Source organism: Plectropomus leopardus, chromosome 9, assembly GCF_026936395.1.
Source record: "Plectropomus leopardus strain MGB_pleo_1.0 chromosome 9, ASM2693639v1, whole genome shotgun sequence".
Classification (NCBI taxonomy): domain Eukaryota; kingdom Metazoa; phylum Chordata; class Actinopteri; order Perciformes; family Serranidae; genus Plectropomus; species Plectropomus leopardus.
Window position 1 is genome coordinate 29520421 of NC_142184.1, and position 263291 is coordinate 29783711.

Below are 263291 nucleotides of genomic sequence, written 5' to 3' on the forward strand. Positions count from 1 at the left end.
TAAATATGCGACTGAATGTGATCTTCTTTGTCAGATTCACTCAGTGCACTCTGGGTGTCTGAGTTCTGTAGACGGACTCTGTTAAACCCTTTTCTTTTTTTAATCTTCTTTACTACTTCTTTAAAATATATAAAATACAGCTTCTTTTGTTTAATCATTTATTTGTTCACTTCTATGAATGGAAAAACTATCATTTTCACCACAGAGGTTGACTACATAACCGTCAGAAGTTGGCCACTTGGCTGCTGCATTTCTTTGGTGCGCTGGCTCTTCAGGCCCCATTATGTGGAAGACAAGTTCATATCCCATGAATGGAGCTTTCTTGGCTTCATGCTTCTAACTGAGATCTTTGGAGGGCAACAGGAAAAACAACACACTGTGGAAAGATACCTACGTGCCTCAGCCTTACCTTCATCCAGAGCAGGTACTCTTCTGTACACTGGAAATTTTACCTACTTTACAAAGTTTATTCATTTGCATGTAACCATCAACATAAAAATGTGTGGCTCCTTTCCACTTACAATTAGTCCGACAGGAATATTCAGCAGAATATATTGTAAATTGGGAATCACGCTGAAACATTGAAATCAATGGTATGTGAAAGACCAAAATTCTCTACATAACTTGAAGGTCAGGTGGACGTGTGATAAAGTGATGGTACAAATAAACTCTGCAGAACAACTCATGAGTGAGAGGATGAATTCAGATATCAAGATCACAAAGAAAGACTGGATTGAGTCAACAACTTTGCTAGCATTTCCATACAATATTGAGCAATTGGCAATGGCAGCATAAAAAAAATGACACTGTCCATGTCTTTCAGCATCCCGTCCGCCACATATTACTAAAGAAAAGAATACCTTAGTCTTTAGATTATTTCTAAATGGAGAATGACTGGCCATGAATCGCCTTCATCGTCTATTAATTATCATCAATAACGTCTCCCTGCCCATTTATCTCTCACACACACCCACTAAACACTCCTACTGATCGTCCTACCCCCATTACACACAACCCATCCCCCATCACACACACATGCACACACATGTACGCACATCCATGCACATAATACACACCAACCCCCATTTCTCCCATACAAGTACCTTCTTCAGTTGCTCATTTCCCCCTTCCCCCACAGTTCTCTGTCACTCTCCTTCATTCTCTTTTCCTCACCCACTCACCACTTCCTCACATCCCCCGCCCTCCTTTTCTCCTGCTTCATCCCTTCATCACCATCCCTCACTAGCACTTGTATCAAACCCAATCTGACTACTCCAGCAAGATTTGCATTGTGTTGACCAAGAAGACAAGAGCATGGGACATGAGGATCTCCTTGGGAAGCAATCCCACAGAAATGCTGACTGAAAAGAATTCCATGGCTGTCCTCTTTGAAATCCATTCAAAGCGCTGCGTTTATTGGTAGCTGTCAGCTTTTTCAGAATTCTATCCAATCACATTTAAGTACGAGCTCTAGTCGCTCAAGGTGGCCCGATCGACATGCGGCATCCATCATTTGTTTTTGGCACAGCATTAAAATGATCAATCTTTTTATGGTAATATCGAACAGGTAAGGGTACAGCTGCCACCATCTGAGTCTCTTATGTTTATAAGGAAAGGTAAACATGATACAACTCTGTATAGCATCTCTCATGCATTATAAAAATTGTTTTTGGGGGAGGAGGGAAAATGTTGAAAAATGACATTTAGGTAGTTTCTGCAGAATGAAACGTGCTGCTGTGAAAAATGCGTTATTGTCAACAAACCGACCATGATACTTACGTGTCATCAGGTATGATGAATGAGTTCCTGGGTCCATTTTACCTTGACAATGCTGTTGTATTGCCAGTGGCACAATAAAGTACCTGAGCGCTTTAATCAAACAAACCTTTTTACCATTTCAAACTGAGCTGATTTAGCGAATGGTAAATCCTGCCATGTAGAATACCTTTCTTCTGTATGGGGAAACTCGGCAAATGGAAACTGACCGAAAGTGAACTTTCTGTCCATTCAGGGTTCATAATACAGGTCAGCTTTCCCATATAGACAATACCAGCTGTGTCAATTATATTACACTAATATATTGTGTTTTATTATATTCCATCCATCCATTGTTATCCACTTATCGGGGGCCAGGTCGTAGAGGGCAGCAGCCCAAGCAAAGTATTCAGGACCTCCCTCTCTTTTACTATGTTGTTTATTTGAATTATATACATATATTGAATTATATATTTATATACAATATTCAATGTTTTTTCATGTGCAAGAGACCACTAATTAAAAAAAGGCAAAAAGAAATATGGTTCAACAAACACAAATACAGAACATCGATTATATATGTTTTTTTTTTTAAGTACGTAACTACTTCACACATCAAATGGCAAACTGTATTTATAAATTAAACACTAGAATAGGAACTTGTACAGAGATGGACAGAGCCTTCTGTCTGCACTCTGCATTCATTTTTTCAGTGTTTGTGCCAGTTTCTAAAAGCTAATGGATAAGGATAAATCAGAGCAGTTCCACTGGAGATAGTGGGAGCAGTGTAGTGTAGTTCTGTCATGATCCTAGGTCTGTTGTAGTTTATATCCTGTTTTACTTTGAAAGTCAAGATCCTCATGTGTCATGTTTTGTTTTACTAACTGCCTTCTTGTGATTGTCCCGCCTGATTAGCTCCACCTGTCCTGTTGCCTCGCTGTCACCTTTCCCTCGGTTGCACCTTGTTGTCAGCCTATCCCTGTGTTTCCCTCAACCTACTCCAGCTGTGTCTTATTCTTGTGATTAGTTGTGTGTGTATATGTACCAGTGTGTCCTCCTTTGTTCATGGTCAGTTACTCTGTACTCATCTCTGGTCTACAGCGTTCCTCGTTGGATTTTCCCTTGCCTATCGTGACATCCTGGTTTTTAGTTTATTTTTGCTTTTTCTTTCTCTTAGACTGTGTTAGGCTTACCTGTTTGATCAGAGATGTTTGATCAGCTGCATTAAAGCTCACCTCTTGTAAGACCAGGTGCCTCCCTACTGCATTTGGGTCCTCATATGATCTGAAACACAAGTTCCAGCAAGATACACCCGAAGGAGATGAACAGAACAGATTGAACGAATAATACAGTGAAAAAGATTTTTTTCTGTCCATTTGTTGTGATGTATTTAATGGTCTCACAGACCACTGACGTCTACATTACTCTGTTAAAAGGTAGTTACCCCCCTTCTCAGTTGCCACATCTGTAATTGTCTGAAACTTTTTAGTCCACTCTCTAGTACGTACCGTGCGCATCGTCCATTTGTTTGAGGACAACGATGTTATTGTCCTAATCCATTTTCTCATTTCTTTTCTCAGCTTCCTTCCCGTTCTCTTCCGCCCTTAAGTTCACCCTCTTGATTTTCTCTTAAGCCTTCCTGGCAGTCTTTAGCTTCGTCTCAAGTGGGCTAAATCCAACGATCAAGCACTGTATACAGTAATCTCATAAGCGCTGTATACAGTAATCTCATATAACAATTCATATGATATCCTACTAATTAGCACCTCATGAATGATGTTACATACTTAGTTATAGAGGTTAGCTTCAGGCACGTAAAGTTACTGTGGTTTAGGTTTAGGAAAGAAACATGGTGACTATGAATATTAAAATAACTCAAAGTTCATGCAGTTCCGAACCTAGGTCCCTTGGGTAAACTCCTGAGGGAGAGTCCCGTGTTCTGTGGCCCCTTCAGTTTCTCAGCTTTCAACCTTACAGAACTACAATCTGTGCATTGGTCACGTGATCACAGCCTTCCCAAATATGTCAGTCATACACAAATTACTATGATTTTGTAATATATGTACAAATATTTGTGCAATTACTTTTCACAGGAAAACGTACAAACAGTGCAAACAGCCTGGTATGGTAGTTGTGTTGTGCTGTATGTTGTGTTGCAGTTGACTTCCCCGTCTAAATATTGGGTTTTATACATTTAATGACAATGCAACCAGTTCTGTCAGGCCACATTCTTAATTGATGCCATCCAAGGGCATATCATGCACATGCAACTGGTGCCTTTTGGCAACAGGGTAGTACGCCCAAAGCACTGTCAAAGCAGTAGTATTTAATGGTTCTGAATGAGAATGGGCTGATTTGGATTGCTAATTTCTACCTTTTTTTAGGATTAAAGGGGGGTCCGCCTCCAACACTATATCCAGTTGTCTTAAGACATCTGTGGTTTAGCCCCCAGATAACAAAAAATTCCCCCAAAATCCTGTCGATTTGATATACAAGGTCAACTGCATTGACACTGGTACATTTTTACCAATGGCAAAAGACAACCAATTTAGTTTCCCTGAAAATTGGAAGAGTTCCTTCACTTAAAGTACATAATGCACAAGATCATGCAATATTTTAGTAATGTAATTAGCATAATCCTATAGGTATATGAAATGATTACATCAGTAAGACCAAGTGCTTTTCACTTTATCATATCTAATTCTTTTCATACTGAAGACAGTTTATTTCAAGGTGTTGCATAGCCATGCAGGATAAAGATGAGTGAATTGCACATACATTTCTCTGAACCCTGAAAAACCACGTGCAAACACACACACACACACACACACACACACACACACACACACACATACGAACACACAAAACATGGATGAAACGTGACAGCAATCAGTGAATGAGGAGTTAGCAGGTGGCTGTCCCCCTGTAGAGCTGACAGACAGAAAAAGAGCTTCACTTTGGCATCACACACACACACACACATTCATGCACGCTCACAGTGGATCCTCATTCCCTGCCAGGGGATGCACGTTCAAGTCTCTGTTAAAGCCCAGCTGTCAGCCCCCGCCCTCATTCTACACCTCTTGATTTTATCACGGTGCTCTCTCGCTCTTCTTTTCCACCTCTCTCTCGCCCACACACACACTCCGAAAAACACTCATACCCACATGTATGTAAACACGTACTCAAAAACTCATGCCCACACACTTGGCTTAGCTTTAGAGCAGGCATCGTCACCTCCTAGCATGCTTTGAGCTAAAGGACTATATTAGCTTCTCCATCTTTTTTGCCTGATGTACATGTGCGCCTTAATCTATTCACTTCAACTGCACCAGCTGCCAGCATGCAGCGGGCAAAGGTTTGCCTTGGAGCAGCTTCCTCAGCTTCGCTTTGGTCCACACAGATTTGCTTCCTTTGCCAAGCGAGTGTGTGTATGTTGACGTGTGAGTTCTTACATGTACATGTGTGTTACTGTGCTCATAAATGCTCAAGGTCATCTTCTGCTGGTATTGGTATCTATGGATATGTGTATTGAGTACATGTGAGTGTGTTTATACATACAAATATATACCATTTTCCTCCTTTAATCTCCACCACAGGACATACAGCACGAAGCTAGCAGATTAGTGCTTGCGTTCAGTAGAAGGGGGGTTGTGTGAGATGACAATGGGGTTAACTTCACATCCACATGAATCTGGCTAAATCTAAAAATGCATTTTTCTTCTGACTTTGCTTTCTGGCCACATAAACCTGTTCCCAAACTCAGCTTTTCGAAACAATTTCGTCACGATACAATGATCAGCCAAAAAAAAACAAAAACAAAAACACTGTGTGTTAAGTGAATAACATTGATTGTTTTGTTACAGTTCAATGTTCTGCTGGGAAATCTTGGGTCCAGGCATTAATGTTGTTGCCACTTGATGCGCTTCACCCACCCAAACACCGCTGAAAACCAAATAAAGACCCCTGCCCCCTCAGCCTCACCAGACAATGTCCCATGCAGTACCCCAGACACTGCTCCAGAATGGCCCAGGGAACACGAAAAGAGCTCAAAGCATTAACCTGGCCACCAAATTACCTAGAGCCCAATCAAAAGAAGCATCTCTGGGACATGGTTGTACCCACAGGACTCAAAGGATATGCCATTAATGCTATACAGGTCCTGTGGCCATGCCTTGATAGGTTAGAGCCAAGTCCGATCCATCAGGATCCACTGTGGACTGGGGACACAGATGCTCAAGCCAATGGGATCTGGGGACTTTGGAGGCCAGGCTGACATTTTTAGCTCTTTATCGTGCCTCCCAGTCTATTTCTGAACATTTTTTTGGTGTGGCATGGCATATCGTCCTGACTGGGGGGCAGCTGCCATCTGGGATTACTGCTGCCATGAGAGGGTACCTGCAACGGTGTTTGGAAGGTTGCAGAATGACATTCAAGGTGCGAAGGTTTCACAGCAGAAACTTGCATTGTAACTTCATCTATCGGCGCTTTTAATGTTTTGGCTGATCGATGCTAACTCTGCTGTATAATGTGTTGATGAACTTTTTTCCACAACAAAAACTAGACTAAAGCCATCATGCTGCAGGTAAGCCAACGTTAACATAAGAAAGGGCTATGGTTGGCATTACTTTCAGTGTGCTATCTTTGTATAAGTTGGAAGTGTATCAGTTGGAATGATTAACATCAGCTGTCAACTATCTAAATGTTATTATGGAGAAGGAGATTGTATGAAATTTGATGCTCGCAAAATTTCATTTGATGCAATGTCTCAATAAAAATCATTTTAAGAGATGTTTCTCTCAACTTTTCAAGTTAAAGCAAGACATAGAAAAGCACTTGAACAAACAAGACAGCTGAAAAAATCACTAAAATGTAACCAAAACCAAATCTGAGGCAGCTGCCAAAATTTGTTTAAAAATGATGATAACAGTTTAGAAAACAATTACCAGAAAAGATAAATCTGAAAATACCCTTGAAGGTGAATGGGGCAAACAAAGGTTTGTAAACTGATGACATGCAACAATTTCACAGCCATAAAACTGTGGCCATATCAACATTTTAAGTTAAAATCACTGTTTTAAGCTTGTTAAGTTGCCCTCTCACAGAAACATAAAAATACACTGTATTAAAAGACAATAAGGTATGAGAGGAGAGAGGGAACAGAGCAGAGGTTTAATCTGCCTCCATAAAACTGAAGAATCCAACAACATTGTTTATCCATATTTAGCAGGTTTAGTGTCAACATAATCTTTGTGAGGAAGGATAATGAACATCAAGGCTTCGGATTAGATTTAGTGGCCAAAACTCTCCTGCTTTCAGTCACCTTCATTGGTATTTGGGAACCATAAAAGTTATAAAAATGAAGTTCACTGCCTATTTTTCTTCCTAAGTCACAAATTTATTTAACTAGAATACTGATAGGGTGCAGCGGGACCCGCATCGTAATCTTTTAGATTGGCCTCAGGTAAAAAACATTGCATGGTTGACGCTCGTATTCCCACACATATTTTATGTGTAAACTCCATCAGGAATTCTTGTGTGGAGAGGCAGGTATTGAGAAAAGATCAAGTGCCACCATTTCTTCTTTCTCCTCTTCTGCAGGTGATGACCATGTGTATCGCTCAAGCCAATTAACCCTGCAGTGTGTAAATTTATTTACATTAAATTCAGAGGGATCCCCTTAAGCCAAGCAGGTGGCATCTTTTATTTCAGTCCCTTATCATTAATGTAAGTGCTTCTTCCTGATTTTTGGCTCTAGTGGTTTCAGAGAGTTTCCAAAAAACAGTGATGCCTAGAAGGAAAATAGTTCTTCATTTGTGGATAAATTCCTGCAAAGGTCCATCACAATTATACCAAATCTGGCACACAAATGTTTCTTAATGATTTTTAATTTTAATATATAATATGAAAACAAATAATCCAGTCTTGTTTTGAATATATTCTGTAGTCCTACTGGCTAAAATACAGAATACATTGCCCTTTTTGCTTTTGAAGTGTTGCTTAGAAGTTCTCTTCAGATCTTTCAGATCTTGAAGTTAATGACATCATCAAAGCTACCAATTTTCCTCTTGAGTAAAAGCATGTAACAGTCTATTGGGGCTTTTGATTCTATACATTTATGAGAAAATGCCACTAGGGTACATGCTTTTCACCAATTAAGTCAAAAGTAGGGTTGCAACAAACAATGTTTTTTTAGATTTAATTTCGATCCACGATGACACATGAATCAAAAATGCCCATCACTGTTTTCCAGAAAAACCCTGGTACATTTCTGTGTGGTACAATAAAAAATTTTGTTGAGCCAACCCCAATGAAATTCCATCTACAATGATATGAGGCAGAAAAAAACAGCAAAGCTTCACATTTTAAAAGACAGAACCAAAAAAATACAGTATATTCATCACAATTATGAAAATAGTTGCAAGTTAATTTTCTACCAATAAAATGATCAATTGACCAATGGTTTCAATTTTAATTAAAAGTTTATTTTTAATTGTAAGAACAGCCTGACATTTTTTTTCTCTTACTGTACAGTATGTCTGATAGCACTTCTGATCTTCACTCCTGCAGAAGGCAGAATTCTTTGAGGTTATTCGTGGAATATTTGCCAACAGCTTTAATGCCATTTATGCATAAGAAACTTTTTCTTCAATCTATTCTGACTGAAATGAGCTTGCCCGACAGGCCAGTACCTTGATGTATACATCTTCAACATGCTGCAGAGCTTTGCATTCTATGCTGGGGATGCCTGTACAACCCCAGTGGTTCCTCTTGACTTACATACATGAATAACCCCTGACATGCCACATGTCTGACAATTTATAATTCATAGATGCAGGATCAGCCTTTTGATCTCTGAGGACTGCAGATGGTATCAGGTCAAATTTGTGCACAAGGATTAGAAGATGAATTTTCCCCGCGTTTAAGTAGCAGCACTTTGATTTGGTCTCCGTGGAAAACATAAAAAACGTCAAGTCAATGCTGCAAGCTGCTTAGCTTTGAATCGCTTTGAATCGGAGAGGAGATTCAAAGAGAGTGGAGAGACCCAGGACCCTGCCAGCCCATTCTCATTCCAAACTCATAAAATAGCACTGCCTTGTCATTGCTCTTGGCATAAGAGCGTGACACCAAAAGGCACATTTGGCATGCATATGAAATGCCACTAGACGTTTTCAGGTGAGTACACAGCACAGCAGAACAAGTTGTAGTATTATTATATGCTGGCAGGCGGTTGGATGGCACTCTGGATGGCGTCACTTGAGAATACGACTTAACAAAATCGGTGGCTTGCCATGTTTCATGCACATGCAAAGGTGCTAAGAGGGTGGGCAAGATGGACAAATCTGACATTGATGCAGGAGTCCAGTGTTTGCTTCTGGTCTGAACATGTGATGTTTTTTTCTACACCTTAACATGTGCCTCCTTCTCCTAACCCTAACCGTCAGTGCCAGTATGTGCATTTGTTGACGTCCTGGTGCTAGTTGCCACATGCTGTTGCTGCATAAAAACGTGCGCTGTCATCCCACCATGTGCATTTGTTGACATCAGTGGAAGTGACATCACAATAACAGGATCCTGTAAAAAGCAGATGCAGTAGGATGCCTAAAATGTAATATTTACCTGTGGAATTCCACTGAAACGCTTATTATGTGACAACCTGGGATAAGAACAGGTTGGCCCTATAGTACCAAGCACTGATTGACTGATAGGAAGAAAGGGTTCCACTAACACTGCAGGTGTGAAACTGCTGGAAGTCTGCATTTATTCTTTTAAAAACTCTGCTGGTAAAGGCATGAATTGATTTACTCTTTTTACCATCAGACCTTGAGACTTCAGCACTGTGCTGCTCTTTCTCAAACACACGCACACACACACACAAGGTCAAGCAAAGACATTCTGCACATATTCTTTGCTGAGACCATGTGAGGAAGCCAACCTTGATTCATATGAAAGATATAGAAGATAATCAGGAAGCAAAGGCAGTGTTGAATAACTCGGTGTTCATTCAAGTTGAAGTTTATTCACAAATTTCTTTATTTGTTGTCCCATTCATTCACTCTGTTTATTCAGTACAGCGAAACGTATCCATTAAAATACCAAAGCTAACTCCATCCCTTAACTGATATGAAACAAGGTTGCACACCATTCAGGAGATGTGTTCTTTGTTCTGTTTCTACCTGGTCAACATGATTCATAAAATAAGTGAAGTTGCAGCCCCAACTGGTGTTATATATTCATAGTCTCTCTGTCTTTTCAGACAACGATGAACACATTTTTTTTTTTATCGTCCCACATGGATCCATTTAGTGATGATGATGCAAGATGATGACTGTCATCAGTGTCATTGATCATGACTTTGTGCTTACATCTCTCTGTCAGTGTGTTCAGTCAGTCTGAACATGAATGAAACCAGAACTGAAGGAAAACCATGTGCCTTTCTCACTCTCTTCATCTGGACGAAATGAGTTAACCTAAAGGTGTGGAAGAACCTTTAGTGTTACTTCACTATATTGTCTGTAACAGCATCTGCAAAAGAACAGGAACTGAAATGTTAAAACTGGCAGATGGAGAAGTCTCTTTTTTATGCCTCATAATTTCCACTGCGATCAAAGATAAAAATGTTTACATTCTTTCAGACTGCATTCTATTTGTATCTCAAGAAGGGGTGGCACAATATCAGATTTTTACCTCACAATTATCGTGGCCAAAAGAGTTCAAAGAAGCGATAGTGTTATATGTATAGAAAATTTGTTTATAAGGCGTCTTGTTATATTTTTGGCAAATGAATAGCACTGAAAATATGAGTACAGGAAGGTGGAGTGTCTGTAACCATAAATGTACAGAATAACAGCCCAATGTCACTCCCAACTGGGTACAGTGTTATGATATGTACCAGGCACATCAGTTTTAGAGGCATTGGGCCACAACTCAACTCGTCAATATCATTGTGTCGTCACTGGATGCCGGCATCAGACACAGATTCGCTGGTTGGTGGCAGTTTGAAACAACGCCAGCAACTATTGCAAGACCCCACCATGTGGTTCCTTCTCTTTCTCCTTCTCCTAATCCTAACCCTCTGTACTCTTGTTGCTTAATCCTAAACATCCATGGTAGCATGTGCATTTGTTGACATTTTAATGTTGGTTGCCATGTGCTGTTTTTTCGTGCCCGTGTTAAAACACGGCAGGACAACATTATCTGAGATTATTATTATCATACAGAGACGGATGGCTGGACGGCAACTGCTGTATCACTTGAGAACAAAGCCAGATGCAATGTGTCACGTCTGCATGAAACATGGCATTTTGGCATCAGGTTGAAAAGCTGCTAGTAACAACGTATTATAAGGAGCACAAGGGCACCTGTAGGATGTGTGGGAGGGGTGGTGGATGGATCTAACAAACCTCAGACTTCCATGTGTGAGTCGAGTGTTTGCTTTCCATTCGAATATAATGTTTTGGGGTTTTTTCTACACCATATCATGTGCCTCCTCACCTATACCTAACTAATCCTAAATCCCTGATTTTTTTGCCTAATCCAAACCATCCGTGGCAGAATGTGCGTTTGTTAACATTCTGGCATTGGTTGCCGTGCACTGTTGTTGCCTAAACATAACCACATGTAGCCTAGTCTAACCATGGGCTTGTGTCGATATCACAAGAGTGGCATTTTGGAACATAAAGAAAAGATGCATAAGGATACCTAGAGCATAATATGACAATGTGGAGGTCCACTGCAAAGTGTCAATATGTGAGGACTTGGGCTGAGAACTTCGTTTGTCAACAGGATTTTCATCAGGAAGCTCGCCATGATGTTTTGTTGCCAAGATGTAAGGAAATAAATGTGAAAATACTTAAACCTACATTTATAAAGCTAAATTTATTTTAAAAACAACTAAATGTATGTAACAAGCAGAAACAGTGCATGAAAAGGCACAGTGCATGTAACGACCAGAAATTAACATATCATATGAAAAAAAACCAGACAGATATGTAGTGCGTCATATTTTGACGTGAAAGTCCACTGACAAAGTGGCTGTATTTGTTGAAGTTGGGATGCAAATGCTTTGGAAATCGTAGAAAAAGACCAGTTACACTTAACTGATATTGAAAAGGCAAGCAGATAACGCTGGGGGAGGGAGACCAAAGCCAGAAACGAAAATGAGTTAAGAGGCGTTTGATTATTTAGACATTTTCATGTGTGTAGTAGTGACATGATATCGTTATTTCCTTTTTTTAAAATCCATGGTTATTGTTAATACCATAATATCATGACACCCCTAATATCAAGTGTCATATTTGAGACATACATTTCTGCACATGTGCACACAGTTCCTTACATGTACACATATACACACACACACAAACACACACATAAGTTATATATAAAGGACAAATATCAAGTCTGGATCATTTAGCCGTAATTTCCTTTCTTTGTGAATTATTTATGTTCAATGCATCAACTACAGAAAGAAGCATGCCCTGAGGATAGGCTGTCCTCAACTGACCCAAGAATGTGTGTGTGTGTGTGTGTGTGTGTGTGTGTGTGTGTGTGTGTGTGTGTGTGTGCATGTATTTAGCCTTTATGTGTATGTAGACATGCCTTTATAGTAGAATGACCCAACATGCCATGTGCACAAATCTGATTAAAGAATTATAGCAATTGGCCAGAACCAATGAAAACCTGGGTATTATCAAGAGAAGAAATCATCACTGGAACAGAAAGGAGAAACTTGGTTAACTGAACAAGAGAGATGCAATAAAAAACATTTTTGTTAAACCGTCTGCCCCTATGCAGCTGTGGTATCAATCAGCTAGTGTGGATTCAAGGTTTTTTGAAAAAGAAATCAAATCTTTTTTCCCCCAATAATCCTTGAATAAAGCACAAGCATGCACATTTCCATACTTAAACACACACATACAGCTGCAAATAAATGATTCCTATTATCTTGTACAATGTATTCTGATAAGAAATTTATACCATTTGTACTCTTCAGTGTGACTGATTTACTTCCACATGACAGATTTATGTTTGCATGTTTTCTCTTTCCCAGGCCTCAGCTTTTATTAGTTGTTGCTAGCATCACAGTTTGATCTTGTCAGAGTATATGGCTTTGTTTCTCCCATATGCTGACTTCTGAAATGATGGATTGTCAGGAGGTGTTTTACCGTGAAAGACTTATGTTGATACAATTTGTGTTTAAATTGGAAACAGACAGTGATGGAGAATTTTCATGTAGTGTCTATTTTATCAGCATCCTCGCACATGTAGGCTGACAAATGGAGTCCTGGTGAATGTGTTTTTGTGTGTGTGTGTGTGTGTGTGTGTGTGTGTGTGTGTGTGTTTAGATTTGTCCTCACACATTTTAGTGTGTGAGGACATTTTTGGATGTGCTCACTTCTTCAAAGGGCTTTTAGAGGATGAAGAGTTTATTTCTGGGTTAGACTGAGAATCAGGTTTGTGTCATAGGAATGCATTATGTCAGTATGTGGGGTCCTCACAAGTATGAAATTAAGAACGTCTGAGTGAGAGAAAGAGAGAGAGACAGACAGAGACAAAAGAGGAAAGCGTGCCAGCAGTATGAAGGAAGTGCTGTAGAGACAGAGCAGCGTTTCCATGTACAGTGCTGAAAATCTTAACCTGTCCGGGAACAGTTTTTGCCAAAATTCACCAATAGACACTACAATTTTATCAACTTAAAATGGGGATAGATGCATTCTTCCAGGACAGTTCGTCTTTGCCTTCGACATCATATGGGAATCAGACTGACCTGTTCAATCTCAGGCTCAGATTTCTTTTTGCTTTTCGTTTTATTTATGCTTTCGATGTATATAGTATTGGCTAAATCCTTTACATGCTTGATGGTAAATAATTTAGCATGATCATTTTGATTCCTTTTTTTTTGTTTTTTTGTTTGTTTTTCATTAAGGAATAAAAGGGTTAGTAGGGGTAGTTTTGTTGTATTTCAAAAAAGTAGCTTGATTTCCTTATTTTTAAAAAAAGAATTAAAACAAATAATAATTCTGTGTTGGAGTTTTCTAGTTTAGTTTAGTCTAGTTTGAATACCTCCATGTGAAACTTAGTCAAGGTGAGCGAGGCAGTCGGTTAGAGTGGAATGAGCTGCAGTAGTGGATTGAGTGGAAATGGAGAGCTGGGTGTCACTGGCGTAGCATCGGAAGTAACTGAAGTGGAGACCATGACAACATATGCTGTTACTAAGGAGGAGCATGTAGACTATTAACTGGAGAGGACCAAGCACGAAACTCTGAAGGATGCCTTGAGAACAAGGAGTGGGAGATACGTTTCAGTTGTTGATGTTGATGAACTGTTGTCTATTCGTGACATATGACCTTAGCCAGGAGAGGTCAGTGCTGGTGACGTTGAGGGAGAGTTCAAGGCAGACGAGAAAAATGGTGTGGTTGAAAATGTCAAAAGCTGCAGTGAGGTCAAGGAGGTGACCAGGGTCTGAGGAGAAGAGAAGGAGGTCATTGGCGACTTTGTGAAGGTCTGTCTCTGTGAAGTCCTGTGAGCAGGAACTGGATTGAAATGGATCAAACTGGTTGTTTGAAATAAGGTGGACTTTGAGTTGTCAGGTGACAACACGTTTCATTATTTTTGTCAGAAAGGGAAGATTGGAGATGGGCCAGTAATTACTCAGAATGTTAAATGTTATTACAGCAACCATTAGTGTTAAAATACAGATCAAAAACCCATTAGGGAAAACATTCAGACATTTCAAAACAGCAAGTTTATTAGGCACCTAATATTCAGGTATTAGGTGCCTCTAAAATCGTTGCTAACCTGAAGATGCTTTCACATTACAGTGGGGAAACAAGGGTCTTGTGGTGCACATTGGTCAGAGTAGTATTTAGCACATTTAGCAATAATGGCATTATGCAATAATAAATGGCACCACTTTAGCTACTCAGCTAAGGTTACAAACCTGGTTCCTGCATCTGCATGCTGATATAGTGCCAAGTCAAGATATTTTTCTGTCTCATCTCAACATAATGGTAATTTGTTATTGTACAGTTAAAATTGATTTTTATAAAGTCATTCATTTTTTCATCTATCTTTCAGTCAAGCTGTGGACAACCACAATTTAAAGCTCGCAAATTGGTCGGCACACCTCAAGTCAAAGTTCAATATTTGAACTTTCACTGCATCTCCAATCAGGCCACTGCCCCCCAGACATCCGTGCACAGTCGACAAACACACCGCACACACAGTAATGAAGGAGACATGCACAAAACCTTTTCTTCAACAAGTCAACACTTAACACGAAAAATGACAAACTGCCCTACTTAAGTTCTAACATGCTCTCATGAATTTAGAGAGAAATAGCTTAGAATGGAGAAGTTGCTCTTTCTCAATCTCTGGTTCATTCTGTCCTGCCCTCCTGTTGCTTTTTTTAACCTCTCTGCACCCTTTGCTCTTTTGTCCTCCTCTGTCATTTCTATCAAATGGTTAAAGGGGGATCATTGTCAGTATCTTAAACCTGACATTACGGTAAGATAAAGCACAACAGCACAATATTCCTAGAGCGGGTCTATAAGGATTGACATTAATTTACTGTGTGTGTGTGTGTGTGTGTGTGTGCCAGTGTTATGGGGACATAAATCTGTTTACACAGTTACATTGTCGGGACTCACTTTCCTTTTGGGGCAAAACACAAGTCCCCAAAATGTAAATCATTGAATTTTAGGATGAAGACTTGGCTTGGGGTAAGTGTAGTCTCCAGAGAATTAATGTAAGTCAATTTAATGTCTTCTGATGTGACAGAAACAGGACTGTGTGTGTGAAACTGTTAGAGAGAGGCAGAGAGAGAGAGAGACAGAGAGAGAGTGAGCGAGCATGATGATGAAAGTTCAAAAGGTTAAATATCTAACATGGTTGTTGGTATTGATTTAGCAACAAATGATGCAGAGGTTCAAGGCTTTTATCCTGAGCTTCACAAATGTTCACTCATTAATGGACCTTTGTAAACTGATACTACAGCTAGTGTGCCCAATTTTTCATAAAAAAAAGACAAAAAAATCTTGTTTTTAATTGCTTAAGTGTAGGGACACATGCAAAAGCTTCATGTCTTAGGGTGGGCATTTCTCCCGATGGAGAGCAATTTTAAAAATTTGAGATTTTATGTTGCTAGGACATGCACCATCATCTTTCATGGTTCGGTACAGATTACAGCATGTTTTTCCACTTCTTCAGAAAGCCTGTGTAGCACTGGGTTTGTACTATTAGTGATTTAAAGAAGGAGTGTGTAGGATTTAGTGGCATTTAACGCTGAGGACTGGTTTGTTAACCAGCTAAAACTTCTCCCATGTGCCAAGCTTGAACTCCTGGTTGAAATTTCATCAGTGTTCACTGTTCAGGACCTTTTTACCGAGAGCTGAATTATCTGAGTAGGTCTCTTCCTCTCCAAAGCAAACTAAAAATAATTAAAATAAAGCAATTTAAAAATAAGTGTTTCTCTGGTTCTGTTCAGCTGTTTGTCAAAGGACCACTAGCCCAGCAAATGCTAGTGTCTGCTCACCTGTTTTTCTTCAAAATCTTAAGATCCAAGAGATTTTTACAGGGAGCTGAATTATCTGCAGCTTGTCGTAGAGGGGCAGCTAACAACAGTGGCTAACACCAAAATATCAATGGTCAAATCTAGAGCCAGTCTTTGCTTTGTCTTTTCTGGGCTATTGTAAAAACTTGGCGGTGCAATACAGACGACTCCATAGACAAGGACCTGCACCCTGTGTAGATATAAAGGGCTCATCGTAAGGTAACGAAAACATGATGATTCTTATTTTCAGGCGATTATATACTAAAGAAAACCTACTGATTATATTATATTTTAATTTCTGCCAATTTATTCCTCTAAATCCTACATCTTGGATTTTTATACCATCTTTCCTTTACCATGATCCAAATAACAAAATAGAATGTATGAATTCAGAGATTAAGGTAGAAAGCAGTTTAAATTACCCAATTGCAACAGCTATCAATATTGCAGCTGATTGTGCCTGTGATATTATATTAGTGATATTACTAACTATTTAGAGCATCTCCACACAGATATTACACCAATTAAATCAAAGTATTGCCATTAAAAAAATCACTTGAAAAAAAAAGTAGTTGTAAGTAGATGTATAAAGGGAATTGTCATTACAGAACAGCATAATGAGAACGAGAGAGCTGCTGAATGGGGTATTAGTATGCCAGTGTGTATGCATGCCCCATGCTGCGGGCTTGGCTTGTGCCAGTATGGGGGACTATATGGTGGTTGAGTATGGAGGCCGTGTGTGCATGTATAAGAGACACACACACACACACATACACACACAAATACATACCATTCCCTGCCGCTACCACTGAGATTTCATTATTCACAGTGCACTCTACTTATAAAAGAAAAGCAATTATGATGGAGCAGCCCAGCTTTGATGTTGAAAATGCGTGTTGAACATTCTTTATGCTCATGGTAAGAAATGTGTATGTGTAGGCTATGTGTCCATGATGGGGGAGGTGTATCAAATGCATTGAGTCATTCAATTGGGATTCCACAGTGTGCATCTGTATTTGCTCCACATGCGTGCATGTATTTATCATTCTACACGCGTGTATGATGAGCCCATCAAGTGCTCCTGTTAAAAATGTAAATTCACTGCTGCCTTCTAGTTCCCCCTCACAGTGTCTCATTACCTGTGCATAGTAAATCAGCAGGCTGATTAATTCCATATATGTTTTCATAAGGAACGGCATGCCTGCAGACCTCTAAGGCCCTTGTGACAGTGCACGTCAACCCATGGTGCAACATTCAGCTGACATAAACCACACCCTGGAATATATGAAGTGTGTTCATCTTCAGATAGGAGAACATGAACAATCAATATGGATGCAGTCATATGATTCAGGGTAGATTTTTGAAAATGAGGAGGCTCTATAGAGTTGATTCCATTTCTATTATGCATGGGTACCCATTTCTGCATTCATCTTAATGGGATTACTGAGGGCCAGTGTAAACTTTACAGCCATGAATAGCAGGTTAAAAGCAAACAATGCATTTTAAAGAAGCATGCAATACAAAAACAGCTTGTTTAATCATTCCCAACTGTGCATTTACCAGTGGGATAAGTCCACAAAAAGAAAAATTAAGCCCAAGGGTGCTTTTAGGGGTGGTGAAGACACCAAGAAATCAATGTTGAAATATGCATGTTTTTGCATTAACATATTTTTGTTTATTTCTATCCAGTCTGTACTAACCTTATATTCATATAGTTCAAAAAATTGCATCTGGAAATCTAAGTAAAGTACAGGGTCATTTCCATCTGATTTCCGATGAAAGTGATGTCATAGTATATCATGAATATAACACCCTGCATCTTCTTCTGTTCCCCAGAGAGCTCTGTATCTGTGTGTGTGTGTGTGTGTGTGTGTGTGTGTGTGTGTGTGTGTGTGTGTGTGTGTGCGTGCGTGTGCGTGTGTGCATGCGTGTGTGTGCGTGTTATTACATGCCTCTCTATCTCTGTTGGCCTGTGTACATTTACATTTGTTGCTATGTGTTAGTCGTGAGTGGTGCAGCTTCCTGGAAAGCAGGTTTGACTAATCTGGCCACCCAAACAGTAACAACAACAACGTGCCTAAGAGATGACCTCCAACCACACTGTGTATATCACACATATACACACACACACACACACACAGACAGCGGTACATTCGTCCACAGCGTCAGTGTCTTCCTCTTATCCACAGCCATCTGGCTCCAACATTAATGATAATATGATCACAAAGGATTTCATACTGTTATTGGATTATCTAAAGGTCACTATGTCATATGCGTGATGTAACAGTTCTCAAATCCACGCTGCTGATATGCACAGGAGGCTCATGTTTACATTTTGTTATTTGCCAAAATTCCTAGAAATACATACACACACAAAAGAAATGAAGTAGCAGAGCTAAGTGTTTCAGCTCAACAGGGCAGGTCATAAAGACACAGCTGTGGTTCTGTTTCATGTAGTATCCATGTCTATTCTTGTTTTTGTTGTGACCTGTGAATAGTGAAACAGGGTTTTAATAGTGGAATGAAGGTCAGGGCCAGGCGGAGACAGGATTACCTGGGATTACCACAGACTATCACTAGCCAGCTAATGAGGGCCAGAGGTTTCCTCTCTGGTCCTGCCTCTGGTGTCAGTGCCAGTGTATAAATAGCATTTAAACCTGCCACACTAATCCATGTTACATACAAATTAACCTAATACATTTCATTCATTCATCACTGGGACCAGTTTGGTCTCATTTGTTGTGGTGGATCTGTGTGGAAGCTCCCTAATGATGGTTTTTGCACTCATTATTGGTATATTTCTCAGCTGTCTGGCTGCCCTTATGAAAAAAAAGTGTTGCTAGAAAACTTGCATTAAATATAGTTGAATTAAGTCAACTGCAGCTCTGGAAAGAGCTTTTTAAAGTCTGGAAAAATAACCCTGACGATGCATTAATTATTTATGAAGCTAGGGGCAGCCTTTTGTGTTGTATCTTGACAAATAAGGTGCTGAAGATAAGTCACGTTGGTTGACTCAAGTGACTAAGAGGGAGTCGTTGGTTAGGTTTAGGCAACAAAACTACCAGGTAGGAAAAGATTGTGGTTGACGTCACTTGTTCGTCATGTAACTACTGATGTGTCTAACCACTGGCATGACTAACAGTTGAAGTAACAAAATAACTTAAAATTGACTTTCACATAGGACATGAACACTGGTCTCCTGGGTCAGAGTTCTGTACTTGTTGGACCCATCCACCTCAAGTACCTGCACCTTAGCAGACTATTTTGCTTTTTATACTATGTCTGTTGCTCGGAACGTGTAATTACATTGAGGTGATGCCCTGGGAGTGCAGGATAGGCAAAAAAAAGCCTGCCTTGCAAACTGGAGGTGTGTGATTTGAAAGAAATAGGCAGGTATGAGGCTGTATTGGTGTAACAAGTCAACAGATATTTAGTTAAATCCCATTACTAGAAAAAAAAATGCAAGTTGATGCACAGATTTGCAATTATTACTGAACAGTTTACACAAATGTGCTATTTTAACAAATATATTCATTGATTGTTGATGTTTATTAGTTCACTTGTGTCTGTTTCACGCTGTGTGTGTTTCACAGCGGAGACTGCTGGGCTGTTACACCTGTGAACGAGCAAATAATTAGCTTTGATTTATGACTCAATAGTGTCAAAATATTTGTTAAGGAGGAGTGCGATGTAAAACTTATCCTAAATTAATTGTGCATGACACAGACAAATTTCAGTTACACTAATACAAACTTGCCTATGCCTATTTCTTTCTACCTTCAGGCAAAGCTCCAAAAAGGTAATATCAAGCAGGATGTCAGTGAAAATGAAGATTTACACAGCCAAAAATAAATCTCATAAATGCAAATTTACATTTTTTTTCTCACCAGTTAATGACTCTATTGTCTCAGAGAGTATCCACTTGCCTGGCTCAATTTTTTTAACCTACAATGGCTCTAATATGCCATGGTGGTACGGTATGTGTGTTAGCTATATTATTTACAATTTATGCAGGCCCTTATTAAAGCCTTCACAGATTTACAATTCTAATTGGTGTTGCGCAAATGTGCTGCGTTTTCATTTCATTTTGCGGCCACAATCTGTGCATAATTAGCACCCGATTTACTTAAGCAGCTGCTAATGACAGAGTCAGCTCTATGACTGATCCTGGAACTGCTTCACAGCTGCACACCTTGAACAAAGGGGATCTCAGAAGGTGCAGTTCCGAAGTGGGAATTCTTTGAGATCATTAAACTCAGAAAATAAATAACGTAGTGAACTTGATTACAAAATGTTGACCTTGGTAAACACCACCTGAGGAAAACTGTTGGTTTTGTTAATGTTATTCCTCACACCTGTGCTTTTATTACAAGTCAAAATGTCTATTGGGGAAAAGCCTATGCTGAATTATACTAATGTCATATAATAAGTGTGCAATCAAAGAAGCAGGAAACTCTATCTTTCCACAACTGATCACTAAACAACTCTGTGATTAGTTCCCTGCTCAACCGGCCAGATGAATCCTCCCCAGAGAGCTATTAAGCATTTCTTTATTATGTTCAATAAAATGGTGGCGATTTGGAGCTCGAGGAGCTCGAACTCCTGGCAACTTCAACATTAACTCATTTCAGTGAAATCTCTCCCTTGACCCTGGGACACAGTTTCCCTCTCAAAACCATCCACCTGCCCTCCAAGACCATTTTTTAACCATTACCTGCTAGCTGTCTACCAGCACTTTTCCCTCTAATTTTAAACATGCCTCTGTTTACCCCCTTTTAAAACAGAGGGATCCAGGGAGCATCTTTAAGTGTTTTTAGACACATCATTTTATCCAAGATTTTAGAAAAACTTGTCTTCATTTAATTTATTTCTGTTACCAACAGTAATTTAAACTAAGTCTGGTTTTGCTCTCCAGAAAGCACTGACTCTGCTCTGGTCAAGGTCAGCAAAAGCTTAGTGCTTGTAGGTGATACAGGCCTCTAGTCCTTTTTTACTCTCCTTGACCTCAACTCAGCCTTTGATACAGTGGACCACAACATCTTTACTGGACTAGTTTTGTTAGTATCGCTGATTTAGCTGTGGATTGGTTCATCTCTTACTGTATGTGTCCTTTTCTGTTCTGCTTTGAGGTAACTCCTACTCATGTGCTCCTCTTTTGTGGAGTCCACCCAGGGTCTATTGTGGGTCCCCTCCTAGTTACGACATACATGCTGTCCATGAGACAAATAATGCATGCACATAATATCGATTAACATTTCTAGGCAGATGGTACGCAACTTTATTTCCCAATAAAGCCAAGTACCACAAGTATATCCTGTACTTTGTCCTGTCTCACTGAAGTTAGATTGGATGTCTAAAACATTCCTGCAGTGGAATGACTCTATATCAGAAATAATTATATTTATCCCTTGTGGTCCCAACTCTAGCAGTGTCGACAATCTTTCATCTAGTCTGTGTGCCATATCTAATAACCTCACAAAAAGACACCCTTAACCTAGGTGTACTTTTTGATTAAGAGTTGTTTTTGATTCTCATATGACTGAAGCGGTGCAGTTCTTCTTTATCCAAATATGTGAGACATTTAATCAAGATCAGGTTGTTCCCTTCATCTACAGATCTAGAAAAAGTCATCCATATTTTGAGCTCCTCCTAACTTGACTATTACAACTCACTTTATTCTGGTACTGGCAGGCATCACATCCAAAGACTGCAGCTGATACACAGCATTGCTACCAAACTTTTAACACGCAAGAGAAGCAACCACATTACAACTTGTGATTTTTAGAAATGATTCTGTTCTCTTTTTTTTTACAGCCTTCAATGAGAAGGCTCCTTCTTACTTCCAACAAACTTGAATGCTCCTTGAGATTCTCCACTGAGGCCCTACTAGTGGTCCAAAATCTTGATTTGTTACTAAAGCTGGGTATATGCTGTAAGCCTGTTTTTGACACGATTTTCTAGCTGCACTATTCATTTTAGGGCCTGATAGAATTTCAGCTTTGTCTGTCTGTTTGCCATACAGTGTACAGAGTGAAGTGAGGACCAATATTGGCTCAATCATCTGCACCTGAGCCAGCTGTTGGTTGTTCAGATGATTTTCAGACTTGACAGAAAATTTGATCGGCCATCGTCAGGCTCTGGTACAGTTGAAGTCGTGCCACAAGTCAATTCCCCAAGGTCAGTGCCTTTTTTTCTCACTCAGTCAAGTGACAGTGTAGCTCATACCCAGCTTTTTTAAATTCTCTTTTATCTTAAGGTTTGCTTGTTTGTTTTTTACTTAACTGATGTAATTAAATAACAATCATTTTATCTTGTTTTATCTACTATTTTTGGGATTTTACTCACTTTTTTCAGTTAAGTGCCTAAAGATTTGGGGATAAAATCATTCCCATTGATGCTGAATACTAAAATTTGGCTCACATTGATTTTATAAAATTTTGGGTTAAATCCTTTAAATGAGCAATTTGATGGATTATTGTACCATCAAAGTGTTTTCAAATAGTTCACTCTCATGCAGACAGCACCAAAGGAAATCCAAACCATACAGTGTTGATACTGCCGTGCCTCTGTCTAAACTAAAACAGATTCAAAAACAACTCGGACTTGCAGTCTGGGCTTTTTTCATTGCACGGAAGGTCATCTAACATGCCATGTGGTCCTGGACTCAGTCCACTGCAATTTTTCTCCTCCTTTATGAGCCTGAATATGCAGAATAAAATGCAAGAGCAGCACAGGAAACAAGGTCTGCACAGCTACTGACTTCATTTTTTATTATGAAAAGATTTGTATCTTGCAATTAATCCTTTGAAAAGCTGGGCAAATTGATTTGATGTCTTTCTTGTATAGGGAAAAAGGTAATCATAAACCTGGCAAATAATGTCCCACATACTGCAAGAAATTAGTAAAAGGTGACAGGAAAAAGACTTTTAAGAAATGGAAAATGCCCAGAAAACTATTCTATAAATTATTAGAATAATATATTTAAAATAATGTTACAGAATATATTATTATTATAATATTTTCTTCATTTTAAGCATTTGAGGTAATTATCTTGTTTGTTTGTTAGCTTTCTTTCCTTCTTTCCTTCTTTCTTATTTATTTTCAGGTAATTTTCCTACAACTTATTTATTAATTTCTTGCACATTTTTCAAGTATATCTTCTGAAGTTGCTCAGTGCCTTCTCCCTATGTTTTTGCAAGAAATTAAACCAAATTACTCAGGTTTCAAAGAGGTAAACAGCTGAATTTACAGCTATATAGTGTTGCTGATTTCATAAGTTCCTCATCTGCACACTGCCTTAAACACAATATGTTCATCATCCTGAGTGTTATTTTCTGTCCTGTTATCTCTTTGAGTACACTGCAGATTGGAGTTAAAGTGCCTCCTCATTTTTGGTGACACTTCTAGTTCATCTTAAAAAACATGCTGAGTGCTGGGAGCCATCATGGCTCTCTTTGAAGAAATAGGGAAAAAAGTAACTGCAGCTGAAAGGGTGTGTGAATGCTGCACCAAATGGAGAATAATAAGTTGTACAGCTGTTTACAACCACTCCCGCCCCAACATATTTCTCAGGCAGAGTCACCGACAGCCTGTTTGTGCCAAGGCTTTGTAGACAGAATTTTTGTGGTTTAGAAACCGAGTAGCAACACATCGTTTCCACCGCTGCTGGTGGTTTTTTTAGTCTGTCTGAAAAACCACGTCTGGCCCTGTGTGTCACATCATCCTGACCTACATCCATCTCTGCTCTGTTTCTCCTGCTCTCCCTCTATCTTCTTGTCTGGGAGTGTTTTCATGCTGGGGAGGAATGAGTTCATTTTCTGACCACGAGACGATACCTCACCCTTCCTCTCCGGCCCTCTATCTGAATCACAGACTGAGGGGAGGTGGAAAACATCTCCATCCCCCGTCCTCTCCTCAACAAAGCCTTCCAAAACAAACAGCTGTGGCTCAGGGTGAGTGTGCGTCTGTGAATTAGCCCATCAGGCCTGGGGTGTTCTGACAGGTTTCCAGTAGGCTGCTGTCAGGTGGCTCCTTCAGTGAGGTATTCAGAGAGACTGTTAGAGCTCCACTGGAGTCTCTATGGACTGCTAACACTGACTCACTGACTGACAGACTGACCGACTGGCTGACCAATTGCTGTGTAATCTGATTGGATTGATGGCTATCTTGATTTACTGACCGACCAGTTAAAAGACTGGCTAGATGATGACTGACTCAACAACTGATTTGTGGGGAGGGGAATGGTTGAGTGGTGGCTTATGAGTGAATCACAGTTAAACTTTTCAAATCCCAAAAATACAGTATTGTAACATTCAGCAGTTTGGCAGTGTTCTTTGTTCGCCATCAGAAAACCCATCTTTTATAGACCTCTCACCATCATAATCAAATTCATTTGCTATCCAAGCTAGCTGGGAAATTTCCCATTAAATCGGTTAACGGTAACTACAAGGTGTAATGATGTTTTCAAGAAAATATTTTAATCTAATCTTCAAAGATTGTCTTAAGGATGTTTATCATTTAAAATTATGCCCCTGTAATGTTAAATGCTGACTAAGATGTAACATTTTAACTGCAACATTCTAAGGATATTTTGGTGATGCTGAGAGATGACAGATTATAAAACGTTCCCACAATGTTACATGAGAACAGAGGAGGAACATTTTTCAAAGCAACACAGCATCTTGCCCCATTATGGATGAGATTGAGAGTGCTCTAGGAATGGTAATGTTAGTCCATTTTTCTAAAAAAGTGCAAAGATTTATGGAAATCCATCTCACATTCATTCTAGTCAGCCTCAGAATATAGTAAACATTACCTGCTAATTATTATCATGCTAACATTGTTATTGTGAGAATGTTTGGATGCTGCATTTGCACTTATCTCAAACCACCACTGAACCTCACCATCATTATCAAACTCAACTACTATCCCAGCAGGGAATGTTCCCACAACATTGTTTAAAGTATATCCTTACAGAAATGCCAGCATGCACTGCAAAAAGATTAAAAAATCTAGTTAGTCTTGTTTTAAGTATAAATGATTATCTAGTGCTGACTAGGAAAGATCATTTGACTTAATTCAAGTAAATATCACTTGCCTGGTCTTGTTAAGCATCTTTGTCTTTTTCTGAGTTATTTTTAACTAGATACAGGAGACAAGTCTGGAAACATCCACTTCAGGTCTATAGAAACCTTATTTTAAGCACTAGTATGTCCAACTAGGCTTAAATAAATTGCTTGAAATTAGTGTTTTTGATCTTATTTCAAGATTTTATGGGCTATAATGAGAGTCACACAGTTTTACTGGTTTTAAGACATCTTAACAAGCAAAATTTGCTTACTGCACTGGCAGCCAAATTTGCTTCTTTTAAGTGCAAGTATGCTTAAATCTAGGGTGTTTGGCCTTAAACTTGACAGGCCATTTTTGCAGTGTGGCCGTAGACTCTTTGTCTTGTTAAACTTTTATGTGGTCAAGTCAAGTTTCCACCTGAACTTATTGCAAATTCTAATCAAATATCTAGAAATCTCAAAAGTGAATGCTAATTTATGCACATATTCATCAACAGCTGTTATATTCATAAGGAGTTGCTACTATTACACAACTGTAGAAGAAGAGGATACAACGAGATGACATAATTTCAAGAATGCCAGTAGAATCTCAAACCAACGAAAATCATGTTCTGATGACATCGCTCTTCATCGCTCTATACATATGAGATGACTGTCTGCTGCCATTTTTCAACTCTTTAAATAATTTTCACTAAATCTGTTTCCATTTTATTGTGCTGTATTTTGGTTTTATACACCAACTTTTCCATTTTAGCTAAGTATTAAAACTTTTCTTCTTTTTTTTATGTTTGATATTTGTGTTTGTTTTTCTCTCATTTCTGGCATCTTCCACTCAGGTTTGGTTATGTACAAGCTGAGAATGCATCCACTTGTATTCAGTAGTCAACAGTAGCATATAATTTCATAATTTTCCACAGTAATGCCAAAACAGTTAGTAATTGTTGGTAAATGACAATGCATGTGCAAGTCATTTGTTAAACAGTGTTGCAACATAGTCAGTCTATTCACCCAAACACATTATTTGTTAAAAAGACTACTTTTTAGAAAAATTACTCAAGGGGGTAAATAGGGCATTTCTGGAAACTGATTTCTGCGTATGGAAAGGAGTCAAAATGAACTACCCTGCTCATGTTCGCCATGTAGAAATACATCCATCCATCCATCCATCCATCCATTTTCTTCCGCTCATCCAGGGTCGGGTCGCGGGGGCAAATACATCACCCTGGGTAATTGTATGCCTCACTGATGTGTTTTTAACATTGCTTTAGCTAAATCAGACTTTGGATACACAGGCAAGCCTTGCTAATATGATCAGTTTATTGTCAGTTTTGGTCTTTTCACTTCATTCTATATTGAAGTGAAACAACAAACATTCAACAAATATTTACAGCTTTATTTGACATTGCTTATACATGTAAGTATCAAACCAAGTCTGTAAATACTGACAGGCAGAGGTCAGCGTTTTCAAAAAGCACCATTTTGGGTGTTGAATCCCAAGTTTAAAGTGGATGCATGGCCAAAACCAAGAAATGCGTTATCGTGGACATATGGTATAACGTCCTTGTTATAAATGACGGATTGGATGGCGTATTTGTACACTAAGCTGCTTGTTTTTATTTTGATTGAGTAACTGATTTTTTGTCGGACTTGCTACCTGTAAAGCTGAGAGAAAAGAATCCTTAGCTAGAGCTGGAAGGGGGCATCCATACTCAGCAAGGAGTCTGAGCTATAGGAGAAGAGAACAGCAGGAGGGGAGAAAAGAGACTTGAAGCAGGTGGGGGTGAGGGGGGATGAGAAGAGGAAGACAAATGAGGTGCATAAGTGAGCAAGAGAGAGGATAGAGTACTGAGAATCCAATATTGGTCTATTAGGAGTGATTAGGTTTTGAAGACGGCTCTGAGCCACAGATCTGGTGAGATTATGGGTTGAGCTACAGCTTTGATGTTGACCTGTTCATTTTTTTTGGCAAATCTGCTGAAAACGTGTATTTGTTCTGAGTGATGCTCTGATTAACGCAGCCTTTGATGAAGTTCCACTTTCCTTACTAATCAACTGTCACTGCACTGATTCTCTTTGACGTTTTATCGGAGGTGTTTGGGGAAATTGTGCAGTGTTGATGTAGGACAGATGATAAGTTGTAAAGTTTTTGTGCATCATGAAACCTTGGGTTTTGACAAATTCTGAACAAGCCTCAAAAACTAGGACTTAAGTTCTGGGTCCTGCTTCTGGGTCTCACTGTGTTTTACAATCAGCCACGATTGATTTCCTCTACAACCACAGTACAGGGAGGTGACAGTGAAGAATATAGTAAAAACTAGACTGCGAGAGGCAATCATTTGAGCTTTTTCTTCAATAGAAGACTTGCAAACTTGTTTAGGAACAGTCACAACCTATAACATAAGCAGACGTTGACATAAACTGGGGATTAACATGGGTGGGTGTCGGATGTCACAGCAAGGCATGAGAATACATAATATAATGAGCGGCAACAGTGCCTAAAATGTGGGTAAGAGGGGGATGATGGATGGATTTAACAAACCCCGGACTTTCACCAAGATCGGTGTTCACTTCCTGTCTGAATGCAATGGTTTTTTTTGTCTACATTTTACCATGTGCCTCTTCTGCCTAAACCTAACCATCTGTGCCAGCATGTGTGTTCGCTGATATTCCGGCATTGGTTGCCATGTGTTTTTCATTGCCTTGTGTTGACGTCACGGTAGTGGCATCCTCAAATGTAAATAGCAGATGCAGCAGAATACTTAAAATGTAATATGTAGACACAACATGTGATGACTTGGAATGAGAACGCATTGTAGCTGTAAAAATTACAGCAAAGGCAGACCGGTGCCTCAATTTAGTTCCAAGAACATGCCTTGAAAGTATTGGAAATGCAGGTAAAACTAAAGACCAAGCGTTGACAATTGCTACACCTTATGTGACAAGTTGTTGAGAAGTGAAGAGGGCTCTAAGGAAAAAAGGAAGTGTATGACTGTTGAAAGGAAGTGAAACACTAGTCTGAAGTCAAAGTGGGTCTCTTTTAACCATGTCTGTGATCTTTCCCCCAACCAAATTTATTGGCTAAACCTAAACAAACCTAAATCAAAGCAGCACCAGACTGGATAATTCTCACGTGAATCTTTTTTTAAGTGTGATTTGTTTTGGAAGGCAGGGGCAGACAATCATCCTCCTGTAGCTTTCAAAACATTACATCACTAGCATGATTCATGTTTGACTGTTGCTTGGGTTTTGTATAGGATCCTTTGAGGTATTTAGTCAGGTATTTAATAGTGGCATTCAACAGCTAAAATGTGAAAATCTCCCAGGCTTCACTAACAGAGGGCTTTTCCATGAAACCAAGTCCTGGAAAATCAAGGGTATTTGCAGCTAATACTTACAACCAAGCCAAAGTCTCACTTTCAATGGCTCTGGCTCTAAGCGGAGAGCTAAATCTGTTCAGGGAATCTGTTGCCGTGGCTCCTGATGCTGTACTGCTGCCATGCTGGCATTGGTCCCACTACGATCCTTTCCTCTTCCAGGAACCAGCAGGGAAACGTTGGGCACCATGGCAACGCTGGTACACCAAATCAGGAGTCATGTTTAGCGTTGCTGTTACATCCAGTCTTTTTCTCGCTTTATAGTACTTTGAGGTTTTCCTCATGTTAAACACATTTTCTTATGATTGTATCTGTGTTTGTAAGTGTATGTAAGAGCTGTGCAGCTATTCAGATTTATAATCACACGGCCCCAAAGCCCAGAGCTTATTTGCTTGTTAAGGAATATTATAGTTGTTACTTTACAACCTGCTGCAGTCCGTTGGTCTGTAGCAGGAAATGTGTATAGGATTTAAGAGCATGTAGCAATATGTTTACATGCACCCTAATATCCCCCCTCTATTCTGGATATGACTATATTCTGAATATGATACAGTCATATAAACAACATATTCCATTTAAATATTCAAAATCAGGCCATATTCCAAATGTAGCATTTTCCGATTCAGTATGTGTATGTTTGTGGTATATTCCAGTAATATTCAAGTTTTAGGAGTATTGTTTGGACATGTGCACAGCCCATTCGGAATATCCGTCTCCGCTGGGGTTTTCACAACAGTTACGACACATGGCTTCTCATCGGTTTATGGTCGATGCTGTGTGTTGTCATGGATACATTGGACATACAAAACAACTCACCAACAGTCTGCAAATCTGTGGGGTAGAGATGCATGCAAAAGTAAATTCCACATTTCTGAATAAGAAATACACCTGCTTTTAAACTTTGTGAAAGACTTAGATATCAACTGGTTTTTAGATGTGCACAAATATCGCAATGACGTCCAACAAGAATAAAATGGTAAAAATAATATTTTGATGCAAAGAAGAACTGTGACAAGCAGCTACAGCTGTCCTACTCCTTCATATTTTGACATGATAAAAAACATGTTAGGGCACATTAATCGGAGTATGCACAGCTGCATGTAAACGGGAGTGTATAGTGAATATTCATTTTCATTAGACATGTAAGTAGTTTAAGAATATTGCATTTTTGGAATAGGGCAAAAAAACTATTTTGTGAATGTAAAACGTACTTAGTGAGGTTTGCAGATTGCAACTCGCTGAAACCTCTCCTGTGTCTCAGGATTGAACTCCTGGTTAGAATTCCTTCAAGAGGTTTTTATCCAGAAATAGAATTGTCTGCAGAGGTCTCTTCCTCTCAGAAAAAAATGGACAAGGTTTTAAAACCAGTAAAAGCACTAGATAAAGCAGTTTAATGTCACAAATCAGTGTTTCTCCGATGCTGAGCACTTGCTTGTCTTGGTTTTGAATTGCACTTTATTCCCTTTGTTTGTACATTGTGTTTTAACTCAGACCCTGACAATCTTATTGCTTGCCCTCATTAGTAGATTCACTCCACCTGCTAATCATTACTCACCTGTTCCCCATTCCCACATTAGCTCCCTGCTATATCTACTGGTCCTCTTTCACTAGCTCTCTGCCACATTGTCCTTGTGTCCTGTGCCTCCAGCTTTTCATATCTGCCTTGTGATTTTTGATCTAGTTTTTGACCCTGCCTGCAGTTTTGGATTCTGCCTCATACCGACTCTCGTCACTTTGCTGACTGTCTAGATCATTTTGTATTCTTAAGTTTTTGTTCAGTGAAGACCTCTTGCTTTGTTCATCTGCCTTCTGAGTTGTGCTCTTGTTTTTTACTAGGAGCTGAATTATTCGCAGAGGCCTCTTCCTCTCTGGAACAAAGTCACCCTGTAATTTATATTGATAAAAACACAGAATAAAGCAGTTTCACTTTCTAAAAAAATCAGTGTCCTACACTGCTTAGGCTGTTGCATAGTGGCCATCAGCCCTGTTACAGTATACTTAACAGTTTAAAGTATACTTTAGCATACAATTATGGATAAATATAATCATAATTCAATTCACAGACATTTCCTTATTATCTGTTTAGGACTGGCTGAGACTATCACTACAATAAGAACAGCCAGCTGGTCCACCTTAACATCCCACCTTAGAGGAGGTTAATTTAGCTTCAGTGCTTACTCCCTTCACTTTAATGAGCAGGTGACAAGCAAGACACAGGAGAAGGCAAGACCCAAGTCTACAGCCACATCTTGTTGGCATGTTGTTGGTGTCCTGTTGGCACCAAAATTTTGGTACCCATCCCCCAGAAAAATACTAAAAAAAAAACAGAGCAGTTTCACATTAAAAAGTCAGTGTTTTTCTGATGCTGCTCTTTGCAGATGGGCTGCTAACTGTAGTGGTTAAAGAAACAATGCACATGAACCTATGTAAAGCCAGCATTTGTCCGTTCTGGGCCACTGTAAAAACATAGCAGACTCCATGGATGAGTACCCACGCACTATGTAGATATAAACAGCTCATTCTGAGGTGACAAAAACATGACAATTCGTATTTTTAGGTGATTACACACTATAGATTATATACTTATCAATTCCAATTCTGCCAATATATGCCCCTAAATCCAACTCACTGTACCTTTTACGCTCAAAATGTTGGCTGTTTTCACCCGTTTTTACATCCGTGTGCATACTCTACAACTGCAAAGTGCAACCAGCTGTGCTGTTTTCAAAGTATGTGGTTACAAGAGAAGCTATGTTTAATAAACAGACTTGTTTTCGCGCTCGATGGTATCATCGCCTTGATAGATGTGTTCCTGTGTGGTTTTATAGTTGCAGGGGTTAATCTGGGTGATTCTCAGAGGTGAAGTCGCTCATCAATTATGCAGGTCTTGGAATGCATTGCATCTGTAAAATGTCTCCAGCCATGCACTTTTATCCTCATCCAAACTCCAATCCTCCATCCTGCCCAATAAATAAGTGATCAAACATGCTTTTCTGCAAACAGACATGTTTAAATCCATGTCACTTGAATTAATTTCAAAGAGACAGGTAAAAGTTGGATTCACAGTGGAATGCCTACATACAGTATGGTGAGGAAACTGGAGCAAACATGGGGAAAGCCTGAGCACTCTGGCAGTGAGCTCAAAAAAAATGCTTGCTATATTAAAAAAAAAAATTAAGAAGGGAAGCAGGCAGATGGTGATGGCAGTAGAAGAGGAAAAGAAAGGCAGAGGTGAATCTACATTACTAGCAGATGGAGACAGAAGAGAGAAAGACAGTCATTTAGGGACGACGCGAAGGAGCAGAAGGAGATGAGGAGAGGCAGAGAGCGAGCAGGCAGATGAGTGTGTTAGAAAACCACTCAGCCGCTTTAGACAGCTTGAGAAAATAGACCACAGAAACCAACAGCAAGGTTCATCTCAGGTAACGGCTGCTGTATTCATCTATACAGATAATAAAACAACAGCGTAGAAGAAAAACACGGCTGTTAGCGGTTTATTATCATCGTGGAAGATCATCATCATTAAAATCACATTGTCAAATGAGGACTGCATTTTCTTATCATCTGTCAAGTATGTTGATATTAGTCAGTTTATAAGAGACTGTTTTATAGTTGAGTCTATGTCCTGATTCCTGGAAGCTGATATCTTCTGAGACAGCACATAAGTGTATGGGAAACATTGAACTGTATATCTTTTAATGGAATAATAAAGAAGGCACTATAGATTCTAATAAATCACAAAGCAACAGAACTCCAGGACACAGCTGCAAGAGACTTTCCAGCTGCTCTCTACATTGTTAAAGATGCCAGCATCCTGTTTGTCCTGCTTTGGCAATGTACACACACTTACTCAAGTGAGAAAAAGCAGCTGCCTGAATTTTTGCTGAGCACGGGTGGTTATTATATCATATAAGAGCAAAGTTACAGACTTCAAGTCATCATATATTTCCATGCTTGCAGCTGCACTTTTATTCCATCACCAGAAGGAACAGATTAGCCTGCAGTAGTGATGCAGCACAGATGCATGGTGGGAAGATCTACCCCACCCTGCCTGTGTGTGTGTGTGTCTGTGTGTGTGTGTGTGTGTGGTGTTGCTGTCTGCCTAGATGCATTTGCTGTGAGCCTTCCAAGGACTCCTGTGTGTGTGTGTGTGTGTGTGTGTGTGTGTGTGTGTGTGCGTGCGTGTGTGTGCATCTGCGTGTGTGCGGTGTGTGTGTGTGTGTGTGTAAAGCTTGGGTCATCTAATTCATCAGGGGGAGCACAGTCAGTGTGAAAGTAAGAGCTGAATCATTTTGGTTCTCCAGCTTGAGTTTCACTATGACGGGGAGAAAAAACAAGCAGCGAGCCTTTGATAGGAAGTTCAGTCGTCTTTATCAAAAACAGCTTCAACTCAGCTCTCGTTCTCATGACTGCAGCGAGTTCTGTCTGCTAAAGGGGCAGACGAGTACAGTCAATTGTTTTTCTTTCTATCCATTAACAGTAAAATTAAATCATGTAGTTTCCATGGAATAACAGTGTCTCAGCTGTGTTTCAAAGGAATTCTGGTCAGACTTGAGTTTGGACTGAGATCAGCGCTGCAGCTGTTTTCAATACCCCACTAAATTCTAGGACGAGGGGAATCAGCTGCCAGGGGTCAGTGAGTGTGTGCACGGGTGTACTTGTACTTGCAATGTATTGAGGACAGTAACAACAACCAACAGAGTGAGGACATTTTTTTTGGAAAGTGAAGATATTTTTGCCAGTCCTCTTTTCTTTAACACCCTAATTGGTGGTTTAAACTTGGTTTTGAGATTCAGGTTAGAATAAGGTTTTGGTTATTGTTAAGTATTTAATTGGAATGATTAGGGTTAAGGTAAGGGGTTTGGAATTGCAAAAAGTCCCCACAAAGACAGATGTACAGGGATGTGTGTGTGTGTGTGTGTGTGTGTGTGTGAGAGAGAGAGAGAGAGAGAGAGAGAGAGAGAATATCAACTGTACAGTAAAAAGAGGTCATGGAGTTGGTGGAAGAGAAGAGGCAACCTACCCTGTGTCCCTGCATGTGTTTCTCTTTGTTTGTGTGTATGTGTTTGAATCAGCTGTGTTTGGAGTCATTGGGGCCTGAGTGAGGGTGAGACAGAGCAGAACAGCAGACTCAGCCGTGAAACAGACCCACTGCCTTGGAGATGCTGCGTCTTCCAGGAAAGAATGTGACCTGTAGCAACATGCCTCTAATTGTCCATCCTGTACTAAACACTTTTATGGAAATAATCCTCTGTTGGGGAAAAATCAGTCAGAGGAAAAGCATTCACCAAATTTAGCCTTGTTTTTAGAAATACAAAAGACAAAGAATAAAAGCCATGGTCACACTATAATGTCTTTGTGGAATATTTACTTCTAGAAGCTTTGTAACCGAGTGACTATTCACAGGATGAGCTAACTGCTAACACACCATAGTAGCGCAATAAGCAGTCAAGCCTCAAGCTTCTTGTATTTTCTCTGTACCCGCCTGTTTACTCCTCTATGAAATTTTGTTCTCAGCATTGCACATCACATGATGAAATACAGAGTTATTGAAGAGGGGCAAAAGCCGAAACCAAACTAATGAGCTTGCTAACTGACGGTTAGCTGGCCAGACAGCAAACAGGATAATATGTTCACACAGTTCATTCAAGAGACACTTTTTTAGCATCACTTCCTTTGGTAATATATAAATGTCTGAATATGATTTATTTTTTGTTGGGGGCCTGGATGGTGAAACATAACTAATAAGCAGCGTATCTTCCGCCATTATGGACTCTTATGGAAAGGTCAGCATCATTAAAACAGCTTGCTTTTTAGCTGCTCGAGGATGTTGCATTGTTGAGATCACCACAGTTAACACACAATCAGCCAATCCTTGTGAATTCTGAACAACCTTGCAATTTAGTCCAACCACTGCATCCCTACTTAACAATTGAAAAAGGGTTCAATGTCATTTAATTGTACAGATGCAGGCAGAATATTGATCATCGGCACTCAGCTGTTGAGGCCCATACCTCCCCTACAATTTCAAATAGATTTGAATTATGTGGGAAACACAGAATGCTGATAAAAATAGACTTTAAATCCAAAACATTTTTTTCTTTATTTTATTTTATTTGTTTTTGCAATTTTCACTTGCTCCCACAATTTCATTGCAAAAAAAAAAAAAAAAACATCGAAAAGCATTTCAACATGCATCACATTTTTTGTAGAAAAGCTGCCGTGAAATCAGGCATTTTATACCCCCAGAAAAGCCAGCAAAACCCTGCAGGGACTGGCTTTTGATAAATGACAAATTTCCAACCAACCAAAATTTGACTTGATACAAAAACTGTGTGGATTCACTCTACCCCCGCAAGCAAATCCAGCAATTCCAGCAATTCCATTGGACTGCATTGCCTTAGAGGTGAGACAAAATGTATGAAAAAAATGTTGTTGTTTTTTTTATTTTATTTTTCTAAGTCCAAGAAATTGTCATACCATTGTTTTTACAACACATTTTCAAATAATGTATCTTCACTAATGTGTTTTTCTCTGAAATGAATCTGATTGGCTGGGGTTTTGGATGGATTAATTAAAAACTAAGCACGATTTGCATCTTAACCCCTCGGCCTTGAGGGCTATTTAACATTAATGTAACAGAGGTTAAAAAAAAGAGACCCCCAGGAAACAACTTAAGCTTGTGCACGTAACTTGACAGATTCCAGTTCCTCACTGCTTAGAGGACCTAATGATGCACACCTGTTTTCATTTATTTTCACTGACGAAGCAGCAGAAACATCACAGTTGAGCTGGGACCTTTTAACAAATCAAACTACACAACTTAAACATGCTTGTGTTCTGTCTAATATGACTGATAATTGAACAGATTTGCTGAATCTGAAGGTGAAATATGCGGAATCTAATATTTTAGTTAAACTTCCAGCAGATTCCAATCAAGTTTTGCATAATTTTAAGATTGTATTAATTACTGCAGATGTATGACTTTGCTCTTAAACTAAAGTAGTGAGATTATCAGATACTGTAGGTAAGGATCATCTAATTTTTGAAAAAAACTTTTCTTATAAAATGACCAAAGGTTTTATTAATGTCAGTGTTCTGGTTGTGCACAGAAACACTTGTAAAAAGCATGGGGATTTTAGGGTGGGTTCTGGCTTTATTACTGTGAGAAGTCTTCTAAAGCTTGCTGGTGCTGCCTGGAGAATGTCTCTAAAGGCTGAGGAATGCACTGACATCATTGTTTAGCATTTTGCCAGGACTGAAGAGTTGGGAGTAGTTAGATGTAAAAGGCTGACTGAATCTCCACAGTGTCCTCCCCACACAAGGTTATGGCATTCCCACATGTTTTTTTAGCACTGCACGGTGTTGATATATGAGCACAGAGAGATGATGATTTCCTTGGAAATTCTTTGTACTGAAGGTTGGAACAGATGGTTTGGTGAAATATCTTCTGCATTCGGTGAACATAAGTAAATATTAATAACATTTGCAGCATTTAGCTATGCTTGGTACTGGACAGACTAACATGAAATTTAGTCCAGACATTCATTGTCACCAGAGGATGAGGCTTACTTACTTTGACGATACTCTAACCTTTCCTCCATTGCTATCTGCAGGTCAAAATGTAATTGGTCAATGTTTTTTTATGAGCTAAAAAATCCCAAACTAATGACATCCAAAAGTCAACTTTATTGCATGGGTTTTGGATCTTGCTACAACATAAATAAATGTTGCTTAGATGACCACACAAGTGTAATCAGCTATGAAACAACATTACTATTGCGTTTTTGCATCAGTGGGTTCGAGTACGCTTAACCCCTAAGTCCAATTTGTTCGATTACATTGAATATTGCGAGAGGTTCATACTTGAGCCCACTTGACTGCAATTCATGTGTACCTCGTGGTATGCATCAGGTGTGAAAACTAACTACAAAACATGGAAGTGGACTGCTATTTAACACAACTGCAAGGAGTTTTAAGACAGTCTCAACGTAGTGTCCCTGAGAATTACATTAATATTTCCAATGTCACACATTATCATATACATCGAGTGCCAATGCAGGACATAGTGTGCCCTCTGTGTCGTGATATAAAAGGTGAGGGTGTGGATGGGTGTGTAGTGTGTCCAACTTTCATAAAAAACACCACAGTTGGTGTCCTGTCAAGAAAGTAATATTAATCTTTTCTTTTCTGATATCTGATATTTTCCTTTACCGTTCCCATTTTTATCACAGCAGAGATTTTGCAGGACGAGCACAGGTGTTTCTAATAATGTTAACAATGGCTCTGTTTTATTTAATTTTCCAAGTAAGATTAACAGTGAGAGTGTGGTGCTGCATTCCTGACAACTCAGAACCCAGAAATTTCTGGCCTCCTAGTAGAAGTACTACTGAATGCTACTCAAAGTTGTACCATAAAAACAAATCCATCTATTCCGACTTCATGAAGAAGCAAATGTCCACCATCATATGACAGCGTCCATTAAAGCACATATTGTAAATGGTAAACCATCAAATAAAAGTCAACATAAAGTATATTTGCCTGTATTTATATGAAATATTACATACTGTCGTAAAGTAACAACTGTTCTGCATGTAAACTGATGTCAAAATATGTTGCCAGTGTTGCTGGTGACAATGATCTCTGAAATTTAGATTCTCATTATCAACATTAGTCAGGGAAAAACTGAAAAGATTAAGAAATATACAACATTTCCTGAATTTTGCAGATGTATGCTAGATGGGTAGCTACACAAAAAGCTACGCAAGTACTGTGTGTCATAAATTTCATTAATAAGGCTTTGTCTTTAACTAATCTTGAATTAACACCAAGGGCACTGCTGAGAGTTCAACTGTGTGCACATTTGCCAAAGAAACATCAGTTTGTCTTTGTCAGCCATCATTTTTTGTGGAAAAATTGTGACCACTATCTTTGACAAGAATGCAGCAAAAGCCAGCAGCCAGGAATGCTGCAAGTGATGCAGCTAAATGGAATTCAGCCACCATTTATTTTAGTATTTACACCAATGCTTTTCTTACTGTGACATTTCAGAATGTCTTCAGTGAAAAAATCCATTCATTGCCCAACCCCTGCCCTAACTTTACTATGGCTTAATGCCATATTGACTACTCTTGCCTGACCATGATGTATTTGCATGTGCAGCTACCATCAGATTCAATTTTCCTTTTCTTTTTGAATATCTCACAGCAGTGGCACAAACAGGGGGGAAAAAGGTCCTGTCCTGTATTACATGACAAAACTGGTACAATTCAGTTGTTTTTGAAATATTGAATAATGCGCCTTCAAACTTGTTGATGTTGTGTCCTCAGTTCCACTGAGGTCATACGTTTTCCAAAGCTGTCATGAAATGATTCCCCAACCCTTTTGTTTGCAGTGTATGCACATGTTCATGTTTATCTAATGAGATAAGGGACTACACAAATCATAAGTCATAAAACAAAATGACCCTGTTCTTTTGCAAAAGCAGGAAGTGAAATCCCTTTAATATTCAGTCTATAAATGGATGTTTCTTCACTTATGCATTATATATGTAGCCTGTGCAACTGCTTAATCAAAAAAAAAAATGGCAGCAGGGCTCAGAGAGGCGCTCCTCACTTTCAATCTAGCAAACATGCTATAGTGGCGTGAACATAGAGGTGTCACAGGGGCTGTCATGCTCTTCCAGGAAAACTAGGCTGGCTGCAGGCCAACCAAACCAACGCTGCCATATTGAAAACAAACAGACGAGGATGTACAATATCAGTCGCCCGTAGCACCCCTCCTTCCCTGTGTACACACATGCAGCCACTCCAATACACACAGAAACATGTATGCAGTACGTCCCTGAGTGTGCACGTGTGAAACACACACACAGTACACACATATCGCGCTGGTTGTGTGGAGGGTGTTGGTTTCTGTGGAAGTGGGAGGGTGAGATAAGAATGGGCAGGGGCTTCCACGGAATAAGTAAGAGGCAGTCACATGACAGATGAGAAAAAGACAGCATAGTACAAGAAGGAAGGGGGGTGAGAACAGACCTCTCGAGGACCTGTTTTAAATGGATGAGTGGCAGTTGAATTTTGTTTCTGTGGAAACACTGTTTGCTGAGCACATACAGATGAGTCACAGTGATGATGCTGCAGAGGTAGACAGCAAGTTCACTGAGGATTCTTATGGTTTGTTTAACCTGCTCCCTGTCTCCGTTATTGGTTATAGCCACAAGAATTAATTGAATGCAATAAATAAAGTGTATGCATACACTGTATTGACCTTAAAGGTAAATAAATCTGTCATGGATCGAGTCTTACTGCAGCGGAGACAGACTTTAAATGTTTCCAATAGTTATGTCAAACAGTAGCTTATTTTCCACCATCACTGACTGCCAGTCCACACTGCCAACACTATAAATCAATGATAAATGGAACACCTTGTTTTATAAATAGCTCTGTCATGATTTAACATGTTGACCTTTTACTGAGAAGAAATGACATTGAAGACTTGGCTCTACTCTGCAGGAGCTACTAATGCTTCACTTTCACCACTTTCACATGCACATACATACATCATACCCAGTCTTTGTAATTGTACATTAAAGGTCTTATAGCATGAAATAATGCCTCCTCAGACAGTCATGCAAGTATCAGAGAATTAGAATATCATTAGAATCGTGTTGCTTCTTATTAAATCATCAAAGTGTATACATTTAGTTTTACATAATAACTTATTTTTCACCAACCCAAGCAGCAATCTCAAAGGCTGAAAAATGAGAAAGTCAACACTGAAAGTCAGTGTAGATGTGCCAAAAACTACAATTCCTTAAATGGCCACTTAAAGTTGGCTCCAAACGAGAATCAATCCCCATAGAGCCCAATGAAAAGAAAGCAAATAACAGCAGAAACAAATGTGTTTACAGCCTGGTACAAAAATGGTTTTGGTCTCCCCATTCATTACTACTATGTGGATTCTTTATATAACTGACCTGTTTAAATTATATCAAGTCCTTAAGTTATGCATAGTTAAGGCATAGCCACTGTCATTGACAAGTTCAGTGCATAAATGTATAAAAAAAGACCTGGTAAAATCATTGATGGCAGGCCCCTGTTCATTCCTATGACAGTAAGTCAGTAGTACATTAAGGCAAAAAAAGATAGATCTTGGAGCAAACATTCTAGAGACTCTGGCTAGCCAAGTGGCTAACTTTTGGTTTAGCCCTCCACTAAATTGAATAGGGCATAATTATTTACTTGACCTTTGTCAATGTGAATTTTTTTTTTTTTTTTTTTTGCCTAGAGGCATCATGTGATGGACCCAGAAGTCTTAATTCCACAGTTTGGTTGTGTCATATTGGCCTCAAAGCTGGGTGCTGTTTCTTGGAACTTAAGATTCAGTGGTGGCAAATTTTAGCAACTTCTAAACATTTCAACTTTGGGGTTTGCTGGAGGTGCATTTCCTTAAAAATGAAAAGTAAAAAAGCCTGTGCAAAAGTGTCGAATACTGCAGTTCCTTGGACGGCAACTTGAGGCTGGCTTTAAAAAAGAAAAATATCCTCATTGACCTCCATGTTAAAATGCCCAACTTCATAGCAGAAATAAAAATGTTTACAGCCTTGTTCAAAAATGGTTTTGGTCTCTATAGCTAATTTCAACATTCATAACAACTGTACGGGGGGTTTACATTTTATTAAGGCCAAAAGGAATACTTAAGGCCAGTGAGTTAGTCAGATCCACCCCTCACTCCTCCACAACTCCAACCTTTCGTCCAAATATGGTCACATTTCGCTCAAGAAAACCAAGATAGCAATGGCCAAAAAGCCGAACTCAGTCCACAAACCAATGGGTGACCTCACGGTAGCTACAACCATTGTTTATGCAGTCTATGGCACCAACCCAGCCAACCACACCTATCAAGTAACATTTACATGATAGGTGTGCCATCATTTATATAAGTTATGATAATTTTGCTCACCTCACTTAAGTTCTGTAATATTAGCACACAATGACAACACTGTAGGACAACTCAAAAAATTGCAATTGTGGCCATGTTTTCCATTTTTCAGTTTTCCATGAAATGTGCATCAAAGCATGTAAAAATGTGTTTTCAAAGCCATTTTATTAATCAAAACTATTAATATTGTTAGTTATACTATAGCATTGTGTCATTATAAAATTAAATTATAATCTCCAGTTTAACTCACAGTCTCTTTTCCTAGCAACATAGCTAGTTTTATTTTATTACCTACCTTATAGTGTCTTTATGATGTGCTATATTTATTGTCTCTTTGCCAACTGGCGTTTCAAAATGCCCTGTGCAAATTAACATTTGCAGCCTGTGGTCATGTCAGCATGCCAGATCTGCAGCACACACACACACACAGACATACACTATCCGGACATGCTTGTGGTGTCACACCCAGAAAACTATTGCTGGTGCCAGTTACTACAGTATTACACTGATAACCTTTTGCTCAGGTTATTGGGTTCATGCAATTTAAATGCGCTTCTGTCATCTGGCAGAGTTAATAGGGGGGATAACCTCAGAATCTCTTGTTAGAATGCAGAAAAATAACCTGCAGTGTGGTGGATATCCTCTTTGGCATTAGAAATGTAATAGTTTGCTGTGCATCCACACTGTATTCATTAAAGCTGTCATTTGGACCAGATTCAATATCACCTGAGGTGTCACAATCCTTCCTGTTAGCAAATCAACGTGTTAGTTAGTAGACAGCAGTGTCCGTGCACTCTAATATTATCATGACTGCACACATGTTTAGCATGGGCGGCCCCAATGCAAATAACTCCCACGATGCCTTAGTCAACATGCGCAAGGTCTTCTTGGTCCCTGCAAGCTTTGTTTAGGGTTTGTTTGTTTGTTTGTTTGTTTGTTTGTTTGTTTGTTGGATTAAAGAGCACACTTCTTTATTTGAGAATTACCACCATTCAGTGGTCATATCTTGTCAAAAATCTGTTTTAGTTAACCTGAAAGCCATTTAACACTTTGTTAATTGTTTGGCACCAAAACACCAAGTCAAATTCCTTGTTTGTTTAAATGTACGTGGCAATAAAACCCAATTCTGGTTCTGATTTTGATTTTTAGTACTCTGTTTAATTATTTTAGACACCAAAGAAGTTGCATGTTTTACAGGTGTTGTGTGCAGGATTATTTTGTAGGGTACACTGACTTCCTGGACTCTTGTCATCACCTTCCTTCTCCAGGAAATGACTCTGCTTGGCCAAGACATAGTCCAACACATAAGCGATTTTGTTTGTTTCACACCTCGTATTGAACCTTTTGAGATTTCATACTTTTTGTAAAATATAACGCCATTATTTTCTGAGACACTACCTTCTACTACATGCATATTCTGCAGCTAGTGTTGCCCACCCCACATAACATTTCTTCAGTGCATTAAAATAAGTATATGTAGTAGTATATGTATAAGTATATATTAACTCGCAACAAATCATGGCCCCAGTTCAGAGAGAGAAAACCCACAAAATAGAACCAAAATAGTACTATTCCATTATTCCTACCTGCAGTATTCGGGCGACCGGGCCTGCTTTGAACACTGTAATTTTTTCAAAGTAAACGCTTCAGACCCCGTGGGACACTCAGTCAAGAGCATGGGGGGGGCAAGATCCATGAGATTTTCTTCCAGCGTGAGCTGGCGAAACTGGTCACTTGACCCTCTCTGTTTTTTGGGGAGCATTTTATGCCGATAATGAATTGATGTAGCTTTGTTGCTGTAGTTTTGAATCACCTCCGTACAGATCGCTCTGCTCTCTGATCGTGGCTACTCCACTTCGTGTTTTGATCTACTGTCTTTTGTACTACAACTACGAATCCCAGCAGCCCCAAAATTCCACACAGGGAGCGTGATAGTGCCCCCTTGTGCCAGCCGCCAAAAACACACTATACGTCGATGGCACTCAATCAATTACTAAAGATACTCATTTTAATGCATTGACTCACCAATCCACATATATACGTGGCTTTGTAAGATCAATAGGATGTTACCGAAAACTCACTGACCAATGATCTGTTGTTCTTTAAAAGGCAAGTAAATCCAAATTACATCTGCAGCATCATGCTACAATCATGTTCCCCAGAGACTTCACAAAGCTAAATTGCTCTGAACAATAAAATACAACACATCTTTTGTAGCGTAGATGTTTGCTCTACATAACAATTAAAAGTGGGAAGAAGGAACATCCAGGGAGCTTGTGAATGCCCCATCGGCCTTGGCTGGCAGAGGCCTTGACTCAGGTCCAATTCAATCAATTCTAGCTTGCTTTATTCACTGTGCAGGCAGTGTGAGCGATAGGCTTCTCTTCAATGGCAAATATGAAGAGTTGGATATTTATGAGCACTTGGACTAGCACTAAGCACTAAGACTAAGTCAGGCTGGTTGTTTCCTACTGTTCTTTGTGCTAAGCTAAGATGGTTGCAGCTTAACAATTGATGGACAAGTATAAAAATTTCATCAATCTCTTCATCTAGCTCCCTACTAGGAAAAAAAATGCACAATTTCCAAAATGTCAAGCTATTCATTTAACATTAAAAGTGCATGTGTACAAGTGGGATGAAACGTCCATTACTGGTTCCATTTGCTAATTATTTTTCCCATACATTTCCTTTTTTTTCCTTTTCTTTTTTGTTGTGCAAAAAAAATATTGAGCGGGTACCACCAAACATGATGTACTTCTACGACTTAAAAAAAAAATTATATATATATATAATTATTATAATTGTTGTTCTTAATTTTTTTTAATAACCTGTTTGCTATATAGGCCTATGTCAAATTCTTAAGTTTTAGATAGCTCTTACCCATAAAAAAGATTTATACTGTTTTTGTATGAGTGGGCAATGAAACTAAGGAACAAAATAACTTTTCTCTGGATTACAAGATACTGGACTGGCTCCGGCTGGATTGGCTAAAGCTCCAGCTGGCTTTTTTACAGCGCTAATATTTATATCAGATATATTTAAAGCACACAAAGAGTCCTTAGATTATGCCAGAGCAGGATGCAAACGTTTTTATATTTATCTTTTCAGCATCTTAACCTTTATGACTTGGTGCAGTACAGGATAATAAGGAGGAAATCCACTTGAAACCCTTTAAGATCATCAAAGTGCACAACTTTATCCTGGATGCAAGTCTGCAGGCGGCGCAGTGTGCACAATTTTGTTTTCACACGGTAATGTGTGTGAACTACAATTAGATGATCTTGCTCAAACAAAACATTGGTGTAAAAAACCAAAGTGCATATCAAAATTGCCAAAAAATCTGCCACACCCTTTCTGTCTTCCTCTTCTCACACCCAACCCATCCCACACACACAATAACAAACACACCCCAGGTAAGTTATCGACAGGAGTAACTCATGCCTTTTGTTTCTGTGTTTCACGTTGAATGTGGTGGATCTATTGTTAACTGGTACTTTACTTTCACACTTGCACTGTGACTCATAAACAGAAAAAGGTGTGTGTGTGTGTGTGTGTGTCTGTGTGTGTGTGCGTGTGTGTGTGTGTGTGGCCGTTGCTGTTTTCATACTCGCGGCTGTACATGAGTCACATCCTCTTTGTTTAACTATCTTTAAGTGGACGGCCTGGTATTGCAGAGTGTTGTTGTGGGCGTAAAAACATTAATTTAAAGCCCTTGTTGAGGTCCACTTCTCTATTCCCGCTTTTCTATGTCTGGTTTCTGGTCTGCATATGTTTTCAAAGGCCATTTCTAGACATTCTACTTATAATACAATACCATGAATTTTCTCTTTAATATAAGTCTCACTCTTTTATTGGGGAAGATGAAAGCACACAGCATGTTCTCACTCTCCTTACGACATAATGAGCCATCATTTATACCCGCGCACCTCCAGGCAAAGTGGAAATGATATGATAATCTCTGACAATGAGGTTTTTATTCTCACAGCCCCAATTGTGTTATTATTCTGCGTTGTTCCTAATTGTGTCTAAAATTTGAGACAGTAAATGCCTGTGAGAAAAAAATATAGGAAGTTTGTATTACCGTCCTTGGCCTGATAATGTTCAAAAACACCAATTGTTGATAGACCTGTGTTTGTCTGCTCTGATGTGCACATGACCTCAACATCCGTGTCACATCTGATGATAATAATATCAACTTCCTTTTAACAGTACAACACACTCCATTGTTGAACAAATGGAAACTAGGTTGAAAGAAATCCCCATTGACAACTGCTTTCCAGTTCCCTTCCCGCACATTTAGAGTCACTTCCTCATACTGGACCTTTTGGATGTCAGCGGCAAGATTGTTGCTGTTGACTAGGAGGCAGCTGTTCTGAACCCCGCCCCCAACCCCCCCCCCGCATCACTGCAACTTCTTCCCTAATGTGACGCACATGGAACCGCAAGTCCGTGTTCCTCATGTGTTTTTGAGTCATTGCTATTATTATTATAATTATTATTATTATTATCTATTATTGTTTTTCTAGAATGAATCGCTGCGTGATAACATACTTTGAATTTAGGAAGTACTTCATACTGTGTTGGTCTCATACAAGTTACAATATATGAGTCTAATATCCAATCATCTGCCGTTTTAGCTATAAGGAATTTGACAGTATGAAAATGTGAAAAGAGTCGCTTTCTGATGATGAACCCAAAGAGAAATATTACCCAAACCTGCAGGTGCCCTCAGCTTTACTGTGCTATACAGAGTGTACCCTCACCTGAATGGCAATTAATTCCTAATTATTGTACATTAATGCAACACACTCAGATTCTAAGCAAATTACACATTACAGGTATCTTGATAATTATGCATATGTATGTAAGCAAGTACTATGTGTGTTTTAGGCCATAAATGTATGTATGTTAATTTTGTGTATGTATATACATTATTTGAAATAATTGGTGTTGCTCACCCTGGAGTTGCTCACCCTGACCCTGACTCATCCTGAATCTATTCATTTTTTTTAATAAGTGACAAACAATAAAAAAATATTTATTCATCTCTGTGCTGTTTCATGTTCTGTATACAGTTCGAGTCACAGAGATCCCATCTCAGATCCAAACATTCAAGTCCTCTGGTGTTTCAATTGTCATTACATGATTGCCATTAAAGTAATGGTTGGAAAAGCATCATTAATTAATGAGTTGCACAAGCGACCTGATTCCCAAGTAGTTAAATGAGCCCAGCAGGGCACTACAGCAGCCAGTAGCACCAAGGCTTCTGCACAGATCAGCATGGAGGCATTGTGGTGCTAATTGTCTGTGATCCTCTATTGTTGCTCAATGGCCATTGTAACAATAGGTCACATTCCAGTCCTGCTGGGTGCTGCAGCCGCAACCAGCTACTGTATATCTGTGCGAGCAGATGAGAGGTGTGTGCACACGTGTGTTCGTTTGTGCACGTTAGCTTTGTGAGTTCATTCATATTTGTTGGCTCTTTTGGCTGCATGTGCATGTTTGTCTGTGTGTGGCCTGGCTGCACTCGGTGACCACGCTGTCGCTAGAGGAGCTTGTCAGAGCTTCACGTGGGTGAACTCGCCCTTGATGACACCGTAATGGCTCCGTGCTGGGTAGCCCCTTCATCTGCTGCCATGCTAGTTGGCCTCCATCGACCGCCCACATAGAAAAAAAGAGGGGAGGTGGGGACTAATTATAGGAAAAACATTCAAGTGGTGCAAGGGAAAGGAGGAGAGTAATTAACGAACATGCACCTCAGCACAGGGAAGGTTTTTTTTTAGTATACCTGGAATCATGAGAAAAAATATTAAGATTGATTAAAAACAAACACATTATCATCCTAGGTCATCACATTTTGCAGCCTTATTAGTGGACCTCCGCGTCTACATATTATGCTTCAGGTATCCATTTTAGGCAACAAAAGCATATGGCAACCAATGTTGGGGCATCAACAAAAGCACATGCTTTGGAAAGGCTAGAAAAGATTGGGTGGTTAGGTTTTGGCAACATGAGCACATGGTTACATTAGAAAAAAACATCATGATTTGGCTCTACATTCAGATGGAACACCACCCTCCCAGTTGAAAGTCCAGGGTTTGTTGGACCCATCTACTACTGCCACTGCTTGCCCCAGAGACACCCTTGTTCACCTTACATTACATCGTTACCAGAAGCGTTTTATCATGACGACGTATGATGGCCGCGACCAAATACATCTGGCTGCGTTATCAGTTGACCCCACCCATCCACACATCATATGGCCACACAAGGTGCCTTCCGGCTGACCGGCTGTGTTACAAACTGACACCACCCAGTGGCGTACTATTCCACCGTGGAAGGTGGCTTTTGCAGACTTTGGAATTAAAATGGGCTCAGGTGACTGGGGATGTATGCATATTACAGGTTTGTATTTCATTTTGAACACAGTGGCTTGAAAGAGCTCAAAGATATTGACAGAAATGTTAGAAATGTTACAACAATTCCCGATCTCCCCTACTGTATAACAAAATTCCTTTCAAGAACTAACCACAAAATGCAACAATAGTCAATAAAGGTCATAAATTGCCAAATGCTCCGTTAAGCTTTCTCATCCTAAATCTAAAATTTAGTCTCTTGCCCTGGGACCCATGCTCATTAAAACATATTACCATGAGGGGATCCATCAGTAATAGGCCTGCAACCTATTTAGAGTCCTGACCCACAGGAGGCAATCCAAAAGGAATTTCCCCTGAGAAATGCTTCATTTCCATGAAGAAACACCCCACTCTCATTACTCATACTTTTTGTGATATTCTATTGATCCCTAAAGGAAAGATGTTGTATTCACTTATCCTTCTTCACAATGAGGTCAGATGTCAGGGTCAGATACAGAGCAGCACTGAAGATAGAAGGAATTCATATCTAGTGAAGGACACTTCTGCAGGTGCTCATTGCCCTAGGGGCCTTGAAACAAGACAGACTGGGTGAAGGACAAGATCCCTACTATCAGCTACACTCTTCTACACCTGCATGCCCACATGAAGGCTGACACAAATACTATAGTGTTCTCACTGCTGAATTTTTTGTTGTTTCACTTTATTTCTACCGCTACATAGTGTTTGATTGTGTTTGTGAAGGCAGGTGTCACATTTGGAAAAACTGTAGAAAACTATGACTGTTCATATTGATCCACTCTGGAGAGGATAAAACTGGATATAGCCTGAGATTTACTGTAACAGCACAAACTCTCAGGCCACTTGACATGCTAATGTGTCCTCTACTAGCCCAGTTCCTCCTCAGTTTTGCACATGTGAAAATCCACATTTCAACACTGCAGAATTTCCAGTGTCTGTCAGTGACAGCTATTTTTAGTTGACAAGTACTCACTGTAGTGATATGGCTCTGAGACAAATGAGAGATAACAAATTTTCACTGAACTCCAATGTGGACTTGTATAGCCTGTGTGTTTCACATTGATTCACTGCAGTATTGTTCAAAACTCATACACGTCTGCAGTGAAACGTAATGTAAAGGTGGTGAAACCCATGATGAATCATTCATGACAGATCTTGAGCTCCTCATCATGTGCTTCACCTGCTGAGGCTCACATGTGCAGCACAAAAAGAGCATTTTATGTCTATTAGTAAACCATGCAACATAACAGGACAATCCTGCCCTTCGGGACATGACTGTGATTAAGAATAGAAAGTATGCTTTCACAGAGAGACATGAAGTAATTACACATTTGAATGACAGTTCCAACTAGTAAACCGAAAGAAAAGTTTCTGTTTACTGCAAAACAACTATTTAAACTTTTACTTGCCACTACTAAATTATTTACTACTAATAAACTATTCCTCTCTGGCTGTATGCAGCCTGAGAGAAATACCTGCACATGGTGCAGTCATGGCTCAAAACGACACTTATCTTTGGTTTTGGATTCAAATTCACTTTGATCTATATCTACCAAAAGTACCAGGTACTTTCTATGGAAAATCTACAAATTTCATTTTTCACTTTTTCACTTTTCATTTTTCAACATTATTATAGGAAAATAACCAATGTGTCTATATACATCTGTATTTATCTGAAAGCATCAATGGATTCTATCTATGTGGATGGATGGATGGATGGATGGATGGATGGATGGAAAGATGGATGGACAGATTCTGAATACTATATCTATGGTTGGATGTATATATATATATATATATATATTATATTTTACACAACATTATTTAGTCTGCATTTTTAAAAGAGTTTATTTTCTCACTGCATACCAGAAACAAGGCTCAGTGTTAGTTGGGTTTCAGGTTGGCTCATTCTGGCTGCATAATATTGTAATTTATCTTATCCATTCATGGCAATACTCCTAAATGTCTGCCCGGAACACTCTGTCCACTAACAGGGACCATGCTCTTCCACCCATCTTATTTAACTTTTATGTGTGTCTATTTTATTTCTCCCACAATGGGAAATGGTCTCACTGTTCTGCACAATGTAAGCTGTGTATGAAGATTTTCACTGTTATGAAGAACGACAAGTTTCAGGAGAAACACAGCAGAGAGTCTTCATCAAGGTTAGGCAGTGATAAATAATAACACACATAATACAGAATGAGTGCTTATACCTCTGACAATGAAGACTTAACAGGATTGGTGTATCTAGCCCATTCATCAATGAGGTAAAAGCAGTTATTTGGGCTCCAAGCCAATGAAGTTTAGAGAGATTATAGTGAACAGAAAAAAGGATGTGTTCACTGTTTTAAATGTGTGACTTCATTTAAAAGTATCAACGATGCTTGCCTCTCAAATGTGCAGTGGAAGATAATTCCAAAGAAGTAGAGCTCAGTGGGCAAAGGCTGGGCCACCAGAAAAGTTTAAGGACTGGTCAAGTTACCGGCATCAAGGGAACGTCCAGAGCGTCAAAAACTATATGGGGAACTAAGGCTGGAGATATATGAAGGAGCTGGTCTATTTAAAGCCTCATAGGTTAGGAGGAGGATGTTGAATTCAGGTCTTGCATTAACGAGTCACCAATGCAGAGATCCAACTTCTTCGATCACGTGAGAACTCTGGCAACTGTGTTCTCAACCAATTGAAGAACTTTTGTTGCTGTCTTGAGGCCCACAAAAATCAAACTGACATCAAAGAACCATCAGTAACGGAGGCCGTCAGTTGAGTTGCCTTATGCGACCTGTGTCTCGGCCAAAAAGTTGAGTACGACAGTAAATAACTTAACATACCGGAAAGGCACCGGAAGACCAACAGGACAGTTTCAAGATGCTTGTTAACATATTAACTACACAACCAGAGCACACAAAAAATTGTGAACCGTTTCTGCTAAAGAGCTCAATGGCTAGAAAAATAATCTCACCTCATAACAGCATTGTTTTGATCTCATGCCCTCTTGACATCTTTTTTTTGTGTTCCACACTTCCATAACTCTTCTCTTGCACTGAGCTTAACTCCCGATCAAAGTTATGTCTCTTATCGATGAGTTTAGCCAGTGCCAATACATATTCAACATGCAGAATCAACCAAAAACAAAAGGGCCAACAAAAGGTCCAGTGTGTATTATGTGCAAGGGTATACTATATATAATATAAAATAGGGGTTTCTTTCGTGTATAATCTGATATAGTAATTGTAGTGTTTGTTGTTACCTTAAATTGAGTTGATATCTACGTAAGGAGCAGGTCCGCATCTATGGAGTTAGCCATTGCGCTGCCATATTTATACAATAGTCCAGAACAGACAAATCAAACACTGGCTGTAGATGGGGTCATGCATATTTGCTTCAGCCACCGTAGTTAGCAGACCCTCTGCAACAATAGTGTAAGAAAACACAGATTTTTTTATGTGCTTTATGTGCCTTAACTGCCTTATTCAATTTGTTTACTGATGTAAATCACTAGGTCCTTTTGTTTTGGAGAGGAAGAGACCACTGCAGATAATTAGGTAAAAATGGTAAAAACCCCCTGAACATTTAACACTTAAAGAATTCCAGAACTTTTGGTTGCAATCTGCAGTCTTCCCTGCTAGCTGCCTCTAAATCCCCCTAAACCATACAAACTGGACCTTTCAAGGCCAAGAGACTTGTGTTTAATATTTGACCAATGTCTTCATTGAGAAGGGCAATTGCAAATACTCCTTCCGCAATACACCAAAGGTAAATGTGATTATTCTGTGCATTCATTGTTGGGTTTGTGGCTGAAATTCTTTCTGCAGGTGGCAACAGGAGCAGAAGCTGTCACACACAAATTTTCTTCTCTTGACTGCAGTTACATAACCTGACAGATGATCAGCTCTAGGGGCTGAAGTTGTGAAAGCAGGTTGTACTGAGAGATTATCATTGGCAGAGTGTTACCACAGTTCAAGCCAATCCAACTTTCCCCACCTGCCTGCGCAGGATTGCTTTTGAAATTTTGACATGACAATGCATGACTGACAGTGTGAAGAAGCGCACAGTGAAATGTATGGAATCTGACTGAGTTGTAGCAGAGAGTTTGGGCGCGGCTGCTGCCTGATGTCTGCTTAACAGCTCACCTGCAGTAAAAGCTAAACCAGGGTCTTGTTGTATGGCCTGCAGCTGTCAGCATATATTGCATTAGATGAGGCCCCTGTCATGAAAACTAGAAGCAGCGCTATCTCACCACCCCGAGGACAATACCTCCAGGTCAAATCATAAATGTCACATTTGTCATGAATACTGATGGAACTGCTGCAGGGCTGCAAGAGAGGCAGCGCCCAAATCAGAAAAAATGATCTAAGAGAGATGACAGATGACGATTGAGAGGGCAAAATATCAATACGTGTGCATGTAGAAGGGCATGAGTGAGAATGGGGAATAGTGACAGAGATGGAGTGTACGCAGGCGAGAAGTGAGAACCGAAGGGAGTGAAGGGTGATTAACCAAGCTGGGAGTTTCAAAGTGGAAATCTCTTGTGTCAGCGGTTGACGTCTGCCAGTGTCTCAGGTTACAAGCTTCACTTGGACTGACAGCACCCTCAGAGCACCGCTCTGCTCCGATGGCCTATATTTGTTTAGCATGCTCAAGCTGTACAATTCGTCTTGCATTTTTCTCGCTTTCCTTTTGGCACAAATTCAGTCTTTTCTTCACATAATGTTCTTCAATCAATTCATTCTCCCATTCTCTCCCCCTCTGCCATTGTGTTTCTCTCCCCCACATCTCCTGTTTGCTAAAGATGTTGTAAAGTCATACAGTAATTTTCCCAAGTAAGTAAACAGGACTCTCCCATATGGCCACTGTTGATCTACCAAGCCCTCCACTCTGCACTGACGTCAGGGCCAGAGAATGTCAACAAAGGCTGGGACTCCAGGCCGTACCTCTCCCACATTTCCCTCACATCAACGGCCAGTGTTTATAGAAGGCTTCCCTGCGCACAAGTGGCCTCAATGGCGTGTGAGAAGCGCGAAAGGAAAGTTACACATCCGTGTGTGTCCGGTCGCTGAGGGCCGCACCATTGCTCTACAGTTTTGCGCAGCTTTTGTTTGACCTGTCCACATTGTGAAGCACCATGCAGTCATCTGTGACAGAGGAGCAAAGTAAACAGCTGGACTGACTTCCTCAAAAAATAAATAATACTTCCATCCAAAACAATGGATCTCACAGGTGGAACGAAGTACATATACTACTAAGTTCTATACCTATGTAATTACAATTTTAAGGCACTTGAATTTCTTTATACGCCTACTCCGCTACATTTAGTTGACAGCTATTACTAATTATTTCGCTTATTATGATTTGACAAGTTTCACATTTTTTATATTTGTTGTTCAGACAGGGGTTCAGCATTCAAAATATGACCTCACAATAATACAGATTCAAGGGACTTTAAAACAAATGCATTAAAACAAGTATCATCTAGTAATAAGATAGTATCAAAGTGTAAGAACCTTGATGAACAACATGACAAAGTATTTCTATAAACACAAACACACACACACTCACCAACAGACTGCAAAGCTTTAAGTGCCAAGTGCATCCTCTTGTGTCATCTTTGTTTAGTAGTTTAAGGGATGGGAACAGTCCAACATGTTCTCATCCCAAGTCGTCACATATCGCTGCTATGTCAGTGGACTTTCGCGTCCACATATCACACTCTAGGTATCCTCCTGCGTCTGATGTTGAAGTTGTGGAATGCTACTAGTGATGCCAGGATGTTAATAAAAGCACATATTTAGGATTAGGCAACAATAGCACATGGCAGCCATGCTGGGCCATCAATAAAAGCACATGGTTAGGATAAAGCAATATAAGCACGGGTGGTTAGGTTTAGGAAAAACATCATGGTTTGGCTCTACATTCATACAGGAAGCAAACAAAAAGCTCCCAGGTGAAAGTCTGGAGTTTGTTGGACCCATCCACATCATTACAATACGTTGTGACCAACAGTGTTTCAACCTGACGCCATCTAGCTGTATATCATGTGGCTGGGAGAGGTTCTATCCATTCACGTTATCAACTGTCGCCATCCGTTCGCATATCATATTGCTGTGCCAGGTGCCCTCCGGGTGCCCAAAGGCGTATCATACTGCCATGAAAGGTGGTTTTTGGCATTGTTATTTGTATAGTACATACAAAAGATATGTTGACTATTAACACAACTTATAAAATATGACATATGGCTCACTAATCATGCAAAAATGTGTATGTGGGATGTATTTTTAAATGGTTTATAGTTGCAGTTGCTTTAGCATTTTTCTTTCCTTTAATTTTGCTTTCCAATGACATTCACACAGTCAGCTTGATGGGTTTTGGACTGAAATCACTGTAAGCTCTCACTTAGAGGAGAAGTAATGCAGGTTATGATTAAAAAAACACAATGTTAACAAAGTTGACTTGTACCTACGTCATGTCGAAATAATTAATCCCCCCTTATAAAAACACAATGCTGCCATATCGCACATCTCATGCAAGTGTAAACAAAATAAAAGTCGGAAGTGGCAGCCGCTACTATCATTCATCCAACCAGCCAGCTGCTGTATACACATCGAGTTGCACCAGCAATTTGTGCTTCGCCATGTGCTTCCTCTATCATTAACTTCCACAGTGACCCTCAAGGTCACCTTAGCCATAAAGAGGTTGGTCGGTGGCTGAGAGCTGAGGTGAGGCCCATGCACCGCATATGACAGATAGACAGAGAGAAAGAAAGATAGAAAAAAAAAGAAAGAAAGAATCAGGATGCAGCACTAAAAGCATACTGTGCAACTGTTTGTTGGATTCTTAATGCCAGTTACTTCTGAGAAAAAGACAAAAACATTATCTTCTTTTAAAAGCAAAAAATAAATTAGATTAAATCTTCACTTCCTCAACAGTTTGTATACAGACTGCCGGATGTTGCCATATTTGAACATTTGCTGTAGAAAAAAAAAGAAAACAGGAAAACATGTCCTTCGAGCCCGGCACTAATTAGTCAGAGATGTTTATTTACAAGATTTCTATTAGGTGGGTGGTATTTTCATTCATTTTTATCACAAAAGAATGGATGGTATGCGTTATCTTGTGATGGCATGGAGACAGGGTGTAATCTGTAGACTGATAGAGAGTAGGAGGAGAAGAGAAAGAAGGAGGTGAGGAGGAAAGGAATTTTTTCTCTGCATTCCCGCCCTTCCCTCCAGGGACAGCCCAACCAGACGACTCCTCATGCTTCCTCCAGCAAGGCTACTTCCACACACACACACACACACATTAGTGCACAGCCACACATAGAGTAAAACAGCCATGCTGAGAGGCCTCTCAGCACCATGTGCTGGCCGCATGTGTGGTGGTGGGCTTGCAGAGAAAGGACACCATGGTGGGTGAGGCCGTCTGAATGATGTTTGTGTCCCTGGCTATTCACAGGTTAATGCCCTCATTAGGGATACAAACAAAGAGTAAACACAAACAAACTTCATCTCTTCAATGTAGATTCATGATCTACATTGCAAAATACAATACCATTTACAACACTGAATATTCAACATTTTTAACACGAATAATCATGAATACCACAAAAATGTTGGAAATCTTTGAAGTTAAAGGGATAGTATGGATGTTCTGAAGTGGGGTATGGTGTGATGGCGCTGGTGATGGCAACATGCAGCAGAAGTTGGCAATGGGATTTTGAAATGTATTATTTTATTGTATGTATGTATTGTATGCACTAATGCACTTCTGCTGGATGCACAAGACTTTGCCCCTTTAAGAACAATAAAGATTTTTTGAACTTGAACTGTAAGGGGACTCATCCATAGTCAGTGCATTAAGCCTCATTCCCACCGAACAAAAAAATGCACCAACACCCGCTAACATATGGCTTTTTAATACAATGCGTACGATTAACAAATGACTCTGCAGTAGACACACACAGGTATTCAGCGCCTTTGGCTCCGAATCGGCATTGATGGAAAACACAACAACTGGGTGAACAAGTTAATTTCAGGTCCTTAACCCGTGAGATGCAATAATGCACTGTCATTGGTTACCATCCATCTCCTCCTAAGCTGCACTTAAACATTATTCCAAGTTAGTCTGCATCAAGTTTGAAAAAGAGACTGAATTAGTAAGAGATATATAAAGAGAATAAACCATTGAAAAGTTTACAAAGACCTCTGTTCCTGCTGCTGTCTACTGTTTACCTGCTGTCTACTGCTTACCTGTTCTCCAGCCTATCCGTGATGTCATGCAAACACAAAGTTGACAGAAATTCAGACTCATGTACTGCAGTGGTATGTTCAAAGACAAGGGGAATGCAGTCTATCACCTATATTTAGTGGGTAAACTCATATTTAAAAAACCTGTGTGCACACGTTAATTTTGGTGGGAAAGGGGTATTGGCTAAAGCTGATGGCATTCGGCACACCCCCAGTTTGGAGAGGCAGGATGGGGTCTGATGTGGAAGATAATCAATGTACTATTTTGGACAGAGGCTGCAGCAAAACATATTTTAGACACCTAAATAAAGTCCCACCTAAAAATATCCGTTTAATCAAGCTATGACGTCTTCAAGTCAGTGGTGCACCACTGCAGCTGAGTCAACCACTGTCATGAGAAACACCCACCCAGACGTAATGCCACAAATGTGTCCAAATGTGACAAACCCTGTAAAATGTCTGCATGGGAAACCCCACCTAAACAAGCATTCTGGTAGACTGATTATTACCATCCAATTCATATCAGCTTACTTATTTTCCCTTATTGACATTATATTAGGCGTGTAGGATGTTTAAGCCTTAGGATATCTATAACTCTGTTTCATCACTGCATATTGCCAAAGGTTGTATGTGCAAATGCTAAACAGCAAAACAAACAATGAATCACAAATATATTTGCAGGAGTAGCCATTTTCAGTGCAGAGGCTATATTATAGTATTAGTTCAATGTGACTGTTCAGCAAAAACTTCTTTTGTTTAATCTGAAATAAAACAATAAAAGAAAGCAGGGCAGAAGAGCAGCCAAGCCTCATCATTTGAGTTCAGTGGGTTCGTGCTGGCCATATCAACCAGCAGTGTATGGGAACCTAATCAGAAACCTCTCAGTCTCTTCCAAGCTGCTCTGCTATAACAATCAAGAAGGGGAAAAAATTGTCTGGACTTCCTGATTTGGGGTTTCCCAGGGAAACAGCTTTGAGTAGTTTCTGGGCCATGACATCACCGGCAGCAACACAGAGGTGTTTTGATTCAGGCAGAGGAGAAGGAGAAGCTGGTGGGAAAACCCCTCCACCATCACGATGACAACAATAACCGCCTGGCCTGCTCTCTGGGCCACAATGCAAATCAACTGTAAACGGTGTCGGGGGGAGTGAGAAAGAGAGGGAGGGGTGGGGGCTGAATCGAGAGGCAGAGACAAAATAGATCAGCTGAAAGACTAACTAAGTGGAAAAAAAGGCAAAACTGGTGCTAGTCATGGGGATTTTTTAAGTGTTCCACAATTTAACTCTTTGAAACCTGAATGAATAGACTTCATTTCCTTCAAAAACATGGGAGGGAGGCAATGAGCAATGAGAAGAAAGGACCCAAAAACGAGCAAGAAAGTACAAAAATACCTGAAAGGTACCGAATAATTAAATAAATAAATAACAAGGAAATCACATGAAACCACATCAAACCAATTTGCTAAAGCTTTAAAAGTCTAAATACTTGTGAGAGGTGTCTGATTACAACACAAAAAAGTGATATCTGCCCAGTTTTAAAGGGTTAACTGAGAAGGCTTATTTATTTGTTGCTATTTATAGGAGACACTGTGCAACCTGTCTCTTCAGTTGGTTCTCACGTGAATAAATGGCCCATTCAAACAACCTCCAACCCTCTCAAAACAGAACAGCTGATTGCCAAACGCAAAGAAAGGCCAAAGGCAAAAACCGCTTCTCTATCCCTGTGGGAAGTTTGAAACAATCCCACTGCCAAAATTCTTCTGCAGTGACTGGCAACAGTGTCACTGGGTTGTTTGTGTGACGGCAGTTTAATATGTCACTACTGTCTGTTTCCCACGTGGATAAATGTGTGCAGCCCCCCACCAAACAACAACCCCACCCCTCTCTCCTCTCCGTGGGAAGGTGACACCAGCAGACCGTCTTCCTGGTTCAGCACATTCCTCACCATCTCTTATTTGCGTTCCAGAGGCACATGGTTTCCCGCTCTCCACTCCCAATCCAGTCACTTCTCTCTCGTTGACCCTTAAAGCCATTGCAACACCATTGGAAGGGCAGTGCTGTTTTGGTGCAACGCCAGTGTGGTGAATCATCTTGGGCTGGGTTTTTTAGCAGGAGTGACAGATAACCGATTGACCCTTCACCCTACGCAGCCCGAGGTGACCATGTGGAGAATGACAGAGTAGTACACAGACAACCATTTACTCCAACTCTCTGTTGGTTCATTGATTTTTTTGACAAACAGAACAAACAAAATTAAAATCCATGTTAACATTTGTTAGCAGCCTTTGTACAAGAACGTGGGTCTAAAGGCTGAAGAGAAATCCATAGCCCTTTTTTATAGCATTGCATTATGGCTTTGCAGACTCAAAAGAGGAGTGACGTGTAACACAACAGCGTCGGCCTCTACTGTGACGTAAAACATATGCATCTGCAACACTTTCTAAACAAAAGCATTGACATCAATGTGTCGACAACAATTATTTACCTACTTTTTTATGTAACGGCTGATCTCGTCCTGTGCTGGGAGTGTAAGGGCTTCTGAATCTCATTGCTTTCCCAATTTGAGGGCATTTACTGCTGCTGTTTTTCTCCTTTGAAATCTTTTCTTATATTTTATGGTGTTGTATTGCAAAGCTCTGTGTAACTCTAGTTTAGAAAAGCAATATAGAATTTTTTTTTTTTATTATTATTTATTTAGCTGCTAACCACTGACAGTTACTTTTTTAAATCTCCCGTGGTGGGTCACACGCATAAAGCATCCTCAAAATGTCATACTCGCCCCATCCATGATCATGTCTTACCAGCTTTATGATTTACACAGACCTCGTTTTGGGGCTGTTACAATCTCTGTTCCTGGCGTAGAGGCAAGACAACTCTGTCCTCAGCCCGTTCTCATTGCAAACTCAGAAAATAATGCCACTTTGTCAGTACTTTTGGTGTAAGACCACGCCACTGGATGGCATCAAGTGAGGACTTGGCTGGACAGAACAGGGCGCTGTGTTTTTATATGCCAGTGGATGGCTGGATGATAGCTGCAGCATCCGTTTGTTATGTGCATTAGGAGTGTAACTTGAGTACGCAGCTGGAAAGAATCTGTCGCATGTGCATGAAACACAGCAGGACGGCATCAAGGTGAAAAGCTTTCAGTAACAATGTAATATAGAGAGTGCAAGGATGCCTATAGGGCGAGTGGAAGGGATGGTGGATGGATCAAACAAACCCGCACTTTGATGTCGGAGTCAGGTGTTCGCTTCCCGTTTGAATGTGACTTTTTTTTCCTACACTTTACTTTGTGCCTCCTTCCCCTAATCCTAACCATCCACGCCAGCATGTGCATTTGTTGACATACCGGCACTGGTTGCCATGTGCGGTTGTTGCCTAAACATTACCACATGCACCTTCATCCCACCATGTGCACTTGTTGACATCATGTTAGAGGCATCTAACATGATGGTATAAAAAGAAGACACAAAAGAATACCTAATATTTAGTTGTGAAAGTCTACTTGCAAAGCTGCAATATGTGATGAGTTGGGATGAGAAGGTGTTGCTACCCCCCCTCTCTGCGTTACATTATAAACAGAAGGTGGGGGGTGGGGGAGGGGGCTTTAGTGACAGTCCAATGCACATAAACAATAAATACATCTAACACACTGCTTATTTCAAAACTAATGACTCCAAAACTTGCCCATTGTCACTGTTATTCATTACACATCAGAAAGTTGACTTACTCTTACTACGGAATGGTCCTATAATGCTATTTATGGGATATATGTAATCTCTGCTGTCAACACTGCCATTATCGCCAGGAATCAGGGATAACCCAGGAAGTGTCATTTCCTGTTATGTGAACCCCCATATGGACAGGTTTAAAGCTGACAACAGTCCTATTATTGTAACCACTGGCAACCGTAAAGGCATCCTGCCCTTTTTACACAGTAATTATACCCTCCTCCTGAACAAGAACATCTATAGCCACAAACAAACCTTACATGGGCCCTTCAGTAGCCAAACCCCTAATTGAGACAAGTGGGGATAATTTCCTGGAAGAAAAGTCTGTGTGGCGCTGGACAGGTATGCCAATAACCTCTGACCCCAAACCAGGCCTGTGCTGACATGAAAGTTGACCCGTGGTGACCTCTAGGGTCCTCTACAGGCCCTCTGTGGTGCTTTCCCACATAGGCCAGCCTTTGATGTCCACTGGAGCTTTTTCCCATGGCCCCGCCAGTCAAAACCTCTCAGGACCTGAGGAACGGAGGGGGTAAGAGGCTACCTGAGGAGAGGTCAGGCCACACCGGAGGTTACTCACCACACAGCCTTTAGACACCTCTAAAAATAATTCATCCACAATGCCTAACCCCAAACACACACAAATTTGCACACATGCCAATGCTTTCCTTATTTGGGGACAGTTTGACAGCCTTTGCGACTAATTTGGAGGCATGGAGATTTTTTGTCTATTTGTGTGTGTTTAAGCGTGTATCAGTGTGGGGTGGTCGGGTTAGCGATTTCCAGGTCCCGTGATCTCAGTGTGGGCAGCTGCCAGCCATAACTTTCTCCTCAGACATTTTTACACAGTGAGATCACTGTTGAGGAGGGGTGATGAGGTAACAACCAGTAGCCCCTTTTACACTGACTGTTTGGGGCAGGAATATATAATGTACAATTGTGGAATGAGGGGACAGAGTGGTATTGTGTGCAATCTGCCAGGGGAGGTATAAACAGTGCAGACATATTTGGATTAATGTTTTAGCGCTACTGAGGAGGAGACATACGTTAATTAATAGTTGCGCGTCATTGCATCGGCTGTTGTGTTTCCGTTAACACCGATCGGAGCTGGAACCGATAAATACCTGCAAGTACTGCAGAGTAATTTGACTAATTTTTGTGAATGTCGATTGTTCACTTCCCATGCATTAAAAAAAAGACAGATGTGAGCAGGTGTTAGCATTTTTGTTTTTTTGTGCAGTGGAAATGAGGCTATACTAACAGCCCTATAGCATGATCTCTGTGTTAAAACGGCAAGTGACAGAACAAATGGAAAATTAGAGCAACTCCTGTTCAAAACAATTTAAACTGCTTGTTTCAAAACTGATACCCCTTCATGCATTAGTCAGTGAAATCCTGACCATAAGAGTAATAGGAAATGATCACCCTGAAGGCTTCAGTGTCTAGCTACCCAATCAGCATAACTTCAATGGGCGGGCTTTGTTTGTCTGCCTGCGATGAGTGAGGCTGTTTCTCTGTGCTGTGTGTGAGGCTGTGGGTCAGTATTAGGACCCCCCCCCAATTACAGCGTAATCTTTGTCAGTCACTGTCAAGACACACACAACTCCACAACACACCTGGCTTCATTCCATCTATGCAGGCCGCATCACACGTCCAACATGACCGACCGTCACTGAAGACAAATGACTTTTAGGGCACTTTGAGTGATTTAACATTAACGGTTGGGAAGATGACAGCTTAATTGTCACATTTATGATGTGGAACAGCCGTTTCACAGACATAAAAGCTTTATTGTAAAAAACGGGGCCTATTTTCTAGATCACATTTCTATTAAACACGCATGTTGTTACATATGCACAATTATCCTGTTGCATGTATGAAGCAATTACTGTTAGGAAATGATGCAAAACAATGTATGTGTCATTCATATCTGTCTATTTAGAAAACATAATTTATCTGCATTACCATCATTACTAATGAAAGGCTATTCCAGCCCATTGTAGGCTCACACAGCTTTGAGCAATTACTATATAAAAATAGCAATTATCCTTTAGCTGACAATATTGTATTCATTGCATGCGCTAAAGTTACTGGCTGTCTGTGAAGTATCAAAACCATCAAGGGGGGAAATTACAGAGAAAGTCCATTAACCCATAACACGGTCATCACTATGTGCATGTTTAAAGGAAGGCCTTTTACGTGCTGCAGCTGTTATTTACAATAATTACAATTCTCATTTCCATAATTGCTAAGGCATTGAATACAACATATCGTGATTACTAGGCTGCTGTGAATATCTCTGTGTGTATAAGACATGCACATTGCCATAGGCGTGATCAGAGAGGCCATGTTCTATCCATTGTTCAATCCATCAGAGGGAATCGGTAGCCATCAAACACCCTGTGCAAGCCCACACTTGCCTCGTCCACCCACATGATTATTTTTCCTGCCACTTACAGAGTGGCAGCAGGTGGGATCTGCGGACAGCTTGAGAGGTGATTGGCTGGCAGTCATGATTGATGGATGAACAAGAGTTTTAAGTGCAGACAAGTGGTTGAGCCTTTTAACGACATCCGGGAAGACAGAGAGGAGGTGAAGGAGTGAGGCAGAGAAAGAAAAAAAGACAGTAGAAGTCTTAACAGGCATCTGCGAGGCCACATGGGGAAAAGCGAATCATCCCCTAAAAATACATTGTGTGCATAAGGTGGTTAATATGTTACAGAGGAAGTGTTATGACTTTGTGATGAAGGGCGTAGGTGGTGGAGTGCCAGGTCAAGGGTGTGCTGAAAGGTTAGGGAGATAATGCAGTTTATGGGAAGCTTCACTTCGCTTTGCAACATCGATTAAGACACAATGTTGCACAAAAGGAAACTGACTTACAGTATCATGATGAAGTAGACTATGAGTGGATATAATGTCAGAGGGGGAGGTTTGAACTCAAACCGCATGACTTGAACCTGAGACTTGACTTGATAAAATCAAGAAAGACATGCAACTTGACTTGGATTTTAATACCTATGAATAGTGACTTCACTCAGAATTGGATTTGAGCCCTTGACTTAAAAACACTTGATTGTTGGGCTTTGCTCTTGACTCAGGACTTTTCAGTCTTGACTTGGGACCTGACTTGAGTGCAAAAATTTGAGACTGACTTGTAACATGCAAAACAATGACTTGGTCACACCTCTGGTCATTTGTGTAGTGGAGGGTATATTTTAGAATACTTGATTTAGCCAACTCTTTTTCAGGTTGAAAAGTGCGAAATAAAAAGTTTGGTTTTGTTTGCAATTTTTTTATTTCTGAGTAATTAGACCCATAACTAAACTAAAATAAAATCCTCTGACTAAAGGCCTTTGTTTTGGTTATTTTTGTTCTTTTAATCCCCACACACACACACACACACAAAAAGAAAAAAATATGCACTGGATATTGTGTATGTGTTTGAAAGTCACATTTTATTCAACCATCCAGTCAAATTTGTGTTCATGAGATGAGGGCAAGCAGATTTTACATTTTAAAACTCCATCACAACCCAGCAGAACACTAACAACAGTGGAAGTATGCCTTTTGTCAAAAAATAAATAAAAATAAAAAATAAAAAAAATCATGGTTTCATGAACAGTATTTATCAATCAAAAAATGAAAAAGAAAATCAAAATTCAAAATGTTGCAAATTCAGAAACTTGATATATTACGATGGGTTATGCACACATTGATTATAACACTCTACATGGAGACACTTTATTTGGTGTTGTGAAAGCTTCCTGTGGGCAGAGTTTCTTTTTATCTAGAAAGAGGAAGTAATTCATAGAACTATTATGTAAGCAAACTCTTTTGCCCCAGTGCTGATATTTTCCCTTGTGGGCTCTCGAGTTTCAGTGTGGAGTGCACTGCAGGACCGATATGAAAAGGAAAAGGTGACAAACCCCTGAGTGACTGTGACAAAAGCTCATCAGATATGGGGCTGCACTGTGAATCTATTTTGTGACCGCTGACATAAATCGTGACGTTCTGCTTTACTGTAAGAACCTGTTGCCCTCTCCTCGGGGGAAAATGAGACTTCCAGAGATTGGACTGAGCAGCTGCCCCCCAAAGCGAGCGCTGCAACTAATAATCTGTCCTTCTGACAGATGGGGTTAGATGGCTGTCATTTGAGCCCTGCTGATCATGCAGGCAGGGATATCTGCAGCCCTGCGGAGAGATGCGCTCACTGGTGGCATTTCATTGGCCTGCGGTCACACTCATTGCTTGGACCTCTCCTTTTTCACACACCTCTGACTGATCCTGAACTCAGCGCACACTCTCCTCTGGACCTCCCAAGACACTAATTAACCACTCATACTCACTTCCATTAAACCTGAGCAGATTTGCTTGATTCAACAACATGGGAAAAAGGCGATAAAGAACTTAACAAGAAATGGCCCACAAATTTAGAAAGAAATTAGTAAATAGTTACATGAAAATTACCTCAAAATAAGACAAAAAAATAGCAAGAAAGTACACTAACTGAAAATAAGCACACACAAAAAAAGCAAGAAATTTGGCAAAAGTTGTAAGAAAATTATCTGAAAATAGGCATAACAAAGTAGGCCTAAAAAGCAAAAACAAACGAGAAAAAGAGCTAAAGAATGGTGCTCAAAAATACTGATTTTTCTCTAAAATGATTACAAATCTGTTATTAGAGTCATAATTTCAGCGGTCTGGACTATTTTCCCTGTTTTTTTTTTTTGTTTTTTTAATAATATCTAAGAATATTTTGAGGTCATTTTTTGTCACCGTTTTTCAATTTGCAGGCCATGTCTTTCCAAGTTGCTCATTGTGTTTTTTTTCACATGCTTTAGAAAGAAATCAAACCCGTTTTCTCAGGTGTCAAAGGTTTACATGCTTGTAAAAGGCGCCTGAACACAGCACTAGAAAACTGATGTTGATCCAAGTGTTGAAGGGTAAAACTACTATTACTACAATGTTATCCCTCTACAGTATCACAGATGTTTCCCATATTAAGATGTAAATTCAGTTACATGAACCGTAATAAACACAGAGACTCCACACACGCATGCACAAACTTAGAAACTAGAAATTCATTTATTGATTCCAGTGTGAAACTTTTCCATTATTTTACTATCACTTTCAAGTCTGATGGTTCATGGTAGACTCTCAGGAGTTACGTAGTTCAGCACATTTGCATATTACCTTCAAACCCTGCTGAGGCATTAGAGGAATTTGCCTGGGGTGTTTGTAAAGCAAGTACGAACACTCCCATGCTGTCATTTTCATTCCAGTCAGCGGGGGTGACCTGCAAGCTGTTTATAAAATCATCCACTTTTACTTTTTTTACAAGTCCTTTATCACCATCTGTTTATGTTAGGGAATATACCTTACTTATAACTATAGAGGGGTGGCTGGGTTATAACTTTTATGACTTTTTTTCTGAGTAATTATTCTATGACATAATTTTAAATACATGGTTATAATCATTATAAATATAATTATCTGGACATTTTTTCTAGATTTTTCATTTCTTTTCACCTTTTACTAATTTCTTGCAAGAAATCAAACCAAGTAACCTCTGGTTTCAAATGCTTAAACATGCATGCAAAATGATAGTGCAGCTGACAGACATTTATTAAAATAACCATTAGTAAACTTTTCTTTCCTATGCATCCCTTTTCCTAATGGAGGGACATTGTCATGTTACACATTTGTGAAACAGCCTAAGACGCAGCCAATCAGCACTATGATGGTTTACAACTTACCATGAAATTTCAAAGGACAACAAAACTGAATTTTGGGCGGGGGGAGGAAGAGGGGAGAGCATGCCATTCAGACAATACCGTGCGCGGGAAAACCAGGGCGGAGAGAGGAGGAGCAGAGAGGAGGAGGAGGAGAAAGGGGGGTAAATGGAAGTCTTTTATCTCTAGTTTCCCACATCCTGTGAACGGCTGCAAACGCGGCCACCCAATTTGAAAGAATGAGAGGAATGTGCCTATTCTCCCCAGCGCGCTTTGATGCGCAGCCAGTGGAGAGGCATTGTCAGGCAACTCAAATAAAGACTATAGTCCTGGACTTCACTTCAGCCAATAAACCTCTGTGTTTAATGTGAAAATAATCAGGTAAATGGCAGGGGGGAGAATGGCTGGAATGCGATTGATGAACTGCTCTCAGGTTGTGTGTGTCTCCTCCTGTAATGTGACTTTATTAAGACATGTGGACGCTTTAGTGCAACTAACAGCAACAATCTGACTGCTCTCGAATGTGGGCACAAGTTGAGAAGAGTGAACACCATAATAGGAGACTTTATCATGAAATATGGCAAAACTGTATGTTTAGATGGAATAGAAAATATGTGAATCCAGTTTGAGCAACTTGCTGCACTCCCTGTGTTTTGTAAAGTCTATTAATATTAGTCTGGCCATAACTTGTATTCCCTGAGTCAGTTTCCCGCGAAGGGAGGGGACAGGGGTGGAGAGCACTTGGCTTTGAATTTGCATTTCCCTCCAACTTGAATTCATAATTACTACTTTGTCTCCCCCCCCTTTTTTTTAGCGCGTTTTTATTCCCGCCACGTCTGTGTCTGGCCCAGTCGGTTATGAGGTTGGCTTTATTTTCATTCTGTGATTGACGTGCGTTTGGAGCTCGTTTTCACGCTCCTATTGGTGCAGAGAGCGGAAGTGGGCGGGGTTATAGGGACGTCTGCGCGTATCGTAACGCCCTCTTACTACTGCCTTATAACCGTCCTCCCCCCACTTACTCGTTGTTTCCAAGAGCCGGTGTCTGACGGAGGCATTTGCTCTACTCACCCGGTCTTCTCTGTTTATATCGTTAACTGTTTACAAAACATTGTGCGGGGAGCATCAGTGATCGCTTCTATCCGGATGAGAGGATTCTTACCGCGTTTTTGTTCCTGCCAAGTGGACTTTAAGCTCTATGCCGGAGACGGAAGAGTCGCATTAACGGGATAAAACAAATTGCTGTTCTGAACCAAAACAAGAAGGCAGAAGAAGACGTCGCTCGCCTGTGGTGGATATCTTTAAAGGAATGCTGCTGTCCAAGCTCAATTCTCTGGCCCACATCTCCACCGTAGACATGCCGGCGAAAATCCAGCTCCAAGTTCATCAAGGTTAGACGCCCTTTTTCCACCGTGTCGTCATGGAGGACGGGGCTGCAGCAATGGCTGGCAGCCCGCTTATCGTGGCTCAGTCCACACATGCTACTGCTTGCTAATTGTTCAAGGACGGCAGTTTATTTAGAGCGTAAAAACATTTAAAAACAACAAAAATATCTGTGTTATTATGTACGTATATGTTGGTAGTAACTGCCGTTGCTTTGCTACATGTACCGGTGTTTACAGTGTTTGTTCCCTGGTATTTACCGGCTGTGTTTATGTTTTCCACAGTGAAGGAGAGGGAGCCTTTCGAGAAGCTGTATCAGGTCGGCGCGGTGCTGGGCAGCGGCGGCTTCGGCACCGTGTACTCCGGTACGAGGATAGCCGACGGGGCTCCGGTTAGTATATATGTCTTGTGTGTTTTCATAATGAGACATGTTGCGTGTTATTAAATCAGCTGCGTTATATGTTGTTGTACATGTGATTTGACGCGGTGTCGTGTCTGCCCCTGCTAGGTTGCTGTCAAGCATGTGGCCAAGGACAGAGTCTCCGAGTGGGGAGAGCTGGTAAGAAAGCTTTTAAACGACAGTTTTGTAATGATTATAAGCGTCCATGTGGAGATTTTAACCTTGTAGTGACAGAACGCCTTTCACGAGTATTTTAATCCTCTGAAACCTGAGTCAGTGGTGCAATTTATCTTAAAAACACGGGGAAAAATGTGCAATTTGGCATGAAATTAGTAGATTTATTATTTTTCAAAAAGCAATAGAAACAAATCTCGCTGATTTTTTTTTTTTTTTTGAAAATAGCATTATTATATATATAAAAAAATACAATTTATTTTTCAATTTCCAGGTTATTTTGTTGTATTTTTACTAAATTCTTACAACATATTTGGTCATTTCTTCTTTTATTGCTGTTTGATTTTTTTGTTTTGTATACGATAGAGAACTATATTGTTTTCCTGAAAGACACTTGGGGGAATTTTTTAACGTGTTTGTGCATTTTTAGCGTTTATTTGAATAATAAAAACTAACATTTATTATGATCTCTTCAGCCTAATGGCTCCCGGGTCCCTATGGAGATTGTGCTGTTGAAGAAAGTCGGGACTGGTTTCCGCGGCGTTATCAAAATGCTGGACTGGTTCGAGCGACCGGACAGCTTCATCATCGTGATGGAGAGGCCCGAAAACGTCAAAGACCTGTTCGACTTCATCACGGAGAAAGGTGCCTTACCGGAGGAGCTGGCGCGCAGCTTTTTCCGCCAGGTGCTGGAGGCGGTGCGGCACTGCCACAACTGCGGCGTGGTGCACCGGGACATCAAAGACGAGAACATCCTCATCGACCTCCGCACCGGAGAGATGAAGCTCATCGACTTTGGATCTGGAGCCCTGCTGAAAGACACCATCTACACAGACTTTGATGGTGAGTCATCAGTGCTCAAAACCTGCTCTGATGTCTTTTAATGTTTTCATTTCATGGAGGGGGATTTTTAATGTCAAAGCCACATCAGTGAACCTCTTTAGTCTTGTGATATGTGTCCACACACCCCAGCAGGAATTCCTATGTTGTGTCATCTCTGACACCCCCTCTCCACGCGGACACGCGCGCGCGCACACACACACACACACACACACACACATACACATACACACATACACACAGCAGCCTATTAATACAGGCTGAGCAGCATTGCCTTTTCTTTGTCGCCCCCTATGGGAGGGAAGCTGCATTTTTACAACTCAAAGTTTGTAAACAAAGTCACATGTCCGCTCCCCCTCCCACACACACACTCCTCTCACACACACACACACACACTCACACACTGCCTGTCACGCTCCCTAGCACCTGAGCCCAGATAATAGCCTTAGAAACAGTTCAGCCGATAAATCCACACTCTTTGTTAATCATTTAACCCTGCATGCAATGCTTTCGTTTTCAATTTGACTATATAATACATAATGAATAGCTTTTAAAGATATTTTTCTTTCCTCCCATCTGACAGGCACAAGAGTCTACAGCCCGCCAGAGTGGATCAAATATCATCGCTATCATGGACGCTCTGCCACAGTGTGGTCCCTGGGTGTCCTGCTCTATGACATGGTGTGCGGGGACATTCCATTTGAACATGACGAGGAGATCACAAGGGGGCAGGTCCTCTTCCGGAGAAGAATCTCCACAGGTAAATTCACATCGATATACATAATCTGAGGGCCTTTTTTTTTGGTGACAGGTGTGTAATATTTCACAGTTTCTTGCTCTTGACTTATTGGTTCTTCTCCTCCTCCTATTCCAGAATGCCAGCAGCTGATCAAGTGGTGTCTGTCTCTGCGGCCAGCCGACCGTCCATCCTTCGAGGACATCATCAATCACTCGTGGATGCAGAGCACATCTTCCTCTTTAATCCCATCCACGGTGCAGACGGAGAAGACGACCACAGAGATCAGGCTGCACAGCATCAGCCACGAGCCCTCAGCCTTCACACCCACGCCTGTGGCTGTGGCGCAGTGATGGAGGTTCAGGTCCGAACTGGACTGCACTGACTCAAGAGACTTATGTAACAGACTTGAAGCAGAAATGAGGCGAGGGCAGCGCACAGGCCGATGATCCTGACACAAGCAAGAGAAAGGTGTAAAGGACTAAACGCGGAGGAAACCGATCACGTCTCGGTTTCTGGCAGGCTGGACCCTCTCTGCCCTCACCACCCCGACTACTTGATTTCCCAGCCGTTGACCCACATCAGCGTCAAAACATCATCCTCGCTGGATCTAGATAATGGGTGTTTATCAGTCTGTAGGACAGCATGCTCTGTATGCACGGACACCTGCAAGTACAGTACATGTGCTCACTATTCTGCTCAGTGGCAAGCAGGACAGTCTGCGTTATGTAACCTCTCGCTGCAGCGTACTCTGCTCCCTTCCCCGTGTTCTCTCTGTCACAGCAGAGCGGGGACAAGCAGAGGCCTCGGCGACGAGGAGTTGTCAAAAAAAGTGCCTTCTGTGAGATTGTTGGGGGGACCCTGAAAATACTTGAATTTGTGAAAGCAGAAAAGGCTCTTCTTCTCAAAGACCTTTTGTTTTTGCTCCTTACTCTGTACAAGGCTTTATATTGTTCGTTGCTGTTTTTCTTTTCCTCTCATGGGCCTAGATCAGTAAAGCCTATGCCATTATACAACCACTACTATCACAACTTCTACTTCTCTAATGTCATTAGCAACCAGACAACCTCATAGCTCTGACAGCAACCTGTGCAAACATGTCATGAAAACACAAACACTGGACTTACCTCACACTCTTTACTACAGCATCCACCTCTACTCTACAACCTCCGCTTCCTCTTCTTCTCGTGTTGTAAACAAACACGAGGCCCTAGGCAACCGCTCGTGCACATCCACCTGAATGCACACCACAATGCAAACCATACCGAAATACAACATCCTCTGCTCTTCACTTCAATTTTTGTTTTTATGTTTCAACAGTGCCTCACACAGGTCTTAAAATTCAGTGGGGACAAGAATTGTAAATAATAGTGATATTTATTATTATTGTGACTTCTTTCTCACACTCAATGAGCGCAGAATTTATTTATTTATTTATGAGAGAATTTCGGCTGTTTGTGTGTGTTTCATTCCACAGTCACTGAAGGGCCCACAGATTATTTAAAAGAAAAATCAAAAGACAAAGACGAGATGAATTTTTCTGACCATATTTATGGCTTGACATTTTTTGAAAAAAAGAGCAGATGTGTGTGTGTGTATGTTTTCAGTATGTCGTGTAAATAACGTGTAAATAGTCCAGAAAGCACTTCCATGTTAATGTATCTGAACATTGAACGTCTACTGATGGTAACTGGTTTTGTTACGCTGTCGTCTGCTGTGGGAGCAAGTGAATACTGAATGTTGGGTGAGTGTGTATGAATGTGTGTGTGTGTGTGTGTGTGTGTGTGTGTGTGTGTGTGTGTGTGTGTGTGTGTGTGAGAGAGAGAGAGAGTATGAGAAAACTTCTGGTTTCATGATTGTTGCTTGGATTGTTTTTTCATCCATTCAAATTAGAATTGTAAATTATGTTAGAAACTATTTTTATACGATTTCAATAAATATTTTTTTAACTATGACACTTGACTCCTTTGTATTGCTTCAAGTAGCATAGTCGGTTGTTGGGACCCCGTGTAACTCAAACATTATCGTGTTAACACACGTCAGATCAACAGTAACGAAATGTGCTACAGTAGAAAGTTGCCAGAATATTAACTTAAAAAAAAGGTTAAAACAGCAATACATGTGAGTATTTTTTACAAGCAGTGTTTACTAGGTCAGAAGGTTATACAATGTTTTAGCAGGTTTCCTGTTTGACATCTGTGTAGAAAAGCAGATTCGGCGAACAGATGAAGAGATAAGAAGAAGGGCAAAAGGCAGGCGGCAATATAAAGCAGCACTGTGCCCAAATATAGAGTAGGAAACACGCTCAAAACACAATTGACTTTCAACTATGCAAATACAGTTATTTAGCAAACTGAAATTAGTTAACTATGGAAGACCACAAGTGTCGTGGTTAATAACTAATTGTATTAAAATAGATATTAATCCAACAGTTTGGAAATTCATTTATTGATCTTTACATAAAAAAGTCTTAAATCTAGATTTTGACACAAAACCACACAGATTATAGGTAACAGACAACAGTGTACATCTTCAATAAGTTTACAATGAAATAATTTACATATAGGACTTCAAGGCAGTTGTCCTCTTTGCCCTGTTGGTATGTAAGCATCATGTAGTTGAAACAGCTTTATCTTGTCCAACTATACAATTCAAATGTTAAATGTTTATATATTTCACTGAATTACTTTTACTTTTGATAATTGAAGTTCAGCTTGCTAATAGTTATGTACTTTTACTGAGGTGAAATGTTTAAAGAAGCTGTACACGGCATTCACAGCATATCAATGATTTAGCGTCTGTGCCAGGATTGCCTACAAACTGCTCTCAACATGGAAACGCTTTTCACACAGAGTTTGCACTTTACAGCTGCAACAAAGTCCATGCATTTTACACAGAACCAAGCAACGGTGGCATCAAGCTGCTCCACTGTGAGAGTTTGGATAGTAAAAAAGACATGGCAGGCATGACATTTAACACAACAGTGTCTGCCTGTAGTATGACATGTAACATTTGTGTTGGTAGCCCTTTCTAAACAATAACAATGGCAAAACATGGCAACAACAATCATTTACTGTTACATGGTGGCTGATCTTCTACCTCTCGAGCTCCCAGGCCTCATTATTATCTCAATTTGGGGACGTTTTCGGCTGCTGTTCCTCTGTGAGTAAGCCACTGTCCGCTGCTTGTTACTTGTTAAATCTCTCACAGTCGGTCACACACCCATCCTGCTCATAGTCCTGTCCCTTTTACAAAGATGTAATTTTTGTGATGTTACTGTCTCCACTTGCAGCTTAAAGACGAGAAAACTCTGGTGGCTGGTGTTAACCTTGAGGGGAACAGGAGGGTGGGTGTTACACCCTCCTCTCCGTCCCCATTGCGCTTAGTCAGAAACATTTTTTTGGAAAAAATTTGTGCATCCCTCTGGCAGGAACTCACAACATGCACGTGAGGCCAACGTGGATATCACAACAAAAAACAGTGAAGCTCAGATTGCAACGCACAGCGGAAATGTGACTTCATTCTCTGTTCATTTTCTGACGCCATCCCAGCTAGCAGGGAACATTCCCACAACATTGGCTAAAGTTACCTGCAAGTTCCAATAACGTTTTTTTTAAAGATATTTTTAGGGCATTTTTGCCTTTAATTGATTAGACAGCACAAGTGTAAAAGGGCGAGAGAGAGATGATGACATGCAGCAAAGGGCCGAGGCTGGAATCAAACTGCGACAAGGACTCAGCCTCTGAGCCACGAGGCACCCCAGCAATTAATGTTTTAAAGAAAGCATTTTAATCTAATGTTCAAAGAATGTTTTAAGGATGCTTATCATTACGTGACGTGACGTGACGTGACGTGACGTGACGTGACGTGACGTGACGTGACGTGACGTGACGTGACGTGACGTGACGTGACGTGACGTGACGTGACGTGATGTTTTAACTGCAATATTTTGAGGATGTTTTGGTGATGTTGAGAGATGACAGAGAATGTTCTATATAAAACATTCCCACAATGTTAAGTGAGAACAAAAGAAGAACATTTTCAAAGCAACATTCAGAAAACTCGAGTGATGACTGCGATGACAGACCTTTTTTTTTTTTCATGAGAATGTAATGTAATGTGATATAACGAAAAAAAAAGTTTTGCTGTTCATAGAGAATATTGCCTGAACTTTCAAAAAGATGTTCTTGGAACAAACTGAAAACGTTACTGAAACATTCAGGGGTTGCGTTGTACCGTTACGTATATACATTTTCAGAACCAAAAATTGGGATTTGGATTGGGACTGGGATTAGTCTGCCGTAATTTCATGTAGCAAATAGTTGTTTGCTGCTGTATTAATGTTTTGAATGTTGTATGTAGCACCTTTAAATGCAGGACTTTTACTGTAAAGCTTTTTTTACACTGTTAATAGGGATACTTTAACTTAAGTAAAGGATATAAGTACTTCTTATAGCATCGGATGCAAGCTATACAGTAATCACCCTCTGCCAGCTCACATCTGGAATGTGGGCCACTGCTTGTCTTTATGGGTTTAATCCCACTAACAAGCTGCAGATGCTCTCAAGGGTTAATCTAGACACTTGTGCTACGATAGTGACCAGCAGGCAGCGGCCTATCAGGGACCTGCTCTCTTGGATAGATAAGAGTTGTAGGTTTAATCAGTTGTGATGCTCCCGTGGGACTCCTGGCCCTCACTGCTAATCTGTCTTGAGACAGCGCTGCTATGACCCCACCTACAAAACAAAGATTTACACAACAGCAAATAACATGGAGGCCAGGCATGCTGAAACTCCCATCAGCCCCTGTTAGTGCCTGTCAGGTAAATACAATACGTGTTTACCAGCTGGGATTTGAGCGGATGGACAGGAACTGAAATACAGGGATGCAGATGGAAGCTATAATGCCAGTTTTTATTCTCAGATGTGCATGTTTCAAGTCATAAATATACCAAATCAAAGTCCTGCAGTGGCTCCATGTAACTCACTGTGTGTATTTTTGTATCAGATAATAATAGACAGAGGCCATCAAAGGAAACCAGCCCTAAAAATAAAATGTCATCTTCAGCGTGAATTCAAACCGTGGTGTCAGTCATCAGTAATCCCTCTGATCTGATGCTGCCTTTCTTCTGCAGGTACTTAGACTTACAATTTCCCTGAAGAGATTACAGTGTATCGCTGACCACAGGTAGTTTCCACGAATGACATCGCTATTCATTTCCCCTCTCATTCTGAGAACCACATGCCACATCAGACTCCACATGTCGGCTGTCGTCAGCGTCCTAAAATGCAGCCAAGAGGTTCTGCTGTTCTAAATGTTCAAAGTACTTCAGTTGGAAAGCAGGACTTCTAAAGGTCACCTACTTCTTCTTCTGCCTTTATTCAGTTAAAGATGCAAAAAAAGCGAAAAATAAAGAAAGGATCTATTTTTGTCTTGTAATGATGGCTGTCACAATGAAGAGAGTTTAGAATTAGGACTGGAAATAGGTGATGCTTTAATAACTACTTTGGCTGGAAAATGTTTTTTTGTTCATTAAAATAAGGTATTTCAGTATCATGATGTGTTTATACGCGTATGTGTAGGCAGTGTAATGTATGTATTTATGTGTTTGCATACGTATGCACGTTTATTCTACAAATTGTTCAGGAAATTGCAAAAAAATAAATGCAAATAAATGAAATTCATAAATATGTTGTGAGGTCATCATAGTGGCCACTTTCAAACTCCACTTCTTTTCTTGACAACATTCTGGCTACATCGGAATAGCATTATACATTTACTGGTACATGACAAACAACTGTCTTACACTAATGTTTTAGAGGTCAGCACAGAAGGCAAAAACACAGCACACAACACAGACATGCATTAAACTCTTTTTAACCCATTGAAAACTAAGTAAATCGGCTGGATTTCTTTCAAACACATAGGAAGAAGGCAATGAGCAACTTAAAAAAAAGCCCCCAAAAATACACAAGAAATGAGAAAAAATAAAATAATAATAAAAAAGAATAAAGGAAAAAGCAAAAAAAGAAAAGGAAATGACCTCAAGAAACTGACTATATATATATATATACATTCTGTAACATGTAATTATATAAATATAGGGCTACAAGAATTATAAATATAGTTTTATGGACATTTTCTTTCCTTTTTCTTGGATCTCTAATTTCTCCACAGATTCAAGTCATTTTCTTGTCACCCAAAAGAAATCAAATCAGTTTTCTCAGGTTCCATAGATTTTAATTTCTGTGAAAGGTGTCTGAAAGCAGCACAACTAAACTGATGTTAATTCAGGTTCTAAAGGGTTGAACACAAATTTTTGATCCAATTCTGTACCTGCATCTGCTTTCAAATTAGCATTGAGGGTAGCAGTGATGTACTACAACTTAAATTTAAGGAGCTTGAAGGTATTCTTCACCCATGAAGTGGCCATTTCTTTATCAGTTAGCAAAGCCATTCTATCTTGAGTGAAGAAAACCGTTTTTTCTTGCCTGCCTCTACGGAAAATGTATTGATTGATTGATGGGGGACCACATTTAACAACCCCAAAACTATCAGTATATCAAACATGAGTTTACAAGCACACAGATTGTGCAGTATAATTCAAGTCTCATTTATCCGGTCATATTCTCAGTCATTCTTAAACATAAATACATAAATAAGCCTTAGTATTGAAGTGTGGCTTTGAAGAGAAGATGAGAAGATAGATTAATTGTCACTCTCAGTTCAGGTTTATTTAGTAGGCTTTTTTAGTGAAAATACATTTAAATCAATATGTTCACCATTTTTCGTGAAAACTAAGGTTTTTTCATGATTTCAAGGTAACACAGCATGATTCATTGCTTTGCAAATGGTCTGCTGCGTCTTTCAGAATTGTGTCTGTTGAAGACTTATTTAAGTCATGATTATTGGTTGGTCTCACTTTGTTTTCACTTGAACAGTTTATTATAAGGGAGATTTTGTTTTCTTGGTTTTTGGGTTTTGGTTTACTGTGTTTTTCCCCTGCTGTGTTCCTGTGCTGCTCCTCTCTCATTGGCTCATCTGCACACCTGCTCTGTATCAGCGTCATTAGTCCCTCCCTGCTCCTCAGTTTCTCCCAGCCAATCAGCTTACTGCCTTTTTTCACCACCTGCACTTCATCTCCTCATCAGTCTAGTTTGTATTTAAGTCCTCGGTTTCAGTTCAGTTTTTGTTTTGGTTGTGTTGTCTGTTTGAGCTTCAGTTGTTTGGGTCCACCTGCTCCACATTACATGACATAATGCATTCCTTTAAAGCCTGGTACACAAGTACAAGAGTATGTTTTTGAAAGTAAGGTGTTTTCACCTCCTTTGTTCTCACAAAAAAAAGAAAAAACAAATCCAGACCTAGAAAAAAAACCCTTGATGAGCTGGCAGTTCAACTAAGTGCTGATTGTTACTGACGAAGTAGAAAAATTAAGCGTTGGTGTCAGTATCATTGTAAGGGGACTGATATCGATGCTCATATCGTAACTTTTTAAGTGATACCCAGCCCAACTGAAAGTGTTGACATATAGTGGGGAAAAAACCTTGAAACCATATGAAACGCGCATCTGTCACTGAAAAACAACTTGCTCAGATATGAGCTATAAGTAAGTGTTGCTTCTGATGGGGAAAAAGGCCATGTAGTGAGAAGACAATAAAGTGTCATTGATTTTATATTATAACGTTTAAATTAAATTAAAGTGAAAAATAGTGTTAAATTAAATGCATTCTGTTTTATCCCCTCATCTACAACAGAAAACATTTTGTTTTTAAACCAACTTCCAGTAAAAAAATTGCTAGACCTATTTTGTCTCAAGAATCACTGTGATGAGTGTCATTTGTTTTGATCACATTATAGATGCCGAGCTGCAATATGTTATTCACAGCTGTACTTTACTCACCCTCAGTGGGCGTTATTGACCTGAGACTTCCGACTGCCTCTCCAGTAAGAGCTGATTGGCTCATCTTTATCTTCTTCCAGTAATTCGTGTGCACATGAAAAAGAAAAAGAAAGCCCGGCTGTTGCTTAATCACCCTCCTCCCTGTTCCAACTGTTAGACGCAGAGCTGTTAGGCAATGTTGACTAGAAACTTCCTTCAGACCCCCCAACTCCACCCAGCCAGCTCTGCGTCACTGTCTCCATCTGCCTATCTGCCAGCATGATAAAATACACCACACCAGAGGCACACATATTATTATGCACACACTGGCAGAGTTTCAACATACATTAGCAGCATTACGCCCATAAAACAGAAGCATGAAAAGAAATTTATATATGTATCTTTGAGGACCTTTGCCTTGCTCAAAGGCATTATAACACTACTTATGACAGAGGCTTACTGGCTTGACCACAGTTCACAGCTTTGCACCACAGTTATAGTTCTTGGAAGAACCCTAAAGTTTTGCAAGACAACTCAGAAGTTTCACAGAGGAATGCAAAGTTTCTAGAGAGTGGAAATGCTTTGTGAGAGAGTGCAAAAGTGGAGCTCCACGATGTGCAGACCTCTATCTTTTCACAGAATGCAAAAGTTTCTCAGTGGAATGCAAAAGTATTTAACTTTTTCGCCACCTTTTTCTTCTCCATGTCCCTTTTTGAGTTCTGTAGAATTAATGTATAAATACACACACACACACACACACACACACATATATATAAATATATGTATATGAAGCAGCTGGACTAGCTAAAGGTGCTGCTCAGCCATAACTAAATCAGGATTTAAGTCTTGCTTTGATACTCAAAGTACAGCAGAGTATAAGTTTGAATGAAGTTGTTTTTTTGTTTTTTTTGTAGTTTAGTATTTTTATCTAAAGGACCTAAATGCTTCTTTCACCTCTGCCTCATTTAAAGGGGAATTCCAGCATTTTAGTGTCCCTCTTCCATAAATTTTGGGGACTCCAGAGAGATGGAATAAAGAAAGAGGAGTCAGAATTGACACAGTTCCAAATATCAGATGATAGATGATAAACTTCCCATAGTGCAAATCTGCTTAAGTGCCCAAATCTTTCAAACTCCATGCCCCCGGTTTATGATTAAGCCTAGATGACATTATACCACAGTTTTTACAGAGTGAGCGTTACTCTGATGTTCTTATTGTGTAGAGAGCTGGCAGATTGTCCCTTTAACTTTACATACAGCTTTAAAACCCAAACTAATCCTCAGTAAAGCAAAGAGGAGCAAAATGTTCTCATTTTTGAGAATCTCCCTGTCTTGGTGAGGTCACTCCAACCTAATAAAGGCAGAAGTGCATGAACACAGTCAGACTCACACACACATTTGGTGTGTAATGGCTGGTGGCCAGCCAGTGTCTGTGTCACTTCTTCCAGCAAAACTGAGGGTGTGATGCTACAGTAAAGGTCGAGCTGAACTGCCTCCTCATGGAGCAACACTGTGTTCCAGATGTCACAGCTTGGCTCCAACCTGCTCTTCTTCACTGTGCGTCTAGCAGACGATCCAGACTGTCTGTGTGAGTGTATGTGTGTGTGTGTGTGTGTGTGTGTGTGTGCGTGTGTGTATGGTGTCAAGGAGGATGTCGGGCACCAGACTGTCGGCTGCTATGCTCAATCAAATTTAGCCTCTAAGGAGTATTTTCCTGTTGCCAAAGTGAAAAAATGACTTTCCACAGATGAGCTCACAGTTTCCATCTCTCCAATGTGTCATGAGTCACACGGTGATGTAGTGGTTAAAGGTGGGTAAAACTACGGCCACCAGCTGCTCATCATCACAGGGAAACCCCAATTTATTCCTCTCTCCTTTACTTGTTATTATGTATACAATCTGTTACTATTATGGAAGAGACAAGGCAACTCTGACATATGATACAGGATTCCCTCCAACACTAGACATTGCAGTTTTACAGTAGGCTGGTTACCCTACTGTAACTTTTCCCAAGACTGGAGCAATTCAGCATGAAATGAAAAAAAAACCTTAAAGCCACAGTACCACAGTTTAACTAATAGTAGCCTGCTGCAATTTTGAAAAAAAAGTTGTGATGTTGCTGGAAAGTCAGCTATTAGTATTAGTGTTTGTAATTTTGACAAGAACTAAATATACTGTGTTGCAGTGATTGTCTTGTACTGTGTGGGTGTATGTTACATTTTCATTGTCAAGGAGGTTATCTTTGCATTGCTGTCTTCATCTCCTTGGAATATTGTCATAGGGTTACGGTTTTGTTTTTTTTTGTTTTGTTTTTTTTTTTTAGTTGTTGGTTTGGAGTCTTCACGGTGTGGTTGGCCATTGACGTAAGTATGATTAGCTGCATCTGTATTCTTAGCTTATAGGTGGGAGCTCAAACTCAAAGGGCTTTGGTAATATTTATATTTATATTTATACATTTAATATTTAAATGTGGTTTGACACAAGATGCATGTTACTTTTGACTTGTCAACTGAGCCGTGTGGGAGTTTGTGGAGAGGCTTCGTCATTTTCACTCACTGCAGCGAGAGGAAGCAGAAAACCAGCTAGGCAGTATGACTATGGTGCATCGATGGAATAAAACAGCAACACACCATTTAACGATGACTAAAATAAATTACGCAATGTGTTCGACCATAATTGCATCCAGATTAATGCATTAACCCTTGAGGCCAGAAAATATATATGCATGCTTTTTCTCTTCTTTTTAATTTATTTTTTATTTTTTTTGGCCTGCACCCTGGATGGCGCCTTCCCTTTGGGTGATGTCTTAGGATAAACTAACTGAAGCCCCAAGTCCTGAAAATACAGTATGTATCTTGTACTAGTTGTTTTATGGGTTTTTTTGTTTTTGGTCTTAGAAGACATATAAACACCCCACACTTGGAAAAATTCAAAAATACAAGTTCAATATGCTGAAAAAAGTGTGGCTTAATAGAAGCAAACCATTTTCATATATTTTTGGACAGCCCCAAACTGATGTTATCCTGGAAAGGCATCCACAAAACTTCCCGTAAGCGCCCTTGGTTCTAGTTTCTTACAGAATTTGGGATGGGCATATCCACATGTCTATGCATGTGAATGTGTATATATATTTTTGTATGTATATATACATTTTTTATGTGACAAAAACTGAAAATAGGGGAGAAAGGCAATTATTCTGTAACTGTGTTAATTCAGAATCACACAGGTAATTATTATTTCAAATACACCACAATATTAGACTTTAGATTGGAGTGGCAGTTTAACCCACCCATCTGCTACTTCGAGCAGGATAAAACAAATGCACATAAGTATTTACAGTCAGTAAAATAAAGACATGATTTACAGAAGGACATGTCCACCCTGAAATACTTTATTCTGTGTTTTTGTAATGAATATTGCATGAGGTCTTCATTTACAGTTTTAGCCAATGCAAATGTCATCCTAACTATATAACCTGAGTAGGGCTTCAGCACAGAGCAATAAAGTATTCTCAGTGCACCGCTGATAACATGTCTGTAGATTCATTGCAAATAGGAAACAGCAGTGTGTGAAATTAATGAAAGCAAACACAGCAGCGCAGCATTTGTTCATTAACTGATGTTCCCATGGTGCTGTTATTTATTGCCTCATTAAGTAAGAATGTTTTTCTTCTGTTTAAGATTCCTCCTGTTCACTTTAATCTGCATGAGATGACAGCCGGCGGTCATTCTCTCTCTCTCTCAACTTGTAGTCACATGAAGGCAGTTATGCTGTTCACTTTGTTTTCACATTTTCATGAATGACTCAGACCTCATAATAGAAGAGGAAGAGAGGAGAGGGCGGACAGCTCCCCGCCCTACCTCAGCACTCTCTCAACAGCTACGCTGGATCCCACGGGTTGTGGCCGTGCACCTCCATAACTAACAAGCCTGGACATGGAGGCAGCGGGGCGTTCTGAGCTGAGGGAGAAGCTTTGGTAGGCTACATAAACACACAGGTACCACTATATTGTGAAACCCGTGGCAACCTCTGTTTCCCACTCAAGGTGTCTGTTGAAGTTCCCTAGAAAAATACTAGAATTGCTGATCATGGGAACTAGAAGGTGCGCTGACATTTGACACTGATGTTGAAAACCGCAAGACTGTAGCCAGATAAAGGCACAATTTTATCTCTGTCAAAGTGACAATTAAAAACATTCTTAATTTCTCTCTCTTTTTTCTTTCTTTTTTTAATTATTAATGTTCTAGTTTAGACAATCCCCTTTATCCAGTTGGTTTAAAATTTGAAATTTTTTGCAACAATGATATCACTCGACCTAAAAGGACAACACACCAATTGCTTGGATCTGAGTAAACAATGATATCTCTTCAACAGAACCCCCATAGAGCAAGACACACACACAGTCAGATGATCAGACAAGTTGCTAACAAGGTCATAGCTTTGCTATTTAGTGTTACAATGAAGGATTTTCATATTAAATGCGGCCAAAGTTTCAAATAATCAGGTAAAAGTTTTCCCAAAAGTTTTCTCCCATTTTGAACATGGTCATCTGCTGCAGCCACATTTCTGGGTCATACGTATTCTACACCGCTACATGTAGCTACATGCTAGTGTAAGGGAAACATCTGAATCTGGTTGCTGATGTTGTAAATTTCTCCTCTATCTTGGATTATTTTTGATGGATGTCCTATTGTATTCAGAAGCTATTCATTAATTTTCAGAGAAAAGTCACCTTCAAGGCTATATAGGTGTGTGAGTGTGTGTGTGTGTGTGTGTGTGTGTGTGTGTGTGTGTGTGTGTGTGTAAGTTTGGCACCATTTGGTAAGATGATGTTCCGTAGTCTCATTTAGCCACTTCTTAGCATCTGCCTTTTTTCACACAGAAGACCCAGCGTTTGTGAGTAGGGCATTTACTGAGGTATTTTATGTCCTAGAACAAATGAAAGTCTGGCGAAAGTCTCCTAAAATAATGTTAACCACAGACCTTATTTGGCTAATGCTTCTAACGAAAAACCAATTAAAAAAAAACGACTTTGAGAGAAGAGAACTGGCGGTGCCGAAATTCTGACGAATTCCCAGATTTTAGGACTCACACCTGTCTTGATTGCTGTCTCTTCCACGCTTTTTAATTTATTTATTTTTTTTTTTATCTGCAGTCAGTTTTCTTTCTTGCCTTTTACATTTTCTCTGTTTTTGCCTTTCTGGAACCACATTTTCCCTTTCTTGGGGGAAGGTGTGTGTGTGTGTGTGTGTGTGTGTGTGTGTGTGTGCATTAGCACTTATTCATTTGGCTTCAGTTGCATTTTACACAAGGGTGCCTTTCAAGGGTTAACAGGGCTTTAACTATTTTACAAAGCTCAGTCTTTTAATTTAATCATGGCCATAAAAAAAAAAAAACTTCAAACAAAACCAAACTTTTCATTTCAGGCTTTTCAAGTGCCTCCTACCCATATGACACTGGGTAATCAGTCTCACTTTGCCTCCCACTGTGACGTCCCAAACACACAAAATGAGGAAAATTATGTTTTTGACCATTAAAGCATGTGAACATTTTTAAGTAGAAACGCAAAATACAAGTGAACCTTAAAATGAGAAAATTAGTTCCTCTTTGAGTTTGCTGTCAAAGAAAAACAATGAGTTTAGAGAGGCTCTCTGTCAGCTCATCACATCATATTTCATTTGTCCAACCAATAATGTAAAGTATTGGTTACAGCAGCTTCAACACACTGATAGGGAGTTCACCACTGGGCTGGGAGAAAATTCTTTGGATCTGAGCCAGAAGGACAAATAAGTATTCAAGCATCTGTAGATGAGCTAAACTTCCTCCTCTATCCACCAGAAGGAAACAACAGGAGAGGGCATTCAAACTGAGGAAGAAATGAGGAGTCCTGAGCTGACACAGGCCAGTTGGAGCTTCTCACCAAACACATTTAGACAGCCTCTTCTCTTTTATTTGCCTTCATTAAAACATTTTCAGTGCGTATTTTTCCCAGGACTGACTGGGAACTGTGGGAGTGAAGGACCTCAGTGTGGTAGCTCTGTGGCTCTGTGTTTGTCTCCAGGATGCCGACTGGGTTTCCAGGGTAGTGGGAGTAAGTTGTCCGAGCAAGGGGTGACCCTGACTTTCTCTTCGGCTAATTCCCTGAGCAGCTGATAGGCTGTGGGAGGGGGAGGCAGCGGATCCTTTAATCAGAAAGGTTATGGGAAGGGGAGGTTGAGGAAGCTTGGAAGAATGGATCTGGACAAAGTCACCCGAAAAAAGGTTCTGCTCTGCATTCATGGTGGTGTGTGTTGAGTTTGTGTCATGACCTGCACCATGCCATGTTCTTTCTTGTACCTATAAATGTTATTTTTGTACCATCATCATAAAGAAAAGGTGATTACAGTTTTGGGAAACAATTAAATCAAGTCTAATCTAAAATCACAAACTTGCCTCAAAGGGCTTTCAATTTTGAACAAGGATACAGCAAGAAGATATACCACTCTGATGTCTGTTTCGCTTCTTGAGACAGTTTGCAAAGCCTAGCACAATGACAAGACACAGGAGGAAGCAGCCAGCCTGTCTTGTCCAAATTTCAAAAGCCGTTTTTTTTTTTGTACACAAACACAAAATTTTGTCATCATCGTGAAGTTGCCAGACAACCAGCAGAAACTGGAGTCACTGCTTTCAGTCACTAGTTTGCCAAGAAGTAGTTAAATCACAATTTGTCATAATTACTTTTTTGTTTGTACAGATCAGACAAACAAGACATAGATTATTAATGAGCTTCAGAGGTGATGGTTGGTGGATTTTTATGTACTGGCTGCTGCCAGTTTCTATGCTGAGGCAAGCTAATAAACTCCTTCACATTTAGGCTTCATCCACAAAAAAAAAATTAAAAAATGACAATAGTCTCTATATACACAAGCGTTTTGGCATCACCGCAGAAATCTCTTTTCATACTTACATGCCTGTGAACGCATATCACATGACTGTTCTCGTACACTATGTTGTCAGTGGCTTGACAATTCGGGACAAATAGGACCTAATCAATAATTGGGTGTTGGTTTCTGTGTCAGCATTTTCAAAAGTCTCAGTTTTTGCCCATCCAGACTAAAATGCATTATTAGAATTTTTTAATTAAATTGGATTCTTCAGCATTTTCAAAGGTCACCATTTCAGCTGTTCAGTAATGCCAGAGTTGCATGGATGCTAGGTGTAAATGTGGCAAAATGTATGTGTTTTAAAATGAGATTGTATTAGTGTGGATGTAGCCTTGGACTAGACCCACATGGGAGGAGCATTGATCTTCTAATCAAACTCAAAGTGTAACTCTAACTTTATCTTCCAAAATGCCATTTTTTTCTTAAAGTGATGAATAACAAAGTACATCTTTCCAGTATAGTAGCCTATCACTTGAACATTGGCTCTATTGATGCAGAAACAATCAAGACAGAAACTCCTCATTTGTACTCCACTGAGTTTCAGCACAATAATCAGAGCCGTTCGCCTCAACAGAAGTTGAAGTTGCCGTTGGTATTTGGCTCATGACTTGCAGAATGAGGTTAGACCTGACGTTAAGGGAGCGGCAATAGCTAAAGGGTGAAACAAGTAGGCCTCCAACCAGGTCGACCAGGTTCGTCAGGTTCAAATTTCTCATCAGTTGGGGGAATCTTGTGAGGCTAATGAGTTTCACCTCAAACGCTGATATTAAGTGCCTCATGGACATACAGGAAATTCATTGTTAGTTCAAACAGTGAGTACATGTGTGTTTGCTTAAGGTGCCTCTTGGTTTTGGGTGACTGCTTATGAACAGAGAAAATGCTTCTATGGCCATTTAGAAGGAAGATCGAAGAGAGCAAGAATAGAAAAATGGTTTATAAAAGGGTAACTGTCTAAACTCTCCATCTCTCTGTGAGAACCTGAGCGGGGTTTCCAAGAGATGCTGTGGGAGTGCAGCATTCCTATTGGCTGACTCACCACCTCACACATTGCGCCGGCTGCTGCCACGTCCTCTGAGGAAAAAGGTCAGCCTGCTCTCCCTTCTCTGTCAGCAAGTGAGAAAAACGGACACAGCAACACGACGGACCAAAAAATATAATGCAGTGCAAAGCAGACTTCTTTCCATGCGATTGCACAAAATAGAAACACACAGCCTTAGTACACAGATCGATAAGGTGGCGTAAACATGTGCATGTCACCGACCTGTGAGTCATGCTCTGAGTCTGTTGTCACAGTGTGTTTTCTTCTGTCTTCCTGTGTGTGTGTGTGTGGGTGTGTGTGTGTGTCAGTGACGCTTCTTTTTCAACTGGAACATTTTTAGCCAACTTTGCCAGCATGACATTGTGAAAGAGAACACAGTGTATCATTGCCCCAGGCTAAGATAATTCCCTCTTTGAATAATCCTTCGATTTGCCAAATCAACATTCTGGTATGACATTTTCTTTCACAATAACCACCAGGTTTACCAAGAGGTTGCAAGTAGTAACAGAGGAACCAATGATAATTCAAAGGCTGGGTGAGGATAAAGAGACCAGCTGCAGTGCGAGTACGATGAAAAATGCAATTAACCAGCATCAAATGTAATTAATTTTTTTTCACCTTTGCCCTTTGTAGTACTTCTCATCCTTCTCTTCCTGTCTGACTTAACAAATATTTGTCATAACCTCCCCTCCCACATGCATTCCTATTAGCTCCTCCCTCCCACACTCACTGCCTTCCCGTAAAGATGCTGCCCCACACACTTCCTCATTCCTGAAAAACCAATAAAGAACACTGATGTGGCAACACTCAAGCTCTTGCTTGCTAGTACTGGCTGTGTTCCTCCCCTGAGATCAGATACATGGAGGTAATGATGACACACTGCATTTCTTAACCCTGTTGTGTTGGATTGGCACTTGCAGGTGACTAATTCTGTGATTAATTATGATTGATGCTGCATGAAAGTGATGCAGGTGCAGTAAACAGGTTTTATTGAGATATGACCTAATGTGTCATAGTGTTTGTTAGGACGGGCTTGATGAGTGATGCAGGACGGACACTGGGAGGCATCAACCTGATGCATGGTTTTGTTTGCTTTTTTCAGCAAACAAAATCAATGCATTTCAAGCTGGTTCTGTGTTTTAAAAAAATATGTACAAAAAATAGAAAGAAAGCAAAGCTAAAAGAAACTTGCCAAATGAGCACATTAGGAAACCGACCAATCAACAAAATAACCAAATCAATAAAAGAAAAAGACCACAGACTATATAAAAAAAAGTGAATCAATCCACAATGACGTCCCGCAGTGGTTTTGCATTTTAACCGTTTCTTTTTTGATTGTTTGGTTTTCTTTTGTTTGTTTTTTAGCCAGAAGTGACCATATTTGGATGAAAGGGAGGAGCTGTGTAGAACCGGAGGACAATATGCACGTATCCCGACCTGTGCAACTTGACTGCACACTGTGAAAGGGTCAAAGTTCCAAGACCAAAACATAGACAACACCCAAAAACAAGTTAACACATTGCCATTGTTACACTTTGCTACACCTCTATCCTGACTGACAGGTTGCTGTGGTAATGACTTGTCAAACACAAGGCAGCCACTCCCAGAAGAATACCCTGCTTCATTATCTATTTAATTCTAAATGGAGCTATAATTTACAAAATGAACATTATGTTGTATTGGAGAAGACTTGAAATTAGTGTTTGAGTCCATATGCTCATTAAGAAAATGTTTACTGAGGTAACAGCTCAATTGATAAGTATCTATACTATTTATACAAGGCTCTTTACAACCAATTTGCAACTTGTGGATTTGCCCCCTAGTGGCCATTAGAAAGAGTGCAGGTTTAAGGCTTCACTTTTCAGACTTGGAGGTCTACATCCACTTCTTTTATACAGTGTGGGGTGGAACTAAGGATATTGAGCATAACAATTGCTGCTTCCCGCAGGACTGCAGTTAAACTGACAGAATCCAACAATGAACTACTGATGAGCTTCTATACTGGCTTTCCGGAAACTCATCCTAAAAGCTGACTGGAATCTCTCACTTGCACATGGCAAACATTTGGTAACTGAATAAATCAATGAATTAGTTTAAATGGTTTTTAATGTATGAGGCTTTTTTAGCTCTAATCTTTGCTGTATAAGTAGTCCTCATATGAAGTGAGCACACAACAAACTGTTGAGAAAGGCTCTGGTTGAAAGTTGAATATCATGAGTTCATGGTGTTTTAACTGGTTATGCACCTGGTTATGCACCAGTTAGCAGCTAATTCAAAGAAGAGCCAGCAGCCATAGATGTCCACAAATTAGGAAAACAATGAGATTCAGGAGCTCCTCACCCTCCAAGCAGAGGACAAGACCAGCCACCACATAACAGGGATGGTAAAGACTGTTATTGCCATGTTATGCCATTTTTATTGTATAGAAAGGGCTATTGATGGGTATGTTATATTTCACACTGGAGGCAGTTGCTGTTGTGTTAAACGCCATGCTGGTCACACTTCTTTTGCTGCCACAATGACAGCATGCTGTCTAAAATCACATACTGGAGCGGCATGATGCCACCATTGTTTGGTTCTGTGTAGGTGACATAAAGAAGGGACTTAGACTTAGTGGCCCATTTGCATGGTCTCCTTATAAAAAGGGCTATGGTTTTATTTAGACTCTGCATTGTGCATTTAGTTGTTCATTTCATTGTTCATTGACAATTTAATGAAAGAGATGTACACCCTATCTAAACAATGCAGCAAGACTACAACTCCATTGAGCCGACTATATGGAACATGATAAATGGAAACTTAGCAACTACTGTGTTGTAGCAAGTATCCTCTAAGACAACCCTCTGGATGTTGAAGGCACTGTCTTTAAATTTAAAATACACTTATAATCCCTGAAATCAAAAATTAACTTGCTTTGGTTTTATCTGCTTTATATTTTATACACTAGCATATAGTCTGATTGTATGCACTCATTACATAATGAGTATTCCCGGTGATCAAGCCGTATGAGCCAGCACATTTTAAACATCTTTTGTTCCCCTCTTTAAACGGCCCATTTTCCAGCAGTGAATAAAATAATGCGATGAATTTCCCACTCTTGCACTGTTGGTGAGTTCAGGCTTCCCGGCTCCAGCCAGGCTGATAGTAACTGCTGAGTAGGGAGAGCCTGTCAGTAGCCACTGACCATCAATTACATAAGGCTCCCCCATCTGTACTCCCTGAACTTTCCGTTGGGCTGTTTGTTAATTACTCATTAATAGCAGAGGAAACTGGGGATTATGTGGTCCGCAGTTTATAGTAATGGAGAACTCGAAAAGGTACAAAAACAGGAACTGACCTTGACTCTTCCTGCTGGCTGTTTGTGTGAGTGAGGCTTTACACTTCTGCTTCCTGTGAGCCAACTCAGGTGGACAAAGCTATGTGTGTGTGTGTGTGTCTATGTATGTGTGTGTGTGTGTGTATGTGTGTGTGCGCGTAGAATTTGGAATGTACATGGAAGTCATGGGAGTTGTTGAATGTGTTGAAATTGTCTGTCACCGTCTTGACTGTTACTGGCTCCATTCACAACAGTAGACAGGATATTATCATCACACAGTGGTGACAGAGCGGAGGGTGATAATTAACAGCAAACCATGCAAATAGGCCTACAGATGATATCAGTTTTACAAACATGAATGTAAGCACACTGTACTGTGAAACACAAGTAGTCGACACACACACAGTGCATTCAGACAGTGATAATGAGAGGTAGATATGCAAGTAAAATATTTATAGTTTTGTTTTGATAGAAAACATGAACAAAACAGTCTAATCTGAGGGAGCACAAGAAGAGAACAAATGTATGAGTACACATGAAAATTGCTTGTTATCAAGTCAATGACATGCTTGGGTAAGCTACGTTTTTGAAAAACACACACCAGGCTCAAATGAGAAACAAGACAAGCTGATCTCACAGAAGTACATGAAATGACCATGACCTCTTTATACAAAAATATGTGGTGGGGGCATGCACTGTGTTAAAATCATGTGCCGGCACCATGGAAACTCCACTAATGGAAAGTCCAACAAAAATCAATGGAACCGTGTGGTGGTGGACACAGAATCTCACTGGTTCAACAATATCATGCAATTGTTTTCATTCATTCATTCAACCTTTACTGAAATTTTAGGGAATCATTGATGGCAAGCCCTCATTTTCAATGATGTCGAGAGCACAGAAAGCACAAAGAACAAATGACAACAGGCTGAACACCATTTAAAACAGTTAGATCCAAAGTAACTGGTAATAATTAATCAGTTAAGTAATTGGTAATCATAGTATGAATGTACTTTCTAAGATGTCCCAGGTAGATGCAACAGAAAAACTAAAAGCAGCTTTTCCAAGTTCAAAATTTGTCTGGGGAACATTGAGCATTAAGTAATCACTTGAAGATGTAGAATAATTACTCTGTTTAATAAAGTGATGATGTATGCTGGCATGTTGCCATTTCAAAACTTTATAAATGAAAAGATACCAATGCATATCTCTTCTCACAGATAGCAACGGATGGTGGTTTGTCACAGATCAATAAGTAGAATAATGGGCAAAAAAAGTCTGTGTATGAGGGTGGATGGACAGGTCAAACAAACACATGACTTTCACCCAGAAGACTGCTGTTTATGTCCTGAGTGATTTTTTTTTTCCACTTTACACACCTTTACTTAGTTATATCACGTTATGTACTTACATCCCTTTATGAAATACCCGTTCTGTAGCCTACATCACAAAAGTAGTTCTTATAACTTAAAACACAATCTTTTTCTAAAACTAACCAAGTAGTTATGGTGCCTACACCCAAATGTGTCACCACAACATAATATAATATCAGCGTGCTAACATATTGACAGTGGCAATGCTAACATGCTAATGTTTAGCATATTGTCAACCATGATCAGCATCCTAGCTTAGTGTGTTGGCAATAAGAAAGAAGAAAGATTAAAGGCACTTTGGCATTTGCTTCACTTTTCAGATCCAGAAACAGACTCTTGGGACTGCTGCAGTAAATAGGATTCATCATCTGACGATCATGAATGTCTGTACAGAATGTATTGGCAAGCAGTTCAACGGGTGATAAGATATTTCAGTCTGGACCAAAATGGTGGATTGATTGTTCAAGTGACTGACACAACATCCCAGCAGCCATGCCACAAGCACGGCTAAAAACAGGTTTATTTTTGCTTTGTTTATTTTTAGCATTTTCTTGTTGCAATTTAATTTTAACAAACAATCACTTCAATGAGTGTTTGTTCGACTCAAGGGAGAGAGACTTATTTTAGCACAGTTATGAGTGTGATGCCAGTAATTCTTACATGTTCCTGGATGGAAGGTAATAAAGGAAAGCTGACGCCAGCTGTTGGCTTAATTCATCTATGTTTTCTGGCATCCGGGGAGGAAAACCAACACTTACACCACAATAGGATATTGGAAGTCGTGGTCTTGGTAGCGGATATAAAAAGCGAAGGTACAATGAGAGTCAGGGGGCACTTGTGTCAGCCACTGACAGCGGCGCTTTTACTTCCAGCTATACTTGTCAATAGGATGTATCATATATGGTGAAAAAAACTGTGTATTCCACGTGTCCTCTCTGTGTCTCGGCATGTTTAGTCAGAGGATAAGTCCACACGCTACCCAACACAGAGTAATGCATTTTACAGGCAGCTGTTTTTGATTAACCACATCAACGCACACAAATATTCTAGTCTCGCTGACGTCATTGCTGCCCAAACCGCCTTCTCTGCAGAGCCGAAGCAGAAGAGTGCACGGTGACTCTGACCCATTTCCATCCTGTTATGACCCACTTCCTGTCTCTCTTCCCCTGTCCGATGCCTATGCAACACACTCTAATCCACACACTCGCTACTCACACTTAAAAGAGAGAGGTCACTGGCTATGTGGGCCAACGCTTGCATAACTGGCTTATTACACTCCGAATGTTTGGTCTGGAGCTGGATTGTGAGCAGTTAGAACTGGTTCCACTGAATTATAGTCTTATCTTGACCATAAATCTAATGAAATGTAAACTACAAGGAACAGGATCTTAATCTATGAGTAAATTGGTTTCACTACAGTTATCTTTGATTGACACCGGCTGATGATTTATGTGTGCAAACTCTTGCAATCATATCGTGAGCAATCACATTGGAACTTATTGGCTGAAAGTAAAAGTCAAATATGATGATCATGACAGATAGTCAACTGGGTATTGGTTTGAGCTTCCTATAATACTCATAGAAAAAAATTGATTGAGGCGATCCTCATTTGAGGAATGTTAACTAGGCTAATTGCCAAAATTCACATCAGTAACCTCACATTCACCCTCTCCCTGGGACGACAGCTTCAGGGAACAAAACACAGAGGTATTTTTCTCTAGCTGTTCTGGCAGTTAAACAGCCGGTGCTGGAGTGTTTCCTGTGGGAGATTCTCTGGTGCTGACGGACGCCACTGACAATGACCCCTGTCTCTGTTTGACGACTCGGGCCACTTACTGGAATGTGTCACGCTTGCAAGTCAGCACCAAAGATTTCAGGAACGAAAACAGGATGTGAACAAAATAATAGAGACTTGACTGAAATCAGTGGTAGTGTTTGAAGCCGGAGTAGACTGAATGAGATGTTATGTAAGAGATAATGTAACTTTCGCAATTGTACTGGATGATGCAAAGTGAGACATTATTCCGTACTTATATACAGTAGATGTGATCCTTACTTACATTGTGCCCTCTGAAAATTAGATATAAATGCGTTCATTCATTTTTAGGAATCAAAAAGTTAAATAAAGATAAACTGTGCTTTTATCCACCTCTTGTTTGAACATGCATAAAGACTCAAAGATTAACAACCGAATGCTGACACTGGGGTCTGACAAAACTTTTTCATTGGTTTAACTAAAAAGCCAAAAAAGTCTATACACAGTCCAATATGTTAGCATCATAAATGAGTAACTACACTCATTCAATTTGAGAGTTTCAGTACGAGCACCCTTTGTCTTGTTAGAGACAAAAAGATAGAAAATTAATTGTCCTCTTCTTGAATCGTTGCATGTAGGTCATAAAGACATGATAATGATTCATAATATAATAGATATCATCGCAGTTTAGACAGCCAGTGGTGGAATGTAACAAATTACTATACTCATATAGCTCAATATAACAAAGTACTAAACTCATTAACATTGCTCAGCCCCTCCATTATATTTGAATTGCATCAAGTCATGCAAATTCAACCAGTGCCCATGCATTCCTTTCAACCTTGCAATGTTCATGCAAATTTAACTAACCATCATAGTTTTCTATAAGTTACACTAATCATAGCAGTCCCCCACACAGCATCAGCAAAATCACTTCCTTGTTTTTGGTTGTGAAGAGGCATGCTACCCTAACGTCTCATATTTCCCATCCAAATTAAGTGTTTATAAAAACAATGCAAGGGAATTCCATGATTTTTTGCTTGCAAGCAGAGGTAAATTGTTCGGCACCGGGTGCAACTTGGGGTGGAACACAAACAAAAGCCACTGAGTGGACAAACACTTTGTGCATCATGCACTTTGATTGGCTGCTGAACACTACAGGAAACAATAATGTCACAGCTCAAATATGACAGATTACTCTCCCTCTCTCTCTCTCTCTCTCAGCTACACATAGACAACAGACAAAACAAATTACCATGACAGAGTTTATTGTATCCAGACCTATTGAAAGTGCTAAAAGAATGAGTTGTATTGATTATGCATGGTGGATTGATGGTGTTGATCCGGCACCTCCCACATTGAATCCGCAACCTATTCAATAGGATTCATCACCTCCTGCGTTTTGTTTAATATTTAGTTACATGTCTTGTTAGCCTTTAGTTCCCATTGAAGTTACACAAAAATCCCTTGTTTGCATATTTTATTTGCATTTTAAATCAGATTTTGAATGAGAGAGAGAAAGAGAGAGAGACAGGGCACTTGTGCGCAGAGCAACTATGGTTTGAATTAAGATAGTCTGCCCTCAGTGGCAAGGAGGAAACAGGTAAAATGGCAAGATGACAACGAAGTTTGTTGAATTTCCTCAAACCAGCCAGCCAATGGGACCCTAAGCAGGCCAAAATCATTTTGGCGCATCAACAGTATGAGGATGGTGTTTGCAAAAGGGCATAGAACTGTGCAAAACATGGGAAGTGAATAAACAAGCAGGGGAGAGGAGGCTGAAGGCTCTGTGGATGTTTTGTGGTCTGTTTTGGAAAAATAAGCATGAAAGTAGGAGGGATTTTTTGTTGTTGGTCTCTGCTGCTCATTATTGACACTGGAGTGTTGGTGCGGCGCTAACCCTAGTACTGATACAGGATGGAGGTACAGATAGGCAGATGTCATTTAGCCTGCTTGATCTTCATGGTTCAAAATAAAAAAAAATCAACCATGATTTCTAGTTTTACCACCTTTGTAGAAACCTGGCTGAAGGTAGAAGACAGAGTTATGAGGGAAAACAGGCACTACAAACTGTTGTTTCCATGCATCTCATCCTGCTGATTTTGAGTGAACAGAATGGTCTGCTTGATACATTTATATAAATATCACTGTGAAATGTCCAGATATCAGTACTTAGGCCTGTCTGGTTCTCATCCATCAAAATAGTGTTGACACTCTAGGACTCACATAAACTCTGTAGCCTTGTTTACCTTGAATGAACTCTGCAGATCTGCTGGTGTGTTTTAAACTGTGTGTGTAAAGCATGTCTTTGGTTTTATTGCCACCCCATGTTCAGCCTATGAAACTGCAAGCTGAGTGTTCAGATAATGAGCGAACTGTCAATCACGGTAATTCCACTGTAAATCCCTGCATCATTGTGTTCGATGCTCTTTGTTCTCAAAAAGTGATCAGCAGCTTCATTAAGCACCATTTCTCCCCCATGCCTGCGTGGAAATAGAGATGTCTCAAAATTCATGTAAAAAGATTTTTATAAAGAGTTTTTTTTTCATGATTATTATATATAACTTTTTTTTTCATTGATACAACATGTATGCATTATGACTCTGTACCTCACATAGGCTCCCAAAACTCCTATTTCACTGCAAACAGTGGAGAGTTTGACTGGAAGTCCTCTGCTCAGCAGGATGTTTTGTTCTGTTCTGGGTTGGATTCTGTCCATCAGAATATAAGCAGCTCTCCTTTCATCACCTTTAACCTCCTGTAGTGCTCTAACAATGTCCTCTCCAAAATAATTGTTCCCTGAGACAGTGAAGCAGAGACAAAGACATGCATCAGATATAGATTATTATGTTCATTAGAAGAGTTTGTGGGCTGAAAAAAATCTACTATACTTTGTCCATTGATTGAAAGTACTGTGAATTCAGCTTCTGTCTGCCCCCCTGCTGACCAGTGCTGAAATGTATCAAAGTGCATTAACTATTTGAGGTATAAATTTGAGGTACTTTATTTTACTTGAGTGGTTTAGAAAGTTGCATGAGTGTTCATGGAACTTTCTACTTCTACTCCACTGCACTTCAAAAGGAAATATTGTACCTTTTATCCATTATAATTTTTTTTAACTTAAGTTGCAAGTTACTATACCAATTAATATTTTGCTCACAAACCATATGGAAATATACAAGTGCAGTTGACACAATTAGTCAGTTGATTAGGAAATTATTGCTGACTGTTTTGATGATTGTTAAATAATTTTTCATTACAAAAACATTTCATGGTACCAGCTTCTCGAAAATGAGGACTTTCTTATTATCCTTGTAATTATTTTAATTGATTAAAATAACATTTTCAATGCTGGACTTTTACCTGTGACTGCGTATTTTTGCAGTGTGGTATTAGTACTTTTACTTTAGGAAGATATCGGAATACTTCTTCGACCACTGCTGCTGCTGACATTTATGGCATCACGCATTTTGCCATGTCTGTTTTGGTTGTTTTTCCCCCCTGTGTTGACACTTTGGAAAATCACGTTTACTCTCTTCATTTAATAATGAGTACATTTTACATTTTAATGCAGAATTTCTTCTTCTTACAGCCTTTTTCGGTGGCACCTCTCCAATTCTTGGGCATGTGCCACGCTCTGCACACCACACAACACCTGCCCATATATAGTGTTCAGGGGGCGTTAGCTATGCTATCAGGTGACTTATTATCAAGTGGCATTCATTGTTGAGAGCACCTGATTTGAATCATGAAGAACTTGTGGTGCATCTGGAGTGGTCTTTTTTTCTCTTAACAGTAAATTAAGAGAAAAGATATGACAGAACTTTAAGAGAATTTTGCTGTAAAAGTTGCATTAAGAGAAATATCAATATATATATCATGTGCTAGTTTGGGTTTTTTTTAGAGGGTATGCTGATGTTAACTTACCACCTCCTTCTCTCTGAGGCTTCAGGACAAACTTATCTGGGTTGGCTAAAGCCATGGACACTGCCTGATCACCCTCTGGACCCTGGAACCCAATAAAGTTTCACAGTAAGTTTATTTTGTGATAGATATGGTCTTAAAACAATACAAAACAAGAACACCACACTAAAACCAGCAGTTTAATACAGCAGTCCTACAGTAAATCCTACCTTCATATGTTATAATGTTCAGTTATAGAGAGGTGTTGATACAACTGTACAACAGTGTGTGAAACTGTTGAACCCCATTCATATCAAGTTTTTTGGTCGTTATGTTTATATATTTCAGTTACATATAAAAGTTACATATTTGAAATACAACTCTGTATAATTCAAAACAATTCAACAGCACCACCAACTGTAACATCAAAAAGACCATGAAGGTGAGCAAGCACCTCTCTAAAAAAGTCTGAAATTATTAGTATAACTGATATTAGGGCTCCCTCCTGTCTGTTCTGGTAATGTATTTGAATTTTCTATTTGTGTGTCTTCTACCAGTCATATTCTGAGATGACCTGAGACCGCAGATCATCTATAATCTGCTATCAGGCACTGTGTGTCTTTCTTTGAAACTGCAAAGCACCCATGGGTGCAGGTTTCTAAATATTCTAAACATTGGCTTTGCAAATATATGATGATGTGGAAAATGCTGCCAGGTGTGACCGCTCCATTTACACCTGTGTGTTATTTTCTCACCATGTCTAGTGTGTAGAGGCCGGCAAACGTTGCTCTGACCTGCTCCACCACTTGGGGCTGGTCGGGGAAGAACTTCTCCAGAACTCCAGGTCTGGCGAGCACCTGCTGGACTTTCTTAGTTCCAGCCAGGTGAGTGCTGATATCTGGACACTTCACAGCCAGAGAGCGCTCCATCAGAAGACGAGCATCCCAAGCCTACACCATACATGAATTCTCTGTTAGAAATTATTCGCAACTGGAAATATTTCTCTTTATCAACTCAACGTTTTTTTTCTCACTCTTTTTAAGGAGAAAGGACTGATGATAAAGAAACACTCAACATAAGTCATCAGGTGCCAAAAAATGTTTTTAAATTATGTGACTCGATATTTCTGTGATGTATCCTGATAATATTTTACATGAAAATAGTAGACCCTGGTATATGTTGCTTTCGATAGGATCTGGGGATGCAGTGACGTTATTACATTGGTTTTAGTTGTTGTTGTCTTTAGTCCATAGTGAACCTGATGTCCAGCCCCAGTTCTGGGTGAGCTTCTGTCTCACATTTATGAGTTTGATTTAGAAGCTTTCTACCACTTTGTAGTCAAACATTGATTAATGCAGCTTTAAAGCTGCTAGATTATTTTTTTACATTAACAGTGGATGTGTAATGTGAAAGAAGTCCCTCATAGTGACAGCCCACAAATAATTATCACTCTGCTCTGCAGTTCCACTTAGTGCTCTAGTGTCTTTAAACTTCTTGTTTTGATTTTCCAGCCCATAACTTTACCATTTTGGTTCATTGTCACCACTACTGTACATCACCTGACCAGTGCCACCTAACAATCAGACAAAGATCAGACAGACTCTGATCAGACAAATATGGATGGGGTCCTGCTACAGCAACTAGAGTTATATTTGGCATTATCAGGGCATTAGACAGTCATGTCTATTGTTTTGCGGCGATGGAAGAGAGTCAGGTGACATAACAGTGGTCTAAAGAAAGAGAAGGAGAGAAAGAAAGGGAGGTCAGTCAGGGTGGTGGTCAGAGGAAACACAGGACTTTCACACAGGAGACCGGGAATCATGTCCCATGTAAAACCAAAAGGTGAGTTAACAGTGACTTACTTTAAGAAGGCTATGTGAGGTATGTCAAGTGGCATACCACTGAATGGAGTGATAACATTCCAGAAGGGTGCAAATATTTCCCTCAGCATTAGTGGATAGCAAAGCAAAGCTAAAACAAAAGTGAGTATTGGACTTGACATATATCAGGTGTACAAAAAAATTATTGTGCACGAGGAATGCAAGTACATGACTGTTGCTTCCAACCTTATAAGGTGATAACATGTTAACATTCTGTTTGCAGCTTGTCTCTGCTGCCCCCAAATGTCAAATAAAGTATTGCAGTCTTTAAGTATGTAAAGAATGTTCATATCTTACCTGTTCAGTGTAGTGGCCTGGCATGTAGCCATGGCGGTAGTACACTACAGCTACCTCCAGTCCATCTCTGCAGAGTTATAGTTAAAAAGTGTTCAGGGATGTCAAGGGATAACTAACAGGTTAACTTTTGAGTGGTTACACATGTCTATAGTTTGATATTATTACACTTTAGTTTACTGCACTGCACCCTACCTGGGTCTGGTGGGAACTTGCAAGCTAGCGGCATGGCTCATTTTGGCGAATACCACTTATGCCACCATTTTGACAGCATTGCTGTGGAAATATTGTGCCCATGCTTCAGTTGTCCCCGGGCTTGCCTCGGTGAATAAGTTGCTCCATTTGAGCTGTTAAACCCCTTAAGCTCTGCTACGACTGTAAGCAATGTCAGCAATGCTAGTGGTGCCAACATACAAGGCTAAAAGGGATTTAGCTGTCAAAGTGAGGCTGCTTACTCACCATGGCGATCTCTTTTTTGCTGTTGTAAGAACCAGTTAGTTACCAGTCTAGAGTGTCAGCCTTTGAAAAGCAAATGAACAGAAACTGACATTTCTAGTTATGACATGCCCGAAATATCATCAACAAGATTAAAGGAACTGATGAATTTTGGCTTGAACAAAATAACTATAGAATTACTGTTAGGGTCAAAGCATCAACCAGCCACCCTTGCTAGTAAAATGAATCATATCAAGTTGAAGGGAAATTTCCAATATTTTATGAAACACATTAAATGCATGAATGACAATTTTGTGTGCACTGACAGCCGGGCTAGAGCTAGTCCGGGGAAACAGCTAACCTGGCTCTTTCAGAAAGTAAGGCATTCCTCCAACCAGCACCTCTAAGGCTCTCCATTTATATTAAAACTCTGCCCTTCACATATGCCATGATAATCTCTATCATTCACAGATTTCACAGTTCTAAAAATAAATGTCTACTTACATGAACAAGTTTTTGTCGGCATCAAGAGATCCTCCTCTGGCTACCTCATTAAATTTTCTGCGGATAACAGTAATATTCCTGCACAGAACAAGAGAAAATCCTATTCTTTATATTAAAAAACAGAGATCTATAAAGTTTCTGATCAAGTATTGTGGTGTTTTCAAGCATCTTTTTAGCCCCCCACCTGTTCCAAAGCTCTTTCTCAATAATACGATGATCGAATTTGGAAGTCTGGAAATCCTCAACCAGAAACAGGATTACTGCCCTGCAGCAGGGAAGTCAACTTTATATTCATTTGTATTTTTTTAACAATCATAGCAAAACAAAAAAGTATGTGCTGATCACACATAATTAACCAAAACTTGACATTTTAATGTCAATGAGATCTTCTTTCCTTCTTAAATTTTGTTGATACTTGGTTAAATTCAACCATCAATACACTTACTTCTGTTGGCCGTAGAGCTCCCAGGCCTTGGCGAGAGCACCCATCATTGTGGGAGTCCTTTTGATATCCTGGATACACTCGCTCTCTTCCAAAAGACCAGCTGACCTTAGTATGTGCCTGATAAATCAGAGAGGACCATTATTATGCATAAATTGAGATTACAGATGTAGCAAGGAATGAGCACAATGAGTTGTTTTAGAATGTATGACACCATTCTCACCGTGCATGGTAATTAATCTTTACAGCAAATATACATTTAGACACATGGATGAAGAGATGAACAGAGCTGTCAAATGATCGCCACTTGCTGGTAGTTGAATCAGATATGGTGTGGGCGTAGGCGTAGGCTGCTGGTAAGACCTTCTAAACTCAAACATGTCGAGTGAGGATGAAGTGGTAATGTCTGGCTGAGGAACCATGTCTGTGAGATCTTCAACTCTAACCTCTGACAGACACCCTCTCAGAGGTTAGCAGTGCTCATCATATATGATTCTATTACTGCACTGCCCCATGAAATGTTTTCAAATACATATTTTAGTGTACTGTTTCACTGTAAAATCAGAAAGTTTGAAAGCATTCAAGCCAAAATGAAGTATTGCCCAATGTCTTTCTTTTTAAAGCTAAACAGCTAAACAGAATAGTTTCTTGTAATAGTGTGTTAAGTTTGTAGACTATTATGTAATATCATTCAAATATCTTGTCAAAACACGAAAAACAACCTTTACAACAAGGGCATAGCAACAATATGCTTCACCAGAATTACAATCTCGAATATATATTCTATATTCTCGCTTAGTTCTCTTCGGCGGCACCTACGTCAATAAACAGGATTTGCAGGTGGTTTTTGGATTTCACTTCAGAGAAATCCAAACAGCGTTGCCCATGTGACGCCAGTCAGTTGGCATTTGGCCTTCTCTGTTTGTTCACTCTTTTTTTTCTGTCCATGGCAACTGTTTACTTGCAACGCAGAGACTGAAAAAAGCGTTATGCCCCTTCACAAACAAGTGAGTTGAAGAGCAAGTCTGTTGTGTTAGCGCCGCCTATGCCCAACCCCTACTAGGTGATGGACAATGCGTTACTGATTGCTTGTGATTTTTTTTCTGGGAATGTTGCCACAGACATCTGTAACACTGCAAATACAAGGGCTGTCATCGACAATCACCATTGTGAATTCTCAGGAAGGATTCTATATGTTCTTACATACTTGTGCATCACAGGGAGACGGTCAGCCATGCCAAAAGCACCAGCAGCAATAGTGTTGATCTCTATCTGCTTCAGGGAAGGAGTGCCATCCTCCCTCTGAGTCATCATGTAGTCGCACCGGTTTAAACCAACCACTATGGACTGGAAATAAAATATATAGTTCAAATCAAACTCATGAAATCAACCACAAAAGACACACCTGCACAAATAATCATTTCACTACAAACATAACATAGGACATTATAATAAAAACTATATCACATAAACCTATATCATATCATCACTGGCAAGTGTTTTACATCTTGACAGTTTGGTTTGTGATAGCAGACACATGTAGGTTGTTTGCCTGAAAATGTTATAGATGTAGGTAGCCAAATATCTGAGTAAAAGAGTGAAAATGAAAAATGTTACTTTTATGTTAACTCTTCTCCTATTCTTTAGATGTAAAATAAGAAAATGTGTGACCTGGCCATCATGTTGGAAACAGTTAATAATTGTACCAAAGCATAAGGCATTTTATTTAAAAAATAATAATATTATGTTTAAAGTGTGCAAATACTGTTTCGCAGTCAGGTTATTTACATCACTGTATATCAAGTTTCTTACCTGTCTCCGACCCTCCTGCTGCACTTGTTTGTATATGCCAAACAACTTAGCTGTGAAATCATCTGCCTGAATAGTTCTGTGATATAGGAGATAAATCATCAAAGCTTACACATCAGTGATGGAGCCCTTTTGTGTGATGCATCATCAAACCTCATCAAAAATATGTGTACAGGGTTTTATAGAGAATAAAATTTAAACATAAACAACATGTGACTAATCCATGTGACTAAAATTCCCCCCTCGTACCCTGCAAGAGCCTCTTCCAGAAAGTCTGGGTCCTGGCTGACCTTGTCCACCAAGGTGTTGACGTGAGTCTGCACAGCCAGAGCCTGGAGGAGGAAGGCTTTGGGCACAGGAGTGGGGAAGAGTGTGAATGGGGCATAGGTCACGACCTGAAAGCATGACAGAAATATAGCGACTCACAACCAAGACAGAAAAAAAATATAAATATTTAGGGCAATCAAGAAATACTGGGAAAAATACCTTTTACATTTGAACACGAAATGCGAATAATTCGGGTTTGAAATACAAATGATCAACTGCATGGACATACATTCACAGATGAAAGAGAAGATATTGTGGAGCTGTGATTGGTTTTTCCTTGTCACATGACGTGGTGTGCGTTGCTGCATTCCAAAAGTAAGTTAAAAAGTATGTTAACCTCAGGGCATTGTCTTCACTCTTACTTATGGCCGCGCCTTCTGTGCATCTACAGCGAAAACAATGAATTTGAAGGTGCAAAAGATGCATCACAAAAATTAGGATAATTGAACTTTTTTACGCAATAGAAATAAGTAATCAAAATTCTTAATGTAGGTGGTGTTCCCCTTAAAACGGTGACATGAAGGGAATTTCGTCATGCCACTGGCAAGCTGCGGCTGCAGCTGCAGCCCATAAGAACCACAGACGATAATGTTGCATATTAACACAATAAAAAATTATTATAAAATAAAAAACTAGATTTTTGAAATCTAGTTTTAGTATTTTTCTTTTATTATTGTTTTTGGGTTAAATTATAAAACTGATTATAAATAATAATAGTCATTCATTCCACATGTTTGAAAATGGTTTGTTGGCTTATTTTAAGTTAAACTGTGCATGTTTCACCAATGCAATACCCACAATGCACTGTGTGTTCTATATGTGTATATATATATGTATATTTCTTGATTCTATTTTTGCTGGGCAAACATTTATTGACAGCCTCTCTGCAGTCATCAAGTGGTTGTGTTCATTTACTCTTCTTTCTGAGGATTTTGTGTTGATGATGATTTTGTGTTGATTGTCTTAGTTGTAGTTTGTTCGTTAAATTGTTGATTTAAATCTCAATCGGTTTACCCTAATCAATAAACTTTTACAACAACAATTTAAAAAAAACTCTGTAATGTCCTGCATGGTCTGTTATCTTGACTTGATTTTAGCGTGTAACTCCCCGCAGTTCCTGGACCCCAGGCTCACATGGGAGTCTCTGTCAGCCTCTAATGGAAACCAGTACCTGAAAATGGATTCAAAACTTGCAAACAATTAAAACAAATCTGTGTGGTTGCTCCTACCTCAGATGAATTGGGCGTCTCTTGTGTACGCATAACAAACCCATGTTGAAAAGCCAGCATTTTTGCCTCTTCCACTAAATCATTTAGTCTGTCCTGATCTGAGATCAGTTGCTGGAGAAAAGCCTTGGTTGCCATCACGATAAGCCTGTGAGGTAAAACACAGCAACGTTTCAGGAAACAATTTGACATTATAGCTGTTGTGCAGCAGTGAAACTGGGCTGGGCATTCTGAGGAGGAAGATAAATAAGAACTGCAGGGATTGTGTACTGTCAGCAGAACTGTCCAAAACAAAAGTATTTATAGCTTCTTAAATTAAGAATACGTGAGAAATGGTGTGTTTCTAATAATAGGCCTTTTCCACAGAGGACATTTTGACATGACACAGAGGAAATAACAGATGCATAAATAAAGAAGTGAATGATGGCTTAAACAGAACTGAGCCACCGTTTGTGTTATTAGTATCTCCTGAGCTTTTCCTACTATGACAAGTCAAAATACCCATTTATTCTCCATCACCCAGGGCTTTTACTCACAACTTTATACACAAGGGGCAAGTCATGATCGTGTTGAGCTACTTGCTGAGACTAATATTGGCATACTAAAACGTTAACATTGTTTGTACTTCATCTAGACAACATCGAGATGTCTGAGATTTATTCTTTGAATGACTGATTGCTCCACAAGACAGACTGATGTTTAAACATGTTTTAGATGTCTTCTGAGACTTCATTTCACTTGCACTTGTCAGCTTAATGTACAGTAATTACCATGGGCTACGGGTTATGTAGGATATTGAATTCAATTTTTGTTAAATAAAGGAAAAGAAACAGAGTTGTTTTTAGTTTTGAAATTCTCCTTGGTAGCTTTTTTCTCAACAAAACTATGTTACTGAGACATAACTGAGCTCAATTTAACATCTGTGAGAGATTAACAGCACTGATCTTTCTTTGACTTAAATAATCTGCTCTTAAGAAAACAGCAAGATATAAAAGAAAACTTGGCTTACAAAATAAGCCAGCGATTTCAGAATGGTTTCCTCAGTGATCGAATTCAGGTCCGAAGACGGTGTATTTTATGTTCTTACAGTTGTCTCACTTCTTAGAAACCTCAAGGCACAGCGGAAAAACTGCCGCTGCTACTTTTTTTTTTAAATCTTCATTGAAGGTGAAACAGATCAGAATTTAGAACTCTCCTAATAAGAAGCCGATTTATTTCTGATTAGACAAAGAAAAGACATTTGTCCGCAGCAGAAGTTTTGCTGTGGGTGTGCCACATATACATGCCTGCAAACATATGGCACCCCTACACTCAGATTATCCTGCATGATCTCTTACCTGTTTACATTGCATTTTGAGTATTCAGTGCTTATAGTTTAGATTAGATTTTCACTGATAACTTTTTTATGAAGATCAGTCTTTGATCATCTTTTGTTTTTTGAACAGCTCCTTACAGCCTCTGTCTTATGACAGACTATGTCATAAATCTATCCGTTGTCAAATAGAACAAACATAAAACGTCAAATAGAAAATACTCCCATTACTCACCCTCTGTCGTAAAAGTTAATCCGGAATATACTACTTTCTAGTTTCTAACTCTATTTATTTCTGGATTCACAACTCTGAAATTCAGTTATTAAATAGCTGGTTATTATCTCATAAACCACCATCTTCAACTTTGTGCAGGAATGAGATCCAACCCCTTCAAGTAGGTGGCAGTTTAACACCTTTTTTTCTTAAAGAAACAGAAACAGAGTTCAACAACCTCAGCTCCTTGAACTGAAAGACTTTCCAAAAAAATGACCCTCTTTGCTTTGTGTGAAAGCTAGAGCCTTCAGAGGCAAATTGTTATTTGTGATATTGAGCTTTATAAATAATATTGAATCGAATTAAATTGAATTGAGGGAGATTGTACTTTATATTCTACACAAATTAAGAAGGAAATCAAGTAAACTGGTCATAACTTTTCATCACCCTTGAAAAATTTGGTTTCGGAGAGTCCCTTCAATGGATCAAAACACTTTGTAAGTGACCCTCTGGATCTGTTATTGCCAATGATTTTGTCACAGAGTGACCAGGAGAGACTTGTTTTTGTTTTGTTTATTCTGTGTGGGATTTCATCGTGTTTTCAGTTTGCAGTGTGTGTTGTCTGACTATTTGAAATCCACCAGAGTGAAGTCTGCATCCTGTGTCTGGAGGACTCCCCTGCAATTTGGCACACCAGCAGCCAGTTACTAATCGTCCCTCCTTGTGGTATGCGGAAGGAGAGGCTGATAAAAAGGACCTGGAATGAGACTGCCAGGGGGAGCCGGCCGAGCAGAGAAGCAGCAGGAGGGAACGAACGCTGAACCATGAGATTTGCGAAGGAAAGGCCGTTGGCTGGCTGGATGGACAAGCTAACACAGAAGAGGCAAGTAAAACATTCACATGAACTGTTGAATGCCCTGCTGTGTGGAACTTTTGGTGCGTCCCCCTTTTCCTCCCCCAAGGTGGGAGCGGAGCTGACTCGCCAGCCGAGCAGATTGTGTCGGCGTGTTGTAGACCACCGGCCGCAGTAGGACAGGTGAGCGACATACAAGACCAGGACCGTAACCTCCTGGATTGGAAGAATATTATGTCTATACTCCCAAAACTAAAATACTTTTTTCCATGACCCCAGTCCAGCTGACCGCACACTGGTTTTACACTTGTTTAGGACTCCATCATTAACAAATTTCACTGGAAAAAGAAAAGCAAATACACACTGGCCCAATTCCAAGGTTCTGGGTGCAAGTTCTGCAAGGGGCCACAGGTGTCTTCAACTGGCCAGTGTCCTCTCAAGGGTCTGGATGCATCCTAAAGAAGCAAAACAAACAGATGCAAATGAGGAAGCTAGCAAACCCACTTCTTACTTCCATCTGAGCACTAGTGCCCCCCACGGGACATTGATGGGTGACTAGAGGTCCCAGCAACACACCTGGGTTTTTTAGTATTATCTACAACAGCAAGAATACTATTATACCTGATTATTTTTTGCCTGTTTGTTGTTTGTTTGGTTGATTTTTTTCCTTAGTTTTGTTTTGTTTATACTCCATTTATCTACCCCATTGTATCTACCCCAATATTTGCATTCTATATCAGTTTGTTTGTTGTTTTTGTTTGTTTGTTTTTGCACTGGCCTTTGCACCAGTAAAGAATACAAAAATAAAAACAAATACATCAAAATAAAGACAAAACAACCCATAACCCGTGTAAAATCCATTTCCTTTTTTTAAATATATATATATATATATATATATATATATATTTAATATATTACTTCAAAGCTGTAGTGATAACTTGCTTGAACCTGCTTTCTGCTGACAGCAGCAAAGCAAACCTTGTCAACACTAATAAGAAAAGAGCTCAAACTGCATTAACTAGATTGGGTGAGTCGGTCTAAAATATGACAGTGAGAGTACTGAGATGGCCTCTGCCCTGAATGCAACCAATGGAAACTTCTCCCATGGGCCAAGTGTGTAGTAACAGAACTACAGTGGCTGAAAAACCTATTTACATTTCCTCTGTGCTTCATTTCAGAGTGCAGTGTTGTACATTTTACTGTATTACATTTACCTGACAGCGTATATTAAAAACATTTAATCTGTGAAATCTGATACATTTTCATGGGCTAAAATCACCTGGCAGCATGGCTGGATTAACCTTTTAAACCTTTTAAAGGACACTAACCCTTCACCAGACCCAGAGACCAACCAGTCCTCCTACACTGCAGTACAACCAGGTTCCATGTGAGTGCAGGGTACATTAAGTCTAAGAACCAGATTTTAACACAGAGCCTCAAAGATTAACGCAGGACGCCTCAACTGATATTGTACTTCTTTAACAAAATAATCTAATTTCATACAACTAATGGATGAGGCACAATGAAGAGGCACAGAAATATTCTCATACATACAATGAGTGAAAGTTGGACTTGGCAGTTGTTAGACTGCTGTTAGTCAGCCTGTTGCATGAAATAACATCTGTCATGGACTGTCATAACAGTCTGTGAAGAGAATACAACCTGCTCTCCACACCTATTTGTTTTCATACATATTTGATCGCATCTTGGCTGCCTCCCGACTTTCTGTGATTGAATGCTCATCCCCAGCATGGGAAATACTAGTGCTTTAAAATTAGTAGAGAGACAAAGAGTTCTTGATACAACATGAGTCAAGCATCAAAAGTTTTATTATACAAGCTATGTAAAACATCCGAGGTTGTAAAGTTTGCGTTCATGTTTTTACTTTGAGGGTGGGTACTGTAAGGCCCATCCCTTCATCCACATCGAGTCAATTTTCGACAAGTTAGAAGTTGACTTGGTGCTCATATTTAGTCCATGAAGGCGACACGCCCAGTGGTGCATCTAGACAAACACTTCAGAGTCCACAGAACTGACAAATGGCTCTGAAATATTGTATGGAATGCAATAAGTATATGCAAGAATTATTATTCAAATCAGGATCTCCACAGGCCTCAACTCAATTGTTATGCAAGATCCTAACTTGATAACTTCAGCGATAACCGCCAAGTCAAGGCTGAGTCAAGTCTCCGAAACGTAATGCCATTTTAACAACAGAATGATGAGGATGAATAAATTTGTTAAAACAAGTTTGTTAAAAAGTTACTTAGCTGTTGAGCTAATGCTAAGCACAGTATTAGCTTGCAAACTTTATTAATGTTGGTGAAGATTCTCAGTCATCCAGGTCATGGTAACTCCAAGTGATATATCATAAGCAACTGGACTTGCTTAATTTTCTTAAAAACATTTCACCTCTCATATGAAATTCCTCTAGTGACATTTGACCCAAAAAAAAAAAAAAAAGTGGCCGTGGGGCATTGGTTACCCTCTCCCCCCGCTGGAAGTGGATTCTGGGTTCAAACATGCATGTCCTCCTGGTGCTAGCCTTCTTTTTTCTTTTTTTCAGGTCAGGTTTAATGAGAATGAGAATGCTTTATTTATCATTGTAGGCAGATCACACAACAAAATAATGAGCACAGCTTTACCTGGTGTTTACGGCAATAAAAATAAATGAATAGAAAGAATTTACACAAAAAAATAAGAAATGCTACATTGATAAAACGTGCTACATTGACTGTTCCATCTTCCATACAGAAGCTAGACTACTTGCATATGGAATGTAGTTAGATATTGCACATGATAAAAAGTTATTTCACTGCCCGTTTATTGTTTACTTTAAATTGCAAATTGAACCCTTTGGTTGGAAACCACTTGGACTAAACAACAAGTATATAAAATAGTTCAAACAAGCTCCCCCTCGACCAGCGACAGTTAACAGTTGTGCTCATGCACTGATGCATTTATTTAAATCATATATGATAATAAATCAGTCACAGAATGTGTACCTTTATCTTTGAAACTTTAAGTCCATATATATACATATGCATGTTAAACTTTGAGCACAGATCTCTGGTCCTCACAGTTTTTATACTGCATGAGGTAAATAGTGTTCTAATCCAGGAGTCAGCTTCCTTTTTGAAAGTGTGAAAACAGGGTTTCATTCTCAATGCCTTACATTTGTGGATATGACACTAATAATAATATGATATGGTTATGTGCTTGAGACAATTTGACAGGTTAAAAATGGGATTTCCATTTCCTCTTAAAAATAAGGGACGAAAAGTGCTGCATTAATTAATACTCAACACACCAGACTGATTCAAAATTCAAGATTACTTTATTTGTCCCTATTAAGCGCACATACAAAAAGCACAAAAAGATTGGCTTTGCAAATACGTTATGATGCGGAGAATGCATTCATGACATATGTTACGCCTAAAGTATATGTGCAATGTGTATCATGACACACTAAAGAACACTCCAGATGGTGCCTTTAATGGGATGCTGTCAGGTGTGACGGCTCCATTTACACCTGTGCAGTTTGTGTTATTTCCTCAACATGTGTAGAGCTTGGAGGCCGGTGAACGTTGCTCTGATCTCCTCCACTACTTGGGGCTGGTCGGGGAAGAACTTCTCCAGAACTCCAGGTCTGGCGAGCACCTGCTGGACCGTGTTGGTTCCAGCCAGGTGATTGCTGATATGACAGAAGAGCCAGAAAACAATGCTGGCTTGCATAATGCAAAATCTAACCAGATATAGTAGAACATCCTGGTATTTTTGGCATACTGCATTTCACATATTATGTACTGGCACATACACATTTTTCCCCTATACTATATTGCATAGTAGTATGCATGGTCTCTCTCTGTAGTGTGTCTGTCTCTGGAGGGCACAGCTGCTGCAATCAAGCACCTGGCAGAAGTTCACACCTGCAACTCATCTCCTCCACATCAGCCTCAGTATAAGAACCCAAACTTCACCTTCATTCTCGGCCAGATTATTCTGTCTGTTCCAGTGGTAGTTCTCATCTGCCCTTTTTATAGTTTGAGTTTTTGTTTGTTTTTGTTCAGATTTTGTCACCATCTTCCCCTTGCGTCTTCACTCGCCTAGAACCAGTTTAGAGAGGACTCAGAAAGAAGAAACCGCTCTGTCTGCCCTGTCTGCCTGCCCTCTGCCATTTTGCCTCAGAGTGCCTGCAGTCCCCCTCAACTCAGTCTTGACTATTGTGCCTTCTGCCAGCAACCAGCTCTACATATAAACTCTTTGGACTTTTAATCTGCCTTTTGAGTCTGCTTTTGGGTTCCAAATGTTACTGCAAACCATAACACCCTCATCTCGAGGTCAGTGGGTTTTCTGAGAGGGCTTTTCTTAAGATTCCTGAGGTACAGTCTGTGGTTACCACAAGCTTAAGAGATTTTCACATTTTGTATAGCTATGTAATATGTTGGTTAGCACCCCACTTACGAATTTGAAAGCCTTTATGTGTCTTTAAAGAGGCAGTAGCGATCAAGTGGCTAAATGAGACAGAACGTGCAGCTGAACACAGCTTAACACCTTGTTGTGGTGGTGACGTTCAGTCATGCGACCATAATGTAGTTCGTTTATAGCCTAATGTTAGTTTTTTACTTTTGGCAATTGCATGTAGATTTCAAAAAAATCCTGGCTATGTGTATGTGTGTGTGTGTGTGTGTCTGTGTGTGTTGTGAATTTCTTGCAAATGACCTCTAGTTTGGCCTGCAGGAGTAGAAATACTGTTGTCACTTTTACATAAAAACCCTAAACATTAACACCCCCACAGACAACAGTTTTCCCTTTACCTAAAGCATTTGTAGCTGTATTTCTTGTATGAAAGGTGCTATAAAAAGATATTTTTCTTATTACTAAAATAATGATTTGTAGTAATAATTAAAGTAGTCACAGTAGCAGTAAAATGATTACTTTTCCAGCAGATATTTTCCCTTCCAATTTCTATAGAGAAATCGAAGAGAGAGGTTTTTGAGTGGACTCTAGCAGTCAAGACATTGCAGCATGTAGAAGCCTCACCACTCAGCAGCAGTGGCTGTTAAAACATTTTAAATGCATCACTTGATCTACTGTGTTCACACATGCCAACAGGGAATCAGTGTACAGTTATGAAGGTAACTGAAAATGATTGGGGTAATTTTAATCACTATTTTTGTTAAAACATTCCAGGGTTAAGGTATCACAGCAAAATATCACAGTTTCTGTGAATATAAAAGTCATGTTTTGTTCACTATTGATTAGTGTGTTTCCACAGCATTTTGACTTGGTCATGGTAGGAACAGCACAAACTTTTTTAGTAATACTAACGATGACCCTGTGATATCAAGTTCAAAGCAGCTAAGTTGAATTTAGGCATCACTTGTTTGATTATTAACACCTGAATTTTTCCTACAGTGAAAAGTCAAAATGTCTTCTGTGATAAAGGCCTACCATAAAAACAAGCAGCACTCGGCATAAGTCATGAGATAAAAATAAGTAAAATAAGGCCGATCAGTTGATGGTGAACAGCAAAACGATAACCCCAAGCTAAGCTAAGGACTCTGATTTCTTTCCTTGCCTTCCTTTCTGAACTTCAAGTAGTCATATTATTTTACCTGTTCACCCTCAGCTTTACCTTTCTAGTTTCTGCCATCATCGATTTTTGTGAAGAGTTGTGCATACTCCATACAAGCTCTCTAAAAGTCCTACAGTCAAAGTGAACCAAGCAACACACTATTACAGAGCCTGATAACAACCAATTTCTCCATTATATACAGTCAAAAACATATCAGTTCACTGTGTTGCCGTGTTATAACGTTTAAAAAAAAGCTCTACAGTTAATTGTACAGTATCAGTTTTAACTTTGTGTAAGGACTATTTGGGTGCTGCAGTGGTGTTGAATCATACTGCAACATGTTGTGAGATGTTTCTACAGGGTTTCCCTTACATTAATACCTTTGTGATGAAAGCCATTAATAGATTTTATATTTTTTGTAACTGGACTTATAGAACTTTTCTGGAACAGCACCACAGACGCACTGGTGAGATATATATACCATTCAATTATTTATAGCACCACACTGTTGGAGCGCAGAGCATACTCTGGGCACAGACGGAGCAATAGAACACCATGTGCAGTTTAAGTGAAACTTAAACTCAATTCTGCTGGGTCTTGAAGTTTATTTTCACTTCCTCTGAAGCAACTGCTCCTCTAATCCATCAATCTGATCAGCTTTGACTGGATCAAATGATCAATTATCCACGCTGTGACTTAAATTGCTGCTAAGGAATAAATATGACTCATGATGAGCTTTGTCTGTGCTGCGTTTAAATTCAGAGAGGGGGCACAAAATGATTTTAAGAAAAAAACAAAAACAAAAAAACGCGCAAACGGAAAGTTCAGAATCATGTTCAGATCAGCTTTGAATGGATCAACAGAACCGTTTTTCACTCCTGCCAGTTACAAACTCAAGGAGAGCCCACAGACCCACATAAACTAAAGAAGTTTAGGGAGGGGATCAAGAGTGATACACATGGACACACGTAAAGAAAAAAAAAGGTTTCCTTATAAAACTGGCATATTACAAATCTACAAGGAACTAAGCAAATCACCCGGAAACTTTAAGTAAAAGCTTAGCTGTCTTGCAAAACATTCTTTTTTTCCTAGCTATTAAGGATAATGTTACTGCAACCTGCACGCTAACAAAGTGACTAACTGTCACATTATTTGTGATGCATTCACTGGAAGTTAGAGCGGGACATCCTCTTATCGGAAGGTTTGATCCCTGGCTCCTACAGTCAATGAGTCAATGCACCCTTGGGCAAGATACTGAAGCCCAAATCCCTGCTGACGGCTGTTACATCAGTGTTGGGGTGTGTATGAATTTTTTTTAAAATGTGCACCTTGTACAGTAGCCTTAGCCACCAATGTATGAATGTGTGAATAGATAATGTAAGTCATAGTGGGAAAGCACTTTGAGTGTAAAACTCACTAGAAAAGCACTATAAACATGCATTTACCCCTCCTCTTGATTATGTCCCTAAGGGAATGACAGTAAGTGAGATTTTTATCAACATTTTTACTATTATTAACATACTACATATAATGGTTTCACATCATCTATTCAACTGGTCCTTAATTCATTTCAAGTAAATAAAGGCTCTAGCATTTACTGAGAATTAGGGCACGTAAACATGTAATCAAACTGTTATTATGTAAAAATAATCCGTTCAAATCTCGTACTGGGTTTTAGTGTTTACACTTGCCTTGAGTGTGTAATTGAGAGCTGCTCTCCACTTAAAAAGAATCAACACGATATCAAAAGCTGATAACAAACACAGTCGTTGTAAACCTTTCTGGAACCACTGGCATTGGTAATGTAGGTGAATAACACCAAGCTACTCTAGAAATAATACAAAGACTTGAATCTACTGCATCACCTCTTACAGCAGGAGTCCTGGAGGCTTCATCTGAAGCCTGCACTGATAGTATGTCTGTCCAGCTTGTGTCAAGTATGTTATCGTGGGACTATGCTCAATTTCGAGCTGTAGCAGCCAAAGTAACTGTGTGAGTGTGCAACCTTGATTTCGTCGTAATCCCTGTGCGTTTTTGTTTTTGAAAGCAGCTAGTATTGTCAATTTTCGACAAGGAAAGGATTGTCCAGCACAGCCACTCCTGCTGCGACGCCTCCGTCCGAGTGTTCTGAACTCTTGGTCCGTAGCAGATGACCCACACACTCGTTCATCACCATGTCTTTACCTTGCCTGTAAGGAAACAAAGAGAAGTGAAAGATAGGTATAGCAAATCCTAAAATATTTAATGTAAACTTCACAGGATAACAAGTGTACACTCTCCTGACTGATATTATTATGTCTGAAGTCAGGGTTTCCCACACATTTATTGATTTGTGTCAGCCTGCCTTGATTAGAACATCTGCCGCCACACAGTGATTTTCAATATTTGGAGCTGGACCGTTCAGTAGGTTCACAATTGGAAAAAAAAATACTGTAAGATTATGCATGGCACCACACTGTCGGAGCACAGTATGGGCACAGATGGAGCATAGTCTAGACACAGATGGAGCAGCAGAGTGCCGGGCCAATGAAAGTGAAACATAATCCTTTGGCAGTGGTAGAAGAAGTGTCTTTGATGCCACTGAGGCCATAAAATATTTGTATGAGCTTTTATACCAAAATGACGCAAGAATACCACTGCAGGTGGATTGCTCAATGCCCGAGGATGTGCAGTGTCCAGTGTGAGGCTGTTTATATATGTGTTATTCTCTATAAAGCAGCAAGCAGCAATACCACAGGCTGAGCGATCGGCCTTCTTCTGAACAGGCATGCTTTGAATGGGCAATGCATTATTTAGGAAATAAATGTTGAATTACATAGCTACTCGATCTGCTTGCAGTACAGCTCTGAGATAATGAGCAGGAGTTAAAACCTCACTGAATAAACTTGTCCTGAAAGAACAAAAACTTTTATTTCAAGAATGCATCTTTCCACAAAAAAACAATGCATTATTTGTCAGTGAAATAGTGACTAAATACCTGACATATGCTCCGAACACTCCCAGTTCACTGAGACAGTTACTGATTTGGAGAGGACTGTCTCGTCTCAACAGGTAGTTCTGCACAGGGGTTGGATTGATTTTATCCATCAGAATATAGGCCATTCTCTCTGTGTTCTCCTTTACTCCCTGCAGGACCTGACAGATCTCTGATCCATAGATGTTGTTACCTAAAAAAATGATGACAGATTTGAAAAAAAAAACTCTGTTTATTTACTGCAAATATTATAGAAAGATGAAGTTACATATTGTAAAAATCAGCAAAGCTTCTTCTTCTTCTTTTTAACTGTAGTATACACTACCATGCTGGTGCTGACATTTCAAAGTCTGCCACTTTAGGCACCAGTACTTAAAGCAGAAGTGGTTTTAGGATTTGCTGCATGCAGAAATTAATTTCTTATGGTGTTTCTTGCATCGAACCTCCTCCCTCTCGCTGAGGCTTTAGGACAAACCGGTCTGGTGCTGCCAAAGCCATTTGTACTGTTCTGTCACCCTCTGGTCCCTAGACACAAAAACAAAAAAGAATAAAACGGGAACATGTGAGACAGCCTCAACACAGTAAACTGTAGCATGTACAAGTTGTACAACCTTATTGTGATGTCGTCATGTGTGGCTTATATGCAACCCCCTGAAACAACTGCATAGTTTGTTTTATTTTCTCACCATGTCTAGTGTGTAGAGGCCAGCAAACGTTGCTCTGATCTCCTCCACTACTTGGGGCTGGTCAGGGAAGAACTTCTCCAGAACTCCAGGTCTGGCGAGCACCTGCTGGACTTTCTTAGTTCCAGCTAGGTGAGTGCTGATATCTGGACACTTCACAGCCAGAGAGCGCTCCATCAGAAGACGAGCTTCCCAAGTCTACAATTCAAAGAAAAAAATCTTTTCTTTCATTTTGATACATCCAGTACATTGTAACTAACCAGTTTTTCAACACAACTGGATTCAGACCTGCCTAAATACATTAAAACCCAGTGCGGCGAAATGCCATTTAATACAATGTAATGCATAAGATTTTCACTTGACCTAAAACTTTTTTAGAGACTATAACATCCTTTTTAGAATCAAATCTGTGTCCATCACAGTTGGTTTGCTAGATATCCCTGTCAGAGGTACCACATAATGTCACAAATGTCTGATTTCTTTTAGTCTTCATTCTGACCCACACTACCACTACGTGGAAGCACAGTCCCTTCATTCACTTAAATGTAGCCCTCTCTCACTCGAAAAAGTTGGAACGCAAAGCAACATCATCTGACAGCGTAGACCATTTAAATATGCATTCCTAGTAGATCACTTTGTATTATAAATGCTGTATTCCTGCTGCATACCACTAAAACTATCATTGCAGTGGTAGCTTTCCAGAGCAGTAAAATCCCCCCTTGTAACAGTATCAACTGCTGTGCAGTGTTTCAGCATGTGAGAAGCCTTCAGGCTTATAAAGACAGAGGGTGTCATACCTGTATACTGCAGATATTTTAAAATCCCCTTGAGGCTATTTTGTGATTTGTGATACTATACATGTGGGCTATACATAATTAAAACTTGACTTGGGCTCGATAGATCGTATGTCATTGTCTCACCTGCAACTGAAAACAACACGACTCCACCAGTGCCACCAAAGGTCAGGCAAGTGTAAAACATTTTCAAACCAGTTTGTTATTCAGCAAAAACACCAGACCAGACTTGAATACTGAATTTTACCACTAGGTGTCAGACTTGACTGAGCAGCTGCTCCTGAGTAGAACATGAGACTAGGACCTATTAATGAGGGTGTGATGCGCCTCGAAGCTGGTTGGTCAACCGTCAATAAATAAAAAAGGAGAAGGGCAGAAAGTGATGCGGCACCCTGATAGACCTTTCACAGCAAACATGTCAGAGTAGGAAAAGCACAGGTGACACTGTCTCAGTTCCATTAAGTGTCACAGCAAGTCATTCCAGTGAGTCGGTGAAGAAGTACACCTGTGCTGGCATGCACAATGCCAGGTCCTCCCCTAAGTGGAATGCTGACATCATTAACAGTAACAACGACATCTGTGTTTTTCCTACGATGACAAGTCCAAACGGCACGACCTCTTTTGTCTCATCTTACCTCTTTTTATTTTGTGTCCACACTTCGTAAAAACAAATAAACTTTCTAGTAAACAAACATTGCGCGGTACTCTTCCCGCCACACATACTGAACTTTGCACGCACATACAGGCTCTACGTAACCACCGTTAGTAACACCAAATGGTTGTCGTACTCAGAATAACAATGATATTGTTTTATTGATTATTTATTGTTTGCTTTTTTGGTTCCATTTAATCTTCACATATATTGTGTGTCACCACATCTGCTTTATGTTTGTGTAATGCCCCTTACACCCACAAAAAATAAACAAATCATTTAAAAAAAAAAACCCCAACACCTCATGAGAGAACTGATTATTCTGCCACACAGGATATAAGTGGGCAGAATAATCAATATGTGGCAACAGAGAAAAAGAAAAAGGTATCTGTGCTCTTTTTGGTATACCTAAAAAGTGGTCAGATTTAACTCCTCAGTGTCCATCCCAACAAAACTCATGAAATTGGTGGAGTCTGCATAAAAAAAATTATCCATCCTGACTGCTCTTTGTATAGTAACTATGACTACTCCAACTAGAAATAAAGATTTAAGTGGAGACCTGTTCAGAAGTGTAGTTCTGAGGCATGTAGCCGTTCCTGAAGTACACCACTGCAACCTCTTGACCATCACTGAAGAGAGAGAAATATAAATGCACATTAAGTATAACTGAAGTGTATCATATCTCTATGTGTAACATATAGTTTTAATATATGAATGATACATTGTGTCTGACAGAAGCAGACTTACACAAACAGCCTCTTGTCCTGATCAAGGGATCCTGTTTTATAAACATCGTCGAACCGCATTCTTATTGTGGGAATGTTGCTGAAACACATTGACGACAGGGTGCTGGTTACAAAGATCAAGCTTTTCACACCATTCAAACAAGCAAACACATGCCTGAATGTGCTTAACAAACTGGATGGTTGACTCACCCTCACATGATTAGAAAAATAGATAGTGGACTTGACATTATTGTGTTACTTTGCGAATGACACAAAAGGCACTCTGTGACGCTGTATTTGAGTGGCCAGAGCATCCAGACTGAAACGCATCTGTAGCAATTTGATGGGACTCACATTTCAAATCATTTCCGAATGTGATTTGGACAGAATTTGCAAAAAATTGCATTTTATGTAGGTTTTTTTTTGCTGCCGAGACATTTCAAAAATCAATCTGTCCACAATTTTGGATTTGCTAGAAGACAGATCTGGGCTGGCAGTCTGAACAAGGCCTTAATATGAATCAACATATTTCAGTTTGACAGGTTCGCTCTTTTAAAATTGCATTACTGTCATATCAAAAATCATGTCAGCTGAAGCTATTAGGGGATTGCTTACAGCTTCAAAAAAAAAAACCTCTGTACTCACACACATACCTCTTCCACAGTTCGTTCTCAATGTATCGCTGATCAAAGATGTTCCTTTGGTTCTCTTCCACCAAGAACATGACGACTGCTCTGTAACGAAAACAACTGCTCCTGTGAAACACTCTCACTGTTACCTTTAAATATTCATCGGGACATTTTATAACGCTGAATGGTGCATGGATCTTACGGGTATTTTTTTTTGTTCAAGTACTTTCTGCCAATTTCTGAATAAATTGCTTTCTATTGATCAGTCTGGTTATTACATGTGATTGTTAATATCTTATAGTGCATACAGTATACATATGCTTCCAATAATGACAAAAATATCATCCCAGCACTAAAGCAGATGTTTCATTCTACTTGAGTGATCCACTAGTAATTTATGGCTGCATTATTCATTTATGGCTCTGATATGATGCAGCTGGTTTGCTCATTCAGCACAAGTAGATGGATCAATATGTGAGTGAAATCAGGACATTAATGAACAGTCAGGCTGCGTTCATTTCCTACCTCTCTGATCCATAGAGCTCCCACGCTTTGGCAATAGTTCTGGCCAGACCAGCTGCAGGGTTGTTGTCGAGGATCCGCTGGCTCTCCTCCAGTTGCCCCGCCACATTAAGGATGTGTCTGTCGAGCAAGATGAAGAACATTTATAGCAATGTTGATCACAGAGAATTGCACGCAATTATTGTCTGACTGCAGTTGATTTCGCTCTCTGTCAGCTTTTTCTTCCTCTTAAATAAAGCAAAAACACACTCAAGTTTGCCTCAACTAAAGATTTTACACCAAAGGTAAAAGAGATGTGCTTTTACAGAAACGTGCCACAACACTGTATGGAAGCACTGACCAAATCTGACTGCTTGGGGCGACTTTTAACCACTGTCTGTGTAAAAAATCCTGATCACTAAAATATTTTATCATAACTGTTGATTGCCCTTCTAGACTTATTTTGATCACACTTGAAAACCGTTGACTTCATAAACAAAAGCACAGTTTGTGGCTGATATTCTAATGACTGACTTACCGGTGTACATCTGGCGTGCGTGATGAGAGCCCACCAAAACTGGCAGCAAATGTGTTGATTTCTATCTGTTTCAGAGATGACGACCCGTCGTCTCCTTGGTCCAGCATGTAGTCAGACCGATTGAGCCCCAACACAATGGACTGGAAAGAAGACAAAGAAGAATCCCCACTCAGACTACTTTAATCACTTAAACATAATAATCTAGGCACGTGGCTGAACATTCAGCACAGACTGTCGAATCAACACTTGAGCCACTCAGCTCATCATATTGTTGAGAGATTTTAAAAAAAAAAAGATCACTTAATTGAGGGACAGAGAAGTAATTGGCAACAAAAGCATTGTAGACATTTTCTTGTTTTCTTTGTCTCGTGTGATAGTAATTTTATAATTTGTTTTGGTTTTTTTGGGCATTTTAAAAATGCATAAAATTTCAAGAGATATCACTTTGGCATTTAGGTTATTGTAAATGTCATTTCATTAATCAATTATAGATCAACCAATATTTAAAATTATTGTTAATAACAGCCCTAATATTGTGTTCTTTCAATGATGGGCCCAGTGTGGTCACACCAGCTGAAAGATCAACATGGCTGAAAGCTGACAATTAAAGTCGATCAACTCTCACTTGCATAGATGGTTAAATCAGGAAAAATTACAAACTCCTTTGAAACTGGTACATAACTTCATTTGGATGGAACATTTCAACATACCTGAGACCTTCCTTCTTTAAGGATTTGTTGGTGGATCCTGAACAACCTTGCAGTGAAATCATCCACTTCAATGGTGCTATAAACAAAGAATGTCAACCTGTTAAATTCCTGAAAACCAGTCAATCAATATGTTACAGTAGCTGTTGCAGATTCAGGCAGAATGGGTAACTACATTGTGATTTTTTTTAGGAGGAGTGCTGCTACGTTAAACTCAACAGCAAAGCCACATTTCAAAACTACTGGGGTCACCATCATTATTTTGTGACTCATATGCTACCTCGCAAGGGCCTCTTGCAGAAAGTCTGTGTCCTGGCTGATCTTGTCCACCAGTGTGTTGTAGTGAGTTTGCACGGCCAGAGCCTGGAGGAACACAGCCTTTGGCACAGGTGTGGGGAAGAGTGTGAAGGGAGCGTAGGTCACCAACTGAAAAGAAAAGAAAAAAAACAAGTCTAAAAAATGTAAGAAAAGAATGCTGACATCCAAAAACTATTCATCACAAAGCACAAGCATTGGACATGGCATGTGAGGAATGAAAACAAGCACTTGGGCTAAAAATCCCTGTAATTGCAAACACAGGCTTAATCAAGGTCTGTCCCAAATCCTGTGCCCTAAAGCGGAACAAATTCCTAACATGACTTCACATTGAACACGCCTGTTTTAACAGCCGTGGCTGAACAGCTCTCTGGTATTGAATTATGTTCTCTCTTAGTGGCTGTGGCTCACTGTCACATCACATAAATGGTAAATACACGTTCATATTGATTTGCTTTAGAAATAATAAATACATTTGATTTTTTTCTGTTGTTTTTTAGAAATTCAAACTCAGTCTTCTTTTATTGAATATGCGATGACTTCAACCATACTTGCTCAGCTGCCAGTTGTGTATACAGAGTGCAATAAATCATTTGTCACATTATCAACTAACTGTATAATAAACGTAAAGCACTGGGCTGGATTTATTCATGCATACAGCTCGTATGAATGAAAAATATAGAGAGGGAGAGCTGGACTGATAATTATTGTGGTTGTACAAGTTTATTTCCCTCTCGCACTAAAAAAACAAGACATTTTGAATCAAATGATGTGATATCAGGATTGCTTGAATGGCTACACATTGGCACATTTTTACTGTGTTTGTTAGTTTGTTAAATTGCCTTTCTTCGCTTTGTGCATAAGAGATGCTTCTTCGGTGATGACTTTATTACAGTGCTCCTAAAGTGCAACAAGTTTCATTCATTTACATTTATTTTTTATTTAAATATACTTGTTTTTTTAAAAAAAGCAAACAGGCTTTGCTCCAAAGTGCCTCACAAAGTCAGACATATATGACATGTATACACATACAGGCATATAGGGATGTACAAGTGCAACGAGATGCACATTCTTTACCTCTCTGTGCATTTAAACTTGTAATCCTGCAGCCTTAAGCTGACAGCTAATATGACAAAGAAATAGCAGGATTTAAGAGATATTTTGTGATTATTTCCACCAGTTAACAAAGTAACAGTGACAAGGTTAAGAAATTCAGGTCTGAAGGAATTTTACTCGTTCACAGCTGTCTATTGTCAAATGGGGTTAAATGTTAACAAATGATATCTAAGTTGATTGTTAATGATTTTCTAATGCTTTCACAGTTCGGCTGTTTGTCTTCTTTCTTCAGGTTTCTTTTTATTTGCTTGACTATACTGAATGAATAATCTTCCACTGGGGTTTAAAGGTTAATTATTCTGTCTAAGATAAGGGGAAATCAATCAAAAGGCATGCATAAGTATGCATGCCTCACCAAGTTTCTTATTGATATTCATACTACAAAAAAAGTATTTGAAAATGCACCCTAAAACATGCTCAAAACCAACATAAGTAATTAACAAAGTAAACAAGATGCATCTTCTCTTTACGATCTGTCACAGCTGTGATGGAAGTGCAGCAGTTTTGACCTTCCAAAAACACTTCTTTTTATCAGGTGACATCCAAACAGGTTTTGTTTGTTTGTTTGTTTCAGGTTTCATCACAAAAAACAGCTGCTGTAAGGTGTATGAATTCTGCAGATAAAAGTGTCTCTGTTTTCACTTCCTACCTCTGATGAGTTGGGGGTCTCTTGGATCCTCATCAGGACACCCTGCAGAAGTGCCACATCTTTTGCCACCTCTGCCAAGTCTTTTATCAGCGTGGTATTCTTCATTATCTTGTCTGGTATAGCCTGGGCCATTCTGACTTACCTGTAATGTTAAAAACAGTCAAATTGACCATGAACGTGACCATTAGTTAGTCATGCCATTTTACCTTGAATTCACAAAGAAAAGTTCGTTATTAAGAGCAGCAAACTATACCAAAACATCTGTTAGAAAACTCTAACAGTGAAAAAAACTCTAACAACTCTTGCAGTGAACTTAAAGTGGAAATGAAAATTAAACTTTTCTGTGCTCTCTTTAAAGCCAGACTCCAACACCAAGGTTTGTTAATAAAAAAGCATGTGTTTGGGAAGTGCCACACATATGACTAGATAAATTAGACTTGGATAATACTGCTGGAGATGTGTGAGAGTTTGTAAACAGATGTTTTGATAGGGTTTTACAGTTGTAAAACTCGTCGCAAAACAATCAACAAATCAATGTTTTTCCGTGAGGGCATACGAAAAATAAAAGAAAAAGGTTTTGAACATTAATTGATTTACAAATAGTCATTTTGTGGGTGAAGTATTCCTTAAAATTTATGTTTCACTTCTGAAGAAAAAAAAACCATTATATGACATCACAGAACATTTGAGGAACTTAACCTCAAGTGTTGCTTAGTTATCAGTTTTTTCACTTTAAAGTCAAGTAGGGAACCACAGTTAGTTCCATTTCTGTGTTTTGAATTTTGCTTGTGAGGCTACTTTTCTGATTTAAATTCCATAATCTATCACGCCATTTAGTTATAAACATACCTGTTGAAAACTACAAGGACATTACAACAACCAGGTAAATGCTACTACTTCCACTACGACTACTTCTACTAAAATAATACTAACAACAACGATAATAACTAATATATTTGTGTTGTTACTGTATAGCAGTCAGTTTACCAAAATGCTTTACACAAAGACAGAAAAAGCTGCAACATGTATGCATACAATAAAAATTGATTAAATAAATGATTCGACAGGATTAAACACATATGAAAACATCAGAGCGTTAGTAAAATAACACAAAACAGTACATACAGTTGCTTCTTATATATAATACTTAGACCTGTGTATACCTGCTTTACAACACGTGTATATTAACTGCTTACCTGATTATTAACCAGGAAGCTAACGTTACATATGTTGAACACTGTGGTAATCACAAGTTAGCTATTTACCTTCAGGTTAGCAGGTTTTTTCCAGTCGGTGTTTTGTGTCCTGCGAGCACAGGTCTGTATTGACCGGATAATATTAATTGCTAAGGTGTTATATCATATGTAACAGATAAGATATTACTGGCATATGGTCACAGGTTACTGCAGTACACGAGAGTCAGCTCCGGAGCTGCCGAACTCCCTTTTACACTCCCCACCGCTCATTGGTCGGTGGGGAGTGATGCTATTGGCTGGATAGAGCCACATGCTTCGTTCAGCCAATCAGTGTTCAAAACGTCATCAAAAAGATTGAAGCTGCTGACAGAACATGATCGTGCTCTGCTCAAAATGCTGACTGAAGAATGAGACAGCACTTCATTTTACCTGGAGAGAGGCGTTTGTCAGTGTGTTTTGAAGTAAGACATTGGTTTTGACTGAACTGCAGGCAAGGAAAAATGACAACAACAACAAAAAATAACATGTAAAGTAATTCTCCTACGAATACGGCTGGCAAAAATGTCTGTTGCCTATCTACTAAAACTATTGAATTATAGGCCTAAAAAAGAGCTCCATCAAACAAGTCCATCAAATCCACGGAAACAGGAGCGGTTTCTGACTCATATTTACAGGTTGGTTTCTAATCAAACATTTTGAGGAAAAGGTCTAAACTTTTTTTTTTCCCCCACTGGACATGTGATGTCATCTTTTTTGTTTTAACCTTCCCCAAAGTTTCAAATATTTTCCCCTTGATTCTCCCTATGTGACTTGGGGGAAATGCATGACCCCGCCTCCTCCATTAATCAGATATTATATTTTTTTAAACTGGCCATTTGATGTTTGAAAGTAATTTTTAAGTAAGTTTTTCACTCTTGTTCTGAATGCTGACGAGATAGCGCAAACAGCCTATTTTGTGCAAACATTTGAAATGTAGAATAAAGTGATTTTGAGCCTAAGGCCACCCAAAGATTTTTTTCTTTTTCTAACAGAAGAGTTTCTGGTTTTACAGATTCTGGCTGGATAAATGGTCTAATTTTGGCATTTTTTTTTTAAAAAAAGAAAACATGCCTTTCAAACCTGTAGCTGGTTTGGAGGGCATGTTTTCTTTGAAAAATGGGCAGCAAATAATCCAAAATACTGCCATTTAAAGTTGTATGCCCCTCCCCTCTCATAAATAACAACTCATAAATTACCCTTAAGAATGTTATTCATTACCATAATAGCAGAGTCTTTTGTGGTGACAGGAAACTATAAACCCCCCCAAGATCCTGAATAACTTGTTAAATAAATGAAGCATAAAATATGTGAAATATTGTAAAAGATGTATGCAGTAGGTTACATAAATTCAAATTCAGTCCAGGTTCGGGATTTCCCCAGTTGCCAGCCCCACTCCACATCAGTAGAGGGAGCTAGAGCTTTCTTTAATACAAGTCACGGAGATCTTGTAGAGCTTCCTGGTTCTGCATAACATGTGATAAGCTTTTCTGCATACAAGCCCAAAGGCTTTCAAGCTAATCAGAAGGTTTCATTCAGGTCTGTTACCTCATCCATGTGAGGAGGGGGGGGACAGAAATAAACAAAGACATCAAGTGTATGTGGATGATGTCACATTGGCAGCACATGACAGGGGGGCAGCCATGCAGAGTGATCAGTAAGCACTGAACTGTGACTGTGTGATTTTGCACTGTGTTTGTGTGTATACTTGTAGATGGCGAGTGGACAGCTGTCGAGGGCGGAGGCGTTAGCGTGCTCAGGCTGCAAGCATGCGTGCCACGTGATGCTCTACTGTGACACGAAATCTAAGCTGTTTGGGAAGTTTCCCATCAAACATATCATACTGGTGAGGGAGAGCACTGAGTGTGTGTGTGTGTGTGTGTGTGTGTGTGTGTGTGTGTGTGTGTGTGTGTGTGTGTGCGCGTGTGTGTGTGTGTGTGCAGTTGCATGTGTTTGTTTGTGTGTGTGTGTGTGTCTGGATGGAGATGACTGAGTCCCTGCCTACAAAAGTGATGCACACCTCTGCTTTCAGTGTTTCTGCCTGTTTGCTTGAAAACACACTCCTGTTTGTGTGTAAGCATCTCTGCCTCTCTGTGTGGTTGTGTGTGTGTGTATGTGTGTATAACAGCCTCTCTCACTTCCCACAGATGCAGATGCGCTTTGACGGTCTGCTGGGTTTCCCTGGCGGGTGAGTCTTTCCTGGTGCTGCTGTTGTTTATTCCTTTTATGTGCACACAGGTATGTTTAGTTGAGGTTCGTATGTCTCTTATGTCAAAAGATATAAATAAAGCTGCACAGGTACAGAACAAACATTCACATTTTCACTGGAATACTCAAACTACAAGGATAAACAGTGAAACATGACATGATAGATTCTTCTGTAAGATACTTTAGCTTACCGCAAAAAAATATATATATATATAACTGCCAGACACATAGCACTTATTAAGTATTCAACTTAGCATGAATCACTTGTGCCTTTTATGTCTGTGATTAACAGGAGTCACTGCCAGAATTTCTGGGTTATCTTTCGCCAACTCAGTATCATTATATAATGAGGCAATGAGAAAAGTCTGAAAATCATGATAACTAATAAAAAAAAATGAAAACTGTTAAACTACAAAAAAAACAACTACTAAACAGCAGGTCAAAGTACTTTTTATCTAGTGATAAATCTTCCCATCTTCTCAACGGAGTGATAGAACTTTTTGTGATTTTGAGTAAAATATCACAAACTGTTGGATGTGTTATTAAGAACAATTATTAAGAAATGTGGTTCAGACATTCATGAAGCCCTTTAATAAAATGTCCCAACTTTTCATCAATTACTCTTGTTTATGACCTGCAAACTAATGACATTATCATCCACCTCAGCTGTACTTTGTCTTTAACACTAATTAATGCAAATATTAGCATGCTTAGATGCTAAATCAAGATGTTGAACACAGTAATCATGACAGCAAGCACATGGGCTAAACTGAAAAGTCAAAGTACACGCCAAATACATTTTTCCCAAACATAATTTCTGTCATTTTATGTATTTCTTACCCCCCTGGTGTTTGTCCAAGTGTTTGTTCTTCTGATTAGTTTGGTTTTTACTCGTTATTTAATGTATTAAGACACTATGATTGACAGCTCTGTTAGTCAATGGATGTGCTCATGATGAATAGGGCTGCTCATGATTGGTCGGCTGGGTGTATGCACAGACTGGCTTTAAGTCACGTCACGTTACTTGATGGCCGTGGCTGTAGACTCTTTGCTTATATTTTAAGTGAACCTGCATTTTTTTTTAAGTGCCAGCAGGGGGCAACTTCAAAATGAAATCTGACTGTATAGAGGTTTATGGGAAAATGACCTTACTTCTCTCAGTTTATTAGTGAGTTTATGGTCTTGATGGCTAGATTAAAGTCTTCAATCCAGCATGATGTTCATTTTGTAAATCATGGTCCCATTTTACAGAAAAATAGAAGATAAAGCAGGGTGTGCTTTGTGCCTGGCTCACAGTTATGTCAGCTGAATCGGATTAGGCTGTAGGCAGAATATTGGACTATTTGTTAGTATTTTTCTATGTAGAGTTATAAAGTTTCTGCGGTATGTTCTTCTGGGGTCCAAGACATTCCCAGAAGCACGCTAACTGACTTACAAAAAATAAATAAATAAAAAACAAGAAATTAGCGATTGCTCGACTTGAAAAACCTCAGTCCACTGAGGTGTCTTTGCTTGATAATTTAAATTTTTGTCTTTAAGGGTGCAGCCCTAGTATGCTTTAGGGCGTGGCTACCTTGTGATTAACAAGTGCCAACCACAGTACTGTCCTCTGGTTCTCAGTCAAGTCTTGATACCGCCATGAGGTCAGGGACTTGTTATCCAATGAGAGCTGCTCAGTGGCACAAGAAGCAAAAAAAAAAAAAAAGCACTCTTTTTGGGAACAAAGTACCAGAATCTACGGGTCCATGAGGCACTAGAGACTTGGTTGGCCAAGGCCGAGTGTGCCCGAGCGGGTAACCTCCAGTGGCGGAGCGACTGACTTCCAGTGTAGCACTTTGCTAGCTTGAATGGTGGTCTAAAAATGTAATCTTGCCGCTCTTTTAGACTTTCCAAATGTTAACGAACTGGATTGCTTAAATGTAGATACTGAAGTCTCTCTCCCAATGTAAGTCAATTGGGAAATGTTTTTTTGGGCCCGTGGGCTATCATGTGACAGACCAGGAACCTGGGTGTCATGATTGATGACCAGCTGACCTTTAAGGTTCATGTGGCCTCAGTTTCTCGGTCTTGTCGTTATGCCCTCTACAACATCAGGAAGATCAGACCCTTCCTGACCCAACAGGCCACACAGCTTCTGGTTCAGGCTCTTGTGATCTCACGCATTGACTACTGCAACTCTCTTCTGGCAGGCCTCCCTGCATGCTCATTCAAACCTCTTCAGATGATCCAGAATGCAGCAGCACGTCTGGTCTTCAACCAGCCCAAAAGAGCACATGTCACCCCGCTGCTAATTTCTCTTCACTGGCTTCCAGTGGCAGCCAGAATCAAATTCAAAGCACTTCTCTTGGCTTACAAAACAATCACAAGAACTGCTCCAGCCTACCTGGAATCCCTGATCCAGGTCTACTCTCCTTCTCGCCCACTACGCTCTGCATACGAAAGACGCCTGGTGCTTCCAGCCCAGCACGGCTCTAAATCTCTAGCCAGACTCTTCTCTTCTGTTGTTCCCAAATGGTGGAACAAACTTCCAAACTCTGTGCGTTCTGCTGAGTCCCTTTCTACTTTTAAGAGACAATTGAAAACTCATTTGTTCCGAGAACACCTAGGCACTTAACCTGACTCTTCTCCGCTTTGCCCTTTGGGCTAGATTAAGTCAGATGGTCCAAAACCCAGCACCTAATGATTATCTAGCACTGACAAAGTTGTGTGATGTTGTATGTTGACTGTCATCAAAAGTAGTGATACTGAGATTGTTGAATCTCAGATGCTGAGATCGCTACTGGTTATTACTTTGGTTTCCAAAAAAGAAAAAAAAAAAAAAAAGGGGGGCTGTGCGGCACTTCTTCTGCCACTAGACGGCAATACCTGTGACCAATCACACCTGAAGCACTTTTTGCACTTACTAAGGGTTTTTTCCTTAAGTCTAAATTCTTGCTTGTGTTGTACGTCGCTTTGGATAAAAGCGTCTGCTAAATGAAATTGTAGAATTGTAGAATTGTAGACCCAGATGGTGTAATTCCACTTTTGGCCACTATGTGAAATTTGCATCAGAGCCTGGCACACTTCCTTGGGGTTTGGACCCATCCCTCTCTCCTCCACAGCACCACACTCTCATCCAAATATGGTCACTTCTGGTTCCAAAAAACACACAATGGCGTCAGCCAAAATGTCCGCTTCTTTTATACAGTTTAATGGACTTGAGGCAGGAGCCGCTCTGCAAACTAGTTTCGGAGTTTTAAATTGAATCGGCTTTTCAATCAGCTTGATTTATTCACCTCTGCGCTGAGGAGTCTCGGGAGAGCAGTGCAGCAAACATTGTTTATCAACCTCCACATCTGACGCTGACCTCTGACCCCACGCTACAGGCTCGTTAACCCAACCAAGGAGACCCTGGAGGCGGGGCTTAGCAGGGAATTGTTGGAGGAGGTGGGCATGGATGTGCCAATATTGGTTGAAGATCATGTGGACTCCTGCTATGCTCCTGGTTCCTCTCCCTCCTCCTCGTCCTCCCATCTTATCACTCACTTCTACGTGAAGAAGATTGAGGAGGAGCAGATTAAGGAGGTGGAGAGAGCATGTGTATGCACTGCAGTAGATCACGGACAGGAGGTAACACGTGTGTGTGTTTGTGTGTGTGTGTGTGTGTGTGTGTGTGTGTGTGTGTGTGTGTGTCCTTTTCCATCTAGAATGACTGATTGCAGCCATTTAGCCAATCTCATGCTCTGTTCCTCATCACCTGTTCTCTCTTCGTGTCTCTCTCAGGTTCTTGGAATGGTCAGAGTCCCTCTCTACACCATGAAAGCCGGGGGTGGCCTCGCGCCTTTCCTGTCGCACGCATTTATCGGCAATGCTCGCTTCCAGCTGGTCAACTCTCTGCTGCACTTCAACCTATTAGCCCCTGAGGAATTGCACAAAGCCCTCAGGCAGTCACTGAAGACACACACACGCAATGCAGAGGACCTGCAAGAAGCCCTTGCGCGACTAGAGGCGAAGAGGAAACAGTTTTGAAACTCACATGCAGGTGCTTCAGCACATCCTCTCTGGCACGCACATGCAGTTTGGCCATCAGCAATGTTCGACACACACACACACACACACACACACAAACACACACTTAATCCTACACACACACACACACACACACACACACACACACACACACAGTTTGATACTGATTCTGAGCTGGTGACTCATAATTGCCTCATGCATCAAACAGTTTGCAGAAAACATTGTCAACTGCTCCACCATTAATGCAAATAAAATCATTTAACCGTCCACAATATTCCGACATTTTCTGTCATTTTGCTCCTGTCACTGAACTTAAAGAGAAGATGTTGAAAAATAATCACATGATGTGAAAGCAATTGCCATGGCGATCAACTCAAACACTTTAGGTATGTTAATGTTATGATAAAGATCGCATTTTAATGATTCCATAAGGAGTTCAGATGCATCGAAATCTTGCAAGCTAGTGCAAAATAACAGACAAAAAAAAAGGCAACACATGACCACAAAAAGTAACCAGAAAAGAATCAAAGACTTTACAAATGGCTGTGCCACCTTATATGGCAATGCGTAGGCACCCTGCGGTTGTCTATATCAACCAAGATCAGAGGGCAGTGGAAAAAAACAACCTTCTTTTCTATCAGGTACAATTCTTTGTCTGTCTTTGTGCTGCTCACACTTTTTGGCGGTTTCATTTTATGAAGTTATTGCGGCGGCGCTGGTGCAATCCAAGGATTAATTACGTCCGTGACATACTATATAGCCTACGGGCGAAGATTTGATTCCGTTTAAGTGCACCCTCGGTGCGCGTAACGTGCCTGCACCAGATGTTAGTAACCTCATTCCCAGACAATATTGCTGGCGGTGAGCAAGAGCAGAGACATGATGCTGCCTAATGTTCATGATACCAACTGTAAGTGTACAATCTATACAGAGCTTTTCTCTGCAGGTGAATCAATCTGACATGTTGAATGTAAATATAGTACCGAAAAACATGCTGAGAGAAACAAAACAATGAGTTTATGTCACAATGTTTGAGCGATCAGACAAAGAATGCACCCAAACGATGGAGGGATGGGATGAAGGATGCTGAGAGGAACACACTCATTCACTCATCTTTTATTCAGCTTTTTATACAATAGATTGATTGTAGAGTCGTTGCATTTTGCGAGGACATCCATTAATACTAACTATGTACAGAGTGACTCATTGTTGCTCAGATAGAATTAGTGATGCAAGTTGGATTATTTGCAGAGGAGGAGTAAATGAAGTACAATGCGATCTCTCAATCGCAGTGTGTTTTTCCTCAGCAGTCAAGAGGGGAGAAAAAAATCCACCGCATCCGGCGTAACAGACAGGAAGCACAGGCGACAGGGGTAGTGTGAAACCTTGTCGTCTACGGCCACGTTTATGCAAGTCTGTGGCTCCTTTTGTGTGTGTGAATGCAGCTGCTTGAGGACATGCTTTCTTGACGCATGCATGCGTGTGTGTGGAAATCCTGCACGAGCTTAACGGAAAGGATGCTGTCATGTGATGGCGTGGTGAGGGCGAATAATACAAGGTCATCAGAAAAACAATTCGAGAGAGAGAGAGGAAGGGATGGAGAGCGGGAGAGGGAGGGCAGTGCAGGAGAGGGATGGATGGATAGATGGATGGAGGGGGGGAGAGTGAGAGAGCGTGAGCGAGGGATGCTGAGGGAGAAAGGCAGTATATTCATAGCAGCAGCGGTATTTATAGCCGCCCAGAGGAGAGGAGCGAGCGTGGGGCGTGGCTTGGGTTGTGGCTTTCGCACTGCTTCACAAGGCAAGAGAGGGAGAGAGGGAGGGAATGGGAGGAGAGAAGAGGCTCTGGCGCGAGGGAGGGGGGAGAGGCTATTTGGCATATTTGGCAGGAGAGGGAAGAAAGAAAGGAGGGAGGGCTGCTTTTGAGAGTGTGTGTGCCTGAGAAATGAGAGAGAGAGAGAGAAAGAGAGAGAGGGAGGAGGGTACTGAGCTGAGAGAAATCTGTCAGATTCAAACACACTGCTCTGTGTTTGTGTGTGATAGAGAGAGCGAGGGATGAGAAGAGAGGAGGAGAGCTGAGGAACAGATAGAAAGAGACAGCAGAGGACCACAAAGTGAGGTATGTACGGCTGTCATACTGCCCATGAAACCAATAGCAACCTGTGTGTTTATATATACTATACACTCTCTCTCTGTGTGTGTGTGTGTGTGTGTGTGTGTGTGTGTGTGTAAAAGTGCATGCATGCTTGTGTTCATGCGTGACTAAAGTGAATATGTCTGTGTGTTTATATATAGTTTAGTGTTTTAAAGGCACAATGTATTCACTTGGGGGTTCCTAAGTGGACAAATGGATGTAGGCTACTGGCTGTTGGGGGGTATCAATTATGTAATATGTGTGCACCATTTGCAGTGTTGATGCTCTGTGTGTGTGTGTGTGTGTGTTTACATGCGCGTGTGTAATTATGCTGAGGTGTTTATGTGGCCATTGTGTGGAGCACTGCTACAGTGCCTTGACCATATGGGGTGATTTACGGCCATTGTAAATATAACTCAACACCCCTGTGCCATCAGAGCTGGGGGGACCTTAATTCCCCCCAGCTCAGCTTATCACCTACACCACTGACAGCTAATTCACGTTCTGTTATTATATAATGAAGAAAAGCAAATGGCTCAAAGAGCCCTCTCAGATGCATCTACAAAGTGGCAGTTCCTTTGTGCTGTTGGTTTACAGTGCAACAGCAAAGATTGTGTTGGTAATGTGGCAGAGCAGCTTTGCCTGGGAAATTGTGGCATTAAAACCTCTTGTAGGGTTTTAATTTGGTGAGTTGAAGTTTGACTAACATTGTTCAGTTTCAGCTTTAGGTGCATTTTTCTTAAACATACAGTATGGGTGTGCAAAGATTCTGATTTTGATCAGAGACATGCATGCTTATAGGCTGATATAGTGTTTAAAAAATTGCCCCCAGAAAAGGAAGATGTAAATCTCTGACCTCGAACAGCATAATGGTTGATCACCTTGCCTTGAGTGAATATCAAAACACCTTAGAAACCAGTTGTTTTATGCATATCTTAAGTTAAATGCAAAACAAAGCATGCAGAATGCTCTTTGTACCAGTGAGGGATAAGTGACAAATGATGTGTTTCATGTGCATTTTCGGTGCTCATGCATAAGGTGCAGAAAGTAATGCTGATTCTGATCTAGTCAGAATCTAGTCAGAAAAATGCAATGGCATTTTGCCATTGCATTTTGGATCATTGAAAAAAATAAGCTCTGTTGCAAACAAACTTTTACGATACTTACACGTTTTGTTCAGCAAGACAAGCCCCCCCCAGACATTATTTCAGGCATTTAACCAAAAGCCTTTTCAAAAAACCCAATGACTTTAAAACGAGAGATTTAGGAGTGCTTTAGTGCTAACTCATTTCCGGTTAGGACTCATTACTGGGGCACTCTGTTACACTGCTGAGTATAAGTACCTCAAAATTGTACATCAGAACAGTTTTTTGAGCTCATGTATCAGTTCACTTATACAACCTGCAGTACAGAAAAAAAACTCTGATTAAAATTGGCAGTCTAACCAAATCTAAACTGACCTCTAAAGAGCACTGTCATCCAGAGTTCCAGTGAAAGTTTCTACTGAAGAAGTTTAGGTTTCAGAAGGGCCTGAGGAGCGGATGTGGCCAACCTGACTGCTTCGTGGCGCTCACAGTGCCCGACTGTATGAAACAGTTTTTCAGTGCACTTTTTAATTCATGCTCTCTGCCAGGATGCACAGGTATGCATTCCACAAACATTACCTGTAAAAGATCTTCTACATAAAACCAGACCATGGCATGACTTTAGAAATATACTGTAGCTGCAGTGGAAACCCTTTGGCTTTAATTTTGCAACCCGGTCTGATACAAAACTGCCCTCAGTGCTTTTGCAATTAGGTACCCTGCCAAAATCTGAAAGGCACCTTACACTGTGTGTAAAATATCCTCACCAAGCTGCATTGCCAAAGACTATTAATTTCCACCCTTTTATTGTAAATGTCATAAGTCATTGGTCATTGGCTGCACTTTCTTCTCTGTCATGCATTATGTGCAGTTCTCAACTGCCACCTTGAAACTAACCGTCCCTGCGCTGTGTGTTTTGGCAGCGATGAGAGCCGGGATTAAGCTGATGCTGAAAACTTTCTGTGAGATTTGCAGGTACATAGTAATTCTCTACAGATGGTGCGAGAGTAAAAACCTGTGGCAGCGTACTATGATATGGTTTCCTGTTTGCTATGGCAGCAGCTGCACAAGCAGCAGCAGTCGGGAGGAGATATAGAAGAGTGCAAGAGGGACTCTGGCAAGAATCAAACTTTGTCAGACATATGATGAATTTGGATTTTCGTTACTTTGCATAGCTAATCTTGCATCGGCCTAAATCTCATGACACGTTCTAAATGAAACCTGGGGCCAGAGCCAGTGTGAGGGTGCTCTACCTGTTGTAGTGCAGGCAGGTTGGCTGTATGTGCTGCTTTTAGATTCGCTTTGCAATCTAGCAGCCAATGAATGAGCTGACATGTCAGTTTAGCTTCCAGGGGTTCATCTTGTTTTGCAGCAGCATGAATGTGGGAAAGAGTGCGCTTAGAATCTCATTGGTTGTGTATGTTTTATCTTAAAGTGATAAAGTAAAATATTTTATTTCTCAGTATTTATACCATGCTACGCTTGCTCTATGGGCTAACTTTCAAAAGAATGAATGGGTCTTGACTCGAATGCTGTATCCACATCTCTTTGTACATTTATGGATGCAGTCTTACTTGGTCTGGAATGACTAATAGGTTACGATGGCTAATGATAGCAAACTTGACATAAACATTGCTTTGTAAGTAGTCAGTTTACTCAGTATGTGACTCGTCTCAACTTGTCCTACTGTTACACTGAGTTAGGCCTATAGCACATAGCATTATTACAGTGACTACAGTGGCTGCTGTTCAGTTAAAGTTACGTAGGCTTGCTTTAAAGGGCGACTGCAGCGATTTAGTTTTGCTCTTTCATAAAGTTGGGGTTCTGACATTAGACAGATTTTAAAAAGAAATGTCAACATTAATGCAGCACACGCCAAGATATCCTGATTTTGAATCGCTAGTATCTGTCGGACTCAAAGAACACTGGATTACAAATGATGCAACTCTATAGCATTTCTCATTAGTCCCTTTCTGCTAAACATTGAGGTTATTCTTGTACACTTTGGAGTTCTCCCTTCATTTGACACTTAACATCCATCTAAGTTACATAATTTAAAAAAGGGAAACTATCGACAAATGCTGAAGCTCTTTTGCAAACTGAATCATGCTTTCGTCTCCTGCTGAAACAACTTCAGGTCATGAAAAGGTCTGTACAACAAAAGCTGCTGTAAGCTGTGACAGCGCAGCTCCTGTCTGCTGCTGATTATTGGAGCTAATTCCATTACGCTTCATGTCGGTGCTACACCTACAGTAGACCCTGCTCAGAAAGATAACACAGTGCACATACATCATTCTTTAATGCTTTTATTTTGTAGTATGTCTGATTATGGTTTAAAGCAATTTTGTGTATCTAGTCTATTGTATTACATTATACTCTTCCCACTGTTTATCCCCCCAGCTTCCTTATGCATCATAAATTGCAACACGTGTCTTCTCCTAATCATGTTTGTGTCTGTAAGAGCCTCTCCAATCAGTCCGTCAGACAGACGAGTGTCACACCTGACTCCACCTGACTTGTGTTCAAAGCGGTGAACATACAGCTGTAGCACACATTAGCATAAGATCCTGTTTGACCCACTTTGTGCACCCTTTTAACATTTAGTGCTTATCTGTGTTCATACTGCGCTGATATGAATGATTTTTAACACCTCTGTGCATGCTGTTACAGTTCAGCTGCAACCTCATATTTCCCAAAAGATCAACTTTTCAGGAAGTGAGATCATTTGGCTGAGTGTCCCGTTGACGCCCATGTGTGTTGTTTTTGACATTTTACTCTGCATTAGCAATGGTTTGGCTTCGTCCCACTTTTGCGGTGAACTGGGACCATTTTCTACAGCTGCTGAGAGGCAACGCAGCTGTAAGAATTTTGGATACATTGGATACAACAGGAGATGATGTTCTGTACAGTAAACGGGGTCAATGTAGCACAGTGCGGTTGGCTCTTAGTGATGTCAGGAAATCCCCGTGCTGTATCAGTCAAAACATCAGACACAATATCCCGCTTGTATTACTTCTGCTTAGTCCTTCATTTTTTTTTCTTCAGAAGAAATTAGAAAAAAATCTGCTTAGTAGCAATAAGGATCTATCATACTGTACCACATGTCCACCTCTCTTGTCTTCAGTCTACTTTATATTCACTATGTGCACCACATGACCTCCTTCTTACAATGACCTTGACTTTAAGTATGAAACACTGTTCCAAGACAACCTCCATCTCTCTGCCCCCACTGCCCTTTTTGCTTCTCCCCCCTCAGTCAGTGGCGTTCTCTCCCTGGTCCTCTGCTGGATCTCTCACAACCCCCTCTTCTCTTTCCCAGATCATTTACATTCGCTTTGTTCTGTGCAGATTAAGGTCGCACGCTGATGAAGGCCTCCGGAGCCTCTGAGGTCTCGGGGCCCTCACAGTCTCATTTTCGTAAAAAAATCTCTCTGCTGCACTTCTCCATTTAGTCTCCATTTCTTTCAGAAACCGTCACTGAAGAGTGTGTCTGCTTCACATCCACTAACAGTTTTGGAAGAGGAAATGAGAATGACAGCAGTCTTTTTTTGGTTATGAGTAATAGGCTTTAGTTATTTTGACACAGATAAATGCAACATTTTTGAACAATCAAGAATAACATGAAGTTTTCCCACAAATGTAGATGATACTCTAGATCTGATGATACTCTAGATCTGTTTCTCCACTGAGCCCAATAACCCAAATTAACTGTCCTCCCTGTATGATCACCTAGCTACCACAAAACACTGGATGTCTCTTAAATTTCTCCACTTAACCCTTTGAAACCTAGATCGACCTCAGTTCTCTTGTGTTGTGTTCAGACACCTTTCACAAGCATTCAAATCTTTGACACATTGGCTTGATTTAGTTTGAAAATATGGGGAAAAAAAGGCAATGAGCAACTTGGCAAGAAATGTCTCACAAATTGCAAGACATTAAAGGTGACAAAAAAAATGACCTGAAAAAGAAAAAACAGAGAGAAAATATATATGCCTATATTAAACCGTTAACAAAAGAAAATAGGAAAATTGTATTTATAACTATTGTTATTATTTATTTAAGATATGTTGTGTAAAAAATATATTTTTCTATTTTTTTCTAAGTCATTCTTATCTTTGTTTTTTAATTTTTGCTTTTCTTTTTTGGGGGGTGGGGGTGGGGGGGTTGGGTAATTTCTTTTTAAGTTACACATCTCTTTCTTATATTGTTCTTGAGGATGAGGACAATTTGCTCAGGTGTCCAAGGGTTAAATCCAGAGAAACAAAATTCTTGTAATTGGTTCTGATAGCTTTACATCTGCACTGAGTGTATTGGTTCACTGCACTCTAACATCAAACCTGTCGTTATCACCTTTAACATGCATATGTCTTTTGACCATCATGTCACTGAGCTTGTGCAGTCCTGTTTCCTTCAGTTAAGAAATATTGCAAAAATAAAATGTTGGTTGTCTCCCAAGCAACTTGAGTTAGTAATACACACTTTCATTTTCCTTCTTTTGGAATATTGTAATTCCCTTTACACTTGCCTCAGTAAGCTGCTCTATATCATTTACAACTGCTTCAAACTGCAGGTCTCCTTGTTCTTTATTCTACTTCTCGACCACTCTGATCCTCATATCTTGGCCTGTTATCGTAGTCACTCTGGAACAATCTTCCTCAGTCCATCAGATTTGCTGAGTCCTTCGGCTGTTTTAGGGGGCTACGAAAAACCCACTTTTAAAGGCATGCCTTCCAATAGAGCAGCTCCTCGTGTTATGTTTTTATTTGTCTGTTTTAGTCTTGTATGTCTCTTAATGGACAGTGTTCCATATTGTAATTTATTTAATCTTGATTAATTAATTGTTTCGCTCATTTATTTTAACTGTGTGTACATATGTTTGTGAAATGCTTAGAAACAGCATGTTGTAAAAGGTGCTACATGACTTACTTAGTGTTGTGGCTTACAGATAACCACATGAAACCGGGTCAATATAAGATGACACTAGCCTAATATACTCTGACCATTTGGTTATTGTTAGAGTGAGTGTGTTTCTCTATTTACATTTGGCTTTAGTTTTGGGTTTTAACCAAAACTCAAGTTATTGTTTGGGGCGGATTGAGGAACAATGTTTCCAGTGAAAGCAGTACACGTTGGCACTTATAGCTGAGTGCTGAAACCTGTTGAGAAACTGACACAGGATGTGGGAAGTGAAGTTGCCTCTGTGTGTGTGTGCGTGTGTGTGTGCAATGAGTGACAATGATTGTGAACTCATCTTCTCAGTACAGTTTATGCTGACTAATAAACATCAGTGGAAATGCCTGCGTCTAATGCAATGTAAGCATAAAGTCATGTAGGACTAATTCAGTTAAGTTCTTACATATAAACAAGCTTTGATTTTAAAATCTATGAAACTCACAGTTCAGAAGTAGATTTCCATTGTCTTCTAAAGTTTCTTATACAACAGCATCTATCAATTTTAGACTTATTTAAAACTAGCCAAAATCTGCCTTTAAACGGCTACTCTAGTAACTTTGTATTACACATCCGTTAAGTTAGAAGACTTGCGTGAGGCTGAAAAGAAAAAAAACAGAAATTGTCAAAATCTACACAGCACAGGCTGAGATATTGCATTTTTAGCCACTAGTTTTGTTTCACAAGTGCTTGATCTTATACTTCCCACAATGCATCACAGTGCACCTTTCATGAAATCTTCCCTGCTTGGTAAACAGCCATGTCTTTTAAACTGACTCTCAAAATGAATTACTCATGTTTTGCATTTAAAGCCTAACAGTGTTGAGAAGCGGGAGGTGCTATTTTGGGCCTGAAAAAAGTTGAAGATACAGGCTGTATAGAAATGTAAATTAAAACTACAACTCCCAGGGTGATTGGGTTTGTGGGTGTGGGTTGCAATATGCCCCAAAACACAAGGAGCCATATCAAAGACAATATTCTGTGAATATGCAGAAACTCAACGAGTATTACCAGGAGAATTTTTTAAAAGTATGCTGTCTAGCAACAGCTGGAAACACCAAGGTAACCACAAACACTGCATTTGTGTACTGTAATCAGTACTGTCGTGTATCTCATAGTGCAAATTATTTTATACCACTTTGTCTCCCTGCTGTCAAAACTTTTCCAGAGCTGCAAAGACATTGTACAACCTTTTTGGATAAAAAGTCAAAAGTAAACTGACTGTGTTGTTTGAAATTGGTGGACTTTTTCTTTTAATATGTGTAAACAACAATAGCAACACGCAAAGCAAATGTGAGAAATTGTTAATAAAATTAACAGTGAATCAAGACCCAAAGTAGATCACAGGGTCTCCAAAGAGTGTTTACATACCCTGACTCTCGATTTTTACCTTTGACCCTTTAACTTTTAGAATCTCGTTAAACTTGGTAAAGTATGTGTAGAAAAACTAATAACTTTCGACATTATCTTGTGTGTTTGACCATTGCCTTTATGGATGTTGCCAAACCCGGACCTCAAGGCCTTGAACATCCTTCATTACTGCTGTTACTCATCACCTCTCATCCTCCCATCCCCCATCCTCCATCCTTCCGCCCTTACATCCTCATCACTTTGCCCTCTTACTGTCCATTCTGCGCTCTGCCCCCCCCACCCCCTCGCTGTCCCTCCTATTAAATCTCCCTTCTCTAGTGTCACTGTCCCTTTCTGTCTTGTCGCCCTGGCCTCATTTGTCCTCTGGCTCTCTCATTTTCTTATTCTGGTCTCAGTTAATCTCCCTTTTCAGCTGTCTTGTCATCCATATCCACTTCTTTCTAACCGCTATCCTCTCTTCCTTTTCTCTCTGTCTGCTGCTCAGGCCAGTTCCCCTATGGATCAGCATTCATATCGGAAACTGAAGGGATTCCATGACCACATCGACCGAGTGACATCCCCACAGAGCCCAGCCAATCGACACTGATGCCGATGCGCTGCATGCAGCTGTAGAGCAGCAAGGCCAAGGGGTCAGGGGTGGAAGGTCACAGACTACAGAGCCAGAGCAGGAACTGAGGTCGAGAGGTTCCAGGAGGCGAGACTGAGAGGCTAAGAGAAGAATCAGGGTTCGGAAAGGAAGGTCTCAGTGACGGACGGGATTCAAGAGGTCAAAGATGATGACATCACATGGAAAGCTGAGGAGGGAGAAGGGGAGTCTGGCCGAATATGAATCCCAGATGAAAGGTAAGTCGCTCTAGAATCTTCAAGTGCGTGTGTGTGTGTGTGTGTGTGTGTGTGTGTATGTGTGAGTCTGTGTGTCTGTGTGTCTGTGCGTGCGTGCGTGCATGCGTGTGTGTGTGTGTGTGTGTCTGTGTGTCCATGTGTGTTTGTCTGTGCCCTTTATTGCACCTCTGTTATGCACTTACCTGCATGCATGAATGCCTGTAAGATAGCACAAGTGCACTCATGCATGAATGTGTGCAGCTGCTCTGCACAGTCATCCAGCCATAGACTCTCACTGAATGCATTTCTGCATATGTTTACATTGAGGGTCTAAAGGCAGAGGGATGTCATATGCTGTAAATGGACTTTACAAAAAAATTGACTTGAATTGACTTGACTTATGTTCTCAAAAACACTTTTGATGTTGATGAAATCCACCCTTGTTTGGAGCTTTATGACAGTCCATGCAGAGTTTCTTAGAGCCAATAGAAGAGCACAGAATGCCTTAATTAAAGTAAAAAAAAAAAGAGCATGACCAATGTAGGCGTTACAAGATTTTCACATGACAACAGCAGTGTGTGTTTGTGTGTGTGTCATGCGCTGTGTTTTGGAGGGTGCATGCCGTGGCTGGGTGGCTCTCTGTACTGTACTACAAGGGTGTATTTATAGCCAGTATTAGTGATGCTGTCTCCTCACATCCAGTCAGCCCCAGGCTGTGTACTCTCACAGAGACGGAGAAAAAGAGGAAAGAGGGGAAAGAAGGAGCAGATAGAGCGGTGGGTGGGGAGGGCGGTCTGAGTGAGGCAGAAAAGAAACAGAGAGCTAAGAACAGGTAAGGGAAAGAGAAAGGAGAGAGAGAGGTGGCGGAGCAAAGCGAAGGCGGGGTTATTTGAGAGAATGATGTTTGTATTAGCCTTTTCACAGCAAAGTGCAGCGCCGGGCCACATTGCTATTGGCTTTATTGTGTTTGCATACAAGCTTGTGTTTATAATAAACTTATATACACAAGCTTGTATTCATGTAAACTTGGGTTATTACAAGTGAGCTGTGTAACATAATCAACATATTGCTGTCAAATTACTCAGTAAGTCAATAGAAATCTCAGCTCTAACTGACAGCATGGACAGCCCTTTATTAAGTCTCCCTCCCTGGAAAATATGTGGGATAAGAAAAGACATTGTTGCATATTATCTAATTTCCCACAAAACAATATCTTGTTTATTACATTTTTATGTGAATGAATTATTCCTCATGGAGCCATGGGTGTCCCCAGATACTCGTTTACCACAGGTGTAAAAGTGCAGCTGATCGTGTGTGCATGTACTAATTTCATCTGTATGCTTTATACAGACACTATATGTCTCTTTCCTGTGCATTTTATGCCTGTGTGTGCATGCATGCATCTACGAGCAGAAGCAGGTGTGATGTACATGTATCGTTTCTTTTTTCATAATAATTAACAAGCTAGAAGAGATATAAAAACATGAAATACACAAAGTAAAGTTAGACGTAATCCCTCCCAGGGGTTAACATATACGTACCATAAAACTTCATTTAAGAGACTAGGCTATTATTTGCTTAAATCGCTTAACTCAACAGGCTTATATTTGGAACTGGCATCTACAGTATATGGGATGGACATTTAAACCCTTTCACACAAAACTTGCTCTGCAAAGATGGAAATACAATCAAATTATTTATTTAACCTTTTGGGGAAGTTGGCTTTATGTTATTCAAAAACATGGGAAGAAGGTCATCAGCTACGGAAGAAATGACCTAGCAAGAAATCTGTAAAAAATACAATAAAATTACCTAAAAATCTGCCCCCCAACTTTCTACTAAAGACAGTTTGTTTCTCTATTCTCTGCTCTGGTTATTTGAAGTATTGAAAGCTTTTTCATGTTTGGGATCAGTAGGTGAGTCTGTCTGCTGTGAGACACCACATGCACTTTAATTGTTGATAGATGAAAAAAAGAAAAATCTGATCAAATTACAGCTTTTTGTAATGAATAGAGTTCACCTCTTGCACCTCTTGTTCATCCATTTATATGCATGTGTGTTCTCATGTCACACTCTGTGTTTGCATCATGTCAGTATATGTCCAGGGGTCTAAACGTATTTACTTAAATAACTGTCTTTTCTCTATCTCTGTCTGTCTCTCTCTGTGTCGCTCCATGTCTGTGTGTGTGTGTGTGTGTGTGTGTGTGTGTCAGACCTGCGGGCCCAGCTGACAGACCAGATAAAGATTTTAGACTCTCAGGTGGAGGTGAAACAGCAGCAGCTCTCAGACCTCTCTGAGTTTCTCCGGCGCAGAGGCGACATTGAGGCTGAATATGCGCGTGCCCTCGACAAACTCACTGAGCGTTTCACCCACAAGACTAAGAAGTAAGTGTGTATACAGTATGTGAGTGAACATATGTCTCTTCAGTGTTTCATTAGGTTGTAATTCAAAGCGGATGTCTGTTTTTTCTCCAGGAAGGAGCAGTGGGGTCAGTCTGTGTGTCAGGTCTGGTCTGTTTTGCTGACTCAGACTCGTCTGGAGAGCCGGGAACATGCAGCACTGGGTGACACCTGCTGTAACACACTCACACAGCGGTTGGTGCACAGTACGGAGGATACACACCGTCTGCACAAAAGGGTGAGTGGATCACTAATGTTAGGTCACATGTACACAGAAACAGCTGCACTAAGCATGAAATACCTGTACCTATATTTGGAGGTCATCCTCCTAATATTTCTTTTAGTTATTGTAACAACTTACCGATGATATTCAGTGTAGTGATGTAGTAACGTGTCTGGATGCAGTTTTAAGCAGCGCACTGTCTGACTCTGAGATTGAAATTGAATGTGTATGAAGTGGAGAGCCTTAATGTTAAACTTTGACCTTCTGTATATGTGTTGCATAGTTTTAAACCTGTGTCTAAAACGATGTTGTTCAAGATTTCTCAGCAAAAACTGAAAGGAGCTCTAAACAATATTCCCAATATATGATTCAGAGGTTGCCGGCACACGGCTCTCAGCATGGATGTGGTGGTGAGTCGGTGGTGAGCAGTTAACAGTGCTAACAGCACAAACAGTATCAATAACAGCAACAGTGCTGACGGAGCTAATGCCCCGGCAACACTGCATGTGTGAGCAGCACATGACAGCTACTTCACTGAACTGCTGCGGCTCGCATACTTGCGGTGTTCACACTGCCAGTGTTGTTGCTGCGGTACTGCTGCAGAGCTGCTGGCTGCTGTACTACTATATGTCCATAATAGACATTGAAACTGTAACTAAAGGTGGAATAGAATCAGTATGACCATCAGACATTCATTTTCACAGTATTTTTTCAGAAAATTTGAATCTCTAGATGTTCCGCATCTGAGCACCAGCTGCATCTGAGCAGCCTTGTTCATACCAGCAGTGTGGCTGCTTTTACCTATTAACATTGCTTTTGCATCGCAACCATTCCAGTATTACCTTTAATCGCTGTATGAGCACGTAGTGCAGAGCAACCGCGATTAGCTTTGGGATACACAGGCACTCACGTCATGCACTAACAAGCATACGCAGCTGACACATCTACCAGGACAAAGAACAGAGAAGCTAAAATTACAACAAACACAGAGGAAGCGTAACTTCGTTTTCTGCTCAGAATGCTATTAAGCCACTAAATCTATGTCCTTACATAGCAAAAAGTTGTTTGCTGTTGTATAAATGCTCTGGATGTTGCGTATAAAACCTTTAAAATAAAGTCTTGTGTGATTAAATCAAGTGGAAATGATTTCAGTTAATTTCAGAAATTTTCTGTAGACCAGATGGAGCAGAGCAAAATAAGCAGGTCACTTCACTAATTTCCCATCACGAGCAACCGAAATGACTCACCTCTATCAGTCTCTCTTGTGAGAAAAATAAGTTCAAAATTCAATGCGTAAATTCATAAAGATGGATTTCCTTTTCTATGCTGCCACATTATTGGTTTTGTAATATATACTTTGTAAGAAGTTGACACAAACTTAACACAGTGAAAGTCTTCTTCTTTATCCCCCCTCATGTATTTCTCCTGTTATCTGTGCTGATGCCGCAGTGGCGTCTGCAGTCTCATTCATTTTGTAAAGCACACAGACTCATCTTGCTCAAATTACTAGTTGTCAGACACGCTTTCCTTACCTTCTCATAGTTGAAAAGTGAGCAGAATTTTAATTAAGCCACTACAGTCATTTCAGAGCAGCTAAGAGGTGCTGTCAGGCCTGACGCCAAGCACAGCAAGACCCTTTTAACTTTTCTAAAATCACTGTCAACACTATTGGCTCTATTATTGCTACCATCATAGTAGCTGCACAAAGTAACAACACATGTGACAGTAACTCAATTACAGAAATGTGCATAATTGTTGCTTATCCAGGTGGTATGACACTACATGATGTAGTATAATTTATGTATTTATAATTTTTTTGTTCAGTTCATAAATATGTAGTTTAAGGAACACTTTCTTGTGAAGAGTAAGATGAGAGAATGGATAACACACTAGATTTGAAGGTAGAGCCAGCAGGCAATCAGCTTAGCTTAGTTTATTTTACCAAAAAAAAAAAAAGACTAGAGACAATGTCAAATAGCTAGCCTGGCTGTGCCCAAAAGGTACACAAAATATACCTACCAGCACCACTAAACTTTTCTATTTAATAGGTATACCTGGTTTGTTCTTCCGGTTCCCTTGTCTAGAAGTCAGTGGGTTTTTTTAATGGGTTTTTTGGTGAGATGCCTAATATATGGTCTGTGACTAACACAAGCTTATGAGACATTAACATTTTGTTCTACAACATAAAATATGTCAACTTTTGTGATCTTTGATGTGTCTTTAAAAAGGGTGATGACCAACAAGTGGCTAAATGACAGTACAGAACATCATAGCATTGAGCCACGACGAACAAGGCTTGTTGTTATTGTGGTGACAATGTGAAGTCATGCAGTTTGTTTATAGTCTTACATTTAAATTCTGGTGACTTCATTTAGGCTTCAAAAATCATAAAAGTGCCATTCATAAGTAAAGTCTATCTTGCTGAACAGTCCATGTAAGTGCCACAATTTATATATATATATATATATATATATATATATATATGTAAATATATATATATGTAATTCATGGCATAAGCCTTTTCTGAAAAGTAAGCAAACATCACAACTCAAGTTTTTAGAAAATTTCCACTTCTAGACACAACCCTATTTGATGGATGGAATCATTCTGGCCGTCCTCTAGTCAGGCAACAAGCAGGTACTCCCCATCAAACTTTTTATTTCACATTAAAGTTTTTATATGGATTAAACAATATAAATTTAATAAGTGGATGCTTAAGGTGCTGTTGGTGTATTTTTTAACTTTGGACAGAGCTAGGCTAGCTGTTTTCCCCCATTTCCATTTCCTTGCTAAGCTAAGCTAATCACATGCAGCAAGTGTACAAACAAAAAAGTGTTATAAATTTTCTAACTTTCCACATTAAAATGTTAAGCTGTTGCTTCAAAGTTAATTCTTATCTAGGAGTTTGGCAGGTGTCAAATATTTTTGGCAAACAATCTACTTTTGCAAATTGCAGAGCAAAGAAGTTGGCATCCAGATGCAGGATGAGTTGCTAAAGGTCACCACTGAACTGCAGACGGTGAGCATTTCATATTGTTGTCTTTGCATGTAATAATACAAACTGATGTAATAATGTGTAGTAATTATGTAACATGTGTGCTGATGAAGGCTCTGAAGACATATAACCAGTACCACACAGACTGTCTGATAGCTGAGGGGAAGCTGAAGGAAGCCGAGCGTTTGGAGGAGAGACACACCGGCAAATCAGCTGAGCTCGGGCCCGGCCAATCAGGAGGGCAGAGGCGGAGCTCCGTGAAGAAGATGGAGAGATTAATGGAAAAGGTGAATGTGTATCAGCGGTGTGTTTGTGTGAGACACAGGATGTCTTGAAAATGGGTTTTCCACAGAACAAACCACTTCCTGTTCCTGTTGTTTTGTCTACGTGTAAAAAAAAAATTGTGCATACAGTGTTTTTTATCAATTCACGCATTTTTGTTCTTATCCTTTCTTATGTGATTTGTGTATGCACTCACACAGAGGCATGGCAGAGTGCAGGAGACCCAGCTGAAGTGTACCAAAGCTCGTAATGACTACCTGCTGAATCTAGCAGCAGCCAATGCAGCCATGAACAAGTACTACCTGCAGGATATCAGCACTCTCATCGACGTAAGAAACACGAGAAATGTGTCGTGTGATTGTCTGTGTGTGCTTCTAACGCTGAGAGCGTTCGGTGGTTTGGAGTTACCTTTTTGTGCCACCGTTTACTGTTATTATCTTAAGAAAAGCTGGAATATCATGGGGAGAAAGAATAGTTTTGATTTCTAAAGAACTCCTTGTCAAAAAATAAAAAGTCTCCTTTCTCCCACACCACAATCACAACATTTTTTATTCTTTCTCCCCTTTACTTCCCCTTTTTTTCCTTGCCGTACCATCTCATCATGTTTTGTCTTTTTCTCTGTCCTCCCCGCCATCCTCGTTTTTCCTCCCTCACTGCCGCCTTCCATGTATCTTTTCTCCACCTCCCTCTTGGCAGTGTTGTGACCTGGGTTTCCATCTGTCCATGGAGAGGGTGATGAAGTGCTACCTGGCCAGCAGGTGGCGCATCCAAAAGACAGAGGAGACGGGTCTCAAGCAGTTGGAGGCGGCCGTGACGTCCCTGGACCAGGGGGGAGACAGAGATGCGCTGCTACAGCAGCACGACATGGCCTTCTGCCTTCCATTCAGATTCAGCTACCATCCACACGAGGGAGACCAGGTGAAGAATAAGAATACCTGTGAAGCAATCACAGACTAAGGCATTACTTAGCATCAGTGGGAAAACATTGGAATAAAAGTACCTCTGTTTTCTGTACCAAAGTATCATTATGCAACAATCAGCTCCCGTAACAATCCTGTAACACCCTATTGCTTTATTTTACATTGATTTTTGTAACGCTCACAAATTGCTCCCTGAAATGAAAAATAAAGAAAAAATCCCTTCACTAACGGCAGATTTTGGACAAATCTCACCCTCTACCCCTGCAAGAAAGCAAATGCGCTTCTTTCCAAACAGTGTCTTAGTGGGTTACACTTGATGACGTCTCATAGTGCTGTGTTATATTTTGTTTATGTATTTCAGGTGTGCGAGGTGAGTGCGGAGAGCCAGGTGAGGTACGAGCTGGAGACCAGGTTCCAGCAACTTCAGTCTCGACTCGCTGCCGTTACCTTGGAAACAGAGGAGGTCAGCTAATTATTCTTGATGCCTGTTTCTGTAATGATCTGTCTGTCCCCATCTGTCCGTCACTCACTTACTTACTCACTCAATCAATAGGCAAGTGAATGAGTGAGGGAATGACTAGTGCGACTTTAAAATCCAACTGTTAAACGAAAGAAGACTAGGTCAAAACCAACAATATGGCTAGACTGTGTATAAAACACTAGAGGGCTTTTAATTTGAAACAGGAAGTGGCCTCAGTCACCCACTGCTTCCTCCAAAAACTGTCAGCACATTGGTCATGCAATCAAAGTCTTCTAAAATACAAGGGTTAAGCATGAACTTGCTTATCATTTCATGGGATACGTGCAAATGTTTGTGCATTACATTTTGTTGGAAAACATACAAACGGTGCATGAGAACAGCCTGAGTTATGGGTTGTTGCTACTGTGGCAACGCTCGTTCAGACATCTTATTTCCACTTTCTCTCTATGAAGGTGGTCGCACCTATCCCGACATTGTAACACGTAATATTCAGTAACATGATTTTATAAATCTTAAGGCTTTTGTATCATACAGACATGGTTATTCCTCAAACAAGTTGATGAAGCAATACTCTCTTTTCTCTGTCCAATACTGCCATTTCGACCGCGACTGGCTAGTTAGCTAACTAGCTTGTTAACGCCAACATGTTTGAATGCTAATGTTACAGAAGATGAGCCAAACAAAGTTGTCACTCTTCTGATTATAACAATTTGCTTATGCTGTGACAAGTGATGAAATATTATGCTAAATTTGGCTGATTTTGCTACTAGCGAGTTAGCTAGATAAATTGCTATTTACATCATGCTGTCATGCTACAGTGCTTACAGAAAAGTAGGTGCCTGTTACTTTAAAAAGAGCAATGGCCAAAAGAGAAACACCTAACATTTCTTTTTCTTCCTCAGGTCACTAAAACGCTTAAAGCCACACTCGCAGCCCTACTGGACAACATGTGTGAAAGCGACTGTAACCCCTCCCCTGACGTGCCCAGCAGCCTATCACACGAGCCCCCTGGAGGAAACACCGCCCAAAAACTTACCCTTGCCAAGCGTCGAGCCAATCAGCAGGAGACAGAGACCTACTATTTTACAGTGAGTTATTGCAGTTGGCTTAACATGGAGACATTTTACAGTTAGAATATCTTCATAAGAAACATACAAAGCCGATAATTATATTCATTCACAACTTAGTGTCGGCCAATCACTCTGTCTACTGACATAATTTAGTTTTTAAAACTACATATCCTTTAATTCATCATAACTGATCCCTCAGCAACTTTAGTCGTGCTATTAGCATCTTATTATTATTGTATTGGCTTTGGGTCATCCTTTGTAGTGTAAATAACATTTCAGTAGGATTACACCCTGACAAGGATTTATTTCTTGCAGTTTCTCAGTTGCTTTGGCACAACAATCATAATTCTCAAACCACTGTATGAAATTAAAAAAAAATACATAGTTCGTTTATGCATTTCTTATTAGACCCAAACAAAATTGAAATGCTTTTGCACATTTATTTTGTGTTCATCACGCAATGCTGTGAGTGTAACTTGGTGACAAAAATTGATTTTCACTTTTTTTTTTCATAAAAGCTTAAATATTTCTCTTTTTTGACATTTTTGCTTTACTGATACTGAGAGGTAAATGAGACAGCTTACTAAAAATAGAGGACCCCCCACCCCCCCCCATAAATACAGTATGACATCTGTGACTCCATTCAGTTTTAGTTCAACTTTTTCAGTTGGCTCTAAAGGACGTTTGATGTTACTGTTGAATGATTGTATGTACTCATGGTCTTAGTAATGTAAGAAAGTAATGGTCTTTTGAAGGACAAAAAAGAAATTGTACGTGATAATTTTTGAGAATTCCAGCAGACTATCAAAAACTGTGATTAAGCAGTTGAGGAAAAACTGCAACACAGAATCAATTTTTCCTATTTGTTTGTTTGTTTGTTTTTTTGTTTTAGAAAGTTAAGGAGTTCCTCATCAGCAGTTGTCTGACCTTCAAACTTCAAGCCAAACATGACCTTCTACATGATGCCATACAGAAAGGTACTCTGAGATGTTAAATGATGCGTTGTGCAATTTGCTCAAATGGTGCTGCCGTTTTAATCAGTGAAGGATCAGTTTTTACAAATGATGACAGAGCACTCCACTAATTTAGTTAGCTGAGTTAGCTGAGTGCTAAATCGAAAGTTAGCCGCTTGGCTGGCAAAAGTCTTTTGTGCGCTTGCTCTATAGGCCCTACAAAAAAGATCCGTATTATTTTATTCCCGAGAAATTTTTGGGCTTCATGTGCCACTGACCAACTTTCATAGGAGTGACTGGGGCACCACCTTCAAAGATGTATGCAGTTCCCTTAAAGGCCAGTCCAAAGTTTTTGCATCTACTTGAATGCACAGGTGCACTTTGGTCTCTGTGACATAAACCCCACATGACCCCAAAGGAGACATATGTATGCAATCCAATTTCTGTGACTGCACAGATTTTATGTACGAGACTGCGCATGTTTCAGTCTCATGTTCCAAAACACCGCAGTCAAGCCAACTGCAGTCGCTGTGCTGCGGTGAAGTTACAGACATTCGCTCTGGACCCAGCAGCGTCTTCTTAGATTAAGTTAGACCCAATGTTTGCAGAAGGAGGATGGTAAGCTCATCTCCAAGATTCCCCGTTTACTGCTGGGGGCTGACACAGACCCTAAGTTGTATTATGAAAGGATTCTCGTGGTTCAATGCGAAGAGCCTTTATACATGCTTCAGAACTCTCCGGCGCTGATTTAAGTGACATCACTTGAGGCAAATTTATCAGACTTTGCACAGCTCCCTGTGGAGCTACAAACCATGTTATACCACTTTTTTTTCATATATACAGTAGTACTCCCCAACACCTGTAAACAGACTTTGATGTTTAAAGTAGGTGAAGTTCGGTGCTATTTAATAATCCTGCACATTATTTGTACCAGGACCCCAAACCAAACCTCACTTACTCTATTGCTTGTTTTCTGTCTCTTTCTTCCAGCTGAGGCTGTGGACAGTGACCCTTCCAGGTAAACAGTGTATTTACACAGCTAAGAGTAAAGAGAGTATGATTGAGAGACGCATAGAGACACGGAGAGAGCAGAGAGGATGAGGAGAAGAGGGAAAAGATGAACCAAAATTCAACCAAAATTTTCTACAAAGTTAATATTATGTATAAAAAGCTAATTTTTTTGAGGGGGAGGAGGGGGGAAGTGTAGCGTAACTGATAATTGCAATTAACAAATATCTTTAGATCCTGAGTATTAATAACCACTTGTAAAATGGCATTATGCATTTTATCATTATATTTCCCAGAATGCAATGTGCTCGGTCAGTGCGTGTTCGGAAGTCCAGACCTGTTTCCCAGTTCTGCCACACACTCTTCACCACAGACATACTCACCTACATACAGGTAACACAAACACACACACACACACACACACACACACACACACACATACACACACACGCACACAATAACACACAAACATGCAAATGAGAAAAAAAAACATTCCTTTGAAAGACAAACTTGTTTTTACCTCCTTTTATTTGCTCGCTGCACTGCGCTGCACTGCTATTCAACCCTCCAAAGGGAATGATTTAGAAAATCCTGTCACACTGAAGCAGAAGAATTGGTGGGGGCTTCTTGTACATGCACATGCACACACAGACAGTCCACCCCCCCTCCCCCTCCCCAGTGTACTCACTGCTGCCTTCGTGTGTATGGTGATGCTTATAGTTTATTGCTGGCTTTCTCTCCTTTCAATCCATTCCCCCTTTTTATCTCTTCTTCTCTTGTGAAAGGGATTAAAATGCACTGGCCTCTTTGTTGCCTCCTCTCTCGGCTCCTCTTTTGGGAGTGTGTGTGTGCTTATGTGCGCCTCTTCCCACTGCTGCTAAATCTTTATTCCCCTTACTTCTCACTCTGCCTCTTCTAATCTGTGCTCTTTCTCTGTCTCCTCTCCGCTGTGCTTGGCTTGGTGCAGAAGAAGAAGGAGAATGTCTCGGACACAGGTATCAAACCCCGTCTGTGACTGCTTCTATGCTGCATTGCAAGCCAGCGGGCCTTTTTATGCAGTGACCAGGGCCGTAGATATTATTGAAGACACTGAGGTCTTGGCACAAGGTTGTGGAGGGTAGAGGGGAGTTACATTTGCCAATTAAAGAGTTCTACAAATTGTTTTCCATTTTGGGAAATACGCGTATTTGCTTTTTTGCAGTGAGTTAGATAAGACAATTGATACCACTCTCATATCTGTAAAATAAATAAGCCAATTAGCTGAGCTTCGCACAAAGGCTCGAAGGCAGGAAACAGCTAGCCTGGCACTGTCAAGAGGTAAAAAAAAAAATAATAATAATTAATTTTATTTAGGAAAAGCGGTTACAGAAAATGACTGACATTATTTATATATAGTATATTTTATTTTCCAGTATTGTATGGATTAACCCTTTGAACACATGGACTGACATCAGTTGCTGTGTCAGACTTCCCTGCAAAATCCAACTAAACAATGTGCAGACTAGAAGAGCCTGTGTTTTGATTTTCCCCACACAAAGTTTCACAATGAATAGTGTGCTCGCCAGTTCAAAGGAAGCAGGAGACTTGAACTGACCAAAAAAAAAATTAAAAGGGGACAGGCGAAAACACCAGTCAATCCTGGTCAATCATTCAACTGATTGAGGGAATTGCGGAACTTGGAAGAAACAAAACTGATCATGAATTGACCCTACTACTCAGGTATGAAATTATAGAATATGTATTTTATTCATACATGAAAACGTGCAACACATAGAACTGAGCATGCAGCTCGATGAATAAAATATCAAAATCTCAAATAATCAAAGCGTTTTTGAAATTTATTTTGGCATCTTTGACTCATGACCTCAGTATTTTAAAAAAAATAAATCTTAATTTTTATATTAAGCGAAATCACTTATTCATTAGCTGCTGTAACTCTTTTCCTCTGTTTAATCACTGTCTCCCCTGCATATCCCTTTCCTTCTTTTATGGCTGCTATTTCATCATAAATCTCATAACTTAATTATTATTTATACAGCATATTTTTGCTTATTGTGTGCAGCTTTTTTCTTTTTTTTTTTTTTTGCTTTTTTTACATACATATTCCCCAATATTGTGTTACCTACTCTACATTCTTCTGCAAATTGGACAAATCCAGCAATTTAAACTGAACAGAACTGATTTTTCATGTTGAACGTGTCCTTTTCCTTTGCACCTTTATCTGTATCCTCCTTCTGTCTCTAACATGATCCTCTCATCTTTTTTTTTTTTTTTTTTCCAGAGCTCTGGGCAGCAGATTCCTGTGGTGGTTGAAAGCTGCATCCGTTTCATAAACCTTCACGGTGAGTCTGGTTTTATGGTATAGCAATGAGCCATGCTGAGAGAGCTTTGATCACTGAGAATAAGAGGGTGAGAGTATTGTGTGTGTCCTTTGTGTCCTTCATTGTGTCCTCCAATCCTGAATGTTCCAGTATGAAAAATGTTCGATGTATGAACATATAATATGTGATTTTGTGTATGTGTGTGTGTGTGTGTGTGTGTGTGTCTTAGGACTCCACCATGAAGGAATATTCAGAGTTCCTGGGTCACAGCGGGAGGTTAACCAAATCAGAGATGCATTTGAGAGAGGTAAATAAACTTATAAAATTGCTTCACTTATATCTCTGATTAGGGTAAAATATTTTTTGGATTACTATTTTATCATGTTTAAAGTTCGGTATGTGGCAATCGAGCATAAATATAGCAGCAAACCACTATTTGTTATGTAAAGATTCAGTGGAGTAATGGCGTCCTGAGCAGAGCACGAAGTCCTGCTCGCTCTATGTGTAATATAAAGTTTCTCAGTGATTTGTTGTAGTAAACTGGTCCGGTCACATGTGCATGTTTGTGCATGTATTTATCCAGCTGGGTAGCTAATAAAGAGCTGCAGGGATGATGGGTGTTTTGTATTCCAGTGTGGAAGTTAGCATGGCCCTGTTTTCCTCATCGGAAAGCCAATGGGATTTTTCCATTGGATTTTGGTTTACTGCAGAAAAAGAGCTCTGTGGTAAACAAACGTTTACAATACTTTAAGGTTTTGTTCAGCAAGATAATCTTTACAAATGAAAAAAAGCCAACGTTGTTTTAGCCACTTTTTAGCAACCACCTTTTTAAAAACTCACTGACGTATTTTGTGTCGTAGAAAAAAACATGAAAGTCTCTTAAGCTTCAGTTATCTAATTTGAGGCATCTAACCAAAAATCTAACTTTTGACTACAAGACAAAGGAATAAGAAGAGCTAAAATACTAACTTATTTATGCATTTCAGGACTCATTCATGCAACACTAATGCCACAGCTTTGCACTGAGCTCATACTATGGTTGCTGATATCAGGACGGCGTCATTGTGCATCAATTGTGACATCGACCTTTCCGTTCCCCCCTTGTCAACACCGTTAGTTCTGTCAACATACTTGTTGTTGTTTAGCGCTGTTCATGGAGTTAGCACAGTTAGCCGCCAGCTGCCGGCTCAGCCACCTCCATGTTGACCATGTAGATCTAGTCAGTAAGTAAACAGTGTAAATAATTACTTTTTATTCTTAACTTTAAAACCATATCAACAGAGTTTTGACCATTTAAATCTGTAAACACAACACTTACATGAAATCGTCTCATAAAGTTTATAATGGCAGCGAGTCAGTAAACAGTTGCCCTTCACATTCGGCAGATACAGAGCTATGTTAGCATTCATTTGAAGTCATGCTCATCCCATAGTCACTCTTGACTCTGCTCTCTTGACTCCTGATGGAAATATATGGCTCTTGAACAGCTGAGTGCTTTGATAGCAAGTTGCTAACTTTGTCTATCTGCCTCTTGGTGCTGGACAAGTAGTATACAGTGAGTTTTAAGAGCTTTTTAACAAACAACAATTGCCAGCAAAAAACAGTTTTTTGGAGATCAGTGATAGGGAACTCAAATACTGAGCTGAAAGATGCTAAAAAGCTCTGCTGAGATTAGGAAAATGGTCATAATAGAAATTAAAGTGTCATTTAATCAATTTATAAAATGAAAATATTGATTATAGCCGCTTTAAAGGAAGGTAAGGAATATTTTATAGATTTAAGACTTATAGACTTCATAGACTTTTTTCCAAAGTGGATGATAACGGCAATAGTGTCTATGGCTAATTACAATAGCCTTATTCAACTTATATGTCACTCACAATAATAAGACTTTTTGAGGAACACAATTCACGTCTTTCAGATTTTTACACTGCATTAATCTATTTTTTTGTTGCTACATTGTTACAGTGTTACAGTGATCACACCTGTTTTCTTATCTCTCCCTGTAGGAGAGGATCCTCTGTCGGACAGTGAGTGTGACCTGGACTCTGTGGCCGGTGTGTTGAAGCTTTACTTCAGGGACCTTGAGCCTCCTCTCTTCCCTTATGACAACTACTCTCAGCTGCTGGAGTGTGTCCGTAAGTCCCTTGTATATACCCTCTATATGTCTGTGTGTGTTTCTGTTTTCAGGTCGTGCAGGTTTTCATGTTTGTTCTTGGTTATTCACTTATTTAGGTATCATATGGTGCCTATTCTGCCTCAATTTTGCCCTTTCACCCCCTCATGTGCAGCAGAGGGAGGGTAAACTGCACATGAATAAACATTCAGTAGTTGCCTTACATGGTGGTTATGACTCCACTGATGCTCCGCACACAGAGTAACTTGTTTCCTCCCCCACAAATACACATGCTGTTGATGCAAGGTAGTGCAACTTCCACTCTCTGCTGGTGTATCTCACTGTCTTGTTTGCTCTCTGTTGTTATCTCTCCCACAGTCTACTTGTTATTCCTCTAGGGCCAATTCTGTTTTTCCAAAACTGAAACTGTGAGTTACAATTTGCACAGCTAATCAAGGTTGTGAACCTGCCTGCAGGTTGTTTATTCCCCATAAATACTTGGATTTCCCATCAGCAGCATAATAAATCAGCCTAGCCACAGCATCTCTGTAGTTAAACTGTTTGTCACAACATTTAAGTCAGAATTTTGAGTGATTCATGCATCTGATATAGTTTCTAACTGCTGCAGGCATGGATAAACTGTAACTGCAAAAAATAAAATGTATTCTAATCTCATCTTATTCCTTTCTGTCATGACCAGAAATCGAGGCGGTGACAGAGAAAGCCGCCCAGATTAAAGCGATCGTCTCCACCTTCCCACGGCCTCTCCTCATCGTGTTGCGCTACCTTTTCGCTTTCCTCAATCAGTAAGATACACCTAACACAGTGTTGGATATCTTTTGTCATATCTGCTACAGTCTTAAAACTTAATAATTTATAGAACCCCTGTGCCAAAAATAACACTTCATTGTGTGCATGCTCCCAGTGTGTCTCAATACAGTGATGAGAACATGATGCAGCCCTACAACCTGGCCGTGTGCTTCGGTCCAAGCCTGCTGAGGGGGTTGGATTCTGATGACGCTGTTGCTCGGCAGCCGCAAGTCAATGATCTTGTCAAAACCATGATCCTCCAACATGACATCATCTACCCCAGCCAATCAGAACTGCCGGGCCCCGTCTACGAGAAGCATATGACTCTGGAGCAGGAGTACTGGTGAGAGATGAAGAATCATTCATATTATTGTGATATTATCTGAGATTATATGCTGTTAGCTTGAATATGTAATTGTTACACATTTAGGCTGGACAATATTTCTGTTGTATCAATATGGTGATATGAGGGTAAATATGTGAGATTCTGAATATCATAATATAAGTGTTGTCTTTTCCTGGTTTTAAAGGCTGCATAATAGTAAAGCGATGTAATTTGCTGAACTTACTAGACTGTTCTTGCCATTCTATTTTTTACTCACATATTCATTTATCTTCATCACTCATGAGTCAGTGAAGTCAACCCTTCAAAATTGTCACAATATCGATATTGAGGTAGTTGATAAAAAAAAATGAGATGTGGTTTGTCCGTATCACTTAGCCCTATTACAAATATTATTCTGAAAATACAGAGCCCCAAAACTGAAGAAAAAAAAGAATGTGGTAAATTCATCATTAAAATGGAAGCTAAATAAAACATTTTCGTTTTTTTTCTTTTTCACTACTAATAAATGGACACATAAAAATATAAATAGATAAAACTATTAAAATAGATAAAATAAATGAAATAAATTATTATTAATTAAATGTTCTGATTTTATTAAATATGCAATAAATAAATGAATATATCATTAAATTATTATTATTATTATTAGCATGACAATGATTTTGATGCATTTGGTCAAATGTGGCTGAATGGTTGAATTAATTGAGCTTGAATATGTGAATAAACTGGCTAACATTATTCATATTTAAACAAAATATCATCTTGTCTATTTTTGTCCTCATGTAGTAATTGAATGACGGGGTAGCATTGAGATTTGTTGGTCATGTTAGAGTTTAAGACTCAGTCTGAGTCTGGTTCCAAGTACGGCGAGCTGCTTCCCCCCTCAGCCTCTTTTTCATGGCTCATCCTCTTGAAACAGAATTTCATGCCATGCCAGAGGCATTTCTGTGCAGCTTGCACTTCTTTGTGTGAAAACTGCTTAATGCTATTAAGCTGATTGCTCACTAAAATTGAACACAAGCCTCGAGCCTATCGACAGTGTCCATGGAAACCTCTAACACCCCGAAATCAGCTCTTGGGTAATTTACTCAAACTGTGTTTTCTTCACGAGCATTTATATAATATTCTTTGACATTTGACAGAGCATCAGCTGTGATTCTCTCTCTTGTTTTCTGAGGTTTTCTGAGGTTTTGGGGTCATTTGAGAAATCTCAAAGCTGCATGAAGTATTATGTGAATTTGCGCAAGTAAAGTGAGGAATAAAGACAGTCTGTGGTATAACAGTTGGTCTGTGTGCATGACCATCGACTTTCATTTTTCTGTTTGTCCGCAGTGAACCAATCACAGAGGAGGGAGACGGAGAGACTGAGCATCTGCCCAGTGAGGATGGTGAGTACATATAGTACAAGCATACGAGCACACGAGCACACACTCTCACACACACATACACACACACGCACACACACACACACAGAGCAGAGGCCAGCTTCCATTAGAGACAGCCAATGCATCACTCACATGAATGTTCCACAAACCACATTTACATTTTGAATAAAGATTTTAGATTATGATTTATGTGCACACATGACGACTAAATGTGCACGAGTTGACTGTATCTGTGCATGTGTGTACAGAGTGGGAGGCAGTGGCTATGTTTGACTACACGGCGAGATCTCCAGCAGAGCTGTCCTTCAAACAGGGAGAGCTTCTCATCCTTCACAGCAAGGCCTCCTGTGATTGGTGGAGAGGGGAAGTAGGAGGGGTTAAAGGTCTCATCCCTCACAAGTACATCAGCGTGCTGGATGGGTGAGAGACATTTCTACTTCATAACCAATTAGGCAAAAACTGCAGTCATATTCAGAACCGTTGCCAAGATAATCGTCCTTTATGACAGAAGTGGCTGTTGAAATGGATCTTGGATGCCTATATCATAGATTGAAATGGTACATTTCATTTAAGTCTTGGCTCCAGTAATTTTCTGTATTTGCCTCTTAGACAAGAGTAGATTTATCTATGTATTTAATTTATTGAGGCTCTGTAACACTGCTACATTAAATGAATGGTTCGACACCTCGGCCCTCAGCACACTCTGAGACGGGCCCAGAGCCAGCCCCCAAAAAAGTGTGTGTGTTCGTGTGTGTCTGTGCTGGCCAGGTGCCAACAATGTTAAAAGAAAAATCACGTTGAACACGAGCCATAGTTTAAAAAGGTTTTGGAACCACTGGATTAGACACTCACAGAAAAGTACTTCAGCATCAGTTTTATATTCTGTACTTGTGCGTGTGGGCGTTTAAACTGCATATCTAATTTATGTAAACTTAAATCATTCCACAGTTCACCTCAAAATGAAAAATACATATTTTTCCTCTTACCTGTAGTAGTGCTATATATCGATTTTGATTGTTTTGGTGAGTTGTTGTGTGAGTGATATCAGCTGTAGAAATGTCTGCTTTCTGTCCAATATAATAAAACTAGATGGTACTCAAAATGACAAAAAAATAACAGCAATGTCTCTTTCCAGAATTCAGATGCATGCTTTTTTTTTCTGCACAGTGATATGATTGCAGGGTGTAGTTCAGAGGGAAAGAAAATAGTTCTGACATGAAACTGCTTACAGCGGGGTCTGTGGATTATGTTGACTAAAACGGGTCATGATTTCTCAAGAGAGACATTGCTGTTGAGTTTTTTAAATGTATTTTTTTGACCACATGCCGAGTGCCATCTAGTTCCATTATGCTGGAGAGAAGGTCAACATCTCTACGGCGGAAATCTCCAACATGCTGCAGCTCACACCAAAACAATTTAGATGTATAATAAGTACTTCAGGTAAGAGGAAAAATATGTGTTTTTGAATTTGAGTTGAAGTGTCTCTTTAACTCTTGCTATAGTACAGTGCAGTAGTTGTGCAGACAAAGTGCAGGTTACACCTTACATCTTACAATATAACACTGCTTAATGCCATGGCCTCATAAATTGCCATAAATTAAAATAAACATCAACACGGGCTCATTGTGTTATTGTAAAGAGTTTTTTTATTTTGTCGACCTATTATAGATTTCTGCCTCATCTTCAAATTTTTCAGTTTAAAAAAATTTGGTCACATTTAATATCACTTCTGCTCCCTCCTACAGTTATTTTATCGTTCAACCTTTATCCCATATTTAAACTCGTACTGGTTGTACTTTCTGTCGTGAAATATATTCTTAATATATCTCCTTCTCTTTATCTCCTCCTTCAGGTCAGAGCGAGGGAAAAGAGAGGATGGAGGAGGAGGAGGAGGCAGCACTGGAAACCTGACAGTAGAAGATCCACAGACGGAGAACACAACTCGGTACAAACACACACACACACACACACAAACACACAAAGACATGCACATACACGAACTTGACTGCACACTGCAATATATTAGTGCATTCACACCAACAAGCACAATGGATGTAGACAGCAATTTACACACACAGACAGAAATACTCCCTTTTCACATTATTTCACACAGTTCTACACATGAACACACGCTCACACATATATGCACATTACACAAAGTTACAAAGTTTCTGTGTTTGTGGTGACAGGATGCGGGTGAACAGCGACAGTGCTTCGTTGCCGGGGAGACAGAGAGGAAGTGAGGGGAGCCCCAATCGAAAGCCGCCAACCTCTCCAGCCACACGACACCTGCCAGTGTAAGACCTATACACACCTTAGACATGAAAATACTCTGTGCTTCACTCAGAAACATAAATCTTTATATATATATTATATATACATATATATATATATATATATATTATATATATATATATATATATATATATATATATATATATATATATATATATATATATATATATATATATATATATATATATATATATATATATATATATATATATATATATATATATATATATATATATATATATTATATATACATATATATATATATATATGAGTATATAGGATATTATATCATATATAGAGATAATAGAATACACATTATTTATGTAGAAACACCCAGCATAAAGGGAAATGACAAAGACGCAACACACAACACAACAGAACCATGACCATACTTTCAGTCTTTGTAATCTGATCTAATCTGTAATCTAAACCATGAAACAAGGTTTAGATCTGTTATATCTACAGTATATCTTTCAGTTTTTAGTAGTTTTTATGTTTCGACTTGTTTTGTTTTTTAGGTCTCAGGAGCGAAGACACACTCTGGACACTGTGAGACAAGGCGGCTTCAGACCCACAGACAGACCTCCATTTGGTCAGGCGGACAGACAAGTAGTCGACAAGGTTGGTAGTTTGTACTGGGCTCAGGCTGATAGAGTCACACCTGTCAGGCCCTCGGCTCTTAAGAGACCAAACATTCTGTTGGCTGTCTTACTTGAAATTCAGTAGTCTCAAATCAAATTATTCAATATTTTTGATGCCAGAGGATTCTAGTAACACACCTAGACTCTAAAGCTACATCCTGCAGTGTTTGGTTAAAGATAAGTCACTTATGATACAATAACCCTGCTTTAACCCTTTGAAAACAAATTGGCCTGATTTCATGACCCCAAAAAAATGAGTCAGAAATTAGTTAAAGTTACGAGAAAAATTCCAAAACAATAGGCAAAGAAAAGTTTAAAATATATATATAAATGTATTCTGTAACATAATTTTTAATTTTTTATATATTTATAATAAATAGATATGTAGTTCACTACCTTTTTTCCCAGTTTTTTTGTTTTGTTTTTCTCCAAGAATTGTCTCCCCCTTTCTTTCTCTTTTTTTTAGGTAATTTTTCATTTCGCCTTGTACTAATTTCTTGGAATTTGCAGGAAAAGTCTTGCCACATTGCTCACTGCTCTTTGACCATGTTTTCAAAATATTGAAAAATTATTTCGATTCCAGTTTAAAAAGGTTTAAAGGGGAATCTGTCTGATCAGACTTCTTGTTCTGCATGTTTCTTTTTGTCTGTGATTGATTTGTTTAGTGGAAGGTGTTATTACTGCATTTCCATTGTCCTCCGTGTCTGTCTCCTTTACTGTATTCTTCTCCTCCTCTTGCTCCGGTAGGATATGATCAGCCGTCAGATGAACTCGGTGTTCAAGGAGCTTCTGTCTCGCCAGCCTGCTGTGCCGCCATCCACCCTCGCTGCCCCTGCTCCCTCCTCCTCCTCCTCTGCCTCTTCTCTTCCTCAAGCTGCCCCTGCTGCCAAAAAAGTAGGATTCGGCATCAGAGGAAGGGCCCTTTTCAGACCAGTGGACTGAGAGAGAGGAGAGGATGAGTGGAATTATTGATTTATTGTTTGATGATTATGCTGATGCATTTGGTGGAGATCTTATTTTTTCGACACATGTATAATATTTGCGTCTCTGCCATCTCATAGTGCCACTAGTCTCGGTGCCGTGTTACTGTACGTCCAGTGTGTCTGTTTTCCAGCTGGTTTTGGTCTTTTTATGTTCTGGTTTATTTTTGTTCTCTGGGCTTTTGTAATTTTTTGGGAGAATCAGGGATGTGACATCACCAGACTGACTTTTTAAAGTGGTTGCCATGATACTTACAACAACAAAATACTTAAGCTGCCCCCTAGTGGCAGGTCTGAGACCAGCCCACCCTCCTTCTTCATTTTAAAAGAGAAAACTGATCCAGGGCCTGAGTGCCTTCACATTTTTTTTATTTGTCACATTTATTTCACCTGAAAACATCTGACAGTTTTCAACTCTGCTTCTTATATTTAATAAAAGTTATGTAATCTAGGAAGGACTTTATGGAACCCTAAGGTGTTCAATATTAAATAAGACATTATGAAATAAAGGAGAATACAAAGAAAAATCTGTAAATGAACCAAAAATTTGTGAAATAACGGAGAACATTTTTTAACTCAACTCATTATTTTGAAATGTACTTTCATTATAAATTTTCTAATAACATAATTTAACTGAATATTATTCATTATTATTACTCATGTCAAAATGCCCTTTCAAATTAAAAATGAAATATTTTTGTAGGCCAGTCCTTTGGTCCCACTACAAAAAGCTAACAGGATTTTTCCATAGGATATTGAAACACTGCGGGAAATTAGCTTGGTGGCAAACACATTTTTATGGCACCTACATGTTTTGTTTGGCAAGATGATCTTCACAAATGGACAGCACTTTAAGGATTTTTGTGGCCAAAGTGCAATCCCCAGAAGTGAAAAAGCTAACGTTAGGATATGAACAAACTACATCACTGTTGCATGACTTCAACGTTGCCACCACAATGAGGCCGTAAAGCTGTGTTCTGTGTGTTTCAGCGTTACGACCTTCTGTAGTCTCATTTAACCATTTGTTAGCAATCACCTTTTTAAGGCATGTAAAAGTTTCCAAATTTATCACTGGGGTATTTACTGACATATTTAATGTTGTAGAACAAAATGTGAAGATCTCTTAAGCTTGTGTTAAACATAGACCTTATTTCAAGCATCATATAAAAAAATAAATCTTTGATTTTGAGACAAGGGAACCAAGAGTACTAAAATGCTGACTCATTTCCAAGTGTTAAATTTAATTCATGCAGCACTCTGTACCATGTCTTACGATGAAATAACATTTCATAATAATGAATTGCATGTTAATAATTGACTGATCATTATTTCACAAATCATTGTTTTATTTTTATGTGTTACACAATTAATTCACATTCATATTTATTTAATAATTATTTATTTATTCAATATTGAACATTTTGGGGCCCCGTAGACGCTAGCTGAGAAGATTGTAAGCAGTGGGGTCAATACTTTATATCAGCATGCAGCATTAGCACACAAACACACACATACACAAAGACGGTAACACTTTCCCCTACATATGTGACACATGGCCTGATACGCAGGCCAAAACTCAGGGCTTTTGCAGAGTTAGAGCCGGGCTTACTCAGGTTTGGCTTCAAAGGAATAAGTAAGAGTTTCTCACTCAGGGCATTGGTTGACTTACTATTCAACTGTAAACTGTGCCCTAGCCTCAAGAGCCAAAATGTCCCCCACATCAGAGCGGATTCAGTGACTTCCCTCTGGTTTAAACTGTGAATGCAACGGCGACATTTTGGAGCCACGATCGAAACTCTTGTCTCATTCATCCACACATTGTGGCCCCCCTCTGACTATATCTAGCACCATCCACAGGTCCCATTGTTTTAGGATTTTTTGCGATGAGGTGTACAATTATTTTGAACCCAAAAGCATTTGAAATGTTATTACATATGGCATCTCCCCTCTGTTGTGTTTCAGTATCGGAAACATAGAAGTAGAATCCTTTTTTAAAATAGATTCCGCTTCTATGATTAAAACACCCTGTTATTCTGGATCACTGTTTGATAATGTCACAAAATTTACTGTGTCCAATTGTATATGTGGTAAAAAGAAACAAAACAGAAGAAGAATTCAATAAAGATGATAAAGTGATGAATGATGAAGGGTTTTTCAGTGTATTTAAACTGCATAAATGACTGTACTCCAGGGGTAAATCTAAGCGGGGCATGTGGGGGCTCGCCCCTAAAGCTTTTTAGCTCCTAAAAGTTTAATGGTAACATAATGCAATATTCAGTCATCATCACTGTGTCCCTAAGCTGTCCAGAGCACCAGAATAGACATTAAATAGTACGCACAGCCCTTTCCCAGACCTGCATGGTCAAATACACTTAGTGAGTCAGCGCAAAGAGCTGCTGGATTTGGGGTGAGTCAGAGCTTCTCTGTGTAAACTTAAACCAAATCAGAATGTGATAAACTAAACTGGATTAAATAATCAGAGCATGTTCAGTCTCATAATCAGACTTTGAGTTCAATTGCCTGCAAAAACAGATCCAGCATAATTCTTGAAGGGAAAAGTTGGCACTGTCTGTGTGTGGATGCAGAATCAGTATTGATGGTAAATGTGGTTGATTGAAGCAATAAATTTGTCAGATATTGACAGAGACAGCTGAGTTTTCAGCTGCAAAATCTGTTGTTTGTCCTGCCTCCAGTGCTGTCATTTGATGTGGCAGTGACTTAGTTAGAGACAAGGAAGAACTGCAGATAATTTTAGCCTGGATTTTTAGTCTACAACCTAGGGCAATCAGGAATCATGCTCTAGATGCTGATCAAAAACAAAACTTCCCTGTACTCTTTTCTTTTATTGCAAACTCTGCTTTTACGGTTGCAATCCTCCAACCCATACCACATTGGCTGTATGATCCTCCCCTGTAATAAGACCCACCAGAGCATAAAGGTTGCATTTTTAAACATGTGATTAATGTGAAATGGTCACAGTTGCTCCAAAACTAAGTGGTTAGATTTAGGCATTTGTAAAAAAAAAAAAGATTATGGTTAAGCTTTTAATTACTTTGTCAGAAATTTAACATAACACAACATATCCATCACATCCTATGTTATGCTACATATGTTACACACTATGTCACACTGCAATACATCGCAAAACAAACCAACACTGACTTTTGATTGCACACGGGGGACAAACACTGGTCTCCTGGGTGAAAGTCCTGTGTTTGTTTGCAGACTTTGTCGCTCTTTATATTACATCACCTAATTTCCACTTTTGCTCCTGTCATAATTGTTACAGCCACTAAAGGTCGCCAGCTAACAATATAATTATAAATATAGATTTTGCTGCTTGTACAACAACATATGTAGTCATATTTTGGAGGAGGACACTCTCCCCAAAATATAAGTGCTATTATAAACAAGGAAACATTTTACAGTATTTTGGCTGACTCTGATATTCCGCCATAGCCTGTGTGTTCGAGTCAGAGTATACGACCAATGAAATGCAGCTGAGAAGACAGGACGAGGCTGCCACTGTACTAACCGTGGATTTATTATTATTTTGCTTCATTTCATTATTAGACTTGATTTGGAACAACCTGTGGCAATTACTGAGTCCTGATTACAGTTAACACCAACAGGCTGCAGATGAGCAGTGGTCGCAGTGTTAAACAATAGTTGTTGCAATACCATGTTTGAATTGGTGAAATCTAAGACAGTGATTCCTAACTTGTGAGTCCGGGCTTAATGTGATTGACTTTAAATGTAAGATATGAAGACTCTTCATTTTCCTAAAAACTCATCAAATTAAACAAATAAGGGAACATCACTCTTTAGCTGATCTACTGGCAACTCAGAGACATGCAATGTAACCTAAAGCCAAGGTGTTACAAGTAAGACATAGCTTTGTTTTAAATTGTCATAAACCAAAAAGGTCAGGACCCTTTAGGGGAATGTTAAGCTTGACGGTTTATTCTTAGGGAATAGGCTTTGGTTGTGGCAACTACAGCTTTAAAACTGTGCTAGGGCCAGAGGACTGATTATTTTAAGAGAAAGAAAATATCAGGAAATATATATACTTAAAACTGGCCTCCTGCTAACATCCAAACACAAACAGTTGTCATAACCAGATTGGTAATGCTTTTGCCATTATCAAAATGTCAAGTACTGTTTATTTTTTGTGACTGTAACTCATCAACAGTGTGGTCCAATAATAGGAAATACAGCTTTTAACCAGTAGCTTATTCCACATCTTGACTGTTATGCAGTAAGTCTGCAAAGCAGCATGCAGTATTGGCACACACACAAAAAGCTGGACTGACCTAAAAAAAATGAAAATGAAGAGAAAAAATGTAGTTATGTCAAGCTTCAAATGCTGACCATGGGCAGAGCAAGTTTCCCTCCTGTTATAATTTACTTGCATATATTTTAATGGGGAATCCCCATCTGCTACCCTTCCATTCCAGTCTGCCAAAGCGTCCTGCCCCCCACATACACATCTCTAGATCTGTCACTTCTGCATATTTGGACTCATCGCTCTGTAAAATGTAAGTATGCATTCAAAGTCTGAATTTACACTTGTTTGCTGTATTGTTGGTGTGTGTGTGTAATTGTTTCAAATTCTGTGTCACAATGACACCCAAGTGCTGTAACGCGATCTTTAAGACCCATCCGCTCCTCCTCCTAAAATAACCCTTTCCCATAGCCATCCAAACACACACATACGCAGAATAGAGGCACTGTACCACATTAGTACGTCTGCTGCACTAAGTCAAAGACTGTAGGTGTCTTTGCAGTTGTGTGTGTGTGTATCTCTGTATGAGTTCTCATAAGCCAGCTCAGCTCTGAGGGACATTGTGATTAAGCGGTTGATCTGATCTCATTGACATTTTAGATTAGCACTCTCTGCAGGGCTCCCCTGCCTTGTCTGTCTGCAAGGGTCTCTGTCACTGATAAAGGATTAAGATAGCACTTTAAGTAAGGTAAGTCAGACATGATTCATCCTTTTTACTGTTGCTGCCCCTTTTGAGGATCTGCTGCAATGATTTCTCAACAAGGATATGAGATATAACTGTAGTTTTTAGTCTTGCAGTGCTTATTTTTCATGTATATATTGAATTTCATATTTGATACTTGCAATTTGATCGAAAGTCTTTTAATCAGCTGATTAGAGGTTTTTTTAAGTCTTTTAATAATACTTGAAGATAAAAAAAAATACTCAAATATGCTTTTACTGTATGTGTTTCATTCTAAAAATGTCATTTTAAAATTACCAGCTGCTATTTACAGATTTTGGTACGGCTTCTTTTTTGGGGGCTAAAGAACAGGTGGTAGGGCCGAGGCTCAGCTCCCTATTACACACTACATGCCTGTGATGTACTGCAGAAGTGTGTGTGTGTGTGTGTGTGTGTGTGTGTGTGTGTGTGTGTGTGTGTGTGTGTGTATGTGAATGTGTGCACGTGTGCGTGTGCGTGTGCGTGTGCGTGTGCGTGCGCATGCGCGCATGCATGTGTGCATTGGTTTACAGCATAAATGTGTGTCTAGTAATGTCAGACAAGATCAAAAGAGGGTGACTGTCTCATATGTTGAATTGTTTGTGTGTCCATCTATCTTCATGTATGTAATAACAAGCGTTTCTCTTTCTCCAGTGAGGATGATGATGGTGAGCGATGACTGTCTGGTGGAGTGTAAAATTGATGATGACAGTGATGAGGACGATGGAGGAGAAGAGCGGATAAACATGCCTCCTCCTCCTCCAGAATTTGCATCCAAAGCTTCGACTCCAGCACCCGACCCTCCAACTCCAATATCCAAAGCTTCAACTCCAATATCCAAACCTCCGACCCCTTCCACAGCCTCTGCTACGCCAACACCCACCCATCCTGTCAACAGGGACCCTTATGGCATCAACCAGCACCTAAAGGTTTGCTTGTCCCATTTCTATGAATTTGCAGTTGTTTGCAGAATGTTTGCAGTTGATTTGAGATACATGTTGTCCTCTTCTGTGGCTATCCCACGTGGTGTACCACAAGGTTCCATATTAGGCCCTATTTAATTTAATTTTATATGCTTCCATTGCAGTCACTTTTTAGAAAATAAAACATCCCTTATCTTTTCTACATTCCTGACAGGCAAAACTGAACAAAATGCATGATCTTCACTCACTTTTAAGTTATCTTAATCCTTTAAAACCTCAGCAAACTGGTTTGATATTTTCAGAAACACAGGGAGAAGGCAATGAGCAACTTAATGAGACATGGCCCAAAATTTGGCAAAAAAATAGTGAACAAAAAAAGTTACATGACAATTACCCCCAAAAATTCGCAGTTTAAAAGAAAATTTTAAAAATTAAAATAAACAAAGAAATGACCCAAAAAGTGCTGAAAACTAAAATATATGTATTTCCTGTAACAATTTAAATTATGAAAATAGCATAATTATAAATGTAGTTTGCACATTTCCCATACTTTTGGGATAATTGTTGAATAATACGCCCCTCTTTTTTTAGAAAAAGGTTAATTTTCTTGTTTATTAATTTCTTGCGAACTATGGGACATGGTCATTGTTTTTTTTCCCCCTTGTTTTTTATAGATATCAAACTAATTTACTCAGGGTTCAAATGGTAAAACAGCTTGTTAAAGGCGTCTGAATGCAGCACAAGCAAACTGAACAACTGAGGTGTCAAAGGGTTAAAGATGGTTTTTTTTAAGAGAGAGGTACTTATCAAGAGTCCCTGAGTGATGTAAGCTATTTTGGGGCCTCTGTCTGCACATAATAGACAATTTTTTTTTTTTATTCTGCTCTAATTTTTGACAATTTCTAAAATGTCATTGTGTTTTCATCTCACATCTTTGTGTTTGGGAGTCAGTATTCTCTGCCTCATCTGAAGCTATAAAGAACTTCAGTCAATACTTTCTTTATCATTTGCTCCATAAATTAACCTCCTTGACCTGTACCACCCATTCTCTCGCCCCTTGTGTGTAGGTAGAGGTCAGTGACGTACTGGCGGAGCCGGCCACACCCCATAGCATAGACCAAGTGTGGCTTTACAGTGTCACTGGCTTCGAGAAGGCTCGTATCTGGACGTACCGCTGCCTCTCCTTGCTGTTTGCTGTGCCCTTTGCTCTTCTTTTGGGTATTTTCCTGGCCATTCTTGCCTGTCTACACGTCTGGTATGCTGGTGCGATAAAAACTCTCCCTCATGCAGTTATGCGCCATTTGTGACAAAGTCATGCAATCATGAAATTCAGCAGATCATTCCTTACAATAGCACAGTTGCTCTAGTTATTCTCAATGTTTTTGACTTGTGACCCCTGATGGTAAACAATACCTACTTCAGTGACATATATATGTTATGTGTAGGGCTGCAATCACTGATTATGTCCATGATAAATCAGTATGCCCAGTACGACCATAAAATATCAGATAATGGAGAAAAACCCAGCCTCCCACGTGACATGTTTATGATATTTTTGTTTGAACAGCAGTTCTGATCCCAAAGCTATTCAGTTTACAATTATATAAGAAAAAGAGTCAGGAAATCTTTTCACATATTTTTTCAACACATTTTTTTTCAATATAAAGATTTTATACTGCCAATGACTCAAAATGAGATTTCCTTTTCACACAGCTTCTTGTTCTCAGACTCATGGCTCAGACTTTGCTCTCTTCAGGTACAAACTTTTAAAGCAAGTTGCAAACTGGCCAAATCCTGTTCAGCGATGTCATGTGACTGAAACACCTGTTCTTATGTAACTACTGAGAGTTCTTGAAGCATCGGTATCCATTAAATATCTCCTATTCTTGTCAGCAGTGTCAGAGGTGCAAGACAGTGTCGACCACCATCAGTCAACATGACATGTCATGTGTGACGCAGATTTCAGGCATTTCATATTTGATATGTTATCTCAAGCTCTCAGATTAGTTATGTCATTATCTTTGGAAAACACAGTTTAGTTATCCCGAGATCTCGAGACAATCATCACATTATCATGGGAAAATAGAGAGAAAAAAAAGTATGAATGTATGGCCGATTAGGGCTTCCGTAGCATTTAGCATACAGCATAGCAACTTTTTGGTATCTTCTACATATGCTGAATCATTTTAACTCAAATGCAAGGTAACATTTAACTGGTTGGTTAACTCACAGCTAGAATTTCATTATGTATGTATAATATAGGCAATAATAATGGCAGTTTGATCTACACAAAACTATGCAGCACATTCTTTCAAAACTGTGTTGATCATTAAAGTGTATTGAATGTGCCTGCCTGTAAAACTATTTTGGGGGTAAATACATTGACTTGAAAGTGACTTATTCCCAAAAATTAGATGGCTAGAGCCATACCACACCATAAATTTATAATAATAACAAAGCTACAGCCAACAGGTGTTTAGCTTAGCTTAGCACAAAAACTTAAGAGTAAGAGTTAAAGACAAAGAATGAAGCCACTATAACAGTGCTCTCTCTCTCTCTCTCTTTCTCACACACACACACACACACACACACACACACACACACACACACACACACACACACATGCTCAATTCAAAATTAAAATCAACATGACACACAACTTCTGCTCTACCTGACCTTAGGTGACAAGCGCTTCTTTATGATTTACACTCCTAAACATTTCCAAAATGACACCCTCTACCCACATAATAAATCTCTCTATATACTCGAATAATAAATCTTTCTACATTCTCGCCTGTCTCTTCCTGACAGAGGGGGAGTTTGTAGATACAATTGCTTGAATTATTCTCTCCCTCTCTCCCTCCAGGTTTGTGGTGCCTTGCATACAGCTGAGCAACACCTTCCTCCCATGCCTGCGGTCCTTGTTTTTGTGTGCTGTGAATGTGTTCATCGCTCCCTTCTGTGCGTCTATTGCACTCTGCTGCAGTCAAATCGCTATTTCACTGTCGAACAAGGACTGGCATCAAATGAGAGACAAAGAAACTGTATGAATGTGAAACTTAATGAGTGATCCTGAGTGACTGAATGACTGGGCGCGTGTGTGATGATATTTTATTTAAACAAGTCTTTTTTAAATTTTATTTCTTTTAATTGGCATAGTGCTGCAGTCTGGTAATGTGAATGCTGATATGTTTTCTATGTAAAGCAAGTTCGTACAAAGTGTTATTATTACTGTTATTGTTAATACTATTATTATTATTCAATAATTCATTCTGATTCAACTGTATCGAGTCATCAATAAAATAAATGGCAAAAGCATATTTGTATTGTTTCACCAAATAGGCTTTGTAAATGTGTTTTACGAATATTTGCACTGATTAGTCTAAAATAAGTTTTATCAATCAATAAAAAATGATGAAATAAATAGCAATAGGTGGAAAAATAATTAGGAATAAACTGGTTGTTCCTTACTGATATTCAGTCAGTCATCATCGCATTACAAAATTAGCCTTAGGCTAACACTGGCACATTCACAGCAATGTTTATTAATGTGCACTGCCCCTGTAAAAATAAAATAATATAAAATAAAATATATAATAAATGAATAAATAAATAAATACAGCCATGTTTGCTGCTTGCGGCTTCTCTCCTTTGAGGATTTGCTACATTAACTTGAAAAATGATCTTTGAAAAATTACTGCTGTATTTTTTTAACATTAGAAAGACCAACATTAGTCAATTTATTGTAAAAAAAAAAAAAAAAAAAAAAAAAAAAGTTTTTTATTGCCCTAACTCATCCATCGATCAATAATCAATAAGGAGAATGATAGTTAGTTGTCATAGTTATAGTTAGCACCCCTATAAATTGTGTGGCTTTCTTTCCATTGCATATTTCCTTCGTGACTGTGCTTATGACAACACTTTTTAATTCTCAAAATACGTTGGAATGTTCCCTCTTAAAGTCTTTGCTCAGTCGTTGCTGAATGGCCTCATATCTCCGAGGTTTTCTGGTGTACCTGAAGGCATCAGATATATCTCAGGATTACCCGGCATGCATTTCGACGTCGCCATTTTTCTTGTTGTGGTGTGAGGGGAGGTTTGTCTGTATAGTTCTGGAAAAGTCTCTTTTTTATTTCTGAATTTATCCTCTCTTTTTGGTTATTTGTGTATTAAAACTTCTCATAAGCGAGCGCTGAGAGCGAAGAAGGCAACATGGCGCAGTACAAAGGAGCTGCCAGTGAGGCTGGCAGAGCCATGCAGCTGATGAAAAAGCGAGAAAAAGAAAGAGAACAGCTCGAGCAGCTAAAGCAGAAGATTGCAGAGGTTTGTAACGTTTTTTTTTTTTTTACTACTACTACTTTTACTTTTTATATTATTAATAGTCCACGTGTCTTTTGTCAAAAAATGCGACCCTAAATAATTTAGTTATGAACAAGAACGTGGAGGGCCAGCGACCTGCGGGGTTAGTGAAGGAGACGCAGTTACAGTGTTTCTAAAATGTTACCTACGTAACATTTAAGCCAAATTACGTATAGTGTGACCTGTCTGTGAAAAAAAAAAACATATAATATTTCAGTACAGTTCTACAATCACTGTGTGACGCAAAATGCTGTACAGAAATATCAGAATAACCACTCATATATACTGTATATCTGCTCTCTGTTGTGTGTCTGTCTTTTCTCTCAGGACAACATGGTCAAGTCCAACATTGATAAGAAGTTCTCAGCTCACTATGATGCTGTAGAGGCGGAGCTCAAGTCCAGCACAGTTGGTAAGAATCTTTTTTGGTCCACATGAAAACTCCCACAACATTAAAAAGTGACCCAAAGCGTCATAGCTATACAAAATAAAATATATGTTTAAATAAATGTGTGTTCACACAACGTAAATATGATCAAATATCTGTGTGATCTTTCTTTGACTTGTTTGTTTTTATGTCTTGATCAGGTCTTGTGACTCTGAATGATATGAAGGCCAAGCAGGAGGCGCTGGTGAAGGAGAGAGAGAAACAGCTGGCCAAGAAGGAGCAGTCCAAGGAACTCCAGCTGTGGGTTCAAAGTTTAAGCAGTTCTAAACACTTTTCATAAAGAAAAAAATTATTTGGTGCACAGGAAGTAGTATTGATCACTGCTCCAAACAGTTCACAATATATCAGACACAACAAAGGCAACAAAACTTTAAAATGCAACACAGCTTTTGCAGATTATCTCTTAAGCCTCCTGCAGACTGAGAGATTTTTGCGATGTTATAAGTTTAGTGCGTGCTGTGACATGAATTTTAATAATCTTGGCTACGACATCAAGTTTGATGTATACAGATTTTGTGATTACATCAGCAACTGAATCGCAGGCTACGACATAGGACCATCGATGTCAGTACGCAAGAACAAAACGTCCTTGGTGTTCGCCATCTATCAACGCAGCTCTAGTGGTAAGAGCAGAAATGTAAAGAAACAAATCAAGCCCTTGCTATAGCGGCAATTATGTGTGTCAGAAAAAGTCTGGAGAATGTGGACGCGGTCATGGCCGGGGAAAAGAGTCCAACTTGGCATGCCAATTTTGCAACAATCTTTAGCTCATAGTATTAGCATCCAACTAGCATTTAGCAGTGTCGTTTCATTACGTCATTTCATGCTGCATTTCTGTTGGCTGGTTAGTAGATGTAGGCTGTAACAGCAGTAACACAGTGAGATGGTCATCCCAAATTTCTGACACTGTCAGGATTTTATCCCAGGTTGTCTTTGATCACATGACAACAGCCAATCTTGAACCTCTCTCACTGTGTGACGTAGGACCACCATTTTAGAGCCACAACCAAAAAATTATCGTCACGTTTCTTTCACGATGGTCATCTTTCATCTCAGACAGCCCAGAATCCCACATTGTATACCGGGCTTAAAACCAGATTTATAATATTGCCGTAACTTTGTGGACAGGGCTGTCCTTCTGAGCACTTTTGTACTGGGGCTTTTTCATGGTTCATGCACGGCCCCTTTAAGGGACATCTTAATGCTACAGCATCCAATGACACCCAGAGGAGTGCTGGGAAGTTTGTTGTGTTAGAGTACAGAAAGTGAAGCTCAGTGCTATCTAAGAGATTTTTAGTGTCGTGTCTCATTACGTAGCTGATGTTGTGGAAGAGTCAGCACATTTTCAGGAACAGGACACACACTAACAAACAGACCTGCTCAAGCGGGGTGAGGTAATGAAAAACATTTAGTTTCTCTGTAGAGATCCTTTCTGTGTAGTTGTTAGACACTTAGAATAATAATCTGAGCCTTTCACTGGAGAAAACAAGCACTTTGATGGATGTAAATTGAGTGTGCACAACAGGATGGTTACATTGCAGCCTGTTTTGCAGCTGTTGGCTACAACCGTCTCTCTCAAACCTGCAGCAGCTTCACAAATTGCTGGCTCCATTACTTACTTTGACACAAAAACACGAGTGATTGGAGTCCACGTTTGAAAATACCAAAGTTTTCCTTCAAGGCCTTACAAGCCAGAGAGCACAGAGACCAGTGTTTTAGTCAGCACTGTGCCTCCAACTTATGTGACAACAACTTGACTATTTCCTGTCTGAACCTGAAGGCCCCAGTGCACAAAGATGGCCCCATAACGGTTTTTTTTAGCAGTTGTGTGTTGAGGAACTTGACTGGCCTGCACACAGCTCTGACCTCAGCTGCATCCAACAACTTCTGGGTGAACTCAGGGCACAAACTATCAGCCAGGTCTTATCACTGACCCAGCATCAGTGTTGGACCTCACTAACATCCTGTGGCTGAATCAGAGCAGCCAGGTGCCAACATGTGGTGGAAAGCCTGTTTCTGCAGCAGATTAGGGGTCAGGGTAGACTTGATTGTTACTGTTTCAGCCGGCATGTTGTCTAACCACGTTGGTAATCAGTAGTGTTGCTGAATGGCCACACTGAGAGACAGGATGAAAAGTCGGCTGTCAGAGAGAGGATGAGGAGACACAATATTGTACAAATGTAAGGATAACAGCAGACTTGTTACACGCTGTGTCCTCAGTGACATTCATAGAGTTGCACGTGATTTTTTACATGATATGTGACAGAATTTATTGTGTCAAGAATGAAAAAAAAGAGCTGGGGAGAGAAGTTCATTATTTAAAAAAAGGCGAAAACAGGTCGCTATTTTTGGTCACCTTTCTAATGGGGTTGATGATCAGGTCATTCTAACAAATAGCTGAGCTTTTCATGTAAGGTCCTATGTGACCGCGAAGGAAACTGAATGTGTTCCAAGAATATTCTTTGCGTCTTTTTCTGTTTCCATGTTGCCTGAGACTTCATAATTGAAACCTAGCAAGCCATATGGTATTATTATTGCTGATTTTTTTTTTACAGAATGTTCTTAATTTCAGAAAGACAAACTGTCCTCAGTTGCACTACAGGATTTTAATACTGATGGATGTAACTACAGTGATATATTTAAAAAAAACAATGAACCGTATTGAAAGCTGCGTGGCGTCTCTCCATTCTTCGGTTTTCCCCGATACATGAGGCCAGATGGCAGAATATCAGCTGTTGTAAGTTGTAACAGATCGTTTACAATATTCAAAGTGAGTTAAAACAAACTTCATCCTCTATAGTTGGAACAATATGATTAATACTTTCGTACATGTGGAAACGATTGTATCCAACAAAGGAAACAAGTCTTCAGGGTTTTTACTTTCAGAGGACTGTAATGAATGAGAACTCAGGCTGCCGTCCAAACTCGACCTGTAACAAGAAGCATAACGGAGCAAAGATGACAAAAGCAGCCTGTCACCAGATGCCTACAGTTAAACCTAAATCTTTTTTTTCTGGGCATTTATTCCATTTTAATACTAACAATACAGCTGCAACTGCAAGAACATATGTACCATATACTAAAAAGACATTTAAGTAGGGCATCAAAAAAGCCCCATATGTAATGATGATTGTATGGCTCACATTCCTTTGATTTGATTTTTCCTTATTTGTGCTTTTCTGTTTGTAGCAAGCTTGAGAAGCAAAAAGAGAAGAAGAGAAAGGAGGAACAGAAGAGGAAGATAGCCAGTTTGTCATTTAATCCAGAAGATGAAGGAGAAGAGGAGGAGGAAAATGAAGAGGAAGAGGATTGTGAGTATTTTATGGAAGAACGTTGAAGCAGAACTCAAATTGGGAACGCAGACAATCAGTTTCAGCAGCACGCTGCGCCACCTCTGTCGTTTTCTCTCGTAAATCTGTCTGATTTAGTCCAATCTAAAGCTTGCTTTGTTTATGCACCCATAAACAAGAAACTACAGACAAGGAGCAGAGATTCTGCAGTAAAGTACTCTGCAGTTCTTGTGGGTCAAATGTGATGATTGAAAGGGAGTTGTTGTGTACAAGTATTGTTTAAAAGAAAATCCCGAAAGGAATACTTTGATGTTTTTGTTAGGCTTACTGAGCTTACCACACAGACTAGAAACAAAGAGAAACCACCAGCATGGCTCTGTCTAAAGGTAACAGCATTTACAAGCAGGACCTGCAGTCTTGTCATCGGTACCAGCGGAGACTCCAAAAAGTCACAGCTCCGGGCAGCCATGAAATAGTAGCTTGTGGTTTCTCTGCTGTTTTTATTGAAGTCTACTGGGAAGTTTGTTTAACTGATGTTTGTCTCATAGACTCTCCAGTTAAGAAGAAGAAACTTGGGAAAAATCCAGACGTGGACACAAGTTTCCTCCCAGATCGAGACAGAGAGGTGAACGCAAATGACCTGTTGGAGGCTGTTTTTCAGAAGTAAAAAAAATCTGCTTGTTTCATACGTAACAGGTTGCTTATCACAATGCAAATCAAACTGCAAGGACTGGTTGGATTTATAGCCCAGTTTCACCTGGCAGGCTGCAGAAAAACAAACAAGTCAAGCAAGGATTAGGACAAGAAGTACATGCCAGGATTACCGATACACTTTCACAATGTTTCCAGAAACAAACAGACTTCTGTGTAATTGTATCTCATAACAAAGTGCTTAGATTAACAAAGCCTCTCCCATGTTTTAGCAAGTAAGTAAATGTGTTCATAGTTGACACAGTGTTAAAGTTGTCGCATTTTTATACTGCGATGTACTGGTTTGTTGTGATTCCAGTCTCTTTTGTTATGTCTCTCTCTTCTAAAAATCTTCAATGTCGTGTTCAGGAGGAGGAGAATCGTCTCAGAGAGGAACTCAGGCAGGAGTGGGAGCTCAAACAGGAGAAGATTAAGAGTGAGAGTCGGAGTAACTTGCACACACAAACAAACACAAACACGCCTTAAATTCAGCAGTGCTTCCACATATCCGAGCAAGCTGTCCTCAATGTCTTACTTTGGACTTTTCCCGGCTATACACACAAACATGCATAAACTCTCACACTCCTCTCAGTCCAAAATAATGGTGGGTGTCCTTGTCTTCAGGTGAGGAGATCGAGATTACGTTCAGCTACTGGGATGGCTCCGGGCATCGTAAGACAGTCAAGGTAAAGCATGATAAGCAGTGACACCGCATCACTGACTCATAAATGAAATGAAATATGCTGTTTTCAGATTCTAAATGTGACGGAACTTGATGCAATCTCAGTGCAGGGTATTGATACACACACTAATGGTTGCAGTGGTCAAACGAATAGGACTGTCCCAAATACCCATTTCTGGTCTCCAGAGCTTCGCCATTAATCAAAGGCGAATGATCGGAGCTTCGGTTGTGCTTCTGAAGTAATAGGTGTCCTCACTATGAAAGATATTCATGTGATTCACCTGCTCTCCACTGCAGGAAACAGCTGGTTGAGCTGCGGCGCGTGTTTGCGTTCTGGTGCTGCTCACACCAGAAACAGAAATGGCTCGACTCAGTCAATAAACCTGTTAATAACTGTTGGGTAAAATGGTCATTCCTGTCACTGTGTGTGTGACAGGCACAGCAGCAGGATCACAAACACTGAAATGGCATTTATCCTCAGCCAAAAAAAATATCTGAATGCCTCAACTGAAAACCGAATATCTACCCAATTAACGAGTAGCCGAATATTTTGTTCCAGCCCTGCAAACAACATACTCAACAGTGATGGTTATTCTTTTCATGTTTTCAGTTTGTGTTTATGTGTATTTCCACCTGCAGATGAAGAAGGGAAATACCATCCAGAACTTTCTGCAGAGGGCCCTGGAGGTCCTCAGAAAGGACTTCAGTGAGCTCAGGTGAGACATCAAAGAGACGAAGTGAAATGTTCACTATTAACAATGAATTTCTTTTTTTTTTCTTCCTCTCTCTTCTCTTTTCTTTCTTCCTCCTTTTCTCTCTCTCGGAGTGTTTTGATATCCAATCATATATTTACCTAACTACTTTTTTAAAAAAAAGATTCCCCTAATTTTTCCCACTGAGCTTATTTCCCCTCTACACTCTCTCCCTAGATTTAACACTTCCCCCACCAAGTTATCTTCCAAATCACTTAATATTTACAGAGACACACACACACACACACACACACACACACACGTGTGCGTGCGCACGCTTTGCCTTTCAATACCCTCAACATCGCATGTGACAGTATACCCTTGGTTCCTGCTTGTTTTTTGTTTTGTGTATACACGTAATATCATGTTTTCCACATAATGTTGTGTTCGTCATGTCTTGACCTGTTCTGTAGCGTAACGCATTACTAAATAAAAAAAATAATAACAATAAAAAAAAAACAAACACTGAATTGAATGAGTCGATCAAAGCCATTATAATGACTGGTCACGTTCCTCCCGTCATATTTCCTTCCTGTTGTTTGACAGTGTAGAAAAACAGTATGACCTATCAGACTACTTAGCTCGACTACTCACCTATCAATCAAACTGACACAATTGACTTTGATTAAGAAGAGTTTGTTACACTGTAACCTTTCGTGATGATAGCACGAGGTGAAGTGAGTAGCTGCAGTCGTAGCAGGTATAAACAGAAGAGACTAATGTGAAATTTCTGTTAAAGCCGACGTGTGTGTGTTATTTTTGTCTCACCCCCTTCAGCAGTGAGATTAATGACACAAAGACTTTCTTTGCCTGCTTATATGCCTCCTCATAGCATCTCCCCCGCCCCAAGGAGCACTCCCGACCAGGACTTTTTTTTTTTTTTTTAACTTTGATCCCTCTTCTTAATGCCAAGTTTATTTTTTATCTGGAGCATCCACTCCTCATTTCGGATGCCTCGTAGAATTTTCCACTGCAGCTTTCGCTTAACTCCTAGCGGCTGCCCTGTTGGATGCTCTCCCCGTCCTTCATTTTCTTTTTTTTAATACTGTGCACATAGATAGCACGTTAACACACATACATAGTCTGCTCCAAGATCATCTGTGTTCAGCTGACTGACTTGTGCTCCCTCTGGAAGGAACCAGTGTTCCAGAAGGCCATGGGGATTATTAGTCAGTCTGACCGTGTCATGAATGCTGCTGAGTTGGGGAACAGCATGGTTCATGTATTTATCTTTGGCAGTGTTTGAATGCTGCTGCTGATTGTGTTTGTACTATTTTATGTGAGTGTTTGACTGTTTGGCTGAATTGCCCTTCGGGGATTCATCATGTTGTCTGAATCTGATTACAGATGAAGCATTTTTTTTTTTTTTTTTACAAAAAATACTGCCGAACAGAAAAAGACACACAAAAACAATACTAAATTGAAGGTAAAATTGGAAAAAAAAAAAAATAAGAATGCCTCTCATCTTTCCCTCTGGCTGGCTGGCATGAAACGCATCTCTTACAGAAAAGAAGCCACAGACACAGCAACTCACACACACACACACACACACACACAGTGCTGCATATTGCAAAATAAATACAGCTGCCCCCTTAGCGATAGGTTTAATCAGCATTTTGTGAGCTTGTTGTGGGCTTAAATGTAATAGATGTTCTGTAAATGTGTCTAGCTTTGACTATTGAAGACTCAAACTTCGGAACAGTGTGTATAACAAAATAATGTCCCCTAAAATGTCCACTTGCTATCTTTTTTTAAACTTTAGATCACAGTCTCACAGTCTGTTTTTCTGGACCCTGAGACGCAGCCGACAATTCCAAATCTCTTTTTGAACAAAATTAAAACGTAAATCAGAGACAGACACATATGATAGAACTAACTCAGCTAGAAACACACTCCAAGACAATATATATAATATAATATATAATACAATATATAATATAAATACATTTTCCTTACATGTTAAAAATCCTTTTTATTCGGACTGAATATCATCTCTGTGCAGGTCTGCTGGTGTAGAGCAGCTGATGTACATCAAAGAGGATCTGATAATTCCACATGTAAGTAGCGACACACCCATAAAAAACCGCAGCTCAACCGTTGCTTTGCTCTGTTTTGATTTGGTTAGTTTCCCATCAAGTGCTGCAGCAGATTCATCACCTCTGATATGAGTCTGTCTTCACACTCCTAGAATAACTTTCAAGTTACGCCAATGGACTTTATATTTATTTAAGTTATAAAAAGTGTCAAACTGATCAAATTATTAATAATTATAATTCATTGTGACTGATTAAAAAAACATGGTGCTCAGAAGCAGCTGCTAAACAAAATAACGAAATACAATGCACTATTTATGCCATGTATGCCACCCTGATTTTGCCCCGGTAATCACTGCATGCACATTGAACCAAAGGGTAAGCAGACACAGAATATAATATGTATAATTATATGTAGATATAAAGCTTGTGTCGTTTTCAGGAGACTTTCTTAAAGTAGAAACAGACAATGTTTCAACTCCCTCCTCCGTGTTTCTCTCAAGTGGTATTGTTGTTGGCACTGTGAAGAAAACTGGATCGCTCTCAGTTTTCCTCAGAGCTTTGTACCTGCCAACAAAACAGGACACACTGCATTTTGTTTCCCACAGTTAATTTGATTATTCAACCATCTGCCATTTCTTCTAACTGCAAACAACTTTCGCTGATGATAACTGGGGATAGCTACCAGGGGGAAAAAGAGCTCTTTGAAAATGTTTATTATTGCAAATATATGAGGATATATTAGGAAATAGGATTTCAGGATGCCATGTAGCACAACGGCGGCACTTTTTCACTCCTTGAACCTCATCATTCTTAATCATTTTGTCTCATTTAGCATCACAGTTTTTATGACTTCATAGTGACCAAAGCCAGAGGCAAATCTGGTAAGTGAACACCAACAGCTTTCAGCCCATTCATACCTTGATTTGTTTTTATGTACTAAAAAAGTATTTGTTTCTGTGCAATACATGGAACAATATGAAGTTCTGTTTTTATGCCTTTTCACATAGTTAACTTTTTTTTTTTACAGGTCCTCTTTTCAGCTTCGACGTCCATGATGATATTCGACTGGTGAACGACGCCACTGTTGAGAAGGACGAGGTGATCATTTTATTTTAAAAAGGATACATTTCAAGAGGAAATGAACAGATTTCTTTGGTAGACATGAACCACTGAAAAAATGACCTATAAATGCTCAATAGATTGTCTAAAAAAATCAGCCAATACAATTTTTAAAAAAAATCATCATAAATATGAAGACAAGCTAGGGTTTAAACATAAACATCTATGAGTTAACCCTTTGAAACCTGAGAAAATTTTGGGCTTGATTTCTTTCAAAAACATGGGAAAGAGTTTAATGAGAAACTTGAGATGAAATGATCCAAAAATTAGTAAAAAAGTAAATGGAAATCAAACAAGAAAAGTACTTGGGAAAAGGCGCTTAAAATAAAAACAAATTGTAACATAAGTTAAAAAATAGTAATTATGATAAGAATTTAATACAGATCTGGTCATTTTTCCTAGCCTATTACATATATATATATATATATATATATATATATATATATATATATATATATATATATATATATATATATATATAAATTTGCATTTTGTGGGGCTTTCCTTGTCAAGCTGCTAATTGTCTTTTTTCCCACGCTTTTAAAATAAATCAAAACAATACTTATGAGAGCAGCACAAGAAAACTGTGTTTTATTTTATTGGATAGATTTCTGGGATCAATCAATTTGGCTATTTCTTTAAAAAAATTCCACAATGGGCTGCTGCACTTATTCTTAATGATCTAAGATTTTTTTTTTCAATGTCATTTTCAGAGGTACAAACTATGAAGTTAACTAAGCAAAGGACACTGTAATTCACTATCCACATGACACATCTTTTCTAGGTTATCTTGATGCTTAGGTCATTCTTCATACATCTCGACTTGAAAAGCGATTGTAATTTCCCTGTAACTCTCATTTCAAAGTCACATCAAAGTTAACTCAGTTGTGCTTTTTTTTGCCTAAAGTCTCATGCAGGTAAAGTGGTGTTGAGGAGCTGGTATGAGAAAAACAAGCACATCTTCCCCGCGAGTCGCTGGGAGCCGTACGATCCTGAGAAGAAATGGGACAAATACACGGTGAGTCTGTCTGTGGCTACTACCTTAAGTATCCATACCTGCAAGCCTTTATTATATGTTAACAGGTGAGTTATATAAACATTCACCCCCCGTACAGTTGACAAAAACAAGGAAATAATCTATAAAGATCAAAACTGTTTTTTGTACCAGGCTGTAGACGTGTTTATTTCGGCTGTAGAGCTGGGCATTCTAACATGGAGGTCTATGAAGATTGACTCACTCTTGGAGCCGGCCTCAAGTGGCCATTAAAGAACTACGGTTTTTGAAACTTTTTGGCCTCAGTTTTCAGCCCTGGAGACTGCCTCTTGTTCAGAACAAATCTGCTCGTGCAATTCTTCGTAATCTTTAAAGAGTAACACTGGAAGGGAAATTAAAAGCTGTCTCAGCTGTTGATTGTATCTTTGTGGACATAACCTCAAAAGAAATGTGCAACTTGGAACAAATCTACGCTCAAAACCTGTGATCGTGTTCGAAAGAAAGTATTTAAAGTATGAACGTTAAGGATTGCGTGGCCTCTGTGTGTGTTGTATTATATCACTGTGTGTGTATTATAGTTCCTTGAATAGAAACCTCCCAGCATGGTGCAGCTGCCAACTTTTTCTTGCATGGTCATGCTACGCAATACCATTGCTCCATCCACATCATTATTTTTTTTTATTTAGCCTTTATTTAACAGGTTTATCCTATTGAGATCAAACATCACATTTGCAAGGGAGACCATGCCAAAGTACATAGATTTTGAGATTAGATTAGATTTTTAAACTAGAGTTGCAATTTGCAAACGCTTTCCTTAATCAGTTATTGGTAAAATTAACAACCGATTAATCGTTATTTGAAAAAAAAAAAAAAAGAACACATAAAAACGTATTTATTATTTCAGACAAAACCAAATGTTTTTTTTTTCCTCAATCAAAGCTCACAACACTAAATTTCACGTGTTCAGTTAAATTCTTAAATATGGATTATCAATCGATTAATTATTAGCCCTATATTAAACTCATTCAAGATCACCATTTATTGAAGCTTGAGATCATTTTTCAGAATGTTCCAGGAACACAGATAAAAAAAAGCTTTTTTTTTTTCTCCCAACTTATTTTAAGTTAATGAATTAGTAATATTTATTATTATGTGGATTTAAAGTTTTATTTTATCTTTTTGGAGTAATTTCATACTGTGTTTGTTTGTCTTTCAGATCCGGTGAAACAGCTGTCTTCTAGTTTCTGGATTCCTCCATTCAAAGTTTTTTTTTTGTTTTTGTTTTTTTAATCATCAGTGCTTTATCAAGATTTGATAAACTGTTGGTTCATACTTGGTATCTGAAATACTAGTCTCCCTAAATGTATTTGAATTGCCAATGCAATGTTTCCTGTGAAAACAGCCCCACAACCATTTGTTTATAGCTCACAAACACATTGTAGCATCTATGTTTAATAAAAATGAACCTGGTTATGACTCACTGGGTTAATTTGTGGCACCAACACTTGGATGTTTTTGCCTTTTGTTGCAGAGATGTTCATCATTCCTGCGTGTTTATGCACAGTATGAACAGGCTTTACTTGGCTGTGGCTGCTAAATGTAAGCTAAGAAAATGAACTAGTGTGGCAGCGTAACTGTTAAAACATGTACCGTGAGCAAGCTGGCTGCACCTCCAACCCGTAGCCTTAAGGCACCACTCCCCTCCTCGTGTTTCTCCCTCCTCCCTTGTTACTGTCACTCACTCTCACGCACCACAGAGGACACTTTGGATTCACTTTACGCACCGAATGGTTGTTTCTTTTAGTCGCATAGTCCACTGAGTGTGTTTGGGTGGGTTGATCACAGCTCACAGTTTGAGCATGTCATACTGGCTGTAGCAGCATGTGGAAGGCAGCTCTTGTTTTGTACCAGCTCCTGGCTCTTAGTCAGCCGCTCTGGGCTCAGGATGATGTCACAGCGGCTGTCATCACTCCTCAGGACTGCAGCCTGGACTGTATACGACAGGTAAACCGGACTTCCGACCTTTTGTGTATTTACACAAGTCTATGTTTTCTTTTGACATAAAAGCAGGCTCGTCTTGTGTTGCAGCTACTTTAATTTGTCATTTTGGGGTCTTTAATCCAGGAGGATTCAATGTCAAATAACTAAAACATGACATCCGACCTGACACAGACTCCTGTTGAGGTTTGCTCTGCTGTTAAACATGTTGCTTCTCATCCTGCTCCGTTTGTTGACAATGTGTCTTTTGGCTGCTGTGAACAGCGGAGGAGCTGCTCTTCTGCTCTGGCAACAAATGTTTGTGTTCAAGGTTGAAATAGAACATTCTAGAACATTTATGAAACTGTACAGACATAAGATTCATTTACAGTCTCATCGGCCAGTGTATATTTTTACTGGCTGTTATCTTTTGTCTTGAGGGATACGCATGACTTGATATAATTGGTTTGTATCCATCAAGCGTGTCCTGTAATTCCAACAACAGGAGCCTCTGATTGTTCCTTCTCCCTAAGCGATAAGTTTTGGCAAGCTATAGGGATATAAATTGTATCCAGAGACCTGAAAACAATTCATAATTCATAGTATGCGGTTGTCTTAAAACTAAACCTGACTATGAACAGATGCACCTTTTTTCAATGTTCATTCAGCCTTCATTTATGTGAATTGTCAGATTTTTTTTTTTTACGTACATTTACAAATAAAAGGAGGAGAGACTGAAGAACAAAAATGACTCTGGGTAACTTGGTCAAAACCAAAAGCAGTGGTTGGGGCCCCTCTTAGGGTTGCAAGATAATTCTGAAGGCCCACAAGTGAACAAAATTGGAGTGAAGAAGAAAAATATTTCTGCTGCACTTTTTTTTAGCTTTTATTTAATTTATGTATCAGTGATTTTACTCTTGAATACATGGATAGTTTTTGGTAAAGCCCCTTACATTTTAGATAGTAGTAGATTAGAAGAGTTAACAATCTGAGATGGAAAAAATGGTTGAACAGGTCACATAGCAAGAAGAAAACTTTTATTGAGTGGCCCCAAGTAAAAAGGTTTAGGGTCTGTAATTCTTTAAATAAAATAAAATAAAATAAAAACGTTTTTGATTCTAGAAAAAATATATATTAAAAATAAAAAAATGAAATTGCAATTATATATGGGTTCATTTTAGTTATAGCTTTTAATTAAGTTTTATAAAAACTACCAATTTCAATTCAGTTTATGAAAGGCTGAATGTCATCTCCTTCCCTGTCCACTTTTCCTGGATGTCTATACATCTTTTCTCAGGTGCAAGGTTATTTGTGTAGTTTTTCTGTGCTTGGTTAGAATTATAAATACTGCATCTCTTAGCCTCTCTCTGTTCTTGCTGAATACCTGCTGAAATTACTGAAAATCAGACAAAATGCCCCAGTTCTTAACATGTTCTGGCTTGGACTGTCCTGCTTCATTTCTCTGTGAAATGTAAGAAATATTGTAAATAGGGTCTCAAATAGATAGCCCCAGGCAAGGGGGATACTATTGTAGGTTTAGGCCTTGTTACACTGTTTTCAGCCTTTGGCCCAAAGTTGTTCATAAAGAGTGAGTTGACCAAAGGAGAATGAGTAGTTGTCAACATAAGCTGAACTAATGGTAGTGTAAGTTACACAGCATCCTCTTTGACTGACACACTGTTATCTGAACTTCCTTCGTTCTGTATCAAATTTCTCTGGGAGCGTGGATGCAGAATTTTATATTTAAAAATTATTTTGCAGGTGTTGACTTAAGTAATTTGTTGTATCATTTTCAGTTTTTCTAGATCAGATTGAAAATGGTGGATCATGCTTTCATTTTCAGTTTTTCTAGATCAGATTGAAAAGGGTGGATCATGCTTTCATTTTCAGTTTTTCTAGATCAGATTGAAAAGGGTGGATCATGCTTTCATTTTCAGTTTTTCTAGATCAGAATGAAAATGGAGGATCATGCTTTTACCTTTATTTATGCCTCATTGTGTCCTATTTGTGGACTGAAAAGTCCACCTAACAATTGTGAGTGCGTCAGCTGAGGACGTCTCCTTTGTGCCATGCATGCTAAGAATGTCGATTGTGTTCTCAACCTGCGTGCAAGTAAATATTTAGGCTACAGAGACTTTCTGATGGCCATTACCCAACCTGACAGTTTAATTGTGTGAACCGCCACACACTCTTTCTCTCTCTCTCTTGCCTATGGCATTATTTCCTCCTCTCTAATTTTCCCCACCTGTTTGTCGAGTTGTGGTCTCCCAACTGCCGGGCAGGGCAGTCGCCATGTATGTATGTGTACCTCGGAACTGGTATTAATATTTACTCTGAAGTAAACATCTAGTATTTACTAGAAGTACTGTTTCGACATGATCAGTTTGACTCACATTCTGATAGTTCTAAATCCTAGTGATAAGAATGCTTAAGTATGCTTTGTTTCAACTGGTTCAGAACTCTAGACATTGTTTCAACACAGAAAGTAACACGTGATACTTTCTACTATGAATCATTACTATTGTTTGTTGTTCCCCATAATCAAAGAACCGTTTTTGTTTAATATTGGCTCACTATTTAGGACATTTCTCCTGAGCCTCATTCCCACTGGACAGAAACCACCCACCAACATCTGGTGTTTGTATTTAATGGGAAAGATTACAATAAGCATTCACAGCAGGGACAAATGACTCAGCAGTAAACAAGGGTATTATCAGCTCCAGCTCTGATTGGCTGATTGTTATCAGACTTAATGAATCAAATTCAGATAGAAAAACATGTCAAATACCCACTGATTTGCAGATGTCTCATTTCCAGTTTAGGCCAATGAAAAAAGGCTTTTGGTGCCCAAATGATGGACCCTGAAGTTGTAATTACACATTTTAGCCACCATGTGAACTTGGCTTCAAAGTCTGGCACACTTCCTCAGGGCCTAGAATGGACGTGCTAATTTTGCAATGACGTGATGCCACAAATACCCTCCATCTTCATCCAAGCAGCGCTTTAACATTGTTCAAAATCAGTCACCTAGTTTGAAAGAGTCACTGAATAAGTAACAGATGTAAAAATAATTAAACACCTAAACATTTTCACTGGCCTCCATGCTGCTTTCTGCTGTTTACTAACTTGTTTTATGACGCATTCATGAAACAAAATATGATACACCAGTTAAAGACAAAAAACAGAAAGGCTTTCTCGTTTCCTGCATAGCCATGTACACGACTCTACTGGAAAATAAGGTAATCCCTTATTTTTAGTAGTTTTTAAAATTAAATCATTCCACAACCAGAAATCATGGATTACGAGAACAGTTCTTGATGCCGTGAACAACCAAACTTTAGGTAGTCTGGAAACATGGATAATTATAAAGCAGCAGCCTATAATGTTAAAATAGAAAAAAAGAACTAAATTCAGCACACAAGGTCAAGGAGCTGATGGGACCGCATTTCACTGAAGTTGTACTTTGTATGATTTAATTTGACAAACAAATTAATGATTGGTGGAATAATAATAGTGAAGCTGCTGACGTCATCATTTATGGGGCTGTAAAGTGCTCAGTGGCACACGGAGCCAAAAAAGCTCGACTTTCTGGGTGTGAATTTATCCTGATCTTCCAAATCTTGGGGCCCATATGGCAAACACACTACAGACTCTCACTGGCTGAGCGGCTTATTAATCCCGGATGAGTTCTTTATTGACTTTAATGGGGATAAAGTGATTTAATCATGCAGTTCTTCCAGACCTTCAAAATCTTATTGGGCCAAATAGATCAAATCCTGTTAGACAAGTCATTTGGCAGGAGTTCAAAAAAATTAGCCATCCATCCATGGAGTTAAATGTCCCACTGGCCATCCTGTTTGACTTGGAAATATATCACGATACTAAAGATAAATACTCTGCCATACTTAAATGCCATGAGACAAAAGTGTTTTTGTCTAATAACAGCCAAAAAGCTGGTGAAAAACCTTGGTTGTCACCTATATATAAAAAGTCACAAAAATAGTTGGTAAATAATAAAAAAAAAAACCTGCTCACTTTTTCACCTCATCACACATGCCCAATTGTTGCATGAAGTCGGCATGGTTGTCAGATTAGTTTCAAAAGCATTAGAAAAATACACCACCCCTCCAACAAACAAAATTGTGGAGTTGTAGGTTTTCATATTGGACAAGCACTTCTATTATAGCTCACTGGCACCTTTAGTACAGGCACAGGTAAGGAATTAAAGAGTAAAAGTGGATTTTAGGTTGACTCAAAAAAAAGTTAACAGAAATGGGAAAAATGTACTACAAGATGAAGGAAATTCCATTGTTTTGAGGCAGCTATTGATGAAAACATGCTGCCAGAGCACTTCATCATGGATCTTTAACAGATGGGAGCCTTGTTAGAGGATTTCAGGTCTCTGTCGCAGATGTGGAGACAGGACATACTCTGTAGCTAACATGGAGCCAATGCAGGGAGGCAATAATAACAAAACTGTTCAACAACACCACAAACTACAGCCTGCAAAATGACCATTAACACCTCAATAAAACATTTTTTTTTTATTTAAATGATGTTACTCACATTCCCATTCGCATTTTTAATATTGCTTTTTGTTTTGCTCATGTCTTCGTTTCCACTGCCAATTCCTAATTTCCCACTTGGGTAAGCAGAGTGTGACCTTTCACATTCTTGCCTCTGATCCAGTCCTCCTCATTCTTGGCAGCTGAGCACGGACCATGGACAATCTAATGTGATTTTCAACGTAGGTCTACAGAAAATCAAATTGTGTTTGTTCATGTGTAAAACTGTGTGAACATATCTGTTGTTCTGTGCATCCATTACATTGTTGTTATTTTTTAACTGTCCTTTCTACATTCCGGTTTTGTAGCCTACATTTTTATTTATTTTTTACTTTTATTTATTATTTAATAAAGGTTGTTCACCTGAAATGAATGTGACAAGATTCAGTATGCATACATAGGAAAAAAGTGCATATGATAGTGCTGAATTTATTGATTTCAAATCCGCAGGGTAGACCTGGATGTGAATACTGCAGAATAACCAGAGATGATGTCAAGAGGGCTCTGGGTTTTAACTCCATCCACGCATTTGGAAGTAAGTCTGATTCAGACAAGCTGCACTATAGATCACAGCCTCCTTAATATAGATATACATTCCTCTTAAACTTTGTTACAGTATTAAATGCAGTTTTACCCTGATGGTGCAAATTTATTTTGGCTGCAGTGAGATATTGCATCTTTAGCGTCTTCATCCAGCATGTCCTTAACCTGAAGCTACACTTGACAGCATCATTATGTGCAGACGTTACATTGTTTGCACTTCATATTAGGATTTGACCACAGGCTAGTCTCGCAAATACGAAAAGGGTGTGACCAGTTGTCATCACTGAGGTTGTAATAAACAAATGACAAAAGTACTGAGCATTACTAAAAACATGTATTGACAGATGGGGAAAAAGAAAACACTGGTAATCTCACGTCTAATATTTGTCTAATTTGTTGAGTCTGGCAACATTGCTAATAGTTTTTATTGACATAACGTTTGGCAGTATTTCGTCCAACTGGATTAACATGAACAAACTTCACAACTATTTTTGGCAAATGAAGCGGTGCAGCCCATTGGGTGGCAATCTCCGTTATTTGGCTTGTCAAACCAAAAAGATCTCAACAAATGTCAGAATTATGAAAAAAAAAACTGGTTCAAACTTCAGGGTTGCAGGGAAATACCGGTTTAAAGGTATATGAGAGTTGACAATTATACAGTGTACAATTAGGATATTGAAAATGGGGAATCTCACTTTTATTTTAGTTATTTTCAAAATAACTCACAAATTTCCAATAAAAAATGGTTTCAAGTCTTAATTGTAGTGATGAAACATTTGTTAAACCAAAACTAACCCTTCTATGTTCAATCCTTTAAGGGTCATTCTGACTGGTTATAATAATAATAATAATAATAATAATAATAATAACAATAATAATAATAATAATAATAATAATAATAATAATAATAACAATAATAAGAATAAGAATAAGAATAAGAATAAGAAGAATAAGAATAAGAGGAGGAATAATTCTGTAATAGCATGATACTGTGAACCGTGACATTTTCTGAGATGTTACCGTACTGTGATTAAATCTCATAGCGATGAATAGAAATAATAATTGTAACTCTGGTGATCCCCAGACCTTTCATTTATCTATGCTAGCACGCTAGTTAAGGTCAAAATTTAAATTAGTCCAATATTTTATTTCATTTTTTTTTGTTTTTAATAAATACCTTCAAAACTAAAGACACGCCCTTCAGCCTCAGACCTACTTTGCTGCTAAGTAGCAAATGTTAGCATGCTAACACACCACATAAATGTGAGTGAACAAGGTAAATATTTCCAGCTAAACAGTAGCATGTTAGCATAGTGATTGCGGGAATGAAAAAATGAAAATAAAAGCCTCACAAAGCTGTTAGTATGCAGGCTCTTCTTTCTTTATTACTTTCTTTATTACTCTTCTTTCACGTCGCATACCCCCAAAATTGCTAGACAAAAAGCCAATGATAGTTTCCCATTGGCTTTTGGATTAATGCAGATCTTTGGCAAACAAATGTTTATGATACTTAAATATTTTGCTCTGCAACATAATCTTCACAAATGGACATCACTTTTATGCTTTCTGAAGCGTAAATGCAATCACCAGAAGTAAAAAGTTAACATCAGGCTAAAAATAACTTGGCTACTGCACGGTCACATAACTTACCATCGTCACTTTAACCAGGCTGAAATGCTGTGTTAAACATGATGACAGTCTGTATTCTCATTTAGCCACTTGTTAGCAACTGCCATTTTAAGACATGTTTAAAAAATTGGGGTTTATACTGATGAATTAAGTAAAACGTGAAAATCTTGAGCTTGTCTTAACCACAGACATTATTTACAGTATCTAACTTAATACCCATTACAAAAACAAAATAAAAAAATAAAAAAAAACATTGACATTTAGACGAGGGAACCAGGAGTGCAAAAAATGTTAATTCCTTGTTTCCTTGTTTTAAGAGTCGTTCCAGCAACACTCTACTAAATGCTGACTATGAATCATAATGTGCTGAAAATTTGTAGCCTGAGACACCTTGTATACATTCTCATTTCTCCTCAGGCTGTATTCCCTGGCCATGTTTTGAGTTGCTAGGAGAAGACGACCCTAAAATCTGTCAACACTATGTCCAAGCACCAAATGATGTGAAAGTTGAGGTGGTAAATGAGCCAAGCCCCACATCTGACACCGTTGTTGTCTCCTGGAAGCCAAGCCAATACGGTATGTTAATATGGACTGACAAAGGCACTTTCTGTATACAGTTGTTATACAGACCCACAGCATGTCTTTACAATGGGTGGAGATCACAAAGTGGTCTGGTTGGTTTTCAAGTCTCTAGGCAGTTTTGAAACTAATTATCATGTCAGACAGACACAAGTTCCCCAAAATAATTTCACATATCAGCGTTTGACATAAACAAGATTTATTCCAGGTAACACACAGTGAATTATTACTGAAAGGTGAAAAGGGTTGCTTCGCATGAATGCTTCCAAGTCTGAGAGATACCTTGTTTGATCATTCTGTCTGACTGGGAATTTGACAGGTGAAAACCTGAACTGGTGCTGAACAGTGAACTGATTGAACTACATGCAGCACAGTTTTTGACATTAGAGGATACCTGCAACTTGGATGTTGGATTGCTGCTGAGTCCCTGACACTGCTTTCACTCCGTCTGTTTTGAATTTGTTGCAGGAATCGCCTTCTTGCGAGGCTTTCAGGTGTCCCTCCAGGCTTTGGGAGGGTCAGCCATTGCCTGTCAACTCTTTCTCTTTCACCGTAACCTCTCTCTCCCAGCTTCACATGCTCAAATGGTAAGCAGGGCTCTGGCCTCTCTCTGTCAAGAATGTTGTTTTTGACAACCCAACATTAATTCTTGTGATAAACCCAGAGTTCTCACGGTTATTTCTTGCAAGAACATTCATACATTGTTTTGAGGTTCAGCAATAAAATCAGCCAGTGGTTCCTACATCAAGAACAACATCTAAAACTGTCTGTCTAAAGAAATGCCCCTGTGAAGACACACCAGAACCCTTTAGTACTTAAAAATTATGACCTGCTGATTGTGCAGTGATGCTATATTTTAGGCAAGATCACAGTGGCATCACCACCCCAAAAACCTGAAAATAATATGGCAGTAGAGAAAACATCTGTACATTTTATGTATAGGATCTTCCAAAAGCTGTAAATTTCACACGTGAAGAAATGTCAAGAGAAGCCTATTATTTATGCAGCCTTTTGTTATGTCTTTTGAATGTCCTGGAGGACTTTACGTACCATGTCCTGTATGACATCATGCACCACAGAATACATTCTCAACTATGGACACTAAATATTTATGATGCAGGGTCAAAATCCCACATGCTCTATAACTAGCAGCTGGAAGTGTTGAAAATGTAGATGAATTTATTTTATGTCTGACAGGATCAAGGCGACAAGTTTTATTACATACTTTGCAGAAAAGCAAAAGATTGTTGCACAGTATTTGCTCATCACTAGGTAACATCATATCATCATGTCTAATTATATCCATAAGGCCATAAGGGGTCATCATAGAAGAGAAAGAAGTGTGTAATAAAAAGTTTAACCATCAAAGTGACTTTTAACAACTGCAATGCATTGACACCATGGTGTCTTCAAGACCATTACCTACATACATTTTCCATAAAGTGGTCTCCATGTAATGGTAAACTCAAATGAATTTTTACTGGATCTACATAGTATCCAACAATAAACTTATAAGGGATTTTACAACAGAAAAACATGTCTAAGGCACACCTGGTAGACAGATATGTCACAACCAAAGAAATAATTACCATCTTAAGCACTGTTGGGACTTACAGAGAAACACTCTTTCGGTCTTGGAGCTTAATCAGGCATCATTTGCACAAAATGAAACAACCACATGTTTGTGGCCACAGACTGCAACAACCACTCTGCACTAATACCCTGGTGCTCCTGGAGGCAGATCAGACCATATCCAAGTCTCATATCCAACCTGCATCTTTATAATATTTAAGAAAGAGGAATCCAACAAAAAGAATTTGTAAATTTGCAATAGCTGCAGCATAGTACGTGCATACATCCATGCCTTCATTTCTTCACACACAACCTTGCAAACACTTGTCACGAGTCCAATTATCCTCCCTATGACAACCGCTTTATGAACACAAACATACACCTACACACATTTTAAAACACACTCACACACACACTTGAACTCCATATGACAATTTTCAGCCTCTTAGGGCAAAAACTTTGGCCACCAAATGGTGGGATCATTTTTTTCTGTACCGGCCGACTAACTAACCCACCCAGCAAGCTATACAGCTGCTGTTCACAGCCTAAAAGTAAATAGTTGTTCAACGCATTACTACTGAAGGAATATTTCCTTTGGTTTAAAAGCTGGAGTGTTTTGAATGGGTGCCAGGTGACATAATGTGAAATTACCTGGGGGCCAGCTATTTATCACATTATTTGTATTATGTAGTTGTTATTTGATTTGTGTCTACAAACTAGTCTATGGTCTTGACATCAGAAAAAATGCAAAATGATAGTACTTGATTAACCAATATTGTGTGGTGGGCCACATATAGTATATTCTAAACAACAAGCCAGAGGTGTTAAAAGTTGCCCCCCATGCCAGACTTTGGACATTCCTGGTTTAAAAGATATGCCAAGTAAACAACATGATTTGTGAGACCAAGAAATGATCAAATTGCAAAACAGGCAGAATTTTTTTTTTTTTTTTTAATTCACACACAGAAACACTTTTGTGAAAAGATATTAAGAAGACAATATATATGCTGTAAATCTAAAAGAGAAACCATTTGAGTAAAGTTAATGAGGTTCTCTTAAAGCATTGAAAAAGCACTTGTCAAAAACTCTTATCACATCTTATCAGGTACAAGTGAGCAGTGTGTTTAAAGAAAACCAAGGTCATGTTTGCCGCTGTGTTCTGCAGGTGTACAAGTCGGACCCATTCCCCGGCCTCTCCCTTGGGTCCCAGTATGCGGTTACCGTCATGGCGCTGCCGGTGCCTGAGGAGTGGGAGAGGTTCTACCACAGCAAGATCATCTCCACGCGCTGTAAGACCCCCCTTAAGCTCTAGACTAGATATCATCTCATAAGGCGCACAAACACTCTCTCTCACACACACACACACACACACACACACACACACACAGTTTCATCAGAGTTCACATAGTTCATGTTGGCTCTAGGGTAAACTTTTAAATGTAAGGCTGTCCTTCTTATTCACAGGGCACATACTGTACAGTGCTTACTATTACATCTCATGATCTGTCATTGGGAGGCTCGTCTGCCCTTTAAACACGTTTTCTCATGTATCTTTCAGTAAGACTATTGCCAAAACTATGCTGAATCTATAATGATGTGCAAATTATGGTTTTGCAGCATGTGCTGAGAAGAATGGTCTCGAGCAGTGCAAAAAAGGTGAGACAAAATGAAGTGAAATGCTCATAGTTCCCAAATAAACTTTACGATCAGTTTTATCCTATATTCTGGTCTGGTTGCAGACTGGTACCCCAAACATATCGAGGTCCAGCAGGAAGGGACTGCCATCACCGTGACCTTTAACTTGGCTCCCCCAAACCTGGGCATCAAAAACTATTTCTCACTGTGTTATGCAAACGGCATGAAGAAATACACAGACATCACACCTGTAAGTGGTTTCAGCTTCTACTTCTAAGATTTATGTTTTGTTTTCATGTGCATTAACACATTGCTTCTGTGATTTGTATTGTAGAAATATTTGAAACCACATAAACTAATTGTATTCACTTTATTATTTCCCTTAGAATTCCAGCAGAAACAAAACTCACCACAGCTATCAGCTGAATGACCTCCAAGAAGGAACCAATTACACCTGTGAGGTAAAATAAAAATAGATTTGAATGAATCTTTACTTGACACAATTACATAATATGAAAAATTACTACAGTTTTAAACAAAAAACTCTTTGTGTTTAATAGGCGAAGGGTCTTAAAGCTACAGTTGGTAACTTTTTTGAAAGTACGGTTGCGTCTTATTTGCTTAAACTGTCACCATGATCTGAGAGAAAGATCATTAAAAAGATCTGCATTAGAGGTGGTAGGAGGTGAGCAGGGACATGATTATCTGTCTCATTTAGTGTGAATATAAATATATATAGCATCATATATTCAGCAAAAAAAATCATACATATATATTTCTTTTTTATTTTTATAAAAGTTACTAATGTAGCTTCATGTTTGGTCAATTGCGCTGGGCTGTGACCAAGAAAAAAAAATGAATTAATCCAAGGTCCAGTGAGCAGCATTTTAGGGACACCTGTGGGGAAAAATGGCATGTAATATACATAACTAGGTTTTATTAGTAAAATCATGTTCTGGTTACCTTATAATGAACTATTTTGTATCTACATATGGAGTGTGTCCTCTGCCATGTTGTTTCTACAGTAGCCCAACATGGACAAACCAAACACTGACTCAAGATAGAGCCAATCATGCTTCCGCTCTTTAGTGTCAATCATAGCACATAAGAGAAGCCCTAGTGCTGAAACTTTATTGATAGATGCCACTAAATCCTTCGTCATTTGTTTTGTCAAAGTACAGTTTCAAAGGTCAGAAATAAATTTTTATGCACAACTTTTCTTTTATCACAGATTGCAGCTAATGAAGTGGATGCAGTGAGGAAAACATTCAACGTTAAGGTGATGCGCATTCAAAAAGGTAGGGGAGGTTGTTTCTGATCTACACAAACCTCTTCTTGCTTTTCATTTAGAAATGTGGATATAAACTGTCTGTTGGACTATATTTACAATTGATATGTTGGACACAGACACAATATTTTATATATGTCTAATCAATTCTATCAGTCTTTCATCTTTTAAAGTCATGCTCAGAAATTTGGATAAATACATTTTAGCATACAAATACATTTTTGCTTTTCTGCCTGAAAGCAAAATGTTATTGACACTGAATTGTCATGTATATTAACAATTGTCTCACCCTCAGAAAGTCCCTCGCCACGCTCTGTCACTCCCTCGTTGGCTTTGATGCTTCCTCTGTGCCTGGCAGTAGTAGCCGTAGTTGTAGTCTTAGTGGCTGCTCTCACCAGGAGGAAGACCACGCTGCAGATGAAGAAACCTGACATGAAACCAGGTGCAAAAACAAACCAAGTGCAAATTTACACCATTTGAGAAAGAAGAATTCCTTTCCCTCTATCCTGTCTCAACCATTACCAGCATCATGAGGAACACAGCATTTTTTTTTTTTTCATCTATCCAGATATTATCAAGCAGCATCAAGAGAGCGGGACTCAGGAGGAAGTGATGTCATTGCAAAGAAACAGGCAGACCCCTCCTCGTCTTCTGATTTGCTACAGCAGCTACGATGGCCCTGCACATGTCAAAGCCGTCATGCAGTTAGGGGCCTTCATACAACAGCACATGGCCACGCAGGTATTTTTATTGCATTATGTTTTCAGGTTGTCCATCTGTCCGTCTATAACATTCTTGAATGCGATACCTCGGAGCACCTTGAGAGAATTTCTTTAGATGTGGCACAAACATCCACTTGGTTTTAATGATGTACTGATTGTGTTTTGGTGGTCAAAGGTCAAGGTCATGGTGATCTGATTTGTTTCATTCTTGTGAATAAAATATCTGAAGAAAATTTTGAGGGAATTTCTTCAAATTTGGCACAAACGTCTACTTGGACTCAAGTATAAACTAAATTGATTTTTGCGTCAAAGGTCAAGGTCACTGTGACCTTGCATACTTCTCATTCTTGGAAACTCGATATCTCAAGAACACTTTGAGGGAATTTCTTGAAATTTGGCTCAGATGTTCACTTGTACTCAACAATGAACTGATTATTTGAGTAAATTCTTACAAAGCTAATGATGATATTGTCCATTTCTTTTTTTTTCTTCTATTCTTTAATATTAAACAGGGGCAGGGGTAAATGTGTAATTAGATCAGTTTGTTGAGACACTGTGTTTTTTTTTCTGTATGTATGTAGGTATGCCTGGACCTGTGGGACTCTCTGAGTGTGGCTGAGGAGGGCAGCATGGCCTGGCACTGCCAGCAGATTCAGGAGTGCGACTTCATCTTAGTGATCTGTTCTCAGGGCCTCAGCCACAGACCTAAGCCTGGCAACAAAAATGAGGAGGCAGACAGAGCGCTTGTTTTTGGGTCCAACAACTTCAGCTCTGACGTGGCCATTCAACTTATCGGAGAGGAGGTGGGCCGAACCAAAGCCAGGGGACAGGACTTATCCAAATATATGGCAGCCATTTTTGAGTACTCTGAGGAAACAGACATCCCCACCGAGCTGAGGCTGGTATCTCAGTACATGCTGACAAAAGATTTACAGCTGCTCTTCTCCCACCTCCATGGAGTGGCTCTACACAGGCCGGGCCGTTACTTAAAGGTAAACCATATCTCAGAGGAGGGCTTTCTTGAGTTGCCAGCTGGAGCAGCTCTGCAGTTGGCTATCTATGAGGCTGGGATGGAAATGACAGCGAAAAGGCATCACTCTGCAGAAGAAGGGGACTAAATACTTTAAAAAAAAGGAATTCATACGCCCTGATTTAATGATGGCAACAAACTTCCAGACAAACTGGTCAGACAGGAGAAGCTGTGAGCTTGTTCTACATCTGCAATCCAATGTATCCTCAAGCAATCGACCAACTAACCACCTCTGCCTCAGTTGTGCTGCGATGGCAGCAAGCGTGCACTTTGACCTCTAAAATGTGTTTACATGCAATATACGTGTGTGTGTATAAGAAGGATTTGTGAAAAAAAACCAAAAACTCCAAAATGTGTGGAATGCACAATAAAGCTATCTTATTCTTACAAATGTGTTTGGCAAATATTTTCTGGTCTTGCAGTGTCATTTAAAAAAGTGCAAGTGTATCTGTACTATATGCATTAAACATAAATTAACTATTAATCAAATTTGTAAGTCAATGAAGTTATTTTGTGGGAATGTTTGCCTTGAAGTATAAATTGTATATATGCATGTTTACAGTCTTGCTTAAGTTTATTTATGCATCAGCATATATTGTCTACAAAGAAATGTATTAATATGTCTTATCGTTTTTTTGTATTATATTTTTGTGAAGTATTGATTTTCTATTGTGTATCTAATCATATAATTAAAAAAATAAGATTAAAACAAATGTTCTCTGGCTTGTCCAATTTATAAAATGTATTCAGTGCTGGGGGAGCTACTTTGAAAGCATAGTTTTGCAAGCTATCAATGAAAGAAGCTGAACTCAAGCAAAAATGCCCTAGGGAGAAATATAGTTTGGCTCACTCAGGCTATATAGGAAAAAGTAGTTCTACTTTATATTACTTTGTAAAATGATCAAATTGACCATATACATGTGATATCAAAATATAATACAAAAAAGTCACTATTTAGTACAAAAAATGTCAGCTTTAGTTTTGTAGATTTATGTCCACTATTCAGACACTTGCCCTCTGAAACTAGAGTACAGGTGGATTTATCAGGATTACTCAGTTACCCAAGTAACTTCAGATGTGCATGTAATGCAAACATTTGTTAATAAATCGCAATAATCAATTTATGACTAATATTAATCAAAGTGGGTTCAAATACAATAGAGAAACAATGGCAAAACAATAATAATAAAAACAACAACAATCCTTTCCTTTTATGGGCAAACAAATGTTTGTTGTTTCAGTAGTTAACTACACAAAAAGTGTTTTAAAAATGTAATTGACTACCTGAATCAAGATGCAAGTATTCATGAAGTTTAACTACCACCAAGCTACTGCAAAGTGTAAGTTTAACTATTTGTTTAATTACACGCAACCCTGGAACCTTATGATCTTACGTGCAGAAAATGTTAACAGATCGAATTAGGCCTACATGTAGTTTACTAAACACTGGGGACAATGTTGATGAATGAAAGAGATTTGCGGGTATTGATGATGCTGGGGGTGACCAGGTTGGTGGAAATCGGATATTTTTGTATTTAAACTATTATCTATTCTACAAGCGTTTGAATAAAACTGTTTAGATGGCGTTTTAAATGGCTTTAAAACGCCATGGAGTGGTTAGTTGAAACAACTCAAATTGCGATTACGGTTTATTGACTTGAGTTACCAGACCTGGCAACCCGGTTAGAGGAGTCACCGTTGTGCGCTCATTCAGGCTCTCTCTGACAGACAGCGTGGAAAGATGGTGCTCGACTTGGACCTGTTTCGGACCGACAAAGGCGGCGACCCTGAAGTCGTCCGTGAGACCCAAAGGAAGAGGTTTAAAGATGTCACACTCGTCGATAAACTGGTCGCCGCAGATACGGAGTGGAGAAAATGTAAGTGTCCTTTTCTTTCTGTTGTTTCAGTCATGGTAGCTAACGTTAGCGCGGTGGCTAATGATGCTAACATTGGCGTAGCGTCAGTGCATTTTCCACAGGCTGAGAGCTCACGCCCAACTCCATGAAGAAATCTGGGATTTTATTGTTAGTATGCAAGTACATCTATTTGTTGCGTCCCATCTGGGATATTCAAAGACAATACCTAGTTCTGGGACAAAATCTTCCATTCGGCACCTTGAAATGCACAAACCCTCCCCACAAAATAATATATTTTTATAATGAATTTTGCTTGTTAACTCCACGCTCTGCCACCGCATTATGTTCGGTGAACGTTGGCTATTGCCACTGCAGTGGACTGCGAATCAATTCAGAAAGTTAACTATTGAGATAGACAGCGTGTTGCTTGGTACAATATATCTATGCCGTATTCATCAGTGGACATTGTATAAACACGGTCTAAACAAACATTATCTTTTACATACCGTGAGTGTTTGTCAGCGAAGTTGGTAATAAATTACAGACAGATTTGAATGAGGTTTGGTATGGTGCTCTCACATAGGAAGAGAATAGCACGCAATGTGGCTAATGTTAGCACAGCTAGTACAACTTAACCAAACAAAATGACACATATGTTTATTCTCAGCGATAGTTACTTAATGTCTGAGTTTACTAGATCTATGTAAAGATCTATTTAATCACGTATTCTCATAATTTTATAGCCAGATGTGATGGTGTTTGCTAATGCTAGGTTAGCTTCGCGATGCCGGGTAGTAACGTGCAGTCTGATGCAATCCCGGCCACCAACATGTCAAGTTAACCTCGCCCTGCAGTGTAGCTGCAGTCTGATTCTGTATGATAAAGGGATGGATTTTTGCAATACATTAGTGTTACTGTTTAAGTGACAAAGGTGGTTTGTTGACATGTTTATCATCGTTTTTGATCCAGTGAGGGTGAGTTGCTACTGACAGCAGCGCCTGTCACCAGGTTACTTGTCCTGATACTGCGGCTCACAGAAACATATTCATAAACACAGTCCCAATAATTGACTGACTGACTGATGTACCCATACAGGCCGCTTCACTGCAGACAACCTGAACAAGGCAAAAAACCTCTGCAGCAAGAGCATTGGAGAGAAAATGAAGGTATGGAGGCATCAGGACACTGAATGACTGAACATGTCAATGTAGGGTGAGACAGAAAACAGAAGACATAACACTGTCAGTGTGTGTCCATTAAGCGGACCTGAGCGGGCCTCCTTTAACACATTTTTTAATGTGAATGCAGAAGAAGGAACCAGTTGGGGAGGATGAATCTCTACCTGAAGAAGCACAGGATGTGGAGTCCCTAACAGCTGAACTGCTCTCGGTATGACTGTGTGGGCCTTAAGCACCACCTGTATGGCAACATTTCTGCCTGTTGTCACACTAATCTCTGACAGATTAAATTTAAAGCTCACACATTGCTAAATATTTGCTTCTCCTCACTCGTTTGCATGTTTACATTTTTCTGTCAGGGCCTGACGGTAACCCAGATCAAGAAGCTGCGTTTGTTAGTGGATGAGGCCGTGGAGAAAACTGACACTGACAGGGTAAAGCTGGAGACAGAGCGCTTTGAGTACCTGAGAGAGATCGGCAACCTTCTGCACCCATCTGTACCCATCAGCAATGATGAGGTGAGTGGTTTGATACATCATGGTTAAAGTAGGCGCTAATTACATTACTTTACCTTAATAACACATTTGAAATAGCCGCAAATCCATTGAAATTTATTGACATAATCTTCACCAATGAAGTGGATTAGGTAACACACGATTCAGCAATTATTAGGACATGCCATACTAAAATGTTAAAATATCTGCGAGGCATTAGTGATGGCAAATTGTTCAGAACATGCTTGTGTTTTTTGAGAGTGGCTGCCAGGGTAGAACTTATGTAAAAATGTTACCACTAAGTCTTGCAGCAGGTGCTGATGGTGCAAAAAGTGCGTCAAGTATGCTTCACTGTTAGACCTACATCATGTAAACAAACCACAGACCCATCATCAAGATCAGACTGGAGATGTAACCATTTAAAGACTGGTGAATAGCCTACTAGCTATCTTCCTGCATTTGTAGTTTTTAAGTAGAAAACACAAGTTTTATATTGTGATCTTTACTGGAAATGATATACAATAAAGCCAACAGCAAGCAGGCTGTTACCGTAATACCATAGTGATCTCCTTCCAGCCAGCTGCCACCTCATTTTGGTTTTTGTAATGGAGGTATGGATAGATAATTCCTTATTTCAGCATCATGAATCAGCTGCTTCTTGTTCATCACAGAGCTTTCAAAGCGAATAGGACTAAAGAAAACATGGTGTTTGACAGAAATTCAGAACAGCACACCATGTCACTCAGGGCCACTTTGGACACCTTTTTCATTGGCTTTACATCCAAAATTTTGACGTATAGGCACACATTTAGTTAGAGAGTGACTGCCATGTCTTGTCTCATCAACACAAGAAACACATGAATTTGGCATAAAACAAACACAGTGGGCACCACTCTCCCATCTCTGCTGACATGAGATCTCCTTCATGTTGCTGTCGTCGGCTTATAGCTGCTCAGACACAAGTGGCTCCATGAGTCCATTCATAAAGAAGCATGATATCATGTGAATCATACTTTCACACCCCGTATTACTAATGCAAAGGCAGTTGGCTTTAGAGCTGTGACGCCCCGCTCGCAGGTTGCTGAATTTAATTCACCAGCGTGTCATCATGACTAATGCTCGTTTGCTTGAAATCAAACTAGTTAAAGATCATACTCCAGACCAGACTGGCAAAACTGGAAATCAACCCAACTGTAGTGATTACCCTTTGAGATGTGGCGACAGGCTGATGTAGATCATGGGTGACGAGGCATTATAAACAGTTGTTGCTCCAAGTAACACAAAGTACTACACTTACAGGAAGTACTCAGGGTTTTGGAGGTATTAAAGGAATACCTCACCTGTAAAATTAATTAATCATTGTAAATTGATAAGGACTTCATAATCATATGAATTTTTGCAGCCCCCAAAAAAAAAAGGCGTAGTCTTGGAGTCTGGATTTGAAGATAGCAAAAATATGTTTCACTTTCAGTTCAGTTTTAAATAGTAAGGTTCCGGCTAGTTTGAAAGAGTAAAGCTTCATCATTTCAGACAGTTTGTTTTGCCTGATCAACATGTCCAAATCCAATGATAATTTGATTTACAATGATATAAAAGCATAATAAACAACTAATCAGTTTTCTTCTTGTTGGAGATCATTTTCAGTCAGTAGACCAGTTATATTAGTGTAATATTTTCTTTTGTTTCTTCATGTCAGGATGCAGACAACAAGGTGGAGCGTACCTGGGGCGACTGCAGCGTCCAGAAGAAGTACTCCCACGTTGACCTGGTGGTCATGATCGATGGCTTTGATGGAGAGAGGGGAGCCGTCGTGGCTGGCAGCAGAGGTTACTTCCTGAAGGTGAGCACAAGTAATAGTCTCCAGAAACACGCAAGACATAAAGTGGCACCGCAGACAGACCAACATTTCTTTTTTTAACTTTTTTTCCCCACCAAAATAAAACATTTAATATGCACTTAAAGCAGAATTGTGGCTGGTCTTTTACTACCCGGTCTGTTAGTCAACAAACCATCTGTTAAGTTATTTTCCTCTCTTTCGTTGTGTTCAGGGGCCGCTGGTGTTCTTGGAGCAGGCTCTGATCAACTATGCCTTAAGGATCCTTTACAGCAAGAAATACACCATGCTCTACACACCCTTCTTCATGAGGAAAGAAGTGATGCAGGAAGTCGCCCAGCTCAGCCAGTTTGACGAAGAGCTTTACAAGGTATGGGAGCTTTAACTGAATTCCTCAGCATTTTCTCTTAACTTGTTTTGAATTTAGGCCACGTTTAGATGAGAACGGCCATTTTAAAAACGGAAAAGTCTCGTCTTTGGGTTTTTAAAAAAATACGCGCTCAAAGGATAATATTGTGAAAACGATCCTGGTGTACATGGATCCGCAAAAAACAACCGGAAATGCTGTAGTGTCAGGCCAATAGTTTACAGTGTAACTTTGTAATGTCACAACATAGAAGAACACCACGTGCATGTGGTGTGTGGCCGTGATGTCACTGTTTGCACAGGATCCGCACATTACCAGTTTACATGGCGATAGAAGAGGTGGCATTCTCAAAAAATTACACTCTCGAACCCATTGTCAGGTTCCCAATACACCATTGTCTGTGAACGTAAGGCCAAAATGCAACAGAAGTTTCATGTCTTTTGCAAGAAACTGCTGCTGTGTTTATGTAGTTTCGAAAATCAAAGCCCAACCATATTAAAAGCATTTTTTTTGGAGTGAGATGTTATGCTGTCCAAATACTTTTGGCCAAGAAGTGTAGTTGTTGGAATTGCCATCAGGAGGTCCAAACACAGAGCTGCACTCAGAGCTTTCCATTACTGCTGGCAAAACAGCAGACTGCTCATTTATGTCGAGCTGGCTACTTTATCATACATGTGCGTTCATTTTCTATTTGAATAAAATAGTTTTGATAAAGTTATGCTTCGCTATGTGTGTGCATTTTATGACTGTTTAAAGCTGCTTCAAAACAATGCAGACTTTATTACAGATAATTGCGGCTGTCTGTCTCGCCCCCATGTGCTCTATATGAATGTGTGTCTGTGTGTGTGTTCAGCTGAGAGGTTGTCCTGACAAGTGAGATGAGAGCGTCGTCTTTAGTGTTTGGCAAATATTTGCGAAATAATTGATGAAAAAACACATTAATAATAGAATTGATTGCACACATAGGGCACATCCTCACTAGACGGCTTACATCAGAAAACAGCTGCGGCAGCGACTTGATGATTGCACAGAAAGCATTAAAAAATTCACTGAAAACGCTGCAATTTCTATATATAACACACTGGCCAAGGTTTATTTTATGATTAGTTTAAGTAAAATAAATAATAGGCTATATGAAACATAGGATTAAACATGCCACCCCCTAAAAGAACCTTGTTTATTTTTGGTTAATAAGAGTTTATTTATGTTTATAGTAAAACAATACATAAACCGTAATTGTCGCATGTCTAAATAAACCTTACGGTGAAAACGTCAATAAATAGATGCATAAATCAAGTCTAATTATTCTTAATTACAGAAGTTCTGATCAGTCATGAATAGGCACAATCATAAAAAAATAATGCAAGAAGCTTGTTTGTTCTTTACAATTATTCACAACATAATTACAGTCGTTTAGGCAAACTCATTATAGCCCAGTAATTAAGATCTGTGTGTATGATGCAATAATGGCATTAGAATGTGCCAGAGGATCCACATTTTTCTGTAACTTTAAACCAGTTATCATGAACATTCTGACTCAACTTAATGACTGAAAGGTAAAAAAAAAAAAAAAGTCAAATCTACAAAATAAGGTTTTTGTCATACAGAGTATATTTAATGTATTTGATGATATTGATATTTGATGTTTCGTCTGAATAGCAGAGCAATTGAAAATAGCTCACTGTTTTGAAAGTAAATTTTATTATTTTACATGATTTTGTATGTATTTGGCACACCAGGATACTGTATATACTCTTTATTGAAAAATAATCTTGTGACATTTATTGTTAGCCAAAGAACCCAGCCCTAATATGCCCTGTTTGACACAAATTACTACAAATACAGGCAATAGCACTGTAATAAAGATGTATTTCTCACTGCCAATATTATGATTTTTAAAAATAATTATATTTTCCTGGTTTTAAAGGGTGCAATTACAGTAAAATTATGTAATTTTCTGAACTTAAAGTACTCTTCTAGTTGTTCCGTTCTTTGTCTGTATGTACTTCATCATCATATCCACATTACTGATAGCCCTAACCCTCTATATTCATTCATTTTTTTGTGATCAAATGTGCACCAATAGTCAACCCTACATAGCTTTGCAGTGTCAATATTAAGGTATTTGGTAAAAAAAAAGATGCATTTGATTTTCTTAATAATAATAATAATAATACTAATAATAATACATATATAATAATTTACTTTATATCCCCTGGCCCAGCATTTGAATCAAAACAGTTCAAAATTAAAATTGATATTTATCAAACTATTTTCTATTACTTTTCCAAAAAAAAACTTCAGGACATCACCTTTTTTTTTTCTTAGGTCTTGAAAAATATTTTTTTAAATTCAATGACCTTTTCATGTTTGTCTTGACTGTGTGAACCCTGAAAATTGATTTTATGTCCATTCTTACTCCTTCTCTCTCCCTGTATGTGTTAACACCAGGTCATCGGTAAAAGCAGTGAGAAGTCTGACGACAGCTCCATAGATGAGAAGTACCTCATCGCCACCTCGGAGCAGCCCATCGCAGCCTTCCTGAGGGAAGAGTGGCTCAAACCAGAGGACCTGCCCATCCGCTACGCCGGCTTTTCCACCTGCTTCAGACAGGAAGTCGGCTCCCATGGCCGAGACACCCGCGGGATTTTCAGGGTGCACCAGTTTGAGAAGGTTAGCTGTGGAAAAAAAAAAAAACAACAACATTGAAATAAATAAATGGCCACTTTTTATTGTCACTTCATAAAATCATCAAAAAACTATGTGGCAGACACAAACCAAAGAATTCTGAATGAGAATAGTAATTATACACAAGTTAAATGGGTGTCAGGATTTGTCCTTTTTGTTATGGTATTTAAAAACAATGTAGTGATCTTGTGGTTTTCTTTGTAGATTGAGCAGTTCGTCTACGCCTCCCCACATGACGGCAAATCTTGGGAGATGTTTGATGAGATGATCGGGACAGCAGAAGAGTTCTACCAGTCATTAGGAATTCCTTATCGCATTGTCAACATTGTCTCCGGTAGGTCCGACACATGCGCCTATACATGAATGCGCAGTTGGGAAGTACCATCTCTGACTTTTAATCCTTACCAATCACATATGGGGCGTTATCCACTTGCTGGCCATTTTTTTTTTGCGTTTCCATTGTGAAAAGTTGTGGGTGGTACCTTTGGAACTATCCCTAATTCATTACCCCTCTGTTTGGGTTAGATAGCACACAGATCCAGTACTAAAAAACGGAGCTGGAAACACTGCGGTCCGTTGATTGGTCAGTACAATCATCACTCTGTGCTCAGGGCTGAGCTGTAGCTCATTTGACCACTGTTCATATTGTGAAAATTTTTACATACATTAGTAAACTATAACTATAACATTAAAGCATGTTTCGCAGCCTCTAGCAGCAGCTGCAGACTCAGAAAAAAATGATTTAATCCACTGTGCCGACTTCCGGCAGCTTTTAAGGTGGAAAGTTTATTCGTAATGTTACTCAGTGCATGAGTTGATGACGTGAATCCATCAACACACCTTAAATATCAGTATAACAACTTTGACTGCTCCATCTGTTTTAATTGTCTCTCTTGGATGACATACTCTTTTAGCAAAAAGTGGATCTTGAAGCGTTTTAAAAAATGTATATTAACTACGACCGGATTGTGTGAACTTCATATATTCTTAAGTACTCCAGCAGCACTAACCTGTTATTTATAAACATCCCATTGAGAGAGACTCTCACTCCAGCCTGCAGCCACGTTCTGTAAACAATAAACGGGATTTGGAGTTTCAAGTGCTGCTGGATGGAGCAGAGAGTGACAATAACCCCGCCCACATGTGAAAGTAATGTCTGTAGTGGAAACGCTAAACAGATCTAAGGTCCGGGTACCTCTTCATGGGTGTTACTTTTGGTTTCAAAGGTACTATACAGAAGGTTTCTGATGAAACCCAGCTATAGTTCCTTAAGCAATAGGCCCCAGGATCTACAACGTGAAGAAGAACTGTGGAAATAAAAGTTTCTAATGCATGTGCTTTTACATTTGCACTTCTTCACTTTTTAACTTTACACTTCAGAAAGTACCCAGCAATGGAAAACTAAATGCTTCAGAAGAAATTTCAGTATTTTCTTTTGAGGAAGTAAATTATTTGGCATGGTAAGAGCTGAAACGACAGGTCAATTAATCGATTGATTGATTGACGGGGGGAAAAAAAGCTTATAAGCAGTTTGCTCCATGTGCATGAACATCAGGTCATGACATTAGCTAACTACTTACTACTGTGCCATCATAGGTGCCCTGAATCATGCAGCCAGTAAGAAGCTGGATCTGGAGGCCTGGTTCCCGGGCTCCGGTGCCTTCAGAGAGCTGGTCTCCTGCTCAAACTGCACCGACTACCAGGCCAGACGCCTCCGCATCCGCTATGGACAGACCAAAAAGATGATGGACAAGGTGAGCGCTCTGTTCCGACGCAGCTCTGCAGCTCGACAAAGAGCTCGGCTTTTCCCGGACAACTCTTCTAATCCAAAATATTGGAAGATGCTTTATCCTGAACACGCGTCCTGTGTGTGTATGTTCTGTAGGCTGAGTTCGTGCACATGTTGAACGCAACCATGTGTGCCACCACTCGAGTGATGTGTGCCATCCTGGAGAATTACCAGACTGAGGAGGGCATCGTTGTTCCAGAGGTGCTCAGGGACTTCATGCCTCCAGGTAAACCAACAAGTGGTCCAAGTCACCTTTATTTGTTTATGTTATGCGTTTGTGTTGAAAAAAATAGTTGATGTAAGATTACTCCCAAATCTTTAAATCTATATCAGTATTGGTCTAAAAAAAATATTATACAGAATTTTTGGGCTGTGATATGTGATTGTGTCATGTTTAATGTTTTGTTTAATGTTGCACATTAAAACAGTAGGTTATATTTGTCAGTCTGAGAATTGGTGATACTGCTGTCCTTTGTGCATAAAAAGTTCCAAACTACAGATACATTTTGGCTGAACTAGTCCAGGGCACTAAATTTGAAATGCACAGTTGCAATCTTGATAATATCTAACATCTTTTTGAAGATGAAATATGCCGTAACATGCTTTGACAGACCGCTGGAATAATGTTTATTCTGGCTTTCAAAGATTTGCTGACTTGATTTCAGATGTGTGTAAGCTTTGGTTAAAACTAACTGACTTATTGATTTAGTTGTAAAAAGTTATGTAATCATGTCGGAGAAATAATCATTTGACTGCAGAAGGGCTATTTTTGGTTAATGCTGACTCAGTCGTCCTTGTAACCTTTGTCACTGTTGTGTTTATGCTAGTTGCTTGTTGACTGCAAACACTGACTTTAGCAGTGATATGCAAGTTTGTTTAGCAAAGAATTGTCTCTCCTTCCTTTGGGGAAAACTAGATGCAGATGGATATCCTTAGAATGGAAAAAATGTGATGCAGTGATACAGTGCCATATGGACCGAATCAAGTTTACAATAACTTCCAGATTAGAAAATCATCAAGACAGAAAGAGAGTAAATAGGAAGAAAGTGGGAAAAACAAAAACAGGAAATAACCTGGAAAAAAGTGCTTAAAAATTTTTATTTTTCAAACATAATTTTAAATATCTATATACCTTTTTTTCTATTTTTTTTCTCTGGACATTTTTCCTTTTCACTTTTTTTTCTCTAAATCTACTTATTTCTTTCAGTTTCTTATGAAGTTGCTCATTGCCTTTTTTTCAATAATTTGGAAAACAATTGCACCATTTTGCTCAGAGTTCATAGGTTTAAATACTTGTGAAAGGTGTCTGAAAGCAGCACAAGGAAAGTTTCAAACAGTTAAGCGCCGTCACAGTTGACCCACTGTTCTTTGAAGGCTTAAATGCATCTCGTCTATCCTGCAGGTTTGACAGAGATCATTAAGTTCGTCAAGCCCGCTCCTATTGATCAGGAGATGTCTAAGAAGTCAAAGAAACAGCAGGATGGAGGGAAGAAGAAGAAGCAGGGAGGAGGAGACCTGCCCAACGCCATGGAGACCATGTCCGTCAACGACTCATAGACTCCAGTAACACCACCACTGTGTCCCTTCACCAACCACACAGACACACTGATGGCATAGAGCGCGGTGTTGATGATCAGGGTCCGTTTAGCTGCTGGAGAATGGTGAAACCATCTGTGTAATCGTTATAATGAAGGCTAGCTCTCTCCCATCTGTGTTTATCTGAGTGGATGGTCATATTCATCTCAGCTGTCGCTCCCCTCTCTCACATAAAGCACACTGAAAAAAAGGGATCTCCATGCTCACTTCTACAGTCCACTTCAGAGTCCATCTGTCTGTCTTTCTGTCCGTCTGTCCCTTTCTCACATCTGCAGCAACACTGAGCCTAAAACAAACAGATAAGACCTCTAAAAGCTGTTTGTAGGACGCATATCGATATATATTCAAAATCAGCAGCTACATTTCTGGCTTCATTTTCACGGCAGTTAGTATATAAACCGCTGATTATATACATGTTCGTTTTCAGGTTTTAGGGATCTGTAATTGGTGTTGAAAAGTGGTTTTTTTTTTAATATTAATAGTAACCAAAATCTTCACTCATCTGCTCTTCGTTGAGAACAAAACCGGCATCGCCTCTGAAAAATGGGGTCGATAACTGTCTGAAATGGTTCTGGGGTTAATCTAACTATAATTCCGAAATCAGTCCTGTAAACACGATCAGGTATCTGAAGCGTCTGTTTTAGGCTTCTCTTCACGACGTCTCTGACCACAATCATCATTTCCGACCATCATTGCGCGACGTCATCGTTGACCATAACGCTTTTCATGGGCTTACGATTGAGACATTGACATTGCCTGTATGAACTCGCTAATATAAAGAGATATATATGATTGAGCATTGACAGTGGCACTCAGTGTAAACAAATATTAAATACAGTTGATATGGAAGATCTTTGTGTGTTTTTACTGAGTCTACAGTACGTCTTTAAAGTTTTAAAACTGTAGTATGTTTAAATCACCAACATTAAATCCTGTACACAAGAAAGAGCACTGAAGGTACGGTATCGGTGGAATCAGTCAGTCAGACTTTAATTGTATAGCACTTTTCACACAAGCAAAACACAAAGTGTAACACAAAGTGCCTAATACCCCCACCCCACCACCACCACTTTCCCCCTACGTGCATGGATAAACAAGCAAGACTTTGTAATTGATTAAAGCACTAAAATAAGAGTACTCATTAAAACCGGGAACTGAGGAAATGCTACCATTATTGAGAAAACATCAGAGACAGGCTAAAACCTTTAGATAAAAAGATAGAAATAAATTATTATTATTATTAATATTAATAATAATAATAAATAATTAAAATTCTCTAAATAGTAGTTAAAAGGTAAATGAAAGGATAACAGCACAAAGTATAACATAAAAATGTTAAAAAATACTAAAGTGATATACCATCTAGTAAAACAGTAAAACAGACTAAAATATATAAATAAACAGTCAATAAATAAATAAATAGGTAAAGTTCGATTAAAAGCCAGACTAAAAAACAAACTCACCAATATTTATGTTATCTTGTGAATTCATACGTTAAGTAGAAATCTGTTTCTTAAGCATTTGGCAAAAAAATGACATGTTTAACATATTAGCTTTATTTTGGCAAAATAACACCAAAATTAGCAAATGCTGTCTCCAGTCAAAGATCATGGTCTTAATGGGAACTCACCATGACTCTCCCCATCTGCGCAGTGAGGGTAGATGAGAGCAGATAGGTCAGTTGTTTGCAATCTGCAACCTCACCACCAGGTGGCACTAAATCCTACACTAAACTACAGATATGCAGGTCTGGGTAACACTGTACGATCTCCCAGGAATATTAAGGTTGGATGTACGGCACGAAGGAAGTGCATCAGTCATTGCACGACCAAATCAGGGAGAGGACTGCACTTTTGTTTTCCCTGGTAGCTATTGGAAATAGCAGACAGTGGAAATACTGAAGTTACAGTGAAAACTGTGGCGTTTGTGAGGGAAAACAAAAAGAGGTGTGGATGTCTTTCACAATAATACCACTTGAAAATGCTGGCAATGGGGTGAAAAAAGTCGATTGTTTCCACTTTAAATTCATACAAATCTTGATATTTTTTATTTTGTAAGAATTTACTTTTCCTCAGGGTAAGGACATTCAACTTTAAATGGTCATGTTTTGTATTTATTTAAAATACCCACAGAACTCCAAAACCCACAACTGGATTTTAAAGGCATGTTTTATTTAAAGAGAATCTCCAAAATAACACCATTTATCATGGTCAGAGAGTGGAAAATATTGTAATTTATTGTGAAGGGAGGGCCATGCATTTTCCCCAGTCACTAAGGGAGGCTAAAGGAAAAATATTTAAGCTCCAGGGAGGGCTGTGATATATATATATATATGTGTCTGTATTTAAGCCACCCCCCTACTCAGATGAAGAAAGTACAGTCCCTGCATTTACCACAGGGATTTAACATTTTTACATGCTTCCTGAATCATCCGATGTATGGAAGACATTTCCAGGCGCCCTGGATATCTGATAAAGAGCAATAAGGAAGACACGACAGTTACTCATTAACTCCAACAGACTTTACACCCATCCGTCTGTAATGCAATAAGAAGCTGACGCATTCTGGTTTAAGTTTATCTACGCAAAGGTAAGATGAATTTACAGTATAGTTTCTATAACAAACATTTCTGTGTCACTGAGTGTCTGAATCTGTCTGTGTGTCAGCCTGCAGGGAGCTGGACGTGTTAAAATGAGTGACACTTCAGAGGATGATAATGAGATCTCCTTTCCAGTAAAGGTAAATACTGATTTTTAGAGTCAAAAATCTTATTCTGACTAAGGAAAATATGTTAAACTTGTTATTTTATACTTGTGATTTATAATGTCAGCTGAACAACAGCATGTGCTTGGTTTCATTTCCACAGATTTTTCTCTTCTGACAGCCTATATACTGTATATACAGCAAATGCCTCGCAGTTAAGAACAGCGGCTTTTCTTGATATAACATGAACCTGCCATGTGATATTCGGCCTTGTTTAAATTTCCCGTTTTGCTTGGTGTGTATTTCTTTCTCTAACCTATAGTTCCTTGGCCGTGTTGAGGTGGTCCGCCCTGATGGACTGCAGGTCCTGTCTGAAGCAGCTCAGAGCCTGAAGGTCAGCAACTACCACTCCCACACCAGTTTAGTTAGAGTTTCCTGCATAAATGTGTTTAAAGCTACACATTTTAAATAAAACATTGGATGCTGGGATTCGTCTTCTGTTTTTGCAGGAAAGTTTATATTCACTACATGAAGGGACTGTTCACCCCAAAATCAAAAACACACATTTTTCCTCTTACTCTAGTGCTATTTATCAATCTAGATAGTTTTGATTTGAGTTGCTGAGTGTTGGAGATATCGGTCATAGAGTTGACTGCCTTCTTTACAATATAGTGGAACTAGATGACACTCAGCTTGTGGGGCTCAACGAGCCTAAAAAATACATTTGACAAACTTGAATTCCTCAAGATAATCTACAGACATTTCTGTGAGAGGCTTCATGTAGGAACTATTTTCTTTAAACCAAACCACACCCTCCAACCGGATCAATGCGCAGAAGAAAGAGTGCATCTTTTGCCAGCTCACCTAGCACGACTGAGCTAGCTACTGTTACTCCTCAGCCATGGAGAACGCCATTAATGTTTACGTCATACGCTGTCGTGATGCACGCTTCCTTCTGTGCAATGATACGGTTGGTTGGTGTTGTTCGGTAGAAAGAAAATAGTTCCTACATGAAACTGCTAACAACAAGGTCTGCGGATTATCTTGAGTAATTGGGTCATGATTTCTGGAAAGAGACAATGCTGGTGTTTTTCAATCTTTATTTATTTATTTTTTTTTATGTTTTGAGCACCACAAGCTGAATGCCATCTAGTTCTATTATTTTGGAAAGAAAGCCGACATCTCTATGGCTGATATCTCCTCCAACACTCGGCAACTCGCACCAAAACAATCTAGACTGATAAATAGCACAACAAGTAAGAGGGAAAATATGTATTTTTTTATTTTAAGACGAACTGTCTCTTTTAAGTCAATGCGTTGGCTTTTCATATATAGTTATTAACATGATGTAGACTAATCCTTCCCCTATCATCCCCAGACACCGGATAACTACTCCACAGAAAAGGCAGCAAAGAAGAGCAAAGTCCACTTCTTCCTGTCACTGAGTGGGATAGACATTTTGGAAAACAAAACTAAGGTGTGTGACAAAAGTGTACAGTGTATATCACTGAATAACTTGCTTTCTTTGGCCATGAATTATCACTTTTAAATCTTCTCAAATTTGTCTTTCCCACATTCAGTTTTTATTGTACTCCTGCCCTCTGTCCACTATCTCCTTCTGTGCCGTCCTGCCATCATCCCCCAAAGTCTTTGGGTTTGTGGCTAAACACCCTGCAGCGGACATGAACCACTGTTACCTGTTCCAGAGCAAGAAGTTTGTGAGTATTCAACAGCTATGCTTCCCCTACAGGGACAGTTTGATGGTTTATTGTTTTTATTTGAACTGGAAATCACTAATATTATTTTGGGTGTATGTCAGTCGCACGTGCTGGTCTCCGTTATCGGGGACACCTTCCGGGCTTCAAAAAAGGAGGAGAGCATCAGAGGAGGCCGAGACCTGATAGTTGAGGCCCTCAGACATAAGGTTAGTTCTAATATGCATTTTACACCACAGTCTGGGTTCCCTTTTTTTCTCCTCAGTTCACTTGTTTACTTTGTTTTGTCAAAGTGCAGAATTTATTTTAATTCTTTGCAAGAAGATTCTCAGTTTCATGTCTGAATAGAGAAAGAATTGATGCCAGCTCCCTCTGAATTTCAATGTTTCTATTGTTCAGCTGAGCATTTTTAATCTTTTGTATTGTTCTGTTATCTTTTTTTCAGAATAAAATGCTGCAAAGAGAGAATGCTGAGCTTAAAAGGATGCTTGCTGGACAGATAACTGACTAATACCGCCAATTCTTGCAGTTGCACTTATACACACACATATATACAACAACACAACATAAACTCTTGACGCTATTATATACTGTTTACCCAGGGTAAAACATGAAAAGGAAATTAAAAGTAAAGGAATGAACTCTGGATTTGAAAAAAAATTAAATAATATTATTTATAATAACACCTGATGTGTTATCGCCCCTTTTCTAATGCTCAATCAATTGTAGATGCGTTACCCGCTGACACCAGCAGAGGGCAGCAGTGAGCAACTAAGAACTAGGTGGGTGCGTTCAAATGCTCGGAAATATTATCTAGTACATCTTCTGCCTTCATGAAGAACCAAGCAAAGTATCCATAAATACAACGTGAAATTAGATTTAACGGACGATTTCTGCTGTGTGACTTGTGATGGTTAGTACCAGCGACCACAACAGCTGGATAATAAATCAAACTTGCATGGCTTGTCCCCTGTATTTTATTGCTTGACTTTGTGCTTTATTGCTTTCTTGAAGCAATAACGCACCGAAAGCTAAATATACCACATGAATGCATCAACGACCGTTACTGAATTGTTAGATAATGACGAATCAAATAGATAATTTTACTTTAGTTGCTGTAGTATAGCCTGTTAAACCTCTCTGTACACTGTACATGAACATCCTCAGCAGGTCATTGTGATGAAAAAGACAGTGTCACATATTTTAATCAATACAGAAAATATATACAGAAGTATGTAATGCTACTACCACTAATAATAATGATAATAATAATAATAATAATAATAATAACTGTATTTATATAGCACCTTACAGTTAATTAAGTCTTTTAACAAATCTGACAAAACAGAAGCAAGAAGGATTTCTTGCAAAGGCAATGTAACCATAAGAGCCAAACAATAATTCCAGACAAAATTTAAAGTAGGATTTAACAAAAGATCTAAGCAAAAAAAAACAAACAAAAAAAAACATGAAAAGAAAGACGGTCGATAATGACAAATAGAGATAGAAAAACATGCAAAATAAAAAAAAACAACAATAATAACCCATACCAATAGGATTAGAATCAATTCAAAGAATATAAGCAGTAAACGCGGAAATAATATTACTAATTTAAAAAATCAAACAATAGTAGCAATTGTACGAAGAACTGAATTAAACGCAATTAAGACCGAATACAACAATAAATTAAATGTAAATGTCTAAGTTAAAAGCAGGGCGTTTTAAAGTGTAGAGGGCAGAAAATTATACGTTGGTTTTATCAGCAAAACCAGACTAATAACGCGACTTTAAAGATGTATTGTCGAAGACTGTTTCCGCGTCAATATCGTCAATATGTGTTTCCCCCCTTCCTAAACCTGCACTAAGCCCCGCCCACAGTCCATGGACGCTCCGCACAGCAGAGGGCGGGGGACACCATTTGATGAGGGAACGCATTTTGTTGTAACACCAGCAAAGCTGTAAATACGAAGACATTACGCAGGACACGTGAAGGCAGCAAAGCATGAACGTAAACTTCGGTGTGACGGAAAGCACAGAGTGTGCGCTGAAGTATATCCACCTTTAGGATGGCAACGACGACTTGTTTGGTGTAAAAGGTAAGCTGAAGTTTGTGTAACCAAGCTAACTAAACTACAACTAGCTACAGCCACTGTAAACTGAGCTAACCTGTAGAGCAGCGCTGTTAGCAGACTAGCTAGCTCAGGGACGCCACGCCTGAACAACTGAATTCTGCTAACGTTACATTTTGACTCTGTCAGCTGATTTAGTAGAGATGCTCGCTGTTATTACTGACGCAGGGGCGCTCAGCTGATCCGTGGCTACTGAGGTAATTTACTGGCTTGTGTTTATGGACTGAATGCCTCGTTCTCATCCACCCGCAGACGGGCGGTAGTCGGTGGGAAAGTCTGGCTTGGACCATCCCGAGGCGAGGTGAGCCACCATGGGGACACGGTGGTCTCGTAGCGGCAGCAGCATGTCGCTCCTCCCGGAGAGACAGAGCTCTGTGCGGCAACCAGAGGACAGAGAGTCCGATAATGAGTCTCTGGATGGGCTCGTCAGACGGGAGGACATAGCTCAGTTCCCCTACGTGGAGTTCACCGGCAGGGATAGTATAACGTGTCCGACATGCCAAGGCACAGGACGGATACCCTCAGGTGAGTAAAAACAAAGGTACTGTTAGAGGAACGGAACACACACGGTGTTTATTTACTGCATTCACTGTACTGTATACTTTGTTTATTTATTTGACTTTTTTTTCCCAGGCTAGAGTCTAACTTCTCGGAGTTAAAGGAACAGTTTACCCACAAATCAGAAATACATATTTTTAGTCTTACGTGTAGTGCTGTTCATCAGTCTAGATAGTTTTGGTGAGGGTTGCCAAGTGTTGGAGGTATCGGCTGTAGAGATGTCTGCCCTGTCTTCAGTATAATGAAGCTAGGTGACATTTGGCTTGTGGTGATCAGAGCCAATCAGAGTTCCTACAAGAAACTGGCCAAAACAAGGTCTGGATTTTTTTCAAATTACTGGATCATGAGTTCTTGTCAGTTTGTCAAATGTATTTGTTTGTTAGTTTGTTTTTGCACTTTGAGAACCTTTATATTTGAGATAAGGCAGACATCTCTACAGGCGATAACACACACACACACACACACTCAAAAAAAAAAAAAAAAAAAAATCCAGATTGATAAATAGCACTACAGGTAAGAGGAAAAAAATATGCTTTTTGGGGGGGTCACCAAAGATAGACTTTAGCCCTAATTAAAAAAGGTAAATAAACTTAGACAAAGGCCTAAAGGGTATGTAAGGTTATTACAGTTGGATTAAACCAGATTTTTCTTTAATTTCAAGACATTTTTATGTGAGAAGTATTGAAATATTTCATTTTTGCAGTTTGTCTACATAGCTTTACACGCAGTCAGTATAATAATGTGGAAACTGCTCATAGAGCGGATAGGCCGCAGGTCTGAGGTTGTCTGCGTGTTTCTATTCTTATCACCTATACTACACTTTCATTCAAACTGGTATTAAAGAGCCTCAAGCATTGTTATTTAACAAAACACACACACACACACACACACACACACACACACACACTTACATAAGCAACAGGAACTGTTCTAAGCGTAGCATGGCATGTGTTAAGATAAGGAAGGGGTGGTCATCATGCAACTTCAGTGACTTTGCCTTGTGTCCAAAAATATATTTTATTGGAAAACACTAATCAATATGTGACATGAACTATTGTTATCTCTCTCCTGATAGATCAAGTGAATGAACTGGTTGCATTGATCCCATACAGCGACCAAAGGCTGCAACCCCAAAGAACGTAAGTAACCAAAACTACCCGGCTCTCTTGGAAACATTGTATTCCTGTGCCCAATGTGCATTTATTTCTGGTCAAATGGTGTTTATATGTCATTTATTTTTAAAAAAAAGATCTAGATGTGGACCCGCTCATGTTTGTTTGTAATGCGGATGGTTTAAAGAGAAACTGCATTTGTGTGTGTGTGTGTGTGTGTGTGTGTGTGCTGCAGGAAGCTGTATGTGGTTCTGTCAGTTGTGTTGTGCCTCCTGGCTTCTTCACTGGTGGCCTTCTTCCTCTTCCCTCGCTCTGTGGTCGTGGTGGATGATGGGATACACATGGTGACTGTGCACTTCGATCACACCAACATGAACGTCAGAATGAACATGACGGTGGGTTTTCTCTCATATTTTGTAACTTACCTTAAAGGTCCAGGGGGTAGGATTTAAGGGGATATATTGTCAAAAATGGAATATAATATAATAAGTATGTTTTCCTTAGTGTATCATCACCTGAGTATAAGAATTGTCATCTTTTTGTTTCTGTAGAATGAGCCTTTTAGATCTACATAGCAAGCGGGTCCTCTTTCACAGTCCGCCATGTCGCTACAGTAGCCTAGAATGGACAAACAAAACACCGGCTCTAGACAGGGACTCTCACATTTTTGTGTCGGCAGCAGTAGTTAGTAGCACCTCTGTGACAAAGAGTGTCACAAAACACTGTCTTTTTAAATGTGAAACTACTCTATTAAGTGTTTTTACTGCTTTAAATCACTGGGTCCATTTGTTTTAAAGAGGAAGAGACCTCTGTGGATCATTTGGTTCATGGTAAAATTCTCAAATGAACACTGAAGAATTTTGAACGGGGAGAGGTTTCAGCTGGTTGCAATCTGTTATCCTCACTGCTAGATGTCACTAAATCCCTCTAAATCTTATACACTGCTCCTTAAACTTACTCAGTTGCCAGTTAATAAGGTACAACAAGCTAAAACTAATGCAGTCAAAAGGCCTTATAATTAAACGTACCTACAGGAAGATTGTAATGTTTATGCTGAAAGGGAGTTAAAGAGTTAGTGATTCTGTATTGCTGTATTGTAGTTTTGCATTTATATGGGTTGAGAATATGTTAAAGCATCTGATGGCTAGGTGTAATAACTGAGTGTGTTTATATTCTGATAAAAATTCTACTAATGAAATATAGATTCACATACACGATATGATACATCTTATCTGATGCATCTCTTTGGCAGAAGAGATGCGTCATACAATGTTTTGTTTTTTATGCATCCAAATTAGAGCTGATGTGTGCAGTCAATGACTAAAACATATGATTAACAGACTGCAATTATATTGATAATTGATTTTAGTTGCCTTTTTAAACTAAAATGCTAAACATGTCCATGTATGATCTTTTTAAATGTTTCACCGTAATCCATCACTGCAAGACACGTTTCCTTTTGTGAATCTTTGTATTTCTGGCTGTACCTTTTTAAAAAAATATTTCTTGACCTTTCTTTTTTTTTGTTGTTTTTTTTCTCAGAGCACTCTGAACCTCAGCAACCCAAACTTCTTCTCGGTGCTGGTGCAGAGTGTGAGCTGTCAGGTCCTCTACATGAAGACGGTGATCGGCACTCAGCAGCTAGACAACGTCACCACCATCCTGCCGCTCAGTCAGAGTCAGGTAAAACTGAAAATAGACATCAATAGCAAATCCATTTCAATTAAAAAAAAGACCACATTCATTTCATATGAGCCATAAAAGAGGGTTTTTTTAATATCTTTTAAAATAAGATATTGTTTTATTTCTCAGTAAATATAGTTTTGTGTACATAATAAACGTCATCATGGGTTGGTCCGCTGTATCCTGGTGCAAAGTTCAGCATGCAAACAAATCTGTCATCACTGTATAGCATGATGTCGACGTGCCTGCTACAGGATGTGGTCTGTGCTCGACATCCCTACACTCTGCTGCACAGACCGTACTGCTAAAAGCTTACGTGCTTGTAAACATTAGTGCAAGAACAACACACACCGTCACTGGCTTTAACCTGAGAGAATAAGGCTGATGTTACTCTTGCTGTCAATAAAACCAACAATGAATTCAACCAAATGAAAAGCATTTTCTGTGCAGCCAAAGCTTGATGCGTCTAATTCCTCCATACTGTCGATTACCATGAACACAGGCACTGTAGTTTATTTAGTATCCATCCAACCGCACCATCGTGTAGGCACAAATACTGGATAATACAACAAATTTGTGGCTGAAAATAGCACACATGCAAAACTGACACACTTTTTGCTAAATACTGCATTTCTCAGTTTGTATAGGAAATTATTTAGCCTACTTGTGATGTCTTTTTAAAGATTTACATGCTATTTAGAATGAATTGCCTCTGTAAGCGGAGAGCAAAAATGTAACTGGTTGCTCAGCTTCTCTTCACTGTCAGATCCATAAATATTTTCAGTATTACTTGGATTTTAATACCGTTCAAGCTTAATCAGATGTCTAAACAGCCAAGCCCTCATACGCCGCCTCAACTGTCTCACTGTTCATAGAACATCTATAATTTTCCATTAAGCCACATGTTCATCAGCTCTAGAAAACACCTTGAGTTTTGCTGTCCTGTAACTGTCTGCAGGTGAACTACACTGTCAGCGTGGAGATTGGTAGCAGTGCACCCTACGTCTAGTAAGTGTCTCTCTCTGAACTTACCAGAACTGTCCAGACTTCTTGTCAATGTCAACATTTTAGAAAATAGTCCATAGAGTCTACTTTGAGTGGCCATTTCTCATTGGTTAAAGAGGTATTCCACTGATTTAGATGTAGACTTCCATAACGTCCGGAGACTTCTGAGAGACAGATTGATGGAGGTCAAGCAGGTTTGATATCTTGACCTCAAGTCAGAGGTCAAGATGTCCTCCTGGCTTTAAAGTTCGTTGGGGCACCTGACTTCTTTTGATGAATATTGCTCAACAGAAATGACGTTTCATAGACAGAAAAAAGTGTCGCTCGATGCTTGTCTTTCATGAGGTAAAATCGCCGCTCACAGACAGATTGGGATTTTGTCAGCCAATGTAGATTCGGTTAAGATAAAGCGCACAGGAGATATTTTTGGCGATTTAAACAGATGTCTGCAGATTACCCTCCCCTGAATGCGACACAAGTTGACTCAGAGTATGATTTGTACATCTGTGATATGTAAATCTTAGGTTTTATTTCCTGTGTCCCTGTTTTGCCTCACTGCACACTTTAATCTTAGCTCTCAACACTGTTTTATTTATTGTACCCGTATATTTTTTTGTTCTATTTTTATGCATTTTGTGATGCACTCTGTTACTTTTTGTAGATAAGTGCTATACATATAAAGTTATTATTATTTTTATTATTACAAAAAAACACAGTCTGTGGTTGCCTTTGTGACAACTTAAAACCTTTCGCTCAAGCACAGACCATTATACTTCTATCGAGCGACACTTTAAAGTGTCAGGTAGCCTACTACAGTAAAGGCCTTTGTCTCATATATGGGTCGAGCCCTTAACACCCCAGATCCTAAGTTTCCAATAATGCAACGTGATAGCATCTTCTGTTCAACCGTCACCGTGTCCTAAATGTCCACATCTTTTCAACGCCACACCTTTTAGTTTTTAACAGACTTTCTCATACAGTTGTATTTTTTGAGACCTCTTATAACGTGTAACAGACTCTGATGCCTGAAATGTGTGGAGTGCTCGTTCAACTTCAAAGATTTTTCTGTGCTGGCGATAAAGTCACATGTAATTTCCACAAAAATAAACGCTCCAAGTCCAGTTTACTAATTCACGCCTTTTATGTTTTGTTTCTTTGTCAGTGCCTTCTGTACCATGCCCAGCATTAAGGTCCACAACATTGTTGTATATATGCAGTAAGTATTTCTTTTTATTACCTTGTGTCATTATAAGGGTGGAATAAGTACTGAAATCCTATATATACGGCTGAAACTCACAAATATTTTCAGTATCAGTTAATCTGCAGATTGAATTTTATGAGTAGTTCTTTTGTGTATAATATAAAAAAAAAAAAAAAAAAAGTGAAAAATGCTCATCACAATTCCCCAGAGATGAAAGTAACTTCTTAAAATTCTGCATCTTGTCCAAACCAACAATCAAGGAAACAAAGACTCAGTATGTATTTTCTGTTATAAACAGCAAAGAATCAGCAAATTCTCACACTAAGAAGCTGGAGTCAGAAAATGTCCAACCCTTTTGCTTAAAAAAACGTTCAATCAAATGATCAAAATAGTTGGCAATTTATTTTGTTTTTATTGACTATCCATTGCAGCTATAACACCCTGTTTTATAAGAACAAGTACTGATACATATGTGTAAATATGCTCCACTACAAGCAAAAGTTCTGCATTTAAAACTTTACTAATTTAGTCTTTAAATTCTCCATTCTGTTCAAAAGAAGAAAAAAAACCTTTGTGCAGTAAGAAAAAGATTGAACCTGTTATAAATTTAAATCAGCTACTGAAAATATACTAGAGTGCTTTTTTAATCCCAAAACATTTAAAAAATGTATGGCAGGATGCGGCACCAGAATAATGAAAAATTTGTAGAAAATTCTTGAGTTCATTTTCAATCACACTTTTTAAAATAAATGAGCGTTTAAAACTTCAAAATTTCAGACTTGACTTAATGCAAGGGAGATTTTTTATCACTGATCATTTACAAAATCTGCAAAATACCCATAGCTGTCAGATAAATGTAGTGGTGTAAAAAAAGCACATCAAATATGGTACAGTTGAAGCATTAATTAGTATGCAATGGAAGTACTCATGTAAAGTCTAAGTACTTAAAGACAGTACAACACTTTGCAATTTTATTTTGCACTACTATAACCTTTGCTTATAAGCCTACAGTCATGACACAGCTGTGTGTCTCATGTTAAGTAACACAAAGAGACAGTTACCTCATGAGCTACTTCCTTAAGGTTTGTGAATGTGTTATAAAATACATAACACATTTTAGAATTGTTGCGTTGTACTTTAGACATAGTAACTATAATTTGACATTCTGGAAATAATTATTTATATATTATTATCATTATAATTACTAGAACTATTCTTTCTGTGGGTGCTCAGCTGCCAGAAAACCCGTCTTGAGGTCGTTTCAGTTGCCGTGTCATGTCTGTAGCTTTTTTTTATTGTGATGCATATAGATCGATTTTTGGTCTAAATTTCTGTGTCGTCTTGTTTTCAGAACCTCGGTGAAAACCTCATACATGGTGCGAACATCCCAGAACAGCCTCGAGGCGTATCGCTACATAGACTGCGGTTCAAACACCACACGGCACCAGACGGCCAAGCAGCACAGACACCTCATCCCTGCGCTGCTGTGATCGGAGCTGATCGCCTCTCCGGATGAGGTGGATGTCAGTGCACACTCCATTTTTGCAGAGGTAACCACCAGCAGCAAAATACCAAACAGTGCTTTCTTCTAAGCTCACACAGAATACGAAGCGTCGGGTAGCTGTTAACTTGTGCCTTTGAGTGATGAAGTGAAAAACAGGGCAAGTGAAATCTATGAAGTGCAGCAGCTATATTTTTTTAACCACGTATTGGTTCTCATTGGCAACAGTTAAAGGTTTTGTTGCAGTTGTTATTAGTCAGGGGAAATTTCTTGCCCAAGCAGCCACTTTTTGGTTTTTACTTGAATTAGTGGGTCAGATGATCACCTCAACTCATGATGTCTAAAATGCAAGTTTAAAAACGCAGTTTTTGTGATTTCAGACTTGCTGACAGAATTACGCGCATGTTCCACTTGTGAGAATGGAGTGACAAATTGAATGAGTCATTGCCAACAGGGCACTCAGATTTGGAGGCAGGACAAATGTCAGAGAAAGCTCTTTTCTTAAAGGGAAATGACCGTCATGCCAACCTGACTGACATGCTAGAGTTGGCTTTTTTTTGCTCTAGCTATAATTAACGCTGCAGAGCTCTGTCTGTGTCTGCTGCTGTCGTAACATCAGGGAGCATTCTTCAGCATAGCTCGCATGACTTTTGGTTTTGTAACACTGTGTTGGACTTAAGGTTGCTGACTTTTCTTTTCAAAAACGAGAAGTAGAGGAGCCTGCCTGCTGTCTTCTGTTTTTTTTTTTGGGGGGGGGGGGTGATTTGATGTCTGTTTTTGCACCTTGAAACTGGGACATATTGTTGAGCATATTGCCTTTGCTGTGTTATTTAACTGTTACTGAAGTTGAAAATGGCATTTACAGATTTAACACACCACAGATGTTTTTAAATGAACTGATAAATTATTTTTTGGTTGTTTTTGGTCTCATCACAGCAAATGTAAGCACACAGATTTTAGATTCAGGGTAATGCACATATATGAGTGTCATAGAGAGGAATACTGTTCTCAGACCAGATTTTCTGTCAGGTGTTGGTGTAGCTCATGGGTTAATCATTTAGGATACTGTGGAATGGATTACAGGATCAGCAAGGTCATTAGTTCTTTATCATACACACTCCTGGCCAAGCTACTTAAAGAGAAATATAATTCGTAATGTTCAATATCTGTATACAGCATCCTCTCCACAGTGGCCTTAAAAATAGATCTACACTGTTATTTCCTTTGACTTCTCCTTCATCAGTGTTTTAATTAACTCCTCCCCATCTGTTCTGTATAGATGTGACAGTCATAAGGTCATTTTCAAAATGGAAACAAAGTTACTGAAGGCGGTTGTAATTTGATTTTTTTTAAAGGGACAGTTATTTGTAAATTTGTGAATGAAAGATTTTACCAAGTTTTTTTAAAAAAAAATGCAGCACATATTGTCATGCTAAATAAAACATTAAAGGGATGAGTGAATAAATAAAACTAATAATGAACATCAGTACTTGTTTCAGAATCTCCTTATGCCTTTGCAGTTGTGGCCTGAGATATGTTTTGGGGTTGTCGTGAATGCCATATTTCAGAACACAATATCCCAAGAATGCCTTGAGGGAATTTCTCCAAATTTAGCTCATCCACTTGGACTTAAGTATGAACTTATAAGATGTTCAAAGGTCAAGGTCACTGTGACCTACGTCTCATTCTCGGGAACGTAATATCTGAAGATGGCATTAAGGGAGTTTTCTCAAATTTGGCACAAACGGCCGCCTGACTTGACTTGGATTTATTTATTTTGATTATGCAGTGTTTCCTCTAGGATTTTTTTCAGCAGCGGGGGCAGGCTCTCCGGGGAGCCGTGGCGGCGTAAACAAATGACGCTTTTTAAAGGCTGAATGTAAAAATAAAAAATAATAACAAAAATTCAACAATAAAATAATAAAAACAATAAATAATAATTTCTTGATGGGGCTGTAATCAGTGGCAAAGTTTGAACCCAGGCTCAGAACAATGGACTTTTCTTGGTTTTCTGTAGAACAGCTCTAAGGCTCTGTTGTACGGAAATTCCCCAAGAGGCCCGTTGATGCTCAGCAGCATACATGCTGCAAGGTGATCCCCTGCAGCCTGTTTCTCAAGTCAGTCTTCACCTACAAATAGAAACAATAATTTTTATTTATTTTTTTATTTATTTTTTTCAACCCATTTAGGGTCCCAGCCTGATAGCCTGTGTTTCCCTTTATGTTTTTCTCCTCTCCTCTCATCTCTCTCTCCTGCACCATCACTTTGCTCTCCTGCTCCTTCACTCGGCACTCCCCCTCCTGTACTCTGCTCTCCTTCACTTTGTTCCACTGCTCCTCCCTGTCTGTTACTTGTCTTATACAATTACATAAAACATTAAGGTTACATAATTTACACTCACGTCACATTTGATTACAAGTGTGAACATAATTTTTTACCTAACCATCATAATTTGAGTCAGTAAAAAGGCTAATGATACCTGACTAGCACCATCCTCATCAGGTGTCTTTCTCTTCTTTGAAAAATATTTGAACAAGCTCATCTGAAAATGCAGTCAGCAGTTACATCATGGCGTGTATATCGCTTAATGCTATCAATTAGTTTACTCACGTTAGCGACACTGAGTTGAGTTGGCACCGGGCCCAATTAACTTAAGCTATGTAACCTTAGCTGGCCATCAATATTTTGCGAATGTTTATTTAACTAATAAAATCTATTATACGTTTTCTTAAGCTAATAAGTCTACCTTTTCTCCAGTAAGTTGCACGCTATTTTCAAGCCGACACTCCTCTGACTCGCCGACCTGATGCCTGGAGTAGCTAATTAGTAGCGAGTAGCTAATTAACGTGGGCACCAGTTAGTTCTGTTGGGGGTGGGAGGGGACGGTGGTATCTACCCCAAAGAGTAGATGCGGAGCAAGATAGTTATCTGCCTCAGCACTCGCGACACCCAACGCAGTGCAGGACTGTGCTGTGATGCGGCGGTGGTGTATTTGCAATTTAAAAAAAAAAAAAAACAACCAAAAAAAAAAACGACATTTGAAGGAGCGGCGGGTAGGATTTAGGAGTGGCGGGCCGCCACTCCTAAATGAGTGTAGAGGAAACACTGGGTTATGTAAAAAAGGAAATAGAAAAATTATTATACAAGAGTAGACAGACAAAAAATGTAATATTTACAGATAATGGTCAAAAACATGATGACTTTGGGCACCTGGTGGATACAGTGGATAGAGCGGCGCCCCATGTACAGAGGCTGTGTCCATTCGGCAGCAGCCACAGGTTCGAATCCGGCCCCGGCCTTTTGCTGCATATAAAAAAACAAAAAATAATCTTAAAAAAAAACAAAACATGATGACTTGCTTTACATAATCGAAAAGCAGAGAGAAGAAGTAAAAACCTATCCAAAATCCTCAACTTCAGCATCCTACTCTCCCCTTCTGGAGCCCTGTTAGGCAACCTCTCCTCACTCACAATCCCAAATCATCCCTACATATTCACCTTGATAGCAATAACTGTGGTGAAAAAAATCATTTTACACAACTGGAAAGACAAGAAAAAACTATCAAACAGCCACTGGCGCAATCTGTTTTATGTATGTATGTTTTTGGAATTTTTATTGACATTCTATAATTTCACCTGGCTCGACAAGCTATAATATGCAGGTTTGAGCAATTTTTTCAAAATCTCAAAATTTTGAATTTCTCAAAATGCTATACTGAATACATTGAGCCATTTCTTCAACATGCTAAATCATGATGTTTTGGATCTTTTTTTGACATGGAATACTATGACATGTCTCTACAAGCTAAAATGAGAGAAGCTGAGTACCACATAAAATACCATTTATACACGTCATAGTATAGAATGTCGAAAAAATGTCCAAAAAAAATCATGATATAGCATTCTAAAAAATGACCTAAAACGCCATGGAAACTGCATAAAGTAGCGTGCCAGGGACACTACATAGCATAGATATAATAATATAAGAATATAGCATGTTGAAAAAATAACCAAAAAGGCAAGGCTATAGCATGGCTAAAAATATCAAAATATGACATGTCCCAAAAACAGCTCAAAACCCTTCAAAACAGCATAAAAGAGCATGTCAGGATGATCGATAGTACAGAATGTTGCAAAAATGGCCCATAACACCTGGTTATAGCATGTTGAAAAACATTACCAAAAAGCCAAGGCTATAGTGTGGCTAAAAATTTCCATATATGGCATGTCCCAAAAAGAGAATAAAACATCTCAAAACAGCATAAAAGAGCGTGCCAAGACATGCTATTGCATAGAATTTTGCAAAAATTGCCATTAACACAGAAATAATGCATGTTGAAAAAATTAGCAAAAAAGACAGCATAAAGGAGCGTGCCAAATCACACCATAGCATAGAATGCTGAAAAAATGGCCAAAAACACCATAAAAATGCATGTTGAAAAAATGACCAAAAAAGGAAGGCTATAGTATGGCAAAAAAGTCAAAATATGACATGTCCCAAAAACAGCTGAAAATACTTCAAACAGTATGACGGAGCGTGCCAAGACACGCCATAGTGTAGAATGCTGCAAAAATGGCCAAAAACACCATAAAAATGCATGTTGAAAAAATTAACAAAAAGGCAAGGCGAGAGTATGGAAAAAAAAGGTCAAAATGTGACATTTCCCCAAAACACCTGAAAACACTTCAAAACAGTATAAAAAAGTGTGCCAAAACATGTCATAGCATAGAATACTGCAAAAACACCATAAATATGCATGTTGAAAAAATGAACAAAAAGGCAAGGCTATAGTATGGCAAAAATGTCAAAATGTGACATGTCCCAAAAACATCTGAAAACACTTCAAAACAGTATAAAAGAGTGTGCCAAGGCACACCGTAGCATAGAATATTGCAAAAACAGCCCAAAACACCATAAAAAAGCATGTTGAAAAAATGACAGAAAAAGCAAGGCTATAGTATGGCAAAAATGTCAAAATATGACATGTCCCAAAAACAGCTTAAAACACTTCAAAACAGTATAAAAGAGTGTGCTAAGACACACCGTAGCATAGATTACTGCAAAAATGACCTAAAACACCAGAAAAATGAATCTTGAAAAAGCAAGGCTATAGTATGGCAAAAATGTCACACATCCCCAAAACATCTGAAAACACTTTAAAACAGTATAAAAGAGCGTGCCAATACATGCCATAGCATAGAATGCTGCAAAAACGGCCAAAAACACAAGAAAAATGCATCTTGAAAAATGACCGAAAAAGCAAGGCTATAGTATGGCAAAAATGTCAAAATGTGACATGTCCCAAAAACAGCTGAAAACACTTCAAAACAGTACAAAAGAGCGTGCCAAAACATGCCATAGCATAGAATATTGCAAAAACGGCAAAAAACTGCATAAATATGCACATTGAAAAAATTGACCGAAAAGGCAAGGCTATAGTATGGCAAAAATGTCAAAATGTGACATGTCCCCAAAGCATCTGAAAACACTTTAAAATAGTATAAAAGAGCGTGCCAAAACATGCCATAGCATAGAATGCTGCAAAAACGGCCAAAAACAGCATAAAAATGCATGTTGAAAAAATGACCGAAAAAGCAAGGCTATAGTAAGGCAAAAATGTCAAAATGTGACACGTCCCAAAAACAGCTGAAAACACTTCAAAACAGTACAAAAGAGCGTGCCAAAACATGCCATAGCATAAAATACTGCAAAAACGGCCAAAAAACACTATAAATACGCACGTTGAAAAAATGACCGAAAAGGCAAGGCTATAGTATGACAAAAATGTCAAAATGTGACATTTCCCCAAAACATCTGAAAACACTTCAAAATAGTATAAAAGAGCGTGCCAAAACATGCCATAGCATAAAATACTGCAAAAACGGCAAAACACACAAGAAAAATGCATATTGAAAAATGACCGAAAAGGCAAGGCTATAGTATGGCAAAAATGTCAAAATATGACATGTCCCAAAAACATCTGAAAACACCTCAAAACTGCATAAAATAGTGTGCCAAGTCACACCGTAGCATAGAATATTGCAAAAACAGCCAAAAAATCCATAAAAACGCATGTTGAAAAAATGACCGAAAAAGCAAGGCTATAGTATGGCAAAAATGTCAAAATGTGACATGTCCCAAAAACAGCTGAAAACACTTCAAAACAGTACAAAAGAGCGTGCCAAAACATGGCATAGCATAAAATACTGCAAGAACGGCCAAAAAACACCAAAAATATGCACGTTGAAAAATGACCGAAAAAGGCAAGGCTATAGTATGGCAAAATGTCAAAATGTGACATTTCCCCAAAACAGCTTAAAACACGTCAAACCAGCATAAAATAAGCGTGCCAAGACACGCCATAGCATAGAATACTGCAAAACGGCCAAAAACACAAGAAAAATGCATCTTGAAAAATGACCGAAAAAGCAAGGCCATAGTAAGGCAAAAATGTCAAGATGTGACATGTCCCAAAAACATCTGAAAACACCTCAAAACTGCATAAAATAGTGTGCCAAGTCACACCGTAGCATAGAATACTGCAAAAACGGCCAAAAACACAAGAAAAATGCATCTTGAAAAATGACCGAAAAAGCAAGGCCATAGTAAGGCAAAAATGTCAAGATGTGACATGTCCCAAAAACAGCTGAAAACACTTCAAAACAGTACAAAAGAGCATGCCAAAACATGCCATAGCATAGAATACTGCAAAAACGGCCAAAAACAGCATAAAAATGCATGTTGAAAAAATGACCGAAAAGGCAAGGCTATAGTATGACAAAAATGTCAAAATATGACATGTCCCCAAAACATCTGAAAACACCTCAAAACTGCATAAAATAGTGTGCCAAGTCACACCGTAGCATAGAATATTGCAAAAACAGCCAAAAAATCCATAAAACGCATGTTGAAAAATGACCGAAAAAGCAAGGCTATAGTATGGCAAAAATGTCAAAATGTGACAGGTCCCAAAAACAGCTGAAAACACTTCAAAACAGTACAAAAGAGCGTGCCAAAACATGGCATAGCATAAAATACTGCAAGAACGGCCAAAAAACACCATAAATATGCACGTTGAAAAAATGACCGAAAAGGCAAGGCTATAGTATGGCAAAAATGTCAAAATGTGACATGTCCCAAAAACAGCTGAAAACACTTCAAAACAGTTCAAAAGAGCATGCCAAAACATGCCACAGCAGAGAATACTGCAAAAACGGCCAAAAACACAAGAAAAATGCATCTTGAAAAATGACCGAAAAAGCAAGGCCATAGTAAGGCAAAAATGTCAAGATGTGACATGTCCCAAAAACATCTGAAAACACCTCAAAACTGCATAAAATAGTGTGCCAAGTCACACCGTAGCATAGAATACTGCAAAAACGGCCAAAAACACGAGAAAAATGCATCTTGAAAAATGACAGAAAAAGCAAGGCTGTAGTAAGGCAAAAATGTCAAAATGTGACATGTCCCAAAAACAGCTGAAAACACTTCAAAACAGTACAAAAGAGCATGCCAAAACATGCCACAGCATAGAATATTGCAAAAATGGCAAAAAACTGCATAAATATGCACGTTGAAAAAATGACCGAAAAGGCAAGGCTATAGTATGGCAAAAATGTCAAAATGTGACATTTCCCCAGAACAGCTTAAAACACCTCAAACCAGCATAAAATATCGTGCCAAAACATGCCATAGCATAGAATGCTGCAAAAACGGCCAAAAACACCATAAATATGCACGTTGCAAAAATGACCGAAAAAGCAAGGCTATAGTATGGCAAAAATGTCAAAATGTGACACGTCCCAAAAACAGCTGAAAACACTTCAAAACAATACAAAAGAGCATGCCAGAACATGCCATAGCATAGAATATTGCAAAAACGGCAAAAAACACCATAAATATGCACGTTGAAAAAATGACCGAAAAGGCAAGGCTATAGTATGGCAAAAATGTCAAAATGTGACATGTCCCAAAAACAGCTGAAAACACTTCAAAACAGTTCAAAAGAGCATGCCAAAACATGCCACAGCAGAGAATACTGCAAAAACAGCCAAAAACACAAGAAAAATGCATATTGAAAAATGACCGAAAAAGCAAGGCTATAGTATGGCAAAAATGTCAAAATGTGACAGGTCCCAAAAACAGCTGAAAACACTTCAAAACAGTACAAAAGAGCGTGCCAAAACATGCCATAGCATAGAATGCTGCAAAAACGGCCAGAAAACACTATAAATACGCACGTTGAAAAAATGACCGAAAAGGCAAGGCTATAGTATGACAAAAATGTCAAAATGTGACATTTCCCCAAAACATCTGAAAACACTTCAAAATAGTATAAAAGAGCGTGCCAAAACATGCCATAGCATAAAATACTGCAAAAACGGCAAAACACACAAGAAAAATGCATATTGAAAAATGACCGAAAAGGCAAGGCTATAGTATGACAAAAATGTCAAAATATGACATGTCCCAAAAACATCTGAAAACACCTCAAAACTGCATAAAATAGTGTGCCAAGTCACACCGTAGCATAGAATATTGCAAAAACCGCCAAAAAATCCATAAAAACGCATGTTGAAAAAATGACCGAAAAAGCAAGGCTATAGTATGGCAAAAATGTCAAAATGTGACAGGTCCCAAAAACAGCTGAAAACACTTCAAAACAGTACAAAAGAGCGTGCCAAAACATGGCATAGCATAAAATACTGCAAGAACGGCCAAAAAACACCATAAATATGCACGTTGAAAAAATGACCGAAAAGGCAAGGCTATAGTATGGCAAAAATGTCAAAATGTGACATTTCCCCAAAACATCTGAAAACACCTCAAAACTGCATAAAATAGTGTGCCAAGTCACACCATAGCATAGAATATTGCAAAACAGCCAAAAACACTATGAATATGCATGTTGAAAAATGACCGAAAAAGCAAGGCTATAGTATGGCAAAAATGTCAAAATGTGACATGTCCCAAAAACAGCTGAAAACACTTCAAAACAGTACAAAAGAGCATGCCAAAACATGCCATAGCATAGAATACTGCAAAAACGGCCAAAAACAGCATAAAAATGCATGTTGAAAAAATGACCGAAAAAGTAAGGCTATAGTAAGGCAAAAATGTCAAAATGTGACATGTCCCAAAAACAGCTGAAAACACTTCAAAACAGTACAAAAGAGCATGCCAAAAAATGCCATAGCATAGAATACTGCAAAAATGGCAAAAAAATGCATAAATATGCAAGTTGAAAAAATGACCGAAAAGGCAAGGCTATAGTATGGCAAAAATGTCAAAATGTGACATGTCCCAAAAACATCTGAAAACACCTCAAACCAGCATAAAATATCGTGCTAAAACATGCCATAGCATAGAATGCTGCAAAAACGGCCAAAAACACCATAAATATGCACGTTGCAAAAATGACCGAAAAAGCAAGGCTATAGTATGGCAAAAATGTCAAAATGTGACACGTCCCAAAAACAGCTGAAAACACTTCAAAACAGTACAAAAGAGCATGCCAGAACATGCCATAGCATAGAATATTGCAAAAACGGCAAAAAACACCATAAATATGCAAGTTGAAAAAATGACCGAAAAGGCAAGGCTATAGTATGGCAAAAATGTCAAAATGTGACATGTCCCAAAAACAGCTGAAAACACTTCAAAACAGTTCAAAAGAGCATGCCAAAACATGCCACAGCAGAGAATACTGCAAAAACAGCCAAAAACACAAGAAAAATGCATATTGAAAAATGACCGAAAAAGCAAGGCTATAGTATGGCAAAATGTTAAAATGTGACATGTCCCAAAAACAGCTGAAAACACTTCAAAACAGTATAAAAGAGCGTGCCAAAACACGCCATAGCATAGAATATTGCAAAAACAGCCAAAAACACCATAAAAACTCATGTTGAAAAAATGACCGAAAAAGCAAGGCTATAGTATGGCAAAAATGTCAAAATGTGACATGTCCCAAAAACAGCTGAAAACACTTCAAAACAGTACAAAAGAGCGTGCCAAAACATGCCATAGCATAGAATGCTGCAAAAACGGCCAAAAACAGCATAAAAATGCATGTTGAAAAAATGACAGAAAAAGCAAGGCTATAGTATGGCAAAAATGTCAAAATGTGACATGTCCCCATAACATCTGAAAACACTTCAAAATAGTATAAAAGAGCGTGCCAAAACATGCCATAGCATAAAATACTGCAAAAACGGCAAAACACACAAGAAAAATGCATATTGAAAAATGACCGAAAAAGCAAGGCCATAGTATGGCAAAAATGTCAAAATGTGACACGTCCCAAAAACATCTGAAAACACTTCAAAACAGTACAAAAGAGTGTGCCAAAACACGCCACAGCAGAGAATACTGCAAAAACGGCCAAAAAACACCATAAATATGCACGTTGAAAAAATGACCGAAAAGGCAAGGCTATAGTATAGCAAACATGTAAAAATGTGACATTTCCCCAAAACAGTTTAAAACACGTCAAACCAGCATAAAATAGCATGCCAAGACACGCCATAGCATAGAATGCTGCAAAAACGGCCAAAAACACAAGAAAAATGCATATTGAAAAATTACCGAAAAAGCAAGGCTATAGTATGGCAAAAATGTCACAATGTGACATGTCCCAAAAATATCTGAAAACACTTCAAAAAAGTATAAAAGAGCGAGCCAAAACACGCCATAGCATAGAATGCTGCAAAAACGGCCAAAAACAGCATAAAAATGCATGTTGAAAAAATGACCGAAAAGGCAAGGCTATAGTATGGCAAAAATGTCAAAATGTGACATGTCCCAAAAACATCTGAAAACACTTCAAAAAAGTATAAAAGAGCGAGCCAAAACATGCCATAGCATAGAATATTGAAAAAACGGAAAAAAACACCATAAATATGCATGTTGAAAAAATGACCGAAAAGGCAAGGCTATAGTATGGCAAAAATGTCAAACTGTGACACATCCCAAAAACATCTGAATACACTTCAAAACAGTACAAAAGAGCGTGCCAGAACATACCATAGCATAGAATATTGAAAAAACGGAAAAAAACACCATAAATATGCAAGTTGAAAAAATGACCGAAAAGGCAAGGCTATAGTATGGCAAAAATGTCAAAATGTGACATGTCCCAAAAACATCTGAAAACACCTAAAAACTGCATAAAATAGTGTGCCAAGTCACACCGTGGCATAGAATATTGCAAAAACAGCCAAAAACACCATGAAAACGCATGTTGAAAAAATGACCGAAAAAGCAAGGCTATAGTATGGCAAAAATGTCAAAATGTGACACGTCCCAAAAACAGCTGAAAACACTTCAAAACAGTACAAAAGAGCGTGCCAAAACATGCCACAGCAGAGAATACTGCAAAAACGGCCAAAAAACACCATAAATATGCACGTTGAAAAAATGACCGAAAAGGCAAGGCTATAGTATGGCAAACATGTAAAAATGTGACATTTCCCCAAAACAGTTTAAAACACGTCAAACCAGCATAAAATAGCGTGCCAAGACACGCCATAGCATAAAATGCTGCAAAAACGGCCAAAAACACAAGAAAAATGCATATTGAAAAATGACCGAAAAAGCAAGGCTATAGTATGGCAAAAATGTCAAAATGTGACACGTCCCAAAAACAGCTGAAAACACTTCAAAACAGTACAAAAGAGCGTGCCAGAACATGCCATAGCATAGAATATTGCAAAAACAGCCAAAAACACCATAAATATGCATGTTGAAAAAAGGACCGAAAAGGCAAGGCTATAGTATGACAGAAATGTCAAAATGTGACAAATCCCAAAAACAGCTGAAAACACTTCAAAACGGTATAAAACAGCGTGCCAAGTCTGACCGTAGCATAGAATATTGCATAAACAGCCAAAACCACCATAGAAACGCATGTTGAAAAAATGACCGAAAAAGCAAGGCTATAGTATGGCAAAAATGTCAAAATGTGACATGTCCCCAAAACATCTGAAAACACTTCAAAATAGTATAAAAGAGCGTGCCAAAACATGCCATAGCATAGAATGCTGCAAAAACGGCCAAAAACAGCATAAAAATGCATGTTGAAAAAATGACCGAAAAAGCAAGGCTATAGTATGGCAAAAATGTAAAAATGTGACATTTCCCCAAAACAGCTGAAAACACGTCAAACCAGCATAAAATAGCGTGCCAAGACATGCCATAGCACAGAATGCTGCAAAAATGGCCAAAAACACAAGAAAAATGCATGTTGAAAAATGACCGAAAAAGCAAGGCTATAGTAAGGCAAAAATGTCAAAATGTGACATGTCCCAAAAACAGCTGAAAACACTTCAAAACAGTATAAAAGAGTGTGCCAAGACACACCGTAGCATAGAATACTGCGAAAACGGCCAAAAACACCATAAACATGCATGTTGAAAAAATGACGGAAAAGGCAAGGGTATAGTATGGCAAAAATGTCAAAATGTGACATTTCCCCAAAACAGCTTAAAACACCTCAAACCAGCATAAAATATCGTGCCAAAACATGCCATAGCATAGAATGCTGCAAAAACGGCCAAAAACAGCATAAAAATGCATGTTGAAAAAATGACCGTAAAAGCAAGGCTATAGTAAGGCAAAAATGTCAAAATGTGACATGTCCCAAAAACAGCTGAAAACACTTCAAAATAGTATAAAAGAACGTGCCAAAACATGCCATAGCATAAAATACTGCAAAAACGGCAAAACACACAAGAAAAATGCATATTGAAAAATGACCGAAAAGGCAAGGCTATAGTATGGCAAAAATGTCAAAATGTGACAGGTCCCAAAAACAGCTGAAAACACTTCAAAACAGTACAAAAGAGCGTGCCAAAACATGCCATAGCATAGAATACTGCAAAAACGGCCAAAAACAGCATAAAAATGCATGTTGAAAAAATGACCGAAAAAGCAAGGCTATAGTATGGCAAAAATGTCAAAATGTGACACGTCCCAAAAACAGCTGAAAACACTTCAAAACAATACAAAAGAGCATGCCAGAACATGCCATAGCATAGAATACTGCAAAAACGGCCAAAAACACTATGAATATGCATGTTGAAAAAATGACGGAAAAGGCAAGGCTATAGTATGGCAAAAATGTCAAAATGTGACATGTCCCAAAAACAGCTGAAAACACTTCAAAACAGTACAAAAGAGCATGCCAAAACATGCCACAGCAGAGAATACTGCAAAAACAGCCAAAAACACAAGAAAAATGCATATTGAAAAATGACCGAAAAAGCAAGGCTATAGTATGGCAAAAATGTTAAAATGTGACATGTCCCAAAAACAGCTGAAAACACTTCAAAATAGTATAAAAGAGTGTGCCAAAACACGCCATAGCATAGAATATTGCAAAACAGCCAAAAACACCATAAAAACTAATGTTGAAAAAATGACCGAAAAAGCAAGGCTATAGTATGGCAAAAATGTCAAAATGTGACAGGTCCCAAAAACAGCTGAAAACACTTCAAAACAGTACAAAAGAGCGTGCCAAAACATGCCATAGCATAGAATGCTGCAAAAACGTCCAAAAACACCATAAATATGCACGTTGAAAAAATGACCGAAAAGGCAAGGCTATAGTATGGCAAAAATGTCAAAATGTGACATTTCCCCAAAACAGCTTAAAACACGTCAAACCAGCATAAAATAGCGTATGCCAAGACACGCCATAGCATAGAATACTGCAAAAACGGCGAAAAAAACACGAGAAAAATGCATCTTGAAAAATGACAGAAAAAGCAAGGCTGTAGTAAGGCAAAAATGTCAAAATGTGACATGTCCCAAAAACAGCTTAAAACACTTCAAAATAGTATAAAATAGCGTGCCAAAACATGCCATAGCATAGAATGCTGCAAAAACGGCCAAAAACAGCATAAAAATGCATGTTGAAAAAATGACAGAAAAAGCAAGGCTATAGTATGGCAAAAATGTCAAAATGTGACATGTCCCCATAACATCTGAAAACACTTCAAAATAGCATAAAAGAGCGTGCCAAAACATGCCATAGCATAAAATACTGCAAAAACGGCAAAACACACAAGAAAAATGCATATTGAAAAATGACCGAAAAAGCAAGGCTATAGTAAGGCAAAAATGTCAAAATGTGACATGTCCCAAAAACAGCTGAAAACACTTCAAAACAGTACAAAAGAGCGTGCCAAAACATGCCACAGCATAGAATATTGCAAAAATGGCAAAAAACTGCATAAATATGCAAGTTGAAAAAATGACCGAAAAAGCAAGGCTATAGTATGGCAAAAATGTCAAAATGTGACATTTCCCCAAAACAGCTTAAAACACCTCAAACCAGCATAAAATATCGTGCCAAAACATGCCATAGCATAGAATGCTGCAAAAACGGCCAAAAACACAAGAAAAATGCATATTGAAAAATGACGGAAAAGGCAAGGCTATAGTATGGCAAAAATGTCAAAATGTGACATGTCCCAAAAACAGCTGAAAACACTTCAAAACAGTACAAAAGAGCGTGCCAAAACATGGCATAGCATAAAATACTGCAAGAACGGCCAAAAAACACCATAAATATGCACGTTGAAAAAATGACCGAAAAGGCAAGGCTATAGTATGGCAAAAATGTCAAAATGTGACATTTCCCCAAAACAGCTTAAAACACCTCAAAACTGCATAAAATAGTGTGCCAAGTCACACCGTAGCATAGAATATTGCAAAAACAGCCAAAAATATCATAAAAACGCATGTTGAAAAAATGACCGAAAAAGCAAGGCTATAGTATGGCAAAAATGTCAAAATGTGACATGTCCCAAAAACAGCTGAAAACACTTCAAAACAGTACAAAAGAGCATGCCAAAACATGCCATAGCATAGAATACTGCAAAAACGGCCAAAAACAGCATAAAAATGCATGTTGAAAAAATGACCGAAAAAGCAAGGCTGTAGTAAGGCAAAAATGTCAAAATGTGACATGTCCCAAAAACAGCTTAAAACACTTCAAAACAGTACAAAAGAGCGTGCCAAAACATGCCACAGCATAGAATATTGCAAAAATGGCAAAAAACTGCATAAATATGCAAGTTGAAAAAATGACCGAAAAGGCAAGGCTATAGTATGGCAAAAATGTCAAAATGTGACATTTCCCCAGAACAGCTTAAAACACCTCAAACCAGCATAAAATATCGTGCCAAAACATGCCATAGCATAGAATGCTGCAAAAACGGCCAAAAACACCATAAATATGCACGTTGCAAAAATGACCGAAAAAGCAAGGCTATAGTATGGCAAAAATGTCAAAATGTGACACGTCCCAAAAACAGCTGAAAACACTTCAAAACAATACAAAAGAGCATGCCAGAACATGCCATAGCATAGAATATTGCAAAAACGGCAAAAAACACCATAAATATGCAAGTTGAAAAAATGACCGAAAAGGCAAGGCTATAGTATGGCAAAAATGTCAAAATGTGACATGTCCCAAAAACAGCTGAAAACACTTCAAAACAGTTCAAAAGAGCATGCCAAAACATGCCACAGCAGAGAATACTGCAAAAACAGCCAAAAACACAAGAAAAATGCACGTTGCAAAAATGACCGAAAAAGCAAGGCTATAGTATGACAAAAATGTCAAAATGTGACATGTCCCAAAAACAGCTGAAAACACTTCAAAATAGTATAAAAGAGCGTGCCAAAACACGCCATAGCATAGAATATTGCAAAAACAGCCAAAAACACCATAAAAACTAATGTTGAAAAAATGACCGAAAAAGCAAGGCTATAGTATGGCAAAAATGTCAAAATGTGACAGGTCCCAAAAACAGCTGAAAACACTTCAAAACAGTACAAAAGAGCGTGCCAAAACATGGCATAGCATAAAATACTGCAAGAACGGCCAAAAAACACCATAAATATGCACGTTGAAAAAATGACCGAAAAGGCAAGGCTATAGTATGGCAAAAATGTCAAAATGTGACATTTCCCCAAAACAGCTTAAAACACGTCAAACCAGCATAAAATAGCGTATGCCAAGACACGCCATAGCATAGAATACTGCAAAAACGGCCAAAAACACAAGAAAAATGCATCTTGAAAAATGACCGAAAAAGCAAGGCTATAGTAAGGCAAAAATGTCAAAATGTGACATGTCCCAAAAACAGCTTAAAATACTTCAAAATAGTATAAAATAGCGTGCCAAAACATGCCATAGCATAGAATGCTGCAAAAACGGCCAAAAACAGCATAAAAATGCATGTTGAAAAAATGACCGAAAAAGCAAGGCTATAGTAAGGCAAAAATGTCAAAATGTGACATGTCCCCATAACATCTGAAAACACTTCAAAATAGTATAAAAGAGCGTGCCAAAACATGCCATAGCATAAAATACTGCAAAAACGGCAAAACACACAAGAAAAATGCATATTGAAAAATGACCGAAAAAGCAAGGCTATAGTAAGGCAAAAATGTCAAAATGTGACACGTCCCAAAAACAGCTGAAAACACTTCAAAACAGTACAAAAGAGCGTGCCAAAACATGCCACAGCATAGAATATTGCAAAAATGGCAAAAAACTGCATAAATATGCACGTTGAAAAAATGACCGAAAAGGCAAGGCTATAGTATGGCAAAAATGTCAAAATGTGACATTTCCCCAGAACAGCTTAAAACACCTCAAACCAGCATAAAATATCGTGCCAAAACATGGCATAGCATAAAATACTGCAAGAACGGCCAAAAAACACCATAAATATGCACGTTGAAAAAATGACCGAAAAGGCAAGGCTATAGTATGGCAAAATGTCAAAATGTGACACGTCCCAAAAACAGCTGAAAACACTTCAAAACAGTACAAAAGAGCGTACCAGAACATGCCATAGCATAGAATATTGCAAAAACGGCAAAAAACACCATAAATATGCACGTTGAAAAAATGACCGAAAAGGCAAGGCTATAGTATGGCAAAAATGTCAAAATGTGACATGTCCCAAAAACAGCTGAAAACACTTCAAAACAGTTCAAAAGAGCATGCCAAAACATGCCACAGCAGAGAATACTGCAAAAACAGCCAAAAACACAAGAAAAATGCATATTGAAAAATGACCGAAAAAGCAAGGCTATAGTATGGCAAAAATGTCAAAATGTGACATGTCCCAAAAACAGCTGAAAACACTTCAAAATAGTATAAAAGAGTGTGCCAAAACACGCCATAGCATAGAATATTGCAAAAACAGCCAAAAACACCATAAAAACTAATGTTGAAAAAATGACCGAAAAAGCAAGGCTATAGTATGGCAAAAATGTCAAAATGTGACAGGTCCCAAAAACAGCTGAAAACACTTCAAAACAGTACAAAAGAGCGTGCCAAAACATGGCATAGCATAAAATACTGCAAGAACGGCCAAAAACACCATAAATATGCATGTTGAAAAATGACCGAAAAGGCAAGGCTATAGTATGGCAAAATGTCAAAATGTGACATTTCCCCAAAACAGCTTAAAACACGTCAAACCAGCATAAAATAGCGTATGCCAAGACACGCCATAGCAAAGAATACTGCAAAAACGGCCAAAAACACAAGAAAAATGCATCTTGAAAAATGACCGAAAAAGCAAGGCTATAGTAAGGCAAAAATGTCAAAATGTGACATGTCCCAAAAACAGCTTAAAACACTTCAAAATAGTATAAAATAGCGTGCCAAAACATGCCATAGCATAGAATGCTGCAAAAACGGCCAAAAACAGCATAAAAATGCATGTTGAAAAAATGACAGAAAAAGCAAGGCTATAGTATGGCAAAAATGTCAAAATGTGACATGTCCCCATAACATCTGAAAACACTTCAAAATAGTATAAAAGAGCGTGCCAAAACATGCCATAGCATAAAATACTGCAAAAACGGCAAAACACACAAGAAAAATGCATATTGAAAAATGACCGAAAAAGCAAGGCTATAGTAAGGCGAAAATGTCAAAATGTGACATGTCCCAAAAACAGCTGAAAACACTTCAAAACAGTACAAAAGAGCGTGCCAAAACATGCCACAGCATAGAATATTGCAAAAATGGCAAAAAACTGCATAAATATGCACGTTGAAAAAATGACCGAAAAGGCAAGGCTATAGTATGGCAAAAATGTCAAAATGTGACATTTCCCCAGAACAGCTTAAAACACCTCAAACCAGCATAAAATATCGTGCCAAAACATGCCATAGCATAGAATGCTGCAAAAACGGCCAAAAACACCATAAATATGCACGTTGCAAAAATGACCGAAAAAGCAAGGCTATAGTATGGCAAAAATGTCAAAATGTGACACGTCCCAAAAACAGCTGAAAACACTTCAAAACAGTACAAAAGAGCGTGCCAGAACATGCCATAGCATAGAATATTGCAAAAACGGCAAAAAACACCATAAATATGCAAGTTGAAAAAATGACCGAAAAGGCAAGGCTATAGTATGGCAAAAATGTCAAAATGTGACATGTCCCAAAAACAGCTGAAAACACTTCAAAATAGTATAAAAGAGTGTGCCAAAACACGCCATAGCATAGAATATTGCAAAAACAGCCAAAAACACCATAAAAACTAATGTTGAAAAAATGACCGAAAAAGCAAGGCTATAGTATGGCAAAAATGTCAAAATGTGACAGGTCCCAAAAACAGCTGAAAACACTTCAAAACAGTACAAAAGAGCGTGCCAAAACATGGCATAGCATAAAATACTGCAAGAACGGCCAAAAAACACCATAAATATGCACGTTGAAAAAATGACCGAAAAGGCAAGGCTATAGTATGGCAAAAATGTCAAAATGTGACATTTCCCCAAAACAGTTTAAAACACGTCAAACCAGCATAAAATAGCATGCCAAGACACGCCATAGCATAGAATGCTGCAAAAACGGCCAAAAACACAAGAAAAATGCATATTGAAAAATGACCGAAAAAGCAAGGCTATAGTATGGCAAAAATGTCAAAATGTGACATTTCCCCAGAACAGCTTAAAACACCTCAAACCAGCATAAAATATCGTGCCAAAACATGCCATAGCATAGAATATTGCAAAACGCCAAAAACACCATAAATATGCACGTTGCAAAAATGACCGAAAAAGCAAGGCTATAGTATGGCAAAAATGTCAAAATGTGACACGTCCCAAAAACAGCTGAAAACACTTCAAAACAGTACAAAAGAGCGTGCCAAGACACGCCATAGCATAGAATACTGCAAAAACGGCCAAAAACACAAGAAAAATGACGCTTGAAAAATGACCGAAAAAGCAAGGCTATAGTATGGCAAAAATGTCAAAATGTGACATGTCCCCAAAACATCTGAAAACACTTCAAAATAGTATAAAAGAGCGTGCCAAAACATGCCATAGCATAAAATACTGCAAAAACGGCAAAACACACAAGAAAAATGCATCTTGAAAAATGACCGAAAAAGCAAGGCTATAGTAAGGCAAAAATGTCAAAATGTGACATGTCCCAAAAACAGCTTAAAACACTTCAAAATAGTATAAAATAGCGTGCCAAAACATGCCATAGCATAGAATGCTGCAAAACGGCCAAAACAGCATAAAAATGCATGTTGAAAAATGACAGAAAAAGCAAGGCTATAGTATGGCAAAATGTCAAAATGTGACATGTCCCCAAAACATCTGAAAACACTTCAAAATAGTATAAAAGAGCGTGCCAAAACAAGCCATAGCATAAAATACTGCAAAAACGGCAAAACACACAAGAAAAATGCATATTGAAAAATGACCGAAAAAGCAAGGCTATAGTATGGCAAAAATGTCAAAATGTGACATGTCCCAAAAACAGCTGAAAACACTTCAAAACAGTACAGAAGAGCATGCCAAAACATGCCATAGCATAGAATACTGCAAAAACGGCCAAAAACACTATGAATATGCATGTTGAAAAAATGACGGAAAAGGCAAGGCTATAGTAAGGCAAAAATGTCAAAATGTGACACGTCCCAAAAACAGCTGAAAACACTTCAAAACAGTACAAAAGAGCGTGCCAAAACATGCCATAGCATAGAATATTGCAAAATGGCAAAAACACCATAAATATGCATGTTGAAAAATGACCGAAAAGGCAAGGCTATAGTATGGCAAAAATGTCAAAATGTGACATTTCCCAAAACAGCTTAAAACACCTCAAACCAGCATAAAATATCGTGCCAAAACATGCCATAGCATAGAATGCTGCAAAAACGGCCAAAAACACCATAAATATGCACGTTGCAAAAATGACCGAAAAAGCAAGGCTATAGTATGGCAAAAATGTCAAAATGTGACACGTCCCAAAAACAGCTGAAAACACTTCAAAACAGTACAAAAGAGCGTGCCAGAACATGCCATAGCATAGAATATTGCAAAAACGGCAAAAAACACCATAAATATGCAAGTTGAAAAAATGACCGAAAAGGCAAGGCTATAGTATGGCAAAAATGTCAAAATATGACATGTCCCAAAAACATCTGAAAACACCTCAAAACTGCATAAAATAGTGTGCCAAGTCACACCGTAGCATAGAATATTGCAAAAACAGCCAAAAACACCATAAAAATGCAAGTTGAAAAAATGAACGAAAAAGCAAGGCTATAGTATGGCAAAAATGTCAAAATGTGACTCGTCCCAAAAACAGCTGAAAACACTTCAAAACAGTACAAAAGAGCGTACCAGAACATGCCATAGCATAGAATATTGCAAAAACGGCCAAAAACACCATAAAAATGCATGTTGAAAAAATGAACGAAAAAGCAAGGCTATAGTATGACAAAAATGTCAAAATATGACATGTCCCAAAAACATCTGAAAACACCTCAAAACTGCATAAAATAGTGTGCCAAGTCACACCGTAGCATAGAATATTGCAAAAACAGCCAAAAAATCCATAAAAACGCATGTTGAAAAAATGACCGAAAAAGCAAGGCTATAGTATGGCAAAAATGTCAAAATGTGACACGTCCCAAAAACATCTGAAAACACTTCAAAACAGTACAAAAGAGCGTGCCAGAACATGCCATAGCATAGAATATTGCAAAAACGGCAAAAAACACCATAAATATGCAAGTTGAAAAAATGACCGAAAAGGCAAGGCTATAGTATGACAAAAATGTCAAAATATGACATGTCCCAAAAACATCTGAAAACACCTCAAAACTGCATAAAATAGTGTGCCAAGTCACACCGTAGCATAGAATATTGCAAAAACAGCCAAAAACACAAGAAAAATGCATGTTGAAAAACATGACCGAAAAAGCAAGGCTATAGTATGGCAAAAATGTCAAAATGTGACATGTCCCAAAAACAGCTGAAAACACTTCAAAACAGTTCAAAAGAACATGCCAAAACATGCCACAGCAGAGAATACTGCAAAACCAGCCAAAAACACAAGAAAAATGCATATTGAAAAATGACCGAAAAAGCAAGGCTATAGTATGGCAAAAATGTTAAAATGTGACATGTCCCAAAAACAGCTGAAAACACTTCAAAATAGTATAAAAGAGTGTGCCAAAACACACCATAGCATAGAATATTGCAAAAACAGCCAAAAACACCATAAAAACTCATGTTGAAAAAATGACCGAAAAAGCAAGGCTATAGTATGGCAAAAATGTCAAAATGTGACAGGTCCCAAAAACAGTTGAAAACACTTCAAAACAGTACAAAAGAGCGTGCCAAGACACGCCATAGCATAGAATACTGCAAAAACGGCCAAAAACACTATGAATATGCATGTTGAAAAAATGACGGAAAAGGCAAGGCTATAGTATGGCAAAAATGTCAAATTGTGACATTTCCCCAAAACAGCTTAAAACACCTCAAACCAGTATAAAATAGCGTGCCAAGACACGCCATAGCATAGAATACTGCAAAAACGGCCAAAAACACAAGAAAAATGCATATTGAAAAATGAACGAAAAAGCAAGGCTATAGTAAGGCAAAAATGTCAAAATGTGACATGTCCCAAAAACAGCTTAAAACACTTCAAAATAGTATAAAATAGCGTGCCAAAACATGCCATAGCATAAAATACTGCAAAAACGGCAAAACACACAAGAAAAATGCATGTTGAAAAAATGACCGAAAAGCAAGGCTATAGTATGGCAAAAATGTCAAAATGTGACATGTCCCCAAAACAGCTGAAAACACTTCAAAACAGTATAAAAAGAGCGTGCCAAAACATGCCATAGCAAAGAATACTGCAAAAACGGCCAAAAACACAAGAAAAATGCAGTTTGAAAAATGACCGAAAAAGCAAGGCTATAGTATGGCAAAAATGTCAAAATGTGACATGTCCCCAAAACATCTGAAAACACTTCAAAACAGTACAAAAGAGCGTACAAAACATGCCACAGCATAGAATATTGCAAAATGGCAAAAACTGCATAAATATGCATATTGAAAAATGACCGAAAAAGCAAGGCTATAGTATGGCAAAAATGTCAAAATGTGACATTTCCCCAGAACAGCTTAAAACACCTCAAACCAGCATAAAATATCGTGCCAAAACATGCCATAGCATAGAATGCTGCAAAAACGGCCAAAAACACCATAAATATGCACGTTGCAAAAATGACCGAAAAAGCAAGGCTATAGTATGGCAAAAATGTCAAAATGTGACACGTCCCAAAAACAGCTGAAAACACTTCAAAACAGTACAAAAGAGCGTGCCAAAACATGCCATAACATAGAATATTGCAAAACGGCAAAAACACCATAAATATGCAAGTTGAAAAAATGACCGAAAAGGCAAGGCTATAGTATGGCAAAAATGTCAAAATGTGACATGTCCCAAAAACAGCTGAAAACACTTCAAAACAGTACAAAAGAGCGTGCCAAAACATGCCATAGCATAGAATATTGCAAAAACAGCCAAAAACACCATAAAAACTCATGTTGAAAAATTGACAGAAAAAGCAAGGCTATAGTATGGCAAAAATGTCAAAATGTGACAGGTCCCAAAAACAGCTGAAAACACCTCAAAACAGTACAAAAGAGCGTACAAAACATGCCATAGCATAGAATACTGCAAAACGGCCAAAAACACCATAAATATGCATGTTGAAAAATGACCGAAAAGGCAAGGCTATAGTATGGCAAAATGTCAAAATGTGACATTTCCCAAAAACAGCTGAAAACACTTCAAAACAGTATAAAATAGCGTGCCAAGACATGCCATAGCATAGAATACTGCAAAACGGCCAAAAACACAAGAAAATGCATGTTGAAAAAATGACCGAAAAAGCAAGGCTATAGTATGGCAAAATGTCAAAATGTGACATGTCCCCAAAACAGCTGAAAACACTTCAAAACGGTATAAAAGATCGTGCCACGACACGCCATAGCATAGAATACTGCAAAAACGGCCAAAAACACTATGAATATGCATATTGAAAAATGACGGAAAAGGCAAGGCTATAGTATGGCAAAAATGTCAAAATGTGACATGTCCCAAAAACATCTGAAAACACTTCAAAACGGTATAAAAGATCGTGCCACGACACGCCATAGCATAGAATACTGCAAAAACGGCCAAAAACACTATGAATATGCATGTTGAAAAAATGAACGAAGCAGCAAGGCTATAGTATGGCAAAAATGTCAAAATGTGACATGTCCCAAAAACAGCTGAAAACACTTCAAAACAGTACAAAAGAGCGTGCCAAAAAATGCCATAGCATAGAATACTGCAAAACGGCCAAAAACACCATAAATATGCATGTTGAAAAATGACCGAAAAAGCAAGGCTATAGTATGGCAAAATGTCAAAATGTGACATGTCCCAAAAACAGCTGAAAACACTTCAAAACAGTATAAAATAGCGTACCAAAACATGCCATGGCATAGAATATTGCAAAAACAGCCAAAAACACCATAAAAATGCATGTTGAAAAAATGACAGAAAAAGAAAGCCTATAGTATGGCAAAAACGTTAAAATGTGACAGGTCCCAAAAACATCTGAAAACACTTCAAAACAGTATAAAAGAGCGTACAAAACATGCCATAGCATAGAATACTGCAAAAACAGCCAAAAACACCATGAAAACGCATGTTGAAAAAATGACCGAAAAAGCAAGGCTATAGTATGGCAAAAATGTCAAAATGTGACATGTCCCAAAAACAGCTGAAAACACTTCAAAATAGTAGAAAAGAGCGTGCCAAAACACGCCATAGCATAAAATACTGCAAAACGCCAAAACACCATAAATATGCATGTTGAAAAATGACCGAAAAAGCAAGGCTATAGTATGGCAAAATGTCAAAATGTGACATGTCCCAAAAACATCTGAAAACACTTCAAAACAGTACAAAAGAGCGTGCCAAAACATGCCATAGCATAAAATACTGCAAAACGGCCAAAAACACCATAAATATGCATGTTGAAAAATGACCGAAAAAGCAAGGCTATAGTATGGCAAAATGTCAAAATGTGACATTTCCCAAAAACAGCTGAAAACACTTCAAAACCAGTACAAAAAGATATCGTGCCAAAACATGCCATAGCATAGAATACTGCAAAACGGCCAAAAACACCATAAAAATGCATGTTGAAAAATGACCGAAAAAGCAAGGCTATAGTATGGCAAAATGTCAAAATGTGACATGTCCCAAAAACATCTGAAAACACTTCAAAACAGTACAAAAGAGCGTGCCAAAACATGCCATAGCATAAAATACTGCAAAACGGCAAAAACACCATAAATATGCATGTTGAAAAAATGACCGAAAAAGCAAGGCTATAGTATGGCAAAAATGTCAAAATGTGACATGTCCCAAAACATCTGAAAACACCTCAAAACAGTATAAAATAGTGTGCCAAGTCACACTATAGCATAGAATATTGCAAAACAGCCAAAACACCATAAAAATGCATGTTGAAAAATGACCGAAAAAGCAAGGCTATAGTATGGCAAAAATGTCAAAATGTGACATGTCCCAAAAACAGCTGAAAACACTTCAAAACAGTACAAAAGAGCGTACAAAACATGCCATAGCATAGAATACTGCAAAACGGCAAAAACACCATAAATATGCATGTTGAAAAAATGACCGAAAAAGCAAGGCTATAGTATGGCCAAAATGTCAAAATATGACATGTCCCAAAAACATATGAAAACACCTCAAAACAGTATAAAATAGTGTGCCAAGTCACACCATAGCATAGAATATTGCAAAACAGCCAAAACACCATAAATAAGCATGTTGAAAAAATAACCGAAAAGCAAGGCTATAGTATGGCAAAAATGTCAAAATGTGACATGTCCCAAAAACATCTGAAAACACTTCAAAACAGTACAAAAGAGCGTACAAAACATGCCATAGCATAGAATACTGCAAAACGGCAAAAAACACCATAAATATGCATGTTGAAAAAATGACCGAAAAAGCAAGGCTATAGTATGGCAAAATGTCAAAATGTGACATGTCCCAAAACAGCTGAAAACACTTCAAAACAGTATAAAAGAGCGTGCCAAAACACACCATAGCATAGAATACTGCAAAACGGCCAAAACACCATAAAAATGCATGTTGAAAAATGACCGAAAAAGCAAGGCTATAGTATGGCAAAATGTCAAAATGTGACATGTCCCAAAAACAGCTGAAAACACTTCAAAACAGTATAAAAGAGCATGCCAAAACATGCCATAGCATAGAATACTGCAAAACAGCCAAAAACACCATAAATATGCATGTTGAAAAAATGACAGAAAAAGCAAGGCTATAGTATGGCAAAAATGTCAAAATATGACATGTCCCAAAAACATCTGAAAACACTTCAAAACAGTATAAAAGAGCGTGCCAAAACATGCCATGGCATAGAATATTGCAAAAACAGCCAAAAACACCATAATAATGCATGTTGAAACAATGACCGAAAACGCAAGGCTATAGTATGGCAAAAATGTCAAAATGTGACATGTCCCAAAAACAGCTGAAAACACTTCAAAATAGTAGAAAAGAGCGTGCCAAAACACGCCATAGCATAAAATACTGCAAAAACGGCCAAAAAACACCATAAATACGCATGTTGAAAAAATGACCGAAAAGGCAAGGCTATAGTATGGCAAAAATGTCAAAATGTGACATTTCCCAAAACATCTGAAAACACCTTCAAAACAGCATAAAATAGTGTGCCAAGACACACCATAGCATAGAATACTGCAAAACGGCCAAAACACCATAAAAATGCATGTTGAAAAATGACCGAAAAAAGCAAGGCTATAGTATGGCAAAAATGTCAAAATGTGACATGTCCCAAAAACATCTGAAAACACTTCAAAACAGTATAAAAGAGCGTACAAAACATGCCATAGCATAGAATACTGCAAAACAGCAAAAACACCATAAATATGCATGTTGAAAAATGACCGAAAAAGCAAGGCTATAGTATGGCAAAATGTCAAAATGTGACATGTCCCAAAAACATCTGAAAACACTTCAAAACAGTACAAAAGATTGCCAAAACATGCCATAGCATAGAATACTGCAAAACGGCAAAAACACCATAAAAACGCATGTTGAAAAAATGACCGAAAAAGCAAGGCTATAGTATGGCAAAAATGTCAAAATGTGACACGTCCCAAAAACAGCTGAAAACACTTCAAAACAGTACAAAAGAGCGTGCCAAAAAATGCCATAGCATAGAATACTGCAAAATGGCAAAAACACCATAAATATGCATGTTGAAAAATGACCGAAAAAGCAAGGCTATAGTATGGCAAAATGTCAAAATGTGACATGTCCCAAAAACATCTGAAAACACCTCAAAACAGCATAAAATAGTGTGCCAAACATGCCATAGCATAGAATATTGCAAAACAGCCAAAAACACCATAAATATGCATGTTGAAAAATGACCGAAAAAGCAAGGCTATAGTATGGCAAAAATGTCAAAATGTGACATGTCCCAAAAACATCTGAAAACACTTCAAAATAGTACAAAAGAGCGTGCCAAAACATGCCATAGCATAGAATACTGCAAAACGGCAAAAAACACCATAAATATGCATGTTGAAAAATGACCGAAAAAGCAAGGCTATAGTATGGCAAAAATGTCAAAATGTGACATGTCCCAAAAACATCTGAAAACACCTCAAAACATTATAAAAGAGCGTGCCAAAACAGGCCATCGCATAGAATATTGCAAAAACAGCCAAAAACACCATAAAAACGCATGTTGAAAAAATGACCGAAAAAGCAAGGCTATAGTATGGCAAAAATGTCAAAATGTGACATTTCCCCAAAACAGCTTAAAACACCTCAAAACATTATAAAAGAGCGTACAAAACATGCCATAGCATAGAATACTGCAAAACGGCCAAAAACACCATAAATATGCATGTTGAAAAAATGACCGAAAAGGCAAGGCTATAGTATGGCAAAATGTCAAAATATGACATGTCCCCAAAACATCTGAAAACACCTCAAAACTGCATAAAATAGTGTGCCAAGTCACACCATAGCATAGAATATTGCAAAACAGCCAAAAACACCATAAATATGCATGTTGAAAAATGACCGAAAAAGCAAAGGCTATAGTATGGCAAAATGTCAAAATGTGACATGTCCCAAAAACATCTGAAAACACTTCAAAACAGTATAAAATAGTGTGCCAACATGCCATAGCATAGAATATTGCAAAACAGCCAAAAACACCATAAAAATGGCATGTTGAAAAATGACAGAAAAAGCATACTATAGTATGGCAAAAATGTCAAAATGTGACATGTCCCAAAAACATCTGAAAACACTTCAAAACAGTATAAAAAGAGCGTGCCAAAACATGCCGTAGCATAGAATACTGCAAAAACGACAAAAACACCATAAAAATGCATGTTGAAAAATGACCGAAAAAGCAAGGCTATAGTATGGCAAAATGTCAAAATGTGACATGTCCCAAAAACATCTGAAAACACTTCAAAAAAGTATAAAAGAGCGAGCCAAAACATGCCATAGCATAGAACATTGCAAAACGGCAAAAACACCATAAATATGCAAGTTGAAAAATGACCGAAAAAGCAAGGCTATAGTATGGCAAAATGTCAAAATGTGACATGTCCCAAAAACATCTGAAAACACTTCAAAACAGTACAAAAGAGCGTGCCAGAACATACCATAGCATAGAATATTGCAAAAACGGCAAAAACACCATAAATATGCAAGTTGAAAATGACCGAAAAAGCAAGGCTATAGTATGGCAAAATGTCAAAATGTGACATGTCCCAAAAACATCTGAAAACACCTCAAAACTGCATAAAATAGTGTGCCAAGTCACACCATAGCATAGAATATTGCAAAACAGCCAAAAACACCATAAAACGCATGTTGAAAAATGACCGAAAAGCAAGGCTATAGTATGGCAAAAATGTCAAAATGTGACACGTCCCAAAAACAGCTGAAAACACTTCAAAACAGTACAAAAGAGCGTGCCAAAACATGCCACAGCAGAGAATACTGCCAAAACGGCAAAAAACACTATGAATATGCATGTTGAAAAAATGACGGAAAAGGCAAGGCTATAGTATGGCAAAAATGTCAAAATGTGACATGTCCCCAAAACAGTTTAAAACACCTCAAAACATTATAAAATAGCGTACAAAACATGCCATAGCATAAAATGCTGCAAAAACGGCCAAAAACACAAGAAAAATGCATATTGAAAAATGACCGAAAAAGCAAGGCTATAGTATGGCAAAAATGTCAAAATGTGACACGTCCCAAAAACAGCTGAAAACACTTCAAAACAGTACAAAAGAGCGTGCCAGAACATGCCATAGCATAGAATATTGCAAAAACAGCCAAAAACACCATAAATATGCAAGTTGAAAAATGACCGAAAAAGCAAGGCTATAGTATGGCAGAAATGTCAAAATGTGACAAATCCCAAAAACAGCTGAAAACACTTCAAAACGGTATAAAAAGAGCGTGCCAAAACATGACCATAGCATAGAATATTGCATAAACAGCAAAAAGACCATAAAAATGCATGTTGAAAAATGACCGAAAAAGCAAGGCTATAGTATGGCAAAAATGTCAAAATGTGACATGTCCCCAAAACATCTGAAAACACTTCAAAATAGTATAAAAGAGCGTGCCAAAACATGCCATAGCATAGAATGCTGCAAAACGGCCAAAAACACCATAAAAATGCATGTTGAAAAATGACCGAAAAAGCAAGGCTATAGTATGGCAAAAATGTCAAAATGTGACATTTCCCAAAACAGCTGAAAACACTTCAAACCAGCATAAAATAGCGTGCCAAGACATGCCATAGCACAGAATGCTGCAAAAATGGCCAAAAACACAAGAAAAATGCATGTTGAAAAATGACCGAAAAAGCAAGGCTATAGTATGGCAAAAATGTCAAAATGTGACATGTCCCCAAAACATCTGAAAACACTTCAAAATAGTATAAAAGAGCGTGCCAAAACATGCCATAGCATAGAATACTGCGAAAACGGCCAAAAACACCAGAAACAAGCAAGTTGAAAAAATGACCGAAAAGGCAAGGCTATAGTATGGCAAAAATGTCAAAATGTGATACGTCCCAAAAACAGCTGAAAACACTTCAAAACAGTACAAAAGAGCATGCCAAAACATACCACAGCAGAGAATACTGCAAAAACGGCAAAAAACACCATAAATATGCATGTTGAAAAAATGACCGAAAAAGCAAGGCTATAGTATGGCAAAAATGTCAAAATATGACATGTCCCAAAAACATCTGAAAACACCTCAAAACAGTACAAAAATAGTGTGCCAAAACATGCCATAGCATAGAATATTGCAAAAACAGCCAAAAACACCATAAAAACGCACGTTGAAAAAATAACCGAAAAGCAAGGCTATAGTATGGCAAAAATGTCAAAATATGACATGTCCCAAAAACATCTGAAAACACCTCAAAACAGTACAAAAGAGCGTGCCAAAACATGCCATAGCATAAAATACTGCAAAAACGGCAAAAAACACCATAAATATGCATGTTGAAAAAATGACCGAAAAAGCAAGGCTATAGTATGGCAAAAATGTCAAAATATGACATGTCCCAAAAACATCTGAAAACACTTCAAAACAGTATAAAATAGTGTGCCAAAACATGCCATAGCATAGAATATTGCAAAAACAGCCAAAAACACCATAAAAACGCATGTTGAAAAAATGACAGAAAAAGCAAGGCTATAGTAAGGCAAAAATATCAAAATGTGACATGTCCCAAAAACATCTGAAAACATCTCAAAACAGTATAAAAGAGTGTGCCAAGACACACCGTAGCATAGAATACTGCGAAAACGGCCAAAAACAGCATAAAAATGCATGTTGAAAAAATGACCGAAAAAGCAAGGCTATAGTATGGCAAAAATGTCAAAATGTGACATGTCCCAAAAACATCTGAAAACACTTCAAAAAAGTATAAAAGAGCGAGCCAAAACATGCCATAGCATAGAACATTGCAAAAACGGCAAAAAACACCATAAATATGCAAGTTGAAAAAATGACCGAAAAGGCAAGGCTATAGTATGGCAAAAATGTCAAACTGTGACACATCCCAAAAACATCTGAATACACTTCAAAACAGTACAAAAGAGCGTGCCAGAACATACCATAGCATAGAATATTGAAAAAACGGAAAAAAACACCATAAATATGCAAGTTGAAAAAATGACCGAAAAGGCAAGGCTATAGTATGACAAAAATGTCAAAATATGACATGTCCCAAAAACATCTGAAAACACCTCAAAACTGCATAAAATAGTGTGCCAAGTCACACCGTAGCATAGAATATTGCAAAAACAGCCAAAAACACCATAAAAACGCATGTTGAAAAAATGACCGAAAAAGCAAGGCTATAGTATGGCAAAAATGTCAAAATGTGACACGTCCCAAAAACAGCTGAAAACACTTCAAAACAGTACAAAAGAGCGTGCCAAAACATGCCACAGCAGAGAATACTGCAAAAACGGCCAAAAAACACCATAAATATGCACGTTGAAAAAATGACCGAAAAGGCAAGGCTATAGTATGGCAAACATGTAAAAATGTGACATTTCCCCAAAACAGTTTAAAACACGTCAAACCAGCATAAAATAGCGTGCCAAGACACGCCATAGCATAAAATGCTGCAAAAACGGCCAAAAACACAAGAAAAATGCATATTGAAAAATGACCGAAAAAGCAAGGCTATAGTATGGCAAAAATGTCAAAATGTGACACGTCCCAAAAACAGCTGAAAACACTTCAAAACAGTACAAAAGAGCGTGCCAGAACATGCCATAGCATAGAATATTGCAAAAACAGCCAAAAACACCATAAATATGCAAGTTGAAAAAAGGACCGAAAAGGCAAGGCTATAGTATGACAGAAATGTCAAAATGTGACAAATCCCAAAAACAGCTGAAAACACTTCAAAACGGTATAAAACAGCGTGCCAAGTCTGACCGTAGCATAGAATATTGCATAAACAGCCAAAACCACCATAGAAACGCATGTTGAAAAAATGACCGAAAAAGCAAGGCTATAGTATGGCAAAAATGTCAAAATGTGACATGTCCCCAAAACATCTGAAAACACTTCAAAATAGTATAAAAGAGCGTGCCAAAACATGCCATAGCATAGAATGCTGCAAAAACGGCCAAAAACAGCATAAAAATGCATGTTGAAAAAATGACCGAAAAAGCAAGGCTATAGTATGGCAAAAATGTAAAAATGTGACATTTCCCCAAAACAGCTGAAAACACGTCAAACCAGCATAAAATAGCGTGCCAAGACATGCCATAGCACAGAATGCTGCAAAAATGGCCAAAAACACAAGAAAAATGCATGTTGAAAAATGACCGAAAAAGCAAGGCTATAGTAAGGCAAAAATGTCAAAATGTGACATGTCCCAAAAACAGCTGAAAACACTTCAAAACAGTATAAAAGAGTGTGCCAAGACACACCGTAGCATAGAATACTGCGAAAACGGCCAAAAACACCATAAACATGCAAGTTGAAAAAATGACCGAAAAGGCAAGGCTATAGTATGGCAAAAATGTCAAAATGTGATACGTCCCAAAAACAGCTGAAAACACTTCAAAACAGTACAAAAGAGCATGCCAAAACATACCACAGCAGAGAATACTGCAAAAACGGCAAAAAACACCATAAATATGCATGTTGAAAAAATGACCGAAAAAGCAAGGCTATAGTATGGCAAAAATGTCAAAATATGACATGTCCCAAAAACATCTGAAAACACCTCAAAACTGCATAAAATAGTGTGCCAAGTCACACCGTAGCATAGAATATTGCAAAAACAGCCAAAAACACCATAAAAACGCATGTTGAAAAAATGACCGAAAAAGCAAGGCTATAGTATGGCAAAAATGTCAAAATGTGACATGTCCCAAAAACATCTGAAAACACCTCAAAACAGTACAAAAGAGCGTGCCAAAACATGCCATAGCATAAAATACTGCAAAAACGGCAAAAAACACCATAAATATGCATGTTGAAAAAATGACCGAAAAAGCAAGGCTATAGTATGGCAAAAATGTCAAAATATGACATGTCCCAAAAACATCTGAAAACACCTCAAAACTGCATAAAATAGTGTGCCAAGTCACACCGTAGCATAGAATATTGCAAAAACAGCCAAAAACACCATAAAAACGCATGTTGAAAAAATGACAGAAAAAGCAAGGCTATAGTAAGGCAAAAATATCAAAATGTGACATGTCCCAAAAACATCTGAAAACACTTCAAAACAGTACAAAAGAGCGTGCCAAAACATGCCATAGCATAAAATACTGCAAAAACTGCAAAAAACACCATAAATATGCATGTTGAAAAAATAACCGAAAAGCAAGGCTATAGTATGGCAAAAATGTCAAAATGTGATACGTCCCAAAAACAGCTGAAAACACTTCAAAACAGTACAAAAGAGCATGCCAAAACATACCACAGCAGAGAATACTGCAAAAACGGCAAAAAACACCATAAATATGCATGTTGAAAAAATGACCGAAAAGGCAAGGCTATAGTATGGCAAAAATGTCAAAATGTGACATGACCCAAAAACATCTGAAAACACCTCAAAACAGGACAAAAGAGCGTGCCAAAACATACCATAGCATAAAATACTGCAAAAACGGCAAAAAACACCATAAATATGCATGTTGAAAAAATGACCGAAAAAGCAAGGCTATAGTATGGCAAAAATGTCAAAATATGACATGTCCCAAAAACATCTGAAAACACCTCAAAACTGCATAAAATAGTGTGCCAAGTCACACCGTAGCATAGAATATTGCAAAAACAGCCAAAAACACCATAAAAACACATGTTTAAAAAATGACCAACAAAGCAAGGCTATAGTATGGCAAAAATGTCAAAATGTGACACGTCCCAAAAACATCTGAAAACACTTCAAAACAGTACAAAAGAGCGTGCCAAAACATGCCATAGCATAAAATACTGCAAAAACGGCAAAAAACACCATAAATATGCATGTTGAAAAAATGACCGAAAAAGCAAGGCTATAGTATGGCAAAAATGTCAAAATATGACATGTCCCAAAAACATCTGAAAACACCTCAAAACTGCATAAAATAGTGTGCCAAGTCACACCGTAGCATAGAATATTGCAAAAACAGCCAAAAACACCATAAAAACGCATGTTGAAAAAATGACAGAAAAAGCAAGGCTATAGTAAGGCAAAAATATCAAAATGTGACATGTCCCAAAAACATCTGAAAACACTTCAAAACAGTACAAAAGAGCGTGCCAAAACATGCCATAGCATAAAATACTGCAAAAACTGCAAAAAACACCATAAATATGCATGTTGAAAAAATAACCGAAAAGCAAGGCTATAGTATGGCAAAAATGTCAAAATATGACATGTCCCAAAAACAGCTGAAAAAACTTCAAAACAGTATAAAAGAGTGTGCCAAGACACTCCGTAGCATAGAATGCTGCAAAAACGGCCAAAAACACCAGAAAAATGCATATTGAAAAAATGACCGAAAAAGCAAGGCTATAATATGGCAAAAATGTCAAAATGTGACATGTCCCAAAAACATCTGAAAACATCTCAAAACAGTATAAAAGAGTGTGCCAAGACACACCGTAGCATAGAATACTGCGAAAACGGCCAAAAACATCATAAACATGCAAGTTGAAAAAATGACCGAAAAGGCAAGGCTATAGTATGGCAAAAATGTCAAAATGTGATACGTCCCAAAAACAGCTGAAAACACTTCAAAACAGTACAAAAGAGCATGCCAAAACATACCACAGCAGAGAATACTGCAAAAACGGCAAAAAACACCATAAATATTCATGTTGAAAAAATGACTGAAAAAGCAAGGCTATAGTATGGCAAAAATGTCAAAATATGACATGTCCCAAAAACATCTGAAAACACCTCAAAACTGCATCAAATAACACACCAAAAAACACCATAAATATGCATGTTGAAAAAATGACCGAAAAAGCAAGGCTATAGTATGGCAAAAATGTCAAAATGTGACATGTCCCAAAAACAGCTGAAAACACCTCAAAACAGGACAAAAGAGCGTGCCAAAACATGCCATAGCATAAAATACTGCAAAAACGGCAAAAAACACCATAAATATGCATGTTGAAAAAATGACCGAAAAAGCAAGGCTATAGTATGGCAAAAATGTCAAAATATGACATGTCCCAAAAACAGCTGAAAAAACTTCAAAACAGTATAAAAGAGTGTGCCAAGACACTCCGTAGCATAGAATGCTGCAAAAACGGCAAAAAACACCATAAATATGCATGTTGAAAAAATGACCGAAAAAGCAAGGCTATAGTATGGCAAAAATGTCAAAATATGACATGTCCCAAAAACATCTGAAAACACCTCAAAACTGCATAAAATAGTGTGCCAAGTCACACCGTAGCATAGAATATTGCAAAAACAGCCAAAAACACCATAAAAACGCATGTTTAAAAAATGACAGAAAAAGCAAGGCTATAGTAAGGCAAAAATGTCAAAATGTGACATGTCCCAAAAACATCTGAAAACACTTCAAAACAGTACAAAAGAGCGTGCCAAAACATGCCATAGCATAAAATACTGCAAAACTACAAAAATCACCATAAATATGCATTTTAAAAAAATAACCGAAAAGCAAGGCTATAGTATGGCAAAAATGTCAAAATGTGACATGTCCCAAAAACATCTGAAAACACTTCAAAACAGTACAAAAGAGCGTGCCAAAACATGCCATAGCATAAAATACTGCAAAAACGGCAAAAAACACCATAAATATGCATGTTGAAAAAATGACCGAAAAAGCAAGGCTATAGTATGGCAAAAATGTCAAAATATGACATGTCCCAAAAACATCTGAAAACACCTAAAAACTGCATAAAATAACACACCAAAAAACACCATAAATATGCATGTTGAAAAAATGACCGAAAAAGCAAGGCTATAGTATGGCAAAAATGTCAAAATATGACATGTCCCAAAAACATCTGAAAACACCTCAAAACTGCATAAAATAGTGTGCCAAGTCACACCGTAGCATAGAATATTGCAAAAACAGCCAAAAACACCATAAAAACGCATGTTGAAAAAATGACAGAAAAAGCAAGGCTATAGTAAGGCAAAAATATCAAAATGTGACATGTCCCAAAAACATCTGAAAACACTTCAAAACAGTACAAAAGAGCGTGCCAAAACATGCCATAGCATAAAATACTGCAAAAACTGCAAAAAACACCATAAATATGCATGTTGAAAAAATAACCGAAAAGCAAGGCTATAGTATGGCAAAAATGTCAAAATATGACATGTCCCAAAAACAGCTGAAAAAACTTCAAAACAGTATAAAAGAGTGTGCCAAGACACTCCGTAGCATAGAATGCTGCAAAAACGGCCAAAAACACCAGAAAAATGCATATTGAAAAAATGACCGAAAAAGCAAGGCTATAGTATGGCAAAAATGTCAAAATGTGACATGTCCCAAAAACATCTGAAAACATCTCAAAACAGTATAAAAGAGTGTGCCAAGACACACCGTAGCATAGAATACTGCGAAAACGGCCAAAAACATCATAAACATGCAAGTTGAAAAAATGACCGAAAAGGCAAGGCTATAGTATGGCAAAAATGTCAAAATGTGATACGTCCCAAAAACAGCTGAAAACACTTCAAAACAGTACAAAAGAGCATGCCAAAACATACCACAGCAGAGAATACTGCAAAACGGCAAAAAACACCATAAATATTCATGTTGAAAAAATGACTGAAAAAGCAAGGCTATAGTATGGCAAAAATGTCAAAATATGACATGTCCCAAAAACATCTGAAAACACCTCAAAACTGCATCAAATAACACACCAAAAAACACCATAAATATGCATGTTGAAAAAATGACCGAAAAAGCAAGGCTATAGTATGGCAAAAATGTCAAAATGTGACATGTCCCAAAAACAGCTGAAAACACCTCAAAACAGGACAAAAGAGCGTGCCAAAACATGCCATAGCATAAAATACTGCAAAAACGGCAAAAAACACCATAAATATGCATGTTGAAAAAATGACCGAAAAAGCAAGGCTATAGTATGGCAAAAATGTCAAAATATGACATGTCCCAAAAACAGCTGAAAAAACTTCAAAACAGTATAAAAGAGTGTGCCAAGACACTCCGTAGCATAGAATGCTGCAACAACGGCAAAAAACACCATAAATATGCATGTTGAAAAAATGACCGAAAAAGCAAGGCTATAGTATGGCAAAAATGTCAAAATATGACATGTCCCAAAAACATCTGAAAACACCTCAAAACTGCATAAAATAGTGTGCCAAGTCACACCGTAGCATAGAATATTGCAAAAACAGCCAAAAACACCATAAAAACGCATGTTTAAAAAATGACAGAAAAAGCAAGGCTATAGTAAGGCAAAAATGTCAAAATGTGACATGTCCCAAAAACATCTGAAAACACTTCAAAACAGTACAAAAGAGCGTGCCAAAACATGCCATAGCATAAAATACTGCAAAAACTGCAAAAAACACCATAAATATGCATGTTGAAAAAATAACCGAAAAGCAAGGCTATAGTATGGCAAAAATGTCAAAATATGACATGTCCCAAAAACAGCTGAAAAAACTTCAAAACAGTATAAAAGAGTGTGCCAAGACACTCCGTAGCATAGAATGCTGCAAAAACGGCCAAAAACACCAGAAAAATGCATATTGAAAAAATGACCGAAAAAGCAAGGCTATAGTATGGCAAAAATGTCAAAATGTGACATTTCCCCAAAACAGTTTAAAACACCTCAAACCAGCATAAAATAGCGTGCCAAGACACGCCATAGCATAGAATATTGCAAAAACGGCCAAAAACACAAGAAAAATGCATATTGAAAAATGAACGAAACAGCAAGGCTATAGTATGGCAAAAATGTCAAAATGTGACTCGTCCCAAAAACATCTGAAAACACCTCAAAACTGCATAAAATAGTGTGCCAAGTCACACCGTAGCATAGAATATTGCAAAAACAGCCAAAAACACCATAAAAACGCATGTTGAAAAAATGACTGAAAAAGGAAGGCTATAGTATGGCAAAAATGTCAAAATGTGACATGTCCCAAAAACAGCTGAAAAAACTTCAAAACAGTACAAAAGAGCGTGCCAAAACATGCCATAGCATAGAATATTGCAAAAACGGCAAAAAACACCATAAATATGCATGTTGAAAAAATGACCGAAAAGGCAATGGCAAAAATGTCAAAATGTGACATGTCCCAAAAACAGCTGAAAACACCTCAAAACAGTACAAAAGAGCGTGCCAAAACATGCCATAGCATAAAATACTGCAAAAACGGCAAAAAACACCATAAATATGCAAGTTGAAAAAATGACCGAAAAAGCAAGGCTATAGTATGGCAAAAATGTCAAAATATGACATGTCCCAAAAACATCTGAAAACACCTCAAAACTGCATAAAATAGTGTGCCAAGTCACACTGTAGCATAGAATACTGCAAAAACGGCCAAAAACAGCATAAAACTGCATGTTGAAAAAATGACCGAAAAATCAAGGCTATAGTATGGCAAAAATGTCAAAATATGACATGTCCCAAAAACATCTGAAAACACCTCAAAACTGCATAAAATAGTGTGCCAAGTCACACCGTAGCATAGAATATTGCAAAAACAGCCAAAAACACCATAAAAACGCATGTTGAAAAAATGACAGAAAAAGCAAGGCTATAGTAAGGCAAAAATATCAAAATGTGACATGTCCCAAAAACATCTGAAAACACTTCAAAACAGTACAAAAGAGCGTGCCAAAACATGCCATAGCATAAAATACTGCAAAAACTGCAAAAAACACCATAAATATGCATGTTGAAAAAATAACCGAAAAGCAAGGCTATAGTATGGCAAAAATGTCAAAATATGACATGTCCCAAAAACAGCTGAAAAAACTTCAAAACAGTATAAAAGAGTGTGCCAAGACACTCCGTAGCATAGAATGCTGCAAAAACGGCCAAAAACACCAGAAAAATGCATATTGAAAAAATGACCGAAAAAGCAAGGCTATAATATGGCAAAAATGTCAAAATGTGACATGTTCCAAAAACATCTGAAAACATCTCAAAACTGTATAAAATAGTGTGCCAAGTCACACCGTAGCATAGAATATTGCAAAAACAGCCAAAAACATCATAAACATGCAAGTTGAAAAAATGACCGAAAAAGCAAGGCTATAGTATGGCAAAAATGTCAAAATGTGACATTTCCCCAAAACAGTTTAAAACACCTCAAACCAGCATAAAATAGCGTGCCAAGACACGCCATAGCATAGAATATTGCAAAAATGGCCAAAAACACAAGAAAAATGCATATTGAAAAATGAACGAAACAGCAAGGCTATAGTATGGCAAAAATGTCAAAATGTGACTCGTCCCAAAAACATCTGAAAACACCTCAAAACTGCATAAAATAGTGTGCCAAGTCACACCGTAGCATAGAATATTGCAAAAACAGCCAAAAACACCATAAAAACGCATGTTGAAAAAATGACTGAAAAAGTAAGGCTATAGTATGGCAAAAATGTCAAAATGTGACATGTCCCAAAAACAGCTGAAAAAACTTCAAAACAGTATAAAAGAGTGTGCCATGACACACCGTAGCATAGAATACTGCAAAAACGGCTAAAAACAGCATAAATATGCACGTTGAAAAAATGACCGAAAAAGCAAGGCTATAGTATGGCAGAAATGTCAAAATATGACATGTCCCAAAAACAGCTGAAAACACTTCAAAACAGTACAAAAGAGCGTGCCAAAACATGCCATAGCATAAAATACTGCAAAAACGGCCAAAAACACAAGAAAAATGCATATTGAAAAATGAACAAAACAGCAAGGCTATAGTATGGCAAAAATGTCAAAATGTGACACGTCCCAAAAACAGCTGAAAACACTTCAAAACAGTACAAAAGAGTGTACCAGAACATGCCATAGCATAGAATATTGCAAAAACGGCAAAAAACACCATAAATATGCATGTTGAAAAAATGACCGAAAAAGCAAGGCTATAGTATGGCAAAAATGTCAAAATGTGACATTTCCCCAAAACAGCTCAAAACACCTCAAACCAGCATAAAATAGCGTGCCAAGACACGCCATGGCATAGAATACGGCAAAAACGGCCAAAAACAGCATAAAACTGCATGTTGAAAAAATGACCGGAAACATAGTATGGCAAAAATGGCAAAATGTGACATGTTCCAAAAACATCTGAAAACACTTCAAAACAATATAAAAGAGCGTGCCAAGACACGCTGTAGCGTAGAATGCTGCAAAAACGGCCAAAAACACCAGAAAAATGCATGTTGAAAAAATGATCAAAAAAGCAAGGCTATAGTATGGTAAAAATGTCAAAATGTGACATGTCCCGAAAACAGCTGAAAACACCTTTAAACAGTATAAAACAGCGTGCCAAGACACGCCATAGCATAGAATGCTGCAAAAAAAGCCAAAAACACCATGAAAATGCATGTCCAAAAAATGACCTAAAAAGCAAGGCTATAGGTTTGTATTTAGGTTTGTATAGGGGTTTTGGCAGTCTCATTTTTAGGCAGCGTGACTGATGATGTCATCTGTGGTTAGCCATGTCACGGGGGATTCCTTCCTTCTGTACCCTGGGGGGTTCCTTTGCCTGTGGTTTGTTTCTCCTCTTCCTGCTGCACGCCTTCCTACCAACCAGTCGGGTGCTGCCAGTGATCCCGCCTTCCCCCCCTTCAATGAGTGCTTCCTCCAATCATGTGTTTTTTTTTGCTGTCTATTTAAGTCTGCCGTACCTTTGCCAGTGGCGGCTGTTCTTACCCATGGGCAGTTCGCCTCGATATTGTGCTGGCGTGAGTGATGTAAACTTTTAACTGTTAACTCTGTATTGTATGTTTACTTGGGTATGAGGGAGCTGGGTTCTAGATTAGGTTTTATTGTATTTCATGTATACCCCATGCTGTTGTCACACTACGCACAGGCAACCTATTGTCTAGCACACTAGGCTTTAGGTGTGGTTGTGCTGTTTGTGGTTTTGGCGATGAAGACGAAGTTGCAGTAGTCTGTGGGGTGGGTTTGGGTAGGCTTAACCTTTTTTTTTTGTTTTTGGTTTATTGTTTTGCTGCCACCCACCGCCCTCTCCTTTTGTTTGTTTGTGTGCATATTGCCCGTTTGATGCTGGGCCAGTTCATTTGTACATGCTTGTGCTGAACAATAAACGGCTTTCCCACCTGTTCAACACCACAGCGCTGTGTTGCTTCCCTTTGTCCCTAGACTTAACATCAGTGGGTTGTAACAATGACATGTCCCAAAAACAGCTGAAAACACCTCAAAACAGCATTAAACAGCGTGTCACGACACACCATAGCATAAAATGTTCAGAAAACTGCCAAAAACACCATAATAATGCATGTCAAAAAAATGACCAAAAACGCAAGGCTATAGTATGGAAAAAATGTCAAAATGTGACATGTCCCAAAAACATCTGAAAACACTTCAAAACAGTATAAAAGAGCCTGCCAAAACACGCCATAGCATAGAATACTGCAAAAACGGCCAAAAACACCAGAAAAATGCATGTTGAAAAAACGACCGAAAAGGCAAGGCTGTTGTATGGCCAGAAATGTCAAAATATGACGTGTCCCAAAAACAGATTAAAACACCTCAAAACAGCGTAGAAGAGCGTGCCAAGACGCACCATAGCATAGAATGTTGCAAAAATGACCAAAAACACCTTAAAAATGCATGGTGAAAAAAATGACCGAAAAGGCAAGGCTATAGTATGGCAAGAAATGTCAAAATATGTCATGTCCCAAAATTGGCTGAAAACACCTCAAAACAGCATATAAGAGCGTGGCAAGACACGCCAGAGCATTAGTTGTTGCAAAAACGGCCAAAAACACCATAAAAATGCATGTTGAAAAAATGACCAAAAAGGCAAGGCTATAGTATGGCAAAAATGTCAAAATACGATATGTTCCAAAAGCGGTAGAAAAACCCTCAATACAGCATAAAGGAGCGTGACAAGACACGCTGGAGCAAAGAATGTTGCAAAAACGGTCAAAATGCCATAATAATGCATGTTAAAAAAATAACTGAAAAGGCAAGGCTATATAGTATAGCTACAAATGTCAAAACATGACATGTCTCGAAAACAGATTAAAACACCTCAAAACACCAAGGAAGAGTGTACTAAGACACACCAGCGCATAGAATGTTGCAAAAACGGCCAAAAATACCATAATTATGCATGTTGAAAAAAAACCCTGAAAAGGTATGGCTAAAAATGTCCAAATATGAAATGACCCCAAAACAGAATAAAACACCTCAAAACAGCATTAAAGGGTGTGCCAAGACACGCCATAGCATTGAAAGATGCAAAATCAGCCAAAAACACCATCATAATGCATGTTGAAAAAATGACCGAAAAAGGCAAGGCTATAGTATGGCAAAAAGTGTCAAAATATGACATGTCCCAAAAACAGGTGAAAACACTTCAAAACAGGATAAAATAGTGTGCAATTAAACGTCATACCATAGAATGTTGCAAAAACGGCCAAAAACACCATAATAATGCATGTTCAAAAAATGGCCGAAAAGGCAATGGCTAAAAATGTCAAAATATGACATGTCCCAAAAACAGTTGAAAACAATTCAAAACAGCATAAAAAAGCGTGCAAAGAAATGCCATCGCATAGAATGTTCAGAAAACTGCTCAAAACACCATCATAATGCATGTTGATAAAATGACCAAAAAGGCAAGGCTATAGTATGGCAAAAATTATCAAAATACGATATGTACCAAAAACGGTAGAAACACCCTCAAAACAGCATAAAGGAGCGTGCCAAGACACGTAAGAGCAAAGAATGTTGCCAAAATGGCCAAAAACGCCACAGTAATGCATGTTGACAAAATGACCGAAAAGTCAAGGCTAAGAAGTTCCAAGTATGGCTAAAAATGTCAAAATATGACATGTCCCAAAAACAGTCGAAAACACTTCCAAACAGCATAAAAGAGTGTGCCAAGACACGCCAGATCTAAGTTTGTCTGAGAAAAAGGTGACCACACATTAGCAGGGGTTGGACAAGCTGCTCGCAGCATCATGCCAAATTTCACTGGATATACATGAAGCATAAAATAGCATGCCATGATAAGCTATAGCATAGAATGTTGCAAAAATGGCTAAAAACAACCTAATATGATATGTTGAAAAAATAACCAAAAAAGCAAGGCTATAGTATGGCTAAAAATGTCAAAATGAATTTCCCAAAAAACTGCTGACAACAAAATAAAATAGCATAGACTAGCACAGAATAGAATGTAAAAAAAAAAACCTCCAAAACATCATAATATGGTATGTAAAAAAAATGACCTACAATGCCAGACTATGGAGAAAAATGTCAAAATATGACATATGCCATAGGATATGGCCATGAGCTCTGGTAGTTTCTGAAAAATGAGATTGTGGATACAAGCAGCCAGAATGAGTTTCCTCTGCAGGGTGGGCTCAGCCTGAGAGATACGGTGAGGTGCTCGGAGTAGAGCCACTGCTGCTTCGTGCTGAAAGAAGCCAGTTGAGGTGGTTTGGACATCTGATCAGGAGGCATCTGATCAGATGCCTCCAAGGAAGAGCTGGAAAGTGTAGCTTGGGAGAGGGACGTCTGGAACGCTCTGCTCCGCCTGTTGCCCCTGCGACCCGGCCCCGGATAAGTGAATGGATGGATGTCCACTTGCACTCAAGAGTGAACTGATTTGATATAGGTGATTGAATGTAAAAAGTCAAGGTCACTGGTACCTTACATAACA

At 38.9% G+C, this 263291-nt stretch overlaps 11 protein-coding genes across 15 annotated transcripts; 9 read left to right on the forward strand and 2 right to left on the reverse strand.

The window, feature by feature from the left end:
* Window positions 1-65808: 65808 nt before the first annotated feature.
* On the forward strand, window positions 65809-70276 carry pim1 (Pim-1 proto-oncogene, serine/threonine kinase). Its single transcript, XM_042491999.2, has 6 exons — window positions 65809-66179; window positions 66456-66562; window positions 66680-66730; window positions 67222-67588; window positions 68169-68345; window positions 68460-70276. The coding sequence occupies exons 1-6, from the start codon at window positions 66098-66100 to the stop codon at window positions 68672-68674; spliced, it is 999 nt and encodes a 332-aa protein (XP_042347933.1). The 5' UTR covers window positions 65809-66097; the 3' UTR covers window positions 68675-70276.
* Window positions 70277-91860: 21584 nt separating this feature from the next.
* LOC121947025 (glutathione synthetase-like) lies at window positions 91861-103115 on the reverse strand. The gene is made up of 13 exons (XM_042491893.2): window positions 102977-103115; window positions 101433-101577; window positions 100126-100271; window positions 99880-99955; window positions 99275-99414; window positions 98071-98187; window positions 97810-97890; window positions 97626-97703; window positions 96690-96756; window positions 95268-95462; window positions 94537-94618; window positions 93219-93408; window positions 91861-93092 (listed from the first exon to the last, which is right to left on the reverse strand). The coding sequence occupies exons 2-13, from the start codon at window positions 101565-101567 to the stop codon at window positions 92969-92971; spliced, it is 1431 nt and encodes a 476-aa protein (XP_042347827.2). The 5' UTR covers window positions 101568-101577; window positions 102977-103115; the 3' UTR covers window positions 91861-92968.
* Window positions 103116-108938: 5823 nt separating this feature from the next.
* Window positions 108939-121115, reverse strand: gss (glutathione synthetase). Its single transcript, XM_042491256.2, has 13 exons — window positions 120935-121115; window positions 119670-119811; window positions 117870-118015; window positions 117593-117668; window positions 116883-117022; window positions 116369-116485; window positions 115868-115948; window positions 115237-115314; window positions 115049-115118; window positions 113047-113241; window positions 112804-112885; window positions 112364-112553; window positions 108939-111575 (listed from the first exon to the last, which is right to left on the reverse strand). Exons 2-13 carry the CDS (start codon window positions 119799-119801, stop codon window positions 111446-111448), a joined length of 1437 nt encoding a protein of 478 aa, XP_042347190.2. The 5' UTR covers window positions 119802-119811; window positions 120935-121115; the 3' UTR covers window positions 108939-111445.
* Window positions 120413-128300, forward strand: LOC121946612 (U8 snoRNA-decapping enzyme). 3 transcript variants are annotated; one of them, XM_042491257.2, is made up of 5 exons: window positions 120413-120552; window positions 122616-122747; window positions 123049-123089; window positions 126475-126718; window positions 126872-128300. In XM_042491257.2, exons 2-5 carry the CDS (start codon window positions 122616-122618, stop codon window positions 127115-127117), a joined length of 663 nt encoding a protein of 220 aa, XP_042347191.1. In that variant the 5' UTR covers window positions 120413-120552; the 3' UTR covers window positions 127118-128300. The 3 variants fall into 3 exon arrangements, with proteins under 3 accessions (XP_042347191.1, XP_087938595.1, XP_042347192.1); XM_088082469.1 differs by lacking the exon at window positions 120413-120552 and adding an exon at window positions 121253-121539; XM_042491258.2 differs by lacking the exon at window positions 120413-120552 and adding an exon at window positions 122325-122440.
* Window positions 128301-129009: 709 nt separating this feature from the next.
* On the forward strand, window positions 129010-160851 carry arhgap4b (Rho GTPase activating protein 4b). Of its 2 annotated transcripts, none has more exons than XM_088082471.1 (24): window positions 129010-129235; window positions 137141-137499; window positions 139692-139863; window positions 139954-140116; window positions 143058-143120; window positions 143210-143383; window positions 143579-143707; window positions 144075-144296; window positions 144660-144761; window positions 145682-145867; window positions 146742-146826; window positions 147793-147820; window positions 148778-148805; window positions 150092-150152; window positions 150361-150438; window positions 152141-152269; window positions 152948-153053; window positions 153173-153400; window positions 154736-154791; window positions 155037-155208; window positions 156641-156733; window positions 156978-157085; window positions 157602-157704; window positions 158472-160851. In XM_088082471.1, the coding sequence occupies exons 2-24, from the start codon at window positions 137430-137432 to the stop codon at window positions 158664-158666; spliced, it is 2751 nt and encodes a 916-aa protein (XP_087938597.1). In that variant the 5' UTR covers window positions 129010-129235; window positions 137141-137429; the 3' UTR covers window positions 158667-160851. The 2 variants fall into 2 exon arrangements, with proteins under 2 accessions (XP_087938597.1, XP_087938596.1); XM_088082470.1 differs by lacking the exon at window positions 148778-148805 and adding an exon at window positions 148107-148203 and having other exon boundaries at window positions 129011-129235.
* Window positions 160852-163145: 2294 nt separating this feature from the next.
* cav4b (caveolin 4b) lies at window positions 163146-167930 on the forward strand. 2 transcript variants are annotated; one of them, XM_088082474.1, is made up of 4 exons: window positions 163146-163242; window positions 164344-164618; window positions 165680-165867; window positions 167479-167930. In XM_088082474.1, the coding sequence occupies exons 2-4, from the start codon at window positions 164349-164351 to the stop codon at window positions 167660-167662; spliced, it is 642 nt and encodes a 213-aa protein (XP_087938600.1). In that variant the 5' UTR covers window positions 163146-163242; window positions 164344-164348; the 3' UTR covers window positions 167663-167930. The 2 variants fall into 2 exon arrangements, with proteins under 2 accessions (XP_087938600.1, XP_042338086.1); XM_042482152.2 differs by lacking the exon at window positions 163146-163242 and adding an exon at window positions 163425-163677.
* A 734-nt stretch (window positions 167931-168664) lies between these two features.
* On the forward strand, window positions 168665-180458 carry fam50a (family with sequence similarity 50 member A). Its single transcript, XM_088082472.1, has 13 exons — window positions 168665-168935; window positions 169299-169383; window positions 169560-169659; window positions 172609-172730; window positions 173258-173334; window positions 173769-173835; window positions 174024-174085; window positions 174721-174797; window positions 176836-176890; window positions 177702-177750; window positions 177897-177967; window positions 178896-179006; window positions 180199-180458. Exons 1-13 carry the CDS (start codon window positions 168825-168827, stop codon window positions 180205-180207), a joined length of 996 nt encoding a protein of 331 aa, XP_087938598.1. The 5' UTR covers window positions 168665-168824; the 3' UTR covers window positions 180208-180458.
* Window positions 180459-180639: 181 nt separating this feature from the next.
* On the forward strand, window positions 180640-194913 carry LOC121947296 (interleukin-17 receptor D). Its single transcript, XM_042492278.2, has 12 exons — window positions 180640-180986; window positions 185975-186059; window positions 188114-188272; window positions 188744-188862; window positions 191013-191136; window positions 191465-191503; window positions 191587-191732; window positions 191869-191943; window positions 192714-192780; window positions 193066-193212; window positions 193339-193511; window positions 194074-194913. The coding sequence occupies exons 1-12, from the start codon at window positions 180864-180866 to the stop codon at window positions 194608-194610; spliced, it is 1794 nt and encodes a 597-aa protein (XP_042348212.2). The 5' UTR covers window positions 180640-180863; the 3' UTR covers window positions 194611-194913.
* A 1297-nt stretch (window positions 194914-196210) lies between these two features.
* sars1 (seryl-tRNA synthetase 1) lies at window positions 196211-207173 on the forward strand. Its single transcript, XM_042492529.2, has 11 exons — window positions 196211-196399; window positions 197474-197544; window positions 197687-197767; window positions 197916-198074; window positions 199747-199890; window positions 200099-200254; window positions 202703-202924; window positions 203144-203273; window positions 204536-204693; window positions 204825-204954; window positions 206131-207173. Exons 1-11 carry the CDS (start codon window positions 196264-196266, stop codon window positions 206283-206285), a joined length of 1542 nt encoding a protein of 513 aa, XP_042348463.1. The 5' UTR covers window positions 196211-196263; the 3' UTR covers window positions 206286-207173.
* Window positions 207174-208773: 1600 nt separating this feature from the next.
* On the forward strand, window positions 208774-211706 carry LOC121964398 (PTB domain-containing engulfment adapter protein 1). Its single transcript, XM_042514606.2, has 7 exons — window positions 208774-208913; window positions 208991-209063; window positions 209350-209421; window positions 210406-210504; window positions 210608-210745; window positions 210847-210951; window positions 211188-211706. The coding sequence occupies exons 2-7, from the start codon at window positions 209016-209018 to the stop codon at window positions 211251-211253; spliced, it is 528 nt and encodes a 175-aa protein (XP_042370540.2). The 5' UTR covers window positions 208774-208913; window positions 208991-209015; the 3' UTR covers window positions 211254-211706.
* A 953-nt stretch (window positions 211707-212659) lies between these two features.
* Window positions 212660-221417, forward strand: tmem106c (transmembrane protein 106C). The gene is made up of 8 exons (XM_042492341.2): window positions 212660-212838; window positions 213124-213396; window positions 214505-214568; window positions 214777-214936; window positions 216084-216224; window positions 217183-217232; window positions 218392-218445; window positions 219782-221417. Exons 2-8 carry the CDS (start codon window positions 213183-213185, stop codon window positions 219918-219920), a joined length of 822 nt encoding a protein of 273 aa, XP_042348275.1. The 5' UTR covers window positions 212660-212838; window positions 213124-213182; the 3' UTR covers window positions 219921-221417.
* Window positions 221418-263291: the final 41874 nt, after the last annotated feature.

Bases quoted from the DNA above. Each gene is read 5' to 3' on its own strand.
- pim1 (XM_042491999.2), top strand. From the start codon at position 66,098: ATGCTGCTGTCCAAGCTCAATTCTCTGGCCCACATCTCCACCGTAGAC. The intron at 66,180-66,455 runs GTTAGACGCCCT...TGTTTTCCACAG, and splicing joins CCAGCTCCAAGTTCATCAAG to TGAAGGAGAGGGAGCCTTTC. The intron at 67,589-68,168 runs GTGAGTCATCAG...CCCATCTGACAG, and splicing joins CATCTACACAGACTTTGATG to GCACAAGAGTCTACAGCCCG.
- LOC121947025 (XM_042491893.2), bottom strand. From the start codon at position 101,567: ATGGCAACCAAGGCTTTTCTCCAGCAACTGATCTCAGATCAGGACAGA. The intron at 100,272-101,432 runs GTAGGAGCAACC...TCATGCTTTCAG, and splicing joins AGACGCCCAATTCATCTGAG to GTCGTGACCTATGCCCCATT. The intron at 99,415-99,879 runs GTAAGAAACTTG...TTTTATTTCCAG, and splicing joins AGCAGGAGGGTCGGAGACAG to TCCATAGTGGTTGGTTTAAA.
- gss (XM_042491256.2), bottom strand. From the start codon at position 119,801: ATGGCCCAGGCTATACCAGACAAGATAATGAAGAATACCACGCTGATA. The intron at 116,486-116,882 runs GTAAGTCAGTCA...CTTGCTCGACAG, and splicing joins CGCACGCCAGATGTACACCG to ACACATCCTTAATGTGGCGG. The intron at 115,119-115,236 runs GTAAGTCTGCTT...CTCTCTCTTCAG, and splicing joins CAGGACAAGAGGCTGTTTGT to TGATGGTCAAGAGGTTGCAG.
- LOC121946612 (XM_042491257.2), top strand. From the start codon at position 122,616: ATGGCGAGTGGACAGCTGTCGAGGGCGGAGGCGTTAGCGTGCTCAGGC. The intron at 122,748-123,048 runs GTGAGGGAGAGC...CACTTCCCACAG, and splicing joins CCATCAAACATATCATACTG to ATGCAGATGCGCTTTGACGG. The intron at 126,719-126,871 runs GTAACACGTGTG...TGTCTCTCTCAG, and splicing joins CAGTAGATCACGGACAGGAG to GTTCTTGGAATGGTCAGAGT.
- arhgap4b (XM_088082470.1), top strand. From the start codon at position 137,430: ATGATGACATCACATGGAAAGCTGAGGAGGGAGAAGGGGAGTCTGGCC. The intron at 143,121-143,209 runs GTGAGCATTTCA...GTGCTGATGAAG, and splicing joins TCACCACTGAACTGCAGACG to GCTCTGAAGACATATAACCA. The intron at 156,734-156,977 runs GTACAAACACAC...TTGTGGTGACAG, and splicing joins CAGACGGAGAACACAACTCG to GATGCGGGTGAACAGCGACA.
- cav4b (XM_088082474.1), top strand. From the start codon at position 164,349: ATGATGATGGTGAGCGATGACTGTCTGGTGGAGTGTAAAATTGATGAT. The intron at 164,619-165,679 runs GTTTGCTTGTCC...CCTTGTGTGTAG, and splicing joins GCATCAACCAGCACCTAAAG to GTAGAGGTCAGTGACGTACT. The intron at 165,868-167,478 runs GTATGCTGGTGC...CTCTCCCTCCAG, and splicing joins CTTGCCTGTCTACACGTCTG to GTTTGTGGTGCCTTGCATAC.
- fam50a (XM_088082472.1), top strand. From the start codon at position 168,825: ATGGCGCAGTACAAAGGAGCTGCCAGTGAGGCTGGCAGAGCCATGCAG. The intron at 168,936-169,298 runs GTTTGTAACGTT...CTTTTCTCTCAG, and splicing joins TAAAGCAGAAGATTGCAGAG to GACAACATGGTCAAGTCCAA. The intron at 177,968-178,895 runs GTGATCATTTTA...TTTTGCCTAAAG, and splicing joins CCACTGTTGAGAAGGACGAG to TCTCATGCAGGTAAAGTGGT.
- LOC121947296 (XM_042492278.2), top strand. From the start codon at position 180,864: ATGTGGAAGGCAGCTCTTGTTTTGTACCAGCTCCTGGCTCTTAGTCAG. The intron at 192,781-193,065 runs GTAGGGGAGGTT...TCTCACCCTCAG, and splicing joins GGTGATGCGCATTCAAAAAG to AAAGTCCCTCGCCACGCTCT. The intron at 193,213-193,338 runs GTGCAAAAACAA...TCATCTATCCAG, and splicing joins GAAACCTGACATGAAACCAG to ATATTATCAAGCAGCATCAA.
- sars1 (XM_042492529.2), top strand. From the start codon at position 196,264: ATGGTGCTCGACTTGGACCTGTTTCGGACCGACAAAGGCGGCGACCCT. The intron at 197,545-197,686 runs GTATGGAGGCAT...ATGTGAATGCAG, and splicing joins GCATTGGAGAGAAAATGAAG to AAGAAGGAACCAGTTGGGGA. The intron at 198,075-199,746 runs GTGAGTGGTTTG...TCTTCATGTCAG, and splicing joins TACCCATCAGCAATGATGAG to GATGCAGACAACAAGGTGGA.
- LOC121964398 (XM_042514606.2), top strand. From the start codon at position 209,016: ATGAGTGACACTTCAGAGGATGATAATGAGATCTCCTTTCCAGTAAAG. The intron at 210,505-210,607 runs GTGTGTGACAAA...TCCCACATTCAG, and splicing joins TTTTGGAAAACAAAACTAAG to TTTTTATTGTACTCCTGCCC. The intron at 210,952-211,187 runs GTTAGTTCTAAT...TCTTTTTTTCAG, and splicing joins TTGAGGCCCTCAGACATAAG to AATAAAATGCTGCAAAGAGA.
- tmem106c (XM_042492341.2), top strand. From the start codon at position 213,183: ATGGGGACACGGTGGTCTCGTAGCGGCAGCAGCATGTCGCTCCTCCCG. The intron at 214,937-216,083 runs GTGGGTTTTCTC...TTTTTTTCTCAG, and splicing joins ACGTCAGAATGAACATGACG to AGCACTCTGAACCTCAGCAA. The intron at 218,446-219,781 runs GTAAGTATTTCT...TCTTGTTTTCAG, and splicing joins AACATTGTTGTATATATGCA to AACCTCGGTGAAAACCTCAT.